Here is a 262,439-nt window from a genome sequence, read left to right on the forward strand (position 1 = left end):
AGCATGTCACAGCACATCACAGCACATCACATCACAGCACGTCACAGCACATCACGTTTTTTTCTTGTTTTTTTCATCACATCACAGCACGTCACAGCACATCACATCACAGCACATCACAGCACGTCACATCACAGCACGTCACAGCACAGCACGTCACAGCACAGCACATCACGTTTTTTTCTTCTGTTTTTTTTTGTTTTTTTCATCACATCACATCACAGCACAGTACATCACAGCACATCACTTCACAGCACATCACATCACGTCACGTCACGTCACAGCACATCACATCACAGCACGTCACAGCACATCATGTTTTTTTCTTGTTTTTTTGTTTTATTCATCACATCACAGCACAGCACGTCACAGCACATCACAGCACATCACATCACAGCACGTCACAGCACATCACGGTTTTTTCTTGTTTTTTTCATCACATCACAGCACGTCACAGCACAGCACATCACAGCACATCACTTCACAGCACATCACATCACAGTACGTCACAGCACAGCACGTCACATCACAGCACATCACAGCACGTCACAGCACATCACAGCACATCACGTTTTTCTTCTGTTCTTTTTGTTTTTTTCATCACATCACAGCACATGTCACAGCACAGCACATCACAGCACATCACTTCACAGCACATCACATCACAGCACGTCACAGCACAGCACATCACATCACAGCACAGCACGTCACATCACAGCACGTCACATCACAGCACGTCAGAGCACATCACGTTTTTCTTCTGTTCTTTTTGTTTTTTCATCACATCACAGCACAACATAGCACAGCACATCACATCACATCACGTCACATCACGATTTTTTGTTTTTTTCATCACATCACAGCACATCAAAGCACGTCACAGCACGGCACATCATATCACATCACAGCATGTCACAGCACAGCACATCACATCACGTCACAGCACGTCACATCACAGCACGTCACAGCACATCACGTTTTTTTCTTCTGTTTTTCTTGTTTTTTTCATCACATCACAGCACGTCACAGCACAGCACATCACTTCACAGCACATCACATCACATCACAGCACGTCACATCACAACACGTCACAGCACATCACGTTTTTTTTCTGTTCTTTTTGTTTTTTTCATCACATCACAGCACAACATAGCACAGCACATCACAGCATATCACATCACGTCACATCACGATTTTTTGTTTTTTTCATCACATCACAGCACGTCACAGCGCGTCACAACACAGCACATCACATCACAGCACGTCACAGCACAGCACGTCACATGACAGCACGTCACAGCACATCACGTTTTTTTCTTCTGTTCTTTTTGGTTTTTTCATCACATCACAGCACAACATGTCACAGCACATCACATCACAGCACATCACATCACTTCACAGCACGTCACTTCACAGCACCTGACATTTGAGCACGTCACATAAGAGCACGTCACAGCACAGCACAGCATATCACAGCACATCACTTCACAGCACATCACGTTTTTGTTTTTTTTAGACTGTAGCATCCCTGGAGACTCCACTGCAGCGTCTCCGCATATTTAGCTTGATACCTGGCTGTACCGGCACCCGCACAGCTCCTCCCTCGGCATGGGCAACCATATTGCGTTATGGCCCACAGCCGCCCCAGTGGGGGCCACATGCTGCTTTGGCTTGAGCCGCCCATGGGGGACGAATGCAGGCTGCTTGGCACGGGCTACCCAGCTGAGAGGCGACCGCCGGTCGCGATGATGCTGGCGGAGTACACTCACTACACATCACGATTTTTTGTTTTTTTCATCACATCACAGCACGTCACAGCACGTCACAGCACAGCACGTCACAGCACATCACATCACTTCACAGCACATCACAGCACATCACGTTTTTGTTTTTTTTTAAATGTAGCATCCCTGGGGACTCCACTGCAGCGTCTCCGCATATTTAGCTCGATACCTGGCTGTACCGGCACCCGCACAGCTCCTCCCTTGGCATGGGCAACCATATTGCCTTATGGCCGACGGCTGCCCCAGTGGGGGCCACATGCTGCTTTGGCCTGATCCGCCCATAGGGGACGACTGCAGGCTGCTTGGCATGGGCTACCCAGCTGAGAGGCGACCGCCGCTCCAGACGCTGCTAGTGGAGTACACTCGCTACACATCACGATTTTTTGTTTTTTTCATGACATCACAGCACAGCACGTCGCAGCACATCACAGCACATCACTTCACATCACAGCACATCACATCACAGCACGTCACATCACAGCACATCACGTTTTTGTTTTTTTTAAAATGTAGCATCCCTGGGGACTCCACTGCAGCATCTCCGCATATTTAGCTCGATACCTGGCTGTACCAGCACCCGCACAGCTCCTCCCTTGGCATGGGCAACCATATTGCATTATGGCCGACGGCTGCCTCAGTGGGGGCCACATGCTGCTTTGGCCTGAGCCGCCCATGGGGGACGACTGCAGGCTGCTTGGCATGGGCTACCCAGCTGAGAGGCGACCGCCGGTCCCGACGCTGCTGGCGGAGTACACTCGTTACACATCACGATTTTTTGCTTTTTTCATCACATCACAGCACAGCACGTCACAGCACAGCACAGCACGTCACATCACAGCACGTCACAGCACATCACGTTTTTCTTCTGTTCTTTTTGTTTTTTTCATCATATCACAGCACAACATGTCACACCACAGCACAGCACATCACTTCACAGCACGTGACATTTGAGCACGTCACATAAGAGCACGTCACAGCACAGCATATCACAGCATATCACTTCACAGGTAGAGGCAGCACATCACAGCACATCACCTCACAGCACATCATGCCACAGCACGTCACATCACATCACAGTACATCACTTCACATCACAGCACATCACGCCACAGCACGTCATATCACATCACAGCAGGAGGAGGAGGAGGAGGAGGAGGTAGAGGCAGAAGAAGAGAGGGGGGAGGTGGGTGAGGAGGTTGTAGAAGAGTTATAGGAAGAGTTAGAGGGAGAGCCCGGAGGTGTGCTCTGATGGGACCTGAATGTAGACTCTGTGGAGGAACTTTTGGACTGGGCTGGTACAGGTACCCTTCGAAGTATCAGCCTAGGGATGTCGGGCTGGTTGGGGTCCGGCAAGAAGACAGAAGTCCAAGTGAAACGCTGGTCAATCTGAAGACAGAAACACACCCAACTTTTAATCTTCTGTCACATAAACACACCATCAAAACATACTAGAGTCCGACCGATATATCAGCTGGCCAATATTATTGGCCGATATTAGGCATTTTTCAAACTATCGGTATCGGCATTTATAATGGCCGATAAATTAATATTTATAAAATAAAATAAAAACGGACGAAACACCCTTCAACCATGTTATGAGTGTTGGCGTTGCATAGTTTGTCCACCAGAGGACACTCTACAACGTCCCTGTTGGCAACACTCGTGTTTAGAACGCCACAAACCCTACAACCAGCTGATCCAGCCAGAGTTGGGCAGAGCAAACCAGTTATCCATGACTGAGATCATCGGTGAAGTGTGTTCATGGTAAGTTGGCAACTGTCACGAGAAATACATTGCTTGGATAACAATTAAAAGAACATCCCCATCAGTTCTCTTAACTCAAATAAGCATGACAAAATTTGTGACTACCATGTCCAGTTTTGCTGCTGTTACGTGTAAGCCGAGAGTGAAACGGAATTAGATATTTATTTTGATGTTCCTCTGTTCTGTTGTGACAATAAAACAAACAAGTTTATTTTTAAACTGCATTATCATATTATTTCAGTGAGGACTCATAAATAACTACAAATAACTAATGTTGTATGTTTTGTTACGCGTTTCTGGATATTTTTTTAGAGATATATATATATTGGCCGATATATCGGAATATCTGATTTTTAAATCACCAAATATTTGTATCGTTATCGGCCTTAAAAAATCTTTATCAGTCGGGCTCTAAAACATACTGATTGCATATTAACCTCGTACTGCTTCAAGTCAGAAGATATTTGGTAAAAAATTGAATGTATTTTAAATCTCTCACAAGCTGTTTAAAAAGTTCTAATAGGCTATTATTAGTTTTTATCATGCTAATACGATTAATAAATGAACAGATGAGAGGATGGAGACAGTAGCCAAGTTTCAGAGCCTATAAACATTAACTTTAACTTAATTTACTGTATATTTTACAACAAATTCACATGATACCTAATCAATATTAATCAACATTATTCCCTTTACCCTTAGTAGGTTGTCCGTTCCGTGTTTAGAGAATAATATTCCTTGAGAGAATAACTGTTTGAATAATTTTAAGAAAACCACACCAAGTAACTTGTTGGGTGACTGATTATTGATAAAATACACATTTATATAGCCTATTACTAGTTGTGATGATAGACATTGATCATAAAAGAAGAGAGGATCCTGATGAATCGTTCAAAATGTATTTCTGTTTTGAGTCTATTTCGGTTTCATGACTCTTTTTGCTAGCTTTAGCCTAATTTATTATTACTCGCTCAAAACCTTCTTACTGTCATTCAAACCTGGTCTAAACCTGTGCCCTGTCATTTTGGGTCTTTATAGACATAAGTTTGTCAAAAGTCTGTCAAATTTCATGATTTTACCCCGAAAAGGCGTTTAACACTTTTTTTTATTTAAGAGCTTCAGAATGCCTGAACGCAGAAATACATTGCAAAACAAGGTGGATTTTAATATAGGAAAAATCTCACATGTGCCACGATGAAACAGCCTTGGTCCTTGTTAGTTGTCAGAAAGTTGATGTCAGGATGAAAACAGTGGTCGATAGAGGTCGTGTTTCTCCGTTAAATGTCGGGGGAAGATGTTTTAAAATGGCTGCGGCTCGTCTCGGTCGCCTGGGAGTTTGTTTATGTTCGAAATGATGTTGTGATCGAACGTTGTGATCATGTCGCCTGCTGGGCTGTATCTGTATATATCTGTGTATAAAGTCACCTTTCACCTCGGAAATCAAATGTTTCATGCATTAAAATGTGTTTTTCTGTCTTCATATCAGCCTGCAGTTTGTATACTTACAGCATCTTGATGTCACCTGTATAAACAAGCCTAAACTGAAAGTTGTATTTTTAAATCTCAGTCTCTATACAGCAGACTAGCTGGGATGTGTTATGTTTATACACTTTGAAAAATGAGGAAAATCATTTAATATGGCATATAGCTGTTTAATTTCTGGCTGAACTATAGCCCCCCCTTAAAATAATGTTCCATATCTTTTAGCCATCTGATGCTACTTTATTCAAGCCTACTGATGATATTTGTGTATTTCTCAAAGGGAAGTTTGTTTTATCACAACGATAGCCTAACTTAGACTTAATGTCAGAAAAGAGAAGATGTTTGTACAAAATCAAACTAAAAACACATCCAGTCACCGCATTTCACTCATCGCTACTGTGTACTTTCCACTGAAGACAGAGAATTGTGTGAAATCAAATTCATATCTATCAATTTATGGTCATGTCAGTATAACAGCACTGCTTAAACAATTTTATTTAATAACAAGGAAAAATTCAACATAAGTAAAACAAAAGAGCAAAAGAATGAACCATCATGATGATTGTGAAAATGTTGGAAATGAATTAAGAGAAAACAGATATGGCTGGATAACAGTATTAAAATAACAGTCACTGTAAAAGAAGAAACAACAAATTAAACAAGAAAGGTTGTAAATAAAATAAATGGAATACATTGGAAGTCATTTGAAGTTAGTTTTGAGTGTGAACGCAGCGCTCCACCCTCCCTTGGCAGGGGACACACTTGTGGGGCACACTGTAGTCTGGACAACATGACGTACAAACAGTGCAGTCACTCACCAGTCTTCATTGATGAAAAGCATCTGGGCATGAAGCTGAACTCTATGTTTACTGTGGTTTCTGGTAGAAGTTATAATAACACAAAGAAGCCACAAGATGGTGCTTTTCTTCAGGTAGCTGATGTCACCTGTGGGCTTTTTGGTCTACTCTCCCATATTCACTACTTCATTAGCATAAACAAAACTCTTGAGGGGCTTGAGATTAAGAGTCTAATCAAAGTAAAGTCAGATGGGGTTATTTGGGGTCAATAAAAACATCACCTTTATTGGACGACCTGTAGCTTATATTAGCATACCCTATAGGGACAATAGGGATTTAATTAGACTGATATCTTTGAAAACAGTGTAAGATTTCAGATTCAAGAGAATCACATTTAACAGGTTTCATCAACAATTTGGAAGCAGTCAATTCTATAGAGATCTCCATGAACTAGCAGCACTGAAGGCAGAGCATATTTCTTCTCATTTTAATACTTAAAACATTTCTGTTCTGTGACTGCTAAAATAAAACGAAAAATACTCATTTATGCTGCTAAATACCTGGTTTGACATAATATAACACTGCAATGTTGTCGGTTTGTGAAGGAGCAAATAACACTCACTTTAAGCGATATAAATGTCCAAAAAAAATAACATGCAAACAACAAAATGTGTTAAATGAATTCAGTTTATGAATGTTACAGATTTGTACATTGAAGCAAAAGAGTAGAGAAGTAAACCCAATGGAAGACCCATGGAGACCCCGCCATGTGCTCAGTTTATTTGCTTTCTAGGTGTGCTTGAAAGGCAACACTGAATCATCCACAGTGCCGTCCCCCATTACTTCTTCAACTGGCCGTTTATGAACTCTGACTGAATGTGTCTGATCTGTTTTCTGTTAACATTAGATGTTTTCGTGAACAAAACATATCACCTTCAAACACAAGAAAAACAAATGCATGACTGGTTGACATCTTTTTTTTTAATGAAATTCTTTTTATCTCAACGGCGTCTTTGGTTTTCTAAATACTTGCAGCAATCATGACAATAGATGTCAAACTTTCTTGGTTTGTAGCAAACATTCCCACTATATCCATTACTAAGTGCATGACCTTTTTTGTCTAGCTTACAGTCCACTTAGGTGCACATGTCAAATTATACAAAAACTTCAGGTTTCTCATATTTTACATCAACAAATAAACAGGGGTTAGGACGGGGACCATTCTTACAAAAACTGCTGATCCACCAGTCAAACTGTACAATAACACAAAATAAGAAATGTGTGGTTACAAAACACAAGTCAGATGATGTTGATTTAGAATTAAACATGAAAGAATGTGTACTCAAATGGGAATGTAAGGGGGAATACGGTAAAATATTGACTGGGCTGACGTGAATACCAGGAATACCAGATAGAGATCTTTGAAACACATTTCCTTAAAAGGTATACTACGCAGGATTTTCCTTAAAAAAAAGTGAATTGGATCATACAAAAAATAATGCCTCTCAATCCTCACTAATGACCCACTAGAAGTGTGTGGCAGTGTCTGTTTTTGCAGAGACCCTGCCCTCTGCCTTTGTGTTCTTATTCTCTTAGTATTTTGCTGTGTTCAAGACGTTTCTGGGCGTCACCCTTTGGACAGTGGTACGTAACTTCCAGCCAATAACAGCAAGCAGGGTGTGAGGTTGGAACTCTAAAAACGTAGCGACCAGGTTAGATCGCTGTCTGCATCTCACTGCTGTGCTCTCTGTTAGCCATAAAGAGCTGCAGGTCTGTGTCTCCGTTTGACTGAGGGTGGGGCTACACACAAACAAAGCAGATAGTCAAAAAGAGGACAGGATGTAGCGTGCTTTGACTGCATTCACACGAGATGTGGAGGGTTGTGCGGAGATGTGGGTGTGTTTATCTGTACTTTTGAACGTAATTGCTGTGAAAAAATCTGAAAAAATAACGTTTTACTTCTCAGATTCGCTGCTTTATTCTCGCTTTTGCTGCTCCCTCTCTTCATTCACCCTCTACAGTAGCTCTCTCGACCACTGCTGCTCTCTCTCTCACCTGCTGAGCCGGGGCGGAGGGGCCAACTTTGAATGGTGTGTTTTACACAGCAACAACAAATCCTGCATAATATACTTTTAATAAAACAAGAGGTGGCTTGAGGATCAGAGATTCAAATTAAGAATGAAATATCACTGCAACAGGGAGATCAATGAATAAAATCACAAAATGCACAATTTAAACTTAACAAAAAACAGTTTTAAAAAACAATAATTACAAAAATGTTTAACAAACAACAAACATTTTCCTTTTCAGTACTGATTATTTTTTTAAATGTGAGATGTGAAAGAGGAGCTGACAATGATATGTTTTTGTACATTTCATGAGCCAATGAGCTATGATTTGGCTCCTGATGAGATCTCATGTCTTTAGGTTCACTGCGCACATGCAGTCCCCTTTTCGTACTGTGAGACACAAGTGTATGTACAGCATGTGTTCGTGTGTGTTGCATACTGTCGATAGGGCCAAACAGAGTGACACACAGAGGTTACCGAGCTCTGCGACGGATACATTGGTTTGGCCTGCGTGAGGCCATGAAGCCATTTTTGCAGAAGCACTTGTATGAGCCAGCAGTGTTGACGCAGCGAGCGTTCCTACACGGACTGACACGAGCTCCTGGTTCTGCACACTCATCGATGTCTGAAAGAAACAAACACAAGCACTTATTAATATGTATTGTAAGATGCAAAAAAGGAAATGAAACATCACTCAACAGTGCTGAATACAAAGCTCCTGCACATATAAGTCAGTGCATATACCTCTGTTGGCTACATGGTTAATAACTAAATAATATGCCATTTTTTAAATTAGTAACACAATCCATCAGATTACAAAAAACGTAATCTATTCTAAATACTTTTGGATTACTCTTGGATTACTTCAAAATCAAACATCAATAATATTTCACCTGAAGCTAAAAAAAATGGATGCAGCCACAACAGTTGGCCATAATACAGCAACAAAATGCAATTTGAACATTCAGCACTTACAGTTGGTCAAATTAAATTACCCATACAAAAACAATATAAGGCCACATGGAGGACATGCTCTTTTAACCCAAAGGGAGCGCTTCCATTTCATTCCATTTTTAATGTAAATAAAAAGCAATAAAAAACTCAATTATACATAAATCATCATTAAAAAACAAAATCAAATATTACTCTCAACAGGTCCGCCACAAAGGGGAGCACTTGTCTAGGAAACCCAGCACGATAGTAGAGTTAATAGAGCGTTGTCCATCATTAAAAATAGTTTCATAACTTTTAAATTGCTTTATCTTAAAGATGAAATCAAAAATGGAATCAAGTGATCAATGACAATGTAAATATATACTAATTACACATTTTTCAAATGTAATCTGGGTTGATTATAGTGATTTATTTTTTGTAACCTGATACATGTAATTCACTGCCCTTTGTATATTCCTTGAATTGCAATAAGTCAATGACGAAAAAGAGGTATTTTTGTAACTAGCAGGTACTAACCTATACAGCGGGTGCGGGAGTGGTCCAGCCTAAAGCCTGTGTTACATTCACACATGGTGCCCAGGTAGGAGCGGACACAGCGGCCATTTGCACAGCTGCATTCATCCGAATCCTCCTCTGAACTGTCACCTTTTACAGACAAACGGGCAGGGGAGAAGAGGAAATGTGGGACAGAAAGAGATCAGAAAATAAGGGGTTGGTTCGGGGCTAATTAATGAGTTTGTCTGACATGATTGTACATTGACAATTTACCAGGGTTTTTACCAGGGTTGTAGTTGGCAAAAGCTGCCAGGAAATCCTGCTCCCCATCAGACTCAGTCTCCAGATGCATCTCACACAGTCGACTGAACATCTCTGAACACAAGGAGATAAACGTCTTTTTAGATCAAAAGAGAGGAAAAGCTGCAGCGTTGGTCAGAGTTGAGAGGCCAGTCTGGTCGTCAGTGTCCTTAGCTCACCTGAGTTTCTGGGTGGACAGGTGTTACACTCGGGCCCCCAGCCCCGACCGTAGTGACAGCAGCACTCTGAGTAGGTCACCACCATGCCGTTCCTGGGCTCGCTGCAGATCAAGCCCTCGTCAACCTGCAGGAAACACACGTCCTTGTGGGCTGCAGTACGATCTGGGTGAAAAGGAGGATAAATAACAATTACAGGTACAAACATTACATTCAGACACTTTTGGGTTTTATCCATTTTAATTACAGTACAGGAAGCCACATTCAGCCAGTCCTAAGTAAAGCAGTGTTATGTAAGCCAGTGGAAGACGTCCAAATAAACGAAATACAGTGTGTAAATTTGTAACTTACAGGTGCAATATGTCAGAATTTTTACGTGAAAGACATATAAAAATGTACTAAAATTATCAACAGAATGTAAAGAAATAACCGTTTTGATTTTAAGACGTCTGTGTATGTGTTGCAGAGATATCTGTTAAGGTTAGCATGCTAACCAGCTAGCCTCTTCCCATCCCGGTCCAAAGGTCCATTGCTAGAGGTGTAAACACTAACACTTTCCCAGTGCTAAAAAACTCCCCGTCCGGACTGCTATCTTAACGACTAACTGAGCTAACAGCGGCTCCGGTTAGTAGCAGTAGGCGGTAACTGGTGATATGCTGCCCCCGCTTTTTTTGGAGTAAAATTTCAGGTGGAAAATTCTTACATATTGCACCTTTAAAGGATAAATGTGTGTTTTGGGCACCCTCAATCTACTTACAAATGAAGGATGATGTGCAGTATATATGTAAAATATTTAGAAATCAGAGTGAAACTGCAACAAAGTGTATAAAATGTATCATCCTTTGATTCGTTTCAATACATTTATTATGGCTGGGGGTAGCAGAACGTATTAGCAAAAGAGCAGAAACTAGTCCAGCCCATATCACAGTGGGTGCCTGTACACAGTAGCTATAACACTTTTTCAACAGTATACCTAATAATATACAGTATATTGTACAGTATGGAGATCTAGTCATGGCCCATGGAAATTAGTTCATACATTACATTATTTATCATACTTTAAACTATAAAAAATAATATTAAAATATGTTTTTAAAAGTTACCAAACTCAAATAAAAACAATGTCATATCTAGAAATGAGAACCAACTTCACATTGCTATCATATTTAATGTCACTGCCATGTCCATGAGTGTTAATGTATAGTACATATACATCGAGTATGTGTGAATATTAATGTACAGTGCATGTGGCAACCTGATAACAATTATCAGGAGTGAGGAGTTGCTTGAAATTCTTGTAGCGTCTCTTGTTTCAAGTGTCAAATACACTGCTGTAATTACATTAAGGGTAAGATCATGATAATGAGACGCCCGTGGACATGTTTTTTTTTGCAGAGAAATCCTGGGCTGAACTATCAGAACTGATTTTCCTCAACAATAATCTTTCATGCACTTACAGTTTTCTGTGCTTACAAGTAAAACATGGGTGCAGCTTGCAGTGTTGTTTGGTTGACATGAAAGAAAATGATGGCTGCTTTTGTTGCATTGATGATGAAGATATGCTGACAGTTTACTGTCATTGGCCAAACAGCTTATTGTTACAGATCAATTGTTTGTGGATCACAATTATATGTTATATGTTTAATGTAATTGTGTAGATAGAATATATTAGTGTTCAGTGTTATTTGTTGTCTTCTGGATACAATGCATCACATTAACAGATGTTAAATCAGCCATATTGATGACATTCATTGCCCAGTATGAATGAAGACCGCTGGCATCAAACACATAACGTACTGTGAATCGCATATCTTTCATGCAAAATTATCAGCAGTGAGCTCAGGCCATTCTGCATGAAATATTTTGTTTTCAAAGGCTGAGTTTGTCTTTTCTCTGCCAGAGCAAATCAATTTCATCATCTATAATAACACAGACAAAAGAGACACAAATTGTTGTGGCAAAGAGACATGCAGAGAAAATGCAATCAAAGTAATAAAAGTAATCACTTTTTCTCACACGGAACATACTCTGATATTGCTTTGTGTGCATAAATGCGTACTTTCGTTTTGTATGCTTAATAAGGTATCTCTCCAAGAATGGGAGCTGTCTCTATAAAGTGGGTAAGAGGGAAAATGGCAGTGCAGGCCAGATGGGACACAAACTGGGAGGAATTACAAGGAGCAAGATGAGCGGCAGATGTAAGCCAAAACTCATTTTGATCATGCTCGCGGTCATGCTCGGGAGAGCTGACGCTCATTTTACCCACCGTCATAGACGCACTGTTTCAGCGCTGCACTGAAGGTGAGGGGAGGGTCGCAAAAACAGTGAAAGGAGCCGGGCGTGTTCTCACACCTCCCATTCTTACAGTACGAGGGGTCCTGGCACTCATTCACATCTGCAAAGGGCACCACAGACACTGGTTACAGTATGAACATCTGCTTGGGGCCAGCTCTTAGTCTGCAGGTGGTGGACACAATAATAGAGAAGTGACTCTGCTACATAAGGAAATTCTGTACAACAATCCTGCAATAAACTATACTGTAATGTTCAGTTTTTCCTGAAATTGTTTCACAAATACTTTGATTCAGCTGTGTGCTAATTGTTAAGGCTGTGATGTTTTTGCATTGCACTTTATATTTTAGTCAGCCTCAGTTACATATCAATACCAGATAACTTGAACAGGCTGCAGAGAGTTGAATCTCAACAAAAACTGAACATCTTCAGCCTCAGATGCAGCATTCATTGCAGTGATATTGCAGCAGTTTATTGTGTCCACCACCTGTATGTCCGGTTTTTCTTCCATAAATGTTGCATGCAAGGTTCTGCTTATGGCAAAATGAGATTTGGTCATGCATAATACTGCAGTTGGCCTCTGGTAAACATGCAACCACACTGTGAAATCTGCAAAAATGCTGCAGGTTAAAACAGGAAACCTGGTTCCAGCAACACTGTAACTGAGGAATCTTTTTATGTGCCAAGATGTTTGCAGGCAGTTTGCAGATAAAATGATACTGACATTCAGGCCAGTGTGTACTGTGATGTGGGAGCAACAAGTTTCTAATATTTATTTGTTTCTGTTTTTTCTTCGCTTTATTCAAGTGTCAGCATATCTATCTCATAACTAGATAGAAACCTGAGGGTCTAGTATGCATTCAGAAGGCATATTAAAAATAAAGATCTAAATAGAGATTTACAACTCTTCTAGTCCAACTTTTCTAAATCCAAGTCATTACAGGACAAGACAGATCACATTCACTCAGTCCCAAGACCACAATTTGAAACAACTCATTAATTCGACTAAAGAATAACTGTGGGTTCCCTTAGTTTTTCAGTTTCCAGCAGAAGTACAGAAGACTTTGGGATGAGTGCACAGTTACCATCAATTTTCATGAAATGCTTCCCTAAAATTAATAACAGGTGATGGCAAAAGTTGGTTTGAAGCTAATCAGTGTTCATCCATTCATTCATTTTCTAGTCATATTCATGTCATGGCCATGGCAGTAACAGGGAGACCAGAGTCATCCATACCTAAGATGTTATCTCACAGCTTTTCTCTGTTTGTCTGAATGCAAACAAAAGGAGGCTCCCAGGTGCTCGGACCACTTCAAGTGGCTCCTTTCAAAGCCAAGATGCGGCTGCTTGATATGGAGGTCCCTCTGAATTGCAGCAGAGCTGTGGGAAAACCCTGTTTTGGCTGTTTGTATCCACACTTGAGTCACTACCCAAAGAGTGTAACCATAGGTGAGGCTCAAAAGGGCACATTTTTGTTCTGTTTTTAAAATCACAGCCAACTGAAAGTCTGCATTATTATAGCCAGTGTCTCTCACCAGTGGCTAATGTCAAGATCATAAATAAGATTGTTTCCTGGACTACTTAACTTTAGGCTGTTCCTTCCCTGTTACTTCCTGTAATGTTCTCCTTTGTGGGAGGGAACCAAAGTCTATATAAAGAAGAAAGGGTCATACTCAGGAATATATCTCTATATAACTATGTATATCAAAAGATCTTTATATAAACAGCCTCCAGGATAACACACCAGTTGCTCAGAGCACAGTGGCAACTTTATAAATGAACAGGGAACCACAGTTTCAAACTCAGAGGCAGTGACTATTGTCCCAGCAGTGCCACACTCAGCTGTAAACAGCTACAGTAAACATTGATGGCCACTTGCGAAAAGGACAGCATCATCCACAAACAACAGCACCTCACTGTCACCAAAGAGGAAGTTTCCAGACATTGGCTCAGGTGTGTCTATAAATATGACAAACAAAGTAGTCAAAGGACACAGTTGTTGGACTTCAGAGCCTGACCTTGAACATGTTTGGCCTTAAAGCAAGAATGCAAGCACATATCCCATCCTGAGTGTAACAATTCCAAAAATCGTCATAGCACAGCCGTATGAAAATCAGCCATCCTTAATTGCATGTCCCCAACTCCTGGCCATGTTATCAGCAAACCTTGACTCAATGATGGGTGAATGTAGTCCATCTTAGTATCAGGTGGCGATCTGTTCAGATCCTCTTCATCAATAATGCCAGAACAACAGCTTCAGGTCTTGTGATACAACAACTACTTTTTTTTCCAATCTGGCGTTTGACCAGAATTTTTTATATGATATAATATTTTATATTTGTGACTAATGCTTCAGCAATTCAGACAACAATTACAGTAAATTATGATCCGAAAGACAACTTCTCACTTGATTTATATTAGGATAGAATATGTAAGCCTTAATAAAGCTGGTGATACTCTGTGGGGTATAAATGGGATATTTAAACACCACTATTTTATTTCAGTTCTATATGTTTATTCCATCTTAATGTGTACCTATGGCATTATTTTTACTTGTGCCGTTACGTGGTTTAGCTTAAGATGGCTCTATAATACTTCTTCCACTATCATTATCCTGCCATTGATATATGTAACAAATACTTTTGGTACTTTTAGGGTTGTTCCTCTGTAATGTATTCCCCCAAAAATCTAAATTGTAAATCTCAGATTACACAAAATCCTCTTCAGCCACTAAAATGCGATATCATATATATAACATACAGACTCATTCAGCATGCTCACATAATATATGAACATCTTAAACTGTGATTACAAAACATAACTTGATGATGATAATACCTCTCTGTTTTCACGACCTGTAAAGCTCAATGTCTCTTCTCGCCTCTGGTTAGTAAAATAACACCTACAAAAAGGTTAGTAGATTCCTTCACCGCCTTTTTTCCTCTTGGCACGGAAATCACTTTTGTCTCACATATACTGCTTCCCACAAGCGCAGACAGCCAACACTTTGTTTTTGCTTTTTTCAGAATAAACTGCTGTTGCCCACCACTGCCTTGTTGCTCTTTATAACCCTCCTACTGAGTGTCTGCACTCACCAGCCTGCTCCTCAGGAGTCACACAGCTGTTACGGTCGGTGGCCAGCATCCAAGGCGGAGAGCAGATGCAGTAGTACGACCCTGGAGTGTCCACACAGTGGCCGTTCTTACAGTTGGCTGGGTCCTCACACTCATTCACATCTGCAGAACAATAGGGTTTACTCACAGCTCGAGATATTTCCTCCAGTAGCTACATGGATGCATTAGGGACACATTTACTCACCTGCTATTGTTGCCATCAGACACATCTTCTTGTTAATGTCTGGAGTCCAGGGCCGGTTACAGTTGCAGTAGAAGGAGCCTTCGGTGTTGACGCACTGACCGTTAATACATTTAGACTCATCGTGGCATTCGTTCACATCTGAAGGTGAAGATACAACCATGAAGAACAACATGAATCTATCCAAACATCTACAAACTGTTCTGTCTTTACAAATTTAAACAAAGTGTTTTTTACAGTTTGTATCCAGGTACTTACCAATGCACTCGAGAAGGTTGCTGTCATAGTAGAAGCCCTGCTGACAGTAGCACTCGTAGCCCGGCAGCGTGTTCTCACAGTGACCCTTCTTACAGATTTCATCAGCGAACAAAGAACACTCATCGATATCTGCAGACAAGGAAGGAGAAATGTATTCTCAGTAACAGACAGGGTGAGTTAGGGGAAGTGTTGTTCAATGTAATGAGGACAGTTCTTATGTGTGACCACAAGTGTTGGGGAAGCTACTCAGAAAGCATAGCTTTGCATGCTACCAATTACTTCAGAGTGGAAGAAGTTAAACCACAGCAAAGCTACCTGAGGGATAAATCTAGTTTGGCAAACTAAAGCTATTTAGCAAAAAATATATCAAACTGCATGTAAGAAATGATCAAAAACTTTAAAAAGTAAATTGTTCAAATGTAATGAAAATGAAAATCTAACAAAGTATAATACAAAAAAGTCACATGCCAGCAGAGGTGAAAAGTTATAAAGTACAAATACTTTGTTACTGATGTTTAATTACATGTAGTTCACTACTCCCAGCAGTGGTTACTACAACTATAAACATCAGGAACTAACAACTAATCGAGACAAGGATATGTATAAGGGTATTTTACTAGTGTTACTGTAATCATTTTTTTATATTAAAACAGAACCTCTGTGCAGAAGCATTCATGTCTTATCACTGTCACACCTGGTGTGAATATAGTTATATATATATGTATAATATCTACCATGGTAGGCAGGCAGGCTGTACAGCAGTCCTTCATCGAGGTAGAGGCCTTGCCCGTTTGGACACAGGGAGTGGAACTCATCTGGGTGGAGAAGACCAGGCAGAGTTGAATAAACAGTCCATACGATATACAGTAGATACAGAATATTACATAATGTTCAACATTTAGTTCAATTCTCAATGCATGTACTTGTCCAAACCCTTGTGGGAAACATATCCAATACATTGACTTAAAGACCCACCAATAATCGTTGCACGCGTAGCCTGCAGTACTGTATGACTTTGTTGAGTGCATGTTTACTTGCATTATTCTCTGGTAAATGTACCTGACTTGGAGACAGGACAGGGGTAGATCTCACAGTGATCTCCCCAGCCCACTCCAATAGAGCAGCAGCACTCCTGCTTGGTGACGTTGGTGGCCAGGACGCTGTCGCAGAACACAGTGTCATCGAGGTTCAGGTAACACTCCTTCTTCTCGTCCATCAGCACTCGAACTGCTGCAGGAGTAAATACGGTGCGTGTTAGGAAATCCAGTGACTGGATTGGACCTCAAATGTTTTTTTTTTTCCTTTTGATTTTAATGCTTTGAAGCCTGTAATTCAGTTCATATAGAATACAGGATTTGGTCATTCATGACCGATGATTATAATTGTTTGGCTTTGAGGATTTGCAGGCCAAACAATTATGGTTGGTTTGAGTCTGAACTGACATGTTTTGGGTTTGGGACAGGCAGGGATCAAATGTTCAGGCCTGGTTAAAGCTGCGGGATAAATGTGGGTCTACAGTAAAGCAGAGGGAATCAGAGCAGGCTTACCCTCACAGCTGTGCTTGTCCTCTGAGAGGACATAGCCGTGATTGCAGACACACAAATACGAGCCGGGTCTGTTCTCACAAGAGCCGTAGGGCTGGCAGAGGCTTCTGTCTGCGGCACATTCATCTATGTCTGAAAGGGAAATCACACATGCTGCTCACACACAAGTATTTGTTTCAATCCAAACACCATCTGAGACACAAACACAAAGATTTTGTTCTTTTTTTTAAAGAGCTTCAGAATGTAGTCTTTTGATATATTTAGCTGTATTATAGCTTCTAGCTTAATTCTCTTCATAAAACTTTTGGCTTTGTGAAAACTTTTGAAACGGTTTGATCTATTTTTTATTAATTCTGTTTTTTATTCCTGTTTATTTTATCTTACTCATTATTTTCTTTACTTCCTCCACTCTCATGTCCTCACTTTGTAACATTGCTAAGAAAAGTGCTTTATAATTACATATTATTACATTTGTTCAGACATTTAGAATATCTGCAAATTTGGGGTCAGTAGCATTCAATTTTTACTCAAAATCCCACAATGCAATGTCTTTGAGAGACACCTGCCAGTGATGATGCATAAATAATGAGTCATAAGTGTCAAAAATCACAGTTTACTGTTCACTTTTGGGTTGATGATTGAGTTTCCATCATGTAGGAAATAGTGAATGAGTAAATGAGACTTTAAACACTTTGAGCCCTGATTTTATTACATTTATACCACAAGTTTTATAAAAGTCAAAAGCCAATGTATGCCCTATTTTCTCTGTCTTTAATAATAACACCATCTCTTAAAAGAGGTAAAAGTTAAGGATGATAGAAGCTTAAAGACTCTGTACATGAGTAAGTTACTCGTTACTAGAAAGATGTTCGACAGCATCCTGTTTTCTAATAATGTTATAGTTTTAATGGTATAAAGAGACTGACCTTGGCATCTCCTGCCTCCGACCAGCGTGTAGCCCTTCTGGCACTCACAGTGGTACGAGCCCATGCTGTTGATACAGCGGCCTCTCTGACAGTTTGACGGCCTCTCACACTCGTTGATATCTGAAGGGAAGGAAAAAAAACAGTGTTGGAGTGTGAAGCATGCTTTGAGCAGTCTGGAATTGTATTAATGAACTGGTAAAAGCCAGACTGAACCCAGTTACTCCTGAATTTTACTGTCCAATTTTATCTATTGAGTTTCAAGGTGATAAATAATTGCATATTGGTCATTCATGCCTTCACAGTGGCTGCCCTCCTGTGTGCGCTGGTATCCCGGGTAGCACTGGCACTGGAAGGAGCCTTCTGTATTGATGCAGCGGCCGTAAGCACACAGTCTGACGTCCTCACACTCATCAATGTCTGTTTGGGAAAAGGAAAAACATGCAATCTGTGTAATTCTTCATTACCTCTCCACCATGAAACAGCCATCAAATCACTCAACGGCACTATAAGCAAATTAGTCGATGTAATGTCACGTTAAGGAAAGGTTAGCGTGACTTACCACTGCAGCCTTTGCTGTCTGAAGATGGGAGGAAGCCCTCGTTGCAGAGGCAGCGGTAAGTACCAGGGAGGTTTTCACAGCGGCCATTAGGACAGATGCCGGGCTTCTGACACTCGTTATTGTCTGGAGAAACATGCAGGAGAGATTAAACAAAGCTGCATTGCAGTGATGCAGTGACATGTTTGCAGCAACAGATAGATGTTTTTGTTTGAACTCTTGCAGTTAGTTCAACTGCACATTATTGACTTTAGCACAGCTGGTTTTGACAATACAATGACATTTTGTGTTATCTAAGTACAGATTCATAAATATTCCATAATTTCAATGGTATTTTCTATGGGTACCGATACTAATATTTTACATTATAACAGCACTTCTATGGTATGTCATATTTTCACAAGCGAGGTCTATTTATCATGGTAATATAGCTGTGATGAGTGGTGCAGATAAAACTGCTTTAATAACTGATTTATTGAGGGTTCCTACACCCTTTTCCCATTAAAATTCAAGCACTTTTCAAGTATTTTCAAGTTGCATTTTCAAGCTTTCTCACAAATGACATTTAAGGCAAATTCCATATTTTCTCCATACATAAACTCAAAATTATTATTTCACTTTAAATCTGATGTTATTGTGCTATAAACAAACAACAAAAGATTATGTTCCGTGATAGCAGGGTACAGAAGGGTGAGAAATCAAAGGGACTTGGCTTCCTATGTAACCTGGCTGAGCCAATATGAAACAATGTAATGTGAAAGTAATGCAGTTACAGTTTCAAGCAACTTAGAATTCAAGCTTTATGGTTTTATGAACCCTGTTAATCTCAAAATGACAATATTTATTCCAAAGTGTCTATAACCAGTGAAGACATGGATGGCAAATTATTCAGATGTGTGTAATCATGTGTAATATGTATCTTGAAAGAACATTTTTTTAACATCTTCTGCTTTTGTTTCCTTCTATAGCAGGTTGATCAATTAAAATTCACATAGAAATATTTTTAAAAAGTTAATAAGTGATTAATTTTGGTGTACAGCAGGGTTGTACTCACCATAGCAGATGCCAGATCGGGCCTCATGACCAGGCAAGCACGGGACGCACTCATAGGAGCCTGGTGTGTTCTCACACTGCTCACTGGGACAAGTGTCAGGGTTCAGACACTCATTTATGTCTGGAATTAGTGAGAACAAGTTTCACATACTGTTGTTTAGATTGGCCACAAGTCTTCACGGACAAACAAGCATATTATAGAGACAGACATAATGAGCGCTGTGTCAGTGGAAAGGCTGTGCACTAAACTCCATAATGGCATAATAATCAGTGTCTTTGTACCTTCACAGACTGGATGACGGTGTGACTTGCTCCGAAACCCGCTGTGACATTCACATTTATAAGAACCGGGCAGGTTCACACACTGGCCTCCGACACCACAGATGTCCTGCTTTGAGCACTCATTCACATCTGCACAACAGAAAGGATAGAGCCAATGAAGGATCTGATAACTTATAGAAGAAACATTTAAAGATGGAAATCACTCAATCTAACTCACCTATGCATTTCAGTCTCCCGTGCTGCACCATGTGTTTATACCCCTGACGACAGAGGCACTTGTAACTTCCCTCTATGTTGACGCAGAGGCCTCTGCCATGGCCGCACGGGTCTGACTCACACTCATTATTATCTGGACAACAGGAGAGAAGAGTGAGAATACACTGACTGTACAGCATGAAAACAGTGCTGAATGTTAGAAACAGATAACAGAGAATCATGAAGGTCAGAGGACACAACACTCTGATTCCAGGAAGCAACCATTTTATTTACTACCAGTTCTATTCACATACATGCCAAAAAATATACAGATAACTTAACAAATCCATTTATTTAAATCTAAGGAAACACAATGTTTGCGTTCAAGCCTTAAAATATATATCCAAAAACTATTCATCTAACCATCTAACCAGCATTCCTATTTGTTAATATAATTATGAGTTAATGTAATATTAGACTAATATGGTGAAGCTCAGCTAAGGACATATAATAAGTGCCTAATTCATTATAATATGACTGACAACTGATCAAGTCCGAACATCTTTTTACTGGAAACTAGATCCGGTGCTAGATCCTACATTTCCCATGATGCATGATGAATACGACCTTTCATTAGAAACATATAAAATACATTATACTGTAATACATAAGTTGTACTGCTTATGATGAGTGAACTGACCCATGTGTGTAAAATCAGTTTAGTGCTCCTTTAGAAAAGCTAGTCATTAATACAGTTGAATGGGAAACACTTGATTAAGAAGCTAGTTTAAAATATCATACACAATCAAATTTGTTTTAATGGACCAATTATTATTGGTAATTGTGGACCAATAATAGCTGAAATTTATAATATAATTACTATTTTTATATTATATAATTATAATGTCAGAGGTGAATCTGTTTTAGCAGTCAACACACAAAAGGCGCGACAAGGATCAGGTCAGGGTCGGATAAGAATAGAAACAGCCAGATATTTCCTGAGGCTTAGATCAGAGAAATGCGTCAATCTTTTTATTTATCACTCGTCATTTATCTATTTTTGATCTGGAAAAACAGCACAAACACTGAGAGTGATTAGATCCAAGAGCTGCAGTTGCTATTTTTTAACACGAAGACTTCCTGGAACCAGCTTGACTTGTGTTTGCCAGGGGACACTCACACATAAGAAACTTCAAGAGAACATTTCTTGTGGCTTCTTGTGGTTCAACCCTACACCTCCTCTAACCACCTCCTCTTACCCTCACAGATGTTCCTCTGCGGGTTGAGATGGTAGCCTGGGTGACAGTGACAGATGTGGCCGTTGAGGCTGTTCTCACACTCTCCGTGACCACAAATGTTCCTTAGCTTGCATTCATCTGTCTCTGCTACAAGAGAAGACCAGCATCATATATATAAACATGCATATATATAGAAACATACAGTAGATGTTATCACTTAAAGGGACAGTTCACCTCAGAATGAAAAATCTATATTTTTTACTGGTGGTGCTCAAAGTGCAAAAAAAAAGATTTAAACAACTACTAATTTTTAATTGATTTAACGACTATTCAAATATTCAAAAATCATGACCCAACTCTATTATTATTATTATTTAAATGTGTGCTTTGAGCCCCACAAGCCAAGTGCCATCTGGTTCTGTTGTATTCAAGAGAAGGCAGACATGTCTACAGCTGATATCTCCAGAACTCAGCAACTCACGCCAAAAATCTAGATAGATAGCAGGTAAGAGGAAAAAAATATGTTTTTGACTCTGGGGTGAAATGTCCCTTTAATATATATAAAGCTGAGAACACGCATGCTGAACCTAAAATCCTAAATCTTTGGCCAAGTTCACACAATTCAAGTCTTATAAAATGCCTTGGACTTTTTAGGTGTCGCTCAGAGAGACAGAAAGATGCTTTCAAACAATCACAAGTGAACACACAAGGCAGGTTAGACAGAGTAAGAGAGCTGAGAAGCAGAAAAGATGGAAGTATTAGTTTCCAGCTCTTCTAAATAAACCCTGTCGTGTTATCGGGCCAGTGTTTATCATTGATATCTTTGGCTGAGCGTTTTTGCTTTTTATGGACATGGTTGTGGAAGTGTGTATTACATAACCTGCTTTAAAAAATAGCACAAACTGTAGTTATGGAAACACTTGCTTCAACAAAACTCATAGTGTGAACATAGGCTCAGGGCTGGTTCATGCTTCATGGGTGAAAACACACAACATGTAAAGTGTCGGTTAAGAAGCATGCATCTGATCAGATTGAACTTTTAAACTGGGCTTGTCTATCCACAGTGTCTCTTTTGCATGCCGTCATAAACGATGTCTATCACGTGGAGAGAGTCAACATATCATTTGTGACTGGGCATTGTGTGTCATCAGTTTTGAAGCACATGTAACATGAACCAGCCTTCACAGAAGTAACTCTCTATGAGCTTAACGCAAAATAGATGCGAGTGAGTTTGAGGTTCGCAGGTAACTCACGCAAGACTTTGGTCTGTGTTTCGAAGGGGACATTGCCTGGGGTCAACCTGATGATCGTTGGCGGGGTGGGTTTAACAACTGTGGATCCAACAGAGGAGACATGAAATAGACAGACTTCAGGAGGAAATGTGACATGGTGAACTTTAGATACTTTTGTCTTCACCACACATGGGCAGATTTTCTCTACTACAGTAGGACCCAGTATCATAAGGTGTTTCAGCATGCTCTACCACCCATCACCGGAGTTATGGAGGATGAATGTGACTGGTGAGGTAGAGGTGAGTTTACCAGGCACACGAGGACCGCTGGTGGTGGTGGGAGCCTGCTGGGCAGCAGTCGTCGTCTCTGGAGGCCTCTCCTGATTGAAAGAGATAATCGTGTTTCACAACTGCGAAAATCAGTTGTAGTTGCTGTATTAAAAACTGAAATATTTTCTTACCGGCCGCTTTGGTTCTGCAAGGAAAAGAGATAGAGGTGTGTTAAAACTGAGAATTCACAAGAGAAATCTCTAGTAGAAATGTTAGAAGCGTTTCATGAACAGTACTTGAGGACTCACCCTCCTTATCTGGCTTGCGAGGGAAGATGATGGTCTCTCTTATATTTTGGAGGACGTAGCCTTTCCCAGCAGGGCAGATCTGACTGAAGGCCACTGAGCACCACACAGAGAGAGAGGAGAGGATTTTACTGTTACATTACTTCCCTTTTTTGGAATCTAACATTTTTCCAGCCACTAAAGGACCTCCAGCTCTTTGCTGAATCACTCTTTTGATACGTGCAAGCAGCAGAGATCACTTGCTGGAATCTAACACGACATAATCGGGGTTAAAAATGCATTAAAAAAAACCTAAAAAAAAGTGATGAGTTAGAGTGAAAGTTTGCTTTGAAAAGAAATCCAACCACTTCCAATACGTTAGTAAAATTTAAGACAGTAGACAGTGTTTACAAACACATGTATTAAGAATAGAGAGTGCTGGAGCCTGATTTATCGCTCCCAGTGCATATTTACTATTAAAGGCTAAGTTCACCCAAAAATAAAAATTCATTCACTATCTTCTCACCCCCACGCCAATGGAAAGTTGGATGAAGTTTTGTAGTACACAAAACATTTCCAAAGCTTCACGGCAAAACAGCGTTGTAGCGTTCTCGTAAACAACTGAAGTAGATAGGGGCTTGTTTTAAAACTTTAAAAAAACAACTGACAGTAAAACATAAAATGTTTCCATCCAGTGCAATCCAACTCTCTGATAGCCCGAAGATACCAAATGGATATGAAAAGATGTTATTTACACCCTTTTTTTAGGCTGAAATCTTCACTGTAGCTGCTAAGCTAAAAGCGTTAGCACGCACCCTGTTTGAAGTTGGAGCACAACCTCGACCGCCCATCGAAGGTGTAAATAAATTCTTTTCCATAATAAATTTGTGATTTCTGGGCCTCCGGAGATTTGGATTATGCTGGACAAGCTGTTTGGAGTCCATACCGTTTTTTTAAGGTTGTTGTTTTTTTTTACATTCCCATCTTCTTCAGTTGTCAGTTTTCAGCACTGTTTTGTTGTGAAGCTCCAGAAATGTTTTGTAGACTAAGAACCTTCACCTGCCTTTCCATCGGCATGATGGTGAGTAGATAATAACTGAATTTTAACTTTTGGGTGAACCTTTCCTTTTATCCAATACAGAAAACGGAAAAAAAAAAAATTACACATAATGAGTAGCAGGTCAGTTCTGTCAAATCTTAAATCTCCAACTCAACCCAACTCAATTCAACTCAACTCAACTTTATTTATATAGCACCTTTTATACAAACATGCTGCCAAAAGTGCTTCACATAGTTGAAACAACACAGACCAAGATAAACAACAGTGAACAACACTATGCAGGACTAAAAATGACAACAAATAAAACAATAAAAGGTTAAAAATCAATAAATAAAATATAAAAGTCAATAAAAAATAAATAAAAAAAACGTAAAAACTAAAGCTATTACAATACTCCAAATTAAAAGCCAGATTAAACGAATATGTCTTCAATTTCCTTTCAAGAATATTGACAGAGCTCCCCATTCTTATATCCAGTGGCAATGACTTCCAAAGCTTAGCTCACAAAAACTAAATACATAAAAAAAAAAATAAATAAAAAAAAAGGCACTCTCCCCGATACTTTTATGTGACACATAGAGAACATTTTAAAGAAAAGTGGTGGAGGACGTTAGTGAGATGGCTCAGGGTAACATCTGGGTCGATATAAAACGTCTAGCGAGAGACGGATCTAATATTCAGCAGTGCTGCATCTTTACATCTCCAGTTTCCAGATTTAACAGAGTGTGATCAGTCAAGAGGAGTGAGATACATTAACATGCACTTGAGCAGCGTAATGATGACTTGGATTAATCATTACAATGTATCAACCTTAATGAGTGTTCTGGCAAAAAAAAATGTAAAATGAGATGAAGCCACACATGCATGAGATTAATATGAACTTTTAAACATTTTAAAGCAGCAAGAATAGAAAATCTACCTTTACACATACATTTATGCAGTGAAGAATTGACATACCCGTGGTGAAGCTATGCTTGTTAAAGTTCTTAATGTGTTTACATGCAGACAGACAGATGTCATTATGACAACAAAATGTCCATTTTTTCAGCCTGTAACTGCTCCTCTTCGTCTCCGTCCACTCACCTGTGCCCACCTGAGGACATCTTTCACAGTTGCGTCCCCAGGCTTTGCCCACAGTGCAGCAGCACACCTCCTGGGTGAGGGGGGTGGGCAGAGGATGCTCGCAGCCCCTGGACTCAGACGCTAACAGGAAGCACTGAGCCAGGTCATTTGGAGACTCTGTCTCTGACAGAGGAGAGGTTTCATTTGGGAATGAGAATCACATTTTGAAATGAAAATGACATATCATTCAAGTGGATAATCAGAGAAAGCAGAGATAACAAAAAAGACAGGTAGTTCTGTTTCTCACCAATCACACATCGGTTCCTTTCTAACACCAAACCGGCCTTGCAGGAACATTTGAAGCTCCCCAGTGTGTTCAGACAGTCTCCGTTCTGACAGACACCCTGCATGGAGCACTCGTTGATATCTTCAAGGTCGGGAGGTGGCGTGTAAAAAAAGAATTATTATCATTTTGATGTACTTTTAAGGATGAAATCTATTCAAAAAGCAAGAGATACCAGAGCTTTTTCACATGGGACAAGTGTAGTTTTAAACTGGAAATGACAGAGACAACTCCCAAACCGAGCTCTTAGCTCTGATTTGTCATTGTTACGCGCTACATCCTGCCTGTGTTACCTTGACAGTGTGTGCTGTTGAATCTTTTATAGCCTTGTGGACAGGTAGAGTCGTAGTCCTCCACAATGGTCTGCTTGACTGATGCATCTGAGGGAGGAGAAATATAGCTGAAATAGTGTTTCAGGGATGAGAGAGGCCGCGGGTGGATGATACAAACCAAAATAAAGCTGCACAAGCCCTTCCCAACAATGATAACAGTTGTACCAGCAGTTTGAACGCTTAATATAACAATAGAATTTCAGCTCCTGTAGGTATTTACACCAGCACCAACTTTAACAACACCTGGAAATTTAAACATTACGGGATGCTTAGCCATTATCTCTAAGCACACACAAGATGTTTTCCTGTTGCCACTGCACTGGAGACGCAACCACCAACTAATTCAACACCAACTTACACAGCCACTGGCCAGGTGTGCAGAGGTGCAACAAGGAGAAAGCTTTGAACTTCTCTCTTAAGCTCTACTTCTGTCACTTTTCAAACACCATGAACGCCTTCAAGGAAAGATTTTCTGAATGTGTAAATGTTTGTGAGAATCCTCACTTGTGCAGTTTACATGCTTTAATGCTCAGAAAACACATAGTTTTTTTCATACTGTTCAGTGCTGCACCACTGTGTTCCCCCTCTGTCTGAAATGCTCTGTTTTAACTCCTGTCAATTTAAGGCCCACCTCCCAGAGTCCCCTCTGATTGGTCAGCTCAAAAACAACTCTGACTCTGTCACTGCTTTGTTCAATCTGTACAAAAAAGAAAGTATAAAAATGAAAAGTTAAAATATTTCTTTTATTAAACTATTCCTTTAATACGCGCATTAATTCTTTGTCTAAAACCACAGAAGAACAACATACTAAGATTTATAGAGCTATTATAGAGGCAGCACTGCATTTTTGACAATGTAACTGTGTAGTAGGCTCGCTTGTGGCTACAGCAGCCAACTTTGACAATCAAAAGTCTGACTTTTTGAGAAACACAGCAGCCATCCTCATGTCTCCGCACTACTGCAAATATGGATCTGAAGCCAGGAGGCAATTATCCTAGATTAGCATAAAGATTAGAAACAGGGGCATGGCTGACTGTATGAAATTAAAAAACACACCGACTGGTGCTTCTAAAACTGACTTAATAATGATGTATCTGATTGGTGCAATCTGTACACAAAAGAAAAAGTACAAATGTACAAAAGTTTTGTTTTCCAGCAAGAAAGCAAGTAAACATTTTTTTAAAATGTCCGTATTTTCCGTACAGACATCAGAGTGATGTTGATATTCTTACCTAGCGCTCTGCCGCAAGATGAATAAACATACTTCCAAAGTGTCAAACTACTTCTTTTGGACCAAGACTTTCTTTTCTACTTTCTTTGTTTTTCTTTTCCTTTTAATGACAGTTTCTTTACGAGGCCTTTGATGAAGTGTAGCTTGTTATAGAACAGATTGATAAAGTGTTTCATGAGGTTTGAACTCATAGTCTAACAGTGTATTTTCCTTGTACTTATTCTTACTTTAAATGAGCCTTGAACCTCCAACACAAAAGAATGTTCTACTTTCTATGAGGGAGTAAAAACATGTAAGGCAGTTTTATTAGAGAGCTGTCGGAAGGCTGCACTCACACAAACACAATAAAAAGAGGGGCGAGATCACAGCTTACTTAGCCATTTTCATTTTAAAAAGTGTTGCTTATACATGGATATGAATGTAACAGAAGAGACAGAAGTCTGGGCAGGAATCCAGTTATCTAAAGACCAACCAGACGTACAGTATCAGGTTTGTCAAAGGCTGCATTGTCTGAGTCAGAGCTGAGAGACGGAATAATAGCAGAGTGGAAAAACGTGAGTAGCCAAGATTTTCTTGAAACTCAATCTTCAGCTATGTGATGACAGTCCTGCACTGGGCAGGCCCATAGGAACATGCTTAAGTAGAGGGTTATTTTCCACATTCTCTCTCTCTGCCTCACTGTCTCTGTGTGTAATTCCCGTAATTTCTTCCGTTTTCTCCTTCCCAACTGTTCACACACTCCCTACCTTACCACTAACTTTCATGTACACATTTTTATAGAGGTACAACGTGATTGTTTTAATCCAGGGCCATAATTTCATAAGGTGGAAGGTATGAATTGTTGGGAAAGCTTGACATTTTTGGCTCGATAAACAATAATTTATTCTCCAAGAACACACAAGATGTAGATCTGATAGAAATCGAACAAGGACTTTTTTAAGAAAACAATTAAGGGGTTTTCACACTGCACTTAGCACAGGGTTAAAAGCATTCTTACGACTGTCTTAGCCCCAGGGTATACAAGCGTCCATATTGTCACAATACAAAGTGGGCTAACCCTGCCGTTAGGTGGAGCTTGCTGGCCCAAGTCTCGAGTTTGTGGGATTATCCTCTAAAAATCGACTAAACATGGGGCTAAAAGGTGCCAGTGTAAAAAAAAAAGTTAAAGTAAACAGTGGATGTTGAGAGAAGTCAAGCGTCATTCAAGAATGTAAACATTAGTTGTGTGTTCCAACTTGTAACCCAGGGCTAGAATAAGTGTGGAGTGTATCGTACAGTCCCAGGAGAGGTTAACAGTGTGTGTGTGAAGTCGTTGCATTGTCACATCTGAATTAAAATCCCTAGAAAACTGTAAACAAATGTGGATGGCATCTGCGAAACTCGAAAAATTAAAGCAGCAGAGATTTCCTGATGCAAATGTTACTCACTTGGTAGTTTGGGGCACTGATAACACTTGTTTTGTCCCCATGAATTCCCCACAGTGCCACAGCAATCCTCCTGATTGGTCAGAACAGGAAGCGGGGTGCTGTTGCACTAAAGCGAGACAAGACAGAGAAACATTATCAGTAGGAAATGACAACACAAACACTTCGGGACTGTCCATCACTTTAGCGTGCGTCTGTACTCACAGCTTGTTTGGGTGTGGTCTCCTGGAAGCAGCGCCCCTTTGGTTTGTGCCTCGTGGGGATCGGGCGTGGCCCCATCTTGTGAGGAGGCTTGATATCTGATGGGTCGAGGGGTTGAATGACTACATGGGTGTCTGGCGTGTGGTGAACACGTAAATTTATCTGCACTGAAAACAGAGAAAAGGAAGACATTAAAATATATTTTCCCCGCCACACAAACCAGCCGAGAGTTGCAAATGTTTAAGCATTAAATGACAGATACCTTCAGAGGAGTGGTGCCCTACTTGTGTCAAGGGTAGGGTGAAAATTGAGTGTGTTTGCGTCAACTGGGTACGCCCTATGGCTGATTGCTCCCCCAGTTTGAGGCCGTCTGGCTTCAAAGATATGGGGTAGACAGGCTGCTTGTTGCCTCGCGCTGCCTGAGCTTGCTGCGTCTGCTGGAGTGGAAACTGGCAGAGCCGCCCGGTGAAGCCAGGCGGGCACAGGCAGTGTTTCCTCGAGCTGCATACTCCTCCATTCATACACGTCAGGGGACACACAACTGCAGAGAGAGAGACAGGCAGGTGGGAGAGTTGTCATACTGAGGAGGCCAGAGACTCCCATCGGTCAAAAGTTCACAGCTATGAATCACAGCAGACACATGAGCAACACAAAAAAAAGTGAGAGTGGCTCAGGGAATCACCCCCAAGACGTTTACTCATAGTCTGGATTTACTCATTTTGAATCCACTTACCTTTCGAGACAGACTGAGGTTTATAATGATCATGTGAAAAGCCTGATGATTTAGTGTTATATCACATAAATACAGCAGACAGACAGATAAGTCTGTGGCATGAGCAGGACCACGTAAAATATTCACTTTGAAATGTATCAGCCTGACGGACTAACAGGTCCTTCCAGCCAGTCAGGAGCAGTGTGAGCAGGAGAGCAGGTAAAGTCATCGATCTGTTTAACAGCTTCATTCTGACATATGGCAAAGAGCTCACAAAAATCTATGGGAAAGTTGCTGGCTGTAGAAAGGTTCAGGGCATATACGGTGTTCAGTGTGGTTTTATTGGGTCTCCCATTGTGTTTATTTTAAGTCCAGTTGTTCTTGAAATTCCCACAGTAGAACAATCAGAGGAAAGAAACCGAGAGCGAGAGAGCTGGGCTTTGAGAGAAAACTGCGAGCAAGTAATAAAAACAAAAACTTAAACCAGACAGGACGACGATGACAAGTTATGAAGTATTCGAGAAAGTTCAGTCAGGGCAGCCATCTGGGTGACATCCAACATTTTGGGACACCTGCGCCAATATCCTTGAGTTTCAGCTCACTGCCAAAAATATCTTTTGCTACCTTATTCAGGTTTGTATGAGCATATTCTCTACAGAAGCCTTTTTTCTTTTCTTTCTTTCTAAATGCAGCCAAACTCCTGAAACGCTGTAAACCTAAATTACCTTCGTAAACCAAACAGCCATAGAAGAACTTAAAAACTAAATCCAAAACAAATAAACATTGTATTTCATCAGTAAAGGTCTGATAAGAGCTTAAATGACGAGTCGATCAAATTGGCAACAACTTTGATAGTTAATCAAGCAGTTGCCAGGCAACCTGCGCTAACTCTTTACAATAACGTACACAAAAATGAGGCAAGAATAAGGAATAAATAATTATCCTACGCTCAGTAGGAAGTGGATTATTGAGGCCGTCTTCTTGTCTGTCTTGGATTATGGAGATGTTGTCTATAGACACACCTCTGCCTCCACTCTTAAACCCCTAGATTAAGTTAGATTCATTACTGGTGACAGTTATTCTACTCAGCATAGCATCTAGTATGAAAGGTGTGCAGAGCATCTCTCATAGTAATATGCGACAGGCAGTGGTTTCTATTTATTTATAAAGTCAAAATAATATCACTTCCCTGTTAAACCTGTCCCATAATGATTATTTAACCTGTTCTCGTGATTGGATGACACTCAAAGTCCTGCATGAGCTCAATGATTCTTTGAGATTGAAATAGTTGAATGACTATTCACTTCATCACTCAGACCTATCGTTTTTCCTAATTGCACTTTATCCAGTCGGTTTGTTTCATATTATTCCTTCTTTAACTACGGTCACCATGGTTTCTCATGGTTTCTCACCCTTTAGGCTCAACCTTGTAATGTTTTCTTTTACAGCAACGGCAGCAGCAGAGATGAGGCCTTTTCTATCTCATACATTCTTCTTCCTTTTAAAAACCTGGTTTACATTACATACATTACTCACAATGCAATTGAGCCACTGAGTGACATCACTGGAGGCAATTTATCAGATTACATGCAGCTTCTTCTGGAGCCACAAAAGACTTAATACAACTTTCTTCACTTATGCAGTAGCACTCCCCAAGACCTTTAAACACACTTTAATGTGTAAATTGGTGGAGTTACCCTTTAAAAATTTTCATTTAGTGCTGAGGTTTAAACCAAAGTTACATTTACCATAATATACAATTAATTGAATGCTATATGCTGGTTTCGACACAGTGAACTACCACTTCTACTTCAACAGCTGCTACTATTTCAAATATAACAACTACTATTACAACAACAGTTACTACCAGTACTTTCCCATGACAAGTGTGAGTTTAGGAGAGAAAGTATTTCTGTTTTCCATTTACTTGTCAATTTAAAATGTAATGCGTCACAGATCGGCCTTGTTGCCCTTTCCAGTCACAAAAACTGTGACATTTGAGCTTGAACTCTTTCTAGACCCAAACGACCCCATCCTGAAAGTAAAATCTAGCCTGAAGGAGAGGAAAGGAGAGGAAAGGAGAGGAAAGGCGGCCTCTTTCTGCTGCTGAGCCAAGTGTGCACACATGGAAGTAATTATATGTGGACTTCTAGGGAGTCTGGGCTGCAGCGTAATTAGGGGACTAGATCACTTTAAACACAGCAGGGACATCCTCACATAGTGAAAGTCAGGCAGAAAAAAAATCAAGAACCTCATGAAACACCAACCAGTGGGGTTAAATATATAAATCTGAAGCAAGGTGGATACTTCAGAAGCAGCTACCTAACACCATGTGACACTGGTCTTTAAGCACCGGGACTGAGTGCAGGCAGCAACATGCAGACTCCACCTGGAAGGCTCAGGCAGGAAGAAGAAGGAGAGCAGAACACACTGTAGAAGACAGAAAACTCTCTCAGAGATCCAGTTTCCATGCTTCAGATTTCATCTCAGTACTGGATTTAGAATGAGAGGAAACTAAGAAAGATGCGTGGGTTGAAAATTAGGATTGCAGACACAGAAAGTCAGGAAAAGAACCTCTTTCCCCAATGTGATTACACAATCTAAACCCACAGTGACGACATACTGGAGGGAAAGTCTGGGCTGAGGCCTCGTCTGGCTGGGGAGGTGTCTGAATGAGACAGGCTCTCTGATGTAGCACAGGCCGGGTCAATGCCACACAAATGGACACAGAGGAGAGGGGAGGAACCAGATCTCTGATTTCTTGGGTGGAGATCGTGAGAATGAGATCAGTTGTGAAGTGAACCCAGTGTGATGCCATGAAACACACCGTGCAAATACACAGCTGCAACTGCAGGCACACCTCTTTCCAAATCTTGAATTACTGTCTTCGTCCAAAATTTCAAATCTTTATATCTCATGTGGAAGACATTAAAATTGTTTTTATGTAGGTCACATGAGGCCAAAGAAACACTGAATTTTATTTAATGTGGATCTGTCACGTCAGACCCCGTACGTGTCTAATTAATCAGGTTCGTCTCAGCTCCGAGCACCCTTATACTTTCCAGCTTACTGGTACGTACAGTGCTCATGACATTCAATTAGGTGCATGACAATCTCACATGCTGGCTCATGGCTGCTGTTATGTAACTGGTCAGTTTTACTATGACTCATGAAACACACTGCTTCATCCAGCTCTTGTGTCAACTCAGAAAGGAAAAAACGAAAGAAAAACAGAAAAGTATGCACTTCACTGCATAAATAAATTACATTTTTATATATCCCTGATATATAAGATAAGTGACGTTTGATGTTGGAAGAATGCTTTGATTGTGTTGCACTGATAGACAGAACAGTGAAATACTGGATGTCTGCAGGACCAATATCACCTCCCCTCAAAGACTGGGAAATACACTTGTCTTTATAAAGTCTCTAATTTCATTATAAACAAAGATTTGGATCATCAAATATCAAATGTCTGTTTACATGCTGATTTACAATCTGAATGATTATATCGGTACTTTCCGAGTGGGACCACAACAACCAATTAAAGAGGCATCCCGAGGCAGCTGACAAGCAACGGCAGACATTCTAGCCCTTGAGGCTAACGTTAGCTAGCATACTACTGTTGACAGAAACGTAAAATCTCACCTCCAGTTCTCACTGAGGAATAGAAAACCTATGTTGACCGTGTCTGCCTCCTCATCCAGACTCATTTAACCTTTTGCACCACGCTAATCTCCAGTTTGTTTATGTCTGCTTCCCCATGAGATCACGTGATAGCCCAGCTTCAGTTTGCAGAGCCATGAGGTCAGAGTGCTGAAGCCTAACCCCTGCTGCTGCACAGAGCCGTGTTCGCTGTTTGTTTAAAATGTATTAATATTGAACACGTTGCCCTAAATTCGACAGTGCACTTCCCCGGGTCCTCAGCAACAAACCTGCTAAGTGTGAAGTAGATCAGATGAACGGTTCTCGAGGTATGCACACCACAAACAGACAGAGACAAAACACTCCTTGCTTTATAGGTATTCTTTTCTAAATGTCACTTTTTTCCGACTTAATAAACTTGTTGTAAATTGCCTTGCATAATAAAAACAGTGCCTAACCTCCCTGAACTTTATTGGGGATGCAGTGGTTTACAGGCTTCATGGAATATCTTGGCGTGAAAATTGACGGTTATCATAGGCTATAGTCTAAATTTGCTCATCTCGGGTACTGAATTCTACAGTGGGTTATTAAAAAAATCTACATTTCAAGTTTCTATCAAGTTTCATGTCTGTAAGGTGATGTGAAAATATGATAAAGCGTTTGTTCAATCACAATAACGCCTCTGTTTTCGTTCCTTTAGGGGTCATTGTTTCTGATAATAATACCTTTGCAGCCCTAACGGAGTGTTAGCGAAACACATCCTTATTTAGGGCATCAAACAAAAGCTCTCAACAACAGGTGATATTACAGCTGCACTTCCTGCCTTTCATTATCCTGATTGTTAGATTCTGTTTAAATCAGCTGCCTCTTGTCTGTTTGCCTTCAGAGCTCTAGGAGAACTGAATCATTTTTATGTGTTATATAACACATACAGTGACTTTTCTCCTTCACATCTGCCTGCTTCATTTAAGTTCGAGCCAGGCTGGCTAATGTTTTCAGCAGATCTTATATGTGAATGGGTATGCTCGTGTGTGTGTGAGAGAGCTATTAAGTGGAGGGTGTACCGTCTCCTGGAGAGCCGCTGTGGTTGGGTGACATGCACCACGCTACATAAGGAAAAGAGCGCAAAGCTTTAAAAAGTTCATAACAAGGATTTTAACTTCCCGGCGGACTTTCCCTTTGAATCATCACCTTGGAGTTCATTAACAGAATTTATGATCCGAAATTGCTCATTGACTCCCCCTCGTCTGTTAGCTTAGCGTCTCGGAGGCCGACGCCCTCGTTTTTTGTAACCACGCCTTTGTCTTCATGGATCTAACACATTCCTGAGACTAGAGGTGGTGTGTTATTAAAAATCAAACGCACTTAAGAGTTGTTTGGTGGTCTGAATGAATGTGAGGCATGAGCAGGCCAGGGACTAAGAAGTTTTGTTATCATTAGCTTTATTTTCCACGTGTGCTCATCAAAGAAAATGGAGGAACGGTAATTAAGGGTTTGAATGAAGACACACTGTATAAAGCCTCATTTATACCATAGTTCAGTCAGCTAAGAGAACATTCAGTGTTGACTTTATCCTTTACTGTCATGGCTTTGAAAACTGCAGATACCTTCCAAGACAGCCAGGAAGCGTATCATTTTCCCTTGCAGCATTCAATCCAAGACAAAAGAAGGGGGGAAAAGTCTTTGTCTTCGGGCTCTTCTCGTCAGAGTGTTTCATGTGACATACGAGTGAGATCTCCTTCTTCATAGTGTCATGATTCACTCCAAGAGGAGACAGATCTCCTCGCAGCATGGGCTGGTAGGAGGAGAATATCTTTGTCATACTGTAAATAGCCTATCATATATCGAGTGAAAGTAAGGGAAATAAGGCAAAAAGAGGCCAAAAAAATGATGTGATGATTTCAGTGGGATTATTGTGATTCCCAGACACTTTTTTTTAACTGTAAGGAAAAACATACTGGACATTCCTCAAGTGTTAAGTAAGCAGGCCTGGTGTAACTCACAGGACCAAGCTTGAAAAAAAAACATGTCCATGAAAGCACACTGAGGCAGACTGAGACACACGCTTTTCATTGAAAGAAAGAAAGAAAGAAAGAAAGAAAGAGAAAGAAATAAAGAAAGAAAGAAAAGAAAGTAAAAATTGCCCTCCGAGTGGCCTGTGACCACCCACCCACTCACTCCTGTCTGTCTGGAGATGACGCATCCATCAGCCCCCTCCCTCCACGGCGTCCTTTCAGCCGCAGCCGCACCCTCCCGACACAAAAACAACAAATTACAGCCCTACAAACCACAGTTCAAAAAGCTCCTCAGCTCACTGAACTGAAAGCTACTGCTCACATCATCTCTCACCATACACATGACACAATGGCCCGATCTGTCCCGTCTTTTGAACACAGTCACGTTCTGGTAAGAATTAAAAATACCAATGAACCCAGATGCGATGACACTCAGTGAGTCACTTCCACCGGGATTCGGTGTCCGTCTGAATCAGCCGTCATCAACACTTTCTGGTCAGCAGGCGACTACTTTCACCGTCACGTCAGCTGATTCAGAAATACACATGGCCATACCACAATGAGTCCACTGGTGGAGTTTTATTATTTCACAGTCTGACTATGATAAAGGATGCAGACTTCTACAACACTCACTCGACTCTACTACACACTGCAACTCACACAACAGCTTCAACAGAGGAAATTCTCATTCTTCTAGAAATACTTTGGTATAAAACTTACAAACATATTCACTCAAACATCTTTCTCCCTTAAAACTTTTCATTAGCTCCGTAAGCGCACGATTTCTTATCATCGTCGTATCGCACATCCTGTCATCACCGTGAAGTTGCCAGCAGTGATTCCAGGAAGTCACTGCATGAGGTTGTTTTCTCACTGGCGTAAACATACAGATACAGAAACACGATAACGTGTTAGTTAATGAGCTGAAGTGATTCTGGTGTTTTAACAACTTCAGGATGAGCCAACGCAGCTGTTTCCCTCTGCTTCCAGTCTTCGTGCTATGCTAAGCTAACCATCTCCAGTTATGAGGATGGCATCAGTCTTTTAGTCTAACTCTCGGCAAGAAAGAAAATACTGCAAACTTATAACAAAACGATCGTCTTCTTGCACGTGCGCGACACACTCAATGCAACATGGGTGTCTGTTTGAAGAACAGTTTTTGGCCTCCGTGGATGTTAGTCAAATACTCACTAATTCCAGAGGGGAATATCTGCATCTTCACTTGACTAGTGTCTTCAACAGCCATTTGTTGATTTCTGCCCTTTGCCGTTTTCTGTTGGGCATGTGACACCTTTTCTGAGCTTGTTTGCTGGAATTGGCTACCTATGTCTTGATAATATGAGGTACAAGAGCGGTGAGGCTCAATCATACTGTACCGTCGATGTTCAGAATGGAAAATCAAAACAATGAGACATAAGCACATAAAAGTCTTTTTCCAACCTTTTTGCACCCTGCGCCTCCTCTGCTTCTCTCTGTCCTACAATTTACACCAGTCTTTCAAGTGCTGAGGATCAAACAAAAAAATGAAGATGGCCGTTGGATATTTTGTCAGCCCAACACATGGAGATAATTACAAATAAGTCTTGATCTGCCGACAAACACATTCAGGTTCCACGTGGATAAGGCGTGGGATGAGGATGCAGGTTTTTACAATATCAAACACGCAACCACTCTCACACCACCCAAGATGCACTCATTCTGACGTCACCGCAACCCACTTGGAGGCGGTCGGGCACACTTTTACCCAACTCTGCAGATTTAAACTGGTAATCAAATGGTTGGGTTCGGCAGTGCCAACAGAATAACCCTATAAAAGCTGCATAGAGCTGCAGTGTTGGCAGTTCATTCTCAGTGGGTTCGGCACTACAAGCGACCCTTTCACATTACACAGTCATTTGATTGAATGTAATCTTCATAAGGTTAATTTAATCTGTGTTTTAAAAGTATTTCTATGAGTATTCCTCTGTATTTCATAGTACTACTATCCAACGGCATCTTTCCTGACCTCGGAGTACCATGACTAAACAACACAGGGCCCCAAAAACAGTAAACACAGTTCGAGCCACTGTTTAAAAAGAGAATAGGGAACGATCATGTGACGTGCTCCCATTCACCATCAGCTCCAAAGCAGGAAACCGCATCCCCAAATACGCCTACCATCAACTGGCACTGTGAGACCACATACCACACGGAGTGAGAGAGAGCGACGTATGAAGTGGGTCAGACTTCTGCAGCCGGGCCAGACATTGGGAGTAAATGACATAATCACTGCCTTTTGAAAACACAAACCTGCGTACGCATCCCTCCTCCCCCCCTGCAGAAATCTCTGTGCTCCGGCCTCAGCCTCAGCTATCCAAACAATAATGCTGCCCTTTGCCAGAGTTGACCGCTGTCACCAAAGGCATTCATTACCGCTCACAGTCAGCCTAAAACAACAGTTTGTTAACCTTACAGAAACTGGATGATGACCATGAACAGACTCTGAAGCAGCCACCAGGGTTCCTAAACATTTTCCACTCTTGAATTCAAGGCAGTTTTCAAGCATTTTCAAGGTGGTAATTTCACTTCATCACGTAAAATCAGATGTTACTGTGCTATAAACAACATTTTTTCATAATAGCATTCTACAGGGTTAGGGTTAGCATTAGGGTGACAAATTGAAGAAAAACACCCAAAAGCTTCATGTGTATGTAATGACCTTTAGACATAGTAGGCAGCACTGTGTCAATGCTGAAGAAGGGTCTGACTGGATCAATTGTCATTCTAGTATAAGAGGAAAGAAACTCTATGGCTTGTTTGTATTTTTTTAACCAATCACAATCATTGTGGGTGGTGCAAAGCTCCAGCGACAGTGCCCCTGCAAAACATTTGCACGTGGAAAAGCAAGCCCTGGCATTAAAATGGGCAAATACCTGCAAATAAACAGCAACTGCTGTTAGCTTGTTTAGTTTCAGACTGTTAGCAACAAGGTTAGCATTAGGGAAACTTGCAATTTTCACCGTGTAGGTTGCTAGCTCAGAGAATATTGTTGTTGTATCCCACTGAGACGGGGAAAATGGCAGGCTTAGCATAATTTGATAATGCCAAGGAACATGATGATAAATGTTTCTCCAACACCATCATTGCAACTCACCAATCATGTTTTGGTAATGTTATAGCTTTGCAAAGTGGGAAAACACACTTTTTCACAATTCGCAGAGTTTGTGAACTGGTGTACATTGACCCAAAGTATATTTTCCTAAACCTAACCAAGTATGTTTGACGCCAAAACCTGACCAAATAGTGACAGAATAATGAAAAGAAACAGAAAATAGTAAGTGACAGCATGTCCCAAACAGGACACAAACCCCATTCACCTGAGTGACCCAGTCCCACACTTAACCCATTCAGCCACGACGACTTTCTCTAGATGTGAACTTCATCGCCTTTTGGTCAGTGTATCCTGGTCCTGGAGCGACATTAATTATGATGTTCTAGGGACAACACCAACATGGCGAGATCAGTTACACCAGCAGGCTACATCCGGTGCGTCAGACTAGACAACCTGGCTGAGCCAATATAAAAATTGTATTACAAGTAATGCAGTAACAATTTAAAGCAGTTTCAAGCACTTGATCCAAAATCCAAGCACTTTTAAAACCTTAAAAACCACAAGATTAAAATTCAAGCGTTTCATAGATCGCTGAGCCATCATCAGGAGGATGAAGACAAATCTGAGCGAGGAGGTTTGCAATTATCCAAATCTAAATCAAACTCAGCCTTGCACAATGTGATTTTCGCATGTCATGGAAATATGTGGTGTGGTTTCCAGCGCGTTTGGGTGGGCAAGGGTCCAGCGTTAGCCTGTCACTCCCCTCTGGCAGAGATGTTTGTGGAAAGAGAGCCAGAGATTCAGGCAGGATCTTGGCACAAATTCGGATGATGTCATATAATGAGTGTCTAAAAGTCTTGGCTATAGGGGCTAGAGGGCAGGCAGGTAGAGTGCTGACAGTGCTCTGCTGAGATTATGTCAGATACCTGCCCTGTGGGAGACTCAGTACTCAGCACTGGAGCGCGTGGCAGGTAACGTCTGTAGAAGAGTGCACAGTCCCGGGCCGTGGCGGCAGGCAGCACTGGCAGAGGCCGTGTTATTCTGTTTACCCTGGCTAATCGCTACAGCTACAGGGTCCTGCACGGTGTGGGTGCAGTCCCTAGCGCTCGCATTCCTCTGCGCGGCTTTAAATAACTGCTCCGTTTCTCCCCCTCGCTAAGCAAATGGGAGGAGAGTGTTAAAGATGGCAAAGAAGGCTGTTTGTTTGAGCTGGGTTCAGTACACTGCTCTTGAGCACCAAACACACTTAGACACACGCGAATACACACACTGTTCCCTTGTGACGGTCCAAAACACACCTAATTGCTGCTTTGTTTTCCAGACTTAATTTACTGTGATGCTTTTTTCGACCTGACAGGCAGATCTGGCTGTTTGTGCTGAAAGTGATGAGATGAAGGGGTCTGATTTCATGGGAAACTCCCACTCAGATTATGCGGATTTTCATTCTGAATGAGTGTTGTGGTGCAGACCTGACAAATGTAAACACGGAATGAAGTGACTTTGGATTTAAGCCTTTTGAGTTTGTACATATTGATCACATCAGTGGAATTTTACACTGATTTTAGGGCAGGGAGGCACCAAGTTTTTAAGGTTTCACTTGTCTCCTGTGAAGTGTAGCTGGATTATTTTCATCTTTGTTCGTTCTTTTTGAAAGCGACCAAAAAGACGAGAGTCCAATCCGATAATACATACAGTATATGACAAGCTCGTATTAATGCAACTTATCATAGCGCGTGACAGAGTTCTACATGGTGATAGCTCCCACTTGAGAAACAGTGGTAAAAGGTTAATGAGGACGGCGGACTACAAATAACCCCATGTATTATTTTCCCAACATGCATAAATAGACAAGGGAGAGGTGACAGAATGTGCATCCATAAATATTAAAACACGGCCTTGACAGGAGGATCAGCCTGCAAACAGACGCACGCCACAAAACGTGCATTTCACCGATAGTAAGAAGCTTTTACGATTAATAAGCTGCAAGTGAATGTGCATGAGCCTCCCTCGTGCGCGTGTTTGCGAGGGTGTGAGCGCGGGAGCCGTGCCCAGCGTTGCCTCTGAGTTCAGTCCAACCTGTGGCAAAAACCCAGAGTGCTGCCGGTTTTTGGTCGCCCCGTGTCAGACCGCCTTCTCCAGAGCCTGGCACGAGAGAAGGGAGAGCGTGTGGGGAAGAGCCGAAGGCTTTGAAAGTTAAAATAAACTCACCTCCTAAATAGAGAGAAAGCAGAACCAGCTCTGTCTTACTGTACTTGACTGACTTGACTTCATTTTCAGGCTCCCATGGACCTCTGACCCATGCCAAGGGAAAACCAAAACAAACCACAGGGCTACTACTGTCACTTTACTCTAAATACAGAACCACATGGGAAATCCTGAAATAGCCGTATCCACTTCTCATGATGCCCATTTTAGGGGAGACAAGCCCAGACTTAGATGTGATAAGACCACTTCCTGTGAAATATGAGGCCCTGAGCTTTTTGTTATTCCAGTAGAAGATGAGAATCCAGAGCAGGCCGGACGTCGGGAGCCCTGATAATGTGGAGATGCTGCTGAGATGCAGAAGAGAGACGAGACACAGAAGGCCGAGCGGGGGCCAAGCAGCTGATAGATGGGATGTCTCTGTGCCAGCAACGACAAGAAAAACTTAGACCAACCAAGGCATGGGCACGGATAGTTTTTTATGCAACCGCTTTTATTTTGAAAGGACAGCCCTGATACCTACTGAAAACATTACTCTTGCGCCGACATATAAACAAAAACAGTCTCCAGGGGGAAAATAAAGCACCCTGCACCTCCTCTTCCTCTCTCTATCCTACAATTTACACCAGGCTTTCAAGTGCTGAGGGTTAAAAAAAAAATTAAGATGGCCGTTGGATATTTTGTGAGCCAAACACATGGAGATAATTACATAGAAAGTCTTCAACATCAGGTTACACAGGGATAAGGAAAGGAATGAGCATGCAGGTTTTCATAATTTTGTGATTTACTTATGTCTCGCCCCGCAAGACCCATTCGTTCTTTTATTCCTGACCTACATTTTATACCTGACTTAAACTCTGTACCATGTGGAATCCAAGAAAAACGCATATGAGGCTGTAACTGTTCTCTACGTGCCAACATGTCTGGGACGCTTTCAAGTTTCGACGCTTTCATCAGTTTTAGGAAGTGCAGAGTGAATAATAGATCAATATTAATGACAAATATGAATTACCTGGAAATGTATGAGCACAACATTGCTGGAGTATTTCAGCTTTCTTTGCAGTAGCGTTCATGTGATGCAGACACGCATCGAATTACAGTGTATGTAATCAAAAGACAAATCAAATAACACATGTGAAACTATGATTACATAGACGGACTGCTGTGACGTATGCTGTAGACTGTATATTAAGTAGACCAGCACTGAGTCTAACTTCTAGTTTATTAACCATAACAGATATTCTATAAATGCTGACTGTCAGAGAAGAAGAAAAAAGCTGCTTGTCGTTCAGGTGATTTGTCCTCATGGACAGCAGGTAAGCCAGACTGAGACTATCTGCTCTGCTGAACATCCGGCTCGTGGCTATCTGTCCAGTCTGGGACGGCATAATAACATACACTGCTCAGATAAACAGTTTCATTGTTTACATATATATAACCTGATTAAAATGTATGAATAATCTGACGTGCCAGATGGTTTGATACACAGAACCATCTGGGAAGTCGTCCTTAGAAACTGTTATTGGTTGACCCATGTGTCTATCGAGGGCGTTTTCACTCCCAACGTGTCAAAAACAGGAGCCTGGTCAGTAGCCATAAGCATCTACGTTTGACGCTGTCTAGAGCTATATAGAGCGAGAAAAGTCCAAGTTGGGTACACAGGACTTTCCCCCCAGTGACTTGGGTTTGCATCCCGTGTTTGACCAAGACTAAAGAATGATTTGTTTTGAAATTATGTTACATAAGTAAATAAGAAAGTATTTAAATTGTGTTTTCCAGAACACAACCGAGTAGTTTTGTGCCTAAACCTAACCAAATAGTCCAAAAGTCAAAATAGGTCGTTATATGAGAAAAGTTTGTTAGCAGATTTTAATTTGAAAGTGTAACCAGATGTTGCAAAACTGACTTTAGAGGGGTAGGTAGAGTGTCGTAGTTTGAAGCTTAAGGCCGCCGACCAAGCTGTCGTATTTGATGATCAGATCAATGAACCATATGACGTAGTGAGAGAGTGCTTCCATCAGAGGTAGCTAACGCTACCCTCTTGAGGAACCGCCATTGTCGTTTCAAACAATTGCTTCTCTCGCTGGTCATGGCAAGTTGTTGAGATATTTCAGTCTGGACCAAAGAGACTGTGACATTTGCCGTCCACAGAGCCACACCACTAGGATGACTAAAAATATCATAGAACATTGGTTGGTAACACCTTTTAAATCTGGGATTTGCTTGTTTTTCTCCGTTTCGTATCGTTGAAAATGGAACACGTTGGGTTTCTGGACAGCTGGTCAGAAGAAGTAAACTATGTGGAGACAACTCCTCTGCCAACACTGACATGTTCTCCAGTTTTTTTCTACAGATGTTTAACCCTAGGATTCCATTCAACTTCAAGTTAGGCTTGAATCCATTTTTGTCAAGATTTCCTTAGGATCTAAAATATACGTTTCCGGAGCAGATGTACACCAAGAAACAGCGCGGTCCCCACTTTGAGTTTTTCATCCCTTCACTTTATCATGTCAGTCGGCCCGATGAAGGTTAAAAAAGAACTTTCTCACTCGATTGCTTTCAAAGCTATGGCAATAAAAATGACATTCATCCATTGGCAGAAATCCCAGATCCAGAGCTGTTTCTTGGCTCTCAGCCTGCCCGTCCACCAAATTCTGGCCAAATCCTTCACAGTAAAAATCCTTGTATATACTGAAGCACACGTACTGAAGGTCCTTCCATACACCGACACGAGCTACATCTCCTCTGAACGTTTGCTCAGTTTGGGCCTCGGCCTCGCTATGCTGATGTCACAACAGGACAAATATGGAAAAGTCTTCATATTGTTGCTGCTATAGCCACGGCCGTTTTAACACGGGAGAGAGAAATTTCCACTTGTCTGCACCGCATTCCTGCTCTCGCACTGAACAACACATGGCTCCTCTGCGAGCTTCCTGCTGCAGAACCTCATGCACTCGGCGAGGATCTTTTCAGATGCTTCGTACGTGAAGACAGGTGACTGTGGAGCAGCTTCAGAATTCAGACCAAATGTGAAGCAGAGTGAGGTATTCCAGGAATTTAAGATGCCTCTCTTCAATTATTTGACACAGAAGCTCCAAAAGGTGACGCACTGTGAGGAAACTGGAGCAGAAGAGGACGGACTGGTGACTAAGTCAACTCTCTGAATCTGCAGAACTGCACAGTGCGGACGAGGAAGAATACTGTCACAGCGATACATGAAGGATTCACTTGACCTCGATTAAATCCAGCCTGCCTACTTCCACATGGGCAAAACTGCTGGAGAGGCTACATCTGTATGACTACAACTACTTTTTACTGCAAAACTGTGTGTGTTGATTGTGAGGGGAACTGTGTAACTAATATTCAATAACTTTTTTAGGATTTTTACAGGCTTTATATAGACTTTCTACAGCCACATATAATTAAAAGGAATAGCTTAAGAGCCATTTTTAATTCAGCATTTCTGCATCTAAGCCTCCTTTTTAAAATCCAAACATACAAACATGTGTATAAGCATCCAGAGCGGCTGGCAAAGTCTTGATGAGATCACCGTTTTGAATTTAAGGGGAAAACAGTGGTGTTAAGGTAAGAAAAGAGAGTTTTACAGTTAGAAACGGGAGTTTTACAGTTAGAAACAGGAGTTTTTAAGTCAGAAACAGTTTTAAAGTTAGAAACCGTGGGGTTTGAAGTTAGAAACCAGGGTTTAAAGTTATAAACAGCAGCTTTAAATATAGAGCTGGGGGGTTGAAGGTAGAAGAAGGGGTTTTAAATATGGAAACAAGAGTTTTGAATTTAGAAACCAGGGTTTTAAAGTTATAAACACCCTAAACAGGGGGTTTAAAGTCAGACAGAGGGCTTTTCAAGTTATAAACCTGAGTTATAAATATAGAAACAGGAGTCTCTAAGTTAGTGATGTCCACAGAAATATGGAGCTGTTGCTTTTATCTATAATTTTATCATCATTTTAGACTTGCAGGAATGCCAGGGTTTAGATCGATCTATGTTCAATTATTCTGGTGGAAAAATGATAAAGTGACTAATAATGAACATCTGCTGCTGACACAAAGAGACTGATGACTTGACAGCACCACTGTCCACTACAGAAATGTGGCTCATCTCTTCTCTTCAGTATTCAACTCTCATTATCACAGCTGAACAATCAACATCTCATTTCCATTCTTAGCAGCTTACTCCTGACACATGAGTATAAGAGAAAAGAGGACGGGTGAAATACAGTCCCGGCCCGCAGCCTGACGTAGACTGCTCGGCTCCACGTCTCACCACAGCTGATCTGATAGAGCGCAGAAAGGCTCCACTCATGCCTGACACTGGAGTCAGTTGGGGGAAAGTATGGATGTTAAAAGTACATTTATACGCTATGTAATGAGCCATGGCTCAGTAATTAAAGTGTAACATGGGAACATTTTCCAGCGATGCAGTGGAGGGCAAACCCAGCTCACCTCATCTTAGCCACCTATTTATTTGCGGAGCAGAGTTTATACCCACTTGACATAAATCTTTATGACATGAATTAATGGTGGATACGAGTAGCTGGTGTCTAATTGATGTAAGTCATAAAGAAGACAGGAACTTTTAAGGGAGTAAAAGCCTGAATAAATTAGCTACGCTTGATATTTGTGGATATTTTGGCTCGTGATAACCACTTACAGGAGGTCACAGTACATGTTTTTGCCTATTTTTAAAAAAACACTACTCAGGTTCCATTACTTCATTTTTCACGATTTTCTACTTTTTTTCTACTTGGTGTCTTTGTGGTTGTCTCTATTTTCACTGGATGAAGGGCTTTAACACAGGACTTTTTCCTTGTAATGGAGCAAAGGTTACCACTGTTATTCAATAAAGCAGTTGGTCTTAATACGTTTTTCACCACTGTCTTGCCATAACATCAGACAGGGTCTTAGTAAAAGATCATTCATTTGCATTTTGAGCAATTTATGGAGATTCATACTGATAATTTGCGAATGTATAATCTAAATTCACCATTCAGTGTAGTTATTGTCCCAGAATGATGTTGTGATATCGCTGAATTGAGATTACCATGTGGTGCAACAACCCAACCCAGTACGTTCATGAAAAACCACAGATAAGTTCAAACTGGATGTTTTTTATGTCGCAACTTTGCGTTTGTTTAGGATTGTTGTTTGAATTTTCTATTCCTCTCTTGTCACAACCCTGTGCTCATGCTCCAGTTAGGTTTACACACAAAGACCACTTGGTTAGGGTTAGGAAAAGAATCAGGTTTTGGCTTAAAATCCCTGTTTTGGTCGCTACGATCACGGGTGGAAATGTCCCCAGATGATCGTAAAAATATCCAACAGTGTGACTTGAACAGCGGTGGGCTGTTTGGCAGCCTTGTCGGCTGTAAAACGCCACCACCGACCTCTCCTCCTCCCGATGTGAAAGGCAGATAAATGCATATAATGTGAATGTGATATGCCACGTTTGATACAAATTAGGTGATCTGCACTGGCCACTTATCAGGGCCGATATTCAGCATTTTTCCGATTATTGGTCAGATTGATGTGTTATCCTTCACGTCCCGCATACAACAACATCTGACTGGTAACATGTCACAATTAATGACTGAATAATCTGAATCTGCAAAGTAACTAGTAACTAAATGCATCAAATAAATGTAGTGGAGGGGACGTGTAAAGTAGCAGAAAATGGAAATACTCAAGTACCTGAAAATTGTACTTAAGAACAGTACCTTGATTTCTAATAAACGATATCGGCCCTGAAAAAGCCATATCGGTCGAGCCCCAGTACAAATGTCAACCTTGGAGGTATCTGTGGGGTTTGCAGGAACTATAACTGCTAACATTATATCAGAGTGCAATGTTGAGAGTTGTTAGAAAGTTTCAGCAATTAGTAGATTATTCAATCATTTGATACAAAGACAATTAAATGCCAAATATTTGAATTTTTTAAGCAAAAACATCAACATTAGCTGGTTCCAACTTCTTAGATCTAAACAATTCCTACTTTTCTCTGTCATTTTTGAGCGTAAATGAAGAGTCTTTGTGTGTTGGACTGATGGCTGGAGAAAAGAAGCCATCTGAGGATGCTGCTTTGGCCTCTGGGAACTCGTGACCAGCATTTTTCCACTTTTTCTTACAATTTAATTCACGATTAATCGATTTATCGTGAATATAATCGTTAGTTGCAGCCATGAAACTTTTTTTTTTTTTTTTTTTACACCATGTGATATTTAGCTCCAGTATAAAGTCTATTCCTGAGGAGGCAGCAGGCCTCCCTCACCTCTCCACAGAGGAACAACTATAAACCCATGGGGCAGAGCAGCTCTATTAGTTAATGGCAGCGGCCTAATTATACCCCCTCATAAATAAACAGCATTGTCGGAGCCTCGCACCGTCACTCACCGACCCTGAAGCCCTGTCCGATGAGCGTGTCGGCCGCCTGCCCGTTCTCGGCGATCAGCGTGGTGTTGTTGCCCTGCTCGCAGGTATCCTGACACTGTCCCTTCAGGCAGATCCGCTTGCAGATGAGAGGAGCGATGACCACCTTGAAGCGCTCCCGTGTGGAGGAGCGCTCCGTGCACCACACCAGCCTGTGGACGCTCAGCCAGATGACAAGCAGACGGGCGATCAGAGAGGGCATCCTGGCATCCTTCGCTGCCCTCCACAGAGAGCCGGGGACATGAAATCACAAGGTCCAAAGCTCCAGCTCAAAGGCGCCCGCTTTGTTCGCCGAGGCACACTTTTGACGTCTCATGCGGCGGAGAAAGAAAGAAAGAAAGAAAAAAAAAAAAAGAAAAAAGCGCGTCCTCCCTCCTGTTTTCTCCTCAAGGGGAGAGAAAAAATCACTTTCCTCGCGTTCCCGAGTGATCCGTCTGCGAAACCGACACGTTGGACATCTTCAGAAGTTCCTCCTCGTCCTGTCCTGAGCTGTTCTTTCACTAAAACCCCCCCAAAAAAAGTTCTCCTCGCTTTTTTGTCGCTCTTCTTCCTTCTTCTCGCCTGTTGCGTTGGGGAGAGTGCGTATGTGGGTTTGGGAGAGACGGAGAGAAAGAAAGAGGGGAGGAGAGGGAGGAGAGAGGAGAGGGGGTGAGAGAGAGAGAGAGAGAGAGAGAGAGAGAGAGCCAGCCCTCTCTCTGGAGAAACCTGGCTGAGGGCCAGTCAGGCGGTGCAGGAGCAAAGCAAAGCTGAAAGTGGTTTCCTTGTTGGTTATTTCTCCTCACGCCTCCCCCTCCTCTCCTCTGCTGCCCCCGCACAGACCCCACTGTGCAAATCATAGCTGCACAGCTGTGTGTGTCACTCTGGAAATAAAAAAAATACTGACATGCAACATGGTGCTCGACACACCTTCCCGCTTCCTTTGGAGTTTGTGATGTATGAAACGATAAAGGAAATCGATCAGTGCCTCTTTATTAACGACTGTCACACACTGTGTTATCTCAAAAGTCCTTAAAGTGTCAGACGCTGTCATAAATGTGCAGACTGATGACCGAGACGGGTCGTGGGGGTCAGGCCGACGTCACTTTGTATCACAAGTTACTTTAAGGAAGCAGCTGGTGGACGTCTAGTCATCCAGACATCAACACAAATGCACTTTACAGCAAAGGTCAAAGCAGACTCCACCTGCTGAAGAGACCTTTTCTGACTCTGTTGTGGCATGTGAGTGGTCAGCTGGGGCAGCAGCATCACCACTGCTGACAGGAAGACACTAGACAAGCTGATCATGGAGGCCAGCTCTGTCTTGGGACGTCCCCTCGTCCCAGCGCAGGCGGTGGGAGAAAGGAGGACGATAGCTGAGCTATTACCCTTGATGGAGAACGGCGTCCCACCCTATGCAGGACACTCTGAATCAGCTGCTTCAGCCTAAGTGTGTGAAGGAGCGATATCGCAGGTCCTAACTTCCTGCTGCTGATAGACTGTACAAACAGCACTGCTCCCAGTAGACCCCGAACACAAACACCAAATCAACTTCCAACTGTGCAATCTCATCATCCCAGTGTCCAATTTCTGCGTCTCAATGTGCAATGGTGTAAATATTTTTGGAGTTTTTGTTTATTTATATTGTTTCTACTGCTTTTTTACTTATATCTTTTTATAATAGTCCACAAAAAATGTCTAAAAAACCCGGTGTAATCCAAGTGTAAGTGTTAGCGTGCACCCTGTCTGAAGCCGGTGCACGATCACGACTGCGCATTGAGTGTATAAATGACGTCTTTTCAAATGAATTTGGGATCCCGGGGTTTCCAGGGGTTGGATTACGCCGTGCAAAACATTACGATGTTTTGTCGACTATGAAACTTCATCCCACTTTCCATCTGCATGAGGCTGAGTAGAAAATGAAGTCTCATTTTTGGGTGAACTGTTCCTTTAATTGTGAAAAATGGTCTTATTCCCACTGTTGATAAGCCAAATAAAAGTTTTATTGTTAAAAGTGATGTTAGCACTCCATTCACTGTTGGTTGGTTTAAACTCCAGAAAAACATTGTGAGCTTCTTGTTTGTTTAAGTAAACCCTTATGTTGGAGAAAAGATAGAAACTGTAACTGTCACATACATTTAATGCAGTAAAAGGCACAAAATGTCCTTCTGGAAGTGGTAAAGTAATAAAACCAAAGTAAACAAGTTAATTCACCAACAGAAACAAGCACAAGCCTCTCAAACCACGCGTAACAATTAGAGGTGTGACAGTATGGCACTGTGCGGATCACACGGAGGGCAGCTAGTGTTCGGGGTCACATGAGCAGGGGCTGAATGCAAGAAAGAGACAAAGAGACAGGAAGAGAGGGAAAAGAGGGAGAGTTGAGTCACTTCCTGTCCAAAAAGTGAGTGTTTACCTTCAGTCGCTGAGGAAATGACTGCATGGGCCTGCAGAGAGTTCACAGGCCGCTCTCACATTTCTCTCTGCTGCTCGCCATCACTACTGCATCATCAGCTGCCAACACACACACACACACAAGCACATGCCGGTCACACATAAACTATCTCTGAGTATTATTATTAGTACAATATAATTACTTCCCCTCTGAAACCTGAAACCTCTGTGTTTCTAACTGCAGCACACAATAACAGCTGTATTACACAACCTGAAGATAAAACCAGATGTGAAGAGAGGGAACTTTGTCCGTCTTTAGATCATAGTGGAAGTATTTAGATGCTTTACCTCAGTAAAAGTACCAATAACGCATTATAAAAAATACTTGATTACAAGTAAAACTCAAAATTTTACTTGAATAAAAGTAAAGAACAGTAGAAGTACAAGTAAGTATGTCAGATTACTTGAGTAAATGTAATTAGTGCTTCAGCGGGTCGTTTTTCACGATGCAAAAGCACGGAACTGTGCGAGCTCCCACTGATGCGATCTGGGAAATGTTGTGTTTAAGTGCCTACCTCAGCACTTGCTTCGACTTGATGTCATAAATCCCATTTGCGGTCTGTTTTGTTGCAACAAGTTTGCGTCGCTCCAAGTGAGTCTTCAGGTTACCTCATTTTGTTGAAGGTTACAGTGATCAACAACATGAAGGCCTCTGACACTGCATATACTTAGCCCCGAGCTAAGAGTTGAGCCTGGGATAATGTAGCCCCCTTTCACAAATAAACTGTTAACCCAGGGTTATCCTACGCCCCGGGCTGTACAAGTCACACTGTGCTTCTAATCACTGTGGATTAAATTTCTGTTGAAAAACATGACTAATGTTTACAGTCTTGAATGACACGTGACTGTTCTCATAGTCCATTGTTTAGTTTAACCCCGTTTCACGCTGGCACCTTTTAGCCCCATGCATGCAGTGTGAACGCTTCCTTAACCTGGGAGGTTCCAAGGGTACTTCTAATATAGATAGATCATATCGATTGTGAAATATCAACTGTACACAAGCATTGTAACGATTACCGAGACTTGTTTAAACAACACCGGAGTGGGTGTGCTTGCAAAAACAGAAGAAGTGATGTAGAAAGTTCACCTGCTGTTTGTAGCTTACAGTGTTTTCTATTTTCTTTTCTATTGTTCTACTCTTACAGATTAACAGTAAACTGCTACCACCTTTTATCTGTCCACTCAAATGTGTTGTCTTTGACTCATCTTAAGGGGGTCACAAGACAATCAAGTTAATAAATAAGTAAAAACACATTTTTCAGCTCCAAGATTTTTTTTCCCTTGTAAAACACTGGATGGTTTTCCAAATTCAGGCTTCTAAAGATTATTCAAATTAAACAGAAGGTTAAAGTGGCACAATCAAAAAACGCTCACTTAAATGATGAAGACGCTGTCTACTTAAGCCCAGTGGTTCCCCAATGGTGCGCTGAGGCACACTGGTGTGGCATGAGGCAAGTCCAGGCGTGCCATGGGATTCTGTTACAACCATAAATTATTATTGCAACATTCAGCTATTTCAATATACTACATCAGTACTTTGTGCATTCATTTCCCTACGCAGAGGCAGATTCTATACTAAACATTTCAATTATGTGACCTGTCTGATTTAAATGTGTTTGTTTGCTTCTTTTAAGCAACTTTACAAAGTTTCAAATGAATTCTTGAATCATTTTTTAATTAGATATTGAGGAATACAGTTGTTTGCATGGAAATGAGGTTGTGCCTTAAATGAATGGCTTGCCCTTTGGTGTGCCTTGGTCACAGAAAGTGTGAAAGTTAAATATCTCAATAAACCCACTGTGGATGGCTTGCAAACCAGATTCCTCTTTAAATTTCTTTAAAGTTTGCTCCTCTAAATGATTTTGATAATTGATTTGCCAACAACTCATTTTGTAACCACTGAGAACAGATAACATGTCACACTTCATTGATAATGTGGATAGACTAAACGATGGTCTAAAGCGAACTGTGGTGAATACTTATGTGCTAAAGTCATATTCATATTCATTTTGAATATTGAATATTATTTGAGCACCCTAAACAATTAACAGTATTAAGTATTGCATATAGTCTAATAATGAAACAACACACATCGCTGAGCTGTAAAAGCACCTCGATCTGAACATTAGAGTGATGTAATCACCACCTGACCTTCAACACTTTGGAGGAACTTATTCATTTAGATACATTTTGCAATATATGGACTCTGAATTTAATGTATCATCAACACGAAAGCATGACACAAACTATAAAATGCTGCTACATGTCCACGTTTTTTCAGCTACATCAAACCTGCTTTGCTTCCGTAATCGCTGAAGGCCACGTCAAATAGCTAGTTTGTGTGCATGAACACAGCTGTCATTACTCAGCATCAGGAGAAGAGGAAGGTGTTATTTGGGAGCTGTCTTTAGGCGTGTCCGCAATATGTTTGGCAATGTTTCAGTCAGTGGAAAAACTCGCCTTCAGGGTGACTGTGGTTTTCCTGCCGTGATACAATGAAATGAACTGATTGAAAGAGACTGGCATGATCTAAAATTAGGATATACTCGTGGCTTCGGCATGGAGCTGAAATTGCCACGTCATCGATCCAGCTGACAGTTTTTCTGCGGTCAAAAGTTAAAATTCAAAATCTTTTACAGATGATTCCTTCAAAGGACGCCCCTCTTAATCAGATATATGAAATAAACAGCCACAGAAAGAAAAGAAGTAGAAACAAGGCCCTTTAATATAGTAACATTTAGAGTAGGTAACGGGATGAATGTGATGTGGGGGAACATATTCTGAACACAGAAGCATAAAAAAGTAATTCAGTTCACATTTAACACTGACTGTTCTTAAGGACGAATGCCATTTCAGTTTGAACCTACATGCAAAGGCCTCCTTGTATGTCATACAAAAACAATAAATATGATTATCTGGGGTGAAGACTAACTCTGCAAATCATTTTCTGGGTATACAGTAACGGATATTTAACATTTTGAGTGCCTTTTAAAATGACTTACACTTGTAAATGTACATAGAATAGTTACATGGAGATCATAAGAGTAGTATTCATGGAGACCTACAGTATAGCTCAAATAGCTGAGGAGATTAATGCTCTGCTGTTAACCCCGATGTATCAGTCGTGTCACATCAGGAAAAAGTTTCATAAGATTATATATATATTTACAGTGAATGTTAGCATATTAATGTTTTTAAAGCACGTTACATTGTTTTTAAAAAAAAAAGTCGTTGCACATTTCCACCAATGTTAACCCTCATTCAACCGGATAAAATGGCTAAAACTACATTCTTATATACAGAGACTGTTGCCAGCAGAAAGAACAGATATGCACATGCAAGCACCAAAGTCTGTCCGCTAGTAAATGCTAGTAACTGGCTGGTAACAACAATACAAGTCCAGAAAAGGAGAGGCTTTCTAGACGCACAGTAGCAGCTTCAACAACAAAAAAAAAAAGAAAAGAAAAAGAAAAGAGGAATGCTAAGATATGGTCCATGACAGAGAGAGACATGATAATCAGTAAAACGGCGTTAGAGCTGGTTGATCTGGGTGCATGCTGATGACAGCTTGCTGAGCCCGTATCCTCTTCAAACAGCCCTGTGTGTTGTGTGTATTCAGGGATATCTTCAAACTTAGCCTCGACACAGATAACTTCAGCTCGAATGAAAACATTACCATTGTGTAACTGATGAGGGCTCTGCAGAGAGACAAGCAGAGATAAGACAGAGCAGAGCAGGACTGCACAATGAGACGCCTTTGACTGAAGAGTAAGACTGGTTCATGCTTCATGAGGACACAACTGTGAAAATGGAGTTTGGATGATATTTTAGCTTTTTAGTTTACAAATGGCCTCATCAGGGGGATGCAACACTACACTCTTAAAGTCAATATCTCAACTGACCGGTTAGGTCCACTCACTGGGATTTCTTTTGGCAATTTGTGCTTTTATGTTTTTTGGGGGGGTTTTTTTGTTGTTAATTATTTCTTCAACATAATGGTGACAACTGTGACATTGTGGTAAATAGGGATGATCCCAACAGCTGATTTCCTTGATGTTTAGACGGAAGGTTAAACTTGGACTAGTCAAGTGGTGTCAAAGTGAGGAAACACCGCGATAATGCGCAAAACTTAGTGTAAAAGGTCAAACATTGTCAAAAAATAGTACATTTTTAGATGCAACAGTTAACCAACATTGTTGACGGATGCTCATCTTTATAAAGCAACATTTGTCAGTATACATTATGTTAATATGGAATTTAAATCTGTAAATAAGTAAGAAAATTCATTAAACAGACTAGTTATTCTTGGAACGACTAGCCGGGGCAAAGTTTAACCAACTAGACGACCAATCGCGCACATCCCTATGGAAAACATTCACAGTTGTGGCAAAACAATTGTTGGAAAAAAGAATTTGACATTTTCCTCAATTGATTAGCTGAAGAAATCAGATGACTGTAAGTAAACACATTAATTCTTTAGCTTATAGCTGACCTATCAATCACTATCAAAGCTAGTACAGCGCAGCACAGCGGGGAAGGATACTAAGGTAGAGCTGAGAGATCGATATAGGAGACAGACATTGTCTAGGATTTCAGTTAATACTGCCTTTGTTTCAATGATTAGTATTCCTGCTCTTCAAGGATGCATTAGAGTGAACAAGATCCATTTTTGCTCCAGTTTAATCAGCTTTTCCAGCTGACTAGAGCTGCAATGACTAGTTAATTAACCATGAGGATGATCGAAAGAAAATTACTGGCAACTATTTTGTTAATCAATTAATTGTTTTAGTCATTTTTAAAGCACAAATGTCAAACATTTGCCTGTTCCAGCTTATTAAATGGAAAGATTATGTGCTTTTCTTCGTCATTCATGATGTAAATGAAGAATCTTTGAGCTTTGGACTTCTGGTGGGACAAAACAAGTGATTTGAAGACATCACTTGGGCTCTGAGAAATTATGATGAGCTTTAAAATTTTGTCATTTATAAAAAAAAAGCCATTAATCTTGAAAATAATCGGAAGATTAATAGATAATGAAAATAATTGCATCCCTACAGCTAGGGGAAATGACGACGCCCATACCATGTTCCTTGGCATGTCATCTACAACAAGACACATGAGTTAACAAATATTGTGTAAAGCACCAACACCTCTTCTCATATATTATCATTTTATCAAGATAGAAACTGAATAAATCAGTCAGTAATGTCCAGCTGCATAATGTCCATGCTCTGTACTCCTGCACGTCTGTCCACACACGCAGCATGAACCAGCCCTTTGGATCCATTTCAATTTTTTGTGCGGCTCGGTGTGTTGTCAAAGGCCTAAAATAATTCAACAGCAAATTCAACCTCTGACTAATGTGTGAAACTAAAAGAAACTCATGTAGGAGTTTGTCCAGACTGAAACGCAGGTGGGAACCATCTTGAACAGCAGCAGCAGCAGCAGCAGCAGAGACTCAGTCGAGGTTTGAGTGAGTGCTCAGGGCACTTAATGGCAGGAAACTGCTCTTGTCTGCTTCTGCCACTTTCTAAATTAATGCTGGACAGTCCGCAAACCTGCAACTCTCTGTGCCAAAAACAACCTGTCGGCTGCTGCTGCTGCTGCTGCTGCTTGAGGAATGTCCTAGAAAAAAATACTTGGCTTTGAAGAATGTGCAGTGGATATTTTTAAAGTTATTTTTACATCTAAGAGTGTAAAGCATGAAAATGTCAGAGATTAAACTCCAAGGCTAGGGTTATATGTAGCCTGATTCTTCTATAACAGCATGGAACAGAGATTACTTTATCCATCATGTTTATACCTCAACCCATGTTTGTCATGTGGAGCAGGTTTCATGGTAAGAACACTGACAGTTCCTCCTTTAATCATTATCTACACACAGTCCACAACTGAGCTGTCGTCCTCCTCGGCTCCCCACTCCCCAAACCTCATCTGAGGGGACGGAGCTGCTGGGTGGAGATTGTTAATGTCATCCATGGCGTCTGCGTCCGTGTCGTCACTGGCACCGATCCCCATGTGACCGCCCTCCTCCCGGTGCGTGCGGATGTGTTTCCGCAGCGCCGCGGGCTCCTTGAAGGTGCGGTTGCAGAAGGGGCAGCAGCACGGCCTCTCTCCGGTGTGAATGAGCTGGTGGTGTTTGAGGTGCTGCAGGCGGCTCAGGCGCTTCCCGCAGATGGCGCACACATAGGGTTTCTCTCCCGTGTGTGTGCGCCTGTGCTTGCGCAAACCGTCCAAGTGGCGGAAGCAGTTTCCACACTCAGAGCAAGAGTATGGCTTCTCACCTGTGTGTATGCGCAGGTGGGTTTTAAGTGCCCCAGACTCACGGAAGCGGCGACCGCAGACTCCGCACGGGTAAGGCTTCTCTCCGGTGTGGATGCGGATGTGCTTCTTCAGGCTGGAGATCAGGCGGAAGGTCTTTCCACACTCCAAGCAGTGGTGAGGCCGATCTCCAGATGGTTCCCCTATTGTGTCAGGGGCTGAAGGTCCTGCTGAGTCCTCCGCTCTGCCGGGTGAGAGACTGTCTCCTCTCCCGGCTCCAGCAGTCCTAGCCAGCTGTTTCTGTCCATCGAGTCCGCCCTGCTGCAGGCCCCCGCTGCAGTCTCGCACAGTTCTTTGGTGACGCAGAGGCTGAGTAAAGGAACGCTGGGAACCTTCGTCCCCTCCGACTTGAACGTAGCCAAGGTCACCCACATTATGGGACGATCCCTCTCCATCACCGACTCTGCTGTCATTACGCAACCCAGAATCCTTCCTGCTGGGCTGACCGGAGCCTGAAACTGGTCCCTGCTCCTCTTTAATCTCAAACCTGGATGCTGCACCTGGTCCCTGAGACTGCCTCTCATCTAAAAACAGATCAAAACGTACACAGAACACAGAAATTAATCCATGCCTCAAACTACAGTAAACTATTGATGAGTTACAACTCACACTCAGCCTGAATACACAGAATAACACAAAAACATTTTATATTTACCTGGTCTGCTAGAATCGGAGCACATATGTGATGTGTTGGATGCAAAGTCCAGAGTGTGGTTAGTCACAGAGCCATCTGGTTGGATTGAAAGTTGGCACATTTTGTAGTCATCTCTTGGCTCAAAGCCATGAAGCGAATCATCCACAGAGCCTCCGAGCCCCAAGTCAACACCGGCCCCGTTCACATTTCGGGAATTCTGGTGGTCCCGGTCCAAGCCTGAAGTCAATGAAGCCATGGAAGACAGCGATGGTGCAAAAACTGACTGACTCACTGACTGAGGGCCTGAGTATGAGATCTGAAGCTGATCTATGAGCTTCTGAGCACTGCACAGACACTCCTGTAAAGTCTTCAGCTCCCTCTCTGACACCTCAAGACGCACTTTGAGTCTCTCGTTCTCTTGTTCCTTGTGCAGCAACTCTTGTTGCGTCTCATTGAGCACAAGCACCACTTCGCCCAGGAGAGTGTCGACTGCGGCGGACATGGCAGTTTGAATGGTCGGGGCGAGCCGTGATTTCAGCGACGTTACAGTCATGTTGCCCTGCGAAGCTCCGTATCCAGCCTTGTCTGCTTTCCTATCATAACAGGACTCTACCCCGGTTCTGTCGGGAATGTTGATGATACTCTGTTTACGGTTTCCACTGTGGACCGAGCCGCCGCTATTTGATGGAGATGAATCCATGTTAGCATAGCCTGTCCGCCTGGAAGTCATTATTTTAATGTAGTTAGCTAGCTTTAATTCAGTTAGCTAGCGTTTACAGGCGATGCTAACGTTTAGTTGCTAATCAAACTATCCAAATTTGAAACGAACTGGATTAATAATGCGGGTTTTGTTGTTGAAATTTGTCAGAAAAATGGGTGAAGTACCAACAATTACATCTGACCCATTAGCTGTGACAAAAACAAAGTAACGTAAATGAACTGTTCGCTGGGCCTGGCTCCGCTCGCTACCATTAGCCTGCTAGCTTAACACTAACAGTACCAGCCGGTCAGAGACGGACTCTTGCAAACAGTGAAACTCTGCAGGAGAAATGAGCCGATGGTCTTTTACTGCGTTATTCAAGTCCGTAAATTACTGTTCAAAGACTTTGATACCATGGCCCTCTGCGGCGACTCACCCATTCCCAGCTTCTGTCTGCTGAACTGTTTTCTTACTGTACACTGAGGCCTGTCGCACACAAATGACGTCGACAAAGAAGCGCCGTAGCAAGTTCGTTTTGCCCTGGGCGAAGACTTGAAGGGAGTTTCACCTCCTCAGCATCAGCAAAGCATTACAAAGACGAAAGAGTGATGTGGCTTTTCATTTTCTTTAATTAGATTATCTTCTGTTTTGCATTTGTCTTTTTTAGAAAACAAATAAAATTAACTTTGCATCTAAAACGACCAACTCTGATTAATGAGGTCTCGTGCGCATGACATATATTAGGACATCTTGATTCAGAGCCACTGATGCTGACAGCCTCTCAGAGTAAGAGAGAAATATCTGTTGCTGTTTTTCTTTATCTGTAAATCACTGTATGTCAGTGTTTAGGATATACAAAAGACGCCATTGATTGAAGTCTAACTGGACAATAAAAACAGGAATGAATGAAAGATTTTCAAAATTATACAATTAATCACAAAATAAACAGACTAAACTACTAGGTGTTTCATTTATTGATATGACAATAAAAAAGATTCATTTAAAAACTGCAAATATATTCATCAACCCACCAATAAATTGTTTGAATTAATAGCATCTGGTCTTTTAAAGACTTGCCGTGTAGCCTGTAATAAATTATTTGATTATCTATCATTTTATTATGCCTGTTTTGAAGCATATTGACGTTGTTGCAAGCCTAATCGAAAATTACTATAATAGGCTAACATGCTGATAAGTATTTGGTATATTGCACCCTTTGTGCAGTCCTAGTAGCTACTAGTTTCATTTATTCAAGCATACTCCAATTCGGACAGATTTACTTATTAAAGACCCAGGAGTTGGGTCCATTTAACAGCGTAGCCACGTCCTGTCTGTCAGCCTGCAAGTCAACACTCAGGGTTAAATATGCTTCAAGTTATAATCAGTGCCGCAGCCATTTGCGAAGGAAAGCTGAAGTTTGCCCTGTTCAAGCTAAAATTAAACTTCCAGGGTTTAAAATATAAGTACCCGCAGGCCAGCGACCTCTCAGTGGGTTATACAAACTCTAAAAGATAACAATTTATCCCACAGCAGCAGCAGCAGCCTGCTGCAGGCTGCGTTTTTAATACAGGATGTTGGGGCCAGAATATTTTAATTTGGGAAACTGGCCAAACGTATCATGAACTTTGGGATGCCTGGCAGATGAACCGGTCATTGTAAATCCATCATGAAAACTAATTAATGTCACCCACACCCAGTTGTGTAACTGAAGAGACACAGACCCCGCCTGGCTCTTCCAGTCATGGCTTCTGTAGGCTGTAGGAGGCACTGTAGACTGCTTCATTAATGAGTGCTACTGAGGTCAGGTAATGAGCTGGATGAATCATGTTTTCCCGTTGGGAATGGTTCCTCACAATCATATACCTACTGAACATTTTAACATGTTTAATTTAAATGAATGGTTTCACATTATTATTGTTTGTTCAGAGAGATGAAGTGAATCATTGGGCGACACTGCCCACTGAGTGCGGCCTGCAGAATTAATGACATCATTATTGAAAATCTGTGATGCAGTGCCTCATCCCTGCATCTAGTTAACAGTAAGCGAGCTGGATGTTTTAAAGATGAAAGCACATTTTCACAATCAACTATGTGAAGAAGAAACTTGGACTTGTTAATTCTAGATTTATGTATCTATTTTGCCTCATTTAAGGAGTCAGCTGGCACATAAAGTTGTTGTTGTTTTTCCCTAGGACAATGAAAAATCACAATGATTTATTTGACTTGTGTAAAAAAAAAAGTAGGCAGCATTACGTGGCCAAAAAGTTGTTATGATCACAGCTGACTGTTTGTGTTAGATACAAATCAAACACTCATGCTATTTATTCTACAGTTCTTCTGGTCCCACTACAACAAGACCTTGTAGTAGTCATTTGGGTTGCTCCCATTTCATATAGAAAAATAATTAATTCCTCATGGACTTGTTTCTGATTATGAAAGCAGACCCATTCCAACCAAACGGCAGTGGTTTGTGGAAAGAGTGACGACGTGGTGCATGGCAGAGAGGGATTATGTAAGAAACCATCTAACAGTTACCATCTGCTTGAATTTGTGTCATTTCCAGAGTCACAACAGAAGTATTTCTGACTTAGCGACTCCACCTCCGTTTCCAAGTAGCTCATTTTGCCTGTCACACCACCTTTATTCCAGTTACCTCATTAAAAAGTTTGTTTCAGTTTCCTTATTTGGGCCTGCTGTAGATAAACCCCCTATGGACCTGCAGCTGACTCACTACAGAAGAGCTGAACAGGTGCGTTACCATAAACATGAATCATTATGAAATAAGACAAACACAGACACGCTTCTCAGTACGATACATATACACAACCAGTATTACACAATACATAAACATACCCGTCCCACACACATCCCTACATGATATGTAACCATCCCCGTCACACTTACACACCCACGCTCTTTCCTGTATGTAATGCAACCTAAACACTCGCTCGCCCACAGAGAAATGCTCATACAAGAATGAGAGAAAGATGAAAAGAAACAACTTATAAACATACAACAAAAAAAACTCAGAGAAACTCAAGTATAGACTGGCATTCAGTAGAGCGCATACCTCCACCAAGACACAACAGTGCCCTTTAAAGATGCAATATGTAAGAATTGGCCTGTCAAATTAATCCTCCAAGCAAATAGGGGGCAGCATATCGCCAGAGTGACCCCTAACTGCTGCTAACTGGACTTATCCATGCAGCTAGCGGTTCAGACTGGGAGCTCGGGCACCAGGGAGCGTTGCTGTTTACACCACTAGCATCAGAGCTTTGGACCAGAATGGGAAGGGGCTAGCTGGTTAGCATGCTAACTTCAGTAGACACAACACAAAGACATCAACATGTCAAAACATCTATGTATTGTGTTGCAGAGATGTTTAATGAAGTTAGCATGCTAACCAGCTAGCCCCTTGCCACTTTGGACCTTAAGAGGTGATAGTCTGATAGTAAACAACACCAACACTTTCCGGTGCTCCGAGCTCCAAGTCTGATAAGTAGTGTCAGCCAATATGACCACTAGCTGCTTGGTTAACTGAGCTTAGCCTATTAGCTAGAGGTAGCTACAGTTAGCAGCAGTTAGAGGTTACTCTGGCGATATGCTGCTCCCTGTTTGTTTGGAGGATTCATTTGACAGGTGGCCAGTTTTTACGTATTGCACCTTTAATGGGGTCTATTCTCTGCTGAAACGCACCCTCAATCCAAGTTTTGTGGAAATCCGTTCAGTAGCTTTTGTGTAATCCTGCTCACAAACCAACAAACAGATATGGGGGAAAACATGCTCCCAGGCGGAGGTAATAGATAATTTATCTTGGTGAAAATTCATTCTGTCAACGTACTAGTTCCTGCAGAATGAATTACATGAAGCACAGGAACAATATGACACATACATTATACTAAAACCTCCATCGGTTAGGAGAGCTTTGATTGAGGTGACAGAGCTGATCGAGTCAGTTCATCTGTTTTGTGAATTCCCCTGGTACAGGACAATGCGTGCTAACACTTTATCTGCAGACTTAGCTCAAAGTCAGAGCGGAGATGTGAGTATGCAGCTGGATTTAAGTCCCCAGCTGTCACATAAAGTTCCTTTTCCACACGTCACGTCAAAAAAACATCTTGTCCTGTCCAGGATATGAGATGCGCGGAGCAGCCTTTTCTTGTTGGGATGTTGGTGGCATCTCAAATTAATTAGCAACACTTGATATTTTAGCTCTTATTTTGTTCATTTTTTATTTTTTTTTAAAAGAGAAGCACTAGCATGGAAATTTACTACATTTCAAATCACTCCCAGAACAAGCCCAGTCAGGTCCGTTTCCGGCCTTTTGGTGAACAGCTGCACAACAGTTTCTCTCAGTTCTGCTGCAGTGTTTGGAGTTAAGTCGCACATTTTATTTAGGTGAGAGGTCAGAGATGGGATATACTGTCCGGAGCCACTGGCATATGTCAGGCATGACAAAATTCCAATGAATGTAACCCGTGACACAGATAATCCTCATCCCATTCAATTTCTCTCTGCCCTAAAAGGAAAACAAGAGCTCATTAACAAGTCAGACACACTCTAAAAAACCTGGAATGTTCCAGGAATCCATGTGGTCACTGTTTCAAAATTATGTAGCAGTGATGCAACTAATCACAGACTATAGTGACACCACTAACTGCATGCACACTCATTCACATTGCTAAAGGAGAGAGGTGGAGCTGGTGCAGAAGGGTCGGGAATAAGGGAGAGGGGCGATTGTGGGAGGGCAGAAAGAAGGAGGTGATTGTTGGGGAGACAGGAAGCATATAAAGGAGGAGAGAGCAGGCAAGTGGAGGGAAGACGAGGAGAAAGGAGCTCACTCACATCTTGATCAAGATTACAGACTTTTCCAAACAGCAGGTAAGCTCATATCTTTTGATATTGGACACTTTTTTCACTCTTAACACAAGCGAGTGGAGTTTAAGAGGAGCACATAGTATATTAGTATTCAGGGGAGGTTCTTGCTCTGTTTTCAATTTTGTGAGATTTTCTGAATGGGCCTCATTGTTGTCGCTCCATGCATGTCCACCACTGACCACATGTCAGGTATGTTTGTGTGGGTTCTTGTTGAAATCGTACATGCAGCTTTCCTGTAACTGGATCCAGCTACTAACAGTGCTGCGCTGTGTCATGGGTGTGTGAGCATTTGGACCTGTTGTGCAATACCGCCTGGAATGCTGAATTAGTGTGAAGTACCTCCAGAAGCTTAACAAGTGAGGATTATTCATAGCAGCTCTGTGTACAAGACCATAAATCATTGACAAACATGCCACAGAATAATAAATTTCAACTAATTAAGTGTCCACATTTTAGTCATTTGCTTACTTACGGGTAAAAGCAGTGTGCTCTGGTTTTGAGAAAACAGTTTATCTTTTGAAGTGAGAGAGATTTTTTTGTTATCCAGCTGAGACTAGGCCCAAGCTTTTTGTTCCCTTTTCTAAAAAGACACAGCATCAGGGGGGAAATAACTCTTCATTCAGGCTCAATACAAAAAGACTTTCAATGTACACATGGCTGTAAACCCAAGGGGCTGATACTTATCATTCCTATGCAAAAAAAAAACCCAACAGATTTGCCAACACACTGATGGAATATTTCTCTCTGTGATCTCCAGATAGCATAATGGCTGCCAGCAGAGGCCTTCCTGTTCCCCTGGTGATCGTCTGCCTGGTTCTCATCAGAGGTTACTCTCCCCTGCCTACGACATCAGGAGTCCCGGCGATGGCTCCCAAGACACCGACTGGGGACTCGCTTTCCACGGAGGATTACAGAGATTATGAAGGACAAACTGATGCCCCCATTTTACCCGATACACTGCCTCCACTTGGAGGGACGCTCACGCGATGCAACTACGATCCCTGCCTCGAGTCTCAGGTCTCCTGTGCTGTGCTAAAAGCCAAAACCGGCTGCTTGTGTCCAGGGTTCACTTCACAAAGACAGGCTCCAGAGATTCCCAACCTGAGATCAGTGTCCTGGAACGGGTCAGAGGTCGTGATTCACTGGTGTGCACCTTATTCATACGTCACAGCTTACATTGTGACAGTAGGGGGGAAAGAGAGGCAGAGGTTTGGGGGGGACAGAAGGATCGGCGGAGTGGGCGACATAGACGAAGGCTCAGAGGTTTGTGTGGCAGCAGTGAATGATGTTGCAACGAGCAAAGAGTCCTGTGAGGTGTATCAGCCCAGGGACCACAGTCTGCCTCTGAAAGCAGGACTCATCGGAGGAGCTCTGGGCCTCCTGCTGCTCCTCTTGCTGGCTGTCCTGCTCTGTAGGCACAAGAGGCAAAGGAAACAGCAGGCCAGCATCTCTATGCGCGAGACAGCAGAGACACAGTGAACAGAAAACAGACCCGCTCCCATGAGACTCCTCTGCGTCATATACTGTAACATCTGAGGTTTACTGTACAAAGAGGAAAAAGTGCTCACCATCTCACATGTGTATATCTGACTTGAATTGATTGATTCATTATTGTTTTATTTTGAAAAACTCCTCTGTGGGGTGTTAAAGGAAGTTCACACCTCCATGGTTTGAAAGAGGAGCCGCAGGAGAATTTTGCACTTGTTTGCTGTGTTTTCTAAAAATGAAACCAACTTGCAAACAAGAATGTTTCAGGACAGATCGTGTGAATTTGGACTCTCCTTCTTTTCTTTTTTACATTTCAAAACATGAGCTCTGAAATATCAGGTGTCAGGACTTCAAAGAGCAGCCCAGCGTGTAGTCCAGGCTTGGAACTGCTATATTGAACAACTGCTCATTGTAGTGCAGATCACAGAACACTCACCAGTGCAGAGATTTCAGTATTTATTTATTCCTTGATTTCAGAAAATTGTCTTTATATCAGTGCATTTTCCAATAATCCAATATGTTTTTACATGGTTAATTTGGTTATAAAGCAACACTTCATCCTTTAGTTAGTCAGAAAAACTTCAAATAATCAAATTTGGAGATACTTGAGTTGCCTTTTAAGAATGTAGGTCACATAATGAACACAAGATGAAACTGATCAAAATCAGACAAAGCCACCGACACGATTCATGCAATATGTATTCCAGATCAAATGTATGAGGCAACAAGACTTTCAAAAGATCTAATAGCATGAAGCAGATTTTAGATAACAACACATTCATACCAGAGACAGCAGCGAATGGGCACGGAGGTTCAAATGACGCTGTATTATTCACGGGCATGTCAGAATAGTTTTATCAGAGTGCGGCAGCAGCAAACACGTCAAAACATGCCGTGTGCAGAAAAGGAAGAAAGTTTGTGATGGTTTTTGAAACTCTCTGTGAGAGTTCATTATGTTTTGTATTTAATTAAAGAGTGAATGTGTTATGTTTTAAGGACAAAAGTGAAATATGTGCTTTTTTTCTACTTTATTTATGAACATTTGGTTTGTTGCCAGAGATACTCAACTTGCTTTTCCTGGGGGACAGTTTTGTAAAATGACAGGAGGCGAGGGGCCAATAAAAAAAACATTGATAGTATTTATAAGATAAAAATAATAAACATTAAAAAGCCCCTGACTTATTTTTCATTGAGATTTCCCAGCATGTATTGTTTGAAAATAGTTAAAATAAGTTGAAATAATGTAAAAGATTATTACTTGTCTATAACTTGTCTTCTCAAATCCGGTCAACTAAAAATCTTAAAGCAGCCAGGACACTAAGTTTTCTTAAGTGAAAACAAATAGTGTTTTTGGAGGTTGTCAAATAGTCGGGTCTGTACTTGACGACGTATGAGACTCAACAATCAACTTATCTTACATTTTCCACTTTTGAGCTTTTTTTAGTGACAAATGAACATCTATGTTTTCAGAAGTATCCTCATTCCTGCCTTACTTTTGTTCCTCTTCAGCTAATAGTTGTCTTCCCCTGCATCAAGATCGACCTTCCCTCTGTTACTAACTGAAACTGGCATATCTGTCAGCCAAGGGACATCATTGAACGTTTATTCGCTGGTATAAACAAAACAAAATAATTCCCAGTGTTAATCACTTCCTTTCATTGTGAATTAGAACATGGTCGGCAGCCACCTGGCACCTTATTTCAGGCCAAATACAAGTTGATTATCACTGTCTTAGACCTTGTACATGATAAGAGTGATTTGACGGACTGAAGTCTAAAAGACTCTACTGTATGCGTATGTGCATGTTTGTATATTAAAAGGTTGTAGTATTTAACTCAAGTGAAACATGTCCTCGGTTGTTATTGCACCCATGTGTCAAAATGTGTAGCTATTTAGCAGCTTTTAGATGGGCGTGTGTTTCCATCTGCCTTATTTTCGGAAGTTGTGTCAGTGTCTGGATGAGCACAAGTGTTCAGTGCTGTTTTTCCAGCTGTCGTACAATAGCCTCTATAGCGGATATGGACTTGGTGAGGCTTGTCTCATTCCAGCTGAGACACTCAGTCACTGGGCTGCTGAGAAGCTTCAGGGCCTCTCCTTTTTTTTTTTTTTTTTTTTTTGCCTTGATGTAAAAGAGAAGAAAGTCCAATATTTAAATCCTTTCAGTTTATCTCATGTTCAAGACTCCATCTGCATGTCTCGCAGCCATGTTATAATTCCCTTTTTTCTCTGGTTGCTGCCACGGAGTTGTTCCACCGCTCCTGGCGTCTTTCTTGCTCCAACTGCACACTGCACAACTTACACCACACAGAGCTATAAGGAAGTCATCTAACATCTGTAATTTAGAGACACAACAGATTGTTCATTTCAATCGCTGAAATGGCCTCGAGATGTTGCTTTTATGACACACATTCAGAGAGTGCAGCCACTCTCAAACTGGGCCAGTACGAGACAAAATGCAAAACATGAGCGCACAATATCATGTGGCGGCAGCAGCCTGTTTTCAACAGACCGAGACGTAATGCACTTAAACCCCATGCAGAATAGGTTTAACAAGAGCTACAACCGGAGCAGGGCTGTTCTGGTGGTGGTGCACAACATGCACGTACAGATGAACAAATATACTGTATATATGTGTCTTATTTCAAAACGATGTGATTTTTTCTAGTTTAAATAAACTATTGTTTTTGAATGCTGATGAAAAAAATCTGCCTTTAACATAGGTTAAATAGGTCTCAATGAGCAAACTGGTATCCAGTCATACAGCTATGAGCCGGGTGTATTCTTCCTCTGCAGCTGCCCTTTGAGTTTAAATGCTTCTGAGCTCTTTCATGAGAAGAATGCAGAGCCTAGAGACGTATAAACTCGATACAGCACATAAAAGTTAGATGGCTGAAGAGACAATGTAGAGGAGACTCGGTAGATGCAACAATTTTCTTTTTAAGAGAGCCTCATAATCTACTGGTATGGAAGCAAAAATCATCTGTAATAATTTGAATTGAAAAGCTACTCAATGCCTATTTGTAGCCTCTAACCGCTACTGAACATTACGTTTAAATCCCACATGTACAGCATTGAAATATTTTAATTTGAAAACCACATGTCAGATTTTATGTGGTGGAGTTTCAGTCAGTATTGACCTAAAGGTTAGAGAAGCGAGCTTATGATCGAAGCGTTGCTGGTTCAAATCCCCAGACTATCTGGGTGAGCAAGCCCTTTCACCCCAACCACTCCAGTGGAGCTGCTCAGTGGCTGACTGCCAAAAAGGGTTAAACAAAAAACAAGGTGATTTCAAGGTTTTCTGCTTCAGAAATGTTATTTGATGGGCTCACAAATTAAGAAGCGTGTAGGGTTTCAGTCTCTCTTCGACAACATGGCATATGAGAGGGCAGATAGATTCATTCATGCTTAAAATACTTTTATCTTGAATTTTAGTGCCTCAATTTCACCAATCGAATTCAAGCAACTTATTTAGTTCTGAACAGTGGAGACCATCTTGTGACGAGATCACACCAGACTTAACCCCCCTCAACATGTTCACGTTCTAACACCCATCAGTACTTTGTAGTCATTACAACATTATTACATCATTAGTAATCTGACCACACCCGTCTTCGAACTCGGCCCTCATTTTGAACTCAGTTACACATCTGTGAAGTTTCAAGAGTGTCACCGTTGTGACTAAAGTGCTGACTGAAACCTGTCCACTGACCTGGCAAGAGACTCTAAAATGCTTGTGTGTGTGTCTATGTGTCTCTTTGCCAGGGTGACACACATACACACTTATGAATAATGGAAAACATTACAGGCCGACACTGTCACAGCTGATAGTGACCAATTGAAGTTTAGCAATAAAGGTTTGTTTTGTCTTTCTAGTATTGGGCAATTCAGTTTGACTACAAAAACACAAAAGGGAACTTCAGGCTGTACTATCTCAAAATCTTGAATTCAGGATTTTAAGATAGTACAGCCTGAAGTTAAGAAAAAATAATAATGCTATAAATTCTGTGGTATATATTTGTATCTAATGTTTATTTGTATAGGGACAAGTATCTAGCATAACACTACTACACACTACTACACACACTACTACAGCATTTATAGCCAAAGCTAATTTGCAAAGCCCGTCCTTAGATGGGCCTTTAAAATACATAAAACTTAACAAATACACAAAATACAGTACAAACACAAACACAGCAAAAGACAGACAGAACAATATAAAACACAAACGGTAATACAACACAATAAAACGCTGTGAACCACGAATTTGATTCGCTGTGTTAAAGCAGCTGCAGAAACTTATGTTTTTTGTTGATTCTGGCAGCCCCTGTGGGCAAGAACGATATGAGCACCACCATCAGTCTTAAAGATCTTTATCTGGTGAGCGCTTGCATATGTTTTGAGAGAAAGAGGCAACTTTTAAAAAAAATACTAAGTAAACTTTGTTTTAGGGCTGTGCCACCAGACCACAGAGCAGCTTGTTTCCTCTGGCTGTGAGACTCCTCAATTCGTCCTCAGCACTACGCCTTAAAATAATGTTTTAATTTCATGACTTATCCAACCCGGACAAGTCTGAATCTGACGCAGTGAGAGGCATTAAGAATAACTATGTAGAAACCGCTAATCTTTCTGCTGATGGTCTTTGACTATGTAGGTCATATAGCCATATCAGTATTAAATTGAGACTGTTTAATAACCAGTTAAAAACTCCTTGTAGTACATTTAAGGGTTCAGTGGTGATGTAGTGTCATTTTTAAGTATTTCAGCCTCCCTTTGCTTCCTCACACTGACGCTGCTCTTAATGAGATCACTTGATTGGAATGGTTGAAAAGGTCATTATGTGTGGGTAAATTTGTTTTTAGATTATTTTATTACTTACATTTTCTAATCTAAAAACGTGAGCTAATGACTTTAATCACATATAAATTAAATTGAAGGACAAATAACAGATTTCATGGGCATTTGGCACATAAGAGACTATTACATGACCTGCTAATATCTTCCTGGTGCTAATTTTTGTCTCCATGTTTTCTGCTTCTGATACATGATTCTCCTGAGGATTTTCGTTGCATAAATGTGGAGTTTTCCAGTGATCTGCAGCACCTCCCAGGCACACAGGGTGCCTCTGAACAGCGCTTTTGATGTTAGCAGGAAGAAGATCATCTGGATGAAGCGCGGATGTGACGGGTAGAATCCGTGTAGGGAGAAACTTCCCAGTGATTCCTCTGCTCTTGAGCACTCTTTGTCATTTTCTTTATGAAGCAGATGCTCGTCCTGATGAATCTCAGATATGACGCAGTTGTTGGTGGCTGTTTTTCTGTGACTGTTGGCAAAATTGCTACAAGGTCAGCAGCAGTGACTACACACACAACATGTGCCAATGTGTCCATCTAGCTGAGGTAGAGTCATGTTGAATCACTGCTATCTCAGTGTCCAGTGAGCTGCTGACTCATGTTACTTGTGTAGTGAGGAGGTCATATATAAAAGAGTGAATCAGCTGAATTCAGATGACTGGATTTCACAAGAAAGTACTTGGTGTCGGCCACTGCCTGCTTCTTCATTACTGATTAACAATGACTAAAGAGCTGGTTTGTGTAGGAATGGGTGTAGTCCTTCCCATAAATGGCTGCTTGACGTATTAGTATTTTTTCTTATGAAGTTTTGGATTCTACCCGCAGGTGTTGCATTATATTAGGAGGCTAAGAGTGATTAAAAAGAAAATTTTCACCAATTTAGCCTTGCTCAATACAAAAATGTCACATAGGCCATGAAGCAGAAGAGACATTTCAAAGGGCCAGTAAGTAATCCAGGACTTTTATCAGTGTCTTTTAGTATCCAAGAGAATTTTCACAACAGTGACAAAGCTATTTTAGTGCAGCAGATATCCATGAAGTGAAGAGGTTAGACACAGTACATATCATGAGGCAAGAAAAGCAGCTGTCATAGGACCTCAGGCTCGGAGATGAGAGGTCACCTTATTGCCCTCTGCTGGTCACATTCAGTCCTGAGTGAAAGGCCTGACTGAACTGAAGGGCATAAAGAACAATAACAAAAATGGCAATAATAATAATCACTTTAGTAATAATGTCTACAAAGATGGATAATTTCAGGAACAGTGCCAACTAAAAACCCACCTGCACTCAAAAACTGCAGGTGTAACTGTCAAAAGTACGTTGAAATTAGATGTGGGAAAGGTATTAAAGGAGCAGTTCATCCAGAAATTAAAATTAAATTATTATCTACTCACCCCCATGCCGACAGAAAGTCGGATGAAGTCTCGTAGTACACAAAACATTTCAGGAGCTTCACATCAAAACAGCGTTGCAGCATTCTGCTAAACAGCTGAGGTAGTTGGGGACTTGTTTTAAAATGTAAAAAAAAACAAGAAAAAAAAAAACTAAAATTGCTCCATACAGCTCGTCTGGTGTAATCCAAGTCTCTGGAAGCCCCAAGAGCCCAAATTGATTGGAAAAAATTTTATTTACACCCTTTTTTAAGGTGACATCTTTACTGTAGCTGCTAAGCTAAAAGCATTAGCGCACACGAGTCTGAAGCAGGTGTACAAGCTCGACCATGTGTCGAAGGTGTAAATTAGAGTCTGACTGATATTGGCCCATCACAGGTATATCGGTATTGGCATATATGCTGTCCAATATGCATTGATATGGAAATCTTATCTGAGTCAATAATGACTGAATTTTTTGAGATTCCCCACTTAAAGCGACTCTGTTCACTATTTACACTAACAATTAATCAGATGACTGTGTTTAATCAAAGGTGTTGCACCTACTAATAAATCCACAGAGGATTATTACCTGACTCCTTTCATCTGGTTTACATTATTTTGTCCAGCCCCCCTGTGTCTGTAATGACATTACATTAAATGAGGACTGATTGTGCCATTTGCAGATAACACAATCTCCTTTCACTGAGAGTATTTTCATGGCAGCAGCAGCTTGTAGTTGAGGCATTAAGAGGCTTTACTGCAACAAGAGTGATTGTAGATTGTAATATTATGTTCATCTCATAACATTATACTGGAGCCTACTCAAAACCGCCATTCATTTCCATGCAATTAATTATTCCTGAAAAATTAATTTGCATTTAGCGCCGGGGAAGCTGAGCGTTATTTTTTATTGGTAGTGATCCACCAGCAGGGGCACTAATGGCTGATTGCTCTGCCCGCTGGGGTCAGCTTTTACAGGGCATAAAACGTTCAAAGTGGGTCAGGCATCCATCAGCGGCCATTACTGGATCGAGACTGTCCTGAACGCTCACTGGTTTTATCCAAATGTAGAGAGGGTTCTTCTTCTTTAGTATTCTAAGCATTTTGTAGACAGCGTAATTAATTAAAATAAAGGCAAATTAAGTTTTTTCTAAATGAGTGTTGCTCAGTGTTAAAAACAGCTTTTTGCAAGGGGACACTGGGCCATGCTGTGGCCTCCATCAGAGGGAACTCTGGGTCTTCGTGGGTGGTTGTACAAACTGGTTCCCTCCTGCAGGCGTCTCATCCTGTTTACTCCTCTCATGTCGAGTCTGTCTCTCTGTCTTGGCTTCAACCTTGACTCTGTAAATAAAAAGATTAACTTCTGTCTCTCTAAGTAACTCTGGTGTCACTGGAAGGATGATTCGGATTTTATGTAAATGCAACAAGGCGTGTGTTTGATTACTTCTTTTGGCATCATCAGAAAGAACAAGACTGTGACATCTTTCATCATGCAGACATCTTTCAAAAACAGGTTGAGAGTGAGTCACAGCTACTTCGATTTGTTTTTCACAGGAACCACTAGAGGTCATTATTGCAAAAGAGCACTGTAGGAATCAAAGCCACCTCTGGCATGCACTCAGTGATAATGTAGTGGAAATGGAAATTAGCTGCTCTAATAGGGATGAAAATGAGTTTGCAGTAGTAATCAGCTCAGCCACATTTCCACATCGCAGGGGAGGGTCGAGGTTTAAAGAAGCAGCTAAATGTTTGCTTTGCGTCAGCGCTCAGTTTTCCAAAATTTTCAGTCCCTGCTCGACAGGCAGGTCAGCGCTCTCCTCTCAACTCCCCAGGATGGCTCAGCAAGAGCATTTCATAAAGAAGAGGAGGAGAAAATCTCTTCTTTTTTTCCCCCCACTTCCTTGTATGAAGAGCAATGGTAACCATGGCAACTTGGCATTATACAGGACAGAGCTGAGGAGGTTGAAACTGAGCTCAGCTTGGAGAGGAGAGTTATCAATCACTTTGACATCAGCACTATGACACGCACACAAACAACACACACACACGCACACACACACAAGTTTGCCTGCTCTTTCGTCCGTCACGTGACTTCACAGGCCAGGGATCATGACATTTTCCTTTTCATCTGAGAGTGCGCCAGTGTCCAGTGGATGGATCTGAATGCAGAAAAACGCTCACATTACAAGGTGAAAAAATTGTTTTGAAGATGTTAAAACACACCCTTCATTTAAAAAGAGGAAGAAAAAAACCATGAAAACACAGAATATAATTTCTCAGTTTCTGTTCCTTCTTTACCATCTTTTCATGTTTTGAATTGCAATAGAAAGACATCCTCTTTATTCTTTGTGCAATACTTGAAAAACTCGGTGAAGAAATTAAGGATCTCTGTGGAGATTTACAGACTCACAACAAATTAGTTAAATAATGATGTAATGAATCACTACATAAATGAATTAAGAGCAAAAACAAACGAAGAACCTGCAAATGTTTTTAGGTCGTAACAGGCTGAGAAACGTCAACATGTATTGTGACAGTCATGTGATTCTCAACCATTTCATTTGAATTCATATCCTGTAATTTCATGAAAATGATAATACTTAAAGAATTTAAGTTTTGGAGTCCACAAAACATTTCTGGAGCTTCACAGCAAAACAGTGTTGCAGCATTCTCCTAAACAACTGAAGTAGACGGGGACTTTTTTAAATGAAAAGAAAATCATCATCCCCACACAGCCTTTCCGGTGTAATCCAAGTACCAGGAAGCCCTGAGATCCCAGACTGATTTGAATAGACAATATTTACTCCCACGATGCACGATCAGGCTCGTGCACTCACTTCAGACGGGGTGTGTGCGAACCCTTTTAGCTTAGCAGCTACAGGGAAGATTCCATCTTAAAAAAGGGAGTAAACAACATCTTTTAAAATCAATTTGGGATCCTGGGGCTTCTGGGGACTTGGATTACGCAAGATGAGCTGTATGGATACCATTTTAGGTTATTTTTACATTTTAAAACAAGTCCCCATCTACTTCAGTTGTTTAAGAGAATGCTGCAGCGCCATCTTGTTGTAAAGCTCCAGAACTGTGTTGTTGATGACGAAACGTCGACTTTCCTGACAAATTTCCATGAGGGTGGTAGATAACGACTGAATTTTCATTTTGGGTGAACTTGTCCTTTAATCTGTATTTCTAATCTTGTTTGAAAGTTGTACAATGCAGTCATTTTCAGAATCAGCATGTATATTCTGTATGTATGTGAGTCCTGACTTGTTTTGATTCTCCGAGAGGCTTCAGTTCCTGCTCAGGTGCTGTCGGTTGAATCTTTAAGAGTGCAGGAAACCTGGAGGGACACTGAGCCGAAGCTGTATTTAACCCTGCGAGGTTAAGTGGTTCTCCCAGAGCGGCTGCACTGTTCCAGCTCCCCGCTCTTCTCAGCTGGCCCGGAGGAAGAGGCTCTTCATGCACTTTATGAAATAACATGTTCTTTGTTGCTCTCAGTGTGCAAACTGCATCGTTCCCTCTGCACAGCCCTCCTCCCCATTTATATTCTTTACCTGCTTTTTTTCCCTCTTCATTGTCAAGGGAGCACTGGAGCATATCCCAGCATGCATTGGATTGAAGGAGGGGAGACAGCTTGGACAGGCTGCCAGTCTATCACACATGCTCCAATCCACTTTGAACTACGGGAGGAAGCTTGCATGAAAGAGGGGCAGAACACGCAAACCGAACGCGGAGAAGTCCAAGAACTCAATACAGCTTTTGAAATGAGAATTTTAAAGGAAAATTTCACCCAAAAATGAAAACTTAATCATGATCTATTCAGTCTTATTGAAGTTTCGTTATCCACAAAATATTTCTAGAGCTTCACAGCAAAACAGCGTTGCACAACTGAAGATGGGGACTTGTTTTCAAATGTTAAAAAAAAAAACCTGCTCTTTGGCATGATCCAAGTTTCAGGAAGCACTGAGATCCCAGCTGATTGAAAAATACATTACTGTGCCGAAATCTTCACTGTAGCTGCTAAGCTAAAAGCACCATGTCTGAAGTGGGTGTACAAGCTTGACTGCTCGTAAAGGGTGTAATTAATGTCCTTTCAAATCAATTTGGGATCTTGGGGCTTCTAGATACTTTGATCAGGCATTATAAACTGTACAGAAACATTTTATTGTTCTTTTTCGTTTTGTTTTTTTTACATTTTAAAGCAAGTCCAAGCTCCAGAAAAGTTTTGCAAACTACAAAACTTCAAACTGACATACCACCAGCACGAGGGTGAGTACATAATAACTGGATTTTCATTTCTGGGTGAACTTACCCTTTAAAATAAAGCGATGCAGAGAGATAAGTAGGCCAGGTGGAGGATAAACTGGAGAATTCTCTGTCCAATAAAGTTTGGGAGCTTTAATTCAGGGCTGTTTCAGGACGCACAGATGCATTTTGCACACAGAATACCTTTACAAGTGAGGCATGAACTAAAATCTAGGACTGGTGCATGGCCAGATGTTGAGCAAAACAAATCCCAATTACCCCTCCCGCCTCTGCTTTACAAAAAAAAAAAAAAAAAGAAACAGTGCAGCCAGGGCAGGAACAAGCACTGGAACAAGAGATGAATCAGGGACAGATTATTCAGGACACAGTCACGAGGGATCGAGAGCTCCAGAGGAGAGCAAGGACTTGACCTTTTCTGAATATTCATGAAGGGAGAGAGAGATGAGAGAGATGTAAACCTTTCCTGAGACCGATAACCTTTGTGGAGCCTAATAATGGTCTGCAGCTTGTGATTCAGAGCAAAAATAAATACATCTAGCAGGAGTAACATCAGGACAGCTTGGCCGTCTGCCAGGCAGAGGGATCAATAGCCATTAACACCATCATGCATGCAGTCAGAGGACAGCAGGGATCTGTGGCTCTGCAGAGCATTTCATCATGATAGGAGGTGGATCGGAGCTTTAGTTACAGTTAGAGCATCCCTTCTCCTCGCTGCTGAGAGCGATGCTTTCTGACTGACAAAGTCATCAGTGTGCTGTGTATGTAAACACATCCAGCAGCCTGGAGAATCTAGGTCATTTTCTGGCTGGGATGAGACAAGATGAGAGGAGAGGAGGAGCCGTCTGGAGGCACAGCGAGCCACAAACGTGTGCCGTGTTCATGTGTCAAGAGTCCGGGCCGTAATCCACACGCACATCCTTTTTTTTTTTTTTTTATCTACTTCACGGATCAAGAGAACGTGCCTCCAGTGGTGATGAAATCTGCTGAGAAACACAGGTAGTGAAGCAGAAGGGGGGAGGAGGAGGAGGAGTGGTGAAGGCGTGTATAATCTCTCGCTTCACTTCTCTTTGCTTTAGTGCTGAGGACACATTGTTCATTAAAAATCCAAGCCTTCAGTCTTACAGGATACACAAAGCTCTGCGTCATGTAATATTGACATTGGCTTGCAACAAACACCAAGAAACAAAGCAACCATGTGGCGGGAATCACACACTGGATCTGGAACATCATGTGCTGGATCTCTGCAGACAGACTGTGGATGTGCTGTGGTTGATTTGAGTTCTTTCAAACCTGTCCTTAAAATGCTCTGCACAGTCAGAAAAAAAAAAAGATTTATCTTGAAGGGCATTTAAGTGTCAGTGCATGTAACTGAAACCCGAATGTCTTCTCTTGAATCCATTTAAAAATCAATTAATGCTTTAAAATGTGCCTTCACAGCAGAGTAGCTGTGGTATAACTCTGATTGCACTCTGTTTGTTTTGACTGCTGGAACACCGCTTACTCTGGAGGCAGAGGCAGCACGAACAAGATCCTCCAATATGGTCAAAGTGCTTATTTTACATTGCAATATATGACAGGATGTAGTCTTTTCTGTTGGAAATCAGTGGAGGAACTGAATAATAACCTGACAAATTGAGGCACTTCATCACATTGATGTGAAAATCATGCAGAAAGACTCTGCAGCCATGCTAGCGGCTTTGTGAGGCTGCACTAAAGCACAGTGGTACTCTGAGCTAAACGCTAACATCAGCAGGCCAACAGTCTCACAGTGATGACATTTGGGACGTTAAATGCTGTGATCCAGTCAACGTCAGAGGATTGAATTTCCCAGCTGATATTTCCAATTTTCACCCTCGAAGCATTCTTGGTGCACAACGCCAAAGTAAACAGACAAAAAAAACATGAAGAAAAAAAAAGGTGTGACAAACTGATGCAGCCTCCTTGCACATGGAAATGGAGGAGGAAAACGACACATGAAGTAACAGACGCTGTTATGCATTGTATTTTACTGCAAATTTATACCTGGTATGCAAATATGTCCAGTTCACATCATGGATTTTCTTGAAAAAAAATCATGTTGAAACTTGACACATATTTTGGCACATGTGAAATCCACGTTTTGCCAAAAACTCAGGGTACTACTCCCAAAGACCTGTAAACACACTTTAAAATATAAAATTGGTGGAGTTACCCTTTAAATAAACTGCAACAATGATTTCATTATTAGAGTCTCAGCCTTCTGGAGTTGTTGAAACAAAATGGTCAATATTTTCCCAATAAATTATAAGACAGCAATGAACTAGAGATGCTTCATGCAGCCCTCTCATCCTGCTTTTCCAGGTAGAGTCACTGTTGTGGTTTGAGAAGTGATTTATCGACTGCATCACTTTCTTCCTTTGTGACTCTTTCTCATGCCTTCAGACCTAGGTGACACAGAGGGCAGATATTTCAGTGTGCGATTTATTTTCAGTGAAACATCCAGGGAAACGTGGTATTAACTTCCTACCCTTTTCCCATCCTCTGTCTTTGCCAGAAGCTGAGGTACATTTTTGCTCTTGTTTATTCAGTGCGTTCCCATTAAAGGATTACAAAGCAGCCTATTTTTAAATTTGTAAGAATGATGCAAACAGCTCCATCAAAAGGACTTAAGAATAAGCTGCTGCACACAATAAAGCTTTTGAAATGTCCGGGAAAAAAAAGGTATCAACATAGCACTCCTCAAAATAAAAAATGTGACAGAGCGTCACAAACAACTGGACTCACTTTTAAAGAAGAACAGGACAGCGTGTGAAAGTTACACAGGAAATTTAACACAAAAGGTGCGTCAGAAGCTCAAAGTGAATCACTGAAAGGCACCAGAACAAGATGTTCAGGTCATAAATTATAACAACCAGTTAAAATGGCAGTCCTACAGCTGAGACTTTGTTGTTACGAACAACAAAGGAACAGCCATTAAATCCTGAAATCAGAGGCACCACTGCAGCGCCTCATTAGTGGGCTGTAATGAGAGTATAATGAGGATTTAAAGCTCCCGACCAAACTCACCTGATGGTTACACAAACCTTTTGTTCCTGGTAACAGCGGGAAGCAGACGTCTCGGACACCATATGCTGCCATTAAGGCTCTAATCGTCCAGGAGCAGGTGGGCAGATTGTGGGCGACGTTACCGTCTGTCTTGGTGCCAGGAGGAGAGGCGACAGCGTTGGAAGTGCCAGTTTTCCAGTCTCGACTGGTCAGCAGCATAATGTTTATACCTCTGGCAGAAAGTTTAGTGCTTTAACAGGTTTCTGTAGCTGAGATGAGAACACAGGGCCAAGCCTCTGAACACTATATAGGATGCCTATATTTAACTACACAATGTACAGATTGAAATGCACTGAATGTTACTGGGTACGATGGTAAGGTCAGGTTAAGATAAAGTCAGAGAACTTTACTTAAATGATCAATAATGACGCCTACAGCTCCTGTACATTCTGTACAGTAAATCGAAACCAAACGCTGTACTTACTGTCCATCATAAACATTAATATACCACAAGAAAAACACACTCTCTGCTTTGGGATGAGTTAACGCGTTAAACATGAAATAGGGGTGTCTCTAAAAATAATCACAATCCATCTAATCTTTAGATTTTTATCTTTTTTCTGGATTTTGAAATGCCCTGTAGATTATGGCCAGACTTGTGACAGACCTTGAATTTCTCCATTTGCAACATAAAAGCATGTAACTTCTGTTGCACTGTTTAAAGTACATCACCCAAGGGGGAACCACGTGAAGTAATTCTACCAGTCAGCATAGGTATCTAGTTGACGACAGTAGCCGTGTTTCCATAAAGCATTTTTACACACATTTTTAAGAATATCGCATTAGAAATTTATAAGGGTTCTTAAAGAAGTATTTCACAGGTGGAAATATGGCCCTTGCATAAAACTGGGCTGTCTGAAAGGAGAAATTCACAAATACTTAAATAATTGGTGCTACGTGACGTGAGAAAACAGAGAAAGAGGACTGTAGTGTTCGTTTTTGCTTAGAAAAACTATAACAACCAGAATGCATGGTGCCGCACCAGACACTCTGCTGATGGGAGGCGTAATGGAGGAAACGGTACGGTGGCCAGCTTGTCACGAACAATATCACATTACATCTAAACAGTTTGGTAAAATAAGTTTTCAAAATATTATGATGAGAAATAGACAAATGAACAGGATCGTGGTTCATATGTGATCAGTCACTGAGGCTTTTCAGCCTCCGCTTTTACAAACAATATACACAAACAATATGGCAGCGACTTCTGGTTCATTTCGCAGCTAAACGGTAAGCTAAAATACATCTCATAGGCAGTGTAGTAACAGAATATTGATTTATAGTTTATAGCACTGCCTGGTTTAGACAGCTTGATTGGAGTTTGGTGAGACGCTCCTCAGCCGATCCAATACGGCTATACTCTTCATGTTAGTGGATCATGTTTACATGACTTTGCCAGTATAGGGCTCTGGATGCAGGCAATAGAGACAAGTTTAACATTGTTCATTTGCATATGCTAACAATATTGTAGTGATAAAAAAAACTGGGTGAAAATTGGCAAAGTTCCCATTTAAGGATTGGCCTTTACTCAGCTGTAGTCAGTAATGACAACAACATTTTATTTACTTTCAAAATCATGTTTATTAAATTTAGAAAACACCATTTTGTTAACAGTTTCATAGCAATAGCAGGAAAGAACTGAAACTGTAAGAGAGAGAAAGACGTAGATGGGGCCTGGGCCAACCCCTGAGTTAAAAACCGGCTGTGTTTGGAGCTCATCCGTCCCTATGCGTCTGCTCTCTGGGGTCACCTGCATCTAACCTGGCATAGACTAGAAGAGAGAGTCAGTGTGGTAGTCAACATCTCAAGGTAGAACGCCTAAAGAAACGAGACATTAGAAAAAAAGACATCAGGTAGAAAAGTTGATTTGCAAAGTCACTTTTCAAGTCAAGGTATTTCCTGCCAAAATATACCGAGTATGCAACATTAACATGTAATTAGGTTGCCAAACCGTATCGGTATGTAGGTATAATCACTTAGGGAGGGGGTTCTGCACAGCTTTAGGGGAGGTGGACTTTAGGGGTATTCAGGGATGCAGTACAGATGTTGTCCGAAGAGGAAGTGCAAACATTGTCTATAAGGTGTGTTTGTTTAGAAGGTTGGGTGGGTGAGGGGTCATGGGGGTGTGAGCAAAACAGGGCTCCCCCCCTTTACTCATCAAGGTGCTGACAGGGGCGACTCTCTGGAGGGTGAGCCCGAGATATCCTCAGGGGGAAAAACTGTGAGTGTGCAGGCTCGGATCCCGCCCAGCGACTCGGGTAAGTCAAACACTTTGTGCCATTCGTCCTTTTCGGGGTCGTACTTCTGTACTATTTCCACCATGCAGCGATTGTTCCACGAGTACCCGCCCACCACATAGATCTTATTCTCAAACACGGCCACGCCCACGTCGCTCTGACCTCGCAACATGGCGGCAATAGGTGTCCACAAATCGAGGGCAGGGGAGTAGTATTCGCAGCTCAGCACGTCGTCGTAGTCACTGGTGCCCCGGAAGTGGTTGCCCCCGATCACGTAGAGACGGTCGCCCACCGTGCACATGCAGTGAAGGCCGCGCACGGTCGTCATGGGCGCTTTCTGAGTCCATTTATCTGCATCTGGGTCAAAGCACATCAGTTCCTTCTGAAAAGTGTCGTGAGTGATTCCCCCTGCAGCAAGGAGCAAAAAAAGAGTACAAATTAGTCTCGTCACCGATCATTTGGGGGAGGAAAACAGCTTTGTGGCCCTGTCAATCAGACCGATCCGTGACTCATTCACCCATGTCAACCTACATTCTCATTTATCTAGGCCACGACCAGCCACAACACTCGGAGCAATCTCATATCCTTAAAATACACTTAGAAGAAAGAGAATCAGGATCAAGGCTTTACATTAAAAAAAAAACAAAAAAAAAAAACCACACCTTTCCTCGACCCCCATTTCTCAAACCTCAACTCACAAAGAGTGAACTGTTATTTTACAAACTAGAGTAACATTGATCTTTGTTAAGCCTCTTTTTTACATAATGTTGATGATGAGCGCTCAGTACAAAGAGAAACAGCATTAGAAAACGCTCATGCGCATATGCACAAACAGACTGTAGACGCCGGGACACAAAAAAGCTGAGGGAAAGTGGGGAGGAAAAAAAAAAAAAAAAACAGGACATGTCTACAGGGAAGGCTTAAAATAAAGAGGAACACAATCCCAGCATGCATTTGGGTAGAAGCCAGCCCACCCCTCCCCCCGTAGGCAGAGTGACTAGGAGCAAATGCAGTGAAGATTTGCAGAGCACGCTGAATAGAGGCAGAATCCCTCTAGTGCTGCTGCCCAGTGATCGTGTGCGAGGTTTATTGTTGAGGCCTAAGCTGTCTATTCAGCTGCCATGACTCAGATCTGTGATGCGGCACCTCCTTAACTGATCAAACCCAAAGATAGCCTGACTATCCATTTTCTTTATCCAAGAAGTCAACGGGGAAAGTCTGCTATTAAAGGGAACTGTGGCGGAGTCGACGTTAGGTCCTTATAATTCCTCTCAAGAGGCCCTGCTGCCATTCTGATTCAGTTCAAGAGCTTTGGCCTTTCCCTTATTCAATGATGTCTGATCAGTATCCCGCTATTCTAATGTCCAATCACTGCCATTAGTGAGACACAGGTTGGGCCAAATTGAGCCCGTCTCAGACAGACAGACAGAGAGGCTACAAGCTTTTGCCCTTCCACAGACAGCTCAGGGCAGACTGGGGTGTTGTTTGTATTGTCTGCTACATGTGTCACATAAAAACATTCCCCTGTTCAGCCAGGTAGATATAAAATAGAGTCCCCTTGTAAAACCGGTGATCTGCTTGGCTGGTTGAATCAGTGTCGGCACAAGTGGGACTAGAAGAGAAAACGGAGAATAGTCGCAGAGGTAAGGCGGGAAAAAGGGGGCTCAGCATATTCCAAAAATACCCCATAATGATAGAGAGTGTACAGACTGGAGCTCCAGCAAAAACATCAACTAACGATCTGTGCTTGTTCAGTCTAATGTACAGGCGAATCCCTCAAGGACGAGACACAACCGAGCTACAGTGTGAATGGATCTATTTTTCTATAGGAGGGCACAGAGCATATGGATCGACATTAACGTACAGTGAGCTCCGTATCGATTATGAATGAAATTACTTTCTCTATCACACTTAACTTAAAAACTTCTCATCTATGGTCCCTGTTAAGGTAAGATGTTCGCTCTCCCGCATTACTCAACTGACCACAACCACACATGTGAAGTCGTACTATCGAGTTTATGTTAGAGCCTTCTGACATTTCAGTCTGGCTATCAGTCCCTGTAGGAATATCAAACAATAACAACCAGTCAGTTACTCTATTGAGAGCAGCAAATTGAAAATTCAGACGCTTATGAATCATCGTCATGTTGGGTCATTGCTGACGAACGGTGAGTCACACATTGGTAATTTTCATATCTATTGAATCCAACACTATGCATTGTGGGATGAAAGTAGTGTACATGCCATCGACACTACCGCTTTCATTCCAGTGATCAAGTGGGTGACAGAACACCCCTCTTTCCGCATTAAATAATCCAATTAAGAACCGATGTTATGAGGTTGTCTCAAATAAAACTCAAACACTTTGTCGCATGTACATTTAAGTTTCTCATGAACTTGGTTTCCAAGTCAGCTTATGAGACAGCCCTTACTCTGGTAGTGTATTAACCTCAACACCAATAAAACTCTTGCATATCATTTGTAACTTTAAACCTTAAGCTATGAAGCTCACACAGTAGATGGTCTGGGAGAAAAAAACAAAACAATAAAAAGGTCCCTTAAAAAACGTCTGGTGTTCAAAGATAATCTGCTGATGACTGCAGTAATGCTCACAAACCAGCCACATTTACTCCGACTCAAACCGTCTTATAAATTCTGCACCAACGATCTGACAGGAGCTAGTCATATATGATGAATGACTATAATGACAAGTGTTTAAAAAAATAAATGCATGTGAAATCATAAGAAAATAGAATTACTGCATCGCAGTTGTATGCCTCCCTGCACCAGTCACGTTGCTGTTCCTGCGCTGTGGTGTTGAATAACAGCCAGAACATTTGTTACGGAATATGACGTCACGGTGCATTTAACCTCTGAACTTTTGGATATTAAATGTCATAACTTCATAATTTATCCTGTTAGACTTTTGTATGTCAACTTTTATCGTCATTATTGTATGAATTCCTGAGTTACGGCCAAAAATGCGTTTGTGAGGTCACAGTGACGTTGAACTGTGACCTTTGTACCAAATTTGAAGAAATTTACATTTGAGATATTTTGTGAACAGGAATGGGGCACCTTGAGGTCACGATGTCCTTGACCTTTGACCACCAAAATCTAAATCAGTCATCCTTGAATCCAAGTGAACATTTGTCCCTAATTTGAACAGATTCCCTCCAAGCGTTCTTAAGATATCATGATCACAAGAACGGGACGTACGAGCAAGCCAAAAACATACCGCCTCAGGCCACGACTGTTGGCGGCACAGAGGCATAAAAAAAAACCTTCTTTCCCTGCTGACTTTATATATATATATTTTTAATATTAGTCCTAGAGCACAGCCAATTAACCAGCCAAGCCCATAATATCAGGAGATAATATCTTCTTGCAAACATATATCAGTAACCGTGGGTATGTTGGCTACTAGGTAATAAGAAATGGCAATACAAATGCCAAAGTATGTTTGAGATCATCTAGAAACAGTGTTATATTGTTTGTCCACCAGAGAGCACTGACAAGTTGATTTTTCTGCTGTAAAATGTCACAATTAAAGAAAATAGTAAAATCTAAATATCGATGTCAACATCAGATTCAAAAATCCTGTAACAGTCAGGCTCTAATTACTGCAGAATAATTAAAAAATAATCACAACTTCAGTCTGCTGTCATGACATCTGATGCCATAAATAACTCAGAGGGTACACAGTGTCCTTGTTATACATGACTGAGTGAAGAACTAAACTAAATGGTCTAAAGTGTAAGTCCACCTCCACTCAGATCTTAATCTCTCAGGTGAGACGGTGAACCAGAGGCTCAGTGCTGGTTCAGTACTCGTGTCTGAACTCTGCCACACCACTTGAGCTGTGATGGTCTGTGGGCTGAGTGCATTTGTCAGGTTCATCCAGCTGACAGAATGCCTTCAGACAGCGCGGCAGCACAGCCAGAGAAAGTGACCTGATCCGCTGTGACAGACGGACACAGAACTGCACTTCAGCATGGGTCACCTTGCACAGTGAGACTGTAACCCCGGAGACTGTGGGCGCTACAGTGGGGCCTCGGTGCAACCAAATTCCTCTAATGGGTAATGCTCGTTTACCTGTACGGTTCGCATTTAAAAGCACTGCGGTCTGTTGAAGACAGTTTTCATATAAACTGTTATGCACGTTTGCTTCTCAGCTGCATCCTGCAACAAGCAAACGTTCATTTTCCGCCACATGTAGTTTTAGCTGCTGCAGGTGCAAAGCATGACATTGTGTCACCGTATGTTAGTGAAATTTACCAGGCTATTGGCCTGCTAATGAGTGCATCAGTAAAACATGAAACAAACATAAAAGGAATCCATTAGAATATCAAAAAGGGTGAGCAATAAATACTGTGTAGTGCCGAGTACAGCCAGAGGCAAAAACACTGAAAAACAGCCGGCTTCCAGCAGATTAGCTCAGTCCCTGACTATTATGTTATTCATCATTTCAGTTTATTTATTTTAAAAAGTGAAAATGTGTCTTTCATCTTCCCTCTTCAGTAATATTAGACTTGCCAATTCATGTGGTCTGTGTGGTCTCACATATGCCCCAGTTCTTCTGCTCGCCAAATGAAATACTAACTAATTAACGAGGTCAGAAGAGTCTTGCTTTTTTGCTTATATAAACAATCACAGTAATCGTGTATGAAGTTAGTTATTCGTTTCTGGACTGTTTCCACTAAGTCACAGATTGCTAATATGAAATCAAATTAAAAAGAGCCTACATGCACTGTTCATTTTGGCACATGCATGTATACAGAGACAAATCTCGCTGCATTCTGAGAAAGAACAAAAACAAAACGAGTAAATGCATGTCATCTCAGTTGTGGAATTTACTGTGTGGAACTGAAAAATAAAAAGACAACTGGAACTAATATGGTAGCTAATGTGTTTTGTATAGAACTACATGATATTGACAAAGATTTGCAGGAATAATGAGATCTGAGGATTATAAAACTAAATTCACTGGTTGTGTGCACAGTAATTAAAACCAGGGAGTGTATCTAATAAAAAAACAGCATGCATGCTGGTCAGCACCTTACATTGTAAATGAGCTCAATACTGCTGCTGCTGAAGAGCTTTTCAATATTTTACCTTCATTTGCTGAAACCTCCCAGCTTGCAGTATGCGACTTTAATGTATGTTAATTTAATAAGGCTGTAGAGACGGAGTCTATCCTTAATACCAATATACTGCACCACCTCTTAATTACATGTTCACACACATGCATTGGCTGAAACCCTGACTTTGTTTCTTCTAACTGCTCCACTACTCAAACAGCTGATTTTATTGCTTTGGTGGTGTGTGTTCATAGATTTTCACTTGATTTAACTCCACTAGCTACATTTCTATAACTGATCCAATGATGATCTGCACAGAACACTGTAACTAGTGTATGTGATGGGTTGGATCCTATGTACTGTACTTATTTTGAAAGATAATTTGGTTGTGTAACAGTTTCTCAGTTGTAATATTAAAAGATATAAACTGCAGCTAAAATGCCCTGTTATCTCCTTATTTTTCATGAACACAGTTTGTGTTGATGCGTTGTAGAATGATGACAGTACCCACGGCCAGGAGGGATTAACACCGGCTCTTCAGTGTTACACCTCCTACACAGGCTTCAGTCCTCTACTTTGCTCACCCCTTCCCAATTTTCTCTTCCACCCCTCCCTTCCCCTACCCTTTGTAGCGCCGCTCTGGATTAGTCACACTGAGAAACTAGGGCTCATCTCCATAACGCAGGATTTGTTTTCAATCCTATGAAGTGAACAAGTATTGAGGCGACACCTCAGGAGCATGTAGTAACTGCCCAAAGGCCCAATCTCAGTGTCCAGTCTCCTCCCTAAACACTGTACCCTCACAGGCTTTGGCTAACTTCAGCCTCTCAGTGGAGATGAATTACTTTCTACCAGGCCACTGATGTAGTAATAATAGAATACACTAATAATTCTAGCTCAATCATTTTTTTCTTTTGAATTAAAATATGAAACAAATATTAAAAGTATCCTAAATAAATTAAACATTAAAAAGATAAAACCACATAAAAAAAAAAAAAAACATAAAATGGACTGTTAACAAAATTTCCATATAAACCTAATGGGAAGTATTGAGGTTAGCGAATATGATGGCGGTCATTTACATGTATCTATAATAGAGGCCGATCGACATGTCAGTCAGCCAATATTATGGGCCAATATTGACCGACCGCAGATAAATCTGTATTGTTGGCGTATGTGTTTGTCCAATATGTGCCGATCTGGTAATTTATAATTATTAAAAAGGTGCAATATGTAAGAATTTACAATGTGATTAATTCATACTCAAAATATAGGTGATAAACAGGTTGAAAGATCTTTGCAAAAATTGTGCTTATGTATATACTCTGTGTATATAAGAATAACTCCTGAATTAAATAGAATTATTTTACTCCATAATGATAATATTGGCTCCAAATCGGTCAATCGTGTCAATCTCAAATTGAATTTTGAAAATTAAAATCAGTTTGAATGTTTCTGTTGAACATGAACAAAACACACACCTCTCTCAATGACTCATGGCAATGCGTGATACATGCAGTTAAGTTTGGAGGTATCAGATGAGGTAACCACATGATAGATTTTTTTATGGGTTTTGAATGTAATAAGATGTTTTCATCCATTAAATGCCTGAGAAGAAAAATCTATCTAATAAGAAATCACAATGCACTGAAATTAATTTCTATTATGACTGCAAGACATGCAATCTATTATTAAATCTATTGCAAATTAACATAATTAAAGGTCCCTGGAGCCACTTACCTGAAATATACATATAACCACCATACACCGTCCCAGCATGGCCATAATGTGGCTCATTCATTTTGGCAACATATGTCCATTCATTTGTCCTTGGGTTGTAGCACTCCACAGTAGCTTGAAGAAAAAAGACGAAAGAGAAGAAAAAAAAAAGATGGTATTAGTAGAAAGTAGGTCAAGACACAACTAAGGAGGACAAACAGCAGCAAATGAGGCCTTGGAGGGCCTCAGCGTGGGAGCTAAAACACGGATTTAAATACAGAGTACACATCCCCACAACCCCACCAGCATTGACTGCACAGGAAATAGGGAGATTGTAAGATCCTTTATCTTAAGGCGCCTGAGGAGGGTTCAACAAAATCTGTGAGGAAGCTGAATAGGGACACTGGGTGAGTGACTGGTGGCCTTAACAGGCGGTCAGGTTTCCGCCAACTTGTGGGCTCGTTGTGTTCTTGGAAAAGGGCGGTAATTGGTATGAGAGCAGAGTTGAACAACCAGCAGGAGTGATGTAGACCTAGACATCTTCACCTTGAAGGCGTGCGCCTTGATGAAGTGTTAAAATTCAGGATTACAACACGAGTGTATGATTTGCACTTCTTAGCCTTCGTATTTAACACCAGCCCAATGTTTCCATGATAGAGGGCTCAGTGGTCGATGACTGTCAGCCAGTGCTGGCGGACAATGGCCCAACCCTAGTTGATTATTAACAATGGTAAAAGACAATAAGCAACAATAATGATATAATCAGCTGAACACCAAAAATAAAACTGTACACTTTTACAATTAATGACTTCAACAAATTCAAACTGGTTCTAAAACACAGCAGTAAGCTCAGGACCACATTGTGAGAGGCAGCCGTCCCTGGTTGTCTTGGGAAAACCTCAGCAGGGAAAATGAGTGAATACTTCACTCTGCTTGCTCAACAACCATCATCAAAGTGACCTTGAGCAGTGCACAAAATGTTGCAGTGGAAGAAGTACAGACATATTAGGAGACAACAGATGTACTGAGCAGATCTAAAACACAGCCTAACTGAAAGCAGAGCAGGGTCTGACTGAAAAAGACATCAATGTTAAAAATATTATAATAAATACATAATAAATCGCATATAAACCTTGATTGCTGCAGATTACCTACAGAGACCAGAGGCTATCACAGGATATCTTCAGTAAATTAATTTACAGGTACACTAATTTAAATTGAAAAGACAAATCAGATTTTCCTACGATCAGCTGAAAAGGTCACATTCCTAATTAGCGTTAATTTCTCCCTCTGAAGGCTGTTCTTATTAGGACACTCCATGGGTCAGGCTGGGAGCTGCTGACATCTGGTGATAATTACTGTGTCGAAGATTTCTCTGACCTGGAGCAATAGTTCCCAACATTGGTTTGGGACTCTGCAACGGGACAGAAAAATCCGGTAAATGATCTGTGGCTTGTGATTGGTCCCAATAATTCTGTATTCTGCAACACAAAACTCTGCTCTGGTGTTTCACTTTTTAATTTTAGCTTTAGATATTATTTTGTAACAAGGGTTTTTGGAAACACTGATTGACATTTTTCACCACTTTGGGACGTATGAGTGACCAAACAACTAATTAATTAATTAAGAAAAATAATCAGAAGATTAATAAACTATGGGAATAATCATTAGTCACAGCCCTGCTTAGTTTGAATCCAAATTAATTGATGACTAGAGTTATCAGTTAATTTGACAAGGAGATCTTTGTTGACCTGTACGTTTTGCCTCTGTAAAGCCGGGCATTTTACTTTGAAGCAAGCTCGACATAACCGGCCTTTTTTGGGTGAGCCGGCTCGACAAAACCTCAAACCCCAGTCAGCGATAACAGGTACCACAACGTTGGTTATCAACTTGTTTTGTTCACCCAGGCTTTATTCTTAAAGCTAAATATGTTTTAATATAATTAACTTTTTGTTCTGCAATTTTATTGATATCTTCTTTTATAGCCAGGGAACTCTATAAATAGTAGCTCAGTAAGAGCAAGAAATAAAACAATTTGAGCCAGGTTAAAAAGAGAGCTACATTCGTGACATGAAAGACTCTGAAGCTCAATATACCTTGCTAACCCCTCAGGTCATAAAAGAACATAACTAAGCCTAAAAGACCATTAAAACCCAAGTTTATACAATTCTAATTGCAGCTTTCCATTTACAGTGGACAATATAATGGTACTACCATACAAGAACATCATTTAGAAAAACAACCATCTTGAATAATTGTCAAAGATTGTGTGATCAAGTATTTTTTCTCTCATTGGCATGACTGCGGTAAACAAGAATGAAAGAGTGATTTGTCTGACAAATCTATATCAAAGTAAACACCCGCTACACTTCACACAGCATGTCTTAAGATATTATAATGAGGAATGCCATCTAAAAATGAGACCGCCATTTCTTTCAGTTACATCAGGTTGTTCCAAAATATATTTTTGTCACTGTAAAAACAAGAAAACCAAGCGTATTGAGGAAGGTCTAACTATGTAACAAATAACAAAGTACACCAGTTAAGATTAAAAGCTTCCTCCTGAAAAATCCATGTTGATCTTGTTAAGCTTTTCCTTTATAATCTGATCATTTTAGACAAAACAATAAAACCACACCCCTGTGACCTGCCCAGGGTAAACAAATATAATGCAGGGGCTGGGCACATCCAGGCTAAACCACACGCAATGAAAGAGCAGTGGAACGTAAAGCAGAAAAGGCAGTTTGTGTAGACGGGTAGTGAACCGGGGCCGTGTTCTTTGGTCTAATTATAACCCAGAAGAGAAGGCTGCTCATACAGTGGCCTCTCTCTCTCTGTCCGCTGCAGTTACAGAGCTGAATTTAAGTACTGGGTGGCACCTCTCTGTGGTACATGGTTACAGCTGCACAGACTTCCAGATTGGTTACTCAGCATCAACAACAAAACTACAATGAACAGATATAAATGCAGCTCATTCAAGTGTTTCTACACTTGAAAGGGTTGAACTGTGAGTCCAAATGTTAAACAAAACTAAGAAAAGCATCAGATTACTAACTACAAATAATTCCTTCACTTTATTCTCTCTGTCCACTCCTGCTCTATCAGAAAATTGTTCAAATCAACAGAAATATATGTTAGGATGAAGGCTGTGGCTTTGTTCTATTAGACTGTACTACAATATAAGAGGAAAACATCAAAACCCACCTCACCGTAATACAACCTTTAAAAATTATAAAAAGCAACATTACAAAGCATTCTGCATGCGTTGAAATGTTAAATACTGGAAAACATTCAATTGTTAAGGTTTAAATGATAATGTGCACACCCTCTAAATTCTATTAAATTACACAGAGATTAGGCACACGACGTGTTGAAACAGCAAATGATGTGTAGGCACAACACTTTATTACCAGCGTTGGTTTGCTTGCAGCCTTATTAAACTGCACATTCGTTCTTCTACTGCTCCTTGATATTTAGGTGTATAATCTCATGCAATATTAATTAAAAGGCTCCAGTTGTTGCTTAAAAAAGGAGTGATAAAACAAAAACAAACAAGCAGGGAAATAAACTCACCGAGCTCCCCGGCAGCGTTCCTTCCACCGACAGCGTAGAGGTGTCCCTTTAGTGCACTGAGGTGGAAGAAGGTACGCTTCTCATTAAGGCATGCCACCTGCATCCACTTGTTGTAGCGAGGGTCGTATCGGAACACGGTGTCTACTGCTGTCTTGCCTTTGGTGTCATAGTTGCTTTGGCCGCCCACCACGTACAGAAAGTTGCCGATGACTGCAATGCCGTGCTGGTAGCGGGGTGCATCCATGGGTGCCAGCGCCTTCCACTCATGAGCCTTCTCATCAAAAAGACGCAGCTCCTTACTCACAACTAACTGCTGGCGCAGAACGCCACCCAGGGTGACCAGGTGGGCACTGTCCGAGCGGATGGCTGTCCGTTCTGACTGCATAACTGGCTGCATGTAGGGCATCATTTGGTAGTTGCTAGCCTCTAGGAGAAGGTTGACACAGGTGTTGTCCGTGCGCATAAAGTCCACTGTCTGCACGTGATTGATGAGCTCCTGTGGGTTCATGAGGGGAAAGCGGATGTTCTTCATGAGCTTTGGGGCATAGTCCATACGACCGTCTTCGTAGCGTAGCCAGCGGCAAGCAGCCTTGAACAGGTCTAACTCAGTGCAGTGTTTTAAGCTGTTGCTGGACAGTACAAAAGCCAGCCGCTCAAATGGGAGCTTGACAAACTCTCCCGTGCCCAGCAGCGAGGGGAAGTTCTTCAGGATGAAATTGTTGACATATTTGTCCACCTCTGTGAGGTTATACGTGTTGGCAATGCGCCCCACCTCTACACAGTTGTCAAGAGAAACCTGCAGGGAGGAAGAAGTCAAAAACACATCTGAGGACATGAATGAAAGGATATCTCCAACTTCCTATAAACAAACCTGCCTCCTAGACAGAATAATTTCGCATGTTGATTTAGCAATGAAGAATGCTTACACCTTTTAGTTCTTAAACTGTTGGCAAGATATGTAAGCAATTCTAAGATATCAATATGAGCTCTGGGAATTATTCATGTTCGAAAATCAATAATCAATCAATAATGAAAGCAATTATTTGCTATTTACATCCACACAAATTAGTTTTAGTAACATTTTAGCGGTAAATATACTCACCTTTGAATCCACCAAAGTCCATACACATTGATATGGGTTATTCTGCCCATTTCATATATACTGTTTATACTTTTCTATATAAAAATTAAACCTTGATAAACTCAGACTGCTGCTACAATCTGCTGTATCTTGAATGTTTTACCTCGTGCCCTTCTCACCAGACAAATCTATCATGTTAAGTAAAAACAAATGAGCAGTTTCATTTTTTCAGAGCACTTATTCAACTGTGTTGAAAATATTATGCAAGGTCATATCTCCTGACAGACAAGTTCTACTTAATAATAAAAAAAGCACAAAGAAAATCGTTTTATTCCTGTGCTTGCCTCCTCCTCTAACTCAAAGACACTCTCAAAGGACATCTACAGTAGTTTAAAATCCAAAATATTTTGGGAAAGAAATTAGAACAAACCACTACTTTTAGTTGAAAAAATAAAAATAAAAAACTGAAATCCTAGTTGTTTCAGGCAATGACCTGAAACATGTTCAACAGCTGATTTATCACTGGTGAAGAGTAGGGGTGGGAATCTATGATATATGCGATGCGGTTATAAAAGTTATCAATACATCTTGATGCAAGTGTTTGATTTCAATACATGAATTGTGTGGCTACATGCCACTTTTAAATCAGTGTATTTGTAGAAATCCATAATCAAAGTAGACACATAATTTTCCATTATCTTTGCTCACACTCAGTAATCCTCACCGAAACTCAAGAATTAGCCTTGCTTTGAATGTAAACACGACGCACATGTTACCATCTGATACGTTTCACCATCCAGATGGTCGCCAATGTTACGGGCGGTCATAATGTAAAGAATGGGTTTTTGATTTCCGATCATTGACTTATTTGCGTCAAGAGACAATCACGATGCGTTTAAGAATCGATTTTTCCTTCCCTGAAGACTCAAAGGAATCTGTGTAGTAAACTGTAATGTGTAGTTTGGGTGCTTCCTTACCCCAGATATGAGAAAAACTTTGCAAAAGTCCAGCACAGGAAGGATCTGTAAGAAGCTGGCTGCCTCGAGTGTGTCCTGCAGATTCTCCATGTTGAGTGACAACTTGGCTGTATAGATAAAGTCAATGATTTTCTTCAGGCCTATTCGGTTGACTCCATGAAGCTTGATGCACATTAAATCCTGTTCTTTCATTCCACCTGCATCAGGAGAGAGTGGAAAATGAAGAAAAAGTAGATGCTTGGTTCATGCGTGGTTCAACTGATACATAATCTTATTGACTGACTTGATTTGACTTTTTTTTGATTTGTTAAAAGATCTCGAAGAATAAAAGCTTGAATGATGGAACATATTCATTTAAGCTGAAAATAAAAAAATGCATTAGTTCTTTCAGATGCCTCATTGTGTAAAAGTCAGTGCATTGTTTTCATTTTCAGAGGACTTATGTTGAGAGAAAGGATTGAAGGTCTTAGTCAGAATCCCATCACTTAGCGTCTACGCTCACACAGCTCACTTATCACTAATGAGCTATCCCTCACACTCAGCCCGGTTTTCCCTTACTCCATCTTTAACAAGCTCTTTGTCTGTTCTCATTGCACGACTTTCTTCATCTTAAATCATATACTTTAAAATCACCAAACTTCCACTGCAGTCATGATATGAGACTCAGAGTAACCCCACCAACTCTTCTAACATTTCAATTCCTTTCACTTCAATACATACACATACACACACACACTGTATATATAAAATGTAATGCAAATGAATAGGGTGCTAAATAACTAATCAAAGCTTGAGTCATGAAAAATAAACAAGGTCCAATCAAAGCAGTGAGGTCACTTTAACTGACAACATCTGTGTTAACATCATTCCTTAACTTTTCCATTAAAAAAGCAATAGCAAACCTGCTGCATTACAGTAATCTTCCATTTAATTACCTTTTTTCATCCTTGAAATATTTACCATTTCAAAAAATGGAAATTTTAAAGTTAATCTGCTATTCCTAAAAAATACCCTTCACAATCAATCTGCAGATATTTACATGTTCTCAAGGTTCTTCCGCCTCTGCATATAGTGCACCAAGGATATGAAACGGGCTTATAAGACACATTCATTACAACAACAAAGGACCATGAACATGAATGCATAACACTGACACACAATACTGGAAGGATGTGGGCACATGGTCATTTTGAATAATTTCTCAGGAGGCAAAATTACATGATAAGCATGGATATGTTCATGAATAAAAAATGCTTTACTGGAGCATACAGTGCAAGAGGGAAGAAGATATAAAGAAATCAGTGCATGAATCATAGCAACAACAAGCACGTCAAGAACAAAGCTTAAGATCAGCATAATGGCTACCAGTAAAATGGTTGACCCACTATTGAGCAGATGTTCTGGTCAGGCTTTGTAGACTCACCTGTGAACATGGCTTTGAAATAGTCGGAGGAGGATGCCATCATGGCGCGGTGTACGGGGAAAGCTTCATCACCGTCCCCAGCCACCAGTGTGACGTCACATAGTAAACCTTCTATCCTCAGCTGGTCAAATCCCTAACACACGAGGAGGAAATAGGTGACACATGCATGTTACTGGGACCTGAACTATGCAGTGGTTTTATTCCAGAGAAACTGACCTCTGAGTTAGAGGAATTACATGATCATCTGAGCAGACGCAAACAAATCTGCAAATCCCAGCCACTGTATTACAGCTTAACTGCATTTCCTGTCCAATCACATACTTCCATATTTCAGTATGTATCAATCAAAAAATATCATCCTTAATCACAATATCCTCAAACATGCTGTATTCACTACATTCTTCATACGTGTACTGTACTCACTTATCTGCACACCTGATTTCATTGACAAGCACCTTATTCTTTCTGCATTAAATGGGGAAAATGGTTAGGTTAAATGCATCTTTAATCTCTGTCCCATTATTTAATTTATTAGGAGCCCAATAGAGTACTGTAGTAATGAGTCCTAAAACCCGGAAAGACTCTACTGTTAACGCTATGACATCAACGAGGCTTCCTGTAGTCTGACACAGAATCACACATTTTAACATACAATTATATACTCTATATACATTCAGACAACACATACAATGTATTAGATCAATCATTAAGTCATTTATCAGCAAGCAAAATGCGTAATCTACTTTTTGTTCATACAGTTAATCGTGTTGAGTAATCTTTCATGTTTTCTTGAAAGCAACTCTCGTATTTCTTTCTTTTTTTTTTTTTTTTTAGAATAATGTGATTTGGTAAAGATTCCCATTCTGTAATGGCTCTGTAAATAGATTTAAGGAGATTTGCCCTAGGTCAAGTTGGTAACAAATATCCCAAACTGGCCTGTCTGATCAGACAGTAATGTTTTTTTTGTTATGTACACTACTTGGTCAAAGATACTTATGTTTTTTAAAATGACAAGAAACATATTTGTCATGATCACAACAGCTCCCCTAATGGCATGCAGGGAAGAAAACATACAATACATACAATACATAAAATACTACAACAACTCCTGTTATCATCAATGGCCCAGTTATAGGTGGGTGGATTCAAACGGCACCAGCTAGCTGAGTCTACTAACTAAATGTGGCTACTGGGCACAAGATCAGATGGCCTAGCAAAATCATTATCATTCCCTTACTGTGCTCTGACACCAAAAGATTCATTTGCAGCATAAGCAGCCGACAGCCATTCATCTCAAATGAGGGCTGGTGACGAAGGGCAGCCATTGCTGTGGCAGGAGGAAACAGCGACATACCAACACCCACTGCAGCAACTTTTGGTTGATCTTAATGCAAATCAGCCGTGACATACTTAAGGAGCCACCAAGTGCAGACAGGAAATTTATTCTGAAATACAGTATCCTCTACTGTATGTAAGATGACATTGATAACTTGTAGTTAAACCCATTTTTCTTAATTCCTGTTTTTGTAATATATCGATTTTATATTACAGAAAGCACAATAATTCTACTTGATTATCATTATCAACTGTTTCACTTTCCACTTATAATTCTGACAGATTATTCAGTTCTTTTGTACTTTGGAGCTGTTTTCTTGTTTTTTTTAAAAGACATGATATATGAAATGTGGCTACAATGCAAGAAGATTCTAGTTTGTTCTTTATCAATACGATCCTATATGCATGAACCTTTTTCCAAAACACACGGAAGGAAGTAGGTCACTTCAAGAACTAATTTAATTCTATCAAAGCTTTTCTGCTACATTCTTGATCAGTAGAGGTTTATAATAATCCTGTTGTGCTCACTCTTCATATCAAATTAGGCAGAAACTAAATCCCAAATGCTTTTGGTTAATCATTGGAATATTATCTGAGCTATTAAATTGTATCTTCTGATTCCCTTCATGAGCTCTTTCCATGTAGTTTTTTTTTACCTGCAATGACATTTAATAAAAACACATTTTCCAGTTTGTAGTCTTGTAGCGGGTCTTGATGAAATTTGAATTTTCAGAAGAGCTTCGTCTCATTTTAACAGTGACAAGAAATCTGAATTACTGTCACGCCAAAATGCTATCAGCACTTTAGAGCATTTATTGTTCACAACATCTCTAAAAGACAAATAAGGAGAAATTGCTATCAGACGATTCTGACTCAACATTCACTTCTTCATGAGACATTGTCGCTACGTGTCTGAACTCTCACCTGAAGAACCACTGAGCTGTGTGTGTTGCTTGTGAAAAATCGAGTGTTGCCTGTCTTTGATGCCTGAAGATGAGCAGAAATGCCCATATCACCGTAGCCCAGAGCAACTTTCATGTGAGCGTCGTCGTCCTCCACGAGGGATCTATTAAGGAAACAGGAGAGAAGTTTTTACTTCAGAAGGGGTAGCAAAAACATGTGTTTGCATCCAATTTTAGCTTATGGAAAGTAGGACAGGGAAGTTTTCAAAGTGACACTACTTAAGGACATATTGGGCGGTGATAGCCTAATTGTAGACAAATTGTCACCTAAAAGTTGCAGGTCTGCAAGGCCTGGAACAGCTGGGAAAATTGTGGCTAGGAAAGAGACAAAGGCATACTCCACCCTACTAACCGCCCCCGCTTTACTACAGTAAGCTCACTCAGTGGTCTTAAATATGAGTATCTGCTTTCAGCTTTAATTTTGTGTGCCACTGTAAAGCTCCATCTACTCTGAAAAAACATTTTCCTACAGTAGTAGAAAAAAAACAAAGGAAGACATGCACATAAAATCTAAGCAATTCCTCGAGGTGTCTGTATTGAGTAACATCTTGGAAACAGGAGCTCAGGGTAGATAACATTAGCTGTCAGACATTTTACTCCCAAACATTAGTAATATATATGACTCTTATCTATGCTCTTTTAGAAGTCAAACGTCTAGGGTGTAAATTGTGAAATACCCACTCAGTTAAAACTGCAGTGACTGCTTTGTATATGCAGTTATGTTGTGCCAATATACGTGTGTGTGTGTGCGCGCAAACCAGTTTTAAGCAGATGAAGTATAAACACCCAAAACACTGAAAATGTGTTGCCAGTGGGGGCTGAGGATGGTGATGTTAGCTGGTTTGTCAGTCTGTCCATTTAACATTTAAAGCAAGATTTGTCACCAGCTGGCCAGAGTGTTGTGAAATCTTGCATGAATATTCAGGGTACGCAGAAGAAGACTGTTCCCAATCATATCTGTGGTCCCCTGACCTTTAATCTGGTGCCACCGTCTGGTCAAAAACTATTTGCCGGATTTCACTGTGCCCACAGAATGAATCCAGGTAATTCAGTGAGACCCTGACCTTTAGTTTAGTGCCACAATAGACCATGTCATTTAGGAGGCTGTGCTGCAATCTGTGTGTGTGTGTGTGTGTGTGTGTGTGTGTGTGTGTGTGTGTGTGTGTGTGTCTGTCTCCAACTCGGATAAAAGCTGCATATAAATGCAGCCATTTACCACTATAATATCAAATATGAAAATTTAAAGAGCAGTTTCTCAGGAGAATGCTCTGAACACATTCATTCTCCCTGGATGATGAACCATTCCTATTTTGGAGCAAATAGATAAGCTATAAAAATTTTAATGGCCTTTCCTCATACACAGGACCAGCATTTGTTCCATCCAACTAAGCTGTATTGCAGGTTATAATGAACATTGTGGCCTCTAGGGGCCACCAGCAAGGCTTTAGGACCCAAGACATAAAAAGTGGATCACAGAGAACAGTTATTAATCCAAAGTATCTGCAAAAATAAGTAAGGAGGTGAAACTGAAATGACTCAGTTCAAGCTGATGCTCTACGGGGACACTTTTAAAATGTATTAAAACTAAAATTATTGTGGAGGCTTATTGATTAATAGTCCATAATGCTTTTTTACATGTGATGATACTCGGTGTTCTGACTCATTCAGGACACCAATGGTTGTGGAATAACCACACAGAGCGATGATACAACACATTGCGGAGCTAAAGGGGGACATGAAATTAAAGTACAGAATTTGGAAATTGGCTGCACGGCACTAAATAGATCATTAGTTTCCAAAAGACCTGTGACTAAATATGAAAATGCAACACATGGACAGATATTTTTGAGTATTCAGCCCTCTGGGAGAAAAAAAACAAGAGAAAACTTTTTGATTTGTAACCGATTCCTAATCCAGAGATTCTACAATAAAACTAAATTTTGTTTATTGAGCCTTTCGCCGGCCTAAGGACAAAATCTGCACTGTGGGAACTTGATATACAAGTGTTTCTCATCCATATAGTCCAACTCTTATGCTATTCCCGTGCTCCAGGACAGTCTGGCTAAAACGTAAAAGTCCTTAACTGCTCCACAGAGAATGAACGTGGAAGGATGGCAAATGTGACTCAGAGCCCCAAGGGGGATACTCTGGGGATATGGGTACATTTTGTGCTGATAAAACTGACATTAGAGACTAAAGCTCATTTGCGTAAAATATTATAACAGTCTGTGGATCAACAAAATCAGCCAAGCATTTATCATCTGCTATCAAACGATATATTTGTCTCTAAAGGTTATATCATAGATCAAACAATGTTGATTGCACTGCTTTGACTTAATGGCAAATTCCATTGTTACTGCTTTCAAATGCGAGACTGCTGCCTCCACAAAAAAAAAGCTGGCTTTGGTGTTGAGAGTGCAATTTGTTAAGGAATTTTTTTAAAGACTATGAAACAACCGATCTCTTACAGCAAGAATTGAGGCGGGCACAACAGTATTTTAAAGTAAGATGGTGAAGTTAATGGAACACCAAAAGGACGGATAATAATGGTGGGGCTTTGACTTAAAAAGTGTCTCAATCTTCAAGTGGCCCACAGAAGATCTGCGTTTCGCACAGTCAGTACAAATGAAGCTTAAAATATTACAACTAATTTCCGTGCAACATACAGAGATGAAGGAACAGTCAATGAAGTAGCATCTAAGACTTAAAAGCCGTTCATTTTCAGATGAAGATTGGCCTGGTTTTGATAAAATATTCTTTTACAAAAATGTCTGGCTCAGCATGACAGTAAATGTGTGTCTTCAAACAGGCCCATGAGCAGGCAGTGCTTGTCAGATTCAGAGGACTAATCGTTTTTGGGTGGACCTTTTATATAAATCGAGCAATGCTTGGATGAACACTTGATTTTTAGTAGAGTGGTTTTTACCATTTGTAAGTAAATGTCCCCTGTGCTTTCAGGGGACGACGCACTAAATAAAACATAGCTTTTTTTAGATTCAGTTTAAAATGTTTGTCAGGCTACTGTTAAAGCCACACTTCTTCCTTACGTATGAAATTAATGTGCTCTACCTTTTAATCCTTTTATAGGTAGCACACCATGACACATCGGATCAGAAAGAGATGTCAGTATGTTGTTATTAATTGGTGGATTCTGACAAAAGATCATGATAAGAAATGTTCCATTTTTATTTTCTTATTTTAAGAAGGCAAAAGGAAAAGCTGCAATGATTACTTGATTAACCCATCAGTCCATTAAAAGAAAAGAAGTCATTTTTCAAACAATAAAGTGGAACATTTGCTGGTTCCAGCTTCTACAATAAAGGTAAGGATAAGTAAGGACTTGGTGCCTTTCTGTTACCATAGCAAATGAAGAATCTTTGGGTTTTGGACTGTTAGTTGGACAAAAGACGCAATCTGAAGACATCAGTTTGGGCTCTTAGAAATCGTGATGTGTCAAAAATTGTGAAAAATGCTCTTTATACACTACACGATGAATCAATCAATTGTGAAAATAATCTGCAGATTTATCGGTAATAAAAATAATCTGCAGTTGCAGCACTGCTGAGAATGTTAATGCAGGACGGTATCAGACTGTGTACACGAAGAATGGTGCGAGACTGAATGCCTGACCCCTGAAGTGAGGGGATCCAGTGGCTGTTATGCTGTGGGAGGCATTTTGCTGGCTTGGTTTGGGGGTTTGAGTCCTATTGTCCCTTAGAGGGAAGAGAGACTGCCAATCAATACACAGTTGTTCTGAGTCACCACCTTTATCTTATGATGAAATATTTCAATCCTGATGGGAGCAGTCTCTTCCATAAGGCACAAGGACTCACTGAAAGATTGAAAGATGAGAATGAAAATGATGTGAATCATATGCGTTGGCCTTTATGCTTTTCTGGTCCCCAGATCTTAACCCAATAGAGCACCTGTAGGAGATTTTGACCCAATGTGTTCGACAGCACTCTCCACCACCACCAATCAATCAATATTGAAAGACTTGTAGGATCAGTGAAGTTGAAATTGGACCAGATCCAGCAGAAAACACATACTTGTATGTCTACCTAACATTTTCATGTTATAAATGAAAATTATTAGGGATGCTCCGATCAGGGTTTTTTGCCCCCGATACGAGTCCGAGTCCTTTGATTTTTGAGTATCTGCCGATACCGAGTCCCGATCCGATACTCTTATAATACATTTAAAAAATTAAAAAGATCGAAGAAAACTATCCAAGGTGTCCCTTATTTTTTATTATATTTTACCACCCCTCGATATCCCAAATTTACATATCTGACAGTTTGCAACTGCATCGTTCTCGTCACTCACTTTAAAATACTTCCACACAGCAGACATGGTGCGCCACAACTCGCCACTCCGCTTCAAAACAAACTGGCGTGCTGGTCTTCTGCGCATGCGCATGTCGTAAACGGTGGTAGTAAATACTCATTTTATTTTTTTTATTTTGAATCACCAATAGCCCATATATCAACAATCTAATACAAATAATGACTAAATAAATATATATAAAACCGATCTCTGATCGGGTCGTAACGTCCGAGTCCCGATCGAGTCTTCAGTGGCGTGATCGGCCCCGATTTCCGAGTCACGTGATCGGATCGGTACAACCCTAAAAATTATATTGAGAAAGTGAAGAAGATCCTTCTAAAATTTAAAAATGGATTGAAGAGAATTGATGCTTAATTAGTGTCATTACAACAGGACACATCTAGACAGAAATTTGGCCATAAAGACTCACACTAATGACTAAATCAATACTCTGCCAGGTCAATGATTTTAAGGATTTACGTTATTTCTATCTAAATGCTAACCTCTATTATTCAGCCATAAGATAAACAACAGCAGCAACCAAAGGGGACACAACCTGGCAAACATTTCCAATTCAACCCTCTATAACTTAGTAAGACAAAGCATCATTAAAAAGTCCCATATTGTAGAAAGTGAGATTTACATTTTTTCCTTCATTATAGAGCAGGTCTAGGAGTACATAAATACTGCAAAGGTATTGCAGAAATTCTGAATCCATTAAGAATTCATACAGCCTGTATTCAGAGACTGCTTTCAAACAAGCTGTCAGGGCTTGCCTAAGGTTGTGATGTCATAACTATAAGGTCACCGCCCTTAACAATGCCCCCAGCACAGCCACAGTTGTAAAAAAAAAAAAAAAACACTGGCCATGCTGATGCAGAAACACAGTGGACAGTGCCTGCTCAGGCCTGTGAGAGTTGGCCAATCAGAGCTGACAGGACTTTTCGATAGGGAGGCCTTAAAGAGACAGGCACTAAAACGTAGCCTTCAGACAGAGGGTGAATAGAGGTGCTGCAGCAATGGACAGTATGAGAGGATTTTATTATTTGTTTTATTAAAACAAACTATTTTATAGCATGTACGGGCCCTATAAAAGCCACTTCTATATAACAGTCTGAAGCTGCAAGTTTTGTGGTTTTAGTTTGTGAAGAAAAACAAAAAACAAATAATTTATGTAAAAGCAAAACAACCTGTTGCTTTAGTCTGCTTTGTTTGTAAACAGAGAATGGAAGGTCCCCCGTCCAAATGTGCACACTGATATCAAACTGTCCAGCTTCTGATAATTATCTTTAAAAGGAACTATAATAGTGATGATCAACTCCGCAGACTGAATGAGAATGCTGGGTTGTTTTTCCTCTTTTGTTTTAGTTGCAGTATGAAAAAAAAGAAAATCATGCTGGAAATGCATTATATTTATGTGCAAAGATGTGAGTCACAATATGCTATGGTCACATGGAGGTGAAAAAAGTTTATCATTTACTCCCAACACTATAAACACCTCAGCCAATGTTTTGGCTGCATAATCTCATCAGAAAAGTCATTGAGGTTGAAAACCAGAGAGAAAGTCAGGCATTTTGACGTGTTTAGTCTTACTGAAAGCAAAAGGTTACATTGCCACTTCATCTGAGAAGCTGTGAGATGAAAATTTGATACTCTGAGCTGACCCCAAAGCCAACAAAGGCAGACTGATCAAACGTTTGTCACCTCCTATTGCCTCACATCTTTGCACTTGAACACACAACAAAGACTTCAGCCGACTAACAGTCAACTGCGGTCTTTTTTCGAGACTTTAATGATTAGGCCAAAGACATTTGGGGGATATGATAGGTAAAAATTAATAAAGGGTCAGCTTGAATCTAATTGTCATTCCTTTCACATGCTGTACAAGATTTGAGGAGCAGGAATGACGATACACCAACAACAAAGACAAAATAAGCACAAGAAACAGATTTTTGGTACCACAATAGGTAAAGAAAAGTAGGTACAACTCTATGATCTAGGCTACACATGCTTATGGTTGAATACATACAAATCTTGATGATTAATACTTAAAGTATAATTTTTAAAATGGCGATGAGAGAGGATGATATTGGGAGAAAGGTACATTTCACAAGGAGATGGTCGTGGATCAAGTCTAGCAGGAATTTGAGAGCACCACCACTAAACGCTGAGAAACTGGCAGGGCTTAAGACAGTAGTCACAATCACACTGACACACAGCACAGGCAATGTACTGGTACATTTACCCCGTCAGGTGGTAAGTCGGACAGGCAGCGAGGAGAGAGTGGGTTGTCCAAACCACAAAGGAGTGTTGGTGGCTGCCGGAACGAAACAAAGAAGACAACAGCTACAGCATCCCACATAAAAGTTCTGCTCTTCCCATAGACACCAGAGAACAGAGAGAGCAAATCTCTAGCTGCATCCGTGTCATGTTTGAAGATAATGATGACTAAAGCATTACTGCAGCTCAGCAATGACCAATCCAAAAAACATTTAACTAAAAACATCACAGAATATATGACATAATATGTGTATTATGCATTTATTTTAGGTCTGTATTATGTCCACTTTTTTTGTCTTTATAAACAACAAAAAAAAGAGGAAAAGAAGTTAAGATGAATACACTTAAATTAAAGTTGTAATATGCACAATTCTTCATTAAAATGCCTAAAACAACTATAACTTTGTTATATAATTTGTTGAGTTGAATGTTCGAACCCAGAAATATTCTATACATGTTGCTATAACTTCCAGAGAAACATCAAATGATACGTCATAGAGTGAGGAAAGACACAACAAAAGTCAGATTTTCATCATGAAGACAACAACTCCCATGATCCCATGTTACTTCACAGTGTCATCAAACTACACCTTTTGTTTTCATCGTTTCTCACCAAGAGACCCATAGCAGCAGAAGTTACATTCACTGTGCATTTAAGATGAACCTTCAGAAACATGGATTAAAAACAGTTCTGTCCAAACAAACTATTAAAATTAGTTTTTATGAGTTTAATGTTTCACAAATGTCAGAGTCTAATTTGGTATCCATGACGCAACCACAATTCAACACCACAAAACAGTGCCTGAGATGCAGATATACTTTTAGGCCTGAGGCCTTAAATTAGGGGAAATTTAAATCATCTCAAAAAGCTCCAATTTCATCTGTTTTTCATCAAACCGTTCAAATACAAAACAGTGACCACAGGTTAAGTCTGAAATATTTGATAACAGAAAAAGATAAAAGTACTCCATCTTTGAATTCAATAAAAACACCAATCCGTGATCCAACTACTTGATTCCAGCGCACATGGCTGCATCATTCCGCCTGCGACATGACTTTGTTCCGTCCTCCGACATGGCTTCATACTTGGGATGGGCATGAGACATGAGTACTCGTAGTATCTAACTAGCACCCATGGAAAAACAAGACCTGTAATTAGATCAGACAGCAGCGACTCATGTTTACACTCAAGATCATTTTGCTCTCCCAGCATCATCCATTTCATGTCTTCTTCTCTGACAAGCACCAGAAAATATGTTGCTAAAAATGTAAAGGACATATTTCAGGAATGCTATAGATTCTATTAGCAAGTAAGTGAAAGTTAAAGCTACCTTTATTTATAACCATTAAGAATTTACACAGGATTAGAAGAAAGAATGGGGTTGAATGAAAATGTTAAGAAGCACAGGAGGAAGTTGGAGGATTGAAAAAGAAGCAGCAAAGCAACAAGGATGGCAGTCTATCCAGTCGCGTCAAATCAGAGGAAAGCTTACAAACATCCTTCCACCAGTGACAGTTCAGGAAGCTGAAGTCAGCTTGGCTTGGGTCTTAAAAGATTAACAGAGTATAACCCTGAGTGCACTGATAGCTCACTTGGTGGAGCGTGCACCCCATATATAAAGCTGAGTCCTTAGTAGCTGCACAGGTTCGATTCCAACCTGTGGACACTTGTTTTTCAGGTCGCCCCCCATCTCTCTTCCCCCTTTTCTGTCATAATCTACGGCTGTCCTGTGACATAATAGAAAAAGGCTCAAAAAGGCTCAAAATGTATTTCAAAAAACTAAAAAGAACTATAACTCTGCTGGTGTCCAATGTAACATTTTTTCACCACTGGCTGACTTGGCCAGTAGATCAGTTTCACTGCCACTTCGTATATGTTCATTGGCCTGGCAAATGAAACTACGTTTTTTTTTTTTTTTCTTCCACAATTAATCCATTTATAATACGATTCTAGCAAATAGGGAAAGATAGAAGAGTGAGAGAAAGAACATTAGATTATTTTTTTGCAAGACAAGAGATGGCAGATCTGTAGTGGCTCCCATGTTGTTGTAGTATTCTGGGTCTACATACAATAATGTATGAGCAGATTTACAGTGGTTTTGAACTTTCTTTTAGCATCAACATGCCACATGCCACATCAGTAACTGGCCAATCACTTGGCCCTGGGCCATTGGTTTTGTCATATGCATCATGCACATGCATCGATAGAAACTAATTTAATCTATTTTAAGTTCTGAACATCTAAAAGACCAAAGTCATGGGTTCTGGAGCAAAATATCTTAGAAATAAGAGATATCCTTTTTAAAAAAAAAATAATAATAAAAAGCCATAAATCCCAAAGAGTGTATATTGCTAATGCAAAATGGATTGCAGTCAATTTTTCTTGGGCTAATTCTGGCCCAAAATGCATTACGCAGGCATTTAAAAGTTTCATAGAATTTTGCTAGTTGCTTACAGCTACAGTGAACTAACGTGACACCATTTTAACAGGAACGCAGGAAGAGCCTGAGAGCAAAAAAAGACAGACAATGAGGCAGCAGTGAAATTGGCAGGGCAGCAAGAAAAGAGCAACACTAACATCTTATACTGTGTATATATATAAAAAACAAAAACGATACCTCTGCCCCATTGACAAAGAGATCACAAGACTCCTACAGGTCTGGCTGCTGTTCTCAAAACATGCACTCCGGCAGCTGAATCCAAACTACTCACATAGAAAATAGAGAGGCAAAAGAGAGGTGACAAGGTGCACGGAAACAAAACAAGGGCAACTCTCTGAAAACCTCTGAAGTGATGCGAGTGAAGTCAGGAGGGAAATCCCCATTTGTCCTAGCAAGCCGAGCAATGACAGACACCTACACTGAAGAGTCTTCTCAGTCACTGAGCACAGTAATGCAATAAAGCTACATGCTGAACAGCTTCTACTCCTGGGGAGAAAAAACATCTTATGACGCTGTAATGCTCAAGTGCTGTTTGTAGTCATGGAGAAAATAGAACCCTCTGTGTAATCTGATACATTCCACTTTTATAAAACTTAACTGTGGACGGTCACAAATTAACATCAACCACCCATTGGATACCTTTCACCTTCAGGTTTGGTTTTTATCTTCTACTATACAAATATGCCTCAATTCAGCAGCTGCCCATTTTTTCACGCTTCTCCACCTTTCCTGCAGCGCCAACACTTTACTTCAACTCACCTGAAAAATTAACAACCGAGAGGCAAAAATTATAAATTCTCTCAACATTTCAGAGAATTGGGTGCTGTGCTCGTTTCCTGTTCCCCTACACACACACTGCGAGAAGCAGTAGGACAGGGAAAAGTAGTTGTGGGGTCTTCTTCTCTCATACCAGCTCTATTCCATCAAACGGACTTTGGTGCATCTAAAATGTGACAACGGGTCCAGTGGATAGATTGCAATGTGAAAATGTGGACATGTTCATCTTCGTAATGAATGCTGCCATTCTTAATGCACAGAAATGCAAAAATGAGCCATATTCAACTGAGATACTTGATTTTATTTTTCCTCCATTCATAGAGCTCCAGTAAGAAGGAAGCGATCACTTACCAGACTATTTCAAAACATCTGTGACCCACGTGTCTGACAAATGTTGTTGGCTCTGCTCATTCTGATGAAAATTGGCACTTCCCTAATTAATAGTTACTCCAGCTTAACCAACTGAATGGATAGTTCCTATTCACAGACTTACAAGTTACTCTTTTAGAACCTGGAAATCCTTCATGGTATTTTGAAATTAAGTGGAATATAATGAAAACTGTAGGTTTTAATTGAACTGTTGGAAACTTGGAAACTGGTAACTTTGACAGGTTTCTAAAATTAGAAGAAAAACAGAAATTACAGTATTGAAAAAAATGGAAATACACATGAGAGGATGTCTTTATGTGCTTCAGTAGAAGTGCAGTGAAAAATGCAAAATGGGAAACAGAAAAGGAGAAAATAACCACCCAGGGTGTCACACAGTACTGTAAATGCTGACAGATATGTGAATTGGATGAAGCCTCTGTGTTTGCTGATCAAGTTGCTTGACTGTGTTGCATCTGCTACAGCCTCCTCACAATTCTTAGCATAGAAAGACAACTATCAAAAATTTCCAACGTATTTTGCTGCTCACTCTGTCCAAGAGTAACTATTTATGATCTCAACATAATTGCTCCCATCGCTGCTAATAACCTTAGTAGTGTGTGCGCCAAAGTGAGTCTGTAATTACACTTTTTAAGCAAAGAGCACTTTAAGGTCAAGGTTTGTACATCAAAAAGGGTTGGGGAATTTCAAACACCGAGCTTCAACGAGCACCACAAGTGGTTAAACCAAACAAGCTTCATAACGTGTGGGTGGAGCAGACAATCTGTCAACATGTACCAAATGCTTAATCAACCTGAAGGATGCTGTGAGAAGGAACACGACCCAGCTGCGTATGTGTGAACCGAAAGGACAGCCTGAATAATACTAATTTGTTAAGAAAGCTTGCATAATCGTTTTTTTGAAATAGCTACAAAATACGCTGGACTGTACAGTCACTGAAGATATGTGGAATTATTCAGCATATGTAGGCTGAGCAGGGGATCAATCGAGATTCTAAACAAAAAAATAGGCAAGAAATGTGTGAAAGCAATAGGGGAAAAGAAGTGTCAGCATAATTTTGCCTGGTCTCAAATGAGTAGACAAAGCTTTGCATACAAAGGAGCTTAATCTGTCACCATCTACACACAAATGCACCATTAATTGCAGATCCTTCCATAATCATATGGGTCAGCAATATTGCAGTTTGTGGGGCCAATTATTTGCAACTTCTGTACTTACAATATACAGCTATGAAGTAGGAGAAACATTGCACCTCTGTGAAAAAGCAAAGCAACCGAGTGGAACAAGGTGCAACTGCCAATGAGGTAGCCCTGACCCGACCTGCTGATGGGGTCAGGACTCAGAATTACTCTAATAGGAGTTTGGGGAACCTGTGCTGTAGACTGGATACAGATCTGCTTTTCCAATCCAGTCTTAATGCCTGCAGTAACAGATTTTTTGGCCAAATGTTCTGGACAGTAACACAACTAGATTTGTCCAGCAAGCAGTACTATTATTCAATTTACATGTCACACACTTATCTTTGGGATCTGAATCTTACTCTACATCGTGTTCTCAAATCTTAACAGGGGCCTGGTGAATCTGATATGATGCATCTGAGGAGGGAGTTCAAGTTCAAGTGTTTTTTTGTTTTATTTTTGTCATAACGACAGCCACTGACTGGTCAACCGTGTGGTGAAACTCCACCAAACTTCATCACAGCTCAGCTTTGAGTAGGGGTGTGTGTGTGTGTGTGTGTGTGTGTGTGTGTGTGTGTGTGTGTGTGTGTGTGTGTGTGTGTGTGTGTGTGTGTATATGTGTGTGTATGTGTGTGAGATGAGCTCAGACATGACAGTTTCACCTGACTGCACTCACTTGATGCTCTGCCAGCCAGACTGCCTGTGCCTCCCCTCTGGCCTTTCAATGAAAATAAATGATCCCTGGGTGACTATTGCATTTTGTACAAAATGGCCTCAAGTCAGCAAGAACTTAATGTCCATTCTAAAAGGTCGGACAGGTAAATTAAAAGCCCCACCTTGGAAAAATAGCCCAAATGGGCTTAAAGGGTTAGGGTTATCCTTGTTAGAAAAACAGCAAAACGACAACAAAGACAAAAAAACTACTCCTAAGTAAGCTCATTTAAAATGTTCAATGAAAATTCTTCATTCAATCTTCATTTAAGAGCAGGTGGTTTCAGTTTACCTCTAGAGTCTCTGCTAAGCATCAAAATGGAGAAATCAACACATCTCAGAATAAAAACACAGGTGACATCAATAGTTTCTGACAACAGCCCTGAAGGACACATATCATGTATATTCAAATATGCATCTGAATAATGTATGGTACAAGCAAAGACAAGTGTTTTGCTTAAACCTTTTATGAAGTAAATGTTGATTGCACAATGCAATGGCATTAGAATAATGGAGTTGTCCATTTCCACTTTAAGACTGTGCTGTCATCTATACATTTATGTGTAAATTTGCAGTCCAACTGCAGTTGCACTTAAGAGTACAATCATAGAGCATGTTGGCTAAGAACAGCTTTGTAGTTGAAACATCTCTTCTGGCATATCATCCCCTTACTGGGTCCAATTAACACATAGATCACACTGTGATATATCTAGTTAGATCCTCAAGTGTAATGCCACTGTTTTAAGCATGAAAAATGTCTTTTTGTCAGCAGTGGAAATTCCTCCAGCACAAAACCAGCTCTTATTTAGTTTGATGTCATTTGTCAAATCGGCTTTGTTCTGATTATTTTAGAATAGCTGAACTGTTTAATTGATCGAACAAAATGAATCCAGGTTCATAATAGGTTTCAAAAAACATCTGTTAGCTAATTAACCATTTACCTCAAAGACTGAAAAAAACATCTCATACAGTAGCAGTAGCAAATGGGATTCAGCAGCAGCAGCAGAAGTATTTGACAGCCACATGAGACATGTGAAGCGTCTATGCTGGAAAAAAAAAATCTGTCAGATTTTTAAAGCTTTCATTTTACCCATAGCTGTACAATCTGTATGGAGTTTAATCTGGTCACACTGGCTTCAACTGAGAGACATTTCTAAAGACTGTGTTAAAACAATCTTATGAGCAGCCAGCATGTTTAGAGGAGGTTGCTCTTCAAACCAAAAACTATACATTTCAATCCTAAGAACCAAGAGACAGCAGCAGGTATCACTTTTGGACTCTAGAGTGCTTCAGCAAAAGATAAGGTCAAAATCTGCAAGATGTGACTTGTGTTTTACATTTTCTTAGAAGGATTGTTTTTCTAGCATTTTGCCCTAATGAAACCGTTGAGAAAGAGTGACAGTGAACATGGGGAGAGAGAAAGGGGGTATGACATCTTCTAAAGGTCCCTGCCTGGAATTGAACCGGCTCTGCGGCTGTGAAGGCTGCTGGCTCACCATGACGCCTCTGAGAGGTGATTACTAAAGACAGCAGTCACACATATTAAGTGCTTAGTACTGAACCACTGTAAGATGAGGCATGCCGTTCTTTTTTTCATTTTTCAAGGACTTTTTTGCAGAATGAAAGATAAACCCAATGACATTTTACTGAGCTGAAGATTATTGCATGGGCCATACTGGCTGTGGACGTTAACCATTCCTTGCTAGCATGACATCTGCACCACATGCAGTTCAGCAGTCTATAAATAGGTTAGGGTGGCAAGCACAATGTGCAAACAAATCTGAATTCTTTACACATCATATATGTCAGATATTCCAAGAACTCTCTCTCTCTCTCTCTCTCTCTCTCTCTCTCTCTTTCTCTCTCTCTCTCTCCTGTGTCCTCCATCATTCTGCTGCTTGGGAACATAAACAAAGATTAGCCTACCAGCACAGCAAGTTATAAATGTCTCTAAAGCCAAGGGGACACAGGCACCACTCAAAGGGCCTATAAAGAGTGACTTCTCCCTGACCACAGACTAACCTATAATTGGGGGCCCAATATCAGCCTGCCTGAAAACACAGCTTACAATATACACGTTTCAAAATAGTAAGTTGTCTGGTGGGGCAGGGCCACTCTGGGCAGAGTAAGGTGGAGCGTCAAGGCTTGAATATGCTTCACTTGCCAGCGTGTGCACACAATCTGAGATGAAGACATGCAAGCGCCCACCACAACCACTTGATGTAGTCTCATCCATGCTCTTTCAGCGAGAGATTTCATAGTCCTTAAAAAGGCATGTTGACATGCTGGTGTGTGAAGAACCTCTTCTTGCTTTTATACAATGTCAAGTGTCGAAAATAAAGTAAATACTGTTCATACAGTCTCTGGCTGGGTCTTAATTAATGCTGTAACAGGAGGAGATACCAGCACTTACTGAGAATATATAGTCACAAGTCACTTTTAAACACATTGAAAGGACGATTTATTAAAGAGGAAGTCTTCTGAAATAAACAGCCACAAAGCCAAAAATATTACTGGCAAAAATAGATGATATATCAAGATTAAATATTCTGAGATATAAAATAGAAATTCACAAAAATTTCCCAAAAATGCCCTATCTTGCAACAATTACTTGACATGCAGGAATTTGTCAATGGTTCATGGACAAGATGGTCATTTGAATTGCAATTTTAGTTAAGTCTTAGCGACTAATTCAACTAAATCATTTACTAAACATACATTGACCAATTACAGATCCTATGCCACAGTATAACCAATGATGCAAAACAACTGCAAAGCTACAGAATAAATGTGGGTGAGGGAGATAAAAACCTGTGAGTGCCCATCAACTCCTCCAACCACTAAGGTGCCCTTGAGCAAGGCCCTTAACCCATAACTGCTCCAGAGGAGCTGCTCAGTGGCCAACAGATAAGACTGTGGTTGTGCTGGACACCTTCCAGGTTTTGAATGTGTGTGTCTGGCTGTGCTTGAAGCAGGGCGTTCCAGCTAAACTACCCTGGTTAAATAAAGATTAAAACCACAATTACCAAGTCAATAGTGCCAATAGTGAAGCATTCATCATGTCCTTTTTTTACAAAGCTTACGAAATGACACCATTTAGCCAAGACTTCCTAAGGTTAACTAGGAAGGTAGAGACTTTATGATAAACATATTTTGTACATTAAGGATTAGCCATGCCGCAGATGTCAAACCATTTCCCTCAAGACATTTATAGGGATATATGCAAAAAAAGCAATGTAAGAGCTTAGATTTCTCTTGCTGTGATGCAGTAATATTCAAAATAAATATTTCTGTAAAACAAGCTAAATTAAGCTCTTAGCCTCATAAGTAAAGCTGCATGATAACTAGAGTCTGCATAAATCCAATTTTGAAAAAAATAAAAAATAACATCCGAGTAAGCCTTGTTAGCCTATGAAATTACCTTTAGGCTATGAGCTAGCCTATTAGCTTGCCATGAAAACTAGGTTGTTGGTTTTTTTCATTTTTTTTTTTCTTTCAAGTTTTTGGTTCTCATTCTCTGTCAGACAAAGCCATGTCACTGTTCAAAAGTCAAACAAGACACTTGTCCATTTCAGCAGAGCTCGGGAATAAAAGGGGCAAAGAGAGGGGATGGCGAGAGGCTGTGAGAAGCACTTCCATTCTACCCTTCCCCCCCGCTCCTGAACAGTAGCAGATGACAATAGCTTCTAAACCAGGGCACGCCAGACATCCTGACAAAAGCAGGCTCCTCCCAAGCTGCTGAGTCCCTGTTCCCAAATAAACATAGCCACAGGGAGAGGGCAAGAGTCGGGGACGCGGTGCTTGCCATGTTCAGACTTGCTGCGAAATGAGTCCTTCTGCCCAAGAGCAAAGCATTCTGCCAATGAACCATAAAATGCATGCTGGACAAGGCAAATCTCTTGACACACCACAAGACTCAATCGCATTCTGCCTAATTAGGGCTGCATCAAAAAATTGTGGTGTCACAATAATTTACAAAAAAAATTGCCAAAACTGCAAGGCTAACAAATCCATCTCCATATACATTGCCACAATGGTATATAATGTGAATGCTATTTAACTCTTACTCACATGTAGGCAGGCGAAAGGGGTGAGGACCTGGATGTCTTAAGGACTGGCACTGGGAATTTCCAGCTGACAGGAGAACCGCTTTTCCATTTTAACGGCATGTTGTTGTCACCAGAATGGTGCTATAGCGATACCAACAGCAAAGACCATTTCCATGAAAAGGTTTCCAATGCAGTCTTCCATCCCACTCTGCCCACACCATTTAAGGGGGAGGGAGAGCAGCAGCGGCAGCAGCTACAGAAATACACTGGTACAGGCAGTGCAGGCTCGGTCGGGGTTGTGACTTTAGCAGCAGCACTGAGAAGCCAATAGAGTGCATCCACCACGACTACTTGCCCTGCTGCATTCACAGTTGTCTCGTGGTAGGAGGGGGGGGATGAAGCCCTGCCTTCCCATCACCCTTTCAGGGTCTGTGAATAGCCCAGTAGCTAAGCAACAGTGCCATCTTGTTAAAGGAACTGTGATTACAGTTCTGGGCTTGCCATGGAAAGAATTGTAAGGGAGATTAAATGAGTAGGAGAAAGAGGAAAACCTATTATGAAATTCATACATTTGAACCAAATACATTTGTTGTGCTCTAGGGCTTAAAATGGGTTTTTTAAATTAGAATTTAATTTCTGTCAGTGGTATCTGTCAGTGGCCAAAATATAACCTGCAAGTCTTTAACTATCCAATGATGTCCACTTATTCCTGATGTATTTTGGTGCAGTTTTACCTTAATATATAGCACTATAGACACATTATTTCTGTAGTGGGTGTCGTAATGAGTATATATGAATGACATATTTCAAATTTTGTATTATACTGTTAAATTCCTCTACTAAATAAATAGGTGTATTCCGTAGTTTTGGCAGGTCTGTGTTTCATTCTTCGGCTAAACAAAACAGAAAGTGGGATAAATGGACATTATTGTGGAACATTCATGGGTGCAGGCAGCCAAAGTACATTCAATGTAAAGCAATAAACGTGGACCAACACACCTCACCAAACACCTTCTATGCTTAATCACTATTGAAAACTGCTAGAAAGTGCCAACACTAATTTCATGAACTCCACAGTTTTAAGCTAATGCATTTTTATAGAACTAAATTGTCAGATGTCAATATGAACTAATATGTGTAAAAAGTTGGGTGAGTGTCTCTATGGAATTTTAGTAATCATGTCAAATGATCTTTTAATCATTATGCCCTGATCAGGCTTTGCTGTCATCAATCCACTGGGCCCTCTGACAGCGACACCTCTCATGCCCTGACCTGGCTTTTAAGCTGTCTTTAAATCCTACTCTCACCTTAAAGAAGAGCAGATCCTCAGCAGCTTGACCCAGGTCTTCTGTCTATAGTACATTGTACCCGTGTAGGCTGAACTACAGTGGCTGGCCCACAGAACCACCCCCCCACCATCTTTGCCAGCACCCACACACATTCAACATAGGCCTCCGTAGCAGGTTGTGTTCATGTATACAACAGCACTAGCTACTGTCATCAGCTAACACCATCCAAACTAATAACCAGCTAACAACATGTCAAAGAAGCTAGCATGTAGCGGTTATGGGCAGCATAATGATCAACCTACCTGGCAACAGCCAAAAATAGTCAGCTATTAATATAATGTAATTAGCATGCTAACAGCAAGCCAACCAGGAAGCAGCTTGAGCACCAACATTTTTATATTTTATTAAAATAAATTTAGTATGTTTTCAATCAGAATCTTGTTTGCATGATCCTTTTCTTTTTCAAGTTTGCTGCACACTTGAGATGAACTCCAATGAATAACACACTGTCTGACAATATGAAGCTGTTCACTTATGCCAAACCATTCATTAATTTACTGAGCTTGATTAACTTAAGTGCAGGGAAACAGATTATGAACATACATTTAAAAAAAATGTACCTGATCTTTACATAAACAAACATCAGAGATTAGTGACAGATCCAATAACACTGTACTGAAAAAAATCAGACATAGTCCCCCAAATTCTTCCATAGGAGACTTCTAAGAAATAGCTTTAGAAATCTTTGACTTTTTTTATAAGCACTTCTGATGGACTACACTAGTGCCTTGACCCTTAAGGCCATGGGGTGCCCCATTAACTCCCTAATTAAAACCCCTGTGAAAAAAACTGTAAAAAAAAGAAAAAGGAAAGCAGGTTGTAGCAGATGAAAGGGCAACACTGTATGTAATGTGGTAATCAGAAAGACATTCATATGATTGGTTGGATTATTAAAAGGAGAGATTGAGAAAACACAAGATTATCAAAATAGGTCATATAGGTCATGATCAGATTCCTCTCCTCTTCTACCCCCTGTAGCTCCATCCCCATAACAATGTTGTCATCACACTTTGCAGCTTGCCCGTTCTCCCTCCCAGCTTACACTGGAAATGGCAGAATGACCTTGCCTGTACTGCAAGGGCAGCAGTCATGCCGTCTCTTCTGTCAAAGCCCGGGAGCTCAGCGCTACACCTGTTACCCTCAGTTCTACTATATTACGCTCCTTCCAAAACCAGACCCTCTGTAAAGACATCCATTTCAAATGCCTGTAGAAGCACCACAATAATTCCACTTTCCCAGTGTATATATGCCCATTTTTAAAAGGAATTTGGGGAACCATACCCCTTGGAATATCAAGGGTTATATGTTGTACACAACTCAACAAATGATGCGAAAGAAACTTATTGAGGGAGAACTGATGCCATGGTGTTTTGTACTTCTTTCATTCATTTAAACTAGGCAAAACTATTCTAGTATCTGTTAATGATAGCTTATGTTGTGGATGGACAGTCTGCACTCTTGCCTGTGCCTGCATTAATTACAGTCCTTTACTCTGAAAATTGTGTTCCATAACTGCCCAACCAGTTGGTGTAGTGTCTCATCCACCTCCGCACAGTCAGTCACATTTCTGTTCACGAATCAAGGAGAATCTTTTGCCAACAGATTGGATCACACAAACAGGAACAATCATGCCAGCTCCTTTCCCTGGTATTTAACACACAGGTCTAACTCCAAGATGAGTCTGAATGCTACTATTTAGTACTACCTACAGTGTATAAGAAATATAATACACAAGATTAGTAAAAGTCAGTTAATATGCCATCTGACCAAAGAGTCAATCAAGAAAATAATTGGTAGATTAATTGAAAAAAAAAATATTTAGCTGCAGCCCTACTGTTTTACCAGGACAACATCTCACATACAAATAGCATTATGCAACGACTTAGGTTGTCATCGGCTACACCCTAATACATTAGCAACGTTCCAGGATCCTACTTGGAAAATATTGATTTACAACACTGACATAAAGTGAGAAAGACTCTCCCATCCGCTTCCTTGTTTCTGTCAACAGAAACTAAGCACTGTTTCGAAAATTACAAGTGACATTTTATCTAATTAAATATTGCACATTAATCAGCAGATAAACACACCAGTCACTGTTTAATGGGGAAGGCTGGGTCTAAGAGAAACAGTTGACTCCCCAGAAAAAAAGGAACCTCTGCCAGATGCGGAGAGAAGATTTATAAATGATGTGTTATAAGCCCAAAGCATATTTCTTCCTTACTTGTTTGGGTGTTTCTGTATGTTCTTCATTTGTCTTACTCTCAGCTCTGCACCATCTTCATGGTCAATCTAATATCAATCTGTAGCCAAGTCTGAAGTCAAGAAAAACTTGTCAAATGTGTCAGCCCATCTGTCATTTTCTCTCATACTGGGAAGTATTATCCTGCTTTTGATTCCAACGATCGAAATTGAAAGCTCATTCCGATCGATTTTTCGATTTCAAATCAAAATTGTTAGTTGTTAGTGGTAATCTTGATATGCTTATGCTACTCACTAACTTTGCATTGTTTGCAGATATTCTGTTGTAATAGAACAAGATACATGATCCACCACAGATTTGTTTTTTTGCATAGTGATGGTTGCTAGTAAACTGACATTGACTGCACCAACATCAGGCCCAGTTGAAAACCTCTATTTCAGTCTTTGTGTAGCAAAAAGTCAAGGGAGGCTGTGACAATACTGTTTGAGTGACAGAATGACTCCTGGCAAATAGTGATCAATTAGCCAATATTATGCACAAACAATTCAGGTGAGTAAGCTGCCACTGATGAATTAACATTACCGTTCGCTGTAATATCTTTGGGTGACACTCTTGTTAGACTCTAAGCAGTGGTTCAATCCTGGTCACTGAGCACCACAGCCCTTCTGCTTTTCTTTTCTATAATCTAATCAGGGATTACCTGATTAACACCTCCGATTCCAGATGGAAGCCATTTCCTACCCAGGACTAATGCCAGCACTGTTAAGTACTGCACTGTATACAATTTATATCTATCAACTATTGATCCTCAATCAAAAGCTGATTTTTTTTTTTTTTTAAAAAAGGATTTTTTCCTGGTTGCAAAGCAGTGAAAAGAAACCTTGAACGTTCTCAAGGAAACAGCTAGTGATATTTTTTTTTTCCTGGCAAGGTTTGTGAGCTAAGGAATTGATGTGTTTAATCCAAGTCAATCAAAACACATGTTCTGGGCAGCTAATGAAATAATGGAATGCGAGGCATTGCGTATTACCTGTCATGCAGTCCGATGGGCATCGTCTCCCCTCTGTGTACAGGGTGCTCCATACCCTCGCCAAAACCACACCTCCAAAACAGAAACAATACTTTCAACATTTGTGTGAAGTCTTTCTACCAAAAACAAACATTTAACATCAGCCAAGAAAGCAACTGAAAGTAATTTTTACATCAGCATTTCTAACAGAACTTACTTTTTAATGTTTTACAGTGAGCATACCATTATAAATAGTATGCATACATTCAATTAGTCATGCAGCAATTACTTTTCTGGTAGATAAACAGCAAACAAAGTAATTCTTATACTGCAGAGCAAAAGTAAGACTGCTTTCCAATTACAAGTTATACACTAGGGCTCCAGGGTGCGACTATTTTGGTCGCATAGCCATTCAATAATCTGTTAAGTGCGACTAATTATTTTAGTTGGTCATCGGGTGCGCCTGATATTCAGAAGGTTAGATAAAAAAAAAAAAAATATATATATATATATTTTTTTTTTAAACAAACACTACTGTACTATGTGTACACAGTTGCTTCTGAACAAACATTAGCCTATAAACATATTTTATGTAGATAGATTATTTAGTCAGTCTATTGCAGGGTTTTGCCTCCATTTTGCACATGTGCAATTTATTTTTATGTTTGCGTGCATGTGTGTGACCGCACGCCCTGTAATGCTCCCACATACTTGCCTGTGAACAAGAGAAATTGTGAGACATCTCAACCTTCAAACATAGTTCTCCTCATTTTGAATAAGGCTATTGATTACTTTTTCATCATGAAAAATGCCGCAGTGCCCATTCCACCTGTCCCCAGCCCGTAGATGCCTAATAGCAGTGTTTCTGCTGGTAACATTTTTAAATGCACCGCGAGAGGACACAAAGACAGAGTGAGATGATGACTGGACGCCGGCGGGAGAGGCGAACCATGACAAGATTATTATAGTCTATAAAGGGATATTTAGAATGCAGCCATTTCATATGCAGGACGTAGGCTTTATAACGCTGACCAAATCATGTTGGACACGTTCATGTGAGTCGGCTGTCACTATGTTTGTCTGTTATATATAATCCAGTCTGCAGTGTAGTTAAAAAAGAGAAGTCCAGAGAATTGTAGAGTAGCACAACACTGTGCTCAGAAAGTTTTTCAAAAAATGTTTTCTAAAATTCTGTCCATACTCAGCATGCTCCCTCTCCCTGGGGGGAAGAGTACATTTAAACATTATTAAATGAATACTCATCTCCATATTTTAGAGCAAGCTCTTTACTATGTAGTGCTACGATAACAACTGATGATTTTAATAATAATCAAATAATTGTTGAGGGTGATTTATTTGAGTTTGTGCAGCACTGTAAACATTTCACGATCGGTTTCAGTGATCACGATTACTTCTTGAGTTTGTTGAGATTGAAATGAAGAAAAACATTTATCTGCACCTTTCCTCCTGTTTACAATAATTTCCATAATATGTTAAGTTAAATTTATGGCTGCTCAATTAATTGCAGTATTACTGATTCTGCAACATCGCCAGTGCTGCACAGATGTCCTGGCCTACAAATGTTGCTCTCCAGATGAAAGAACACATGCTCTTTTGGTACAGAGCCCAACAAATGTCAAACAAGATTTTAATTTTTAACTGAAAATGTTATCACAAATCATATTGCAATATCTGTTTTCACCATATCATACAGCGATAGTTAAAATGTATTATTGGGTGCACCTAAATGAATATTTTCTGCATTGAAATGGACAATGAAATAAATGTCCCTATAAGCCCAATAATACGAACATATTTCCGTAACAAAACTTAGCTCTGCAGTTTATTCTGAAAGCAAACGTGTGTGTTCGACAGTTTAATTCAAGACTTTTCACATATTTACAGACTGGGGCCTTATTACCTGAGTGGGGAAATTCATAGTGATGTGAATAAATTTGCATTTGTGTCCAATTTGGATGTAAAACGTCCTACAGAGGTTGACAACAAGGTTTATGGGCGTTTCTTGACCCCCATCCCCTGCTGAAATGTGACAGCTGCATCAGATTTCTAACCTGTTGCTTGACACAGAACTAGGCTAATTAAAGCTAAAAATATCTGCCGTGTGTGACTTGACAGAACAATCTTTCACTTATATTGAAATTCAGCCAACATAGTGTACAAAATAAAAGGATGTACTGACATTGATCTCAATTATATTAAAGAATAGCAACTGTACACACGTCAATTTGGATACAGGAAAGTTTCCTTGATAGTTAGCGTTACTGCTTAGTTTCTGATCTTTTAACACGTTAAAGTCACACAAAACTGTTGTAGTAGACCGCTTGCCTCTAAAGTGCTACACGCTGAGCTCTGAGAAAGTCGGAGAGGTTAGTCCTTTTAAAGCTAAGTGTGATCCATGTGGGGGGAAACTAACAGCTAACTCCACGGCGAGGTTACGTAGCTGACTCGCTTGCTAGCAAAGGCTTGAAGCTATCACAATTCAAAATGTTACTGCTAAACCGGACTAAACAATGATAGTGTCACAACAGGCAACGCTGTCACATCGGGGCTCTGCTAATGTTCTGGCCATGTTGCCTGAACACAGTCCTAACATCACAGTGGGAACAGGCTAAGGCTAACTAGCCTGGCTAACGATAACCCTTTAACGTTAACACTGGCTAGCTTGGACTAACATTAGATAAGGACAGCCGTCTGTGTGGCTGTGTAAATGGTTACTGTTGACTGTCGGCTGTTCGCTTTGTTAGCTAAACTGCAGACAGCGTAAACCACCGGGGTCTTAACATGAGTTAGTTGGGTTAGTTATTAGTTAGTCTGGTTGGTCGGTAGGTTTGCCACCACCAACAAATGACTATGACTAACTGTCAACCTGCTATTTGTTGAGCTTAATATACTATATACTATATTTCAATCACCATATGTGTCTTAAATACACTCCGTAAACTTTTAAAAAGCAGAATTCTTACCTTCAACGACGAGGTAACGTTAACTAACGTCCTTGTTTTCCTTCCAAGCCCTCAAATCCACTTATACCTCTGGAGCCTCCTTCCTGGTTTTATCCAATCCAGTCGTCGCTTACTAGGAGAGCAGGAACATCCACACTTCCCATTGGAGGAAAGGTATGGCAATCTTCTCTCATTGGCTCAAAACTTCCGTTACTAAATAAAGTGGTTGTGAAGAGGAGCCGTCTTCTGGAGCATTAGTAGTCTGTAGTCTATGTTTGTTTGCTTTAAAATCTTGAATTATTGACATTTCTAGGAAAACGATGGGCACCCTGTTCCAAGTTTGGACTTAAAAGGGATCATCTTAGAAATGACTTTGAGAAATCCACACTCAAGGTTATTGTTATCGTTTTTATAATAACACAAGTATGGATTTATGGGTTGAATATTAGGGAGACTGAAGTGGAAATTTCTGGTTGAGGTATTGACAGAAAATATTTGTTTAAACATAGAAGCTATCTGTTTTTACACTAATAACATGTACATCAATATTAAATATAATCACAGGCTATTACAGATGTAGTGTATGTGATTGCTGGCTATATTGCAGTCAACTTAAATTAAAGGACAAGTTCACCCCAAAAAATAAAAAAAATGTCAAATCTACTCACCTTCATTATGATGGAAAGTCAAATAAGTTTCATAGTCCACAAAACTTTTGGTTTTACAGCAAACAGCATTCACTCAAACAATTGGAGTAGATGGGGACTTGTTTTAAAATGTGGAAAAAGAGAAAGAAAATGATAGAAAATGTATATAACGTTTTTTAAAATCATTTTGGGATCTGGGGCTTTCAGAGACATGAATTATGGAGCCATTTTTTGTTCTGTCGTGTTCCGTTTTCTGTTTCTGTGTGTTTTTTTCTTTTCTTTTTTCAGTTGCTTTCATGCTTTAAAACAAGTTATTATCTACTTCAATTGTTTAGGAGCTGCAGCAAGGGTGTTGACTCGAAACTTGCAGGTTGGTGATTAAATAATTACTACATTTTAATTTTTGGGCGAACTTATCCTTTAATCTACATTGCAATAGTCAAAGAAATTAGTTGCTTGCATAATAAATCCCTTTTCGCTACTCTTGCTATTATCACAAGTGCTGACACTTGTCTGTATCTGTATCTTTTATCTAGCTTTGTTAGCATTCAGAAATTGTTTTGAGAGTGTATTTTGATGTTGCACCTTATTGCTGGTTAGCTAGCAGCAGCTGGTTATGGCAACGTTAGATATGGCAAAGCTAAAACATCAACATTAGTGGTGGACCTGCTACATGTTTTTTGTTACCCTCAGTGACTCACAGACGAACGTGAATATTGTATTGGTCTCATGATAATACGATGTTTTGCATGTTAGAGCTTCCACGATGAGAGCATCGTTGACTCTGATGATGAGGACACGCCAGAGCGCAGCACATCATCACATCAGAAAGGACGACGGGAGGGCAACCAGCAGTGTCCGAGGAAGTGGAGGCAGAGGCCGTGGACGTGGGAGGGCGACAGGTCAAGGAGCAGATGTTCATACGTCAGGTAGAAGATCTTCAAGCTCAAAGGATTGCACATGAGTAGGTCAGCATCTAAAGTAGTTACTGGTGTTTTTTTCTGATAAACACCACCTACAACTAAACTACTTGTGTTTGTACAGTTTATTGACCAGGCATGTAACTTGGACACACAAGTGCCCTAATCAGAATCACATTTTTTGCCAAGTAGTTTTTCACCATTTGAATTTGTGTTTTTGGTGCATAACAAACACAGTAAGTAGAAAGATGTAAAGAAAGGTAAAGGGCTGGTTCTTCAAGTCAAAGGCATGAATAGATCGAATGAAAAAAATGTAATATAAACTGGGACATCTGTACAGTTTTGTCGGGGAATGTCTAAAGTATGGACCACTGAAAGTGTCTATGTTCACAGTATGCTGAGGACAGTCGAGCTCTGTTCCATAAAAATATCTAATCATGTTGCTCATCTGTTGCTTTACAGGCCAGAATTCGAGGACTATGTTTGGAGCAATCACATCAAGTGCTGGAACTCTGCCTGACACCTATTTATTTCTCGTTCTGTATTTATTCATTGTTGTGCATTATCTCTAACTTGTTTGAATAAAGTCTTGAAAATGATAAATGCCTTTTCTTTACACTTCCAGCATAAACAACCATTCCATTACAGTTCTTACACTTTACATGATGCACTAATAATAACAACTGAATTAGGTAAGACTCTTGTTTAATGAATGTTGTAAAGTTTCAAGATCCTTGACCTCCAGACCATTGACATCCATTAAATCCATTAAAATTAAGTTTTATTTTTTGTAGACGGAAAAAAGATAGATCAAGATGATGCTAAACCCACTGTGAGTTTTAGGTTTAGTTAGCAACATTTATCAGGTTTGAGGACAATAAAAATGTTTAAAATTCTGATCCATGCTTGATAGCATTAATGCAACTACAATCTGTAATTACAACATGGCCAAATCAAAATAATGTATGCATTCATTAAAATGCATTGAGGCTCTTTCAATAATCACTCCTCTACCACCTCCACCTTTTTGTCCTCTCAAATAATCTGTGAAATTGCAAGCGCATTATTAATCAACTGATGCATTGATCTGGAACAAAGGGCTTTGGAACAGATCAAATTCAATGATAATTTCACTGACTTGTTGGCTGTTTTTACAGTTCTAAGTGCCTGCCTTCGTCATGTGTGAATGAATTGGACCTGCAGCTGTAAATTTATGTGCATGTTTTACCAAACAATTCTCACCTTCTGGGTTGCACAGGCACAGGCAAGGCAAGAATCCAACTGATAAACAGAACATTATAATTACATTTCAAAATCAGTTATACCTGGATCATTTTCAATTTTTAACACTTTTTTTTTTTTTCAAACTGTGGGTTGCTCTTACGATAAAATGAAAGATATGAAACGCTTTAATGTAACATGAAACATGTAATCACTAAAACCAGACCATTAAATCGACATGGCTGATATTACTGGCAATTTTATTCATGTGACAGATGTATCTGTAACAGCATGTATGTCAACTGATATGTAACAAGAAATTGCACTGCAGAAATGTCAGCATATGTATAGAAGCAGTGTCAATATCTGCTAGTTATTGTTTTGTTTGTTATTGTTTGCACACTGTTTGTCCCCTTATGCTGCTGTGTCCAATTGAAATTCCCCTGTGGGAGATCAGTAAAGATACATCTTATCTAATATGGCATATTTTGTCCACCAGAGAGCACTGAGTTTATATTAGTAAACTATGTTTATTTTTTTAAACTATCCCGATCAGTAGCCTATACATCTTCACCACATTTGATAGTAGCCTAACTAAATTTAATACGTTCTTATCAAAGTGTTTGTTTAAGTCATATTCATGTTAAAATAAAAAATATTGCTCACACATTGTTATTGGATGTCATACACTCTCAAATACCTACCATCCTTGGCTGGTGTTTGGCCAGCCTTTTCATATATGCTACTGTTATCTTTGGATGGATCTCCCTGGTACTACTCAGCAGCCCATCATCTGACAGCCCAGCCCTCGGTTTTTAACTTCTCTTAAATTCTGTTCTTCAATCTGCCCAGTTGGGGGCAGTAATGTGACGTCATGGCCCTCGACTGTCATAACAGTGAGGTAGAAGAAGAGCGGCTGTCTGTGCCCCGCCCTTTGACTCACCTCGTTAAGATGTATTTTTTGTGTTACTGGTTTGTTTATGACGCGGTTCACTGGCCCCGTTAGCTTGACAGTTGTCCAAGTGTCTGTTGTTGTTAAAAACGCGCTTTTCGGTGTCCGCTCTCATGGAAGATACTGCACCGTGAACGAGAACGGTGTAAAATAGTGCAGAAAGCTAGTTAGCATTAGGCGTTGGTCACTCGTAGGACCAGATTGCATTTGTTAGCCTAGCATTTGGCTAGCGTACTGTAACGTTATGACGTGACGTTGGACAGGAAAGTGGTTGCTGGACGACACCTGGGCCAAGTATCTTACATTAAAAGATCAATCTGGAGAAAGCAGCGTAGAGAGAGAGGCGGGCACATGTGTGTAGCACTTCCACTCGCAGGTTAGGCTTTTAGACAGCTGCCTGGCGACGAACTTTGACGAGCTAGCGAGCTAAATTCATGTTAGCATGGCGTCAGATACAAGTGACACCGAGGAATTCTATGATGCTCCTGAGGACGTTAATTTCACTCCATCTCCAAAAGTGTAAGGAAACACATTTTAATAATAGTACTTAAGAGTGACTGATAATACACGCTTTTATGCTTGTTTTGTGTCATGTGCCACAAGTTATATGCATCTAGCTAACTTACTAATGGCAGCTAACGTTAGATCAACAGAAAGCTCCTTGTTGTACATGTTAACTGAGCTGCTTCAGAGTGTCGAGATGGTTGCAGATTTTGTATTTACACTGTTAAAATGTGATGTGTAGTGTCATACAGGATTACTCTTTACCAGCTGGTTGATGCTGGGAGAGTCAACCCAACACCCAAGTCACATGATGTTATTCCTAAGATCAAAATAACAGTTTGAATGCAAATACCTTGTTGTAACACCTTAAAGACAATTATTAGCTGTCATTATGGGAGCATGGGGATTTGGCTGTTGGGCACAACGACCAAAGTCAGGATTGACTAGGAAATATTGCTATGTTTTAAAAGTACTGCCAGGAAATGGTACTGCCTTATGACAGTTTTAAGTAAATTTACAGCAAGACACCACATACTTGACCTTTATGTCCGTTTCATATAATGGCAAGTTGCCGGTGGAGAATTTTTCACAGTAAATATGAATTGAGGAGCCCATCATGTAAATGAATGTAGTTCATTAGTCACTGAATTGACCAAGTTCTGTTTACTAAACAGCATTTGCTGTAGGACACCACCGATTCAAAGAACACCCATATCTATGTCTTGCTTTAAGATACAAGTTTTTTTTAGCAACCACATCCAGAAAGATTTGTTTAATAATAGAAGAGGTCTGAAAATTAGTTTTGATTCGCACACATTACTTGCTCAAGGGAGGGATATAAAGACAACACATTTGGTTTCAGATTTAAAAAAAAATGTTGTTTGAAGTTGCATTTTAGACATTGACTGTCCTTGCACTTTTGAACTGTATCCCTTCGTGTTTTTTAGGTCACCTGCAAAGTTTGTCATTCCTTCACCTAAGGTATGTTTGTCTAAACCCTGCCAGTGTTGAAACAAGGCAGTATCTGCTGAGTCGTAACATAGCTTTAATGTGACAAAGGTTTGGAAATAAAGTAGAGGTAGCTGATAGGGTTATGGTTCAGTTACATTTTTATAGTATTGCTATCCTTTTGAGTCCTTTTATTGAATCTCTTGAAATAGTATGTCACTTGTTGTTTTTCACCACATGGATAACATCTGATTGTAGTAGTTGTTCAGCAAACTGTTCCTGTTTGTTCAGTACTTTGCTAGCTAAAAAGAGAGTTTTGCACCAGATACCAGGAACTGAGACCTACCGAAACAGTACACTGTTCTAACATTAAGTGCTTGACTATCTAGAGGTGACTGCAGTGTTTATAGTAGCTCTCCTTGAAGTTGCACCTATCTCAAGTGACTTCAAGGTAAGATGTTAGTGCTGTGTGTGAAAACATTAATACAGCCTGTTTAGTAAAGAGTCATTGACTGCAAATATTCAACCCTTTGCCACGATGCCTGTGTCTTCCAGTGTTTATCTGGTGCCTCCCTCCTGACAGTTAGGAAAATGGAAATTAAATGGAAATGAATCATGGCCTGGCTCTGCCTGTTCTTCCCACACAGACAGTTACAACTGAAATTTAAATGATCCTTGCTGCTCACGAGAGATTGAAAATAAGAACTACTATAACAACACTGAGCTGACATAGGAATGGATCCAGGATTGAACCTTGCTCACAGGCCAGCACTAGCCCCGTAGCTTAAATCAACAAAGTTTACTTAAAACATTGATTTTGCTGCAAAAGGAAATTGCATTATGGAGCACGGTTTCAAGCGTGGTTAAAATCAGCTTGCAGGACCTGGATTTGACCTTAGAGTCAGTCTTAGTGCTCACTCTCATGGCAAGCAGTCTGATGAAATCTGATCCAATTAGAAAGGGCCTTTTAAAAGTTAGCTGGATGAGAGAAATGTGCTCATTAATCATGTATTTCATGATTCAGATAGGTTTCCCTCTGTTTGGATGTACTTGTAAATTAAAACTGACACAGCTCTTGTTATTTCCTAGGAGGAAAAAATTATGTTTTTTATTGTTTTCTGAACAGCTTTCACAGAGATCAGTAAACGCTGCACAAGATGTGAGCTGTGGAGTGGCCGCATCAGAGCCTCAGCAAGATGATTCCCTACTGGTATGGATTCCCCCGTTATTACACACAATGTTTCCCACACAAGATGGCTCTGTTTCACCATATTCTCAGGTTTATATTTTTTAGAAGAAATGTGTAAGTCAGTGCGGATCTGAAAGATGTAAAACCAATGATTTGTTCTAATTACATCCTGTGGGTCCTTTGCTATACCTTTTTATGTGGGTATTGCACTAGCTGTGAGTGTTTGTTTTGTTTTAACTATTGTGAAAAGAGAGGAAGAAAGAAAGAGTACATGTACAGAAAATCACATATCTGTGATTACTTAAACTGGACACAGGAACTAGCATCATAACTGTTGTTTTCTCTTCCTCATAGATCATTGACAGCATCATTGAGGAGAGTCAAAAGGGAAGTGTTGGCGATGTTGGTGAGGTGGCTCAGCTGTTAGATCAGCTACATGTTGATGTAAGAGCGGACCCGGAGCCACAGGAAGATAATAATGCTCAGGAAGTTCCTGCGGAGTCAGCAGCGCCAGCTCCCGAACCTCAGCTCGCCGAGAGGCCAGAGGAAAGTGCCGCAACAAATAGAGCATACTCTATACCTGCCCCTGAACCCACAGATTCTCCAGGCCCATCAGTTGGGCCACAAGAAGGTGTTCAGCCCCCAGACATCACTAGCACTGTAGGACAGAGTCAGCCTGGTGGGGCTGTTGCAGTTGCAGAAGAGGGTCAGGAGCAAAGGCCTGCAGATATCTTAGATCAGATCCCACTCACAGACAGTCAGGCTGACTCGGACTCCTCTGGGCCTTTGAAACCCCCACGTCAGTTCACAGTGGAACCAGACATTGTAGCCAGCACCAAGAAGCCTCCTCCCTCACGCCCACCCCCGCCCAGTGGAGGTCCTCCACCGAGACCGCCTCCACCCTCTTGGCAGAGTCTGCCTTCCAGGAAGTCACAGGAGTGTCTGAGGCTGAGTGGACTGGAAGGTTGGGAAAACCATGCACAGTTAAACTAAAGTGTTATGTTTATCTTTTGAAACGTTTAACTCAAGCCTTTAAAACTTCACTGGATTAGTCACAGCCTCAGGAGCAATCGGTTTTTCATCTCTTATTGTAGACAACATTTATTTTATAGCTGTTTTGACAATAAACTAGTAGATGGGAAGAAAATTGTGCTCAATGCAACCAGTATGAACAGGAATTCCCACAAATGTGTGTTTCAGAGAATGGAAGAACAGTTCATAGCAATCCCTCCATTATATTTGAGGTTTTACAATTACAATGGCAAATAGCTGCACACATGTGCAAAGCAGACTGAATAAGTTGACCCATTTTTCAGATGAACTGTTCTGTGATTGTCCAGTGTCTGCGGTCAGTAGCGATGCTCTGGAGCCCTCCGGCCTGGTGTCCCCTAGCAGCACAGTGAGGAGTCTAACCAAAGAGCTGCAGCATTCCCTGGATCTTGCCAGTGCCACCAGTGGGGACAAAGTGGTGACGGCACAGGTGAGTGAGGTTGCAGACCCAACATTCCCTTTAATGCTCAGATAGAGCTAAACAAGAATGAAACTGAATATCACGTAGCTGTTTGCTTATCTATTGCACCATGGCTTGCTTTGTTTTGTTTTTTCAGGAAAATGAGGACGAACAGGCCTCGTCTGAGAGTGGAGGACAAACTCCAGGCCCTCAGCGTCCACGTTCTAACTCTGGTAGAGAACTGACAGATGAAGTAAGAGTCCTCTGTGTATTTTTATTGCATTTATTCAGCTTGAATCTAAGCCATTACCCAACCTCTTGCATCCTTCCAACAACCTTTTAACCTTTTATACTTGTGTGTTATTTTACAAAAGGAAATCCTGGCCAGCGTGATGATCAAGAATCTGGACACTGGGGAAGAGATCCCTCTAATCCAGGCAGAGGAGAAACTTCCTGCAGGGATTAACCCCCTCACTCTGCACATAATGAGGAGGACCAAGGAGTACATCACGTAAGCAGAAAAAGATTTTTCTGTATTAGCTTCTCTCAACACTCTCCTATATATTAACTATTTCGTGAGAAACTCAACATGTTTTGAAAGCCTTCAACAACAGCCGCAAGTTAGAATAATTGAAGTTAGCATCACCGACTATGTTCTCTCATCAGTAACCAAAACGAGAGACAACCATTTCAAATTAGTAAAACAGCAGGGATTATGGAGACGAGAAGAAACGGTGACAAGTGGTGCTTTGTTGAGTATTGCGATATAGTGTGCAAACAAAAAGCCAAAGATGTAATGAATACACTCACACATACACACTTATATACTTGTTGCTGTAAGCAAATGTTCTTCTCTTCGTAACATTTTCCCACTGTGAAATTTTTTTTAAGGCCTAATCTTGTAAAAAAAAAACAGATGGTACATTTTCTGGAGGAAGTTGATCTGTTTTATTTTTATTCCACTCAGGAATGATGCAGCACAGTCAGATGATGATGACAAGTCTCAAGCTCCACTGGCAGACACAGATGGCGGAAAACTGAAACAGAAAACGTAAGGATTAATGACTTTCAAAGCCTGTTAATGGAATTGATTTTTTTTCCTGTTTTAACCACATGATATCTGTAATATATAGAATATAATCATTTGCTGTCCCTTCATTTCTAATCAGAACCCAGTTTAAGAAATTCCTCGGCAAGTCTGTGAAGAAAGCCAAGCATTTCGCTGAGGAGTACGGAGAGAAGGCAGTCAACAAAGTGAAAAGTGTGCGTGATGAAGGTAAAAGAACATTACACTTTATTAACCTTTACACTACATTGTTGTTTTTTATATTTTATACAGTCTCTAGATCTACTTCAAAAACATTTCAAGGTAATTTTCCTGATAGAGTGACTCATTTCTTTTGTTAAGTGAAAGTACAGCAAGATGACTAGCACAGATAAGTGCAGGCAGGAGATTGCTTTTTGTAAATGGATGTGGGCGCTGAGGATATTACAGGACGTATGGCTTAATTCTAACTTCTCACTGTCATAACCATAAATAGAAGCAGCAGAGGAAAGGTCTTGCTGAGTCATCAAAACCCACAAATCAATAACCTCAACAAACTTTGCAACACTGTAATGAAGATTTGATTAGTGAACTTCTGTCTCCATGTATCTTCATGTATTCATAATGTGGATATTAAAGGATCCTGTTGAGCTGCTGCAAAAGTCTGGATTCATTTTAAAGGATTTAGAAGTGCTAGCAGGAAATACGAGTGCTCCTGCTGCAAATGTTTTGATAAGCAAGGTTATGCTTTTTGTTTTGCTCAGTGTTCCATACAGATCAGGACGATCCATCATCGAGTGACGATGAGGGCATGCCTTACACGAGGCCTGCTAAGTTCAAGGCAGCACACAGCTTCAAGGGTCCCTTTGACTTTGATCAGATTAAGGTTGTGCAGGATCTGAGTGGAGAGCACATGGTAAGAGAGGGTCTTAGTTTGCATTATTAATGTTTGAGAGAACCAGCGAATGCTTGTATTACAGCATCTTTGTCTTCTCCTCAGGGTGCCGTTTGGACGATGAAGTTCTCTCACTGCGGGAGGCTGCTGGCAACTGCAGGCCAAGATAATGTGGTCCGTATCTGGGTCTTAAAGACTGCCTTCGACTACTTCAATAACATGAGATTAAAGTACAACACTGAAGGTAACCTGATCAGCATGTCAGATTTTTGATTGTGTGATGATTTTTGAGTTTTTTGAGTTTTTGATTTAGTTGCTCAGCTTTGGCTGCAGTATGATTCTTTTTGTTTTGGCTTCTCCAGGTCGAGTTTCACCTTCTCCTTCTCAGGAAAGTTTATGCTCTTCAAAATCTGATGATCCCGGGGTGAGTGAACTTAATAACACATTTGTTTTTCCAGAAAATATTATAAGAGTATTGTATTTAGTATATTTTACAGTCTGGAGACTCCATGTTTTCCTAACAGATTGCACTCTCACCCTAGGCAAGTTGTATTCCAGAAGATCCAGAGACAGAAGATAGAAATGCCCCTTTTCGTCAAGTCCCATTCTGCAAGTATAAAGGTCATACGGCTGATCTGTTGGACTTATCCTGGTCAAAGGTGATGTCCCACTGCCCTTTCTTTATCCTTTTACCATCCTCTGCACACATTTTAGACACTGTCAGTACTGGTTTTATCTCCCCTCTTACTTTTTCCATTTTTGTGTCAATGTAGAACTTTTTCCTGCTCTCCTCCTCCATGGATAAAACAGTCCGATTATGGCACATATCCAGGAGAGAGTGTCTCTGCTGCTTTCAGCACATTGACTTCGTCACAGCCATTGCGTTCCATCCCAGAGTAAGTAGAGTCACCTTGTGTTTCTTCTCTCAGCACAAATCACACATCTATTAATTTTGGCTCGCAGACTTTATTTATAGCAACGCTTGCTTTATGTTCCTAGGATGACAGATACTTTTTAAGTGGCTCTCTGGATGGAAAGCTACGGCTCTGGAACATTCCGGACAAGAAGGTGGCGCTGTGGAACGAGGTGGACGGCCAAACACGCCTCATCACTGCAGCTAACTTCTGCCAAAATGGGAAGTATGCGGTCATCGGCACCTATGATGGGCGATGCATCTTCTATGACACAGAGGTACCCAGCTGAGCTACTTTTTCTTTTCGTTTCTTTATGTCTTTATTATTGATATTTGTCATGACAAATTCATGAATTCCAGGTTTAACCAAATGTATTTCTTCTGTTTGTACGTTTGTTAGCGTCTGAAATACCACACTCAGATTCACGTGAGGTCCACCAGAGGCAGAAATAAAGTTGGACGCAAAATCACTGGCATTGAACCTTTACCTGGAGAGAATAAGGTATCACTTGATCGCCAATGCAGATACACTCACTGTATTGTTGATGTCCTATAATGAGGTGGTCAGACTTGTTAATAAGGAATTCTGTCTTTCCACAACAGATTTTGGTGACCTCAAATGATTCCCGCATTCGCCTTTATGACCTGAGGGACTTGTCTCTATCCATGAAATACAAAGGTTACGTCAACAGCAGCAGTCAGATCAAGGCGAGCTTCAGGTGAGGATGTTTCCCTTCCATGTAGTCATGTAGACTTGAGCATTTTAAGTAGCATTAGTCACAGCCGAGTAACAAATCCCTCTCTGTGAACTGCATTTAAAGTAGTGCTACTGCCTCTAAACTCTGCTTCTCATAAGCTTTTGGGACAGGGCTCTTTCAAATATTGATCTTTAACTGTAAAAACTGCTCAGCTAACATTAAGCATAGTCTTTTTTTTCTTCAAGCATGGTGTCTGCAGCTCCTTAAAGTGTCTCACATTCAGTTTCCTAAACATTTGGCATCAAAAGTTATTAAATAGTCTTTAAGTGTATGTAATGTATGAGGTCTTAATTGTGACAAACGTTTTATCGAATTTAATTTTTCCATTTTGTGTGAAAGTCCAGATTTCTGATATTTCTGATAAATCTTTAAACCCACCACTGAACCTATTGACTGTCTTTACTTAAACTTGCATTTACCTATTACCATAAAGCCTACCTCTTTACAGAACCACAAACAGTATATACTACATACCTTTATACCTACATGCAATACTCGAAAAGATGATTTGTCCAAAAATAAGTCGTAGATTTGGTGAAAAATGTATCTTGAAAAGGTCTCAGAAGGCATGAATTTTTAGTGTCTGATACCTGTAGACTCCCTGGTATGTTGCACTGCTCCTTCAACACAAAAAACTGACTTGCTGTGGGATTGTCTTCCTACAGTCATGACTACTCCTTCATAGTCAGTGGATCAGAGGATAAGTACGTGTACATCTGGAGCACTTACCACGACCTGAGCAAATTCACATCAGTACGACGGGACCGCAATGACTTCTGGGAAGGCATTAAAGGTAGCTGTGTTGAATGACAACCATGATTTTAATAGAAATACCTGTCTAAATAATGTCTCCCCCCTTGAATGAACTGACACTAAAGCGTTACTTATTTTTTCAGCGCACAATGCAGTGGTCACCTCAGCGATCTTTGCACCCCACCCCGGCCTTATTGTTCCACAAGAAACTGGAGCAGAGAAACCAGAAGCAGAGTGCAAGAGCCTGGACTCCACAGACTCTGAAACGATACCCTCAGGTATGTTTGTTTGAATTCATCATGAACACATTTCATGACATCGAGGTTTGTCATTTTAGTGCTATAAAATAGTTTTTTCTTTTTGCAGGAGCCCTTAAGACAGATCACACAGAGGTTCTACTCTCTGCTGACTTCACTGGAGCCATCAAAGTTTTCATCAATGTAAAAAAGTACTGAGCACTTGAGAGGGTGTCATCTCCTCACATCTAGGCCTTTCTGTCGGAGGTCAGTCCTGCAGATGAAGGACAGCCCGTCAAGAGCCATCCAACGCTACCTAACGGCTAACGCTCTGAGACGAAGAGCCGTCTGTAGCTTTTTCGGAAGAACAGGGACCTTTAAAATAGAAGATGAGGGAAAGGGTGGAAGAACTGTAAAAACAGACGAGGTGTGATTCACTGTCACATTTCTATTTTTTATCTTTAATACCAAGCAACTGTGAACGGTTTGGCATTAAGAGAAAAAAGAGCCAGAATGCCAAGTGTGTGTGGTTTGAGCAGAAATGACATCTGTTCGTGTAAATTTACAGCTGTATGAGTATAGCTAGAAGGCTATTTGTAACAGTATGAGCACCTTACTAGTTTCTTTTGCTCCCACATTTCAGAAGAATTTACTCTTAGTAGTGCAAGACACTGTCCTAATGTCAGTCACAGATTTTAAATGTGTCATGTGTAAAGAGATGTTACCATTTGTCCTGAAAGCAAGGTGGTTTGAAATGTTATCTACAAGTTATTTGTGCCTACAAAATCTAGACCGCTTTTCTAAATTCAACTTCTGAAGCTTTCCTCTCAAATTTGTCAAACATTTCAGTAGGAAATCTGTCTACGGTTACTAATGATTAGGGCTGGGTATCTTTATTTTTTTCAGAAACAATACTGGCTCTTAAGTACTTTTGATAAACTTTTGTTCAATGAAAGCACATTTCATTATTATAATAGTACTGTAAATCTAGTGTTTAACATTGCGTACTTACTGCTTTTGTAAACAGAACCAAATGATGCTCTATTAATTTCCTCAATAAAAATCCCCACAAACTTGAAGAATGCTTGTTGATAACCTTTCTTTAACAGCAGAGTGACAGTAAAAACAGTTTGATATCTGACTCTACTAATCATGTTCTCCACACACACACACTCTCATCACCAGCAGTGATTTATTTAGTGTCAGAGCTTTGCGGCAACATTTCTGGTTATCATTTTAAAAACAAACATTAAAACAAAAATATATATAATAATTAGTTACAGTGTCCAAACTTTTATTATACAAAAGAGTACTGAATCTTGCATGGAGAGTTGAAGTTGGGACATGCCAGCAGGCCAATGCATGACAAGGTCCAGAGGTGAGAGTCAATGTTTGCTCTTCTTTGCCTTCTTGTGGGAGCGATGCGGCGACCGTGACCTTGACTTCCCCGCTTTCCGGTTTGGCGATGGTGATCGGGAACGTTTGGACCACTTGGGAGACCTTGTCCTGTTAAATGTGCAGAACACAACAGATTAACTTCAAGGAGAACAATCAAGATGAATCCATTGGTACACTCAAAAACATCTCATGGCACTTGCTTCAAGGGAGAGATGCTTCTTGATTTTCGGGTGTGGTCATCAGGATCTCTGCTCCGTCGTCGTCTTCTGTCCCCGTCTTCACTTCTTCTGCTCCTTTCTTTGTCCCTTCTGTCATCCTTTGACTTGTCTTTAGATTTTGGTGTCAGTGTCTCATTCTTGTCATCTTTTTCAAATTCCTGTAGATACAAGGTAAAACACCCCTAAATCAGATGTAGGCTCCTATGTCTATGCCTGTTCAGATTCAAACACCACATGGACCTGGCTTGTTTAATAAAAATCCACTCATATTTGCCTAATTCTTCTCCACAAGGGGGAGCTGTCTGGTCAACGTCAGACCAGATCAACACCTGTTCAACTGTTCCACCTACAGTAATGGGGGGAAAAAAGAGAATTGCATTTCTGACCCACAGATGTATATATTTAAAGTTGACACCTCTGTGTGAGGTCAACTTAGTCAAAAGTGCGGCATACCACTGCAGTGCATTGGCACAGTAGTAATGTATGTCCTAGCTAAGGCTGGAGTTATGCTTGCTTTTAACAGCGTGTCCAGATACGGGAGGCTGGCTCGCCTATCCTGCGTCCTTTCGAAGCGGCAGTTGTGCACGTCCTCAGAAATCAACGCATTGCATATGTGGAATACAGTATGCACATGAACTATAGGAGCAATATAGTGCCAGTATGGGGATGTGAGAGGGTCAGCAGTCAGTAAACACATCATCAGCAGCAGGGATAACAGTGGGACAACAAGCTAACGTCCCATCTAGTGGTATCCTCCAGTAGCATGCGTAGTATACAGGAAACGTGGTTCAAAAGCAAGTATATCTCTAGCTCTTGTAAATTTTGCCCCACACTGTTTTGTGTTTTAAGAAATATTCCTATTACACATTAGTTAAGAATGCATTTTTGTTTCAGGGACTCCCCTCGCTGCAAAATAAACTGTGTTTAATTAACTGCTGTGATAAACAAGACGCTGCCTGTTTATCTGAGAGTAAATCTAAACATGCAGTATGACATAAAAGCAGCCTCTGGTGGACTTCAAACTGCAGTGGCCCACCTTCTGTAGCAGTTTGTTCCTGTAGTGCTCCACTTGTTGTTGGATGCTCATTCCAGTCTTCCTCGGCCTCTTGCCAGATTCCAGCTCATCTTGCATCTTCATAACCTTTACCTGTGTCAGATAAATGCCATCAGTTCTCCATATGTACGAATTTTAGATAATGGTCTTTCTTACTAAATAAAATATGGTATATTTGTTCAAAAGGAAGCAGATCTAATCATTTCAAAAAGAAATGCACTTGCCTCCAGCTCTCTCAACCTTTTCCTTTTGCTCTCAGACATCTGAAAACTTCTGAGCGAGCTCTGGAAGTCCGCACTTTCAAATTTGGACGAACTGCAGGAGTCATCGCTACTGTCACTCTCCGAGTCCTCACCTCCATCCTGTGAGTTGACGCTGTTGCCAGGTGGAAGAGAAGAACCATAGATCTCCAAATCATTTGCCTGGTTGTATATTCTGTGTTAGCTTTTCACAAACGCAGACAGATGATGCGTTGATACAAACCACAGAGGCCTTACCTTGCATTCACTTCATCTTCACTGTCCTGCTGCACCACCATGTTCCACTTTGACTCAGTCTTGGCTTAGAGAGAGAGGAGAAAGATGAGCAGGATCACAGGGGGACGACTGATTTGATACAGAGAGCATCTTGACCTGTCTTACCTTGAGAAAATGTCCCAATATCACCCGTTTTCTCCCACTTAGACAAAGGCACGCCAGAGAGAGGAACATTGCTCTCATCCACTGAGGAACAAAAGAGACAGCTGGGTCACAACAAGGACAAGTCATCAAGTAAATGGCATACGAGGGTTCGGTGTATGTATGCTTTTTAATGGTGTGGAAGACTTTATTTTAAAAAAAGTCTGACACATTTAAATCTCTTGGGTCATAATGAACGAATGAAAATAATTTCACGTTCACATTTTAAAAAAATAAATAATATAGAAAAATGAATAAATAAAGGTGGAGTAAGCAATTCTGAAGAAAGACAGTCGATTGTTGAGTCTCCTTCCCAAGGTAATGATATATTGATGCTTTAAGTTGGTTGCTTGGACCAAGCAAGCTCAGCGTGAGACTCAACAACCATCTATCTTTCTGTCTTTGACTGGAATTTCTCCTGGGCATTGAAATCTTCTAGCACATGTGGATCAGATCAAAGTGCACAATCGTCTGACAACCCAAGAGAGGGTGGATCAACGTATTGATCGAAGACACTGGAGTGGAGCAGATACTGAACAACACAAACCGTTAACTTTGGACTTTAAAAGTTGTGCTTATGTGGCGGACTCACAGGGCATTCCGTCAATGTCATCAACGGCCACTCCTAAGGGAACACCATCTATGTCATCAGCAGAGACTCCATCCACAGGGTCCCAGCCCATGGGGCAGCCGTCCAGGTCATCCTCAGGAGCTCTGTCCAAAGGTAACCCATCTATAGGTATGCCGTCCATTGGTGCGCCGTCGAGATCACAGGACACTTCCTACAGGGAGACAGAAAAGTGCAGAGACTATTGGATCATCTTTCGATTCGATCATCTACATTAACAGCTGCCCAATTTGTTGAAATGCCATTAGAATGAGCAGGTTGATATTCAACTCACCTTTGCCGTCTCTGTCTGCTCCTCCGCTGCTTTGGCGAAGCCCAGAAAGACGTTCTGAAGGTGGATGAGATAAGGCTCCGGGTAGATGGCCCAGTCCTCCCATGCTCGAAAACAACTCATGACCTTTTGCTGTGGAGAAATTAAAATATCTTTTTGTTGCTCTATTTTTGGAAAATGTCCCCCTGTGATGCAAATGAAATACATGATTACCTTAAACTGCTCAGCCTGCAGCCTGGCTTGTATGTTTTTGTGTGCCGCGTTAAGGTCTTCAAATATCTGTGTGAGCTTAGTTTCAAAACTGAAAAGACAGAGACAGACTGTCAGAAGAGAAGAAATAAAAATAGGTGACGTTTTAGAGCTTAAATTGAGGGAAAGTCTCTTACTATTTACGATAATATGATGCACCGGCTACTTTGGCACACGAGTTGTGCAAGATGTCTGACACGAGATACAATCTGGCAATCTGTGGGAAGATCGACAGAGAAAAAAGTCAAATCGATGCAAGTGAAATCACCTTTACTTTACATATACATTCTGTTTAACTTTGTTCATAAAAAAAATACTTAAACAAGGCAAACTGGCCTTCTTCTGAAGGGGTGTCTGAAGCAAGGAAAAAGATTCAGTGATGTTTCCCACTACTTCCTCTGCCGCATCCGCTCGCTCCAGACAGAACAGCATGGCGTTGGCAATATCTTCTCTGCTCGGCGTGAGCTCCGTAAGGATTGTCTCCAGTCTCTGTCTGTGCCTGATTTACAGAAGAATGACGGAGTTTTGCATTCAATTCAACCTAAGTTACACACATACATTTCATCATGCCTGCTAGACTTACTCAGATCTGAGCTGCCCTTTCTTCACCTCCTCCTCAGGGGGGACATCCTCCTCCACCTCAGCCTTATCGTCACCTCTCTGAGAGTAGTTGTTTAGGATAGGGGGTCTCCATATGGAGCCTCCCCGGAACATACGGAAATCTGTTGTCCTCCACTCTGTCGGGGACTCTCCCTGTGGAGAAGGAAACCAGGTACATAACGCACATAACACTTTTGGGCCCAAAAGGTTGTATATATGGATCCAACTTGCTTGAATGATTTAAGGCATTATAGATTTGTTTTACAGCACAAGAGACAGTTTGATTTCTTCCCTACTTTTTGCCATGATTGTGCTGTTTCCATAGAGCATGACTTATATATTGAAGTGACTGAAGTGAAAAAACAGTCCACAGTCCAGTGAGTAAAAATCAGGAGCAAAAGAAAAAATGCCACTCCGACAGTTATCCGCCATAAAATGAGCTTAAATGAGGAGTATTAAATAGTTTTTACTTCCTTCAGATAAACTCCTGGAAAAACAAGGCTATGTTGTGTAAACATACCTGCAGGATGGAGAACAGCTTCCAGCGATAGTACACGTGATCTTGGCTTTTGTTGTCAAAAAGAAACCTGAGACAATAAAGAATAAGCAAATTAAAACATGCAAAGTACAAGGTCACTTACAAGACCAACACACAACCAGGTACAGTAAAACTCACCTATAATCTGGATTGTTTTTCTCCTTGTCCATTATTACGGCCTCAAACACGTGGCCTTCACGCACCACAAACTCTATCATCCTGTGTATGAGGAATAATAGATTCCTGTGGGGGCAGGAGAGTGTATCAGAGCAGGGTTTGTGTGGTCAAAACTCTCAAAGCACAGAGATCTCTAGTACTTGTTTACACTGAACTAGTTGGCAAACTGTGCAAACTGCTTAACAGTTAACAGCTTCATTGCATGTCAAAGCATTTACTATTTTAAAAATGTATAAACATAACAAGGTGACAGCCTATAGGACATTCCGCCGTACAAAACTGCAGAGTCACTGCAGGACAGACACTGTGTCAGCATATTTGTAATATACCTGGGTCACTGTGTCCATGAGAGGGGAAATGAAGACTGACTTAGTTTTTAAGAACTGAAAGCCCAAATCCAAAGTTTAAGTTCAGTCATTTTGTTATAAAAAAGACTGGTCTCAACAACGAACTTCATGCATGGTTGGTACTAAGTCAGCATCAGGGTGATGACATTTCTGCTGGCAGCTACATACTGTGGAGTAAGATATCACTCACTAATCTAACCTGAAGCAGTAACTCTTTTTGATTTATGGCACCAACATGAATATTCTCCTGGCATCGTGTGACTTGGTTAAAATTAAATCTGCCTTCTAGCTGTATCGGTCTGCAGTGTCTCAGCCAACCTGTTAGAAGCCCGGGGCTCGAGATGTTGAAATAAATCAATGGCTGATTAACATTAATTTACAGTCTTTTCCCACTAACACATATTAATATTCTGATGGGAACAACATGAATTATCTGAGGTGTTTGAGCAAACTAGGATGAGAAAATACAAGTGGCTACAAAAAAATACTAATTTCATTTAATGTATGGAAATCTGAGGCCATGGGGACCTTTGATATCTACAATAAAAACCCTCAGTCCTAAGCTGCAGATGTCAAAACATCCACAAACTATGGCAAGTGTTGCAACACTCCAAAGAGTTTTAGGTTGTTTACTATGTCCTTTATGTAGGGGTGGGCCATCTGACGATTTTAGAGTGTGTTCAAGGATCTTTTTAGGTGAATCGTAGAGATCTTGGTATTTCATGTCCTCTTACTTCTGTTCCCAAACTTCACATAACCTCATTCACTAGCGGATCTGGGCCATGTAAACAAACCAAGAGTGATGTAACAAACTAGATGGCTACGCTGACTGAATTCATTACTTTAAATGGTTCTTCCTTGGTTGAACTTGCAATAACTCACTTAATGTGAGTTATTGCTAGAAACACGGGGGATGAGGAGCTTGTACCAAAAGGAGATATCTTTCATGCACTACTATTTTTTTTTAATGGTGCAAATGGAGTAAATTCATAGGCTGTTTTAAGTCTGGCTTTAGTCCACAGGGCTTTTCACGGTTGAGAAAAAAGATCACCATGTAGCTTGTGGATCATGATTGCGATTAAACAGACGGTGATATCTTTTTGAGCCAAAATCATCCAGCCCTACCTATATGTCAAATGCATGAAAAACAGTTGTTGAAACTGGAACTTCCTTCATAAAATCACCAGTATACGACCACAAGAACAGAGCACAACAGCCTCTATCCTTTGACACTTGTGTTTTTAATAGCTGGTTCAGGCATAGTAAGAAGAGTGTGTGTACCTTTCGGTTGGGATAACCACTTTGACTACGGCTTCGGACAGAGTCTGTTTGTTGAAGTCAAAACAAATAGTGGAAATATTAAAAAGTGTACAGATGGATGCTTGACACAGCTTCAGAACTAAATTATTCTAAAATGCTAAAACATCAAATTTATCTCCAAGATTTAAGAGCAAATGTATCATTTTATTTAAACTGTTCAATGGCATATCCCTGAATCCTGTAATGTGGCACCACGCAGACAAGGTGATCAATTACATGAATAAACAAACATGCAACATAATAATAACATGATCGATGACATATTACAGTTTTGCTTCATAGACGTGCATTTATTCTGAATCTGTGCAGAACCAGCTGCAGTTTGTAATTATTGCGTTTTAATTTAACATAAAGACCAAATTCTGAGTGTGTGTGCAATTTCCTAGAGAGTGGCAGAAAGAGTGAAGCACTACTTCTCCCACACAAGTATACAGGATTTCAATTTTCACATTTTTTACTGTTCTAGTACACCAGCGCCACCATCCGAATGCAGCTAAGAACCATTATTTATCACTTAAATTTGACAGCCTGTAGTGCCTTATAAAACTCAACATTACAGAGAAATAATGGTCAAGCAGACACCCCAGAGAACAGAGATAATTTTACCTTGTCGAGATCTCCTTTGGACATGCCCAGTGGCTTGGTGAAGTCATTACGGAAGCGATCCCTCGGCTGAGCATTGAAAGGCAGCCCGGATGGGGGTGGCGGTGTTGCCCGCACCCCGACTGGTGTGTAGAGAGGCTGAGGTGGAATGCGAGCTGGTTTACCCCAACCCAGCTTCATCTCAAACCCCATAATAACTTTACCTACAATACAAAACATCAGCCCACAATCACAGTCAGTGGCAGTAACCATACAGTAGGAGCAATGGGGGAATGTTTATTAGGTAAACCTGCTATTTTTAAGAGTCAACTGTACCATCAAGTGCAGCCAGGGCCCTCTCTGCGTCTTTCCGTGTCATGAAAGCCACAAAGGCTCTGTTGGACGTCCTGCAGCGCTCCTCGTCTGTTCGGGGCCACATGATCTTCACGCTGGCCAAGGGTCCGTACTTGCCAAACTCTTTGCAGAGCATCTCCTCGTTCATCTGGAGAAAGATGCAAATGAAGAGTGAGAAATGTACATCTATTCTGTACCGAGCCAATCAAAGTCAGTGCGCTCCTTTACCTTTGGGCTAATGCAGCTAATGTAGAGGTTAGTGGTGGTTGGCACAGTTAGGTCATCATATAACGCTGTCGGGAACAACAGGATTGAGGTTAACGTGATTTAAAGGTGAGAAATTTTCCAATTAATTAAACACACCTCTTTTGACCCTTACTTGATCGTCCTGACAATGGTATATCCAGATCTCCATATACAGCTCCACCTCCTCCTCCTCCTGCTCCTCCTCCACCTCCACCAGGGTCATTTTTCTTTCTTTTATGCCTTTCCTCACGCTCTTCTTGTATTCTGCATAAACATAAAACATAGGCTTACATATGCCACATAGGATTAAGTTAAATCAGGCAAATTGGCTGGATGACTTACAGCTTAAGTTCTTCTTTGAAGAGTTCGAGATTACTCTTCTTCTTTTCTTCTGTCCTTCTTTTAAATGTCTGTTAATCAAACAGGCAGCCATTGTGGTTATTATTACAACTGAGCATTTGTAGCATTCATACTGAATTCAGTCATTACACCATTAAACAAATAAATCAAAAACAAACTTACAGACTTTTTGCTTTCAGCAGATGATACTGGTGAGACATTCTGGGCCACATGGAAAAACTTTGTAGAAGGTTGATACAGCTTGCTTTTCTTGACCTCTTCTGCTTCCTCTGCTGCAGAAAATAGCAATCACTGAACACTGACTTCCCAACAATACATTAGGTAACAGTAATTTAGGTCTGTAAAAACAGGACGGGGCTGTCTTCTCCCCACTGTTGTTTTGTTGGTCAGCAGGATATCTGAAGAGCTTCCTGTGGAACAAGGCAGGCTGTAGTTTCAAGAACTGATGTGAACTTTTCCAGTCTCAGTCTGCTTTTAACGTTTAAATTAAGGGGCTGTCTTTATATGTAACAATAGTTTGGAGAACTGGAGAAATTTGACAAGCTTATTGTTAAACCATTCATAAGAAATAGGCCCCAAAACTAAGATTGGGGAGCTGTTTCACTCACAAGTCCGTCTGACGTTCTTTAATAATTATTTTCAGTTCTCTAAAGATGTCTAGGTGATTCAGTGTAACGTAATGGGAATAGATAACTCATGGTTCATCTTTTCATGCAGACAAAGAGGAACAGAACTGCGATGCAGCTGCAGACTATCGTGATGGCAGATTGAAAGCTGTGGAGTCTTAGACGCTGACCTTTAGTTGCGTTCACGATTCCCCCACGAACAAATGTTTTAGCTCTGCCTTTCTTGCTGCTCTCAAATGACGCCAAGAATTCTTCAAAAACCTCGGCTGCTTTTTCTTCCTCCTAGAAAAGTCACGCAGAAATGTATTTTTATTGGAGGAATGTGTATGCCATTTTATAAATCCAAACAGCCCCCCCTCTCCTTACCTTTTTCTTGAGCTCTTCTAGCTCTTTCTTCGTGAGTGTTTTAACTGGAGTGACAGGTTTTCCCTTGCGGTCTGCCATACTCAAACTGCAAGTTAATACACAAAGAGAATAAATATGGAAAGGTTTAGTCCCTAAGTGTAGCAAAGAATGACAGCAACACCAATCTATGACATATTTAACCTCAAACAGACTTTCTATAAGTAGTTAAAGCAAACTCTTTCAGATTACTCTAATCCTATTATATGTTTCCCTGCCTCAAGAGAAGTCTGACATCCTTAGTGTTGTGTTTACAGACTGCACATCAGTCTCAGGTCGGCGGAGAACAATAACCTGTAAGACACCTCCCTGGTCATCTGGGGTCACGGAAATTGAGAGCAAAAGCGTCATAAATCTGTTGTCTGTTGAGTCACTTTGCTTCATTTGTGCAATTTATGGCACTCCTTCATTAGTCAGATGCAACATGCAGGCAATGTGTGGGGGAAGCACACAGAAAGAGTTGCGAAAGTGAAACTTTGCACATTTAAAACAACACAGAGCAAAATGCAGCACTATTCATATCTCATGTACACTGCACACTGCTTTAAACCTGTGATCAGAGGGACTGGACACTCAAAATAAGTGAGCTGCAGTCAAGCAGCTGTTACATTACACAATGTGGCTGTTTCAACTCAATAATACCATTCAAGAAATATCCTGGGTGTCTGCACAGGTAGCTCATGCTCATGTTGTCTGTAGCACAAACTGTGTTTTAAAAGGCCTGAACTAAATATAAGCCATCACTCCACTTTGCTAACGTTAGCTAACACTAATGTTAAGCTTAGCTACGACTAAACTGAGACGCTAAGCGTTAACCTGTACACTACTAATGGTGAATACAGCTGATATTTATCCGTCAACCATCATCCCGATTATACCACAGCCCTTACAGATGCAGAAATCCCTCTCTAATCGCTTTCATCTGCTAGCTCTGGATGCCATACAGTGGGCAATCTTAAGCTAGCTAACACAACAGTCTCATATATTCGTCTCTGAACCGCACAGGAGGCTATTAAAAACCACACAGCATGCACATAGCTTCAGACCTGAGCTAAAACTGTAACTTACAATGGGTGTCATGCTATTGCTTCACCATTGTGGTTGCGACGACAACATGAATGCTATCACGACATGCTAACAAGCAGCGAGATATCCGAGTGGAGCTGAGGACTGAGGATGTGGGCTAGCTTGGTGAGCTGTGGTCGCTCCGCACGGTTGTAAATAATGAGCCTGGCTCCGTGCTGCTGCTACATATTCATGAATTAGACGTTCACTCATTCTCATGGAGATTTGACTTCAGTAAGTGAAGTCAAACTCTCCATGTGTGCTTATTGCCACAGTTTAATGGGGTGCTACATCCTGATATTCCCATGTGTGCTGTGGACACCTACTTTTCTCAAACGTGACAAGCCCACATGATGAGCTTTTCTCATGTGTGAGGTTTAAACAAGTCTTGTAGTTGATAGAAACACCTTCATCTGGTTCTCACAGCCTTCATGTTTTCCATGCTTCATGCCTGGTGGAGTGAAGAAACTTTAAATGTTACCTGGATGTTCCTCAAGTCAGCCTCCCATCATCATCAATCATCTGGCGGATGACAGAAACTATCTGGTGGAAGATACCACACCATAAAATACACTGTAACACCAACCAGGACACGTCTGGTTTAGTTGTTTGCATGAATTACATGTGTCATCATCTAATAGACCAGAGTGCACAAACATTTTCCCCTCGTAGGTCCAAAACTGAGACATAATGGTGGATCATGAGCCAAAAGCAGACACCTGTTATATTAATGTGTAAAATGGTACGGAAGCCCTGAGAGGTCAGAGAAAGAAATGTGATCTTGTGATCCATTTTCTGAGTCAGATCTAAATTGTTTTCTTATGACCTCAGAAGTGTAGGAAAACAATTATTTGCCAGTATAATCTTTCACACTTCCTTCATATTTTTTTCAGGGCCTCTGCAGTACGGAAGACCTGAGTGGCAAGTGAGATTTTTTTTTTCTGGTGCTAAAAGAAATGTCTTTTTATGTGTGTAACACAGTGAAAAAAATCTTTTACATGTGAGAAAACTTTTTTTTCGTGTGTCGAGCTGAGTGAAAAAAAATCTGTGTGTGTGAAATACGGAAGCCCTGAGAGGTTAGACAAAATAATTCTTGTGATCCATTTTTCTGTGTCAGATCTAAATTGTTTTCTCTCCTGTGTTTAGGACTCAAGAAGTGTATGACAAAAAAGATTTGTCAGGATAATCTTACACAGTTCCTTAATATGTTCCTTTTTTTCACTTGCCTCTCAGGGCCTCCGCAGGTTCCTGAGCTCCCTGGACTTCATGCACAAAGTGAATCTATCTGACATGCTTAGATTGTAAAACATAATTAGTAATCAGAGCTCCTACATTTTTAAAGCGCATTTTTACCTCTCAAAAAAGAAATCAACATAAAAGGTGAATGTATGTATGTAAGTGTATTATAATTTTCTTTTTCTTTTTTTCCACTAGAAACATCTGGCAGACCAAATCAAACCTTATGTATTTCTGACACATTTCTCCTTGTTTTCATAAAATATGCTATATTATTGCAATTCATGCATGATGATATAAAACAATGATGCATGAAACATCTTTCATGGATTTTAAATGATCATTTTCAACTGTAGGCTAAATGTATTCTCATTATATGAGATAAGATGGAACTTTATTTATCCCGAGGGAAATTGTTGTGCAGTTGCTGCAGTGCTAAGAGTGCTTATATAAAATATTAATTAAGGTGCGAGTATAAAAACATCAATAAACAGATATCTATAGTGAGGCAGTTTCCTGGGGAGCTGTACACACTGTAGATGTGTATCAGAAATGTATAGGGTCAATTCAAAATATTTGATTATGTCTTTGATTTTACATTGTTGCACGTTATGCCCTATAATGTCCTGCATGTCAGAAGATTTTGACTATAAAAAAACACCAACAGAAATGAGCACATGCACAGGCTGTGGTTCAATCTCAGAGTGATTATTTTGCTCGCAAAACGGTGTATCACTACAACCCTATTCAGAGCTAATCAAGTTAAAGGTCTCGGAAACAACAGCTGTTTGTTGCAGCAGTATTTCCATATGTGATATTATCTATCAATCGTCATAGGACTGCCTGGAGGGACAGCTGCATCGGTCAGCTGGGCCAAGAGGACAAACCTGGCCTGACCCGAGGACAATTTGAGTTGGTGAGGACTGCTCGGGTCGACCAGACGGGCCTTTGGGCTACTTTAGTTCTCCTCTGGTGGGACTTGTGGAAATGAACTGCCCCACTTGGACTCAGACATATCCTGCTTAATTATTTTTCTCCCCCTCTTGGTCCATCTGTAATTTCCCTAACCAGACTGACAGTAATGAGGAGATGGTAATCCATAATTGAGACTCAATGGTAATTGCTATATTTAAAAAAATACCCCATTATAAAGATTGTCTGATGCATCATGTTATATTATGTGTTAGTATTCAGAAGAATATGGCACCGCATGACTCTCAGCATTGTTTAAAAATCTGTAGGCCTATCTGATATTATTTTTTTAATCATATTAATTAAGTATAATTTATCAATAACCACCCACTGCCCTCCAGGCATTGGGAGCCACATTTAAGGAAATCTGACTGTTGGATTTGATGAAGGGCCCCTGCCCCCTGTCTGCTGCACTGTCCTCAGCAGGGGCCCTGCTGGGAGTTTGGCATGAGCAGGTGGAAGAAGGGTAAAAAGCCTAAAATGGCCACCATACCCTGCTCACCATCACCATCATCATCACCAGCAGCAGCAGCAGCACCTCAGAAGCCCATCCCCTAGCGTCCGTCCCGGGTATGTACCCCGTATGCGCATGGGCGGAGAAACTGCCGCTGTGCGCTGTTATTATTGTAGAGTAATTTCTTTTTTACGAAAATGGCGTCTGGTCAGGGAGGTGTGGGAGCTGTCAGTGCTCTTCAAAGCCATCACTACTCTAGCGGACCTCACTGGAGCCCGGGGAACAGCCAGTACCAGCACCAGCAGCAGCACCACACGGCCCGCAGCCTGGACCGGGCTCTGGAGGATGCCGTGTGCTCGGGGTTCCTGAACCTGAGCGGGAGGAAGCTGAGGGAGTACCCGGGGATGAGCTACGATCTGACCGATACTACACAAGCAGGTGGGTCGCTGCGTGCGTGCGTGAACTCTGAGAAAAAAAACCCACGAGAGAAAGTCGTTATGTGCCTCGTGTAAAAAAAAAAACACTCGCGGGGTTTATGCGTTTATGAAGGCAGCGTGCCCGCATTGTGCGTGGATTTGTGCCTGATGTTCTGGGTAGAGGCGCTTAAACGTGTAGGGGACGATATTTAAAGGGATATGCCGTCCACTGAGCTGGCCTCTGTACGTCCTGGTTGTGATTACCGTCCATTGTACAGCACAGGGGGGGCTCGGCTGCTGCCGTGTGGTTGTTTTGGTCGACGCCAGCGGCTCTCGGTGAGCCCCCCTCGAGACACATGAATGAGACGGCAGGCGCACCCAAGTCAGGCGCTGTGCGGTGCTGTGCGCACCGAGCTGCAGATGATTTGGCACCGGGCTGCTGGAGCAGAATATGAATGAACCGAGGGGCCAGTAGTAAATTCGTGCTCGCCGAATATCAGTCGTGGTGAGCATGTGATCCACGTACATCCTTCTTCCTCTTTTTTTTTTTTTTTTTTTCATTTTCGGCACAAGCAGACAAAAGATGCAGTGTACTTGCAGCCTCACCCCCCTGCCTGCCTGCCTGCCTGCCTGCCTGGGAGCATGCATACTGTATGCCAATACAGCCCATAATCACTCAGAGAGGAGGAAGACTCTGGTCTGCTTTTGGTTTCACGTATGAGATGATGGATATTTATTTGTGTTTTGGTTTTATTGGGTTTCTGGGAGAGGTAGATGATAATGTGCTCATATAGTCAAGTCAGTCAGTAGGTCAGTATTAGTCTCACGTCTGCTGAAGGCTGTGGGTCAGGTCCTACACTCATTGGTATTACACATGGTGCTTCAGGAATGAGCTTGTCTCACACATCCCACACATGAACGATCCAATGACTGACTATACAACTGAGGGGGATATTTGTGGTTATAAGTATAAAAATACATGAATGAATAACAGTGTAATTATTATTAGTCATTCTCAGTCATTGTCTTTGCTGGATCTGTGAGTGATAGTTTCCTCCACCTCCCATATGGTGTTACTCTGTCATGTGCAGCATTATGGCAAGTAGAGCCTTGTTGGAAAGCCTGAACCCCGAGGGATTTAAATTTTCTGCTCGAAGATTTTGCTTCCTCTTCATACCCACCAGACGTTTTTTTTTCTTTTTTTCAAAATGCTTTTGATGTTAGATAGATAGATAGATAGATAGATAGATAGATAGATAGATAGATAGATTAAGCATCCAGACGCTTATACACATACAAAATCCAAATATGCACAAGAATATAAGAATAAAAATATAAGCAAGAATATTAGACTTAAAGCAAGAGTATAAGAATAAACACACAGCAGAGAAGTGATAATCTAGCCACCAGAACTACCTCAGAGAGCTTTCAATATAATAGAGTCTGTGCAAATGGATGTAGGTCAACTGTAAGGTTGACAGTAACAGTAGTTACTGCAAAAGTAAGGGGACTGAAAATTAAAAATAGCACAAGAATAATTATTACCCTGGCACTCGTTGAAGATAAATACATAAAACTCATACAAAAGCAGATTGTGCATGATGCTAACCGACAGTCCAGCAATGCAGGGTGATTAAGTGTAAGGTGAAGAAAACTGGAATCAAAGGTAAAGTCAAACTATCTATCGTAGATCAGGATATACTCAACATAGACACCAGTTAACTTGGTTCCAGCCTCTTGAGACAGATTGGATGGATGGGTAACAGGTTTGCAGTGGTGGAAGTAACCAATTACATCTACTCAAATTACTGTAATTAAGTCCTTTTTTGGGCACTTGTACACTTTTATGACTGTTTTTTTCAAGTCTGTAATTTTACCCATTCTTACACACTGTGTAACCTACCTAGTTAGTTTAAAAAACTATATATACTGTAAAATACTGTAAAAAACTGTAAAACTGTATACCATTAAACATCCACGTACTCTTAGTACTTTGTCCTTTTATTTAAATATTATTTTAATACCAGTAGTTTACTTGTAATTGAGTAATATCTCAGTAATATAACTGTTCTTGTGCTTGAGTGCAGATTTTCAGGACTCTTTCCACCACTGCAGTTTGTTTAACACTGAGCAGACATGAACACAGATTGTTTCTTTTCTCTGTCAGTGATCCAGATGTACAGAGTTTGATCTCAGTGCTTTCAGTGGTTCCCAAACCTGACCTGAACCATCATTTCATTATAAAATGAAAATGTCTGACATGATATAATGATGTCATTTTAAATGTCTTGTGCCTGAACAGTGTGAAAATCCCTCAACGTTATGCACAGGCTGCCTTTCAGGGGAAGGACTGACTAACCCAACAGGAAGTCAAATGCACTATTTCTGGACCGCTGGGCTGAATGTACACACGTTATGCTGCTACCACTAACATATAACGTCATGATGATCAGCCTGTCTAAAGCAAGCTTTTTGAAAAACTGCCATTATCACGATTTCACTTGATATAACACTGATTAGAAGAGACATGAGAGTATATAAATATATATATATATATGTATCTGTGAAATGTGTGATCTCTTGCTTACACTGTGACTAATCCTGTCACTGTGCTCGCTGCTGGCTGCAGTCATTTCTTCTGCATCTTCATTTCGCTGCCTCGAATAAAAGGCGTGCCAGATGGAAGTCTCACTTTCAAATGTGCAAAGAGAGATCAACACCTCGCAGTTAAGGATGGTTTACGTCACCTGAGATCTGTGTTGTGAAAAGAAGCGGCACACCCAGATGTATAAAGGCAGTTTTTTCTGAGATAAAATCTAATCCAACTACAATGGCACTCAGTAGAGTGCATACCTCTGCCAAGGCCCAACTGCACCCTTAATTCCTTCAAGCCTAATCCAATATATATAAAAGAAAACATATTTAAATCCACTAGATCCAGATTTTGTTTTGGTGCTGCTGAAAAAACCAACTAACCAACCAACAAAGGGACATGGGTGGAAACACAACCTCCTTGGTGAATGTAATAATAAAAAAAAATGCATTCTTAGTTCTGCTTTCCAGTTTAGTACTTATTTGAAGGTTTTGAAATGGAAGTCAGCAATGCAGCCTCTCATCTTTATCTTGAAATGTACCTGTAAATAGAAGAAATAACTGATTCCTTTGAAAACTATTTTGACATGTGTCTTTGCCTTTTGCCTTCATTAAAGCAACAGCATGGCATCCCACGATGGCTGAGTTAAAATGGGGTTTCTCTGCAGATTAGTGCCTAACCAAGAGGTCTCTATGTGATTAATGAGCAGTTGAAGGCTCCAGTGTGTGTGGACAGAGAAAGAGGGAGGCCAGTGCTCACACATGGGTGTCTGTTTGCTGTGTGCTAGTGGCAGTTTGCCTCCAGTCCGTTATGTTTTCCCATGGGAAGGTGTTAGAGCTCTGAGCTGCTTCCCTGACCTTGGAGAGGGGCTGGGGAGCAGTGCATCAACCTGGGCAGATGTTCAGGTTCATATGCCGGCACGCCCAAGCCTGCCATTACCCTGGCCCCAAGGGTGCAAACACACACACACTTAAGACAGTGTGAGGTGCTTCCAACGCACTGTGTTTACATGCGTGGGTATTGTTAGACAGAGCAAAGTGTATGTGTGGTAGCCGAGGGGGATCCTAACAAACAAATGTATTTTTTAAACCAACTCTGTTTGGTTTAAAAAGAGAACATAATGACTTATTTACAGTATGCTTAAGAATGTAGGTCATGCAGCAGATTGCGGTTTTAGTTTGTATTCCCTTGTTTTATGGCTCTGCCGCGAAACATTGAAGACTGCACACAATCTGTCATCACACTACAAATCAGTGATGGAAATTGCACATCTTGCATCCTCCCTGAAGCGCCAATTGAAAGTGATTTGAGAGCCAAGAACAAACCAAAATCTGCAAGGTTCACTGTGCTCCATGTCCAGACTTCTGCAGTGAACAATGAAGAGCTGGCTGAAACAGGTGGCAGAGACAGTCTCTCATTGTAAGAAGCTTCTTTGGGGTTACATTCCTGAGAAGTTTAGTCCTTCAAGACAGCCTGTGAAGGACAATCGCCACAAGGACACACATATCAAGCCGGCCTTCTCGGTTTTAATAATCCACCTGTGTAAATAAATACCCACTGTCACTACTCATGGCGGCTAGTTTATTCAAAAGGCTTCAAGAGGCTTGGCAATTAAAAACACAACCTCACACAGCAGGGCAATGTGCAAGGTACTCTGTCTTACTCAAAATCAAATCAAACATTGAAACATTCAAACTGTCTTATGAAAGAGTGTCCTGTCTGTGCTCGTGTCATGGCTGCTCTGTGAAGAATAGTTTTTGAGCAATCATATCACTATGAGTGTAGTCTGAAAAAAATCCACATTCCCCGCTGGTGCTCGTTCCCTCAGGGCTCCTTCTGGTTGTGTGTTTGCATGTCTAGACGAGACATATGCATACCTGTGAGGAAGAACACAGTGCTTTATTATCACATTAATGACGCCACTGATCTAAGCATGATGCTTTTGATGTTTCATACTGTACAATAAAAAGAGCACTTGTGTCATTATTATAGGTTTTATACAGTATGTCCAGACATTTACTGTCTCTTTGAGGAAGATATCTTTCTAAATACTTACTGGTGATTGTTCTTTACAGTGGCGTCACTGATCTTATTTTAGGAAATGTCTGGTAAGCGTTGCATAACTTTTGATCCTTATAAAGTGAAGCCGAGATGTGGAGATACTGTGGTATTTTAAGAGCTGGACGGCATGTTCCTCACAAGCCTTTGATATGAAAGAATATTTTTAGATTAGGTCAGTTGATAATTGAAAACATGTCCATTTAAATATGTCGGTTTCAGTGTGCTTGCTGTTGCTCAGTTTTAGGGCTGCAGCTTGTGATATTTCCATTGATTTATCCATCAATCAGCTTTTTGATTTGAAATAGACATGACCTGCACAATAGAGATTTATGAATCACCATGTATTTGGCATGTGCTTGTGCAAAACTCACAGGTAACCTATAATCTTAATAAATCACTTGCAAATAAAATGAGAAACTTTTGTGCATCTTTATTTCAATGTAATCATATTTCAGAGCACGCTCTGGTTCGATCAGAAGTGACTCTGTTAATCAGCAGGGAGTTACAGTGTCAAGCTGAGTGTGCAGCCACAGCTTCTGCTTCTTCACTTTCAGTATGGATGAATGAATATGAGTCAGATTTTTCATTTCATTCCACTCAGTTATTTTTGTGCAGCTGCACACTACTAATCTATGGGTGTCATATGAGTGCTGACATCATTTTATGTCAGGTCACTTGCTGTTTCGAGTTATTGCCTACATACAGGCGTATGGGACGCTGCTGGGAAGTAGCAGCGTCCAGTGTTGGGGCTAAAAGATCATGTTGTAAAGGATCGGTGCATGCCCGAACCAGTATTTTAGGCTGTATCAGAGGCATTCCTGGTACTGGTGTTACCAGAACAACCGTTCTTCATACTTTGGAGGACAACTTTATTTTTTCATGATTATTTGTAGGTTACTCACAATTTACTGTTGGAGAAGACGATGATGATATTTTTGTAAAAAAACAATTTGAGTTTTAGACATTTTGGTAAAGTGAGGACATTTTCGCCAGTCCTCGCTTTCAGACAGACCTTTAAATGGCTGTTTCGGGGGTTAAGACTTGGTTTGAGGGTAAAGGTTAGAATTGGGTTTAGGTTAGGGTTAGTTTTGATGCTTAATGTTAGGATAAGGGGCTAGGGAATGCTTAATGTCAATGAGGGTCCTCACAAGGATAGCTGTACAAACGTGTGTGTTTGTGTGAGTATCACCTCCTTGGACAAAAGCATGAGGACAAAACAAAGCATTAGGTGAACATTAATATTTGATATCTAAAGTGCTTATGATAATGTGTTTGGATATGCTTATGTACAATTGTGTATGCATGAATCTGTCTGCATATGTCTGCTGTGAGGCTACTGGGCAGGGACTGATTAGGCATCTATATTAGGGACCATATCTGGTGAGGGAAGTAGGCTATAGATTCTCTGTGATTATGTTGCATGAACCAGTCATGTGAGTACAATAAAGCCCCCACTAACAACCCCCTTCAAAGCAAATACAGCTGATCCAGAGAATGCCCAATCCCCCCGGGGCAAACCTCACACTCATCAATCTGCATGACCTAACCACTTTGTCACCATCCGCCAGCTCACCCGCACGGGGGAACACACCCCTGGACTGACCCACTCCCAAACACTGCCAGTGTCAGTTGTCCTGAGCCATCCTGAAAACCAGTGTTCAGTTGTGAATGGTCGAATATGACCTCACTCCCCCTCTAACCCATCTCAGTCTCATCCCATCTGGGTATCTCCAGGAGCAGATTGATAGCAGGGGCACCCAGCTGACTGCCCATCAAATACATGAATCCACATAGAGGCATACACTGCACAGAAGGTACCTGCCTGCACTTAACACCCACCACCGCTCCAAACCACACCCACACACTGTGGTCACGTCTGCTGCGAGGCGCAAATAATTAACCCCAATTAATCATGTTTTTGTCATGTTCCTGCCATGTCTTCATTTAATTGAACCTTGTAGTGGAACTGATGAAGTACTTTTGGTGTCTGTTTCCGGTGGCAGATTTCTTGCGGACCATCAGTGATTTTTGGCGTTGTTTTATAAAGATGATCGCAGGTTTTAATTGTAATCTCAAAATATCTCATGTTTAGAGCAGCAGCTCGCAGTCGAGAGAGATCTTTCATGCTAATAATACCTTTGAACTGAAAATAGAGAGAGACTGTGGTCTGCTGTTTACTCCAGCACGCAGCAGGACATCTTTTTGCTGTGTCATGGGAAGACATAGCCAGACATCCTCTGCACTAGCAACTTAAATGAATAGACTGATGATTTGGCGCGAGGGTGGAGCTGCATAGTGGAGCCTTGTTGGAGGGCGGAGGGCCCGTCTGCCTGGCGGGGCCTCGTCCTGCGGGAGCTCTGGGCGACCAGCAGGTGGATGAAAGACCCACTGTGAGCTGCAGATGGTGCACGGCCTGGGTTGAAGGATGGAGCTCACAAAGACTGCCTCCACTACACCCACCCCCTTCTCCCATCGTTGTCTACATGATTCCACTGCTACAGAAGAATCCCCCAGCCAGCTGTGGGGCCGGAGGGGGGGAGGGAGGTGGGGAAGTCATCAATGTACAGCTGGGTCACAGCATCGAGGTCCGAGCCTCAGGGAGAGGGAAAATTTACTCTTAATGGAAAACAAGTATACCCTGTGACCTCGGCTTTAGTCTGTCCCCATGTGGTAATTTCTGTCCCTTAACCTCTGGGCTTATTTTCCCTTTGTGCTGCCTCTGACTGTCTGCTCTCTCACTTCTGCTTACAGATTGAGGCTTGTCTGGTCTGTTGTTGCTCATTTAAGGAGGCTTAGAAATGAGAGCCTATTTAAAGGCGCAGACACAACTCCTCATGACGCCTTGCGACCTCAGGGATTAAAGGTTGCCATATCCCCATAAACATGTTGAATACAAGCTCCTGATATGACGTTTTGTGTGCTCTTCATTCTAATCCATCCACAGTAAACAGAGTCCTCTTAACAGTCGGTCAGTGGGTTGTTTGCTTTCAGTAAAGCTCATGTAGCTTAATTGTTTGATAAGGGATGGGAGCTATATGTATTGGCACGCATTGAGGAAATGGCGGCGCAGTAGCGTTTGCTTCCCCAGCAGTGTGGATGTGGCACTTCAGTTCGGTGGGACTGAATCGCTGAAAGCTGTTTTTATCTGTGGCTGTGCAGCTCTTGACATAGGTCTCTAATTATCGTGTCACCCTGAGATAATTCAGAATGCAGGATCGTTCACACACACACACACACACACATCAATTTGCAGCTACTGAATCAATATGTGTCTGAAGGTGAAGTCTACACAATGCGAGGTAGTCTTTGTGTGCATGTCCCCATGTATCTTAATGTTTCCTGTTTCAAATGAATGCTGTTTGCGTCATGTTTTATCTAATAGAAGACAGGGAGAGAGATTGTAAAGATTTGTGTGCATGCATGTGTATGCGTGCGTGAAAATGTCTTGATCCGTACGAGTGAATCATCAACCTTGAGGCGTAATGCGCCTTCACTTGGGCTTTGCGCGTGATCCAAAAGCATCCAGTCCTCCAGAGTGAGCATGGGTCTGGTTGATGGTGTATATTGAGATTTCGTACATGATGTGCGTGTATGAGGACAGACATTGAGTGATGATGAGCTTACACATCAGTATCTGCCTGAGCGTGCCTCCTCTACTCTGGCGTTCCTGGGCGAGAGAGCTAGTATCTAAATATTTTAGCATAAGAGCAGATGCAGATGAGAGGCTGTGTTGGTATTCACTCATATTCTTGTTCCAGAATGGAAGCAGCCAGCTGATTAATGCAGGGCGGTGATTTTGCAGCAAATTGGCTTCAGTAGTAAAGAAGATCACATGAGTTATAGTCTGTACTAACTGTGCTGGACGCTTTTAATTAAGGCTCGTTATTTATTGATTCAGCATCAGCATGAACCGATTCTACCTTTCTCATGGAACTAATGTGATCAACGTGTTAACAAATGTTGGAATAATGTATAAAGAATATCTATGAATATGCATAAGATGCCACATTTTACAGCGTATGGCCATGGTTTATTGTTCATCAGGAATAGTGCAAGTTGCAATAACTATACCTGAGTTATACTTACTAGGCATCTATCTCAATATCCATAGAAAATACTGTATATGATAATGCATTTAGTTTGAAATAGCATGGCTCAAGTTGACATTCGGTTTCAAGTGAAGTTTTGGATGGTTTGCCATGAAATTTGGTACATATATTAACGCCCTCCTCAAGATGTTTAGATTAATTTGTTGATTAAATTCATTTTAGAATACCTGCATGACTGTTTCTTGGTTTCATGATTAATATGCATTCATTTATTTCAGAACACTGCGGATATAAAATCCCATGAGCACGTTTATTTAGAGGTTATATTGTATTTGTCCCCATATTGGGTTGTCCATCTGTCCGTCTGTGCCATTCTTGTAAAAAAGGTGTCTCAAGAACGCCTTCATTTTATAATGATAAAATTCTAGTTTTTTTAAACAGTTGCTGCCTTCAGAAACAGAAATAATACAGTAACCAAGTAATAAAGCACAAAATAATAAACAGAAACAAAAAGTCAGGTCCAAATGCAGTTTTTTGTAAAAATGAAACAACTACTTTGAAAAATAATGAACCATAATGGCCCTTTTTTGAGTGACATTTTAAAACCTGGTTGGTTCATAGTAAAATCGGTTAGTTATGGCTTTCCTACTAACTACTTACTAAGATGGTGGACATGGTAAACAATATAACTGCTAAACATGAGCATGTTAGCCTTGTGAGTAAGTTCCATGCTAGCATTAGCATTGAGCTTAGAGTAGAGTACAGCCTCACAGAGCTGTTAGCATGGCTGTAGACTCTTGGTACAATAGATGAACAAAGTGTGTCTATTCTGCCATCTCACGCAATATCACTTGGTATATTGCATCAAAGTGTAAATATATTACATTTTTGTCAGTATATTTAATTTCCATGTGTAAAATATATGTTTTTCAGTTATATAACTATTTTTTACAGTATCCCAGTGACATCAAAAACCTTCCACTGTTCTGTACAAAAAGCAGCCATAACCTCCCCTTTTTTTATAACCATTTGTTGGCTATCTTTGAACAAAAAGAAAAGATGTGGAGTTTTCACTTTCCATCCATTCATACGAATCTGAAGCCATTACCATGCCACTCCCAGTGAGATCGATGTTGGAAATACTGAGATATTACTCAGCCAGTAGCACTCAAACCTTTGAGGCCTGAGACTCTAGTGTAATCTTAGACCAGTGTTCGATGAGTAGGCGCTCTGCCCACCGCTCAGTCACGGAGACATATTGATTAGTCTTTCAAGCCTCTAAAGCAAACCTAATGGACAGTGCCAAGATCTTGATTCTAGATTCTCATGTTTTTGTATGTATTCATCATCTCCTGGTCCTCTGCCTCGCAGATTTGTCCAAGAATCGCCTCACGGAAATCCCCCCAGAAGTGTGTCTGTTCGCCCCCCTCGAGTCGCTCAACCTCTACCACAACTGCATCAAGTGCATCCCAGAAGCCATCATCAATCTGCAAATGCTGACTTATCTTGACATCAGGTGGGTCATTGCTAAGACTATACTTTCAGTTTGGGGAATGTATCAGTGTGTTTAGTTTTACATTTCTCAGGAGGTGCTTGTTCCCCATTTCAGAACACAAGCAGGGCAAAAATGCTCACATGAAAGAGAGGCATTTCCTCTTTTGCTGAAACTCAATTCCCATTCCCAAGATACTCACTGTTACATGCTTCTGTGTACTGTTTACAATGTAGGTCACTGTTTTATCTTTATCTCCAGCCGAAATCTTCTGTCAGTTCTGCCAAAATACCTGTTCAGCCTCCCCCTCAAAGTTCTGCTTGTGAGCAACAACAAGCTTGTGTCCATCCCCGAGGAGATCGGCCGGGCCAAAGAGTTGATGGAACTGGTGAGCAGTGTGTACGTGTGTCGGTGCATATGAACTCGAGCAGATTGTGCTGCCAGTGTTATTCCATTTCCTACACTTTGTCTCCCCTTGCAGGATGTGAGCTGTAACGAGATCCAGGCGCTGCCAGCTCAGGTGGGGAGGCTTCAAGCCTTACGGGAACTCAACATCAGGAAGAATTGTCTTCACTTACTGCCTGAGGGTCAGTCAATCACTACTAACTGATTGTCGTTTGTTGTTTTTTGTCACGGAGTTCTTCGAAAATGTTCCATCATTGTTTGAGGTTGACATTTTTGGCAGGCACACCAGCCAAGAGTCACACCTTAACTGTGTTGTTTTATGTTGGCTGTCATGTAGATATTAGTTCAGCTAAAACCACTTTTAGCTGATGGAAGATTTATACTCAGTATAGTGTGTTAAGGTCATTTGACCACCAAGTTTGGACCAAAGTTGCAGATACCTCTTCGCAACCGCAACCGTAACCCCTAACCCCTAACTCCTTATTAAACAAATATAGTTTAATATATAATAATAATATATACATTTTTCACAGAACTTAGTTACCATTCCCATCCCACCTAATCTCAGTGCATCCCAATCTCAAAAGGTTAAAAGCCATCCTTGGATCCTTGGTGTGTAGATTTAGTCTTTTGCAAGACTTAAATGGAGCAAAACATCACTCATCCATAGGGAGTTGATTGGTGGCTTAGGAGGTTGCCAGTGCAAAAGAATCCTCCTTTGGGCAAGTGGGGCAAGATTGCTGAGTACGCATTGGGCTATAAATTCAGACTTAAGCCAGTGAAAGGGTCTTTAAACAAGTAGGGGAGGGCACAACCAAAACGTGTGTGTAAGGGTTGCTGGAGTCAAGTGTGATTAAGATACTTAATCGAACTGCAAATAAATCACTGTAGTTCTCCTTTAAGATGTTACCCTACTGCATACAATAGACCTAGAAGTAAGACCAACGTGGACTTGGCTCAGTTTTTTGGTTGTTGCAGTGTCCTGATTAGCTGTAACCAACCAGCATAACATAGCCTACAGTCCATATCATTCAACAACAGCTGCATGTGAACCTCTTCTCGTCTCTACCTGCAGAGTTGGCTGACCTGCCTCTCATCCGACTTGACTTCTCCTGCAATAAGATCACAGAGATTCCTGCAGCTTACAGGAAACTCAGGCAGCTGCAGCACATCATCCTAGACAACAATCCTATGCAGTCTCCACCCGCACAGGTGAGTGCATGCCCTCATTGTTATGTTTGTGCATATAATGTAGACGTCACACACACATATATATACATATATATATATATATATGTATATATATATATTTATATGTATGCACAAATGTTTTTTGTTGGTTTCCTGTATGTGGTCGAGTTGACAGCTTGTCCCTCACAATCTATCAGCCTGGTACAACTGCACCATCTAGTGGATAAACGAACACGCTCCTCCTTTAGAGATACCTTGTGTGCGTTTGTCTGTTTCAGATTTGTCTCAAGGGCAAAGTGCACATATTCAAGTACCTGAACATCCAGGCGTGTAGGATGGACAAGAAGCCGGACACCCTGGACCTCCCCTCCCTCGGCAAACGCTGCCTCCCACAGCCACTCACAGATAGGTACTGATGACATGACACACAATGCGCCTACTTTATCCTGTATCATAAAATATTCAAAAATATTATTTTCATCTACACATGCTCTCCTTTGATCATAGTTCATGGTTTACTGTTAATGATTCAGAACCTGCAGATTTGATTTGATTATTACCTGTTAGTAAAGTACATCCCTAACGAGCAGTTTGTTTTGTATATTTACAGCATGGAAGATTTTTATCCCAGCAAGAACCACGGTCCTGACTCTGGAATTGGTAGTGACAATGGTGACAAGAGGCTATCTACAACTGAGGTCAGAGTTCAAACACAACATCGACCGATGGCATTGAAAACACATGATGAGCATGTTCTCGTGTGCCAGAACATTTTGAGACATTTCCGTAGAATTTTCTATGTGACACAATGTTAAAGGTCCGCTGTGTAGGAATTTCATGGCATCTAGCGGTGATATTACAGATTGCAACCAACTGAAAACTCCTCGCCTCACCCTCCTCTACCGTGGCGACTAAAACGCAAACACGGTTCTTAGTTTCAGGTAATTATACACTAATGAATAATGACATTATTATGAATATTATGCTGCATTTCTGCCTGTAGATTCCCCTAAATCCTACACACTGGACCTTTAAGCAAAGTTTAAGTGCTGCCTCTAGTCAGTATTTAGTTGGTTGGTAAATTTTTCAGAATAGTAAATCTAACATATGGCAAAAGCACTCAGTCTTCAGACAAAGTCTCTTCAGTAGAGGATAAAAAAGCCTTGCAGTGGAAAAGTAGGCTCATAGCAACAGATCCAAAGATGCCAAAGTGGGCAGGCAGTAGTAGAAATTAGTTGAGGATCATATGCAAAGGTTGGCAGACAAGACAAAATAATGGTCAGGTAGGTATGGCATCTATGCATTATAGTGCCTGTCCCTACTGTTATATTGACACCAAGAATGCAGCCTGATCGAATATGTTGCACTGGTGTTTGCCTACTTTAACACACTTGATTCAAATGAGTGGGTTGGGCTGATGGGCTGATCATTTGAATCAGGTGCGTTGGAGCGGGCGAAACATAGACAGAGTATTTATACGTGGCATTCAGCTAAAAGTCCTCTGGGAAGGCTGCTCTTTTGTGCACTCGCTCTTCAGAGCAGAAATAGGATCTTGCAAGATGGTCTACCAGAACAACTTCCGGTTCAAGCGAGCGGTTCTTAGGGCGCACTCACACTTGGCCTAGTTGTTCCGTACCATGCCGAAGCACGATTGTCCCTCCTCCCCAGTCCCCCCGCTGGCCTGCACTCACATTGCTCCAGCCCCAGCCGTGCCTGAGCATGGTTACCTCTTGTACATATGTGTCCAAGTTGCGTACCTGTGCTTGTGCTCGTGCATGAGCAACCGTACCATGCCGAAGCACACCTCTTCAAACCGTGCCAGGGCCAGGAAACGGAGCGCTTACACTAGTCAAACAATCTGGACTTTGGCGATCAAACATGCTTGGGCACGCTATGGTTTGCCTGGTGTGAGTGCACCCTTAGTCTGTACTGGCAGGAGGGCTTTTCCTGGAAATCACAACTCCTGAAAACACAGTGTGTGGGCGTTCACCGCTGCCTCAGACACATGTAACCTCCTGCTGCTGTTGAGTCATAGTACTGCATGAGTAATACACATACATTAGCACTACCATGACTGCAGAACAACATCAGATGCTTAACCCATTAATCCAAGATTTATACAGTCAAATCCAGACAGACAATTTGTCACGAGCAACATCTTTACAACTCAAACTCTATTCTGAGTACTACAAATGTAAACGTTGAGAGATAGGATTTCAAATGTTAAGGTTAATGATTCTCCCACAAGGTTTGAAAAGCAACAAGGCAGAAAAAACAAATGAAGCTGACTGTGAAAGTATATTCTGCAGCCTTTATTTGGACTAGTTCAATTGAAAATGACAATTAAATGGAAACATGTCTATTCATATATTTAAAAGAAGAATACTAAGAAGCAGGTACCAGCACGTGAGCTCATTTGAACCAAACCGAGAGTTCACTCCTCGTTCTTTTCTTCCCCTGCAGCCTTCAGATGACGACACCGTCAGCCTGCACTCTCAGGTCTCAGAGACAGCCCGTGCTGACGCCCTGTCACTCCTCTCCAAAATGGATTCTTGCAAAGGTTACCGAAAATAAGTATCACATATTCCCCTTTGAAAGCAATAACAGAGACTCGGGGGTTGTTGAATGAAGTGCCTAAAGATATTGAGAGTTTATATGACGAACGCGGATGCTTCCTCCCTCTATCAGATCAGGATCTCTATGACTTTATAGAGCCAAATCCGGACGAGGATTCTGCTCTGTCAGAGTGTGATGGGCAGCAGAGCAGCCATGTGTCTTGTATAAAGGTATGAATCACATCTGTTTATTAATAGGGCGAATACAGCCAAAAACAGAAAGTTATTTAAAGACAATCAGTGAAAGGTCGACAGGAGGTTAAATCAATTTCAGGGTATTGGTTCCTGACATAGTGTGTGTGTGTGTCTGTGTTTTTCAGGAGCTGGAGAAAGTTCTTAACATGTCTCACCAAAGCAAAGATAAAGACAGCTGGAAAGAAGAGTCAGGGTGAGTTCATTAGTCAACACAGCTAACACTGAAAACTTTTTATCTTTTCTTATTCATCGCAAAAAGCATGCAGGTCAATCAGGCTGCACAAAGAGTTCTGTGGAAGTAAGGAGTTACCTGTTCAGGGATTCGTATGACTCACTAGGGCTGCAGTTACAGTAAAAGCAATAAAATGAAATGTTCACAGAGGCACTGAGCAGCTCTTCTGCAGTGTTAATCTAACATTTTCTATATATTTTTAATTCACCTTTATTTTGAAAATATTGCAGCACCAAAAAGCAGAAATAAAAGGCGTCGAGATATCTGAGCAAACAAATCAACAATTGCAAATCAGGAGTTAAGTCAACTTCTTCCCACAGTACTGACATGCGCTTACAGTAGCTGACAGATGGCGAACACCACCAGCTGCAAATACTCATTGCGTGCCTCAGCTTGAATATTTTTCCAACTGTTTGATGGACAGGTCCGTACCAAATATTTAATTACAAGTAATGGCAACGGCAGCAGTCATTATCAAAGCTCATTGTGCAGATTGTGTCATGGGCACTTGCACCTTAAGGGCTACCTTTGCTGCTGCCAGGGGTTACGTGGAGAGTTTAAAGAGTAGCTGTAGGGAAGTAGATGACATAATGTCGTTTACATACACATGATTGTGTCAAACAGGCTTCAGTGTTCTGTGAAGAGACTTTCTGAATTTGTTGAGTAGCAGATGTGGAGTGTTCTCTACTCTTTACGGACCTTTTAAATTGTTTGCATGATGTATTTGTATGCACAGTAATTGGTAATGTTTAAATCCTTGAGTCAAAATTGTAAACTGTGTACAATGTTTAATCACAATAATTTCCCTTCCAGTTCTGATAAGGAGCAGCTAGTGGAGGAAGAGGATGATGAGCTGAAGGAGGTGCTGGATCTGAGGAAGATTGCTGTACAGCTTTTGCAGCAGGAGCAGCAGAACAGGTGTGTGGTTTTCCTTGTTCTCCTCGCAACGTAACAAAACGCGAAACACGCTGCGCTCCCGTTACTTTTGATTTCCATTCGCTGCACTGCTTGCATCCTCCTCTTGCTTATGTTTTCGTTCTTCCTCACCATGCGACATGTGTGAATCTGATATCAATTAGCTTTTTTAGATTCCGCATGCAGAAACTGAAGAACGTACGAAAAGACCCTCTCTCGTTCTGTTTTCCTCAACATCCAGACCGTTTTTAATTTTATCCCCAAATATCGCTTCATCGTTACCTTTTTACCTCTTTCACCTCTGCAAGTCCTTATCAGCCTCGCATCACTTTCTCTCTTGTTTCCCACTTTCTCTCCCTCAACTCTGCGGCTGAACGTTTGATGTGCGGCTTCTAGACGACGGTCCTTAATTTGCAGAGCAGAGAGTCTTATCCACCGACGGAGGGTGACCGGCCGGGCACACAGGTGGATGGACTTTCTTTATCACCACCTACACACTGTTTGTATGATAACCACAGATCAGGTCAACTTAATTAATACAGAAGGGCTCTGGTGTGTCTCTATATCTCAACATGTACAGGACACAATTAATGCTATTGCTATGCTATATTAAAGGTGCAATATGTAAGAATTGGCCACCTGTCATACTCAGAACAAACAGGGGGCAGTAAATCACCATAGCAACTTCTTACTGCTGCTAGCTGTAGCTAGTTAACGCAGTTAGCCGTGCAGCAAGCAGTCTGGACTGGGAGCTTTGGACTGCAGCTAGCTGGTTAGCATGCTAACTTCAGAGGATATCTCTGCAATGGACGTCATAAAATTAATACTGTTGTTCCTTTATATTTTGTTGAGAATTTAATTTTTTTAAGCTTTTAACTAAAATTCTTGTACATTGCACTTTTAATATGTTATAATAATGCTATGCTAACGTCCATTCCAATACACGGTTCATTTTTTCAGGGTTTTTTGTCCTTGTCAGTGATTCACGATGAAGAAATCTGAGCTGTTTCTGTGCTTGAATGAGAATTTTTTTCATCTTACAAGTGGAATTATCTCACTTTTCCAGTAAGCCTGTTCATGTTGCCCTTTGTTGCTCAGTTGAGGACTCTTCCGGTGAATCAGAGTTAGCGGTGGATTTTTATTTTATCAGGACATCTATGTTTGTAAGCATGTCTTTGAAAACTGCTGATCCTCTTCAGGTAACATGAGTCACTGCTGTCGTAAATGACTTACACTGGGACAATCCACCTTCGTCATAGAACATTACTCTTGTATTATAGTTGTGTCACATTATAACCTGAACCTGCTTCCGTTTCCATCTGCAGGTTCCTGAGTCACTCCGGAGGCTCCAGCAGCAAGCCAAGGCCCCCACCTCAGACGGCTCGTAGGTATGTGCTGTTTAGTCACATTCACAGTGGTATCATGTAGTCATGTGGTAATGGTGACCACATACCGGGTAATACAGTCTGCTGTAATTGAGCTCTCTCTCTCTTGGTCTCTCAGTTCCATGAGTCATTTTTATTCTGACTGATTTTTATTCCAATTATTAGTTGAATATTAGGGTCCATCTGTGTACTTTTGTGTAAATTCTAGGGTCTCTGCCAAGGTAATACCATAAAATAAGAATACCGACTTGCTTTGTAGCAAATAGGAGCCCAAATCCTGTGGCCAGTCAAAAAAATTAAAGAAATAGGGGTTCATAGGTGTCTTTTCAGTCTGCCTCGATCGCAGTGGACTAACCTGACATTCACAAATACCTTATTGAATGTCCAGGTGATGTATTTCTGTCATCTGTCCATTTCTCTGTCATTAAGACAGATTTTGTGTTTTGAAGTCTGTCCAATGTGACTTTACTGTAAACCAATAACATCGCTGTGGTGAACCAAATCTGTTTGTGTTGATACAAAAAAACTTTTTGTATGAGCCAGCTAGGTCAGCCTAATCTATATGATTTATTTATTAATGGTAAAACACCCTCTGCTCCTGACGGAAACATACTGACTGGCTGGATCCCACAGATCCCGACATTTTCATCCTCCTTGCGGACAGCCCAAAACCACAGATCTCTTCTCCTACTGTCCTTCTTCCTTTTGGGAAGAAAAGAACATCATTAACTGTGGTTTTAATTGATTGACATGCAAATGCAACACAGCAGCTTTTAGGCGTGGTGCTTTTAGCTTTTTTAACTTGGTGCCAGCACTTTCACAGCATTTTTTTCATCCAAAAAGGGCTGTTGTCTATCTGGTGACAGGAAAGTAACGTATGCTTGCTGTCATCTATAGTGTCTTTAATGTTACCTGAATGTAAAAGTCATCTGATGCTACTCATGTCTTTATTCTAGTGCTTCTCTGGATGAAGGAAGTAGCGGAGCATCAGTGCTTAGCGGACAGGTAAAAACTCTGTCTTCAAAGCAAACACTTTTCTCATATCTCTCAGTAACCTAGTTTGTGGTAGCACCTCCCATTCATTGTGTCATGTTGTCTCTCTTGAGGATGCAAAAAACGATTCTAATTTAAAATTTTGCCTTTGCAGCCTTCTTCTTCTTGCTCCTTTGATAGCAGCCTGAAGACGGATCAGTCAGATTCAGAGCCAAATTGGCCTGAGGTCCCGCCTGTCCTGAACCAGAACGAAGACCGCAGGCGGAACAAGTACCTGAGAAAAGATTATCTGAAGGTGTGAGCATGCGCATGGCTTAAAATGTATGGTTGGTTGAAAGAGATTTTCCGCAGAACACACCTCACTAGTCGCCCGATGATAAATTCCCGGTTGTGTTTGTTTTGATAGATTTGTAGATAAACATCTGTAAATCCCCATTCCTACGCAAGCTTATGGGAACAATGGATTTTTGTCTGTGGTACTCACAGAACTGAAAGGTTACGTTTAAAAATTCTTACAGCAACATGTACAAATCCGGACAAATCCACAGACACACTTTTAATAGGTTTAAAAAGTGATGTGAAAACATGAGATGAGAGATTCTTTCATCAGAAGTGTCTAGTTTTCTCAAGAGCTTTTGTTGGTACACTTATGTTGATTTAAGATAGCGAAAGAATGTATGATGATTATTTTTTTCCATACCAAGTTGGTATCCATAGTCGAACACCCGTCTGAGCGGAAACCATGAATGGAAATGACGCCAAATAATTAGTGTCAAATAATTAAAAGAATGTGTTTGTTCTCTCCTGACAGTACAAGTGTCAGAGCGCTCGGAAAAACTCCGGCGGAAATGACGACTGTGAGGTGGGTGTGACAAAACTTCCCGTGTGGATAGAAATCTAGAGAGCTTATCGTCTCAGAACATTTTTCAGTGCTCTAAAAATGCCAAATTCTGATTGTGACGAATGTTTGGTCTTCAGGAGGGCCTACGCAGTGCTGACTTCAGCACCACTCTGACAGTGTTTGGACTAAAGCCAAGATCAGGTAAAACACACGTGCTTGTTGGATATGACCTTTACTGTGGCACAGTGTTTTTCCTTTTCACTGCAGTAATAATTATGGAACCTGGGCTTAAAAATATGTTGCCAAAGGGTTATAATCTTCTACAGGGGTGGTGGAAATGTATGATATCATCCATGTATGTGAGGATATTCACATTAAGCGTGACCATTTATTGACCTCTTCTGAAGAAACCAAATAGATACTTAGAGCTTACATAAGAATGAAAATGAAAAAAGAAAATGAATAGAATATAAATAGAGTTTAGTTTTGGGGCATTTGGCTCATGGCTGCTACCATAAACACTGAGACAGTGCTTCATTGTAACCCATATCTGTTGCGATGTGAACTCTCTTCAAATGAAGCCAAAATATTTTTATAGGTGGAGTCCTCATTTCTCTGGAAGTGAGGGAGGTTTCTGAGGAACTGTTGATCTGTTCTATATCAGTCCATTAACAGTCAAGTCAAGGCACAACATGACTGATGACTCTTTGTCTGTCCTTGACGCGTTTTATATTTGTGCACCAATAAATCTTGTTTCAGCACAAGACATCATTTACTGAGACATCTTGTAAATGATGTCTTGTTATTAGTTACTTGTAAATTCACGAGAAGTGGAAGAAGTGTTCAGATTCTTGGGTAGGAGTACTAATACCACACTGTGAAAGTACTCCATTACATTTAAGTCATTAAAAATGTTTCTTAAATATACTTAGAGTATCAAAAATAGAAGTAGCCTAGTCAATGTAACAGTGTTCTATCATTATATTATTATTACTCATTAATCTGGAGAAGGGAGGGCACTTTTCAAAACATACCTGGCAGGTGATTGGTCGAACCACCTGTCTAACACCGTGTGTCACAGGCTAACTTCAACTGATCAGGCTACATCCGCACTAAAGGCCCTTTCAGACACACAACTCTGAAACCAATTATTTTCAATGGCTTGCACTATGACTTTTCCCTGCTTCAAGCAAAGTGGCACTGTGACTGCACTAAACCCAGTGGGGAGCACAGCATAAATGTAGCAACAATTATGCATTTCAACATTAAAATGTATTAGTGTGGATGTAGCCTCAGATCAACAGTAGGAGAGTGCTACCACGAGTTGGTATATCAAACTCATGCCAATGACAGTCAGGAGAAGAACAAAAAACATCTTTTCCATCGAGAAAAGCCTTCAGTGCTGTTCTTGCTCTTCTTTCAATGACACAAACTCTCGATTCCTGATATAACGGATGATTTACTGTAGCAGAACCTACGCTAACCTCTCGAGGAGCCAACGTTGTTGTTCCCAAAACTAACAGTCGCTTCTCTCGCTTGTCGCCACACTTAAACCACGACTGTAGCTGCCAGTAGTTCCTTATGGAACACTGCCCCACACTGATTCACCCACTTTGTGTTCGGCCAAAAGTGCATAACTTGACACCTGGCAAGGATTCTCAAAATCACATGATCATGCGATCTCAGGAATCAATCTGCCTCACAGGGTAACAGGGCTGAAACTAAAGACAAAGGCCTCACAGTTACCGATAACCAAAGAACCAAAGTGACAGGTTCAAACCGATGGTTCTGTCTGATTAACAGTCAAACTGCAAATTAGTTCAATGCTCAGCATGTTTTCTTAATTTGGATTATCAATTATTAAAAGTGTTTATATAGTATAGAGTAAGTATAAAGTCTCATAAAATACTCTATTAGCTAAACCAAGATAAATTCACTAGACTCACCTCGAAGTCCACACAAGTCCATACATTCACTTCGAATTAACAGGACCAGGACTTTGCTGACAACAGTGCCCACCCATCCATATGTTCCTTCTTTTTTTGAAAGATAGTGTGCACAGATCCACGTATTCGTCTTGCAACACCTACTGTGTAGAATAACACCCTGAGGCATGTAACTACTTCAGGAAGTAAACTTTTTCTGGAGAGCAGAGTTGTGGCATATTCAAGTGCCCGTATTTGGTTGCAGGATGAAGTGTAAAGGTAAAAGATGGCGTCAGAAGTTTGAACCACTCCTTGACAATATCTTAAAAGGAAAGATGGAACAGTAGATAACAGTTTTTTAAGATTTCACATGTGTATATCATCAGATACTGAGCGTTGGTTCTTGGCAGACTTTCCTGGACAGCAGGATCTCTTATCACTCTGTCCTGAAGTTGACCTGCTTAGATAGTCAGTAGTTGCTGTGTCACTATCACTGTGTGTTACCTCGAATTGAGAACAGTGTTGTTTTTGTTTATTATTCCAGCCTTCACCAGAGGAAGCCGACAGGAGTACACCTCCACGGACCCCAGTTTTACCATGAGGAGGAAGATGGAGCACTTGAGGGAGGAAATGGAACAGATAGGACTCTTGCGGCAGGTCAGAAGCCGCACAGCTTGTTTATACATTTTGCACAAAGCACAAGTCAAAGCCTGCCAGATCCTGCTTTTGTTCCATTGTTTGTACCTTTACATGAACAAGTGACCTCAGTTAAAGGTATGGAAGTGTCACGTCGGCACTTGGTTTCTAAGAAGTTGAGTAATACTGTACTGAACTGACTCATGTCATTGTGAAAGGCGCTTCGTGTTACATTTTTCTCAACATTTCGCTTGTGGCTGATCATGTTACCTCGCCACCACGTCATGGTGCTTCTGAAGTTAAGAAACTACCAACTTCCTGTCAGAGTTTTTATTTTACTTTTAGTAGTACTGCTTTGTAGAATTGATAGATTTTAGCACTAGTACTTTTTAGTGGTTTTTAGTAGTGATAGTCGTACTTTCTCAGCAGCTATTATAGTTTATGTCAGGGGCAGCAGGTAATGAAGCCTTGAGAAGGCTAACCCTTCCCTAAATTTACTTAGTTTTAGGCTATTATTCATGTATAGTGATGAATTGCAGTTCTATCCGCAGAATGATATGTGAATCAGGTGGCCAGGTCATAAAAAATAACCTTGGGATTAATAGAGGATGGAATGTGGGTGGGTAAAATGATTCATCTTTGATTAGGACATTTTTAATTCCTTACGTGAAGCGATTCCCCAGCAGCAGAAATGATAAGTGTGTCCCCTGTGACTATTTACGCACGAGGCACGGCAGCCTAACTTCATTGACTATTTAAGTCTCTTGACAGGCGGACAGGATCGGTCAGAATCTAATGTTAAATAATGTTCTTCTATGTATCCAAAAAGTCACGCACGCAGTTCAGCTTCATAAAGTAGCCGTCCTCCTGATAAATCCAGAGCTCCATCAGAGTTGTCTAAAAATATTTACTTCAGAAGTTTAATTCTGTTTTCTCTGGAGAGTTTCCTCTGTCCTTTCGAGTTTATAACTACAGCTAGCTAGTTTTGCTGTGTAAATGTGCCACGATTTTTGCTGCAGAGAGATGTTTAAAATACTAAAAGCAGCCTCTCTAATCATTAAATCATATCATTAAAAAAAATATCTAAAATCTGCCACTTATAATGTAGCACTAATACAGTACAAAGGAGTCTTGTAGGCTGCCAAGTCTTCTGGTAGAGGAGGAGATGTTTCATAACTAGCTGTTGATGCGAATGACAGGATGATTACCCAAGTATTTTACATGTCAGAGAATTGCTTCTGTATGACAACGCCTCTAGGAGCTTCACAGTCTATTCAGCATATGACATGCTCAATCCCTACACCCGCAACGCTCTTTCATGGGGAAAAATGTACCAGGACAGAGAGACATGCAATAGATCTCGTGTGCCAACATATTAAATTAGATTGTAAACATATATGAAGAAGATGGATTCCGGAGGACGTCGAGCAATTTCGGGTGTCGCCAAAACAAGATAACAGACTAGAAAGTCATACGAGAGGCAGAGCTCGTTCACACGGATTGGAGAAAGATGCAAGTACAAGTTTGAATCTCCTGTAGGATGAAGATCCAGATTCTGCTGGAATTGGTGTTATAATTGACATGAATGCGACCCAAAAACAGAAAGTTGGAACGAACAATAGACGTCCATGGATTGAGATTAGGATGCTTAATGGACTGTAAATTGCTGCCCACGGCACCGTCTTCTCCTACAAGAAAAGATCAAAGACAAAATGTCATGATTGAATGTGAGTCAGATGAATGAAGAGAATGACTAATGATCTCTGTCAAACTTAAGCTCAGAAGCATCACACCATACAAGTTGAGAACTGGATTTGGAGCTACCGAATATAAACAGAGGCGTTGTTATGAAGCTGAGCATGAGTAAAGAAATCAAGATCAGACACACCTTAACTACGTGAAAATAACACAGTGTTCTTGCATTAAAACGTGACTGACGTAATAGGAGAAGGAGAACAGCTGAAAGATAAGATTCTGGTGACACTGATTGTCTAGAACTACAAAGATGGAGACATGAAGTCATGTGCCGGGAGAGTCAGAAGGCTTTCGGGCACTTTGTTAATAAGAAGGGCACTCGCAGACCTGCACCAATAGTCTTCTATGATATGCAAATCTAAAAGTGCAACCGTTATCTATGTGTGGAAATACTTGCCAAATAAAGGACTATTAGAGTTGTTGTATTCCTACAGTTGGCTATGTTTTGTCACTATTGAACTTTACCACCTTCTCCAGTTTCATGAAAATCAGGTGTGTAGATTTTTTCTTTATTCTGCTGGCAAACAGGTAAAGTGAAACCAAAAACTGAAACCCTAAACCGTGGAGGAGGTAATTACACTGAAAAAACAAAGGTGTCAGTGCCTTGTGTGAGATCACAATTAATGACAGGAAGTATGACAGTCAAAACACATTAAAGACCTACCTTACCCACCAGTTTCTGAACAACCAGATAATATCACACCTCTGACAGATGTTCTGCTGTTACTACACGCCTACACGCAGTTTGACAGGTTAAAATGATCTGATAACCTTTAAGGAAGGAGACATCAGTCACAGGCTTTTAGGAACTTTCCCAAGCAGTATTTTCAAAGCATGTAAAAAAAGTACAAAATGTAAAGATGGAATAAAAGCAAAACAGATAAGATGAAGACTTTCTGCGTGTCGGGGAACAACAACAGCAGGAACTGGCAAACCCAACACTGACTTCTTTCACAACACAAGAGGTTGGGTGGGGATGTTTGCGACACTGCAATCAGGCCACAGCATCAACTGTGACTGGGTCATTGGTAATTGACAAGGGGTTCAGTGAGGGGCTGGAGAATGACCAAGCAGGCCACCCACATTCAACACTGGAGAGCATCTTTGAACACAGACAGGGGTTACCATCTTCCCCCATATACAACCATATTATTATGTGGCCAAACTTCCATTCTCAGGTCAATTAAATGGGCCATACATTTCATATTTGTCCTAGTTTAGTTTATTATATATCAACGTAGCAGTAACACCGATGCTGCAACATACAACCATGCACTGCGCTTAGTGTTTATAGCAAGATGCTGGTTTACAGTCACACCCACACACACTTTCTGCTGATTAAGCATTTGCGTTTGTGCCTGTACCTACTCTCACTAAGCTCGAGTCTTCCTGGAAAATAAAGAACAGAAGGGTGTCCGGGGGAGAGCTAGAATTCACTGCGAATAATTTTAGAAAATAAATGAATAAATCTTCTTGTTCAACCAAAACATGCCTTTGTTTGTGAGAAGACAGAGATCTCATGTGGTCATTGTTGATACGTTTGCAGAACATAGAGTCCAGACTGAAGGTGCTGCTCCCAGACGATGTTGGAGCTGCTCTGATGGACGGGGTGGTTCTCTGCCATCTAGCCAATCACATTTGTCCCCGGTCCGTTGCCAGCATCCACGTACCGTCTCCTGCAGTGGTAAGCACACTGACACTACAAATGGAAGCGTTTTATCTTACTTAAGAGTTATAGATTCTTGGAAAGTAACACTTTGTAAGATTAAATGGTTTTTTTTCTCACTTTATGTATTCTGTCGTTTTGATGAGTTAAATCCACATGTAATCTTACTGTTTTAAAAAAATGCCTTTGTTTGTTCTTAAATGACTAACATGATTGATGTTCTGGCCTCCAGCCAAAGCTCAGCATGGCTAAATGCCGTAGGAATGTGGAGAACTTCTTGGATGCCTGTAAGAAGATGGGTGTCCCACAGGTAATATTATTAGCAATCCATCATTCTCATTCATGCGTTACCTGCCACGCCGTTTTGTTTCAGATTTATGATCTTAATATTAACAGTCGAGCTTGTTAATGAAGTTAGTCACAAAAGTCCTGTCACGCACACTCACTGGTCTTGTTTGTGCAATTTTACTTAGCTGAGCCTCCCTCTGATGGAAAAATGTCCCATCGGTAATGTAAATAAAAACAATAACCCAACACGGGTTATTTTTTTAAGATCTGTCAAATGTGTGCCTGATTTTTGAAATTTCTTTTAAAAGTTTTATACTGCACTGGATATAGAAATCTGAATAAGAGACATTCTTAAGCTTTCAACACTTACCGAGAATAATCAAAATAACCTCCACACAAATGGTATTAAAGGATGCTCCTCCAAGAGGCTTCTTCAGTTCTAACTAACTGGAGGGGAGTTGCAGGCTTTTAAACTCTGTATGGGAGTGTCCTTACAGAGTCATTAAGGACACGTGGGTGCTCTGAGTTTCAGAGTCGTTACGAGCATTAGAGCCCTTACTACCCTACACTGCGGGTCACTCCACCCAAATTACGAAAGCTAATTTTTTTACTCAGCTCAATTGGTGCTGATCCACGCAGGCAGTTTTTTGTGGGAGCTAAAAATGGGCATAATTGAACCGCTGCTGAACAATAAATGTTGAATACCAGTAAAAGTATATCTTTGTAATATTTGAATGAATGAATTGAAATCATTATTAAATTATTTCATTAAAGTTTTTCAGTCACAAAAGCTTTCACGTTCCTGAAGCCTGAATATCAACAATCCATTTTTAGCACCTAGATTTATTTATTTTTTGCTTGACTTGAATTTTTAAATCAGAAAAATGTAAATGTGTTTTTGTGAATGTTAATAAAAATACAACAAACATTATTATCAAGATTTTGACATTGCACATCCTTAAATGTGAAATAATTCCATGCTGTAAATCCAGTGCCGTTTGATTTTCGGCTCACAAGTAGTGAGTTCATTTCATAACTGCATATATCCTTGTGGATTTATTTGCTTCCGTAGTTTTGATAACATTTGCTGAGGTATTGAAGGAGCTGTCACTGAGATGTCTTCATCCAATGCAATCAATAGAGGTTCTGCTGCACCTAACTCATAGAAATGTTTCCAAAACCACTGCACCACTCCCTTCTGTCTGACAAATTTAATTAGGAATCTTTGCGGTAAGAACTGTATGCATTTCATTAATGTTTTCAGTCAACCGTGAACATCCTTCAATCCTTTAATTATCAATAAAAGTACTGACAATTTTTACATGGTTCATTTTAATTAAACATAATGTGTTCTGAGAATCTAGGATGAAAATATCTCAAAAACCTCAGCTCATAAATCGTTATGGTTAAGTGAGTGGGTATGTTTCTGTATTTCTTGTACTTTGAGTCAACAAACATTTTTCATAATGAGTCTCTTGTAATTGATGATCTCTCGGCTAATTCAGGACAAGCTGTGTCTGCCCCATCACATCCTAGAAGAGCGCGGCCTGGTGAAGGTGGGTGTGACCGTTCAGGCTCTGCTGGATCTGCCTCCATCTAGGCCCACACAACTGTCAGCCGTTTGACACACGCCTGAATGTTGCATCCGACCTTAGGTCATCCAGCCAACCCCTCTCCCCAGCCCAAACCCCGTCACCAGGGACCAGAGAGCCTCTAGGGGCGAGGACCCAGTGAGCAGGGGGTCTTTGGGAGTCTGCTTCTGCCTGACTGAAACGGGAGACCGGAGGGGGAAATACCTCTGTCTCTTTATATGATGTCAGCCGCCACCCACTTCCTGTCCATCACATTTTCACTCGTATCCTGTTCCTAGTTACTGGGGTCATCTTGTATGTGTGTGGACTAGCAACGTGACTGTGTGTTTCCTGTGTGAGCTGCACAGTTTGGACTTGCCAAGAAGAGACAGACAAGACAATGAGGTCGATAGGATGACCTTTTACCCTCTCAACATGCTCAGTGATTATTGAGCCTGCAAGTGCTGCAGTACTGACAACATTTCCATGCTGGTGTTGGAGACATTGGCGGTGAGGAGATGACAGACACGTGACTCATTCTTTCACTAAAGAGACCGAACCTGCACGCTGGCCTCGCAGCCACAAACCACTGACTGACCTCAAGATGTTAATGCACTCTTGAGTTTCTCTCCTTTTTGTGGAATTTATTTTTACCATGAAAATTAATTTTTTGAATTTATTGTATAGTGTTCTGTTTGTTTATTTACATGGTTTGCATCAGGTCCCTACTGTATACTGTATCCTTTTTCAGCAGCCAAACCTGACTTAAAAGTAGCCATGAGTTAATTTGCAAAGCTTTGCATTTGAACAATCACATCTCCACTGCTTTTTGAGGGAGAACACAAGGCTAACCTCTGAGAAGCGTGAGAAGTAGAAGTCGCGCTAGTAGACATTCAGCCTTCTGTTTTCTCTCAGACCCTGGTGTGGTTTTGACATGTTTAGATTATTGTACAAATCATTTGCAACTCTATGCTCTTTCTCTATACAAACCTGCATGCACCAGGGGATGTGACACTTGACCACTGTGAGAACATGTGCTCGGCTGCAGCCAAGAGCACGACGGTCCCGTTTTGTAGCATATTTTCACTGAACATGCAAGGGTTGTGTTTTTGAAAAATATTCTGTATTCTAACTTTTCTAAAGCTTTTATACTTTCTTCCCAGTCATTGCCAATTATCACTTGCCATTTCTGTGGCGTTCAGAACATGGGCTGTGCCATGTTAGGTAGGAGTTTATTGCTTTGCATAACCTCAGATGAAACATGTTTATACTGTATGTGTTTGTGAGTGGACGGTTCTGAGTGAATGGCCTCTGGATCGCAAAAGGGGTTCAGTGCTGCTTAGCAAACCTTCCACATGTGGCACGGTCGTATCTTACTGCCAGGCCCCCCTGCTGTATGTGGATTCTGATACAATTCATTATTTCAGGGAAATGAAATTATTTATGTATTTATTCATTTGTTTGGTATTTATGTGTTATTGCTTTGTGCGTCTCAGCCCTGACAGTTGCGGTGCAGCTGAAAATTTAAATTTCCCTTGTGTTTCCTGTATGCTCCTGGTTAACCTAAAGGAAAAGTTTACACAAAAACACAAATGAAGTCATTATCTATTCACCCTCAAGCCAATAGAAAGTCAGGTGAAGTTTCGTAGTCCACAAAACATTTCTGGAGCTTCACAGCAAAACAGACTTTCAGCATTCTACTAATCAACTGAAGTGGACGGGGACTTGTTTTAATATGTAAATAAAAAACTGAAAAGAAAAAAAAACAAACATAAAATGTCTTCACACAGTTTGTCTGCCATACAAGTCTCTGGAAGCCCTGTGATCCCAAATTGAATTAAAAAAAAAAGTCATTTACACCCTTTTTAAAGTTGGAACTTTCACTGTAGCTGCTAAGCTAAAAGCATTAACAACTAACCATTCTGAAGTGGATGCCCAAGCTTGAGGATGTACAAATGTCTTTTCTAATCAACTTGGGATCTCAGGGCTTCTGGAGACTTTGATTACACTTGACTAGCTGTATGGAGCCAATTTTTTTTCCGGTTGTCTTTTATGTTTTTAAGTCCCAGTCTGCTTTTGTTTAGCAAAATGCTGCAACGCTGTTTTGCTGTGAAGCTCCAGAAATGTTTTGTGGACTATGAAACTTCACCTGACTTTCTGTTGGCATGGGTGCAAGTAGATAATAACTTAATTTTCATCGTTGGGGGACTTATCCTTTAATGACTGTAAGCAGCAGGAGGCGTCATTTACAATCCATTAGTGTTACAGCTGTCAAACCTTTTGAATAAGTATCTGTAGATGGGTGTTAATTTGAGAACCACTTATTGTGGAAATAAAAAGAAATATCTTCACACCAGTTCATAGAAATAAAAGCAGTGTTGACAGCATAAAGATACCTCCATAATACAGAGTTTGAGTGGAAAACATGAGTCAAGAGTTCATCATGCACAAAGGCCCACTTAAGTCCCACCCTGTATTATTCTGTCTTATTGGCCTCTTATTTATGAACTATTTCTGAAGTGCAATATCAGTCTTGTCTTGTCAAGTGGTTGGTATGTTGGATAGGTGAGAATTCCCTCAGGCAACTGTGTTGCACCATTTATTTTTCAATTAGGTCTCCAACATGTAAAAAAAACTCAAATTATTATAGCGGAAATCAAAGTAAAGCACATTATTTGTTAATTATGAATATCATAAGTTAAATTTTTGCTCGGAGAAAACAAAAAGACATTTGGTCCTTCACTACATCGATTTGTAGGCAAGTGCAGTACACTGTGGGGATGTACACCATCATCTGTGTCTTTGTTCACAAGATGAAAGGAACTATTTACAGATCAAGTTTGTTTTATTACCCTCGAGTGACTAAACTTCAGTCAACCACCCAACAAGGATTTTCCTTCATCACAAGAACAGATATTGACACATTTTTCTATAAAAACTACTGTACTGGATAGATGTTTCAGATGAGTACTCGCTCCACCCTAGTGCACTGCATTTGAACATGCACCTTTGAAGAGAAGCTGAGGACCTGTATTGAAGTCTATAAGTGACAGGCTGATATGGCATCAGTTAAATGAGCTCTTGCCCAGTTTTTCTAGTTCAGCCTGTAGTTGACACAAATTTCCTGGCGGTTAGAGCGGAGTTTTATGTCTAGTGAGGATGTAGCAAATCAAAACAGCTGTAGGCCTACTTAATGCCACTTCAACACCTTGAAAGTCCACAAATATCATCATGTTAAAGAGAATTGTAACATCTAAAAAACGTGACATATTGTGCCTTAATGGGTGGGTATTCTTTGTTTTTTTTCTGCCGTCTCATGTAATTACACTATTATGTTTGTGAAATGCATCTGTGATGTTTTTTATGATATTATATTTATTGTTTTATCAGTTCACAAGGGTGTGGTGTAGACTTTGTGTAACATAAGTAGCTTCTTGATTAGCTGCCATTCTGGAGGATAATTAAGTTAAAGCTCTAATGGTTGACAGTTCAAAATCTGACGGACTTGCACTTGAGGTTTAGTTCACTGACTCTGACACGACTAGCATAAATCAGCTTTTGTCACTGTACAAACGTGTACGGATTTCCTGCTTTGATTACTGTTCCTGAGAAGCCCTGCTTCCTCTGAATTGGCTGTATTGACTTAGTTTGTGCCAAGAATTGATTCAACAGTGATACAAAATAATACACATCTTCCTGTTTATCAGGATGTAAAATATGTCTCATGTTACTCCTTTTTGTTATGCAGAAATTTCAACTGAATTTCCTTGAATGTCTTTTTGTCTCCTGATCTCTTGTTGCAATCACTAAAACACAGTCTGTCCCTGGAAATACCCTCATCCAATTACATGTCCTTGTGCTGCTGCAGATAGGTCATCTTTTATGCTCCTGGCTGCCATATAATATTCAAACAAGCAGCTTTTTAAAGGATAGACACATGCACAAGAAAATAATACCACAAAGTGTGCAACAGTGCGCTGCATCTTTGCATCACCGCATCTACTGAGTGTATTGGCTGCATTCATCACCATGTAAAACGTTCATTTGTTGTGAAACAGTGAAACACAAGGTGACATGAAATCTGAAAAATGAACTGAAAATTGTAGCACACAGCACGATGTTAGCATTACAGAAGCTGGATGGCTATATCTGAGCAACAAGAGTCGCACAGCAAAAGCATTAGGACTGATGGTAGCTTCTTACAATCTTTGTCTGTCTACAGTTATGGGTTTAGAGACAGTGAAGATGTTGAAGTGATGTATGACCTACCTCAGGTTTGCTGTGTCTTATGTTGGGGGTTTAGATTCACATACAGGGCTCCAGAGTGCGACTATTTTGGTCGCACATGCACCCAAAAATCTATCATGTGCAAGCAAACATTTTCTTTTTTTCGAACAATTGAGGTTATTCCTATTCACAATCATTTAAATAATGTGTTAAGAACTTCAACTGAAATGTATTATTGTGTGCACCTTAATGAAAAAGTTAGGGGTTCCAGTGCAACCAGTATAAAAAGTTAGTCTGGAGCTTTGGGATACTGTGCAGATCAATAGTTAAAAATGGTTCTGGATGACTAAAATTGATGTTTTATGACTGTAACTTACTGTATGTATGCACTGCTGTCTCATATGTTGCCATTTTTCCAAATGACTCACTGTTACTTTCTGTTTTATGTTCATGCGAAGACATTTTGGGAGCGAGCTTGAATTATGTATTCTCGTGATACTGACACTGAACTGCGTTGCGAAAAGGGACAGAAAGTGAGAACACAAAGGGATTATTTTGTGGTTAAATCACCAGATGTGGTTACTGCTGTGGCTAATAATTGGTATTAGAGCTGATTTTCAGACATATGTGAATTTTACGACAGGGAGAACAATCACACACAGCTTGACATTTTCTCGCCTGAGGACAGGATCTAACCATCCGTGACAAGAATTACTATCTGTTGTGAACTTCTCCAGAGCTGGTATTATCATGATAAAACTTAAATATAGGGTGTTTTCAATAACACTTTTTGCGCAAGGTGTGGCAACTCAACCGTGAAAACTCTTTTTCCTTGTAAGATTGCCAGTTAACTCTGTCTTTTATTCTATTGTTGGTGGATATGCTAGACATGACTCACCCCTTATGTCATTTTTTTCGTTTTTTTTATCGTTTGTTTTTTTATGTGTTTTTTTGTTAACATCCACTGCTTGCCAGGACATGTGATGTCACCCAACGTGTGTCAATGTGAATATCGTGCAGCTTTGTTGGGTTTTGATCCTGTGTTTATTGCATTAAGTGTTTAATAACTTCACAACCCTGCTGGTAAATGCTGGAGGTGATGTTCACACCTTATTATAACTCCAGGTCATAGCAGTTAAACTGCGGGACTTCCTGTCCTTCCTCTGACTCTGATGTGTATGCGAGCCAGCACCTTACCAGACTGTGTGGCTTCCTTCAGTTCTTTGTCAGTTAACACCCTCTGAAACATGTATCTGTTAGCTAAGCTGGAACTGTTAGCAAAAGCAGTAATTGTGATTTACTGTGTGTGTCTTGTGTGCCAAATCGCAAATCATTCCTTTCATCGCAGCCACTGTCAACATTGTAGACAGGATACCTACAATGGTTGCATACAGGTGATCAGTTCCTATGGAGAGGGTTAGGGTTAGGGTTCCAGGTGTTTCATGGGTTCCCAAAAACGGGACGCATTGGCCGAAATGCAACCGTGGAACCAATAAGCCCTCGTTTGATGATAATTTAGTCTCTCTGGGCAACAGAGAGGACTTCCTCTTCTGTGAGAGTGTCATTGTATATAGTCTGATTTGCAACTTGAGATGCAAAAATAGATTAGAGAATACATTTGGGCTAATATCTATAATACGGGTGTCAGGATTGATCGATATTGATGATAATCTTAATATAAGAATTTAAAAATGATGTCCTGTAAATACAGAAATAATAATGTGAAAATAATAATCTTAAATCATTTTCATTAAAAAGTTAATTAAAAGTTAAGATGAAAGCCAAAGCGTTCTGAGGATGCATTTCGGCCAATGCACTGAACCTCTTTTGCTCTCCACTGGCACGACTGTTGCCTGTTGCACTAAAGCCCACTCGAACGTGATTGGTCAATACTTCTCGGACTACAAACACTTCCCGATACCAAAATCTTGTCCCTTTCCTACCAATTCTGCATTAATAAGCAGATATCTTTTTATAGAGACTATCTCATAGCTAATATGAGGATTCAGAAGTCTGTGTGAAACTTCCTCATCTTGTTTCCTGGAATAGTGTTTCTATTGGCTATAACTTTGGCAGAGGAATGGTGACACAAAGAGGGAATCTGTTAATAAAATGACTAACATTGGAAGAAAACCATTTTATTTTTATCTCACTCAGGCTGCTGAAGCCTCATAATTTACACAGAATGAGGACTGTGGATTTTGTCCCCCATCAAAAAGGGATTTCTTCTTTTAGCGACTGATAACCATCACAACGTACATATGGGCACGTGAGTAAGACAGACTTGAGAAAAATGTGCGTATCCTTTAAAATGTTTGCTCTGTTTAGTGGAAATAATACAGTATGCAAACCTCATGATCAAAGTAATAGCTGATTGTCATGCTTTAGATTTGATGTGTGTGTTATCATCTGTGAATGTAGTGTTTTACCTCAAGAACATTTCTACCCAGTTCTTCATCATATGGTTCTTCTGTTGCACAGATCCAACTATAAATAGGTTTTGTGGAAGGTATTTAATGAGGCCTGGGAGCAAGTTTGCGTGTTGCTTTTAAGTTACACTCCCTTTAACACCTGCAGCAGAACTTAATGAACGTCTGCATCAAGGATACTAATGAGGTGCTGACCTACATTTCATAATGTGTGAGTGCAACAGTCTTCTTCATTGCTGCACTAATTACATCTGTGCCTGTAATTGGTTCACATGTCACAACAGCTATCAGAGTTTTGCCTGTTGTGACTTAACACGTGTCATGTCATCCAAAGAAAACAGTGAAACAGTGAGTCATGTCTAAATACTACACTGCCAAGAACATTCAAACGTATGTACATAAGCTTTTTGTATTTTAAAACAAGACAAATGCATGCAAGAATACCGAGTGGAAGCTGAACCTCTGTACATATCATCTGTATAAATTCCAGGGATTTCTTAAACAAACCAACAAACGTGGTCAATATCAAATAAAGTCAAATTCTTTGCAGCTGTCTGTTTTTGCTTTATCACATGGATCTCAGGCTGTGACCAGTCTTGAGACATCTATTGTGGGAGGAAATACTACAGAAGTGGTTTTGAATTTTTTTTTTATTTGTCTGTCTGTCTGTCTGTGGACATTGTCAATATAATAATATCAAAACTGTGCAAGATGTATTACAGAAACTTTACAGACGTGAAGCTTCAACATCAACTTGTTAAAGGGAGCGCAGCTGGTGTTATTCCATGCAAAATGGACTTGCCATCGTGATGTACCTTACTGTACATTACCCACAAGACAGTGAACAACAGCAGTCACCAAGGGTGTCTGTGTTTGTGTTTAGTTTTGTCTCTGACCAGAGTGAGCAGTCGCCAGATACTCTGTTTCTTTCTGTTATCCTGCAGTGACTTTTCTTTTTCCCATCTCCTCTCTGTACATTCATGAAGTAAAGTACATTTTCCCTCCATTTAGCAGGCGCAGACAGGCTCAGATGCGATAGTGAAGATACCAAAAATTTTAAAAACAAACCACGCTCTCCGCGGCTGTGGGTGTTTATTCCTCCAGAAGCTCTGCCCATGGCTGTCACCTCCAGAGCCCGACGGCTCTAGCAGCTGTCTGCTGTCTGTAACAGGGTCGCTCGTTAATCCAAAACACCAGCGTCTATCCCTCCATTCTTGTCGGTTAGTCTAAAGAACCACACAGCAAGGCATATTATTTGTCCGATATTTGCGTAATACATTCTCTAAAAGACACAAACAATACAAACATGGCCAAGAGGTCAAGCTTGGTGACTGGAGGTGAAGACAAGCAAACAGCTTGCAGCTGTGCCTTTAAAGATGCATAAGTTTAAGCCTTAATATAATTGAGTGAGTTTTATAATATACAATAAAAGATCAGTTTATGCGTAGACAAGGCTTTAGTCTGTGTGTTCACCGCTCTTGGTGCCCGTTTGTCTTTATACCTGGAATTTGTCTGCCTTATCTACTGACTGACTGCTTACCAATGCACCAAACCTTTTGGCAAGTATAGACTGTTTCTATCGCTGAGTCGGCAGATAACTCCTCTTGCATGCGGTTTCACAAATACACAAGGTCATTATGTCGATAACTGTAATTCGCGACTATCTTGGATTTCCTGAGAAGTATAATCAGATCATTGTGCAAGATAAAACAAATTGCTGGAATGTGCTTTCTATTGTTTAACTTTATGAGTACAGTAGGACATGAGGTTTAATGAATGGGTATCAACTCGTGTTGTGACACCTGAGACGTCTCCCTCCACCCGCAGCATCAAACTCTTCCTCCAGTGTTTCAGTCTCTCTGCTGCCCGGCTCTTACGTCTGTATTTCTGTCCCAGTCAGATCTGGTTCATGTCACCCAGTCAGAGCCCGTTCCTGTTTCTGCTTCTCTGACTCTGCTTCACACAGCCTGATGCTGACTCGAGGTTATTACTGTGTGCAGTGGCAGGGAAGAAAGATACATTGCGTTCAGCCAGTTTGGTGTTTTAAGGCAGGGAGACATTGTTCTTGGACATTTTGTTAGGGCTATGCACTTGATGTTCCGCCTGTTGACAGCCACTCTGCGCTCTGATTTGGGGATGAAGCCATGGACATATTAAAAAAAATGGATACAGCGTTGGAGACGAGCCCCATTCATTTCTTGTGAAAGCTGATCAGTGGCGCATGAAGCTGAAAAAGCTCAGGTGTGAAAATACCTGGATGCTCCATGTTGTGCGGCTCGTAGAGCGTGCATACTAGAGACATCCACCGACTGAGCCGGCTAACTTCCAGTTTAATGTCCGGACAACCTGAAAGGGAATAAAATGAAAATTTGCAAGGGTTGTGACACTCAAATAAATGTATCCATTGTTTTACAGCCGCTTCTTTCACAATGTAAGCTTATTGCAAGTTATTTCACATTTGGCCACTAAGAAAACTGGCTTCAAAGCCTGGTGCCTGGCTGATCCCTGTGTGTCTGATTAAATTACTTTTTGGATTGCCTGTGTAGTTTTCATTTACAGATTTTGCATTCCACTTTGATCAAACTTGTTTTTAATGCTTTAATGCTTTTTTGTGCACTTTTTTCCTTCAATTCAGTGTGTTTTATAGGTTCTTGTGCTTGTGCAAGATCTTGAAAGTTAAAAAGGTCAAAGTCTGCACCAACAGAAACTCCTCTCTCCCAGAGAAAATGCTGGTCCTGAAGCGCCTTGTCAGTAGTTCCGCCTTTAATTCAGTGACTTTGTTACATCACACACTATTATATATGCCTAGCGGCTAGTTTTGCTCCTAAGAATTAATTCAGCACAGCTGCACTGTTGTTGTTAGTGATGTTGGCTCAGGTGTGTGTGAGTTGACCAATCATAGCAGACTGGATATTCGGGAGGGGGGCCTAAAGGGACAGGAGCTAAAACTGAGTGTTTCAGATGCAGGGGGAATACAGCACTGCAGCACTGGACAGAATGAGAAAACTGATGCATTTTTGAACATTAAAGCATGGAAACCTATTCTAGTAGTAACAACAAAAAAAAAGTATGAAGCTGAAAATGAGCATAATATATCCCCCTTTAAGAACTTTAGTACTTTAAGCCACATAACTGCAAGCTACCAATATGCTACAAAAACAACTGCACGGAGAAATCATTGCAGCTAAAAAGGTGATCCAATTATATGACCATAATTATGGCATTTCTAGGCTGGACTTAAGTATAAAGCTTCAGCTATTGTAAGGTAGTATTAATAAGGTTTAAAAGCATGTTATTCTTTTAGCACACAAGATTGTCTTCAGTAGGCATACACACAAGTACACACATGCTAAAAGTCCTGTGTTCCTGCAGGTATTTTTCATAGGAAAAGGAAGTTGGCACGTATCCCTGATACATATTGTTCAAGCTCCTAGTGTTCAGCCCTAGTTTCCTTTTGTCTCTCCTTTGTTTTGTTTTGCCCCTTTTCTTGTCTGTTACCTCCTCCCCCATACAGTGCCCCTCTGTTCCTCGGCTTGCTTTTTTTGAACTCTTGTGGTTTGCCTCATGGTTACATTCTAATCTTCTTCTTTCTCAGCCTCAGGGTTGTAGTTTCTCCTCTGAGCCCAGACCTCCTACGTCAATCCCTTCTGAGTCCAGGTTTTGGATTGTTCAAAGTTAGACTTTGGGTTTTATTCTTTTACTTTTCTGTGGTCCTTTAGGTTCTTCCGAAATCCCACCCGTTTGCTGCTTCTCGGCTTCTCAGCTTCTCCTCCTGCTCCAATCTCTGTCTTTCCTGCAGCCAGGTCTACCTCCTAAGCTCTTAGTCTTTCCATTTCCACCTTTATGCCTGCATGACTGGTTTGATGCATCTGATTGATGAGGGCCTCTTTGATTAGCCTGTACTGTTACCTGTTTGTAATGTCCTTTCCTGCCTCAGCATGTTTGTATTTGATTGCCTGTTTCATTTTTCAGTTGTCTTCCAGTTGGCTACTGAACCATATCTGCTTGTATTTGTTTTGTTCCAGGAGTTGACAAGTAACATGAAATGTGAGTCATTTTACCACGCTTATATTATACTGTATAGTATATCCCCAGTGTCACATTCCTGTTTGGGCTCCATGGAAAAAAACAGCCTGGAGTATTTGATACACCATTATAAAAACACTGTCTCAACAGTGATCTCTAATGGATGAACCTCTTGACACTTAAATCAAGGTAACAATTAGAAATCAAACCACAAAACCCTAGATACTTGGCTTGCATAACGCTTTAAACACACACTAATAATAACGTTTATCTAAATGGACCAAATTTTCATAAAGATGCAATTGTCGTCAAAACGTTGTCTTTGTGGTAAACCAACTTGTGGTTTGGAGTCAGTGTGCATGTTATGGTTGGACTTTGTGGTGGCGTGTTCGTGGTCTGTTTTCTGTGCTTTGTGTGACAGAGGTGCTCGGTGAGGCTGGAGGTGGCTTAGCTGCTGGTCGGAACTGTGCGGGTCCATACACCTGCAGGGCATTGAGTGTAATCAGCACCTGCTCTTATACCCAGACCCTTCCTCTGCACGGTGCCAGATTATTGTCGCCAGCTCCCTGCATCTCTAGAGTTTATGTATTTAGGAAGCTTTCTTTTGTTCACTCGCCAGCACTTTAATCCTGCTTTCCTCCTCTTCCAGTGTGACCGGACCATACCTGTGGACCAGCTCCTCTACCACCCCTCACAACCCTGACTGCCTGAGCCAGTTTACTGCGTAACCGTGAGTCTCCACCTGCACCACCCTGGGAGTCACCGGCCTGCGCTTGAGCTCACCGTACCAGCAAACAGTTTTGTGATCAATAAATTCACCTTTCAAGTCTCTCACTGTTTGGCGTCAACTTTTGGGTCCACCTTTTCTAAACTACAGCGTTACCACCCCCAATCTAACAGACAGACCGAACGTGCCAACCAGGACCTGGAGGCTGCCCTCCGCTGTGACCGCTCGACATCCTTCCTCCTGGTGCACCTTTCTCTCCTGTGTCGAGTATTCACACAACTCCCTCAATAGTGCAGCCACCGGCCTGACCCCCTTTATGACAGCTTCAGGCATTCAACCCCCTCTGTTCCACACACAGGAACCCATTGCAAGGAGGTCTGGCAAGCCACAGATGCCGCCCTGACTTGCTCCTCCCGCCGCAGCCAACGCCTGGCGTCCCCCTGCTCCCGGACAGAAGGTTTGACTCTCCTCTCGGGACTTGCCTCTCCAGGTGGATTACCGCAAACTGGCTCCTCGCTTTGTCAGCCCCTTCGAGATTGATAAAATCATCAATCCTGTGGAAAGTTGCCTGCATCCGTCCGGGTCCACCCTACATTCCACGTTTCTCAGCTCAAGCCCGTTTCCACGAGCGTCCTGATTATACAAGTGAAGTTTATTGTGAATATACATTGATTTTAAGCTAAGTTGTGTTATTTCTGCAGCATTTTCCTGTTTTTTTTATTTTTTAAATTTTTTTAACCATTGTCTCAAGTAGAACTACAAAAAAGATAAGACTTCAAGATAAAGATTAACAGACAAATCCTTAAAATGATTACCCTCAAAAATATTGGCCATAAACAGTGATGAACTCCGTTTTCACACTCAGGTGAAGTCAACACAACCGCAGTCAGTCTTATTACAATCTTATCTCTCTATCTGACAGACAAGTCAACTTGTAAAGTTGTGAAATACTACAACGCCTTGTCAAGTTTACCCAGTAATTTCCTTCAAGCAGTTGTTGGGAAAACTGTGAGTGAATGAAGTTTAAACCAAACTGTCACCCATTTCAGAGTAAATACCTGGTGATAAACTACATATGTACTTATATACAGTATGTACGTATATATTTTTTACTTTGTGAGTCTGCTGTGCAAATTCATCTCTAGTGATGGTCTCTGTGAAGTTTGACAGCGGTGGAAAAATACTCACACCAATAGCACAGAAATGTACGTTATAAGAAATAGTTTAGCATTCAAAATTCTTCTTGATAAAAGTGCGTATTAACATAAATATGAAGTGCCAAAATGCAGATGCATGATACATATTTGGCCAGTAAATTAAACCTCTCTCAGGTGTGCATAAACTACAGGTTATGATTTCTTAATTCTGAAGTTATCTTATCGGTATTGGCCATGAAAAGGAGGTAAGTATCGTTTATCGGCTAAAAAAAATCCATATTGTGCATCCCTAACCAAAAGTGAAAGTACTCATTATGCAGAAAGGTTAATTTCAGAATGTATTATTGGATTATAATTATTGGTGCATCTATGTATAAATATCGCTAATGATGCAGCCATAAAAGTTTGGAATAATTGTAACTACTTTATATACTGCTTCATAGCTGAATATATAATTAAACATCATAATTTGTTTGCTGATTATATTTTGGATTAATAATCAGAATCTGAAAAGTAACTAGTAATAAAGCTGTCGAATGAATGTATTGGGATATGAATGAATTGTACCTCTGAAATGTATTTGCATGGTAGCACAACATGGAAATACTCAAGTAAAGTACAAGTACCTCAAATGAAAGAGAGTGTGAACTTTGGAATTACTTTATCTTTATATCTTTATCTTCTATCTTTACGCTACAACAACAAACAAACACAATATGCTTCAACTAATTATTACAATTTACAACTACAAATTCTAACAAATGATTGTGTTGTACTGGTCCATATTGAATACGTCATTAAAACATTCAAAGTTCAGGCTGTAACAACTAAGTGAACCTACAGGCTAACAATCTCCACACGAGCTCATTAAAATAAGCAATTTGCAAACCTGGTGTCCTGGTGTAATAAGTGCAAATAAAAAAAAACGTGTTCATGCATTCACATGCACACAACCTCACAAACACTTGACCTCCATGTCAAATTTAAGCCTCATAGATAGAAAGTTGTGGTTGCTATTGGGTGGACACAGCTATGAGGGGCAATGAAATGATGGGCAAAAAGATAGAGCAATAAAAAGGGAACTCTCTGAATGCCTCCTCCAAGTCAAGACAAACAGTTCATGAGTTATGAAAGGCGGGGTGGCTAAAATGCAGGGGTGGGCCGAACTGTCATCATGGAAAGCTTAGTCCAGTGATAACTCCCTCGAGTGTCTGTGACAACTAGTTCATGATGTTGTGAAAGCAGATATGGCAAAATGGTGTGTGTTGGTGTATGTGTTTGTGTGTACATCAGTCAGCCACAACATTAAAAGACTATCAGGTGAAGTGAATAACGTTGATCATCTTCTTACACTGCAAAAAACTGCTCAGGAATGGCCTGAGAAACGTGACAAAGAGCTCAAGGCATCAAGTTGGCCTCCAAATTCTCCAAAACCCAAACCGATCATGCATCTGTGGGACAAGTCCGATTGACGGTGGCCCTATCTCGCAACCCACAGAGCTCAAATGACTACCGTCAATGCCCTGATGCTAGACACCACAGGAAACGACTACAGGACACCTCCAGGAGACCCGTGTCCATGCCTTGATGGGTCAGAGCCGACTTGGATCCACGGAGGGGCCTTCCAATGGAGTGAGACTTGTTGCGATTATGGTCCAGATCTCCAAATCTGTCTAAAAGTTGTGCACTTTTTTGGTTATAGGCCACACCCACTGCCACAACTGTTTTTTTGCCAACTGGCAATATTAAAAGTGGCTGTTTTGCTGAGGGAACCTGCAAAAATACATCACACCACGCTTTCTCCCCCTTATTCACCCGGCAAAAGCTAACGTTTCCCTGTATAATATGACCTCCTCTAAGTGTTTGGCACATGGCAGTTTTTTGGTGACGTCTGATGCCAGGCAAAAGTTCAATCTCAGGTTCAAGTTCAAGTCAAGATCTCATCTAACTTCACAGAAATCCAGTGATTCGATATGTATCCAGACACATAAGTAGAGGGAGGGGTCGTGTCATGTTTCTTCTGGTGACTGGTTGCCATGGGTAGAAACATAACATGCCAGGTGCTGACTAATACCAGATGACTCACCTGACAGGTGCCCAGGGGTTCACTTCCAATCAAATGAAACATTTTGCAACAAACTGGACTTTTCCCAAGGCGCACACAAAAGCTTTGTTTTACTGACCTCTTGTGGTTTGAAGATTCAACCATCCAAAGATGGTTGAATGAATGTCAAGTAGACATGCGTATTGTTACAGTGGGTTTGTGAAGAAGTCATCTTTGAAGAAGCAAAGATGCCTTATTTGGTCAGGTTGTGTGCGAGGGGAACTTCGGTGGAACTGTAATTCATCCAGAAATCTCAGTAACAGGGCGAGAGGCAACATGAAATGACAAGTGTTGAAAGGGTTAATGAACCTAATTGTTTTTCTCCCTCCTCTTCTTCACCTCCTGTTCCTCGGAGCAACATGCTCACAGTCAAACCAAAACAACATCAATGCAGACGCGGGATCTCACTGCGGTGAGGCTCTCTCATGAGCAGCATAAATTGGTCAGTCCACCCACGCTGTGTCAGTCTCACACGCTCAGCCTGCGCAGGGAACAACGCTCTCACACCCTCATGTAAGTACCAGGCTCTTGATTCAGACATCATTCAGTCATGTGGCGACATTTCCTCGACTGTTGTGTATTTATTTGGTTTCATGGGGATATGGATATTTATTTTTGTTTCCTTAAAAAGGTGAGTATTTGTGTTTGATTCGGCTTTTTAATCCTGATTTCTTTTTTTTTCTTCAGAGATTTCAATTTAAATTCATATTTATTGTGATTGTTATCTACCTAAGATCTCCCACTTTGTGGGGATTTTGGTTCTTTTTGTAAAAAGAAAAGAAAAATCGTTCAGTGAAATCTTAACTACCATGTCATCTGTAAAAACAAAATATATACAGTATATTTATTTATATTATGTGTGTTTTTGAAACAATAAGGCCGTTATTATCCTGTTAAATTCATCTTATTTTATTTTGCCCGATTTTAAAATCTTTTTTAATTCAGTTTGTGGTTGTCGGTGTGTACACAGGCTGCTGATGGCGGGTAAATGCTGGCTGACTCATCAAGCTGCACTGATGCTGCTCCTAATGCACTGGAGGGAGAGCTTGCTTTGCAATGGGTTTACAGGTTGGTCCACAATTGTTTATGTCAATCATTAACTTTTCAGTCGCATACTAATTTTAAGCGCAGATAAATCGCTCACGCGCCGTGGAAACCTGTCAAAAGGAGATAAGATTGATGAATGTTGTACAATGAATAAATCGTTCAGAGACAGGCGATGGTTGCCGGCATGGGTGCGACTTCGCGCAAACCTTTCCATGGAATGAGATCTAATGAATGCGCACGCAATAATCTGCAACAGGCAGTGATTAGATTATTTTTCAAGACATTCATGCTGCAATGGATCGTTTCACGGTGTGCTGTTTGTCACCTGGTGAGAGTGTGGGAGCCATGGTGTGGACAGAGGGGCTCAGTGAAAAGATAAAAGATTTCTTAGACAATCTTGAACGCCTGATTTTAGGCAAATCTAGTGTATAACGCACAATATTGACCAACATAAGTAACAAAACACCATGCAGAATTTACTTTTTTTAAGTTAGTGAAACAAACTTCCGAAGAGTTCATGAATCACATTCAACCGAGGAGATTTAAATAATAGAAAAGTAAAGCAGCAAACATTTTTTGAACCAAAACAGCGTGATGTCCAAGAGGAAAATAGATGTAAATGACTTAACTTAAGCAAGAAGCTCTGTACTGTAAGTCATTATATTATTGTGTTCAAAAATCTGTTAAATAAGACGCACAGAACTTTAAGTTTTTTCAATGTACATACTGATCTTACAGTATATCCTGATAAGACCTATTATTTAATGAATAATAACACTCTTCCTGCACATGTTGTAGGTTGTTGCTTAGCCTCAGTTTATAGTGTATTGTACACACTTTGATAAAATGTATATGATATTGTCATAATTTCAAACTAGACTCAGCAGCAAAGTGTTCTCTTTCATTAATTAACATTTCTTGGTGCAAACTGTTTTCCAAATGATTTTTTAACAAATAATGCTTTTATAAAAGTGAAGGGGACAAAAAAGTGGCCCCAGTGTAAATGGCACCCATGTGTGGGTTTCTAAACAAAGACCGAACACTAACAATCACACTCAAATGCACACAGTCTGTAAATACATATCCTTTTCACTTACAGTGGATCCTCCTGTGGACATCGTGATATCAGACCCTGGTCATCTTGGATATCTTGACATTACATGGAGCCTCCCAACCAGTCTCATTAACAAGACAGAGTGCCCCAAACTGTATCAGCTGGAGTACTTTGACACATACAGGAACAGCTGGAGTGTAAGTGCAAACCTTTTAATTCTGTCCTTGCAAACTCGTCTAACTCTAACTAAGATTTTTTTCACCTGATCAGCTATCCAAATGAGACGATGAATGGAGGCATTGTTATGTCATTATTGCAACATAATCTCACAGGATCAAAACATAGAAATATCTCAAATTATGCTCATTTTCAGTACTGCAGCACTTCCGTCATTGCAGCATGATACGTTTTACCAAGAATGGACTAACCGTAAAATTCCCAGGTCTTCATTGTGACTGCCTGTATGTGGTTAAATGAACAGGATTATGACAATAATTTAGACATGGAAATGTTCCTGACGGATACTGGTATCTTGGGCAACAATGAGTCATGTTATGATGACAAAGACAGATGACCATATCTCACCCTTTGACGATGAGTGTGACTGCCGCTATGTTGAGTCTAGACTACCTTGACAATGCATAAATCTCTTTCTTTCACAATCTCATACAGTCCAACAGGTTTTTACTGAGAATTAATATCATTTTTTTCACAGCCCTGCCCTGTCTCAGTGGCATGTGTTTACAATGGGGCATTTAGCATTGGCAGGGTAACAGTTTCTCAAAAGATACTCAAAACCTCCAGGGCATGAACTTTTTTAACAGCTGAGGTATTTTGTTTCAGACAGGACCGACTGACAACAATGTTCCGTTTCAAGCATTTCCAGGGAAGCACGGTATCAGTTTTCCCACACCTCCCATATAAATAATCTTAACAGTGTTGTATTTCTGATCGGCAGGCTGTCAGGACACCTCGGAGGAAATACAGCGCCCAGTTCGATCTGATGAAAGATGTTAGAGTGAGAGTGTACACCTTGCTGAATGGACCCTGCACCAACGGCACTTTGATCAAGAGCACTAACTACACTGAACTGGTCCAGAAACCTCCCAGCACAGGTCAGTCTGAAAGCTTTTATCGATGACAGAGAAAACATCAAAATTAGACAAATTTATGATTTAACATTGATTGGCTTTATTCATCTTTCTACTTAAAGGTGTTGCGGGCACAGCAGTCCAGGATTTTGTCTGTGTGTACCATAACATGAAGTACATGGAGTGTACTTGGGGAAGGAGCCCAAAGACGCCAGCCAACTCACAGCACAATCTATATTTCTGGTATGTCACATCCCATCAACGATTATAGCCATGCCAGTCAGTTAGACACATCGGCTGTTTAAAATAAGGATGAAGCCAATGCATGTTTACAAGTGCGTAAACATGCACTCCTTCTAAAGGCCAGCAGGGGGCGACTCCACTGGTTTCAAAAAGAAGTCAGATTGTATGTAAGCTTGTGAGAAAATGACCTGACTTGTCACTTGAAAAAGCCAAGATGGCAACGATATACAAAACTTGAAACACCACAAGCCAATGAGTGACGCCACAGTAGGTTTACACTTGTTTAGACCACCACTTTGGTCCAGAACAAAATATCTAATGGTTGGATTCCCTTGAATTTTGGTACAGACGTTCATTGTTTCACGGAAGATAAATCCTAACCACTTTGATGATCCCCTCTCGATGTATCTCGATGCATCTCAGTGTATGGCATCCTCACTGATCTATATAACTGCACGTGGCTACTTTTTCATCATTTAAATTCCCCTTTTATGAGAAAGTCCTTCCAATAATCAGACTACAGCAGTCTACAAAATAAAAGCTGCATGTTTTCAATATATAAACATTACACAAACAAAACATGTATCCATCTGCAGTGCCTTGCTGTTATTATTAATGGCTGCAGACATTAGCTTCAGGTTTAAATGCCTAACATGAGTATTAATTGTTGTGAGGCAGAGGTCACGCTCAGCATGGGTCTCATCCAGTTCGTGCTTCCCAGCAAGTTCATAAGGTTCGACATGTCCCCCGAGATGTCCGTTGAAAAAAATACTTTTTTTAAATCACTCTCAGATGATCTCTGCCTCCCTCCAACATGCCTCCTACATAATTAATGTTAGCCAAATGTCCACCCACAATTCAAAGCATGGGAGCAACGTCGCAACGTAACTTCATTGTCCATGCATCAATGCAGAAACTTCCACGTCCGCATCGCGATGCATTATATAATCGAGAAATGTCCACACCTCTAATATTCAAGATCCAGCATCTTGCACACCGAGCAGGTTGAAATGTTTAGAATCACCTCAGGACATATTTTGGTGGAAAGCTCTCACAAAGACAAACTTTTTCCCTCCTTTTAAAGGAAACGGCATGCAGTTGGCACCTAAAAGTCTGTGAGAAAGCTTACGAAAGCTTCATGCCAAAATGCATGAGTGGCTCTTTGTTGTGGGGAATCAAGCAAACTACAACACATGGCCAACCTTTAAAGGCGAGGCTAGTGACGAGGCATTTAGGGAGTAGAGTTTTATGTGGGAGAGAGGAGCTTCTGTTGGTGCGTGCATCGACCTTTTTAACTTTCAAGACCTTTTACATGTACAAGAGCCCTTAAAAGCACTGAAGGAAAGGAAAAAAACAAAAAAGCATAATAGGTCTTGTTTAATGGTCATCTTGCAATTAGCTAAACGTGCACAGAGAGAAATCAGCGTCAATGAATGAGACAAGCAAATGTAAACAGAGTGTTGGAAATATCGATCAGCGATCCATTAGCCTCATGTAACCCCCTAAAGAATTGTATTTACAGTGTGTCGAAATCCACTTCATTATCATCAGGAGCAACATTGTCTCAATTATGCTGAAAATTGCAGATGATCTTGAATAACTGTTTAATAAGTGTTGTTGAAGTTTTATGCGACTGAGTACCTCAAATCAATGGCCACCGACCCTTGAAGAATTAAGGTGATGGTGACCTTATGATCTCAACAAAGCTGGTCTGTCTCTTCCACAGGTACAATGAACTGGGAAAGGCGGAGGAATGTCCGAAATACCTCATATCGAGCGGAGTCAGGAGCGGCTGCAACTTCACAGGGACAAATCTCCCCGTTTTCACTGACATCAACTTCTGTGTCAATGGCTCCTCTCCTGAAGGCCCCCTTAAACCAGCATTCATCTCCCTGCAAATCCAAGACCACGGTACATGCACGTTCTGATAGCAGCAGTAAAGACATAACATTCAGACTTAGTCAGGGCAAAGTGATTATTGTCCCAATGTTTTGAGCCTGCGTTAACTGATTTTCTCTCAGCTTCGAGTCACAGTCTGTAATCTGCTCTTCTGTGTTTTTATGTTCATGCAGTGAAGCCTGATCCCACGGAGAAGCTGTATCTACAAACAGGCCCTGACACGCAGCTTGAAGTACGCTGGGACCTTCCCTTTGGCAGGGTTCCTGGACACTGCCTTGAATGGGAGGTCGAACACAATCAAGAGGGACAGGATGGAAAAATTGCATCGGTATGGATTATCTACAGACGTTTATTGTTGGCAATCTCTAAGGCACTGATGCAATAGTGATGAAAGCATTGCAGAGCCACCTGCTGAAAACAGGATTAGTCATATAAGCATACAAGGAAAAGTAAAATAATAAGCTACTGAGCTTAAAAACTTCAATCAAAAAGAGCACCTTCTGTAGACATCAAGTCAGTTTTATTTATACCGCCCCAAATCACAATCACATTGCCTCAGTGGGCTTAACAATCTGTAAACGACATCCTCTGTCCTTAAACCCTCGATTTGAGTGAGATGGAAGAAACCTCATTCAGAGCCACAGAGGAGGGAAGGGGAAAGGAGGGAACAGACATTCAACCGATGTTGCGTTTACAGAACAGGACAACAAAATCACATTTTCATTGAGAGAATGTCTGATACAAGTAAATAATATTAAATATATGTGAAGAGTGTGGATCCAGGAGTGTGGACACACGTACACCTTATATTCAAGAAAGTTCCCAGTTTATCTGGAATAAATTGATCTATTGATTCACTAACCTGCGGCAACCAAGCTTTAAGTGATTCATCATGACACCACTTACCAAAGCGAGTGAATTACAGTAACACATATACTATGTGTCAAGAACAAACCTATAACTGTCAGTTGATAATTGCAGCTTTTTAGGGTGCAGAACACTGTTGGCATTTTGACGATCTTGGCAAGGCAGAATACTCGATTCCAAGTTATGTGAATCAGACACATCCGATTCAACAGACGTAAAAAAAATACATTAAAAAGCAATAATAAAATTCTAGGCATGATTTGTCTTGTGAAGACCGCAACACCTACACAAAAGAGAAGAAGCATTAAAATGTCTCAGCGCCACCTTCATTACAGAAGTGATTACAAAACTGAAGTGATTACAAAACTGAGACATGCAAACATTTTTGGCACTAAATGAGCCTCTAATATACTCTTACATGCAAATTTCCACTGCAGTTTTAGACATGCCTTTTTAAAGTTGTATAAAGTTATGAGACTTTTTAATAACATGCTTGATAAACTACATCACCAAGCTAAAACATTTAAATTTGGAGTTGGTAAGACTCCAATGCGCTGAACACACTGACTGCCTGCGTGAACAGCGCATTTGCATGTCGGAAATTCTGGCATCCATGTTAACAGGTCAGGGCAGACACACAGCCGGCGTGATTAGTGCGGCTCAAGTGTGTCAAGCGAGGCTGTAGCGGCACGTCATTTATTTATTTCAAGGCAAGAGAGACATGATAGGAAAGACACAAAAAAGGCATTAAAAAAAGACAGTGTAAAATTCATTAAGCGTCGTTTAGCGATTCAGTTTCTGGCCAAATTTTTACCGCAACACGGATACAGTTCTCAGCAAAAATAGACCTGAAAATAACCTCATATGTCAAAATCGTCACCATATCACGTTTCACTGCAGTTTTAATGCCTGTATCTGTAGAATATAACAGGTGGAAGGCAGTTTTTTTCCAGGAGCTGCGCTGCCTGCCGTGTTTACGTACATGCGTGTGAGCCACAGCAGTTCAGCAATGTAGCCACGACGCACCGAACGAGCAGGCAGTGTGGTCCAAGCGTAAACCAGTAAAAGCAAACACCCTTCCAAAACACATGAACACGCACTGTCTGACTTCACCAACTGCCTTGTCGCTACATTGAACACGTTCTCTTAGCTTTTTAGACTAATAAATAGATTAACAAACACCTCAGTTAAATGCCGAAATGCCACAATCGTATTCACACAAGCAAAAAAGCTCTCACAAAACATACCTCAGTCCTAACAGGCTACCCAGCGTGACAGTTACTCTGGGTGTGTGCTTTATGCCAACCTGAGCAGCAGAAGGAGGCAGCTGTTGCCACCGCAGCTCTGTTCGGCTCAGGGGCTGTGTGCTTTGGGCTAACGTTAGCCGTTACAAGAGTAACTCTTGTATTGGGCTCAGCGGCTGTGTGCTTTGTGGTATTCGGCTAGCGGCTGAACGACAGTCTGTCACTCATTTTTTGGGTCATGGGCTGTGTGCTTGGTGCTACTGTGTTATCAAGCTGCCGAAGAGCATGCTCAGTGGTTGTGTACTGTGAGCGAAGCGCATCGTTGTCATTGCTAACTGCCATTTTGTGCCTCTAGCTCGCTAATAGCTTCAGCAATACATCTGCCTATCCCTGTGGAAGACTGTGGTCATACAAATGCATCACTAGATTTACTAATACTTACACAAAAATGTTGATTCATGCAGCTTTAAGCTAGTTTAGGCTTCAGGCTATAAGCTGACTTTAATTTCTTCACTCATTTTTGTTGACAGGAGCTGATTTCACCCAAACGAGACGAGACGAGCCTAACTCTGACCACCATCAATGACAAAATAAGACACTGCTTCAGGGTTCGGTCCCAATTGAACAAGTATTGTGCAGAAAAAAGCCTTTGGAGTGATTGGAGTCGTCCGACATGCCACCCAGGTAATGATGTTTCAATTTATGACAAAAATACAATGTTTTTCTAGCTTATATTTGAGTATATAAATCTAATTTCTAGGGTAAAATCAGTTCACCAGTGTGACAAACAAGCTTTTATTATGGAAAACTTAAAAGACATTATGAATGCTCCATCAATCGTCAGTACTCTCCCAGTCACTGTCCCGTTAGATTTTTCCCTCAATCACTAAATCGTTTTGTTGCACGTATTGATGTGTCACAGACAAATGTGTAAGTCTGTTTGGGTGTTTCATTTGGGTTTAAATTCCTGAAAGATTTGAGTTATATCCACATTCTTGAGGGATCTTTTAAAAGTGTTTTAGTTTTTTCAATGAATAAAAACTAAGTTGTAAAGCAACTTTTTTGTTTAAAGCCACATCAGCAAGTCCTCGTGAGTCACATTAACTTTGTGGATTCCCAGCTGGAAGGCCCTCATGTCGTCATTAGATGGTAAGTTTAAATTTTTATTATTTATTATTATCACTGTTTTATTTTAATTAGATTCTTATTAGTGCCACGGTTCATCCTTCCCTGTGTTCTCAATCAACTTCAACACTTTATTTTGCTCCATATCATTTTCAGAGCTAAACAGGATTTTGTATTTTTCTTTTTAAATAAAAGAAAACATATCTATAAGAACTATAAAAGACACATATCCACTGACATTTTGTGATACTGACAGTCATTCTAATGTGTTCATTTTTGTTTAAAAATCAGACAGCATTGAAGCATAGTCCTTTTATGAAAACAAACAACAAACAAAAGTCATCATTTGTGCCATCTTTCTAATGTGTCCTCTTTTGTTTTACAGCCACAGATGTTTCCTTGCATTGGTCTTTTGGAGGGCAGGATGAAAGGTCATCTTCCATTTAGGTTTCAGAGGTGTAACGGCAACATCCTGAACAAAAACTAAAAGTTCATTTTTTGAGCTGTCAAGTTATACTTGACTTTATTTTGTACCTCTTTAAAAAAAGGCATTAAAACCAGTTAAGCACCTTAAATGGTGTCCAGCATTATCTTAAGCACCTGTCTTGTAGACGGACTATCAATGTAAATCTATATTTATTATTGCACTTCATGTTTATTGTTGCATTACATTTTTTTTTTAACTTAGATTGCTATTTTTGTTTTTTTCACTGAAGATTGCCTGAAATGTACACAGATGTTAAGCATAATTGGCGCTAATGAGAAGGATGTAACCTTTCTTCAACCATTAAGGTTCAACTTTGAAAGTTTAGGTTATAAATGTCTATGAGTGGCCTGCACTAAAGGTACACTTACTGAAGTTATTTCACCTTGACACACAAGTCATACCTCTGTGTGTTTACACTATTGACTTGTGAGTACACCTTTGTGGTAATGAGTGGGACGTAACGCAATTCAAGATTTGCAAGAAAAAATGTCAGTGTTTCTTTTCTCCTTTGCCTCATGAGACATTGTATATAAAGGGGCATTTTTGACATGAGGTACATAACTGTACTTTTGACAGCACTGAGCTGACCATAATGATGTAACTTGTTTAGCTTTATGACTGCTAGTTGTTTTCTTGGGTTCTTATATGATGAAGCTGCCAGCTGTATTCTGCTATGTGCACTGTACTTTAATGTTATTTGAGGGCATTGGCGTATACACATTGCACAGAGTAGAAGAAAGGGGGTTCAATACGAGTCCAGTCAGTCATTTTTGCCACCAGAAGGTAAATGTGGCTGTTGGACACAGACTGCCTACTTCACCACCTTCTGTTGAAACTGACCTCAGACAAGTCCTCATCCTTTTCTATGTCCACCAATAATAAGATAACGTATTCTTTTGCTGTTTGTTTGAGTGTTTTCTGGTTGATCACTTGCCACATCTCTTGCCAGTTTATTCAGACTTCTCTTCTTGTTAAAATTCAAATAATCCCTAGTTTCAGGTTGAAACTATCATTCTACTTTGAGCATCATGATGTATTCATAAAATAAAAGTTCTGATCAAACTGTGCTGGTGTGAGTTTCCTTCATTGCACTGCAGATGGTTGATAATGGTGTCCCACAAGGGTCAATTTTAGGCCTCCTGTTGTTAGCTCTATTGTCAGTCACAGTCTTCTATTGGCGCCCTTCAGACCTTTTAAATTAATTTAAAACGTGGAAATCCAATCATACAGTAGAGCATTATAAATACTTAGGAATTTGGTTAAGAGCTCATATCCAACACATCACTAAAACACTAAAAATAGAAATTGGAGTAGAACAAAGCTTGTTTCTCTTTTCAGTGAGAACAATAACTACAGTGTACAATCCCCTATACTAGCTAAAGTGGATTATGGAGATATCTCGTATGTTTTTGGAGCTGCCACTGCCCATAAACCACTGAAAGCCATTTACCAGACTATTTGATTCGATATACTCAAGAAAACTTTTGCTATTTTTCTGTACACTGTACAGCAGTGGCCAAAAGTTTTGAGAATGACACAAATATTAATTTTCACAAAGTCTGCTGCCTCGTTTTTATGATGGCAATTTGCACATACTCCAGAATGTTATGAAGAGTGATCAGATGAATTTCAAATAATTGCAAAGTCCCTCTTTGACATTAAAATGAACTTAATCCCCCCAAAAAACATTTCCACTGCATTTCACTCCTGCCACAAAAGGACCAGCTGACATCATGTCAGTGATTCTCTCGTTAACACAGGTGAGAGTGTTGACGAGGACAAGGCTGGAGATCACTCTGTCATACTGATTGAGTTAGAATACGTGCAGTCATCATTGCTTTGCACAAAAAGGGCTTCACAGGCAAGGATATTGCTGCTAGTAAGATCGCACGTAAATCAAACATTTATCAGATCATCAAGAACTTCAAGGAGAGAGGTTCAATTGCTGTAAAGAAGGCTTCGGGGCGCCCCAAGAAAGTCCAGCAAGCGCCAGGACCGTCTCCTAAAGTTGATTTCAGCTGCAGGATCTGGGCACCACCAGTGCAGAGCTTGCTCAGGAATGGCAGCAGGCAGGTGTGAGTGCATCTGCACGCACAGTGAGGCGAAGACTTTTGGAGGATGGCCTGGTGTCAAGAAGGGCAGCAAAGAAGCCACTTCTCTCCAGGAAAAACATCAGGGACACACTGATATTCTGCAAAAGGTACAGGGATTGGACTGCTGAGGACTGGGGTAAAGTCATTTTCTCTGATGAATCCCCTTTCCGATTGTTTGGGGCATCCGGAAAAAAGCTTGTCCGGAGAAGAAAAGGTGAGCGCTACCATCAGTCCTGTGTCATGCCAACAGTAAAGCATCCTGAGTGGCTCGGGGAACAAAACATCGAAATTTTGGGTCCATGGCCAGGAAACTCCCCAGACCTTAATCCCATTGAGAACTTGTGGTCAATCCTCAAGAGGCGAGTGGACAAACAAAAACCCACATATTCTGACAAACTCCAAGCATTGATTATGCAGGAATGGGCTGCCATCAGTCAGGATGTGGCCCAGAAGCTGATTGACAGCATGCCAGGGCGAATTGCAGAGGTCTTGAAAAAGAAGGGTCAACACTGCAAATATTGACTCTTTGCATAAATTTAATGTAATTGTCAATAAAAGCCTTTCACACTTATGAAATGCTTGTACTTATACTTCAGTATACCATAGTAACATCTGACAAAAAGATCTAAAAACACTGAAGCAGCAAACTTTGTCAAAACCACTTGTGTCATTCTCAAAACTTTTGGCCACGGCTGTACACAGTTCGAAGTGAACAACCATGACATGAATCACAGCATAGGTCAACAAGTATAGCGTGCCAACTCTGAACTGGGGAAAACTGGTTAGAAACACTCATTCCTCTGAGAGCCATGATGGTTCTTCTCGCTGATGTTTTTAATTAGATATGTGAATCTTTTAAGTATGTATGTGTGTCTCTTATTACTGCTCTGTTTGACTGAGTTGTCTTGCTGTGTTGTTCTCAGCATCTTGATCTTAATGAGACTGAAACACGGAACTAAATAAAGCAATGCAAAAAATAAGATGTAATGTGTTTCAGGTGTCAGATGTTTGAGTTATGCAGTCTAGCACATTTAATTTGAAACATTTACAATGACGTTAAAGTTCTGACTCCAGCTTTAGTAATGTTTGGGTGTGTGCAACCGCAGTGGGTGAAGACTGTGCAACATTTAGCTCTATGTATGCAGAATACCCTTATTTTTTGGATACTGAAAAAGATCAGTGACAGGGGTTTGAAGTCCATTTTGAAAGTTTTAAAATTTGTAATACAGACTGCTGTAACACAGCGTCCAGATTACTTATGTGTCTATAAAATGTTCAAATCAGGACCTCCTGGTTTGTCTGGACTTTTTTTTTTAGACTTTTATGTGTTTTTGCTTTTGTGCTAGAAAAGAAAGAAGTCACACCTGACCCTGGATGGGACATGGTACCTGTCTATGTCTACATCGCTGTTGTCATCATCACCGTACTGGTGCTGACACTGTGTGTGGGAGCAATGCTGAAATTGTGAGTAAATCCATATAAACTGTACAGTATAGTGTGCACACACTAAGATATGATGAAATAAGAAGGAGTAAAGCTCACAAAGTTACCTGTGATTCCACTGTAGGAGGACATCCAAACAAGAGAAGAAGCCGGACTCTCTGCTCACCACCTTCTTTGCCCGAAATTCACTTCCGACAGCGGGGGAGGCCTGAGAAGATGAGAAAACCTGTGCCTGCACCCCTCTCAAAGAGCACCTCTTGACTGCTGCTCTCCTCCTCTCTCATTATTCAGGGGCTCAGATTTGAAAGTCACGCAATAAAGCTCAGTCATCAGCTGAGATTGTAACTACTGCTAACAAATCACTGAAGATATTACACATTAGGGTGAAGGTTCAGTATTATAATATTATTCCAACTTACGCTTGCCTTTTTAGTTTACATTTTTATACAAATGCTTGAATTTATATTAACTACTCCAAGTTGGAAACTGAATCACATGTTGTGTCTGATGTGTTGCCAGCTGACTGAGTACTTTGCAGATGTCGTGTTCAGGAGTCATTAAGGAGAATTTGTTTTTCATGTTTTATTATTTGCCACATCTCTTGCCAGTTGATTCCGTCCACTTGATATCGTGGGGGAATTAGACTTTTTATTGAATTCAGTTTAATGTTTTTGGTTATATTGTTTACTCTTTGCCTCGACTTTTGCCAGTCTCAACCCAGTAAACAGCGATAGTGAAATGGATTTTATTGCACACTTCAAACAAATGAAGTCTTTCATCGCTTACAGAATTTGTAATTGTTGTTTTTCTTAAAACAGATGAATACAGAAGAAATTAGAGGGTCAGCGGTTTTTAATGCCACGACTTCTTGCCAGTTTTGTCTTGAAGTGTTTGAATTAACAATCTGTAAATGTTGAAGCATTTTTGTTCAAAACATGCCAGAAAGTGTTACACCAAATGTAACCCACCCTCCCTTTGACTTTTGAACATTTTATTTCATGAAATGGTCATGATCATTACTTTTTTATGAGCTCTTCGCATCATAAAAAATGCTTTTTCTTTGTAATCAAACATAGCTGTCCGTTCCTAATGACTTTAGAAATAAACATTTTACAAGCAGCCAGAACAAGAACTAATATGCAGATAATGAATGTATCAACTGCAGCTTTTATGCTCTAATACAGGACTATTGTGAGCTTTGTGTGTGTTTATGGGGTCTGAAAGGTCAATTATATATTATGTTTTCTAGCCTAATAATGATCCTCATCAAAATAATATTTGGTTCTGCTACTTACAGTTATTTCTCAGTGAGAGTTACGGGATTTTGAACCATTACCTCCTTTTATATTTACTGTTATATTGACTTAAATTGAAATATTAAACAAGAATGTGTTTTACACAGGATACTGTTTGGTGTATGGTTTACGTCGCCTCTATATCTCTGACATTGGTTATGTTTTTTTTTATAAATTGTACAAAAATAACACACACACACCAGCTACAATAAAAGCACAGTTTTCTTTCCAAGTAGGAAACTTTTGGGTTTTTGTTATTAAGACACTGAATATCAATAGTGCTCATTTCTGTTTTATTTTGTGGCCTATTTCAAATAAAGCTCATTGTTGAGAAACCATGAACTGTAGTTTGCAATCACTTTACAGACAAACACTCAGGGCACTAGACAAAAAGGCATCAAGTTACCATACTGTAATGTCTTTTTACTATTACCTCCTAACCTTTCAAAGTTTTTTGCGTCTTGCTGACACTTGTTTAGTGAACAAAGTGATCAATGGTTATCAGTAAGCTACTGATTTTAAAGGAGACATATAATGCTCAATTTCAGGGTCACAATTTTATGTTGGGTTATTACTAGAATAGGTTTACATGCTTTAGTGCTCACAAACACATCAGTTTTCTCATACTGTCCACTGCAGCAGCACTGTCTTCCCCAGATACCCAGTCTGCTCTGATTGGTCAGCTCACACACACCTGAGCCAGCACTGCTCACCATGTCTCTGGTCGGCTCTGTCATGTTTACAGCTTCCAGTTAGCTTCACCTCTACTGTGAATATAGGCATACATTATGCAAATATGTAGTGTCATAAATCCCTTGAATAAGGTTTAATTTAAGATATTAAGTGACTACCATGATTGAATTAAAGTGTCCGCCTCAGCTAACAGTGTGTTATTGAGGGCAGAGGGGCAGACTGCACATCTGCAACCTATATTATCATAACTTGCTGAACGCTTTGCCTCATCAGAGCTGCAGAAGACAAAACAATCTAATGGAGACTTATCGTACTTGGCTTTCAACACCAACAATAAAGTTGGTATGGTCCAGTGAATTTAATAACTTGAGTGACCTAAGGGACCAATTAAATGTCTTTGATGTGACATGAGTAAACACATACGGATAATTCTCTTTTAGAAATGAAAATGGTTCACCATAAATGTGGAATTATTTATAGTATTCAGCCTCGTCTGCCATAGCTGAAAAACAAATTAAATTTATTCTTTTTATCGGTTGTACTTAATGAGTCATAATATATTTGTATAAACAGAACAATTATGATAAGCAGTGATGCATTTTACATATATTTCTGTAGTCGTCTTACTGCACTTTCAGACTGAAAATATTTTTACAACCTTTCCCATAAATCAACCTCAGCAGCCTCAAAGCCAGTCATGAGAGAACAATCTGTAACCAACATAATTGTATTTGTATTAATTTTTTTCTTTTATACAGCAGGGTAGTAGGTTTAGTCGATGTAGGCAGTGCACTTGCATTATTCTTGCAAATCTTGAATTATTGTCATGATTAAAAGCACTTATTGTAGGTTGCTTTGGATAAAATAAATAAATGTAATGTAATGTGTTCTCTCATTTCAAACAGTAAAGAAGCACATTTGTCTTTTGTTTTCAACATTCAACACCAGGTCAGATGTGAATATCCTGCTCAGCATTTGGGAAGAACCGGAGCTCATGAATTGGAAATAATGTTCATATGCAATAGCATTTTGAAATCTTGCTTCCAAGTAAACAAAAATAGCTTTTTAAGACCTTCTGTTATTAATATTAATGGTTACTTTTTTTTTGCCTCTGACAAACAGGATCCATTCCTTTGTATTGTGGCAGTGATGGCAGTAAAATGCCTACAAACCAGCCCCAACCTACATAAAGATATAAACAAAAAGTATGTATATCTACAGGGAATGCTAAATGTCAGCTACTTGGATAATTTTAGAAAAAGCCTCTTCAGGGGATAAGCAAAAGCTTTGAAGTCCCCAATGAAAAAAAAGGGGGAAAAACTGAAGATGTATAGGGGCTTAGGTTTGAAATGGTTCAGTTAAGACAAACCAAAGATAAACAAACAAAAGAAAACCTGCAGGCATCCGGCTATTTGGAAGGCAAGCAACACAGGCACAAGTAAGTTCGGTGTTACAGTCAGTCATTATCTGTGTTGGATTTGTGCTGTGGTGTTTTTGCTGTTGTTTCTGTGCTTGTTGTGTTTGCAGAGGCTCACTGAGACACTGGGCCAGCTGCTGACGCACACACACCTGCAGCAGATTGGCAATCAGAACCTGCTGATAAGACTTACCTGATGCGGGATGATTGCGTCAGGGCTGAGTGGTACACGGCACCTGCAAGTGCTTATCTCTTCTCATGTTTCTCTCTGTGCATTGCATGCAGAGATCTTAGTTGTTGCTCTTTTGCCTTCAGGGATCTGCCTCGTTTTCATCCACCAGCGGTTCCAGTGACTCAGCCTTCAGCACCTCTGCAGCTGACAGCCTTGCCCTATTACGCCTACGCATTGTAGCAGACGGCCCCGATGCAGGCAGCTTATAGTTGACTGGTGACTTTTGTGGTCACTCAACTGGACTGAAGAATAAACCCCTATTTCGCAACAGACATTTCGACTTGGCAAAGCAGGGAAGGCACAATGCGCATTTTCTTACATGAACGATGGCTTTATTGCATTTAGTTGAGCTTGTTCCACTGTGTCCAGTATCGTGCACGCTCACTCACCGACATTGCTTAAAGGAATAGAGCCATCGTTAACATTATTGGCACACACCTGTGGTTCTCCTGCTTTGACAGTGAAAAAGGTCTATAAACACAATCTCCCTCAACTAGAGTGAAATGGGGCAGCAAATAAACCTCAATTATGGTCTAAACAGACCAAAGTTTCTGGCTGGTAATCTATCAGGAGGAGGTCTGCAGTGCGTCACGGACAGATCCGGAATGAGGGTCCAGCCTGGGGGCCATTCACCACCTCTCTTAACCAGGACTCAGTCTCCTTACTCTGCGCACAGGTGATCTGAATCAGTCCAGAGGGATTTGAAATTCAGCCAAGAACAAAAAAACATAGGTATTACACAACAGGACCACATTGTTTCCCAATTTCCCCTTTCTGTGTGTATGTATGTGATGCCTGACACATACATGTATACTATTTTTTACTATGGCTCTTGTCGCCCTCTAGTGTCCAGATAGTACATAGCAGCCTACTTTATTAATGAATGAGATGACTGTTACTACAGAATAAATTAAAGAAATTAATGTGATTTAGTGGTTATGATGCAGTTTTGGGAGACACTACAGAGGAAACCAAAACTACTGAACATCACCTTGAAACTTCCACAGTAGATTAGTTACTTGACAATTATTTTTTGCATCACAAGTTTATTTTTTAGTTGAATATGCACTTGTTCCCATGCATTTTCGGAACAGAAATCTAAACGTTGGATAAAACCAGGTTCAAAGTTTTTCTTTTGTTTTGTTGACACATTAGAGTCAAAGCTTTTAACAAAGGGAAGTTTGGATACTTCTTTTTCTCACTCCACAAATCAGAAAATGCTGTCAACAACCATTTCAGAATTTTACATTTTTGCCACGTTATTAGGAGTACAATATAAATCAGGCTGTGAATGATATATGAATATACTCATGAACAGACAAAAATGGCCTTAAAAGACATGTATTGTAAAATGCCAAATTTTTTGAGAAAAAAATGGTAAATATGGTACAAATTAGTTATCTATCGGTTATCTATCTTTTTTTTACTATTACACTTCACACAGCTCCAATATGTAGTGAAAATGATCATTAAACATAGAATTTCCACTGCATGATATTTTCTTTCATGTTGGGAAAGTAAGCATGTGGTTTGAGGCTGACGTTGTTTTTTAGCGTTTCATCCAACATTCATTGACATCCACAAGGTCAGCGAGGCAGCTGACGACTTCCCATGCTAGGTCCTACCTGACTGTCCATGTGCATGTGTGTGTCTCTGGGTAGCTGTTTGTCTCTTGTGTGGTTCATTGCTCAGTAGTAACAAAAGAAAGTTCTTACATGATTTATCAAAACAGAATAAATGAGAGAAACTCTGATACAGTATGCACACACACGCTCTCATACACTGCTGTTTCCCATGGTTGTGCCGCGCTGCTCGGATCATTTGGACATGGCCTCTAACTGCTGTGAGTCACGTCCAAATGAAGCAATCTTGCTGCATGACAAAACACAATATAATGGTTGGTATGCAGTTCAATGAGTGATTCTGAGGAGGCACGCAGAAGTAATTGAAGTGATTTGACTGTTGTATCTGGGTTTAATGGGGCCCAGAAGACTGCAGGGCAGCATGAGTGTGACAGTGGAGGAGAAGTGAGTAGCCTCTTTCAGGTTAATATGTAATTTTGGCGGAGCCAGGCTTGACAGAGGATTGGTTGGAGGGTAATGTGTAGCCCAGGTTCTACTTTTCAGTCCGTTTATCTGCAGACGACTTCCACTGCTGAGGATCAGAGGACGAGCGGGTCACCTTCAGGTTTGCATTTATCCTTTTCTTGGAGTTTCAGTATATCTGTGCATAATCTCATCACTTAAAACAATCATTTCCGTCCTCAGGCATGACGGTGCCAGAGCCAATCTTTGTCTCTGTCCCCCAGGCTCAGTAACTGGAATCTGTCCCTGCAGAGTGAAAGAGTGCAGGGCCTGGCTGGTTACTGCACCCAGGGGCCAGACTTCTCTCCAAAAGGCCACGTTATCTCTACTACAAATACACTGCTTGAGATGTACAAATGTGACTGAATGTGTTGTATGAACAAACAGCTGGACTAAAGGGTTTTCTTGTTTTTTTTTTCCTCTGCTGACATACAGTGAGAGTCGTGCTAATCCTCTGCAGTAAAATCTGTGCTCATGTCCAAAGTATTCGGAGATGAGAGCATGTAGCAGCAGCTGCATTATCTTCAGCTGCAGAATGATTCAGTGTTTGTCTGGTGCTTTTCTTGTGCCCACTGGCATCAGAACGATCTTGATCTCAGCAGCACTATGTTAAAGCTTTCTTATCTTAACAAAAAAACAAAAACACAAGGATTCATGTTATATTAATCACATCATATTTTTCTCTCTCTGTTTCGCTTAGTTATTTTCATAGAGTGTAGCAAAAGAATCAAGATAAACACACCGAATGTAAACTGCTTCAAAACATGCCAGTGCTTGAATATCACCTTCAGCTGAGAGAGTGAATCACAGCTCCATCTCTGGCCCCTCGTGGTTTCGATGGCTCTCAAAGCAGAAAACAGAATCAGATCACAGGGGATACGAGCATCTGGAACTTAGATTTACCGTAACAAACATGAACAACGCCTTTGTTGAGACATTTCCTAAAGGAACAATTCACCGCAAAAAATACAATTCAGTCATTATCTGCTCACTAACATGCCGGTGAAAAGTCTGGTGAAGTTTTGAAGTCATTTCTGGAGCTTCACAGCAAAACGGTGTTACAGCATTCTCGTAAACAACTGAAGTAGATGGGGACTTGTTTTGAAATGTAAAAAAATCAACCAAACAAAAAACAAAAAATGGCCAAGATGGCCCAAATTGATTTGAAAAGACGATGTTTACACCCCTGCATTTCAGATAGTGTGCTTGCTAACACCTTTAGCTTGTAGCCTTTGTGAAGATGTTGGCTTTTAGAAGAGTGTAAAACCATCTTTTTAAATCAATTTGGCATCTCACAGTTACCAGAGACTTGGATTACGCCTGATAAACTTGAGAAAAAGTTTTTTTTTTTTTTTACGGTTTACGTTTTTTTTCCACTTGTTTAGGGGAATGCCTCAATACAGTTTTGCTGTGAGGCTCCACAAATGTTTTGTGAACCACAAAACTTCACCCTACTTTCCATCTGCGCGGGGGGTGAGTAGATAATGATCGAATTTGTATTTTTGGGTGAACTGTTCCTTTAAGTCCTCTTTTACTATTCAGTGCATGTAATGCAAGAAGAGCAGCTATCGCGTGGGTGGAGATGCTGAGAATGAAGACCTACTGGCATTCTGGCCTTTGACCTTCACCAAAACTAGCAAGTGCATAATTTAAAACCTATTTCTGCCAAAATCAAAGCAGAGAGAGCGTGCCTTAGGAAACACATTTGCATATTATGTGGCCACGCCAGTAAACTGTGGGTGTTTTTAAAATATTCATCTGCAGTCAAATTAAAATGTTTTTGAAATGTCCCGAGTCAAAGTGTCAAATGACCTTGCTGTCAAAACATATTTCATTTTGTGTTCTCCACTAATGTTTAACTAAAGTTAACACGCTTTACACGTTGGACAAGACAGTAACACGATCACATCATGCTTTAGAAGCTGTATAATGTGTGCCCTCTCCGCCAGCCTGTAACCACGTCACCTTTCACTCGTTAAGTCACATTTCAAAAATTCCCCGGAGGTCACTGCTATTATAAGACCCGACACCTCACACAACACACCACATCACACTACGCACAGGAGCCCAGTATCTGGTTCACACGGCACTTTCTTTTAGGTGTTTTTACCCCTCAGAGCTGTTGATTCGGGTGTCCACAGCTGGGGGAGTTCTCACCGCTGCAGCTGCGCAAATTGTTTATCTGCAGACGTTCCCTGTCCTGAGATTCTTTAACCAGCTGTTGCAGTTTAAACTCTGTGGGGGTGATAAAAGTGCGTACAGGGAGGCTTCACAGCAGGCTGCTCAGGTGTGGCAGTGCCTTCTGTTTAACACAAGACGCCCGGGGAAATCATATAGATCCTTTTAAACTTACCTCCCATTTGCACACTTGGAAAAACATGAACAAAGTACCTAATGCTCTGCAAGTTTAGTTTACTTGTTTCACAATAAATGTTAGCAGTAAATTGAATTTTAGCCTGTGAGGATGTTTATCCATTAAAGCTAATCATGTGGCAGTGTTGTAAAACTGTCCCAGATAATTACATGTAACTAGTAAATGCAGTTCCTGTTGAAAATGCAGTGTGAATGCTAAAATGCCCGTGGCTGGAGACGTAGAAACTGCTTTACACTGTCTTACCATTAGTCAGGATTTGAACCAGTGACCTTGTGGTCCAGTGCGAACATGAGCTCTATGCTCTAAGCAATATGTATGTTTATGTATCCTTATGTCAGTATGTGTGTATAAAAGCTGAATAAAAGTCATAATGTATGAGGGATGTCTAAGCATGTAGTGTCTGTCAAACTGGCAAGAGAGAGTTAACTTGTGACCTATACTTAACTAGGAACAAACCTGGCAAAAGTGACGCCACTTTAAGTATAGTCAGTGTCGTGTAACATTTAAAAAGGAGACATTCACACTAATTAACTTATCATCTTGCAGGAAGTCGCAAAGTTTAACTGCAAAACATGTCTTGTGCTCAGCAGTAAAATGCTTTATGTGGCTCGTTATGCTTCTACTAGTGCTACTGGGTCATATTTTTACACATCAGCTGGCTGGCGACCCGGTGATGTCTCTTTAAATGGCATGGGGTGGCTTCCTCTGAGGAATGTGTGCTCAGGATAATGAAAGTGTTTTGCATTTTTGTCTCTTGCTGTCCAAAAAAGGGGTCGAGGGCACCCCTGACGCTCCCTCTCTTTAAATCCTGTCAGTGGTCAGCGTGTGGACCACTGAGTGACAGACAAGCTGCAGAACATGAAACAACAATAATTCACACGCCTAATACTCCCAAAACTACAGTTTATTCTGGATTTTCCTTCATGTAGAAATACTTTGTACACATTTACATTTTTCGTTTGAGAGAAACCAGTGCGAGTTTTCACACAAACTATGAACACTCGAGAGCTCTAGCGTATATCAAAGCTGTCTAATTGAGACTATCAGAAGGCTTAGCGTTACTAGATATGTTTCAGCTAGAACACACAGAGGGAGGAAGTTCAGCTTTTCAATATTTATAAAGTGAAAAATGATGCCATAAATACATTAACAACAAGCTTGTCCTTGTGAAATGCTACAGAAAGAATAAAAAAAGAAAAAGAAATGAGGAGATAAGTCAATCCCTTTAAAATGTTCAGTCACTGCACATTCAGGTCTGTGCTGAGAATCTACTGTCCTGTTTCTCTAACAATAGAGATCCAGGTCAACGTGCTGTGGAAACGTCCAGCATTGGCGGCTCGAGCCTCGTCCAGAAAGCTCTCTGTGCTTTAGCACTGCCGCCTCACCCCCGATACCGACAGGGCTGAGAGACCCACTGGCTGTAAGGGAGGAGTGGGAGGTGGAGGGGGTCCTATTCATACAGCCCTGGCCTAAATTAGGCCTTCACAACCTGTCTAAAAATAACAGAGAGAGCAAGACGGCAAGAGAAGGAGAGAGATCGGGTCTGTGCTCACATACACAGAGGGAGTGTGCAGAGTGAAGAAAAGTAGCACGCCTCCTGAATGGGAACTTGTTTGTGTGTGTGTGTGTGTGTGTGTGTGTGTGTGTGTGTGTGTGTGTGTGGGTGGGTGTGTGTGTGTGTGTGTACACATGTTTGTGTGTGTATGTCCAGCGGGGCTGAGAAAGGACTCAGTACATCGCGTCCTCGTATACATCCGTTCGCAGGCAAAAGAGAATTCCTCCGCCCAGCATGAAGATGGTGGCTCCCCAGCCGAGCCCGTAGCCCCAGTTGAACTCGTGATAGGTCTGAAGAACCGTCCCGTCGATGAACTTGATCGGATAGAGGACCAGAGCGCAGGCCTGCAGGACCACTGGAACCATAACAGAGTCAAACATGAAATGTTGTCGTTTAATTCAATCAAAAGTTAAAAAGTCAATGTAATTCTTCTGACTCACTTTGTCTTGCACCTTAACAAAGACAATTTTTGTGCATTCGTCAACCTTCAACTCAAAAACATGTGATGTTAATGGCCTTGCTCGTGTAAAAAGAAAGATCTGACAGCCAACGCACTGCTGTAAAGGCAGAGATGAGACTGTGAAAAGAAACTGAAGGCTTTTCTTAAACATCACATTTAAGGACCCCAAAGTGAAGCCGTGCGGTTTCTTTATTCTTATGAAATGTGGAACAATTTTTTAACAACTGTCTTTGTTCTTTTGACCTTGACATCCCTGAAGGAATATTACTTTAATGCCTCTGATGCCTCCTCCATCATTGTGAATCATTTTTCCCCTTTAATCACTCAGCTACCGGTGGTAAATGTGTTGGCGTCATTGTGAGTGTTGGTCCATGTTTGCCATCAAAGGCACACTGTGGCACCAGTTCCTTCCAGCTAGGTGACTCTTGAGGAAAGCACTTTGTGTAACTACGACTCCGCCTTTCCTTCCTACAGGACGGAGCAATGGGCGTGCAGGAGGTATGACGGCAGCCCAGGAATGTGGCGGTGTTGATGGAGCCCAGACTGAGCTTGCGGCCCACTGAGGTCATATTTCCGGACAGAAAATAAATACCACACAGCCACGGTCCTGCCAAGGGGCATTTAACAGTCCAGCCCCTCCGCTGCTGCTGCCGTGCTGAAGACTGTGCGCCTGTTAGGAGACCTTATTCTCGCAAGGCTCTTAAAGCAATTACAAACAGGAAAGGATAATACTGCACTCCCACGCTTTTCAGTAAATGGCTAGCAGTCAAAGGCGCAGACACGAAGTCGACTGCACACTGTTCCTTTGTGACAGATGTTTTCAGAGCCAGAGCAAGACAAAGATCCCTCACATTTCCCCTTCAAACTCAGATCGAACATTTTTCCACACTGTTTGACAACATTATATATTATTATTTATCTGCTTGTTACAGCCATTCACTCTAATCAGTACATCAAATGTATGCAGTAATTTATACTCTTTGTATTGACATATTTGATGGGTTCAATGGGTTGTTTTACTTTGAAATATTGCCTGATATCCCTCCATATTTTCACTTTCTGTTCTCAACAGAAAGGTACTGGTCAATCAGGAAGCAGTGAAATGATAACAATTTGTCAGATTCCCTACCATTATGCGACTTGCAACCTGAAACACGGCTGTACAACATTTGAGTTTCCCACCCTGACCGTGATGTCAGAGGAAAATGGCCGCCATGTGAATATGGTCTATAGTTTGACATTGTTGGGAAATAAACTGGTTTGCTTTCTCGGTGAGAGTTAGATTATTAGATTGATACAACTCTAATGTGTGTTAATTATATGAAGCTACAGCCATCAGACAGTTAGCTTAGCCTAGCACAAAGTCTGGAAACACAGGGAAACAACTAGCTGGGCTCAGTCCAAAGGTTACAAAATCTGCTTACCAGCCCCTCTCAAACTAACCAGTAAACATGTTATATCTTGTTTGTTTATTTGTACAAATATCTTAATGTGAAAATGTAAAGAAGTGGTTTTACAGGGAGTTATGTGTCCGACAGCAGTTTTTTTTTTCAAGTTTTCATGCCAAGCTAAGCTAACAGGCTGCTAGCTGTGGCTTCATATTTAAAAGCAACTCTGACCAAGAAAGCCGATATGTGTACAGGGTTGTCAAACTATTGTCAAACTGTTCCTCTGAGTTTAGCTTACAGGCACGATGTACAACGTCAGGAGGAGGAATGTTATTTGTGAAACACAACAGTGTGTCTGTTTTTTATATAACTGGCCAAACTGGAACTGGGCACGACTTAAGTAGCAGTAAGTGCTTCGTGTTTCATCACTGTTTTTATAGTGAAATAAGTGCAGGCTATGAGCAAGTTATCACAATACATCCTGACTTCTACCCTTTGGTTTTAATTATAGGTTTCACAGATAGATCCACCCTCATCAGTGTCGAAATTTGGACCTTCTCGCAAAGCATGCAGTCCAAGTATGAGGCAGTTCTGTGTGAGGAATCTGTGGTGGCTTTTCTTTCCCCACAGTGACTTCACTTCTGCAAATTCTGCGGCTGCTTTTTCTTGGCCCGTGAGCCGGCAGCTCCCCAGACTCCACACCGCAGAAAATATGAGCTCAACCAGAAGCCTCTTTCAGCTGCTTCTTTCCCTCTGCACCCTTCTATTTAATGACAGCACTGGAACAAAAAACACCCTGTCTATATGGAAATTGTTGTGGTTGTGGTGAGTATATATGTGCCGTCTTTCTGTTTCCAAATGTGCGTGAGCGTGATGTGTTGGAACACTGGATAAACATTCACACAGGGCAGAAAAGTGCAAATGATTTCAGGCGCTTGGGTTGGAAAGTAACAGAAAGGAGGAGATGGACGTACCTGCAGTGAAGAGGAACACAGCCACGGTGCGGTAGTGCCTTCTCTGCGTCCCCCGGCAGAGGGAAATCAGGGCCACCAAAAAGGCCACAAGAGTCGACGTAGCGCCGGCCACCAGCAGCACCAGGGTGGCAATCTGCCAGTCTGCAGGACGACACACACGCAGGTTAGAGTGGAGCATCCCAACAAAAGCACGATTCACAGGACAGCACGGTTGAATTGAACCGCTGTGTTGACAAACACAAAGCAAGAGCTAATCCCACAGAGTGAAGTGAGTGAAGCAGAACGGACTCAGGCCTGCACCAGAGAGCGAGAATCATTATATTATGTGCATGTTTAGAGAGTTAAAATGTGAAGAAACACATTTTTTCATCCCATTAACAGCTGATATCTTTTAGAATAAGATCTTTAAAAAAAAAAACGAAGGTCTTTGAAATATTGTCAGTAAATTTCTATTTCATGTACAGTATTTTGAGAGCAAAGTAAATAAAATTAAATCTCCATATAATGATGTGCATCAGTGCACGTTGTCCTCTTCACATCCACAAACATGACTGATGCAACTAACGACTATTTTCACCGTCTCTTTCATCATTACCCAATTAGTTGTTTGTGTCATGGTTTGGGTTTTTGGTTTGTCATTTCCTGTTTTATTTTGTAGCCAATATCCTCGTGTGCCATGTGTCACTCTCCACATCCTGTCTGTGTCTGTTTTCCTGCTCTTTATCCTGCTTACTTGTTTTTTTCGTCAATCGTTCCTTTGTATTTGAGCCCATGTTTTCTCCTTGCTCTCGGTTGGTTCGTTCACACCTGTTTCCTGGTCCTGTGTTCTCCTCGTGCCTTCCTGGATTGTTGAGTTTTTGCACTTGTGGATTACTGTTTTGTTGCTGGAGTTTTCATCACCTGCCTTTTGCTTTTATGGACTTTCCTTTGCCTGCCTTTTGTTGTTTGCTTTTGTAATTTATGACTTTCATACAAGCTCATCAATAAAACTCTTGTGTTTGGGTCCTTTGTTTGTAAATCCTCTCAATCTGGTCTATAAAATGTCAGAAAATGGTATCCTCAGATGTCTTGTTTTGTCCACAACCCAAAGATATTCAGTTTATTCTCATTGAGAAGTTAAGAAGCCAGAAAATTTAACATTAAAATTTAAGAAGCTGGAATCAGAGAAGTCTGACAGTTTTTTCTTTAAAAATTACTCAAACCAATAATCAGTCATCAAAATAGTTGGCGATTAGTTTAGATTTGATTGTTGCAGCTCTGCTTTCTACCAATCCACAATGTTGAATGTATTTTTCATGAATATCAGCAGCCATCTGTAATACGCTGTCTACTGCTCGTCTATTCACTGCCATTTTCGGCACACCTGTTCTCCTTAGTCTATTTTTCTTTAGGTTTTCACTTTTGTCTGTTTTTTTTTTATTCTTGCTGCTCATTAATCATGACTGTGGTCTTTTTGCACACTAAACATCACATATACGTGACAAACTGGTACGCCTCCTCTGAGCTTTTGGTCGATGAGCTCTTTCCATGTCGGTTGAGCCACAGTGGCTTTTCAACAGCACATTTATTCTGTTTATATCAAACAAACTCCAGTCGCTGCTTTTGGAAAAGTAAAAGCTCACGACTTCCTTTGCGTCAGAGGACTCTTCCTTGGAAAGACCTACACAATACCAGGTTGTTAAAACAGCATGTTTTAAAGCTTCCCTGCACTGAGCTTAAAGCTTTGATTCAGAAATGTATTCAGAAAAAAAAGTCACATTTTTCCATTCCTGCCTGCTTTGATGTCTACACTTGTCAGAAGAAAGCCTCGACTCAAAAGGAGAATTTGCATTTGATGATGCCAACGAGCTCAGCGAACAATCTCTGCTGGGTGTGTCTCTCTCTCTGTCCCGATGAGCTCCCGTTTCATTTGTCTTCAGGATGGTGAAAAGAAACTTTTCCTCAAAGACACATCTGTACTCCATTTGATTCAGCCTTCCAACATCTTTTGTCCATTATGTGGTTATAATTTTGGTTTTGACTGAAAAAAAAGCCTTCTCTTCAAAGAATATTAAACAGTCTGCTCACACCACAAGTGTATTTTTCTATCGCTCACTGAGACTCTAAGTCAATCATATTCTCATCTGCATTATTTCAGTCTCTCGCACTTTATCCTGTATCATCCGGATTACGTCGCTACAAAGATAGAATGAAATTCAAGAACCTTGGGATAGGTACAAGAATATGTGTATAGTAAATCTGCTTTGCCTTGTGGTGAACTGCCCCTTTAACCTCAACACACCCCTCCACTGTTGCTTTAATGAGCTCAGCAGACACTCAAAGCGAGAAGCCCGCCTCCTATTCACCCCAACACATTCCACAATATCAGCGGTCAGTCACCCCCAAGCATAGCTGTGTGTTCCCTCTACATAGCTGTGCATGTTTGTGTTTCTGTCATGGTGCACCAAAAGTCATATTCTACATACTTTTTGCAACCAAAACAACTCAATGTTCATTAAATGTGTGGTTTTCTCTGAGGATTTTTATGACTATCTTAACAATCAGCGACTGTAAGTTTAACAGAGACAAAGCTCCAGTTAATAACAAGCCAACCCGCTGCACCAGCCGCCAGCCAAATGCTGGTAAATCTGGTACATTTAATGCGGATTTCCTCCCCCTTCCTGGTGGGTAAAGGAAGGGGGTTGGAGGCATAAAAATACTTCTGTCATGTGACTTCTGCTACCTCTACTTGACAAAAGGCAACCATGGTGGTCCAGGGCCTGGTGAGGTGGATGATGGGGAAGATGCTCAAAGTGTCTCTTCAGACCCACTCAAAGGCTTCTGGTGGGTGGAGTGAGTTAACTGTTTGTGCGCCAAAGGGATTATATTTATGTTTCTACAGCTAGCCAGTTTTTTCTCTTATTTGTAATCCTAAACACGAGAGCTGTGCAATATATCTACACGACAATATCACGACGTGAGACTGAATAATGTCTCAGATTTGGGACAGCGTTATGTCGTGATATGACGATATAACTGTTTTTAAATGTGCAACATGTAAGAATTGCCCACCTCTTGGATTCATACTCCTCACAAATATTGGGAAGCATTTTGCCATAGCAACCGCTAACTGCAGCTGTCTTAGCTAGTTAGCTCAGTTAGCTGTGCAGCTAGTGGTACGGTACAGTATGGGCTGGGGTTGACTGGGCTGGTTACCATGCCAACTTCAGCAGATATAAGTACAGAATATTCTTCCTGACAATATTGCTTTGATATTTTATTTATTTATTTTTTGTATCACGACATAGCCGAATAATATTACGATATTACTTTAAAGGTGCACTTTGTAGTTTTGGGGAAGACATTTTAAATAAACAAATGACTTTCACGACTGAATAGACAAACTGACCTTAAAAGGACAACACAGTTTCATAGTGTTTAACTTTGTTTATATGTGGCGGACCCTGCCACCTTTCTAGCTTCAAACACTGTTCTGGGGACCTTATTTTCCCCTGAGAACTGCTTGTTTATTCAGTCAAGGAAAAATAAATATTTACCTAATTAATATAGTAAATATTAAAATTTCGAGTTTGAATTTCTTCTCCAAAAGTGCCCCTTTAAGTTCATATCGCACAGCCCTGCTAAACATGAAAACTGACATTGAATTGCACAAGACATATTGTTACAAGCCTCAGTCTCAACATGTGCCCGTAACACTGACTCATCCGACCTTTGTTGACTGATCTGCCATTCATAATATCACTGAAAACACAAATGTTTCCATGCTTGCTCACGGATGAATCAGTCAAACCTTGCTGTGTTTGTCAGTGTCACCTCCACGTCACTGCTCTGGTATGAACAGAGGAAATTTATCAGCAGCACAATAAGTCCTGAATGCCTCAGCTGCTGGACAGAGACCAACAACTAAAACAAACTCAGCCTGGGAGATGATGTCCAGAGCTGCCAGACAAACATCCCTCTTTGTTTTGTTCAAACATAGGATGTGCAGCTTTGTGAAGCCCTAAAAACAGATCCTGAGAAAGCCACTAATGACATGCTGGTGTAAAACCATCTTCACAACTTACAGAGTGGCTTCACATGGCATAATTACACAATTACACGTGCATTACGCATTGTAGCCTATGTTACAGTATGTGTTTGGCAAAATTGGAGTTTTTCCCTAAAAACAAAGTATTACAACCATAAGATTACAGATTTAAGAACCATGCAGCACTGTTTTTCAACAATAACAAGCTGAAATCCACAGTTATTGTTTCCAGCAAAAATACCAGCATCCCTCCTCCAAAGAAAGTTACAAACACCAAAGCGCGCGGTGTGAAATAAACCAAAAGGTGCGAGGAAAAACAAAGTGACCCCTACCAGATGTGAGGGTGGAGAAGCAGCTCCACGGAGCCTCCTCCTCCGTCGACTGCCGTGCCTCGGACTGGGAGCAGGATTCCCACAGAGACAGGGAGAAATGGTCGGCGGTGACCCAGGCTGGACTCAGCAGAGCCACCACGTCCAGACAGAGCGCCAGAAAGACGCAGAGCAGCGCGATGAGCTTGAAGGGCCTGAACACATACACCTCGTTCACAGACATCTTCTCCGAACAGGAAACACCGCCGGCTGCAGGTCAGTCAGTCAGATGAGCTCATGAGCTGGAGGTCCGCGCGCGTCCTCTCCCACCATAGCCCTTCACTCACTGCTTTGTGCCTGGAGTGTGTTCAGCTGGAAAAGTTTATCAGGAGACATCCGGTTAGGTCGGATTTTCAAAATAATTGCTCGTTTGTTTGGTTAGCTGGTAAGAAATTAGAGATTAGAGTTTTTTTTTAGTTTTTTTTTTAACTATCCTAGTCCATTATACTTATTTTAAGAGTTTTTTAAAAGTTTTATTTTATTCTCTATTTTAGAAGCTCATTTAATTTGATAGTATTCTAGTGTTATTATTGCTGTCATAATGTTGTTAATCTACTACTCTTCATTGATTATATCTATAGCAAAGTACGTTTGTGTGGTTTTATGTAGCTAAAAAACAAACAAAAAAACAGTAAAGATAATAATAATTACAGAACCACAGAATTATTATTTATTCAAGTAGCTATTTATTTATTTTGTTTTTCTATTGTTATTTTTTCTCTTTTTAGTCTTAATTATCATCTGTTGTCTGTTTTTGTTTGTCAAGATGGATGCCTTGTCTACTTTAAACCAAATCTGTATACAAATAAAGTTACCTGAACCTAAACATTCAGTTTATGTTTCAAATTATTATCAACGATTTTGACCTCATATGGTAGCCTATGGCAAAATAAATTAATAATACAAAATAAATAAATAAATGAAAACAAACAAACAAAAAACCTTAAACATTATGCAAATCAAGAATTCTTTCAGTTCTTTAAATCCCCAAAAATTTAAGTTATAGTTGTCGAGGAAAGGAAAATCATCTGAGGACGGACTCCAATTCATACAATTTCAATTAATACAATTTCACATAACTGTTTACTGAAATACACCCATGTAAAGAATAGCATTCCTGCTCACCCAGTCTTCGATTTCTGTGCTTTTATTTTGAAAGGCAACATTAGGGAAACCAGACTTGTTTACGCTCTCTGGAGGCAGAAGCATCTTTTCACAGGGTCAGCAAGTTACTGTCAGTCGACGGAAAAGGGGTTTAAATTTAACAAAGTGTCTCACACACATCCAGAGGATCAGATCATTAGATCCAGACAGGAAAGACACGAGTAAACAACGAAATGCTTTCCCAAAACATCCCTGCTGTACCTGAAGTCATTGACACTGTATGTGTACCTTCAGAGGGAGAGAGTGATGACGATACATGCAACCAAAATATTATATTCTACATATAAGACAAAACTACTAATGCAAAGAATCATTTCCATTATCTCTGTTGAGACAATAATGCAGTCTGGGATTAAAGGGCAAGTAGCCTACAAACTTTTCTGACATACAGTCCTATTAATAACTCACTGTTGGTGGTACTGATGTATACAAATGAACTCCATCTTTATAGACCATGTGGACGCAGAGCAATTCATACCACATTGTGTCAATAAAAAACAAAACACTGAACTGTCCCTTTAATATCATAGTTTAGAAGCAGAAGGATGGAGTAAATGTTGTAATGTAGTAAAGGTCCAGCAGATGGCAGTCATGTGACATTATGGATGCTTAAGCCCAGAGAACAACAGCACTACATCTCCTGTTACTACTTCTTACCACTGACACACTGTGGCTTGTGTAATTATTAGTAGGAGATGACATTTTATGAGAAGCAGCAGTAACAGGAGCAGCATTTATATGGACAGATTGGCCACAAAAGACCAGGAAAATCCAGCACTAGCTGAAAATCATTATGACATAACAAGAATAGATCTGTCTATTAGTTTGTTAGTCTTCTCTCTTAATCCTGTTTTGGCTTCTTCACACAGTCAGTGTGTAGGCCGAGCGCACCGATATTTTTACCTCTTTTGGGAAATAACCCTTTGATGCTTGCTCAAACATCATATTGAGTTTAATATCTCCCACGAACAGACACAGAATTTAAAGAAAAAATGCCGAATAAATCCCCAAAATGAGATGACAAGTATAAAGTTAGACTAGATTTGACAACAATGCAGTCTAATCTCCATTCAGTTCATGTTTATGAAATATTTCCATCTTCTGGTGAACAAAATAAGTGCAGGTAATGAACTCTGATGCAGGTCTTTGCTCTGTGAATGTCTGATCCTTCTATACATTGAGAACATTGTTTGACTTTTACAACTTCCAATTTACCGACTAACATCTGTCAAGATTAAAGGAACATTTATTAATATATGTAGAAATAAAACATCATCTCTTCTAAGACATGCTTGTCCGACCTTCTTCTTCTTCAGACATGTTTGGTTGAGTGATTTATTGACCAGCTGTTGTGCTTACGCCTCATTACAATAGCATGGTGATGAGTCGCAACAAGTCCACTGTATGTGATCTAATCTTTTAAAGATGTCTTCCTCCTTATGCATAGGAAATTGTGTAACAGTTAAAGATGTGTGCATAACACTGACATGACAAGTGTCATAAACATCAAGGAGTCTTCCTGACTGTTTATGAATGTTGTCATTCAGTGTCGTTCGGGATGTTAATATTAAAACTGTTTGAGATGTCGGTAACACTTTCTACTAAGCCCATGTCTGTAATGCATTATAACACATTATGAACATACTTATAATGCACTTATAGCGCTGTATAATCATACTTTTAAGCACTCAGACAGAATGCTTTATGACAATTGTAACTGTTTAATGGACACTGGCTTGAGAGACTATGGCAGTGAGTGGGAGTTTTATATCTTTTATTTTTGTTTTTGTAGTTTTAACGGTGTCTGCTGAAACAGAGAGAGAGAGCAAATAAATCTTCAAAAGACATCTGTTTGAATCGTGGCCATTATTTAACCGGTGTAGCTACAACAATAATTATGCACTATAAAGCATTTTATAAGGTCAAGTATCAATACTTCATGATTGCTGGTCATTCACTATTTTCACAGGGATCGTTGTGTATTAAAATTCTCAATTATAATTACTATTCAAATGCATTATAATGTGATTATAAGTTACTGTAAGTGGTGAAGTAATGAAATCCCTCTGCTATAGGCAGATGTAATAAATTACAAGCTGGTTACAAGTCACTATAAGTGGTCATTAACTAAAGTTGAAAAAAGATTTAATCGATACAAAACCAGTACACAAAACACTGTTATTCTTTTATTTTCATAGGCACTACCATACATTATACATTCTGGTATTTGTTGTAATTATCTTATATCATTTTTTTTTTCTGTAATGGAGAGGAGGTCCATTGTATAAGCCCGGTGGTTCTTGATCTTTCCTGACACATTTATTATTTTCTTAATCATCAGATTTGATCTAATCTTATCTTTGTGCAAAAAAAATGTATATACCATAAATAAAAGGTCAATCTGCAAGATTTATATTAGATTTCTGTGGCATATTCGATTTCTACCTATGGGTTTCTATAGTTCTCTACCCTGAATGTGGCCTGTCCTGTAAAATTTATATTTTCAATCAATTTCCTGTTAATGAAGTTTTTCTAACATGCTACAAATAGAAAATACATTGTTATTGCTGCAGTAAAATCCCTCCATTTCTGTGCACAATGGGAGTTTTTCCTAACATTTGTGTTGTATTATAGCAATCAGAGGCGAAGGTAGTGTGCATGGGAGCATAATGGAAGCTGTTCAGTACAAGTAAATAATCTGAGCACAGAATCTGCTCTCTAAATAAAGTTGTCCAGCAGAAAGAACAAACAGGAGGCATCTGAGTACTCTGAATTGCACCTCTGCTGCCTTCTTGCCCAGTTTGGTTTAATTCTACCCCTATCATTTGGTGCCTAGATTAGGGGTTTTCAAAGTATCTGACATAATGAGAGTTTCAGACTAATGCCACCCTTCTCAGTCCTAATGGTGCTGCCAAGCTGCCAGCAGGGCATCTGAGTAGGGGGGAGTCTAGTATTAGGCGTATCCATGGACAGAGCATTGCTCATTTCCTTTAAATGCCCCTCCTCCCCAACAGAACAGCCAGAGCGCTCTGTCATCCTCCTCCAAAAGCCCCTCATTAGAAAATCTGCCGAGCAGACAAAGCTACTTTAGACGGCACAATGGTGACTCCCCACATGGTGGTTTAAAAGAGCATAAAGGAAATCCAGGTCATGTTTTACTTTTTTGGATCCTCTGTCACTGATTTTGACTTATCCACCGAGCCGCCCACCTACATATCCTCTATTTAGCTTCATCCACCATTTTAAATACTCAGGTGATATTATTCAGACTCCCACATGCCAACACAGGGGCTTGCATGGCTGGTTGATACATTTTGTCTCTGATAAAGACAATGAAATAACAAAGAAGTAAGGAGAATGAGACGATGGAGGAAAAGTAAAAAAAATAAACACACATGATGATGACTCACAGCCATGATTCAGCATAATTCACGAGGATGATGAAGGTTATATTGTGTCTGAGGAAGAAAAAGCTTCTTTACTAACCACTCATCACATGACGTCATCCTCCACTGCTCACTGCTGTCTTCCTGGAGTGGCTGCAGCTGATTAGGCTCAGAGTAAGCCTCTCAAGGTTTTCCGGCTATGAGTAAGCTTCCATGGTAACTGATGAGGCCTGGTTTAATGATGCTGTCATTTCTAGAGAGGTCTGTCCTGCTCATCCCACTCTTTACCGTAACAATAACAACATCACACCACCAGGAGTCATGCTGTGGTCAGACTGTGATAGCAGACAAACCTAATTTAAAACATTTTCCACTGATTGATCATGGCAACCTAAGCTACTCTCGTCTCATTCATTTATTGACTCTTTCAGGGTGCTGTGGAATTTCATTATCAATATTTTCTATTAAACAGATTTAGCTACTTTTTATTTAACGTAACCTAAAACTGTACTTTTCAGGTCACCCATTAAAAAAAAGTATCTAGTGTTAGCTAACATCAGCATGTCCCACAGACAATAATAACATGTTGTGTAATGTTTTTACCATCTTAGCTTACCGTGTTAGCATGCTTAAGTATAGCTGAGACTGATGTGAATTACAATCCTGACCTGTTGATGTCAAAGTCACTGGAAAGTCATTAAGTACATTTACTCAAGTATTATTATAGATTACCATAATACAAGATATATTTAATCATCCCAGGCCTAGCTATATAAAGTAGCATGCCTTGTTCAATGTAGCCCCACTATTTAGTCTTTCATGGTGAATTTCATTATCATAAGGACATTCTTGTGACTTTAACCATACATCACAGGGTTACTTTTTATTCAAAGAAACCAATTACTGCACTTTTCAGGTCACCCACTGAAAAAAAGTATCAGCTAATGGCATGTCCCATATACAATGCTAACATGGTGATGATAGGCACGTCTAATGCTTACCGTGATCACCATCTTAGTTTACCATGTCAGCATGCTCATTTAGGCTCAAGTATAGCTGATGGGAATGAGCCTACTGTTTTTGAGCTGTTGATGGTCAGTGATGGAAAGCCACTGAGTGCATTTACTTAAATATTATTATAGGTTATGATAAGAGACTACAAGGTTCATTTATTGATCCCTGGAGGGAAATTCACAAGCTAACCAGCAGTAGGCTAAATAAAGTAGCCTAGTTACATTTAGCTGCACTTTTTATTCTTTATCTTAGAATTTCATGATCAATTCCTTCAGTTATCACTTTCTTAGATTTTTACTGTAGCCTTCATCACAGAGTTACTTTTCATTTAGCCTACAGTAACCAATTAGGCTACTGTATGTTAGTTTTAGCTGAACATTACCATCAACATGCTCACAAAGACATGCTAACATGCTAATGTTTAGTACTGGAGTGTTTACAGTGTTCATTAGCTTTGTTTACAATGTTAGCATGCTAATGTATAATGTACATTAGCAATGTATGCTTATTAGTGCTAATGTAGGCGCAGGAGTTACTCAACCTGTTGATGCTGTACTTTACTTGGCTAAGGGGCATCACAGTACTTTCAGCATTATAAATAGGCTACATGTTGTTGCTAAGACTTTTGTGCTTTTTACAGTTCACTTACCTGTAGGCTGCTAAATTTTGAATGGACATTTTTCTACATTTTCCTACAAATTAGTATTGCTACTTTTATTTAATTAAACCGGTAAGAGCCAAGTTTTTTTGCTTCAACGTTTCATTATGAAGTAAATGTTGATTGCATAATGTAATGGATATAGAATAATGAAACTTTCAGCATTTACGTTGGTTCCCTTTAAACCTTGCTATCACTATACAATTTGAACTGCTGCTGGGCGTGAGGTCATCCAGGAAAAGGAAGGTTTACTGGTGATCCATTTCTCTTAAACTAAATGACTGAATGAACTCAATCATCAAAGATATTTCAATTTATCCTGAGGGGGATTGTTATTGCATTATTGTGCACCAAATTTTTAATGGCAATCCATCCAAGAGTTGTTGAGTAATAGACACACATTTATTGCTGTCTCCTGAACATCACACCATCAGAGCTCATGGGGTTTACTCAAAGTCACCTTGAAACCTCAACCTGCTCAAATGTTGTCATGACAGTTGCATTTTTTCCCCTTCGGTGAGTATTTCGATGTGTCCTCCAAGTCAGTCCAGCGTACAAGTGCATCTAGGAGCAGCTGGGTTTGAAGTGCCTTGCTCAAGGTCATGTTGACAGTTTGGGTTAAAGGAGGCGACAGCACGTCTCCTTTATTTCCTGCACTCTGATTTAGCAGCTTGCAAGGAGATTTAAGCCGATGGCTTTCCAGTTTCAAGCTTTACCTCAAGACTGCTGCTGCTGCAGCGGTGACTGTGCAAAATGCTGAAGTGGGTTATAAACCGGACAGTGATGGATTCATTTGGACTGCTGAGATGAAGACTTTCACACTGCATAATCATCAACGTCTCTTCACTTCATGATTGCAACTTACAACAAATTGGAAGTGACGGCAGTCAAGGGTCATGAAGACGATTGTGTTTCGCCACTTTTGGGAGTCATCATCAGTTGGCTTAAAAATATTAAGTGAGACCATCTCATTCGTCACTTTGATGTGGTGGACAACACCACATGGAGTCACATTGTGTCTCAGTGTAACAAAGACTTTTAATTTAGTGCCACAGTGACTGATACAGTTCTACTCACTTGGATTCAGAAAAGTAATATGGGCTTCATTTGGGTGTCATTAACTAAATGAAATGACAGATGTATTTAGATACCATATCTGATATGAGACTCCAGCGTTTGCGTTCTATATGCAAAGCCCTGCTTGGCTTCACAGTGACTCTGCAGTCCCACTGTGTTCCTGGATGTCCACCTGTCTCTCAGTGGCTCGGCCACTCCGGGCCTGTCTGCCAGCTTGTGGACATCTGTTTACTTCCTCCTCCATCAGTCGTCATGGCTGCAAACCCCCTCCACCCGCCCACACTACCGCCACCAGACCCCCTCTCCTCCCCTCGTCTCAACTCGCCGGCCGGCCTTCTCCACCCCTCTCTCGTGTTTCCCCCAGACACCAGCTGTGAACCACTTATGCTTATCCTGCAGTCCACCTCATTCAGCCCTGTCATGTCTCTGGTCGGCACGGCACTCTTTCTGAAATCGTCAGTGTGTTTATTGTTTGTACTGGTTTGCTGATTCACAAATATGCACACTGAAACTGTGTGAAACTGGGTCCATTCGTGTGTGGATAAAACAAATTAGATATGGGAAAGTTTGCATATGGTTAAATGTTAGAGAGATAGGCAAATGCAGTTTTGAACACATCCAGTGTTTCTGTTTACTATACTGCAGGAAATAGCCACTAGACGATGACACCTGATTTTCCTGAATTCTGACTAAGCTGCTTCACCAGAACACACCACGTCGTAACATTTGAGAGGCTGATTTGAACAAATTCAAATGGTCTGTTATAATGAGGCTCTGTATGTGACAGTAATGATGCATGCAAGCAATTGAGGTCATTTTGATTTCATCGTCTTGAATCATTTCGGAACTTTTATTCTTTAGTCGGCTTCTTTAAAGTGTTAATCCTCATTTAAAGATGTTGATGTATATCTGCGCTGTGCATCTGAAACCTCAGTCAGCCCAGGATTGGTTTTACGTATATGGATGGCCATTTCCCTCCAGGCAAAACATTGGTAATATGAATAGAAAACAAGAAATAAGTTATCCAGTGTATTCCATATAGCATTTAGGGAACTATCATTCAAACTCAAAAGATCAGGGAGCTTAGGGAGAGACCATCAGAGAAATGCCTCTAACAAAGCCTTTTATGATGATTTCATAGCTGAAAAAGAAATTACGTGACCAGATTTGCAAAGTTACTGAGTCCATGTTCAGTTTTGGCCTGAAACACGGTGTGACGCAGCACCATACTGAGAGCCAAATATCCAAATCTGCTCCTCTACCCATACGCCCCCGACCTAATAAAGCACCTCCTGCATTGACACTTTCTTCGCTGTCCCCTCTGACAGACTGCAGGCAGTGGACAGCAGCCCATGGGGAGCTCGCTGAGGGAGGTGCGGAGCAGCCAGTGATCAGAGTGAATTAGAGTTATGCGTGACATGCAAAGGAGAGGCTCCAGAATGTGACAACAGCTGAGTGTTAAAGTGAAGCTTTTCCGCCTGAGGGGAGAGGAATAGACGACAAAGAGAGCGCAGCCTGCTGTGAAAGGAGTCAACTCCTTTTGTTGGCTCTTTAAAAACACAAACCTGTTATCCATTGGTCTTCTTGTTCAAAGCGGTGGGCTACTGAAAGACGTCTTTGGCATCAAAGTAGATCAGTCAATTAATGAACATGGCTGCCACATTATAAATCATCTTTACAGCCGGCACTTGTTAACATCCTCACACCTTCAACAGTTTAAATGTGCAAATATCTAAATAATGGACAGAAAGGAGAGCTACTTAATACATTTCCATTTTTTGTCACTTTTATCTATATCAAATTAAAAGTATGTAATTTCTGCCACTGCAGTTTTCACACAAAAAAAGACATAAGTAGCATGGGATCATAGGATATCTTCTTCTCTTCATTTTTTAATAACCAACATTGCTGATGAATATCTATCTGCGTGACTCAGCAGGATTCTTCCTGGATGAGGTAATGTCTTAAAGTTTTATTCTGGTTATGCTTCGTCACGTTAACCGACTTCTGTCCTCAATTCCTGCGTCTCTCCTGGAAGTTATAGCAACAGGCGACCAAACGAAACACACTGTTACAAGTGCACAAGAAATATATCTCGAGAATATATGTAACACAGGTCTGGTCAAAATGTTACATATTACATGTCTCTGATTTCAATCCACAAGATCTACCGTGAGTCCCACTGAGGATTTTGTTCGAGGCTTTTACATTTTTTAAGGGGGATGACGTCATAAACTATAATGAAAGACATTTGAAGCTTCATTCAAAAACCTCGCACCTCATTGACCTATATATCAGTGTCACAAAGATGGACCAAACACATATTTTCATCCTCTGTCTGCCCTGAAGTCAGTGCTGTTCAAGCATTCGACCAAAGATGAACTTTATGGAACCTTATACATTTGTACTGTGGCCCAGTTTTGAGGCCCAGAAGTCGTTACCGTTCAAGGAATAACATCACAATGGAGTTCATTTGTTTGGTGATGTTACGTTAGTGTTTTACTTGCCACATCTGAGCCTGTTGGGAGTATTGTATGACACCTCTGAAGCTCTACATCTCACCTTTCACCCTGATCTGTGACACTTCCTATGGAGTCTCCTCTAACCTGACGGAGCTGTCAGTGAAACCGATACCACACTACAATAACTAGAACAGAGCCTTTTTTACCGAAATCAGTTACATAGCCACGAGGTTCAGAAAAGTTTTCCCCGAGCTTGTAATCTGAATAATGTGGGCTTAACAGTGACGATGTGTTTCGGTTTCTTCAGTTCGACAGTTTCTCCCTGTGTAATATCTTCTAAATGAGCCTGACAGCCTTATCCACGTATCACACTGCTGCATCTCTCACACAAGGTTCATGCAGAATCAACCACAAACATCAGTTCCCCTGGTGCACAGGGATCAGTTGTCAGTTCCATCACCAGGTATCTTATTAATCTCCTTATCATTACGTGCAAACATGTAAAATTACTTCTTAAAGGAGAAATTCAGCCACTTTTCTTTGGAGCTGTGGGACATATTTTCACGCTACAGTGGAGGTGTTCTGGCGAAAGCAAAAGCAAGAAAGTAGGCTGAATATGTGTCATGAGTACATGAGCAATATATGAGTCATTCTTGACTAGCTGAGTAAAAATAATAAATACATGGTCCCATGATTATGAAATACCATGTTAAAGGATAAAGTCGCTGAAAAATGAAAATTCAGTCATTATCTACTCACCCCCATGCTGATGAGAAGTCGGGTGAAATTTCATAGCTCACAACACATTTCACAGCAAAACAGCGTTGCAGAATTTTCCTGAACAACAGAAGTAGAAGTAGTACCCCCACCCTGCCCCAAAAAGAAAAAAAGAAAAACAAAACTAAAAACATAAATGGCTCCATGCAGCTCGACCGGTGTATACTCGGGGTGTCACGATATACCGATAATGACAACAATTATGATATTTAAAAATTAAACATTGATACTGTGACGATAACACGTACATGATAACATTGTGTAAATAATAATAATCTGCTTCTTTACATTCTCGCATTGTCATAGTAGGTGGCGGTAAATGCACCTTTTACATTTGTTTTTTACGTTTCAAAACAAGTCCCCATCCACTTCAGTTGTTAAGCAGAATGCTGCAACGCTGTTTTGCTCCAGAAATGTGTTGTGATGTGTACGAAACTTTACCCGACTTTCCATCGGCGCGGGGGTGAGTAGATAATGACCGAATCTTCCTTTTTGGGTGAACTTTTCCTTTAAGGGAAACCAGAAAGGCAGGGAGGTCAAACACAAGCACTGTGGTGGTGCAGCTTTTATTTTCTCTCAACAAAGAGCTCCACCAGACCGAGAGCAGCAAACTGTGGTTTGCCTCACTCGTGATGATCTGCACTGCTGTCACACACAGAAAGCACAATATTTAAGAGTGACGAGAAACTAAAATCAGGAGGAATTCCTGGAGAAACTCAAGAAAAAGGACATTTAGTTTCACCTCTTGACATAAAGTGGAGGTGCTTCATGCAGACATGTGGTCAGATCTCTCAAAGGCTCTTTCATCCTCCACACATTACTCTTAATAACAGCCTCTTTTAAGCCTTTTACTGTCCATGCACCTTTTGCTGAGGCTGCTGTCAGCTCCACCCCAGCTCCACACTCACTGGTACCACCAGCATTACCACAGTGGGCGGGTCCGGGGCTCGTTGGCTTTAGGACCCAGTGGCTCCTCCAGCGGAGGCAGGCAGCGGCTCGGCTCTCAGACTGAAGCAGACAAAGGCGAAGGGAGAGACGGCGTGCCGCTATCCTGCAGCATAGACTCACACATCCACACACACTCCCCCCACGGCGCACACACACCCTTCACTCTGCAAGCAAGCAGCGACGCAGGTGAGTCCGCTTCTGGGTGGGATTATCCGCAGACTTTACGAAGGAAAAGGGAATGAAATTAGTGTGATTTTGCTTTTGGAGTGGGCAAGTTGAGGTGACATTTTAAGGGGGTTTGTGCGCGGAGGAAATGATTTGAGCTTTTTCTCGGATCATGTGCGTTTTGAGCAGGTGGATGGTGATAAGGTGTGCGCACCACCCAGCCAGCCTCCCCTCCTTTTTCTTTTTTCCTAGAGAAAAAAAACTTGACGCTCTTTGCCATGTGGCCACACTCATCCAGCATAAATGAGAAGTGTGGGCTCATGAAACTTTTTTTTTTCCTTCATTTTTGTGACTGATTTGAAACCAGCTGGGTGTTTCTAGACAGATGCTGCCGCTGGATAGATGAGCTTTGATGGGGATGGCTGGAGAGTCGTGGTGTGGTGCTGGTTTGTCAGGAGTGTGTTGTGTGGGTGGCTCAGGCAGGAAGACAGAACCAGCCAAAAATATCAATGATACGGCACAATGTTGCTGCAGTGCTGCTTTTAATGCTCAGGATGAATGCCTTCTGCTGTGGTGGTGATTTATTTTTTTATTTTTATTCAGCTGTTGATTGAATACTGCAGTGTGTCAAGCAAACATATAGAGATAGCCATCATGTAAAGCTGTAGTTTAACATTAAAAAGCTTTGACAGCATTATTGCCTCTGTTAAGACTTTCTGGAGAATGAGCCGGCTGCTCAGGAGCACTGATGGTGATGTCACTCTGAAGGCAGGCACCCTGTAGGAGACAATGGACTGTCCTAGTTGATGCTCCACTGGGGAAGGGTCACTGTTGGCTCTGCCCATTAGTGCGGCAGATGGGCTCGAAACCTGGCCTTTGTCAGCTGAGGAGCACCGATTCCACAGAAGGCCCACCCCTATCAGTGTGCCTGTCATAAAACCCAGCACAGCCAGGGGTTAGCAGGGGATTGGAGGGCCCCGCCACATGGATGGGTGGCGGCAGCATGTTTCCTTCTGTTCTGCTAAATAGCCTCTGTTTGTCATTGTGGTCCTTTTTTTTTTTACAGTACTGTAGGTTATATGCACCACATAGGGCATTAAATCACAGAAGACAATGAAGGATTGCAAAGTGTTAAAGACTCTGTGAGCAAATGAGCATGATGAGACATCGTTTCATTCACTGGTTTACATGCATGGAATGAAAGATTTAAAGAGGCTCTAGAGGTTTCTGAAGAGATATTTATTTGATTTTCTTTTTTATATGATAAATGTTCTTTAGAAGCAGAACTGTGTGATATGTTTGAGATCAATATCACAATTTATTAGTAGAGTGATGCAGTGCTGCAGCTAATGATCCTATTCAATCAGAGTCATTAGAACATCAGAAAATGTCCACGGTGACATCCTCAAATGGTTTGTTTTGTCTGACCAATAGTCTAAAAGAGATGGATGTATGTTCGTATCGATATAAAACAGAGATAAGCAACAAATCCCCATGTTGGAGAAGCCGAACCCAGAGGTTGACATTTTAGCTGGGAAAATGACCATATCAGTAATAATAATCATATCTTGATGGTTGGATCAACTATTTTGATACAGAGCTCCAGGATGTGACTATTTTGTTATTGGTGATGTGTTATTGGGTGCACCTAAATAAGGCACAAGAGTGCAACCAGTTTAAAAAGTGAGTGTGGAGTCCAGTGATAGTTGATCCTCAAAATAGTTGCTGAAATGACATATTGTATATGTCATTTCAGCTCCATTCAAAGCAGTGGACCGTGTTGAACCTGCTTTGCATATGTCAGACAAAACTCTTAAGACATCTGAAACATGAAGTGAAAACCTCTTTTTGGTTTCAAAATGTAGTTAAACAATAACAAAATACTGTAAATTCATATTATGACGATACAGTGCCACTCCACGTCAGTAAAAGGCTCGAGGCCCTTCTCACTGAGGGTTCGGTTGAAAATTGGTTGGAAGTTCAGTGACAGAAGAGCCAAATAGTGATGGTCTAACATGTCATTTAGGTGATATAGATGACTAAAAATTCCTAAAACACAGCAAAATACAGACACACAGTGTACGTGTTGTTAACGAGCCACTCTGAAATGAGATGTGAATGATCAATGACCTCATAGTCAATATTGTCTGGTCCTGTAGGCTCACTGTGACCTGTAAGAGAAACTTGCATGACCCTGTTTCAAACTGGGCAATGAAACTTTTATGACAAGACTATTTACCAGAAAACATACAATATTGCAAAGATAAGAATGTGCTCACTCTTCGAGAAGGTTTTTCATTATATTGAAACTATATCATGTCAGTGGAGCACAGCTTTAATCTTGGCACAGACAACTTCCTCTTTTATGTGGGTGTTTTTATGGGTGTGTGTCAGGGTTCAGTTTGAAGTATATGGTTCAATGATCTTCTTTGGGTTCAGAGGACTGAGCTCATCAGGTGGCGTGTTAACGGGAAGAGAACAGTTTTTTGAATAGGAAAGCTTCTGGCCAGTCCCTCCAGTAGCATAAGTAGTTTATTGTTTATTGTTTATTGGCAGGACAGATGCATCGTTTGCATAATTTCCAAGAAACAGGAAGACCGGATCTCCTGTAACATTCAAATGTCCACTATTCAAAGAATCAGGAAAAAAACAGGGTTGGCATTTTCCTTTTAAATAATCCTTTAAACACTTTAGCTAAGGTTCAAATCTAGTCATGGTATGGTGAAACCTGAACTTTCAGCAGAAATGCACTGATAACACACTTAAATATTAAACACCAGTCTGAGAATAGAGTGTAGATGTACCATTGTGCAACACCACAAGACTGAAACATCTGATCTTACACATGTAGCTTAGTTTCAAATTCAGAATATTATACCCATAACCAGAATCTTGGTGTTGAATACTCAAGTACGTGATTACTGAAGGAATACTAATATTACAGTTTAAACATGCTATACTTCTATTTAGGGTTACTACTAGAATAGGTTTACATGCTTTAATGCTCAATAAACACATCAGTTTTCTCATTCTGTCCAGTGATGCAGCTCTGTATTCCTCCTCTGTCTGAAACGGTTTCTGTCCTGTTTCCTTAAGGCCCCCCTCCCAAATACCCAGTCTGCTCTGATTGGTCAGCTCACACATGCCTGAGTCAGCAACACTAACAACAACAGCTGTGCTAAATCAATTCTTACGTGCCAAACCAGCCGCTATGCATAAATTATAAAAATGTGTGACTCAGTGACTTAGCGTGATGGCACAAAGTCACAGAATTAAAGGCAAGACTACTGGCGAGGCATTTAGGAGCAGGGTTTTCTGTGGGAGAGAGGAGCTTCTGTTGGTGCGTACTTTGGTCTTTTTAACTTTGGAGGTTGTTTCCATGCAGAAGAACATATATAGAACCCTGATGAAAAAACAAAAATGAAACAGCATAATAGGTCTCCTTTATTCCTGAAATTTTCAAAACCTTTTCCGTTTGGTGCCACAGACACAATGCAGCATATTAACAGCTGGATATATGAACAACAGCAAAGAAACAGAAACATTGACTTCAGTTGTCTGAGTCAACGATCAGAAAGTTATCAAATCTTCTACCAAAGGATCATTTTGGATCTGTAAACCTTGAACTTTATTGCTGGCCAAGCGCCAGTTACTGATTCATCTGGGCGAGTGAGACAACTGCTCACAGGTGTATGTAGGCGGAAGAGGAGACAGAGACATATCATATGTGAACCTGCTACATGCAGCCGTAGCCAAAGCAGATGAGACATTGGATTGTTATCTTACTCTAAGCAAAATATAACCAAACACAAATGTCTCATATTTCTGGGTCTAAGCCATTTATGGATGTGTCCTGGCTCAAGTGTTGAAAAAGGAACAATAAATCTACCTTTTTAAATGCAGTTTCTTTCCAGTTTAGTAAATTATAGTCTTACAATGTTTTAGTGATACCTATATATCTACTTGTTAATCATCAAATCTTTTTCCATTTTGTGAGTCAGGTAGCCATCTTAATCTTATATATGTATATAATCCTATTTTTGCACACTTAAATGGACACCATTAGCATCCCCGACTGTAGCTTTCTGATTATTTAAACATGGAATTTAAAGGATTTATCATCTCCAGACCTCCTCGTTGAAAATATGTTACCACAGGGTATCAAATCTGCAGGAGGTGGATGGGGAACTGGATCACCACAATGTTCAGCACAATAGTGGTTCAAGGACTTAAAAGCTGCATTGAAGGATCTTTTTTGATAGTACAGCTGATGTTCTTTGATGTGGTCCCTGTTTGAGGCGAGGCTATCAATCGCAGCTGTCAGAAGGACACGTTTGTCTGGAGCCTACAGGACAGTATTCAAAACCAGCGCTTTAGTCTTACTCTAAATAATCAGTGGTTTCATTCATTGTCTGTCTGTATGCAGACGAAAGCATAACCATCAGTCCAGGAATTGGATTTACTCCTTTTCTTTACTCCTCTATAACAGTTAACTAAATATCTTTGGGTTGTGGACAAAACAAGACATTTGAGGGTGTCATCTTGGGTTTTGGGAAACAGTCATGGACATTTTTCACCATTTTCTGACATTTTGTTGACCCAACAACTTTGCCAATGCCAATTAATCAAGAAAAATGATGACAGATTGACGGAATGGAAATAATAGTTGCAGTCCTACAGTTTAGCTCACCGAGTGTTTTAGTGAATTAATCTATGACTGGTGACTGCTAGCAAAAATGTTGTTCCATGTTATTGGAAGCCAAAATAGCAAATCACAGTGTCTTTATAACTTTAGTTATTGCAGAATTTGAGATTATATCCATTGTGTTCTTTCTGTCCGTAGACTCTCCGGAGCTAGTCACCACCACCACACATCTGTCACAACCATCACAACTTTCAGTCATCATGGAGCTAGACTTTGGACATTTTGACGAGCGGGACAAGACGGCCCGTACCCCGCGTGGCGGGCGCATGAACGGACTTCCCAGCCCTACCCACAGCGCCCACTGCAGCTTCTACCGCACACGCACCCTCCAAGCCCTCACCAATGAGAAGAAAGCCAAAAAGGTGCGCTTCTACCGCAATGGAGACCGCTACTTCAAGGGCATCGTGTATGCTGTGGCCGGCGACCGATTTCGCACCTTCGACTCGCTGCTGGCCGACCTCACACGCTCGCTGTCTGACCACATCAACTTGCCACAGGGTGTCCGCTTCATCTTCACTATTGATGGCATGCGCAAGATTTCAAACCTGGATGAGCTAGAGGAAGGTAAGAATGTTAGGTCGAATGCAGCAATCACTTATTATATTATATTATATTATATTATATTATATCTGATTAAATGCATCAAGGTATCATTTGGATTGTAGGTTTCTTTGTTCCCCAGTTGAGCTGCTGTATTGAGACCAAACTGAAACATTATAGGCCACCATGTTCAAGATGATCTGCAGTTTCTGTGCTGAGAAGATTTAGAAGCAGAACATTTCCGCTTCTGAGATTAGAAGTCTTATCTTTTTGGTCTAGACTCCTGTAATCTCTTCATGTGATGTATCGACTTCTAATCTGAAGGGTTTCTTTGGACATGCGACATGGTCCACTTCTCTCAGCTATCTGCACATTGTACATTTTCTTATAAGAATGTGAGAGAATGACAAAAACAGACAAATCCTGCTTTGTTTGAACTTAACAGCCACCTTCTCAAAACGCCAACACAACATATTTCTCATATTAATAGCTCTCTCTCATGGTTCTGCTTTCAAAGAATCGTTGAACCTTTGTACAAAGCTGAAAGCAGGTCTTCTATCTGGGCCTCAGTGGTCTCAGATTTTACATGTTTAGCTTTATACTCTGGCAGGGGATCACACTGAGCTGTAAAGTCAGCTCTCTACAGCTCAGCAGGATGAATGGTTCATTAACAGACGACATTAGCGTCTGATTCTTCAGGCACAAGTGACTTTTTACTGTCAAACGTCTCCATCAGCATCTGTAGTAACAGTGGGAGGAAATCTCAATTAAAACTGCACCTTTTTGCAATTTATAGTGGAGAAAGAGGATTTTTCTGATTCAGCAGTCGACATACTTCATATAATGAGATATTTTACAGTTTTACTGATCGTTTTTTGATTCTGTCTGATAGATTCATGAGCAGCTGCCATCATATCTGCTGTAGTCTATATTTGGAGTCAGAGGGCTGATCTGGTGTGATTTGCGCGCTTACAGATCCATGTAGCCAAAAGTTGCCAAAGATGATTTGGAATCCTTTTTGTTAAATGAATGAAATCTTTACTTGGCACCAGACAAGATGATCCACGCTTTGGCCTGGATGTGGAAAGTCATATTTCGATTAAATCTTAAATCTACTTTGACTTTTCCTCAAGAAGTCGACCAGGCTGTTTGGAGGATACAGTGAAACAGTAAAGGATTACAAAAGGAAAAGTTCTATAACATTAATACTGAAGTTGTACTTTGCAGTCAGCTATATTCGTTAAATACTGTTTAACCTGGCAAATCCTCTGTAATCACATGTGTGTCAAGAACCATTTCAAGACCCTGGCCAACTTGCTGACAAACATCACTCTATGTGATTCTTGAATAAGGGGATGAGGTGGAAGGAGTGAACTTGGAGTCGAGCTCGAAGATAAACTGCAGCTTAATTTGTTCAAAATAAGATGATCATCTCTGCTTCTTGAGCTGCTTAGGAAAGATAGGAGTGCGTGTGCCTCTATGTGCACTTCTGCATGGTTGTGTGTGGCGACTGCAGTAAAGACGGGGCTGCACACTGTGGGTGGTGGGGGGCATTTCATTGTGCTTCCTCTTGCGGGATATAATTAATTGCTCAATCTCCTCTGCACTGTGTAATCCCGTTTTGTGCCTTTTGTCTTTGCCGTAATTTCTCCACATTTGGCCTAATTGTTGCCTTCTGGTCCCCCCCCCCCCCCTTTGTCAAAATTTCTCTTTCTCTCCATCTCTCTCGCCCTGCTGCATTTTGTCTTTAACTCCTCTCCTTGTCTGGGCAAGTACAGCACAATCTGCTGTAAAGACTGGAGGTCGATAATGATGAAGAAAATGGAGGATTATTCAGAGAATTGTAAGAATGATGGGCCAATTTAGGAAAGGCTGTAGATTACTTTGACTCCCGGACATTTTCATTTTGAGGAATGGTAAAATAACGCAGAGCCCGTATATGACCAATGTCCTACAAAGAGGTCTGTCATTTTTAAAACAGGCTTCATCTGGAAGGATGGTTGCTCTAATGTAAATTAACCAAGAGACACATGCTTTAAAATCCAAACACAATGAATTTTTAATAAGTAAAGATGGGTCTCTGCTGTATTGCTGTTGTATTCTTTGACTGATCTGTGCTGTGGTCTCATGTAGTTTAAACTCCTCTTTTTTTCTTCAACACCAGACAAAGACATGCAAAAACGAGCTACAGCACGATATTAAATCAGTGTCACAAATATCAGCACACATTTCTCAGCTTTTTTACTTCCCCAAAGGGATTTTGTAGATCACTTTAAACTAGGGATGGACCCAAATATTTGGACTATTTGGGTATTCGTTCAATGGGTAGGTATTTGGTTTTCAATTCGGATATTCATATTTTTTCTTTTTTTTTTTCATTTTTGCTAAATGTAGGCAATCAATAAAACGCAAAAGAGCTTTTGTTATACCTTCTTTCTTTAAACAAACCGTTGGGATTACAAACATGCATTTACCTTTTGGAAAATGTCCTTTTTATTTAAATAACAAATGACAATAGAAACAGCAATAGGATCCTTTTAAAACTCTGCAGTCCATCTCGGGTGAGAACAGAGAAATGTCTGGCTAAGTCCTTCCCGTCAGCACTCCCTCCTTCTCCAACCGAAGCTTTGATTATTTACTGTTTATTACTACCGAAGCTCCGGAGCCCCAAAAAATGGTGTTTAAGCCAAATTTTTTCAAAACACAAAAAACGACACACGCTTCTCGTTTATACTGTAGTTTTGGGGTTTCCATTTCTGAGAAGTAACATGATGGGGATTAATAGCATTTGGTTTTTGGTGATCCAAGGTTAAAAAATAACGTAAAAACTCAAGAGCAACGTGTCTGCAGAAACAATCTGGTAACTCAAAGCCCTCCTGTGAACAGTTTTCATTCTTAAAACTTCCCTAAACAAACCAGACACCGTTCTGCAGTATGTGCTGTTTACATCAGCAAAGTAAAACGATTTTGGCTGTTACATTAGATCGATGTGAGATGAAATCTAAGATGATGATAATTTGACTTCCTGCAGGTCTAAATGTTTCTCAGCGGACACCCCTGGGACTCTCAGGTGTCAAAGTTGAACAGCTGAGTGTGTTACAACACACTAACACAATTTTTCCTCTGCCGTCACAGGGGAAAGCTACGTTTGTGCATCAGAGAACTTCTACAAGAAGGTCGACTACACAAAGAATGTCAACCCCAACTGGTCCGTGAATGTAAAGGCCTCAGCAAGCCAGAAGAACATGCAGTCCTTGGCTGCCAAAGCTGCCGGCGAGTCCAGGGAGACCAAGGACTTTGTTCGGCCCAAGCTAGTGACGGTGATGCGCAGCGGTGTGAAGCCACGCAAGGCTGTGCGCGTGCTGCTCAATAAGAAAACTGCGCACTCCTTCGAGCAGGTGCTCACCGACATCACAGAGGCCATTAAGCTTGAAAGTGGCGTGGTCAAGAGGATCTACACACTGGACGGCAAGCAGGTACATTAAGCTTTACCTTTAGCCTAGCGTACATCATGCTCTCAGGTATAGATGTCAGATCACGTGTTCATTTGGTCACGCCATGCTTATGGAAAACTCCAAATGCACCAAGCTGCTGATGGCTCATTATGTCTGCATTTGTTTAAAGGATAGAGCCCTCTGTTCTAGAAATAACGTGAATAAAGCAGGCACAGTACATGTAAGCAAAGCAGCACAATAGGAAAATTAGCGGTCAGTGTTGAGGACAGATTGCCATTCATACATCCACCTGCACACAGACAGGTATCAGGATCAAAGGAGAGCAGGAAGTGAAACTATTTGCACTTAAAAGCAAAAAAAGGCAAGCATTATTGTCTGCGCTGTCAGCAGTGACACGGCAGGTTCATGAGAACCTCTAGCATCCATGAGACCAACCTGTGTACACACTGACCTTCATTGTCTGCAGTCATTCAGTCTGAGGCTACACACTCTCCTGTCTTGTGGTTCAGGTCATTAGTATCGTGTCCACCGGCCTTTGTTGTGGAGTTTTTAGGCCATTGGTATGTCTGACTTGATCTGTCAGTGAAAAGCTCCAAAGTCCTGGGAAATTCTGTCGTCCACCTATTATTATGGTAGCGTACAAAGGGCCAAACCCTGTATTGTTGATTATTTTGTCCCCATTGTTTCTCTATTTGGGATGGTGCACGCTAGATCTAGATGGATCTAGAAAAGCCCATGTTAACATGTGGATAGGACAGTGAGGAATGTAAACTCAGAGTCCTTTAAAGTTAAAGAGTATGCACAAAAGATTCAAGTTGGACATGATGCTTTAGAAGCTAGAATGTAGCTTTTTTTTGTTAGCTTGCTGAGACACATCTGAGGTGGGGGAAAACATTTTTGGAAGAAGATGATCAGGTTCCAGCCATCAGACAGTCCTGGAAATAGTTAGGACTTCAGTTTATCTAAGATGCAGGCACATCTGGATTCTCAGCTTGAATTCCCATTTTCAGATGATGCTTTAGTTGTATGTTGCATGTAACAGAAGCCACAGAACACAGAGCAAGAGAGAGGGTGTCTTTAGTAACCTTGACTTGTCTCTGGTGTTCATATAAGGGACCCTTCGGCTGTTGAAGCCAAGCTGAATTCAGGGCACTGCAGTCCCCATGAGAAGAAAAAAGGTCTAGTTTCCACTGGCTGACAGTGGGCAGTAACAACATGCATTGATACCAGACCTGTATTTTATATACACAAAATTATGAGAATAAAGTTAATACAGTGTCTCTGGTTTAAAAAACAACAAGATTAGGGGCTTTATTTTGTCACAAGTTGGGAAATGCACATCAAACATTCTTTATTTCACAGAAAATATTTAAAACACACTACCTAAATTGCTTTCTTGCTAAATTCAACCTGCAGAATATATTTTTACTTCAGAGATTTCTTTCCCATCGTAGACGGTAAATGATGACAGTCGAGCTGCAGCTTCTTGCATTCGTAAGGGAATGAAAATGCTTTCACATGTTTTTACTTTTAAGACGATTAAAAGCAGATTGTGACAGAATGCATGAGATAGTTTACTTGGCATTAATGTCTTGTATAAGCTAGTATCTACAGTAAAGCCATGAAGATTAGCAGAATACTTACGGACCAGAATTGATATAAATGGAAATGGGACACATCTGTAAATTCGCAAAAGCTGATCAAATGATCCACATGAGGCACACAACATGCTTTATATTTACCTAAAAGTCACTCCCTGGGGAAAGACTATTGTTTTCTCAAGACACTGGCTGAAAGGACATGATGTTTTATTCATGTTCACGCTTTATTGGAGCAGTTTTGAGGGACAACCACAGCCACCATGCAGGGTCACCCACCTGGAAGGCTGTGGAAAGGTCAGCGAGATGGACCGTCTACTTACTGCTCCTTTTATAATTCAGGACTCGTGTTTCCTTTTTATAAAGCGATGAAGAAAATGATTGACAAACTGTGGTCCTAAATATTTTTCTGTGCAGTAGGGGAGTGACCTCATGCCGACAAGAACGTTCACCGTCTTGCAGATGAACACAACTGCTGCTCCTTTCTCTTGTTAACTCGCACCTGTCACACCTGTAACTGACTGCGTACATCAAATACCTGTGCTTTTCACACTATTATGAATCACAGTTAATTAACAGAGGCGGGGATGTGGAGCGAGCGTGGAAGCATGTGTGGATACGAACACGGACATCTGTTCCTCAGTCCTCTCTTTGATATGGTTAAATGTTCGCTAATTCTCCTGTGGGGACATTTTTCTTGTATTATTCATTACAGATGGACTGGGGATCATGCCCTGCTGAGCTCCTTTAAGGTGTTGTACTTCTTCAGGTTTTTTTCCCCCTCTGTATTAATAAGGCCCGAATCACATGTGGCTTGGAGGAGGGGAGGAGCACTGAGATGATAGATGGGGGAATTTGATTTTAATGCTCTCTCCCAGGGGTGCAGTCTGCCTGCCCCGGGTCTTGCACGGGGTTTTCCTACAGAAACACTCACTAAGATGTTTGGATATTGTAATCAAATTATAGAATATAGAAGGGTTATTTTTATATTGTATTGTTTTTATCTTTGTGGTTGGGCTGCGGTGAGGTTTGAATCCTCTCCCTTGCTTGAATTCTGTCATGCATTTTTGATGCTGCGTATCCACAAAATGAATTTAATAGCCACCATATGGTAGCTATCCCAATCTGAGCATATCGATTCTGTTGTCACCACCGTAGATATAGATTAATTAGTTCATGATTAGTGCCCATTGATCGCCGATCACGACGGGGTTTCCCGGTTCCATAGCAATGCACAGACTGGCGAGAAATGCTGCACACATTATTGCGGTGTCTTTGTGTGCAGAGGCACACTGCAGCTGCTCTGTGGTGGAGGTGATATGGTAGAAGCAATATTGATGCAGTGCCCGCCCCTCCCTGACTCGCGCCGATCCTCCTCTTCCCAGTCCATTGCGATAGCTGCTGGGACCGGTTGCTAGGAGACCACATCCCGGGCACAAAGAGAGCCCAGCTGGTGTGGACTGGTCTGTCAGATACCACATCCTGTAGCGGGTGTGAGAGTTTACCATCAATGCAAGCCTTTAAAAAAATCACATGTCATGTTTTTTGTTTTTTTTACCTGTGTACATCCCATAATTGGGCGTGAATTGGAAGCATGGTGGGCTGCAGCGTGTGCATGCAGTGTGTAGTTTTAAAGGATCAGTTTGGAGATAAAAGGTGATCAGGTTTTGGTTTTAAAGCATTTCTGAAATGCCTGCTTTCACTCCTGATTTTCCTCTTTCCCCCGGTGCTGTGTCGACTCTAAAGACAGCCTGCCCTGCTCTCTTTTGTCAGTGTTGTGAACAAAATCACTCCCATTTTCCCCTCAAATGCTGCTGCTTTTCACTTCAATCGGGAAGGGTGGGGCCAGTGGATTCGGGGCTCATTTTCCATTCTTGGAGCAAATTAGGATCGTTTTATTTCCGCTGATGGCTGATAATTATTCGCCGTGCCTAAAACATTACTTGATTTGCCCTCACTGCTTCTAAAGGCTACATGAAATCGGAGAGAGTTTATTTAATTGCTGGCAGCCATTTTGTATTCACTCCTCTTTGATAGAGGTGTCTGTGTAGCATAATAGGTCTGATTTGCATTTAAGATCAGCTGTGTGTTTATCTAAATTGCACTTTGGGAAGGTTTTCAGCTAATAGATGCCACATCCAAATGTTATTTCTGAAATGTGGTGAAGGAACAATGTGTTGGTGTGCAGTTCGTCCTGATAAATGATCTTGACCGTTCTGCAGCATTGCTGAGAGCTCTTTAACGGATTTGAGTGGCCATTATTCTGACCTGTTTTAGAGTCAAGGTTTTCTTTTTAAGTCCTTTTTTTTTTTTTTTTTAAATCGATTTGTCAACAAAGAGCCACAGAAGAAAAGAAATGGATGCTTCGAGCATGCTTCAGGCACAAGGTCACACTGTTATTGTCAGAGAACAAAAGATTCCAGTTTGCTTTAAAAGTTAATAACTTGCAGAGTGAAATTATTCACAGAAAAGGATATGGATGAAGGCACGGGTTCAGGGCTTCTTAACGACTAAAATACATCCAGTAATAGGGAAGAAAAGCCTGCTTTTCCTTGGTTATCAGTGCTCTTGCAGTCTGCCTGCTCTTTGCCATGCTGCAGAAGCAGTTGTCATGGCAATAAGCTCCGCCGTGATGGATTCAGTTTGTGACAATGGCTGTAATACGCTGAGTGTGCTCTTTACATCGGGTCTTACCTGCATGCTCTCTCCTCCTCACCCCTTCATCCAGCTCACTGCTGCAGTCGCATTTCAATCACACATGCACGCACCCCCCCCCCCCCCCCACACACACACACACACACACACATTGTTAAACGGAGGCAGACAATCAGGCTGACAGAGGGGCGTGGTCCCCATGATGAAGCATCCTGAGCAAGCATGGTAGCCCGAATCCCCTCACAGGCTTCCTGCATGAGCACCACATCAACAAGTGAGCATGACCTGGGGGGAAGAGGAGGAAGCTCAATTTAATAACGCTGAGGCCACATCAGTCAGCCAAATGGAAAGCCTGCTTCCTCGGGGTTGGGGAGGGGTGGGGTTAAAACAACATCATGTACCAGCTGCTCCCCATGACTGTGCAGATATCGCTGCCTAACTGGCTCATCTGTGCTCCAAATGCAGCCAGAGCACCTACAGTAGCACACAGACGCAGTGGCAGTTCACCAAGGTCAGAGACAGGTCAGAAGGCGACTGGTTATAAAATCATCGTTAGAGTCAGAAAAATCACTGCAGCGCTCAAATTCTTTTATATTCTGATTGATGGGATTTGATTTACGTTCGGTAATTATATTAATCAAGTGAGGTGTTGTAATTAAAGCAAACATCCTGACATGATTTTGAAGCTATGGTTGATTTAAATACCCTGTATTTTCTGAGAGACCTTCAGCAGAGATGGAGAAAATGGAGACGCTGCGTGTATTCTGGAGGAATATTCCAGTCAGTGCAGAGGCGCTGGTATTGATCAGGTCTGTGTGCTCACAGTGAAGGAGATAGTGTGGGAGTTTCCCCCATGGACTGCATAGAAAGGTCTTTATCTTTTTTTATACTTCACTTTGCTCTCACATAGCAAAGTAATCCTGAGACTACACAATACTACATTTAATAAAAATGTACTTTGTACACTTTCAGATTCATGTTTTAGCTTTTAGTTAATGCTCCGACTTTGTAACCTTACGCCGTACCAAGAATCACATCCTCTGCTAACGTCATCAAAACACAGTAAAATAGAACATTGTGATGAATTATCAGAAAAGGATCCAAACGCATGACAAGGAGGCAGGTAGGTTGAAAAACCAAAGCTGTAGTCCATGAAAGCAAATGGCAGGTAATCAAAAAAAGAAAAAAAAAAAGACAAACCAGTATTGACCAAGGAGACGTGAGGAGAACGCAGAGCTGGGGATACGTGTGAGACGTAGAACAATCAGCAAAGAGTGAGGAAAAACACATGCTTAACTACACAGGAACTGATTAACTAATGAAACACGGGTATACACAGACAAAGGTTGGAAAACTGACAAAGACGGGAAGCAGGAGGTGGAAAGTAAATGATGACACATGAGGATATAATCTACAAAATAAAAAACTGGAAATGACTAACCCATAAACGCTGACCATGACACAAATGTCTTAAATTCAAATTTAAGTATGTAAACAAGAGATGTGGAGAAATATCAGTCTATATAAGATCGTCATTCTAAATGCTGTGTGTCATTCATGGTTTCTGCTGACTTAGAACGGTCTGGATCATTTATATTTAATAGAGGTTTTATTTTTGCACATTTTAAAATGACAGTGTCCTGGTCTGGGCCCTTATCATTTATTAATGTATTAGTTATATCTATTTATTCTTTATTTATTATCTTCTTTTTTCAACTTTGATCCAGATTATTTTACATTATTTGTACATTTCTCTTTCCTGCATGATTTTAGTTGAGTATCCTCTGAATGTTAAACATGGGTGAGGGATATCTACCTATCAAAATTAATTATTAAAGTTGTATTAATAAATTCAGAAATAAATTAAAATGAGTTTCTTCTAGGAATAATTCCCCTGGCGTTATTATTTTTATGACGGCAGAAGAGAACGCTCATAAACTGATCAGAGATTACTCCTCTCTGGTATCTCTCCGAGCACAGCAGATTACTGTTATCAGTTATATTGGATTCTACTGACTGGCCATTTGCTGACTCATTATCGCCTGGTAAGCCTTCACTGTGTCAGGCAAGTACTGATTAGATGAGCCACCCAGGTCACGACACAGAGTCAGAATGTTATAATGCCACATTGAACAGCTTTACTTCCGCACAAAGATCAATTAACATGGCTGTGCACAGAGATGAGACGGATAGTGGGACCAGGAGAATCATCAGTCGCTCGAACTGTGCTGCTGAAAGGATGAGCTGAAGTCAAGACAAGCAGCTGCTTGTAGAAGACAAAGGATGTGTGGGCTTTGTTTGGAGATGTTTCCTGCTGCTTCACACAAAAGCTGAGGCGAGGAACTATTGACCTGAGATACTGAATGTTGTTTTGCAGACCAGATTGTGTAATAGGTGGGCACTGGTTGGTTTAAAAAAACAGTTTGAGTTGCACTTTATCAAGGATTGCCTTCAGATCATAGACAGAAAACTTTGAGGCACTGCTCGGCCCAGATTATAATCACTCAATCACTCGAGCTAGGAAGTTCAGCTTCTATATTTACCACTCGGCTACCATGACCTACCTACCGTTGGCCGGAGTTGGGCTAAGGAAACTCTGAATAATTCAGTTGTTGTAGTTGGTGGATCCCTGCGTAGCTGCTGGTGGTGTTGGTGGTTTTTGGGGGGTCATGTGGTCCTGACAGCTGGTGAGGCAGAGATTAGGGATGGGCTTGGTGGGACAGAGGGTGGTGGGCACCTGGAGTCTGGAAGGAGCCAGTTCTTTAGAAAACCCCACCCGCCTGCCTCCAATAAACACACACATAGACATATAGATATAGACTCTGATGTGTGCATCGCATGTGAAATATGTAAATATGCAACATGACAGAGCATTTGATCATCTTTAAGTTGAATGTCACGTTGTTGTTCTCCTGGATTCTGCTGCCAGGTGGAGCTGGTCGACGTAGGCAACTGACCTTTTCAAAGTGAGAGAGGAAGGATGCTTCTTAACCCACATCCAAATGTTCCCAAGCTGGCCTGCCCTTTCCTCACTGCAGCCGCGTTTCAAAGGGACTCTGACATTTTACAATTGATCTGATCGCATGTGAAGCAGAGCAGCTTTCTATCAACTGTCAACAGATGTCAGATCAAAATAAACAGAACAAAGTAACAGAAACTTTTAATTGACTTGCTCAGAAAGTTGCACACATGCAGGCCAGCTTTTGGTGACTGCTGAAGTGTCTGCGGGACATTTGATACAAAATGTACATTAATTATTTGCGAGCTTAACGACGCGCAGGTCAAGGAGCGGCACTGTAACTGGACAGATAATGTGGATCTTAAGTGTTCCCTGTAGAGAATAGGATTAGTGTGACTGCTTAAAAGGATTCGGTGTTTTTGCTGGGGACCCTTAAGAAGGATGGGTGCTCTCTGATACACGGGGTTAAGCCCAGGTTATCTCACAGCATGCTGTTTGTCAGGTAGAAACGTGTATATATGTGTAGCTTTTGGCACATAGGAATATTGTGGATCGTGTTTTCAATTTAAATAGATTGTGATGTTATTGTGTCGAACATCTTCATTTTCAGATATTTATGTTGAATCTCCTCTCAGGTCTGTGAGTGGACAGATAAAGTAGTGCTGCGTGTCAAAGACATACAGTCAGAGACATGCAGAGAGACGGAGTCTTCATTTCAAGTGGAGATTCTGCTAAGAGAGATTAAGGTAGCAGTCTGTTGGATAAACGCTTTATCCCTTTAATCAGCTCTGTTTTTAAAGCTATTAAAACATGGGCTAGCCGCTTCCCTTCCGCCCCATTCCAGCCCATTTCCATCTCCTCTCCTCCACCGTAGGCCGTAGGGGGAAAAAGAGTGCTCTTAATGCTTCCATCTTATGATTAACTGTCAGGTGCCCTCGTTGCCACACAACAGTTTAACCTAATGAAAGTCTCTTGATAATGGACACAGAAGGAAACCCAAATTTGCTGCCTGTGAATTAGCCCTGGCTGGAAAACCAATTAGATTTTGATCCCTGGAGTCAAAGCGCCATCTCCGTACCCCAGCCGGGATCTGCCTGTATCCAGGGAATCTTGTGGGACACAGAGAGGGTACAGCTGTTGGATGCCTCGCCAGCGAGTCACCACCCCACACTTTTAGCTTGTCGAGCTGGACAGAGAATCAAGATGGCAGCTGCTGGGGTGGGGTGGTCCCAAATTTATCTGCAGCTCATAGTTTGGATGTGTAGCACAAAGGAAACCATGATGCATCTTGGCTCTCCTGGCATCATCCCAACACGTGGTAATCTTTTAAACCATGGACCTCTCAGAGTGACCAGCAGAGAGTCTTGAGTCAGTGATTGTCTTGTGTTTATAGAAAATTAACCCCGAAAGTAGCCTGGTAAATAGGACAGTGAATGAATCTTCTGCAGCATCAGTTGATTTGTTTTGATCCAGTAATTCAAGTGAGAAAAAAACTAATTTCAGCTGGTGTTGAAAGGCAAACTGGAAATGAGGCTGAGATGCTTTGTCACAAATCTCATCCGCACCAAGAAAAAAAAAACAACAAGGGGAAGCACAGCTTTTAGCATGAATGGCTTTAATAGGCGTGCCTGAGCTGGTTACAGGGCCTGTATAATGGAGAGCAGAGGAGAAGGTGTGGCCCAAAGACATCTGTCCACTCAGGACATATTGTGTCAACAGCTGCTATAGAGTGAAAAGTCCCTGGGGAAGGAAGTTGAATCACTTAAACATTACAGCAAAGGTGTAACATTATACTCTCTGATTGGGCTTTTTTGTGCCTTTGTGTGTGTGTGTTTTGTTACATGCGCCTACTGTAGCTAAAGGCATGTTAACATGACAAGTAAAGCACAAAGGCGGCCTACTACTATCTGAAGCCAACTAAATCCTTTGGCTGGCAGACATAAAGACCTTCCTTTTACTCAGAATTCATCCACATTAGGCTGTGTGTTTACACAGTTCATCCTTTTTCGTTTTTTACAGTGTAATCAAAATGTAACCTCTTTATTTCTGTCATCAAATCTGTCAGCACATCATCCACGGTGCTTCTTCCGCACAGCTATTGGCAATGCTTCATCATCCTGGAAATGCCTGTATGCACGTTATTAAATTATGAATAATAACACAGATATAATCAGATGAATCTGAGCAGATAATCCTCTTTGCAGTTGTATAGTCTTGGGTTCTGTAGCTCTCACATGAGGAGCAGTAAAGGCATTGATGAGCATTCGAAACGAGACATCTTTACCATGCTGGCAGCGTGTCTCCTTGGTGACGACGTGGATCTGTCAGTCAGTTCAACACTTTGTTACTAGTCTGACTCAGCGGATGCAGACTGTCCATATAAGCCACCCATAGGGTGTCTGTTTCAGGCCGTGTTCTCCTCCCTTCCTCCATCTCTGTGTTACTGTTTTCAAAATTCCTGTTGCTACCGGAAACAGCAAGGACCCTTTGGGCTAGCAACATACACACTGAAAATGACAAGTTGGTAACCCTAGCTCTTACCTTTTTATTTTGCAGAGATTTAGTCATTTTAACTCCAAAGCTCACCTTCCCACATGCTAAACAAGTTCACCTAAAGAATCTCCAGATCAGCGGCTATTGGATGCATTGCCATACATTTTTTTCATTCATGGTTCACAGAGGATGAATCCCAATGACTTTTCCTCCAGCAGGTTCACATCTGTGTTTTCTTAGTGAAATATCGCAACAACTGTTGATTAGATTGCCATTAAATGTGGCACTTGCATTCATGTTCCCATCAGGATGAATTGTAATAACTTTGGTAATCCCCAACTTTCTTCTAGCAAAACTTGAATCTGTCCAGTACTTGGTTCTTGACTAAATGCTTGCAAAACTAATTACATTACCACTAGCCTCTGCTGTATTAATTGCTAATTAGCAAATGATAGCATGCTAAAAAACAAAAATAAGATAATGAATATGACAAACTTACTTGCCTAGCATCAATATGCTTCCATAGTCAATCTGAGCATGTTAGCATGCTGATGTTAGCATTAAGCTCAAGGCACTGCTACTAAATACAGCCTCACAGAGCGGCTGCCGTGTCTGCAGACTCTTGGTCTGGCTATGATACCAGCTGATTCATTTATACCAGCTGTTTTAGGGTCTCAAGTTTTCTGTCTTCTTGTTTCCCAGGTTACCTGCCTCCAGGATTTCTTCGGTGAAGACGATGTCTTCATTGCATGTGGACCTGAGAAATTCCGCTATGCCCAGGACGACTTCTCTCTGGATGATAATGGTGAGTGCGACAGTAGTAGCCTGTGTTTTACATCAAGTATAGGCCACTAGCCATATATAGGCTACATAATATGTCAGACATGATGGTGAAACAGTTCAGCTTATGCAGTATTACTGCAAAGCCATGGTACAGTACAGGCTTTGTAATAATCATGTAGCAACATCAACCTAAAGATGACAAAATGAGATACAGGATTTTATTTTGGGTTACTACTAGAATAGGTTTACGTGCTTTAATGTTGAAAAAACACATCAGTTTTCTCATACTGTCCAGTGTCTGTTTATCTTTTAACTCCTGAATATGTCTGCTCTGATTGGTCAGCTCACACACGCCTGAGCTTGCACCACTAACAACTACAGAGCAGCTGTGCTAAATCAATATTTACGCACCAAACTAGCTGTTAGACATAAATTATGCAAATGTGTGATGTCACGAAGTAACTGAATTAAATGCGGGACTACTGACGAGGCGTTTCAGGAGCAGTGTTTTCTGTGGGAGAGAGGAGCTTCTGTTAGTGTGGGCTTTGCCCTTTTTAACTTTCAAGACCTTTGACATGCATAAGAACCTATATAAAACACTGAAGGAAAGTAAAAAAACCCATAAAAGCATAAAAGGTCTCTAGACATTTGTAACATCTGAAATGTATCCATATACAGTGAGACACAGGACAGGGCTTTTGCACTGTTTATGTCTGCATTTTGATTTAAATACGTCTGTTAAACTGGCCGACAGCAGTGAGTGGAGGCCGTCCAGTGGAATTTGTTTTGCACATAATTGGGCTCATGCTTTCACTGAGTCACTAAGTGTAAACTGCACAGTGCAGCGAGTGCAATTTATGTTTTAATGTTATTGTTCTATGTGTCATGAGATTGAAATTACTGCAGAGGCTGAGTTTTGCTCATATTCTGGACTCTTCCTTGGTCTTAAATCCCATCCCATTCATCTAGTAAACATAATTTCAATAAGATAATTGAAGAAGGAAACTTGAGCAATTTAGCAAGATCCTTAACATTCAATTTAAGAGAACAAGTCCCTCTTATACTGCCCCTGTTATCCAATTGTATTTGAGCACCTAAACTGAAAATGTCTGCATGGAGTGAGAGCTGGGAGTTATTCCTGTGGTGTTGGTTAATTTACTGGATATCTTCTGCAAAAGATGTTATTCTCACATACGAAGCTGTGCGCTTGTTTATAGCGTGAAGAGAAATTATGTGTGTGAGAAGGAGGCCTGGAAAGAAAGGGAGTCAAAGAGAGAAGTCTGTTATCTGCAGCCGGCAGCAGGGATAGAAAAAGGTAGAGAAGAAGAAGAGCCATTAATCTGTCCGGTGACAGGTTTAGGCCAGCTGATCTGTTGCTGCTGATACTGCTGAGGAGTGGAGGAGAGAAAATGTAAAAACGATCCTCTAACAGAGTCTCTCTGCTCCCCGCAGACCTGAAAACCCTATTTATAACAACCCACTTCCATCGGATGTCCCCTCCTCGAAACATTCAGTATCGTATAAATGTCTTTTGATCTGAACGCAGCGCTGATACAGGACTGATTTGTCATTATGTTCCCTTCATCCCTTCTCTTTCCTCCCCCATGTTCCTTGTCGGATCTTGGTCGGATGGAGATTCCGGTTCATTTATAATGTTCTGGGTCCTTTTCCTTTCAGCATACTCCCCCCATGGAACCAAAGCTAAATTGTTTCATTCAGTCTATAATAACCTCTGGGGCAATACTAAATAAAATGAGAGTCTCGAGCATCCAGACATCACTGAGTCGGCCTCGGTGGAGTAGGAGAGAGAGCTGTCTGTGATGCATCACATGGACATTACAGCAGCGCACAGATCACTCTGGCTGATTTTATAATGAAATCCTGATGTTTTCAAGGAGTTAATATTCTGTATCCGCAAAAAACAGAGACAGACACGCCATAAAATGTTCCATCTATAGTGTTGTCTATACCAGAAATGAACTTGAATGTGTTTTTCTTCTTTGCTTTTAAGCTTTGTTTGGCAGAAAAACTAAAACAGATTTAAATCCGTTGTGGTTATTTTTCACAGTCCTTGTGTCAAACGCAAGACGGACGTGTGCACATGTGTACCTGCAGCTCTGCTTATGCAGCAACACCATCAGTCGAAGCTCAGAGGGAATCTGCGTAGATACACTCGAGGGGGCTATTTCTAGAGCACTGAGTAGACTCGACAAGCTGCCAGTCTGAGGCATTGTCAAAGGCATGGTGGCACACCTAGCAAACAATAGTACAGGAGTGTATCCAGTAGTGTGTGAAGGTTAAGAGAGAGAAGACAGACATGGTGCGATCCCAGGAGACGGAGGGAGGACAGATAGTATAATTAGCATCAAAAGTGGAAGAGGGGAGGGGGGGGAGGGAAGAGAGAGCCTGACAGTACAAACAGAGGGGAAGATGCAGAGGGAGGGGTAGCAATGTCTGGAGTCTGTCTACTCTGATTAATACAGTGACCCAGAATATACGACTTACGTTTCTATATGATTTATATAAACGCTCACTGCTATGCATCTACATGAACTCACAAACAACATATATCACTCTTGAATGATAGCCAGTAAACCCAGGAATCTAAAGATCAAGCTGTTACAGTCGGGGATGAGTATTGGTCGAGACTGTGAAGGTAATAAGGCCCTTTTATAAATCTGCGTAAGATGCTTCAAGCTGCTGTAAGCGTTGTTGTCATTTTAGCTAATGTCCTGTCAATCCCCGCCCTCGCCCCTACATCACCACATGAACACACCGCGGTAACTGCCAGATGTAGGAGCAAACAGGACGATCCCGCACTCTGCGTGTACACCTCTTTCTGGAGTTCTCTGTCCTGATTGGATAAAGTGGGCAGGGATACCAGAAAATGTCTTTTCTCTGTTGCTGCATGAGGGGGGAGAGGAGAGACATCGGTTACTGACCAAACACTTATTACTATTGGAATATAGAGCTATTTAACACTTTAAATAGCTGTCTACACCCGCTTTAATAGTAAATAATACTCTGGATCTGATAGCTGCCAAAAAGCATAGTTAACTGCTGATAAATGCTAAATAAAGTATGTTATCTTGTGTTATCATTGGTTTAGCAATGATGTAACAAGTGAGTTAGTTAAACTCAATAAATGTGTTAGTAATGATATTATAAACAACTATAAGACACTCACAACGTTTTATTAATGTTTATAAGCAGTCTATAAACTGTTAACAAGTTTAAAAGGTGCAATATGTAAGAATTGGCTACCTGTCTAATTCATACTCTAAAGAAATATCTCTAGATTATCCGCTAACTGCTGCTGCTGAACTAAAATTCTTACATATTGCACCTTTTAAAGTGCTTATAACTCTCCAGCAATCAACATGTTTTGTAACGTTAGTATAGCCTTATTAATCTCATTAATGAGGCAAGCAAAAAAGGAATAAATGGCGCTGAACGGTTTCCAATCAAAGACATTAATATAAGAACTTCAAATGAACATCCTGTCAGCTCGGGGTCACAGCGACTGCCGTGCTGTTTTTCTAAAATCCCACATGTTCTTGGGCATTGAGGCTGTGATAAGGACCCAGAGCATATGTCTACTTGCATTACATTTAATTTCAATCAGTCAGTATGTCAAGTCAACATGCAGTCATTCAGACAGTATGCATCTAAGTTTTCCCAAACATTTACCCATTTTACATGATCAGGATGACACCAGAGTCAGAATTGCTTTTTGAAAAATGCATTAATCCTAATTTACAACAAATAAACCAACATATTTTATCTATAACCCCCAGTGTTATCTAAATGTGGTTCATCTAGGTCGAGCATTGCCTACTTATTTTACATTGATCCTAGACATTCTGATGAACTCATATTTTGGACAGAGCATGAGCACGTGCAGCTGACTCATTACGTTTGGAAAAAGTGATGTTGTCTTTGTGCTTCTTTCCACAGAGTGCAGGGTGATGAAGGGAGCCAAAGCTCAGCGTGGTGCAAAGAGTCCCGGTCCGATCAAGCGCAGCAAGTCTCCTGCCGAGTCGAGTGAGCCCATTAATATTATTGTTATTATCTCATCATCTCCACTGTAAAGCTTCCTGTTTAAAGTAGAGCAGAAACTGACCTCACCTTGTTCTGTAAATGAAAACAGAAAAAGAGAGAGAGAGAGAGCTGGTGGAAAATTAAACCATTTCTGTTACCAGACATGAGCTCGAATACAATTTGAGATATGACAGTAGAGTGATATGTAGTTATCAGCTCCTGTTGATGTGTTGCTGGTCTGTATCTGACCTTGACCTCTGACCTTACTCTGAGGGGAATGGTGGGCATAAATATGGATTTTTTTCCCTTTTAGGATGAATAGTGTATGATAGAACATGGTTAAAATTACCAAACAACCCTGCATCCAATGAGCAGATTTCAGAGACACTTTTGAAGTGATTTCTTTTTATGTTTGACTATAATCTGCTTTTGGTTTGACAAAAGGGAGAGAAGAGTTCAAATCCCGGTTCCTCTCTGTGTTGTCTGCTGGTGTTTGAGAGCTGCACCCAAGACTGCTCTATCTGGGGGGTCCAAATGACGTCAGATCATTAATCTCACTGCAACGCCTCATAAAAACCCGTGAATACTGAGAATAGGGACAGTAAATATCCAGACTTTGTTTATTGTACTAAATCCTTGTTTATTATAATGAACCTGGCTTTTGTTTTTAGACCAAATCTGATGAGATTATTAGTATAATGTAGCTAATGCAAATTCCTTTTTTAAAAGTCATGAATAAAACATGAAAAGTAAACAAAGAGGGTGCAAATAGCTTTTAGCTGTTTGTTTGACAATCAGGCATTTTAACATTTAATAATATCCAGGAGGCAATAGGACATAATAGAGACATGGGGGCCTGCTCATGCTTGAATCTTTAATGTTAACAACACTGGAACACGGTGCAATAGCTCTTAGTTACAGAGCTATCTGAGTTTATATAGCTTCACTGTTTGTTGGCTGAACAGTTGGTGCAATGAAATCTGATCTGGTGCAGGCATGACAAAAGAAAAGCTGTTTTCTCTGACAGCTTTTACATAAAATTTGGTCCCTGGAAAACAAAAACAAATTATGCGAGTGTTAGATTGTACATTTTGTCAAACTGTATTTAGTCTCCCACTGGTTACTCACTGTTTAAGCCTGTTTGAAGTGTGAGTAAGTGACAGTGTCTCGGCAATAGTAGAAAAGACAGATCAGGTGAGGAGTTAAACCCCCTGTAGGATAAAAACAAACAGTTGATGCTCAGAGTTGGTATGGTGTTGTCGCAGCAGGTAGTCCACAGTTCATGTTTCACACCATAGGTGGGGGGAGAGCGTTGGGGTCTCCAGCCCTGCGGGTTCCCTCAGTCCTTCAGCGCTCTTGAATATTTTATTGATCACTAATGGGGGATGCCTGGCCTTTAAGGCAGCAGATGGTTGGCCAACATGCTGGGGAGGCAGTAAACTGTTGAGCATTAACCACCTCTATAATACCTGAGAGGTCAGCAGGCTGATAATGGGGTTGTGACTGGCCTGTGTTAACTGGGATTAGCACATGTAAATGATGCAGATGAGGTTTCAGTCATTTCAGAAATATTTACCGGAAACTTGACAACCAAACGAAGAGGATCGTGATCACTACACAATTTTGTCTGGTCACCAGGGAAAAGGATAGTTAACTGGCGATCCATCTCTATTGTTGACTCAATGATTGAATAAAGTAATGTTTTGTCGTGTGTTGTTGTTATTTGCAACTCTGAGGAAAAAAATGAAAAAATCATGTTGTCTTCTCAACAGCAGCATCAACAATAATACCACCTGGCAACCAGATAAAGCTAACTCTATTCAGCTGTTTAGTGCATGGTTCACTTTAACATTTGAAGGATTACATACACAAATATGACTGCACAATATGACCAAAAAGTGTCATTAATTTAGTTAACTCATGAATGTCCACAGTGGAATTTAACAATTTGCCTCACAGCACTGAAAGTATAAGCTGAGCGCAGCTTAAATCCATTGACATTTTTCAAATCGGTCAAAAAAAGAGACTACAATGCAAGTCTTTCCTTTTCTTTTTTTCCTTTTCCTCTTTGTTTTTTTAAATTTTTTTTGTGTGTGTGCTTTTTAAAATCTACCAGTTAAGACACGATAAATATGTGAAATAAAAATAGATATTCAGTTTTGTCACGTGTAGCCACGTCTGGACAGTTTCTGTGGCAAATGTCCACCTCTGACAGAAAAGCTTTTGTGTGGCTTTCCCTTAACATACTAAATATAGTCGTTAACCATTAATCGGCTAATAATGTATCACAGATTCAGGGAGCAGCCAGAAAATGTGTACACTTTTATATTATTTAAACTGGACCCAGCTACAGCTCTTCACTGTGCAATTATAATCGAACAGGAAAAACTATAAGGTACTATTAAGTATGTTGCCGTCTGTCTCTGACGATTCTCCTGCCTCTGATTGGTTAGCAGCTAATTCGGTGGCTTCTTAGAGAGGTACGTGTGCCTTGACTTGCAGACTCATGTTAAGTCAGTCTAGTCTAATTTAAAGAGCTGCTACCAGCACTTTCTTCAGCCTCTGGCATCTAAAACAACAACTTGTATCAGGGTGCACTGGGTTCAATGAGTTGAATGCACTCAAAGTGTGTTTGGCATGGTCCAAGCCAAAATGAAACACAGGGATCTTCAATTTTACATCGCCACACTGGAATGAGTTTTTTTCCCACAAAGGATTGATAAATGTCTCAAATGTAAAAACTTCACTTTACAAAAAAAGGTTCCTCTGCTCCAGCCGAACTCTGTGCAGCATGTGTGGCAGAGTTGCAGATGTTTAGATGTTCTGATTTTAAGATTCCAGGATACTAAGACTTGTGATTTAAGTGTTCAAACAGCTTGTTTAAGTCTACATTTGTAAGTCTTGTTTATGTGTCTGAGTGGTTAAATGAAGCCAGTGGCATTAAGTCGGTTAACAATGAAGCTTTATCCACGTTGTGTTTTCAACACTCGTTGGCTCAAATGTACACCGGCCATCTGGCTCATAGTCCTCAGAATCCTTTTCATCTCTTATAGACAAAAAACTCTTTTAGAGCACTTAACACACACAGCTACATCACATCGCACCGCTCTTAGATATAAACACAATGTTCCACACAGAGGGAATCCTAGCAACGCGGCACGACGCAGAGTTGGTGAATAAAATGTCATCTAACAAACGCAGAGAGCTTGTCAGCCACCTAAACCTGGACCAACAGCGTCCCTCTACGCTGGAGCCAAATGAGGCCACAGTTCAGGAATGACTTTTCTCCAGAGCCAAGAAAAGAGGTTACACACTCTCTAATCCACACTACTGTTTACCTCTTTTTCTCCTCTTTCACTCCTCTTTCACTCCTCCTCTCCCCTTCCCTTCCCTCCCCTCTCCTCCCCTCTCCTCCCCTCTCCTCTCCTTTCCTCTCCTCTCCTCTGTGGCCTCCCTCAGCCAACGGGACAGGCTCCAGCAGCCAGCTCTCCACCCCGATTTCCAAGCATTCCCCCACCTCCACCCCAAACAGTCCAGGCCTCAACAACAAGCAGAAGGTACCCTGACCTCTCTCCCTCTCCTCAGCTGGTATCTCCTTTCCCTTTTTGTCTCCAGATGAATCATTGTGTGATTTTGCTCCTCTGTGTCTGCAGGAACTCTACTTGCCCTTATCTCTGGATGATGATGATTCTCTGGGCGAATCGATGTAGACTCTCCTCCTGCAGCCTGCCTCCTTTTATGGCCTGAAACACAGAAGTTTTTATACCTCTGCTGCTTTCCACCTTCACTCACAGTGCCACCTGTTGTTTAGGAGAACCACTCTTTGTCTCTTTTTTTTTTTTGAAGGCCTTAGCCACCAGGGCTATGACACCATTTGCTGCTTGAGAATAACACAAACCTTTTTTTGAAAAAATAATCAGCTTCGACTTCGTTGTAACAATCAGCTCACATATGTTTCTATGTATTTCTCAAAAGGGCACACAGTTCATTGACCAGCAGGTTTCACGGTGTAAAAATCTCACTATGGTCTCAAACATTTTGTTAAAGGTTGCACTTAATATTTCAGACACAGAATTCCAAGCAGCAAATGGATCTTTTTAGGGGTGTTAGTCAAAGCTGACTCAACTTTTGTATCACTTGTATTCGTGATGTTCCTCTTCTGTCCTCCTGTCCTTCTGCCCTCTACGGTTAAAGGTGTGAAAGGTAATGGGTCCTTGTCAGAGGAAGTCTGTTAAGCCAGATAAAGTCCTTCTAACCCGCTGTAAATACTGTGTATAGCTATCCATCCTGACATCTCTGCCCAATGTCCATTGCTGTGCTTCCATAACGTCACTACAACGTCCGTCTAACATTCGCTCAACATGATACAGGGTATGGTCAAAGTAGAGGAAGAACCAAAATATGAAGTCCCACCACAGAGGGTGAGGATGTGTGGGACGCAGCTCCTGACTGAAGAGGATTATTGGTCTGAAGCAAACGCCTCCTCAATGAGAATTCATGTTCCCAAGTGAACATATATATGAAAGATTATAAAACCACCACGGAGGCTTCAAAATCCTTCCGTTGGCAATAATTAGCATTCATATTGTCTAATCAGAGACAAGAAAATGTAAGAAAAAGCATCCTACAGAGCCCTCAGTGAAGTCTTTATGTTGGTGATTCCTCTATTCTGACCCTCTACATAGACAGTAGGCCATACATGGTGTATACCCTCTGTGTTTTTAGATTTTCACAAACTGCAGTGCATGATACTGATGAATGATGATGAAACTTTGGGCATGTAAAAAGCTGAAGGACCTAATGTTGCTTGAAAACAACCAAAGGAACAAATATTAGGCCGTTTTTTTAAAAAGAAAACTCGACCCACATTCAGTTTACAGTTTTTATCGACCAAGTCTAAATAATTCCCTTTTTAGGCCACAACTAGTGGTGACGTTTTATCGTATAAGGTGTGAAATTCAAAGATGAATGAATAAAGGTCTGAAAGCCAAAGTATGATTTTTAGAAAGTGGAAAAGATGTAACTATATCAGCTGTAAAATTCTTTAAAAATCTGGAGGAAGCACATCTGGAGAGTTCTGCATGTTACTTTTAACACAAAATAAGGTTAAATCATGCTCATCTGAGGCGATTAGAGTTTTTATCAGGGGGCTAAACAGTAGTAGGGTTTCTCCTATTTTGCATGGCTCAGCATAGTTCTCAGATACAGGGGAGATGAAAACGTAACGTTGTCTAAATCTATGTGTGGGTTTTAAAATTTTTATAAAGTCTATTAATTTATATCAAGGGTACTCATCTAGGACTTTTATTTATAGTTTTAACTCGCTCACGTGAGCTCTTAACACTAGTACTTTTTTCAAGCCTCTGTGTGCAACTTTCTACGGCCATACTTCTTTTTTCTACTGTCACGACTTGCGTCGTGAGGGAGTTTTCTCAGATTTCTGCAGGGAATTGAGCCTGAGAATCGCTAAAATTGGACGACACTGAAGCACAAAGCAGGGAGCTACTTATTCATGACAGTAACAGTGTCTACTTGCCAGCATTACAATGCGTGACCACAATTAATTTCTATATATTAATATCTATAATATATTTGAAAGAAAAATGTTGCACATGTAGCTTCCTTTTAAATTAACATCTATGCATTCGGATTCAAGAATAGTTCAATCTTATTTTCTGTAGGAATGGCCTTTTTATACCTAATAATAGCATAATAAGAAATGAACTAAAATTGATAATTTCCATGCAGTTATTCCATTGTGATAATGTGACAGTCTGAAAGTTTTTATGTCTCATGAGTGATCCGGTGCCCGCCCTGTGGATATGCTTTGAATAGCTGTTATCATTACAAGACAAACCATCACCAAACTATCCGGTGCTGTGATTTACACCTTTCTCCTGCAGGGAGCGCTGTCACACCAGCACAACAATAGCCAATAATATCAGCTAATCCAACAGCAGGGACGCCTCACTGTACCCACCATTTTGTACAAATACTCCCATTTGTTGTCATTTTTCTCATCGGTTCTGTATAACCGTACATGCTAATAATGTTCTTGTTTGGTTTTTCTACAGCTTATTACAGCATATAACACATTAACAGGAAATGTTGGTTGTCTTGTGTTAACCGGCCCGCCACCATGTAAGATGGATGGTGTGAATTCATCACCTACAGTGGTGCCTTTTTTTTAAGATTACTGTCTTTTGATAAAGAAAATGAAATGGGACATCAAAGGCTCGTTCTTTGTTAACAGCTGTTTGTAAAACATTTTTAAACATCCTGAATGAGGAGGCCAACACGCTTTGTTTTGTGGAGTTACGGGACACTTGATCATGGTGTAAATACGCTCCCCTCCTGTGCTCTTTCATATGTATGCCTTTCTGATTGAATGAATGACATTTTTTTCTTGGGAATTTACAATGTCCTTTTTAGTGGTATTTTGCAGTGTCACAGTGGCTTGTTTCAGTGCTTCATTCAATGTATTAACCGGTATCCTTTTGCAATTAAAACAGTTGTATTTCACCTCTCTGGACTTGAGTTTTTTACAACGAAGCTGCCCAACTAGAGTCTCATCGTTTGTCTCAAATCGCCGCAACAATACATTTCCCTTTCACTGATGAAGGAATAGTGCAGTTGTGTGTGAATGTGTGCATATTGTATGTCTGCACCACTGCTGGCCATCACTCAATGTGCGCTAAGAATCTATCGAGAGACGCATAAATAGATGAAAGATTTGTGAGTTAAAAATAGTATTGTGCTCATGTTGAGATCACTACACTACATGGCCATCTTCATCACCATGGGAACAGCAAGTCTGTCTCACATATTCAGTAGTGGCCAAACATGTCAAACAACAGCCAGACTGTAAACATTCCCTTTTTAATTAATTGGAACATAATATTGATGATGTTGTTGGAATACATGTCATGTTCTTGTCTTCAGTTATTTGTATTTTTTTATTTTATGTTTTATTTTGATTAGATCTGGCAGTGTCTTTGAGATTCAGCTCTCTTCTCCAACAGAGACCTGAGAACAAGAAACATTCACAAGAAAACGATCAGCAAACGGACACAACACGAGTACGCAATAAACAAGGAACTAATAAAAACAGTTACAAGAATCATTAAGAAATATCTGAAAGTGAAGCTTTAAGCCAGTTCGACCAACAATAGTGAACAGGCGGGGTAAGGTGAAGTAGTTACTGGATTGTGTTCTGTGCTCACTGGATTTAAATAAGAGAAGAGCAGTGAGGCAGTTTGGAGGCTTCAACAGCAGAGCTTTATAAATGAACATTAACACATTATCAACATTTCCTTAAAAAATAGCTAATTCAAATCATTATTTTTCAAATTGTAAGCAGCTTGTAGTACAACATATGTATGAGGATATAGTGATTGTCATGGGTTTTTTGCAGTTTTTATTGATAAAATATGATATATGTATCAGTGGAACTGTTTATATATTAATACTACTCCCTAAGCCTGATTAGTGCATACACAAGATGAAGAGATGTGAGGTAGCGTAGAAGCTTCAACTTTATAAATGAACAACATTATAAACAACATTCAAAGGCTTTATTGTCGTATGGAGAAATAAGCAGGTTGTTCATTCAATGACATTCTTAGTCCACTATGTCTCTACCTAATGTCATCAATTAACCTACTTAAAATATACTGGATACAAACATAAGAAGAAGAAAAATAAATGCACATTCATATGCACAACTCACACTATACACTTTGACATACTGAGGTTGACAGCTGCAAAGAACAGTGTTAAGATACGTGCAAAATGACAAACGAGGTGTTGCATATACAGACGTGCAACATGCCCTTGACATTCACACCATCAAATATATTAAAAATGCAACATTTTGATGTAGATTTATTGCTGCACCTTCTTTTCAGACCAGAGCTGCACCTTTTTTTATTGTGCCGCCTCCTCACACTGCTCTAATATGAAACTGGATCTGACATGTTGAAGTTGAGAAAACCTGATCTGGCGGCCTCTGCTGCGGGGCTCAAGTACGGACACACAACACATAAAAACACACATTCATCACGATGAATGTCCTGCCATCTGCTGGCTACGATGTCTGCATACTGTAAAAATGGACAATTTTCCCTAACAGGAAAGGCCAACATTTAAATTCCAATAAAATTGACTTTGGATCGGCATCTGGCCAAAAAACAAGAAATGTTATCAGTCACTATCTCCTACTGTAAATGTGCAATAAAAAGAGTGTAAATGTTTGACAGAGGCACTGAGAATTGATTGTCTGGCTTTGTTGCCAACCTTTAGAGGTCATGTGTGCTCACATGCTTGCTTTTAAGAACTTAAAATCGTAAAAAGTGAGGACTTATGATGTCTGACTGTTGTCTGGGCTATTAACCAAGAAATTCCCCATTTTTAGCAGCTCATGTGGATCTTTCATTCTCTGGTCGCTAACCCAGGAACAGTTATTTATTTCAGGTTAAATTACACATTAAAAATCAATCAACACAAGCAAGCATGCAGTTTACGACCCATTCTGCATTTGGTCTTCAAGTGATAAATATGACAGAAAACTGTTGAATTCAAGCTAAAAGTAGAACAAAAGCTTTAATAAACAGTTTTATAGGAATGTAGGACTCCATATTTGTAATTCCTGAGGCCCAGAGCAGTAAAATCCAATCCATTTTGTGAACAATACTATCTGATGACATTATGATTGTGGGCAGGTCAGTTGACATTGCAGAATTTTTCCCGCTATTCATTTTGTTCCAGAGAATGTTCCTTTTATTCTAGATAACTAACGCACTCGTCATTGTCTGGAACAGTTTCTCTACATCGTGACGACATTGAGGGACAAAGTTCACCGCCTTCTGTCATTGAGAAAAATGGTTTCATGTCCACAAATATTGGCTGGGCAGATATTTCTCTTTGACCTGACCTGCTCTAATCAAATTCAGACACAGTATCCGTTATAGTGTCACCAAAGGGTGTCTCTGGGGTGATGGAGGGTGTTTAGAAAGATGAGAAGGGAGTAAGATGAGTTATGACATCTATCAGCGTGGGACAGATCTCAGCTGTAGCACAAGCAGAAAGCTATCAGCTGTTGCACAATAAAAGGTCAAAATCTCTACTAATAGCCCCAAGGGACTGTAATGTTCCTCACATCCCACACAATACTAAAGCACTGGATATACTGTACAACACAGTGATACAGTAACTGTACATGTGCGGAGCCTCAGCAGTTGGGTTGAAGATGTAAAGTTTGGCATTAGAGGAGGAGGCATGAGGATAAAATCTCTGTGGAAGAATAATCCAAGTTCATATCTGTGTGCTTATCAGTTCATGAAATATTTTGTGTATATTTTTTGGCCTGAATGAAAGCCTGTGGAGTGTCAAGGGAGCATGGATGTGCTCAATAGTGTCATAGAAATCTGTGTGTTACATTTTCAGGACGGGCCAGGAAGTCACTGAGAGGGCTCATCCTCTGGGGAGCGTGAGTATCCACAGTTCATTTTATGAAGGTTTATTTAGGCTGTATGTGATGAGACATTTTTCTCTGGAGCACATCGTTGGCAGAACAGACCAACTGACTAACATCATCCTCAGAGCTCGCTGAGTGACCGGATGGACGAACGCACCCTCAGTTTCAAAGCATGTAGATGTGAGCTAGTGACTGTCACTGGGAATAATGACAATTCTTATGTTATTTCACCAATATTGGTTCATTGGTATATTTTACACAGTGTAACCATACAGCATTTCATGATTTATTGATTTGATATTGAAGTTAGTGATACATGGTACATGGTACATGAGGGAAATGATATATGATTAACTTACACTATATTGAATTGAACATTTAAATATTTAAAGATGCAATATGTACATTTTTTGTTAAAGGCATCAAAATGTAAGAAAGATAGTTGAGTCCCATCCCTAGGCAGCTAGGGTCGTATGCCAACCGATAATCTACCCTTTTCCAGGAAGTACAGGACAGGTGCATTTTTTTACTTTAAAATCTTTAAAAAAATAACTAAAATTATCAACAGAAAGTGAAGAAATAATGTTTGCATTATGTCAAAGATGTTTATGTCTTATATGCAGGGAGATTTATTCAAGTTAGCATGCTAACCAGCTAGCACCTAGCCTCTGTGTACATAAAGAGGTGATAGTCTAATGGTAAACAACACCAACACTCCCCCGGCGATCCGAGCTCCCGCTAACAGCAGCTAGCAGCAGTTAGCGGTTGCTCCGGTGACATGCAAGTGGGAATTCGTCAGGTGGCCAATTCTTACATATTGCACCTTTAAAATTTTTTTGAATGTTATGAACATTTGATTTTTTCACAATACTGTTTATAATTACATTGCCCAAGAAGTTCTGTGATTGCCTCCCACTTGCTTTTGTGTTTGTGACCTAAAAAAAAACAACTAATTTCCAATGAAATCTACTCTGAACATCACATTATATCACAACGAGGTGGAGCCCTTTTGACTTTTGTGACCCTGTGACTCTTTGCCTGGTGCCACGATCAGCACTTTTTATAACTTCAGTCTGTCACTGACCCAGAGGATTGTTGACAGTGACAGTGCAACTGTGGTTAATTAGGCCTCACTGATGGTCTGCTCTCTTTTACAGTGCTTTCCTCTTTACTACACTGTGTGACAGGATGTTTCTCCTCCCCTCTCTCTAACATGCCTTTTCTCATGAACTTGTGATCATATCTGAAACTTGCATTGGTCCTCTCTAATTCACTGCTAATCCAAATGATTTGGGATTTTCTTCAGCCTGTCTTCTCAGCTCCGGCATGGATTTACCTTATTACTGTTGGCTCTAACCGAACATTTTTGATCAGCTTCCTCTCTTTTGCCCTCAGTTTCAAAGCCCCAATTATCCAG

At 40.7% G+C, this 262,439-nt stretch overlaps 10 protein-coding genes across 16 annotated transcripts; 5 read left to right on the forward strand and 5 right to left on the reverse strand.

The window, feature by feature from the left end:
• Nucleotides 1–6,788: 6,788 nt before the first annotated feature.
• On the reverse strand, nucleotides 6,789–47,601 carry ltbp3 (latent transforming growth factor beta binding protein 3). 3 transcript variants are annotated; one of them, XM_073479247.1, is made up of 29 exons: nucleotides 46,988–47,601; nucleotides 29,181–29,459; nucleotides 28,922–29,085; nucleotides 28,721–28,826; nucleotides 26,024–26,110; nucleotides 25,695–25,814; nucleotides 25,409–25,570; nucleotides 23,290–23,382; nucleotides 23,173–23,186; nucleotides 23,022–23,091; nucleotides 22,734–22,811; nucleotides 21,502–21,627; nucleotides 20,265–20,396; nucleotides 20,048–20,176; nucleotides 19,767–19,886; nucleotides 18,716–18,838; nucleotides 18,451–18,573; nucleotides 18,157–18,276; nucleotides 17,234–17,362; nucleotides 16,746–16,916; nucleotides 16,421–16,501; nucleotides 15,687–15,815; nucleotides 15,432–15,569; nucleotides 15,209–15,349; nucleotides 12,088–12,216; nucleotides 9,825–9,986; nucleotides 9,631–9,720; nucleotides 9,367–9,495; nucleotides 6,789–8,521 (listed from the first exon to the last, which is right to left on the reverse strand). In XM_073479247.1, exons 1-29 carry the CDS (start codon nucleotides 47,223–47,225, stop codon nucleotides 8,370–8,372), a joined length of 3,735 nt encoding a protein of 1,244 aa, XP_073335348.1. In that variant the 5' UTR covers nucleotides 47,226–47,601; the 3' UTR covers nucleotides 6,789–8,369. The 3 variants fall into 3 exon arrangements, with proteins under 3 accessions (XP_073335348.1, XP_073335347.1, XP_073335349.1); XM_073479246.1 differs by having other exon boundaries at nucleotides 9,619–9,720; XM_073479248.1 differs by lacking the exon at nucleotides 12,088–12,216 and having other exon boundaries at nucleotides 9,619–9,720.
• Nucleotides 47,602–52,160: 4,559 nt separating this feature from the next.
• Nucleotides 52,161–57,548, reverse strand: LOC141007681 (uncharacterized). Its single transcript, XM_073480066.1, has 2 exons — nucleotides 56,430–57,548; nucleotides 52,161–56,298 (listed from the first exon to the last, which is right to left on the reverse strand). Exons 1-2 carry the CDS (start codon nucleotides 57,136–57,138, stop codon nucleotides 55,328–55,330), a joined length of 1,680 nt encoding a protein of 559 aa, XP_073336167.1. The 5' UTR covers nucleotides 57,139–57,548; the 3' UTR covers nucleotides 52,161–55,327.
• A 4,406-nt stretch (nucleotides 57,549–61,954) lies between these two features.
• Nucleotides 61,955–65,094, forward strand: LOC141007709 (LRRN4 C-terminal-like protein). The gene is made up of 2 exons (XM_073480096.1): nucleotides 61,955–61,989; nucleotides 62,744–65,094. The coding sequence occupies exon 2, from the start codon at nucleotides 62,752–62,754 to the stop codon at nucleotides 63,463–63,465; it is 714 nt and encodes a 237-aa protein (XP_073336197.1). The 5' UTR covers nucleotides 61,955–61,989; nucleotides 62,744–62,751; the 3' UTR covers nucleotides 63,466–65,094.
• Nucleotides 65,095–78,603: 13,509 nt separating this feature from the next.
• On the reverse strand, nucleotides 78,604–119,200 carry klhl13 (kelch-like family member 13). Its single transcript, XM_073479804.1, has 8 exons — nucleotides 119,130–119,200; nucleotides 116,167–116,238; nucleotides 95,398–95,539; nucleotides 93,139–93,271; nucleotides 91,716–91,912; nucleotides 89,658–90,453; nucleotides 86,106–86,219; nucleotides 78,604–79,692 (listed from the first exon to the last, which is right to left on the reverse strand). The coding sequence occupies exons 2-8, from the start codon at nucleotides 116,217–116,219 to the stop codon at nucleotides 79,205–79,207; spliced, it is 1,923 nt and encodes a 640-aa protein (XP_073335905.1). The 5' UTR covers nucleotides 116,220–116,238; nucleotides 119,130–119,200; the 3' UTR covers nucleotides 78,604–79,204.
• Nucleotides 119,201–122,837: 3,637 nt separating this feature from the next.
• wdr44 (WD repeat domain 44) lies at nucleotides 122,838–132,621 on the forward strand. The gene is made up of 20 exons (XM_073479059.1): nucleotides 122,838–123,367; nucleotides 124,300–124,333; nucleotides 125,427–125,510; nucleotides 125,844–126,453; nucleotides 126,830–126,969; nucleotides 127,097–127,192; nucleotides 127,314–127,450; nucleotides 127,907–127,990; nucleotides 128,109–128,215; nucleotides 128,749–128,900; nucleotides 128,985–129,123; nucleotides 129,242–129,303; nucleotides 129,422–129,538; nucleotides 129,653–129,775; nucleotides 129,879–130,070; nucleotides 130,193–130,294; nucleotides 130,396–130,511; nucleotides 131,216–131,343; nucleotides 131,447–131,581; nucleotides 131,670–132,621. The coding sequence occupies exons 1-20, from the start codon at nucleotides 123,291–123,293 to the stop codon at nucleotides 131,756–131,758; spliced, it is 2,724 nt and encodes a 907-aa protein (XP_073335160.1). The 5' UTR covers nucleotides 122,838–123,290; the 3' UTR covers nucleotides 131,759–132,621.
• A 91-nt stretch (nucleotides 132,622–132,712) lies between these two features.
• On the reverse strand, nucleotides 132,713–143,221 carry LOC141007603 (U2 snRNP-associated SURP motif-containing protein). Of its 4 annotated transcripts, none has more exons than XM_073479970.1 (24): nucleotides 143,133–143,221; nucleotides 141,551–141,635; nucleotides 141,355–141,466; nucleotides 140,721–140,827; nucleotides 140,541–140,608; nucleotides 140,332–140,462; nucleotides 140,181–140,245; nucleotides 139,935–140,100; nucleotides 139,623–139,822; nucleotides 138,978–139,021; nucleotides 137,311–137,415; nucleotides 137,155–137,221; nucleotides 136,618–136,787; nucleotides 136,371–136,533; nucleotides 136,172–136,251; nucleotides 135,999–136,086; nucleotides 135,789–135,917; nucleotides 135,479–135,668; nucleotides 134,851–134,931; nucleotides 134,707–134,770; nucleotides 134,434–134,584; nucleotides 134,192–134,302; nucleotides 133,138–133,313; nucleotides 132,713–133,045 (listed from the first exon to the last, which is right to left on the reverse strand). In XM_073479970.1, exons 2-24 carry the CDS (start codon nucleotides 141,626–141,628, stop codon nucleotides 132,925–132,927), a joined length of 2,667 nt encoding a protein of 888 aa, XP_073336071.1. In that variant the 5' UTR covers nucleotides 141,629–141,635; nucleotides 143,133–143,221; the 3' UTR covers nucleotides 132,713–132,924. The 4 variants fall into 4 exon arrangements, with proteins under 4 accessions (XP_073336071.1, XP_073336068.1, XP_073336070.1 ...); XM_073479967.1 differs by having other exon boundaries at nucleotides 140,721–140,830; XM_073479969.1 differs by lacking the exon at nucleotides 143,133–143,221 and adding an exon at nucleotides 142,978–143,056 and having other exon boundaries at nucleotides 140,721–140,830.
• Nucleotides 143,222–145,448: 2,227 nt separating this feature from the next.
• lrch2 (leucine-rich repeats and calponin homology (CH) domain containing 2) lies at nucleotides 145,449–174,202 on the forward strand. Its single transcript, XM_073478748.1, is given in 21 exon segments — nucleotides 145,449–145,485; nucleotides 145,488–145,751; nucleotides 155,804–155,948; nucleotides 156,186–156,312; nucleotides 156,406–156,511; nucleotides 157,405–157,541; nucleotides 157,799–157,929; nucleotides 158,131–158,218; nucleotides 159,984–160,080; nucleotides 160,209–160,306; nucleotides 160,456–160,523; nucleotides 161,376–161,480; nucleotides 162,803–162,865; nucleotides 163,819–163,867; nucleotides 164,010–164,150; nucleotides 164,667–164,717; nucleotides 164,834–164,897; nucleotides 167,166–167,278; nucleotides 170,559–170,696; nucleotides 170,911–170,988; nucleotides 172,472–174,202. Coding segments are annotated over 21 exon segments (2,220 nt in total). The 3' UTR covers nucleotides 172,592–174,202.
• A 13,391-nt stretch (nucleotides 174,203–187,593) lies between these two features.
• Nucleotides 187,594–201,202, forward strand: il13ra2 (interleukin 13 receptor, alpha 2). 2 transcript variants are annotated; one of them, XM_073480114.1, is made up of 10 exons: nucleotides 187,594–187,720; nucleotides 188,178–188,275; nucleotides 189,354–189,505; nucleotides 190,267–190,423; nucleotides 190,522–190,642; nucleotides 192,369–192,553; nucleotides 192,715–192,869; nucleotides 195,183–195,336; nucleotides 199,704–199,821; nucleotides 199,925–201,202. In XM_073480114.1, exons 1-10 carry the CDS (start codon nucleotides 187,596–187,598, stop codon nucleotides 200,010–200,012), a joined length of 1,353 nt encoding a protein of 450 aa, XP_073336215.1. In that variant the 5' UTR covers nucleotides 187,594–187,595; the 3' UTR covers nucleotides 200,013–201,202. The 2 variants fall into 2 exon arrangements, with proteins under 2 accessions (XP_073336215.1, XP_073336216.1); XM_073480115.1 differs by lacking the exons at nucleotides 199,704–199,821; nucleotides 199,925–201,202 and adding exons at nucleotides 195,725–195,801; nucleotides 196,163–197,322.
• A 7,579-nt stretch (nucleotides 201,203–208,781) lies between these two features.
• LOC141006549 (transmembrane protein 47-like) lies at nucleotides 208,782–216,918 on the reverse strand. The gene is made up of 3 exons (XM_073478752.1): nucleotides 216,632–216,918; nucleotides 212,273–212,413; nucleotides 208,782–209,805 (listed from the first exon to the last, which is right to left on the reverse strand). The coding sequence occupies exons 1-3, from the start codon at nucleotides 216,849–216,851 to the stop codon at nucleotides 209,624–209,626; spliced, it is 543 nt and encodes a 180-aa protein (XP_073334853.1). The 5' UTR covers nucleotides 216,852–216,918; the 3' UTR covers nucleotides 208,782–209,623.
• An 11,293-nt stretch (nucleotides 216,919–228,211) lies between these two features.
• LOC141007357 (neuronal migration protein doublecortin-like) lies at nucleotides 228,212–258,069 on the forward strand. The gene is made up of 7 exons (XM_073479715.1): nucleotides 228,212–228,339; nucleotides 233,162–233,587; nucleotides 236,699–237,039; nucleotides 247,426–247,528; nucleotides 251,464–251,550; nucleotides 255,007–255,104; nucleotides 255,201–258,069. Exons 2-7 carry the CDS (start codon nucleotides 233,224–233,226, stop codon nucleotides 255,255–255,257), a joined length of 1,050 nt encoding a protein of 349 aa, XP_073335816.1. The 5' UTR covers nucleotides 228,212–228,339; nucleotides 233,162–233,223; the 3' UTR covers nucleotides 255,258–258,069.
• The last annotated feature ends 4,370 nt before the right edge of the window (nucleotides 258,070–262,439 follow it).

The sequence above is a fragment of the Pagrus major genome, chromosome 13 (genome assembly GCF_040436345.1).
Source record: "Pagrus major chromosome 13, Pma_NU_1.0".
Taxonomy (NCBI): Eukaryota; Metazoa; Chordata; class Actinopteri; order Spariformes; family Sparidae; genus Pagrus; species Pagrus major.

What these genes read in the sequence shown, in the direction of transcription:
- ltbp3 (XM_073479246.1), bottom strand. Translation starts at nt 47,225, where the DNA reads ATGCCCTCTCTGATCGCCCGTCTGCTTGTCATCTGGCTGAGCGTCCAC. An exon ending in AGACAGCAAAGGCTGCAGTG is followed by an intron (nt 18,574 to 18,715) that starts GTAAGTCACGCT and finishes TTTCCCAAACAG; the next exon opens with ACATTGATGAGTGTGAGGAC. An exon ending in CAACCTTCTCGAGTGCATTG is followed by an intron (nt 15,570 to 15,686) that starts GTAAGTACCTGG and finishes CTTCACCTTCAG; the next exon opens with ATGTGAACGAATGCCACGAT.
- LOC141007681 (XM_073480066.1), bottom strand. Translation starts at nt 57,138, where the DNA reads ATGACTTCCAGGCGGACAGGCTATGCTAACATGGATTCATCTCCATCA. An exon ending in CTCCGATTCTAGCAGACCAG is followed by an intron (nt 56,299 to 56,429) that starts GTAAATATAAAA and finishes ATCTGTTTTTAG; the next exon opens with ATGAGAGGCAGTCTCAGGGA.
- LOC141007709 (XM_073480096.1), top strand. Translation starts at nt 62,752, where the DNA reads ATGGCTGCCAGCAGAGGCCTTCCTGTTCCCCTGGTGATCGTCTGCCTG.
- klhl13 (XM_073479804.1), bottom strand. Translation starts at nt 116,219, where the DNA reads ATGGAGCACCCTGTACACAGAGGGGAGACGATGCCCATCGGACTGCAT. An exon ending in TTTCAAAGCCATGTTCACAG is followed by an intron (nt 91,913 to 93,138) that starts GTGAGTCTACAA and finishes CTCCTGATGCAG; the next exon opens with GTGGAATGAAAGAACAGGAT. An exon ending in AAGTTTTTCTCATATCTGGG is followed by an intron (nt 90,454 to 91,715) that starts GTAAGGAAGCAC and finishes TCCTCCCTGCAG; the next exon opens with GTTTCTCTTGACAACTGTGT.
- wdr44 (XM_073479059.1), top strand. Translation starts at nt 123,291, where the DNA reads ATGGCGTCAGATACAAGTGACACCGAGGAATTCTATGATGCTCCTGAG. An exon ending in TTCACTCCATCTCCAAAAGT is followed by an intron (nt 123,368 to 124,299) that starts GTAAGGAAACAC and finishes CGTGTTTTTTAG; the next exon opens with GTCACCTGCAAAGTTTGTCA. An exon ending in GAAAAGTGTGCGTGATGAAG is followed by an intron (nt 128,216 to 128,748) that starts GTAAAAGAACAT and finishes TGTTTTGCTCAG; the next exon opens with TGTTCCATACAGATCAGGAC.
- LOC141007603 (XM_073479967.1), bottom strand. Translation starts at nt 141,628, where the DNA reads ATGGCAGACCGCAAGGGAAAACCTGTCACTCCAGTTAAAACACTCACG. An exon ending in CCAAAGGAGATCTCGACAAG is followed by an intron (nt 139,022 to 139,622) that starts GTAAAATTATCT and finishes TTCAACAAACAG; the next exon opens with ACTCTGTCCGAAGCCGTAGT. An exon ending in AAAGGTTGAGAGAGCTGGAG is followed by an intron (nt 134,303 to 134,433) that starts GCAAGTGCATTT and finishes TATCTGACACAG; the next exon opens with GTAAAGGTTATGAAGATGCA.
- il13ra2 (XM_073480114.1), top strand. Translation starts at nt 187,596, where the DNA reads ATGCAGACGCGGGATCTCACTGCGGTGAGGCTCTCTCATGAGCAGCAT. An exon ending in CAACGCTCTCACACCCTCAT is followed by an intron (nt 187,721 to 188,177) that starts GTAAGTACCAGG and finishes GTGTGTACACAG; the next exon opens with GCTGCTGATGGCGGGTAAAT. An exon ending in GCTTTGCAATGGGTTTACAG is followed by an intron (nt 188,276 to 189,353) that starts GTTGGTCCACAA and finishes TTTCACTTACAG; the next exon opens with TGGATCCTCCTGTGGACATC.
- LOC141006549 (XM_073478752.1), bottom strand. Translation starts at nt 216,851, where the DNA reads ATGTCTGTGAACGAGGTGTATGTGTTCAGGCCCTTCAAGCTCATCGCG. An exon ending in CTTCTCCACCCTCACATCTG is followed by an intron (nt 212,414 to 216,631) that starts GTAGGGGTCACT and finishes GTCGTCCTGCAG; the next exon opens with ACTGGCAGATTGCCACCCTG. An exon ending in TGTGTTCCTCTTCACTGCAG is followed by an intron (nt 209,806 to 212,272) that starts GTACGTCCATCT and finishes TTATGGTTCCAG; the next exon opens with TGGTCCTGCAGGCCTGCGCT.
- LOC141007357 (XM_073479715.1), top strand. Translation starts at nt 233,224, where the DNA reads ATGGAGCTAGACTTTGGACATTTTGACGAGCGGGACAAGACGGCCCGT. An exon ending in CCTGGATGAGCTAGAGGAAG is followed by an intron (nt 233,588 to 236,698) that starts GTAAGAATGTTA and finishes CTGCCGTCACAG; the next exon opens with GGGAAAGCTACGTTTGTGCA. An exon ending in GCCTCAACAACAAGCAGAAG is followed by an intron (nt 255,105 to 255,200) that starts GTACCCTGACCT and finishes CTGTGTCTGCAG; the next exon opens with GAACTCTACTTGCCCTTATC.